The 288,358-nt window shown below is 38.0% G+C and overlaps 1 pseudogene; it reads left to right on the forward strand.

The window, feature by feature from the left end:
• Positions 1-59,679: 59,679 nt before the first annotated feature.
• On the forward strand, positions 59,680-177,919 carry LOC149144503 (uncharacterized; annotated as a pseudogene).
• Positions 177,920-288,358: the final 110,439 nt, after the last annotated feature.

Below are 288,358 nucleotides of genomic sequence, written 5' to 3' on the forward strand. Positions count from 1 at the left end.
GAGAATTACATGTACAAACACAACCCCAGTCAGTAATAAACCTTCAAGTATATATACAAGTAAACACAAACCTTCGGGGTCCTCAATCATTATGATTCTACTCATATCAATATCAAGTTATGCAAATACAACTTGTCAAAAGATTTCTTATTTCATTTCTTTAGTAGCTCCATATATAACCTCAATACTTCTCAAGTCTTTTTCAAATTCATGAATTCATGAACATTTATCTATAGTACTTTCATTCTTTCTTCAATGTATTCATTATGACTGTCATAATATGCCCTCCCTCTTAACTAGGGAGATATACCTTTTCTTCTATCCAATCTCCCTCTCAACTTAGGGATATCAACAACTACCTTCTTTTATAACATCAAAGAAATTTCAACTTTTCAAGGCTTCATTATTTCTGATGGCATCAAGGTCATCTTGATCATCATCATTCTTATGGCTTCCTTCATCATGCTCATCATTATTATAACATATTCAACATCTTGAAGATCATAAACCTGCAAAACTTTTAATAACAACTACAACCAAAGACAAATATATAAAAGCACAAAGTTAATTATATCATAATCATATTATTACAATGGAAGCATCAAAACATTCAAACTTTAGACATCAGATACCTAAACCTAGTTAGGTTCATAATCAACAAAGGTTACATCCTTTTACATACTAGACTTCAACTTCTTGCTAGGTTTTTGTCACAAATCCTAGATTATATCTTCGAGACACAAATCCTTAGATATAATTATAGTACTATACATCTAAGGTTTCAACAATATGTTTTTATAATTACATGTCAGACTCTACTAGGGTTTATTGCAAACCCTAGATTCTATCATTAAATCATATTGATAAATGAAAACAATATCATCATGCCATAGAATATTGTTATTTACCCTAGATTTCATCATTAATCAGGATATCATACTTGCATATACATATCTAGGGTTTCATTATCATGCACTAGCATCTCATATCAATATATTTTAAGTAAACCCAAGATCAATACATCGAACAATTTTGACCTCGATAGGGTTTCGATCAAACAAATATACACCTAGGGTTTCATTCCTAGGATGACTATTACAATGGTTTTGTTCATCAACCCTAATTCACTAAACCTTAAAGATCTAGGGCTTCATTATATAACTTAGACATTAACGACAAACCCTAAAGAACTAGGGTCTTTATCATAACATTATCAAGACCCTAAACTTCAAGAGAATTGGATTTCTAGACTTTTACTAACAACCTATAAGTAAACTAAGATTTCATTATTAACATTGACATACCCTTAGCATCAAGAGGCTAGGATTTTATAGTGAACCTAAAGACTAGAGTTTCACAAGAATAATAAAATGACAAGAGTATAACAAGGGTAGATTCAATCCAATGATTAATCGCCCTAAAAAGAGTCTTTAAGATTCAAAACCCTAGACATAATGATGTCAAAAAATTTCAAAAGAGAATTATTATATCTTTTGTATGGAAATAACCTTGTGAGAAAACTTGTAATCTAAAGTCATACCATTAGTTTTTCTTTAAAAAACCTTGTAGGACTTTAGTTCTTGAAGGGATTCCTTTGAAACAAGACTTCTTTCATGATTCAAGTCTTTTATTTGAAGTCTCCTCCTTAGCCTTTATGTATTTTTCAATCTTTCCTATCAAGGAAAAATATAAAGAAAAGTTTGTTAGTATATAATAAAAACAAATCTCGATAAGAGGAGGAAACCAAACATAAAAGAGGAAACAAGGAACAATATACCTATCTTTTGGTAAAATGGTGAAGGCTTCCACTTAATCCAATCTTTCTGAGGGATACCTACAACTTATCAAAACAACTTCTATCAAAATATATTGAATCTTTGAACTATGAAAATCAAAACATAAAAGAAAACATTGTAAAACTTAAAGTAGGATATGCAAGGGATAGTATCCCTAAGAGATCTTATGTCTCGTTCTTCTTTGGTGGAGATTCATCAACAACATTTGCCTGTTCTATTTCTCTCTATTTATTCCTTGGATATTCAGGTCAATGAATTTTGTAATGACCCATCTTATTAAAATTGTAGCATTCAATCTTGGATAGGTCAACTTTCTTCCTTGGTTCTTTGAACTTATTTTATGTTCCCTTCTTGTGATGAGCGGAGTAGGCATTTGAAGTGTTGTTTTCTTTATCATCATCTTTGTCACTTACCAATGAGATGCAAGATTTTTATTGACTGCATGCATTCCACATTTGTTCAAAGGTTGGAGTATATTTCAACTGCTAATTCCTGATGCAAAAGCACTCCAAGATTTTGGTAGACCTAGTAGAGCAGCAATCACTAGTTCATTTTTTGGTACAACTTAATCTATAGTTTAGATTATTCTAGAGATTCTTACAAAATATAATTACACAATATCATATTTTGTCATCTTTATTGTCCTAAGTTCATTCTTGAGACTTGCTAGCTAACCGATGTTCTTGATGGTAAATAACTTGGAGAGGGCTTCATACATTTCTTGAGCAAAATATTAATTGGATATGTATGGGATTAAATTGTCCTTCACTCCATATAATATTAGATTTGTGGCTAAGATGTTGGTTTCCTTGAACTTCTCCTTTCGTGCATCATCTGTAGGTTTCTTAACTTTTCCTTGAACAAGATCCAAAACTTTATGCTTAGCGAGAATAAGATCTATCATCTTCTTTCATGCTCTGTATTTGGAGGATCCTTATAGCTTGTTTTCTATATTCAATGTGGTTGACATAGTCTTTATATATAGTAGGTTTCTCTTTATATGATCTTTTCCTTAATGGACTTCTCTTGTTATTTCTTCCTTAAATTTTCTTTCACTTGACCTTCAAGATGCATTTTTCCTTCTTCACCTTAGCTCTGATACCATGTTAGAAAATAAAAAAGGCAGAAAGATTTTCTTATGTTGTTAATTACTTGTGTTATTATTTTATTCTTATTATATTCTTTATGTTCTTATTTTATCTTGTTTTCATCAAGAAACCATCAAACCTATAACAACCCTAGTGAAAAGTTCACGTAATAAAAGTTAATAAAGGCAAAATAAGACCACGGTTAAGTGACACTTATTCCAAGCTAAATGTTGGGCAAATATATCCTAGTGGGCGTCACTAAATGTGTGTTTTGGATAAGGAAAATTGGCAAAGGCCAAGACAAAGGCATTAAAAGGCAAAAAAACATTTTGGCCCATTTATTATGAAAATAAAGGAAATTGGGAGAAAAGTAAGGTGAAAGGTCACAGGTGACATGTGAGGAGGAAATTGAACAAAAATAATGGAAAATAAAAAGAATAGAGGCCTCATTCATAAAAAGGCTTCTGAGGATCAGTTGGTAACTTTTGTTAGTTCAAGTTTGGATCTCTCTCATTATTGTCTCTCTCTCTCACTCTCTTGGTCACTTAGAGTTTTCTTGGAGCACTCTAGTTGGAGCAAAGGAAAAGGAAATCAAGAAAAGGAAAGAAAGGCAAGCAAGGAACAAGGAAAGGAAAGTAGGATCAAGAAGCGTCAATAGGAATACTTGCTGGTAACCTTTTGCATGTGTGATTTTCTAGTTCGTTTGGACATGCATGGCTTTTCATGTTGGTGTATGGTTATCTTGTTGTCGGTGGCATGGTTTTTCCGGGTTATGATAGTGGATTTTAGCCTAGCCTAGCCTTTTTCCGGATGCCATGATATGTTGGGATGTTTATTTCGATTTTATAACTTTGGAATTCTTGGATGGATTTCAGAATATGGGGCCGATGTGGTCTCAAGGTTCATTTCCAAAGGCCTAGGAATCCCTTAACTATTTTTGGCAGGATACACAGTAAAGTAGGAGGGAGCAGTCTCGTTTTAGAGCCTAGTGATCCGAGTTTGGATTGCGGTAAAGCCTGAGAGACAAGGAGACAGAAAATTCCTCAAGGATAGTTATGGATTCATGATGACATTCCAAGTTTAGTTCGGTTGTGATTAGAGCACCGGTTTTGGTTTGATCACGGTTTGATGAGTGTGGAGGTGGTTTAACCTCTATATTCACTTGGGTGTTCTATGAGATCCCATATTCATGCTTGGAATATGGCACGGGGGTGACTAACTAAAAGAGAGATTTGGTTCAACCATGTCTATGTTTGGTTGGTACGTGGAACTTCCAAACCTGGTCGGATTTGCCTATGATTAATAAAAGCTAAGTTCTCTTACTTTTGCACTAATTTATATGTGGATTTAATGGTTTTCATATCTCTGATATTTATATGGTTTTGTGCTGGTTATAAGCATGGTTGAATGAATGGTTTATGTCATGGTCATTTCATATATTTACTTGTAATTATTAAATGGATGGATGCTAGACCTAATTGATGATGTAGTAGTTCAATGGAGAAGGAGGTGGTCCTTCTGGTTATGCTTCATAAGTTGTTTCAATCATTTATGCTTTGTATTGTATCCTAGACTTGTAGGTTGTATTGATGCCAAGTGTTTGACAGAATGTCAGTTTCAGTTGGGGATGCTCAGGCCTAGTCTTGAGGGTGCTTTTTGATTGATCAACATTTTTATCATGTTTTTAATGAATTCTGGAAGTTACAAAAAGTTCTGGGCAAAGGCCAGGGTTCTGGGCTATAAAAGTGGCTTAAATCCTAGGGTTGCTGGCATGAAACTAGCAATTTTGGTCCACAGTTGCTGGTAGGAAGGCTTGTGAGAGTGACTTTGGGTTTCTGGTCGCTCCCTTTCCCATAGCATGAGAGTGACTATGGCCTAGGAGTTGCAGAATAACACTGGGACCCAGGGACATGCTGTCTGAGTGGCTAACTTGTCTCCTTAGTGTTCTATTGATGATGTTGGATGACTATATGTGATGTTCTGTCGATTCCACTTCCTTAAGGTGACATAGGAGGTCGAATCTAATCATAGTAGCATCTCTCCTCATGTTTACCCCGGTTGACATGATTACTTTTGGTAGAGCTAGGAGGGGGTGTTACAAATTGGTATCAGAGCGTGGTTGTGCTCTCTTTGGGTCATATTTGGTGCTACAGATATGAGTGAGTGTGTTGGTCATGCATGTATGTCAGTTGCATGTGTGGCTCTTACACTTGCATTCCATGTGCTTGTTGCACTGCATCATATTGATCATGGTAGTAGTAAGGTTATCATGAGGAACTTGATGTTGATTTTATGGAATGCATCGTCATGAGTATATGACTGGTTATGCAACTATATGCAACTTTATTACAATCTTGTACGTTGGGTTGCATTCTTGGTTATTTGATTACATGCGTTAGTCTTGTAGGTTGATTACAAGAATTGATCACGTATGCTCGACTACATGCAGTTATGCATATGTGTAGTTGATTAGGCATTGCTTATGCAAGTGGATAGTTGCATGAGGAAATGTGTATACTAGAGTAATGGTTATTGTCATGCATGAGGTCATAACATGCATTGTTGATATGGCCTTGCATTGATGACTGGACCCTAGTTAGTATGATGGTTATGTGTTGATGCACTTATTGATATATGTCTATATGTTATTGTGGTTATGTTGTACATGTGTCATGTTGATTTAATGATATTGTAGATAAGGTATCATCCCCAAGTTATGCTAAGGTACGTTGATTTATGGTGATTTGGTTTAGCTAACATAGTATGCTTTTCAGGAAAGAGATCAGAGAGCTAGTAAGGTGGTAGACTACATAGAATCCCCCTATGAATCAGATGGGAAGCGTGGTGTGGGGAACTCTTCTGACTTGGCAAACACATTGAGAAGCCTTAAGGAAGAAATAAGGAGTTGCAAATAAGACAATGACAAAATCATGCATGCACAAGAGAAACAAGCAGAGGTGGATGCAATATTACTTCAGAGTTTGTCATATTTGCAGCAATAGGGACCTCTTCGGATAAAACATGGACACGAGGACAGAACTAATGGAAAAAAATCTCATAGTAGACATAGGTCAAAAAGATCTGACCTATCAAATATGGAAAAATGTTGGACACTCCGGATAGGAGAGGTGACAAACACATGTATTACTCTAGTTCTGGTTCTAATAGACATAATTTTCGTCAACATTATCATCTATGCAAGAGGAATGATAGGGGATACTTGTTGGATGAGTTCAAGAAGGAAAATATACCTACCTTTGATGAAGACATGAAGAAATAACAAGATGCAGAGGCTTGGTTTCTTGGCATGAGGAAATTCTTTAGATTGCATGATTACTCAGAAAACATGAAAGCAAGGATAACCCTTTTCAGTCTCAAAGGTAAAGCGGATAATTGGTGGGAAGATGTGAAGAATGTCAAGGACATACATGAGGATGATTTGACTTGGCATGCATTTGAAAGGCTCTTCAAGAAGAAGTACTTGTCTGAGAGGTATTATGATGACAAAGCTAAGGAGTTTTATGAGTTGTCGATGGGTTCTATGACAGATGAGGAATTTACTAGCAGATTTTGGAGTTGTTAAGATATGTACCTTACCTCAGAGAGGAGAAGGCCAAGGTTCAGAGATTCATCACTGGATTTCCAGTTGCATACAGACACTAGATTGAGTTCGATGAGCCTAGATCGTTAGGGGAGGCCATCAAAAAGTTGAAGCATTGTTATGAGCAGTTGAAGCACAAAGTTGAGCCGAAACATGACTTGAAGAGAAACGACAAAGCTAAAGGAAAATGACCACCAAAGCGAGGAAGACCTCAAGATGCAAGTGAGAAATATAATGTAGTTCCTTACAAGAGATTCAATACAACTGAGAAGGGACATGGAGAGCAGCAGGCTAGAGGTGGTGGTAGGGAACCATTGCAGTGTTGGATATGTGGTAAGGATCATCGTAAGAGGGATTGTCTACAGTATCAGAGTGGTGGTAGACCCCAGATCTACAGTGCTCAAGAGGCGCATATAGTTGGTGATGTTGGTCATAGCATTCCTCGGATTTATGCAATTGTGGACAACAGGCAGGCAGATCATCAGGCATCGATCATTGAGATGGACGGTAAGCTTTGTGATCAATTTGTTTATATTTTGATTGATCCTAGATTGAACTATAGTTATATTAATCTTGACTTGGTGGATAAGTGTAGTTTGAGAAAAGAAGTGCATGTAGAATCTTGGTTTGTACAGTTGGCTACAGGTACAAAGAAGCGAGTTCACCATTGGGTAAGAGCTTGTGCATTTGAGTTAAATGGTATGCATACTATTAGGGTCCTATAATTTTTATAGGATTTCTTCATTATAGCTCATCATTATTATGTTTGAGATGTTGTAAATAATATTTCCTCCTGTAAATTATTCCCAAAGCGACACCAAATACTAAGATTTAAGGAGATTTTTTCATGTAAATGTTTGGATTATATCAGACTGAGGTATTTTCATCAAAAAGAGCTCAGAAACAACTTTCTGACCGTATATCATGAACTCAAGTCCAATTCCTAGATGAAAGGCAAGAGCAAGTTGAAGTCTGCACTAGAAAGCAAATTAGAAGGAAGAAATGAGAAATCATTTATTTTGAATTATTAAAATTAATTCAAAAAATAAATGAATAAATCTAAACTCTAAAAAACATGAAAAATCCTTTATTCATTATAAATCCAAAAGTCAAGGCCTATGGCCCACCCCGCACTCATGCATTAATTCCCAACGTTAAAGGCATCCAGATGTGTGAATATTATAATCTATGGTTATGAATATGTTTCGGATCCATTATAATTTATGGTTATGAATATGTTTCGGATTCCCCCACCCCGCACTCATGCATTAATTCCCCCAACATTAAAGGCATCCACACGTGTGAATATTATAATCTATGGTTATGAATATGTTTCGGATTCCCCCACCCCACACTCATGCATTAATTCCCCCAACGTTAAAGGCATCCACATGTGTGAATATTATAATCTATGGTTATGAATATGTTTCGGATCCATTATAATCTATGGTTATGAATATGTTTCGGATTCCTCCAGTCTCTCCAACATTTAACCAAGGGGGTTCCAAAAAGTGATTTTCACTTTTACTGTCATTTACAGATGACCCTCACGTGATTTCAGACCCCCTCCTCCTCACCCCTCCAACATCCATTAACTGTTTTGGTTTGACTTTTATAAATATGACAGGAATGGATTTCATGCGATTATGAAATAAATACTTTGTGGATGGGAGGTTGAATGAAAGAGATCAGGTGAAACCAATCTTGTGTGGATGGGAGGCTGAGTTCAAGCGAAACTAATGTTGTGACCAATGTTGTGTGGATGGGAGGCTGAGATCAAGCGAAACTAGATTTTAGAGGAAGGAATGGAAGGCAAAGTGGGTGAAATGAAATGACAGGCAAAGGAGTAAAATATTTTATAGGTACATGAAATATAAATTTATGGGTGCAAGAAAATAAATACATGAGAGAAAATAAGAGGGTAATTTTGCAATAGTATGTTCATGAAAGTAATGTACAAGTGAGGAAAAATAGGGAGCTTCATGTAAACAAGTTTTACACATAAGAGGACAAGTAAAAATGAGTTTTTACACTGAGGCTTTTGTTTTTACATGGATAAAAGTCAAAACAGAAATGTTTTACTAGCCATGGATTTAAAAAAACAACACATGGTTTTGGAAATCCATCCAAAGATTTACATGAGAAAAATGAAATTTACAGGGGAAGGTAAAAGAAGAAACAAGACATGGTTTTTGAAAACAACACATGGGTTTCAAAATCCATGGGAAGAGAAACAATACATGAAAAAAACCCATGGATTTTTTAGGGATTCGAAAACATGATGGATTTATAAATCATTCTAATAAATACTTTGAATTATGAATTTCATTTAAATATTTGGAAATATTAATTTAAATATATTATTTAAATCCAAATATTTTGTGACAAAACAAAGCATTTAAAATATAATGGATAAGACAATTCACATAACAACAACAAGATAAACAGGTACATCAGTGCATATTCAACACAACAGGTTCAGAACATAATGCAATAGAAAGAGGGACAACACAATCATCTGCCACCAAGATAAACAACATTTCTCATTAGAAGGTCCAGCCACCACTAGAATTCCCAGAAACAATAGCTTTCAGTAGTAAACCAATTCACTTTCAAGTTTGAATAGGAGATCAGAAATAATATAGACTTCCTATTACTTAGTTATATTTTGGGAAATATCTACATGTTTTTGGTAGATATTGTTTGTAATAATTTTTATTCAATTTTTTCCAAAGATTATTAGAGAATATTTTGTAAATCAATTCCTTTTTTGGGATTTGATATTATTTTAGCAAAAGATCTCGGGATATTTTGTAAATTAATTTATAAATATTTCATCTTCAGAAGTATCAAGGGTTGGTTTTTGTACAAATAACTCTATTGTATTTTTCTTTGAAGCATCATTACCAGTGATACAGAAGCTCTTTCACAGGATTCATTTGTCAATTTGTTGGTGAAGTACATCTATCTATTTATGTGTTTATACCTCTCTGTTTATAGCACATATTTGTTTTCTAAATCTGAATTATTCAAAAGATAAATAAAGGGCAGAATTTGTTTAAATCTACACTCTGGTTACGAATAATTTCTATGTTTTCTTCTGATCTTTGAATATAAAATTCAAGTAACAATGTTCTATATTTTAAAGTGATCCTTAAATATGTTCTTCTTCACCATTTCACAAACTTTAAAGAATCTAGTCAGTTTGGCTACCTTGCCTTGTGAGATCTATCTGTAGATACTATAGTTAATCTGTATTTTATGTAACAGACTCCATAGCCCAATGGAAATCTAGTTATCTACTAGCCATCCAAATACAAATCAAACCCCAAACTTCATAACTACCTAATACTCAATCAAACAAAGTTAACTCTTACAGAGAGAGCCCTCTCTGAAGCTGGCAGGGCTAGATCCCATCTTCCAAAGTTGGTTTGTGGTTACCATGGTGATTTTCTTCTGCAACCTCATAAAATTACTAAGTTCTAACATTCTGGTGATCATACTGCGGACTGAACCTTTCAAATTCCTTAGAAAAGCATATCAAGTTCCAGATCTGATTATTGACGGTGGGCAGTGATTAGACATAAGGAGGTTGTATCATTCACTTGGCGACTCCACGTTCAAAGTATCCAGAGCTTCAAAGTTTTTTTAAGGTGACTCCACTATTAAATAATCCAAATTCAATGGCTTCACAGACCAGATTCCAAGAAACTTCAAATTAGATTCAAAGGAGGACAGGCCTTGTCAACACAAGGATGGGAAAACAAGATGTGAAAGTCAGGTATTTAAACTTGAATTTACTTCAGGATCTAATATTATCTTTGGTCAATCACCTTCTTTCTTTTCCTGAAAGTATCTTAAGGATTCTCTTTGGTCTAATAAATCCAAATCAAGATGGTGAATCTGTACATGAGCCCCTTTCTGCAAATGTATATCCTTCCCTTAAAGCTGCAAGTGCGTCTCATCTTAATAGTGGTTGTCTCAAACAAGACCAAATGACTGACATAGTCCAGGTAGTACAAATTCAGCTCAGACCTTAGTTATGACCACTGTCCGGTATGCATCATTAAATCTGTCATTCCCTTTGCATGAGCTACCGAAAAACTATGATCAGAGGCTACCCCAATTTGATGGTACATGTAATATTACAGCAATGAAACATGTAAACAAAGTCATTGACTTCGTTGACTTGGAGGAAGTCGATCATGAAGATGTCAAATTGAGGTTGTTTTCTCAAAGCCTTTCAGGACAAGCTAGGAAATGGTATAGAAGTTTAACAACCAGAAGTATTCATGATTTCCAAGAGTTTCAAAGCATTTTCCTTAACAGGAGGGAGGTTAAAAGGAACCATTTTTAGATTATGGAAGAGTATTATAATCTAAAAAGGCAGCACAATGAGACAATCCAAGATTTCTCAACTAGATTCAATAGTGTTTATGATTCCATACCTACTGATATAAAGCCTCCCCCAGGATTGGCTATGCTTCATTATCCAGATGGTTTTGATGTTGAGATTGCCTATTATCTCAGAGAAAGAAACCTTCCACTTTGGAGGATATGCAAAAAAGTGTTATTGATGTGGAAATGAACCTATTGATTAAAAGATCCAGAATGGAAGCTGAAAGAAGGAAAGTAATTAAAGAGGAGTTTCCTCCTTTATTAAACCTTAAGTTAGAGACATTAATGAAAACCATGGAAAGGGTTATGAACACATGTATTTTGCAAGATAAACCTGTTGTTAATGGACATCAAAAGATACCTCCTTTTCAAGCAGATATGGAAGAAGGAGTGGTTGTTGGGTCACATCACCAAAAGGTAGAAACTGGTTGTTTTGTGGATTCATTTGAAACTAGTTTAGAACAACAACCGGTGGAAGGTTATCAGCAAGAGGATGCCAAATTTCAGCCAATTAAGGAAAACAGTCACCATGTGTGTGTTACTTATGACAGTGATGAAAAACAGGATGAAAATATTGTGACAAGTAAGCATGTATATTTTAGACATTGAACATCAAGAAAACAACATAAATTATGCTGATGGTAACTCTTTACCACTAAGTTATGCCACATTTAAGATGTTGAAAGAAAGTCATGATGATCATATCTCTTTACCTTTATGTTATGATACATTTGAAGAGTTGAAAGAAAATTATAATACCCCTGGTGAAGCAGCAAAACAAGATGAAACTAGCATAACGGGGCAACAACCTTCTTATATAGATGAGGACCCTGTTTTCTGTTACATTGGAGACTCCTTTATTCAAAAATCATAGTTATTAAGTAACCATGAGATTGAAAATTAGATAGTCTCCTAGGAACCAATACTTAATACGTTACATCAGCCTTGCAAAATTTTATCTGATGGTGATATGGAATCTGAGGACTGTATTTCAAATTTTGTTTCTAAATTTTCACTTTCAAAATTTTTATTTCAAACAAAAGTTCAAATTTCTGAAGATGTATGTGTGGACAATGTACATAATGAACCTGCACATGTAAGTTTTCAAACAAAGTTACATGAAGGTGAACATAATTGTCAACAAATTCAGCCAATGGCCTTTTCCATACAAGAGAATTGTATCAGTGAGTTTTAAGGATATGTTGATGAACAAGAAGTTGTTTTACATCCTACAAAAGATAAATACAATATTTATAATCTTACATCCCTTGAAAACACAACCCCAGAAAATTCAAAAAGGGATAGATACATTTTAGAGATAGTATATGGGAATTTATTTTTAGGCATAATACAACAAAGAGAAATTCTCCATGATTTTGAGGATCCTTTGGAAAACCTATTGGAACCTTTAACAAAACTCAGTGTTGGTGATGGATTATGAAGAAAGATCTGTTATAATTTTGAGTTTCCATTTTTTGAATTTATTTTTCTATTTGGAGAAATGGAATGCAAGCTTCAAATTAGTAGTCATCTGTGTGACTGGCTACATTAGCATTTGTGTACTATTTGATTCAGCATGATTTCCAGCAGTATAGAGTATGTAGTAGTGTGTAAATAAGCTCAGCACTCTAAGAATATTTTTCAAACATTATTATCAGTTTCAGTTTCAGATAGCAGTACAATTTTCAGTTCAGTATGTATTTCAGATTTCAGTTTGCAGAATGGTTTTGGTTTCAGTTTAAGAGTTTCAGTCGCAGAGTTTTTATCACAGAGCAGGTTGCAGATTTGGGATCGGCCCAATGGATCAGGCTACTAGTCTATGATGTTCTTGACACCTCACAAGGAGAGTGCCCTCCCCAGCTGGAGCCACTGTTAGGGTCCTATAATTTTTATAGGATTTATTGATTATAGCTTATCATTATTATGTTTGAGATGTTGTAAATAATATTTCCTCCTGCAAATTATTTCCAAAGCGACACCAAATACTAATATTTAAGGAGATTTTTGCATGTCAATTTTTGGATCGGATCAGACTGCAGGTATTTTCATTAGAAAGAGCTCAAAAGAAGCTTTCCAACAGTATATCATGCACTAAAATCCAATTCCTGGATCAAAGGCAAGATAAGTTACAGGTATTTTCATTAGAAAGAGTTCAAAAGAAGCTTTCCAATAGTATATCATGCACTAAAATCCGATTCCTGGATCAAACGCAAGATAAGTTGAAGTCTGCACCAAAAAGCACATAAGAAGGAAGAATTGAGAAATCATTTATTTTGAATTATTAAAATTAATTCAAAAAATAAATGAATAAATCTAAACTCTAAAAAACATGAAAATTCATTTATTCATTATAAATCCAAAAGTCATGGCCTATGGCCCACGCCGCACTCATTCATTAATTCCTCCAACGTTAAAGGCATCGAGATGTGTGCATATTTTAATCTATGGTTATGAATATGTTTATGATCCCCCCACCTCCTTTGACATTTAAGCAAAGGGGGTCCAAAAAGTGGTTTTCACTTTTACTGTCATTTACAGATGTCACCCTCACGTGATTCCGGACCCCCTCCCCTAAACCTCTTACTCCGGGATGGGAGACTGAATGAAAGAGATCAAGTGAAACCAAATTTTAGAGGAAATTCAGGAATGGAAGGCAAAGTGGATGAAATGAAATGACAAGCAAAGGAGTAAAAACAAATTCATGGGTGCACCAAAATAACTACTAGAGAGAAAATAAGAGGGAAATTTTGCAATAGTATGTTCATGAAAGTAATGTATAGTTGAGGAAAAATAGGGAGCTTCATGTAAACGAGTTTTACACATAAGAGGACAAGTAAAACTGAGTTTTTACAGAGAAGCAAGATATTTTTGTTTTTATAGGGAGCCATGGATTTACAAAAAACAACACATGGTTTTGGAAATCTATCCAAAAATTTAAAAGGAAATTTACAGGGGAGGGTAAAAGGAGAAACATGACATGGTTTTTGAAAAGTTTCAAAATCCATGGAAAGAGAAACAATACATGAAAACAACCCATGGATTTATAGATTCGAAAACATGATGGATTTATAAATCATTCTAATAAATACTTTGAATTATGAATTTCATTTAAATATTTGGAAATATTAATTTAAATATATTATTTAAATCCAAATATTTTGTGACAAAACAAAGTATTTAAAAGATGATGGATAAGACAATGCACATGATAACAGCAAGATAAACAAGGACAATAGTGCATATTCAGCACAACAGTTTCAGAACAGAATGCAGTAGAAAGAGGGACAACACAAACATTTGCCAGCAAGACAAACAACATTTCTCATTCAAAGGCCCAGTCACAACCAGAATGCCCATAAAAAACAGATTTCCAGCAGCCAGTAAACCAATTCACACAGTGGAAAGAGGGACAACACAAACATCTGCCAGCAAGACAAACAACATTTCTCATTCAAAGGCCCAGTCACCACCAGAATGCCCATAAACAACAAATTTCCAGTAGCCAGTAAACCAATTCACTTTCAAGATTAGAAATAGTATAGACTTCATATTACTTAGTTATATTTTGGGAAATATCTACATGTTTTTGGTAGATATTGTTTGTAATAATTTTTATTCAGATTTTTCCAAAGATTATTAGAGAATATTTTGTAAATCAATTCCTTTTTTGGGATTTGATATTAGTTTAGCAGAAGATCTCACGATATTTTGTAAATTAATTTATAAATACTTCATCTTTAGAAGTATCAAGGGTTGGTTTTTGTACAAATAACTCTATTGTATTTTTCTGTGAAGCATCAACAAATTACTAGTAATACAAAGCTCTTTCACATGATTCATGTGTCAAGTTGTTGGTGAAGTACATTTATCTATTTTATGTGTTTATACCTCTTTATTTATAGCACATATTTGTTTTCTAAATCTGAATTATTCAAAAGATAAATAAAGGGAAGAATTTGTTTAAATCTACACTCTACACCTCACTACGAATAATTTCTATGTTTTCTTTTGATCTTTGAATATAGAATTCAGGTAACAATGCTCTATATTTTAAAGTGATCCTTCAATCTGTTCTTCTTCTCCGTTTCACAAACTTTAAGGAATCCAGTTAGTTTGGCTACCTTTCCTTGTGAGATCTATCTGTAGATACTATAGTTAATCTGTATTTTATGTAATAGACTCCATAGCCCAATGAAAATCTAGTTATCTACCAACCATCAAAATACAAATCAAACCCCAAAGTTCATAACTAACCTAATACTCAATCCAAAAAAGTTAAATCTTACAGAGAGAGCCCTCTCTAAAGCTGGCAGGGCTAGATCCCAGCTTTGAAAGTTGGTTTGTGGTTAGCTTGGTGATTTTCTTCTGCAACCTCAGAAAATTACTAAGTGCTAACCCCTACAACAATGCATTTGAATGTATTTCTGTTGGGATCGTATAGTATGATTTTGGGTATGGATTGTTTATACCTTCATAGAACCAAAGTGTATTTCTTTGACAAGGCCATTGAGTGTGTGGATGATAGTGGGGAAATAGGACCTTGTAGGGAAAGAAGAATACTACATCAGTGAGGATGGTTACCACAATGTAGGCTAAGTGTAGTTGCAGAAAAGGTTGTGTGATGTTTGCAGTACTAATTTCCAGTGACAAGGGTAAGGAGGTTGTGGATGCGGATGTGTTAAGTAGGTACCTGATTTTGTAGCAACTTGAAGATGTATTCCTTGAGGACATTATAGACTTACCACCTCACAGTGAGGTAGAATTTTCTATTGAGTTAGTGCCAGGGATAGCTCTAGCATCGAAAACACCTTACAGGATGAGCACACCTGAGTTGGTAAAGTTGAAGTTTCAACTAAAAGAATTGTTGACAAAGGATACATCAGACTTAGTCTATCACCTTGGGGTGCACCAGTGTTGTTCATAAAGAAGAAAGATGACACTCTTAGATTGTGCATTCATTACAGGCAGCTAAACAAGGTAATGATCAAGAACAGGTACCCATTTCTGAGGATTGATGATTTGTTTGATCAGTTGAAGGGAGTAGCAATGTTCTCTAAGATCAAATTGAGATTGGGATACCACCAGGTATGCATCAAGGAAGAGGATATCTTCAAGACTACATTCAGGACTGGGTATGGGCATTATGAGTTCGTTTTTTTTCCATTCGGTTTGACTAATGCTCCAGCTACATTCATGTGTTTGATGAATAGTGTGTTGCGTCCTTATTTAGACAAGTTCGTTATTGTATTCATTGATGACTTACTAGCATATTCTAAGAATGAGGAAGAACATGCTGAACATTTAGCAGTAATGTTGATATTTCTAAGAGAGCATCAGTTGTATGCTAAGCTTAGCAAGTGCATCTTTTTTCAGATGAGGTACACTACTTGGGACATGTCTCCAAGGAAGGCATAATAGTAGATCCAGAAAAGATAAGGGCCATCATGGAATGGGTAGCTCCTAAGAATGTAGATGAGGTGAGATCATCCATGGGATTAGCAGGTTACCAAGAGGTTCATCATGAACTTCTCACGCATTGCATATCCTATCATATCATTGCAGCAGAAAGGTAAACAGTTTGAATGGACGACAGAATGTGAAGATAGTTTTGAGCAACTTAAGTAGCCATTGACACATGCACCAGCGATAAAGATTGTGGATCCAAATACAAAGTTTGTAGTGTGTACAGATGCTTGCAAGAGGGGACTTGGTGGAGTTTTCATGCAAGAAGGAAAGGTAGGGTGCTATGAGTCACGGAAACTGAATGAGCACAAGCAGAATTATCCAATGCATGATCTTGAGCTAGCAACAATTTTACATGCATTGAAGATGTGGAGACATTATCTTCTGGGCATGAGGTTTACATTGATGAGTGATCGAGGTGGATTGAGGTATTTGTTTGACCAGTCGAATCTAAATTCCAGGCTAGCTAGATGGTTGGATACCCTTAGTGAGTTTGACTTCGAGATTAGATACATTAAAGGGAAGGATAATCAAGTTGCAGATGCTCTTAGTGGGAAGGTACAGGTAAATCATATAGCAGCTATGAGCTCCTATGGGACAAAGTTACAAGATAGGATATTGCAAGTAGGACAACGAGATGACAAATACCTAGAGATCATGCACAAGTTACAGCAGAGTATATGCATAGGTATAGGTTTAGGTGAAGGTACAGGTACAGGGGATCAGGATGCATACTATCATCTCAAGGAAGATGACTTGGTAAGGTTTCGAGACAGGATCTATGTGCCGAATTGTAGTGATCTCAAGAAGCTTATCTTCAAGGAGTTTCACGCGAAACCGTATTTGGGTCATCCAAGATATTAGAAGAAATTGATGATGGTGAAGAAGTTTTACTATTGGCCAAATTTGAAGAAGGAAGTGGCAGAGTTCGTGGCTATATGTTTAGACTATTAGCAGGTAAAGGTGAAATGCAAGCATCCAGGTGGTATACTACAACCTATTGCAATTTCAGAATGGAAATGGGAGGTCATTTCCATGGATTTCATCATAGGACTTCGGAGGACAGTGAGGCAACATGATTCTATTATGGTCGTGGTTGACGGGTTGAGCAAGGTAGTTCACTTCATTCCGGTGAAGACTACATATTCATCTAGTGAGGTAGCATAGGTGTTCATAAGAGAGATGGTGAGACTACATGGTATTCCAAAGAAGATTGTGTTGAACATGGATGCAAAGTTCACTTCCAAGTTTTGGAATGAGCTATTTGTAGGCTTGGGTACAAAATTAGCCTTCAATGAAGCTTATCATCCGCAAATAGATGGTCAGACAGAGAGGTCAAACGAATCTTGGAAGATATGCTAAGGATGTATGTGATGCACCAACAGAATAAATGGGAGGAGTATCTTCCATTGGTTGAGTTCGCATACAATAATGGTTATCAAGAGTCATTGAGGATGAGTCCTTTTGAGGCATTGTATTGGGTAGAGTTGTAACACTCCCATCAACTAGAGTGATCCAGCAACAGGGTACTTATTGGACCGGACATGTTAACAGACATGGAGCAAGAAATGCAGGTTAGAAAGAAGAATCTAAAGGAAACACGGGATAGAGAGAAGAGTTATGCAGATCAACACAGGGTGTTCAAAGAGTTTCAAGTTGGGGAGCATGTGTATTTGCATATCAAGCCCAAGAAAATCTCTTTGAGGATTGATTCATGTGCCAAGTTGGCACCACGACACTGTAGGCCTTTCGAGATCCTAGAGAGGATTAAATCAGTGGCATATCGACTTGCACTACCTCTAACAGTGAAATTCCATGATGTTTTCCATATTTCATTGCTTAAGAAGTACATAAAGGATGTTGATCATGTTATTGATTGGTTTGTATTACAGGTGGATCAAGATGGAGAGTTCCAACCGGATCCTCAGTGCATATTGCAGTGGAAGCATCTCATGCTCAGGAACAAAGCCATGGAGAAAGTTAAAGTGCAGTAGAAGCACTTTGGGCCTGAAGAAGCTGCATGGGAGATGGAAGATCATATGTGAGCCCTATATCCTTCATTGTTTGTTGGTTGAGGCAAAGCAGTTTTGGTTTAATGTTGGTTTATGTTTGACATATGTTTTGCTGATGTTTTTATATTTGTATGTGTATATGTATATGGATGTAAATACCACCACAAGCTAAGTTATAAAGCTCCAACAAGCGGTATTGTTATTATCTTGTCATGTTGTCATGATATTTTTCTTTTGAGCAAGTCCTTCATTGTAAATACTACAATGAGCTAAGTTATAAAGCTCCATAGGCAGTATTTTTTCTTTTCAACGGTTTTGCTGAGGTCTTGGCATAGTTTAACACCGAGGATGGTGCTCCCCAAGGGGGAGGGTTCTGTAACAGCCCTGGTGAAAATTTCATGTAATAAAAGTAAATAAAGGCAAAATAATACCACAGTTAAGGGACACTTATTCCAAGTTGAATGTTTGGAAAAAATATCCTAGTGGACATCACTAGATGTGTGTTTTGGATAAGGAAAATTGGCAAAGGCTAAGGTAAAGGCATTAAAAGGAAAAAAGGAATTTTGGCACATTTATTATGAAAATAAAGGAAATTAGGAGAAAAGTAAGGTGAAAGGTCACAAGTTGCATGTAAGGAGGAAATTCAAGGAAAATAATGGAAAATGAAGAAAATAGAGGTCTCATACATAAAAAGGCTTTTGAGGATCAGTTGGTAACTTTTGTCAGTTCAAGTTTGGAGCTCTCTCATTATTCTCTCTCTCTCTCACTCTCTTGGTCACTTAGAGTTTTCTTAGAGCACTCTAGTTGGAGCAAAGGAAAAGAAAAGCAAGGAGAGAAAAGGAAGGCAAGCAAGGAACAAGGAAAGGAAAGCAGGATCAAGAAGCTTCTGATCCAAGTGGATCTTCAGATACAGTGGCATGGAAAAGCTCAAAATTCAAAGTGGCAGAAAGGAAAGTATCTTGACATCAGATCGAAGTGCTCGTCACCCTGATTCCAATGGTGTGAATGAAACTCCAATCTGAGTCCGGATGATGAAGTTATGGCAGAAAGAAGGTTGCCTTGTTCCTTTGGAAAATGAGGCATTTTCTCCTAAAAATGGGTTTTTAGCCTTTAAAAAGGAAATCGCATCGGAAAACGTGCAAAGGGTGGACTTAACAACCCCCGATCAATGATCGCCGATCTATTGGGTCGGAGGAAGGCAGGCAATTGGCGATATCGGGGACTTCAGACCTGTGATGTAGCAATCACTGATATCGGCGTCAGCAAATCGGGTTGGCGAAACACAAGGCACAAGACCAAGACCTCCAGGCCATTGTGATTGCGATCTGCCGATCAGTGACAGGCAATCTCAGCCGCCGGATCAGGAAATAGATCAACGGCCATGATTAAATCGATGATCAGCGAATCGGTAAATCGGCGATCAGCAAATCCCCGCGACAGGGCCCTTGAACAATGCGATAGTGACATGCAATGCAATTTGGACTATCTGATCAAGGAACAGATCAACGGTCCAGATCTAATTGGTAGATCAGCGGATTGACGTATCAGTGATCGATGATCGAAGATTCCCAATATACGGGGTCGATGACATTAGCGATAGTGATTGGCGATAGGGATCGGACCCGATGGATTTATAGGTCTGATTTGATATATTTTTAGGTGTGGGCTTTTGGATTTTTCAATGTTTTTCAATGTTTTCATGTATATCGCTTGAGAGGAAAAAAAGGCTATTTTTAAGGGTTTGTTGTGCCCGCTGACCCTTCCACCTGAACGGTTTATATTCCGATAGAACAGAACTCCGATTGTTAAGTGGCCTTTGTCCCAAAGGAGACATATAAAAGCCCGATGATTGGAAAAAGTACAAGAGAGAGGATTTTTGGCACGCAGTTCGAGGTAGAGCTTACAGGATGGCTGATAGTACATTTTATCTTATTTGGGCAAATATTATATGTTTTCAACCCCTCTCAATGCCCTGGACGCAGTGGTGCTACTCATTTCTCCATCTGATTTCTCCTTTTCTCAGCCATATTCTAGAATGGAGGTATAAGCCTCTTTTGATGTACTGATGATTGTATTCTCTTCTTTTCATGCCATCTAATGAATGAAGGCCTCCCCATTGATCGAGCAGGGCCCGGAGATGTAGTCCAAGTTGAACGAACATCGTTATCAAGTCTTGGTGTCTTCTTGTCATGCTTTTATGTGTTTCTTCTCCTTTCTTATGTGCACATTAAAATTTTGTGTTAAGATGCAATGTTCACATGTGATTCCTTTCATACGTCTATAAGCGAAAGATCCCTAGATCAGCTTCAACAGGAATAATTGCAGGTAACCTTTTGCATGTGTGATTTCCTAGCTGGTTTGGACATGCATGGATTTGCATGTTGGCGTATGGTTCTCTTGCTGTCAGTGGCATGGTTTTGCTAGGTTATGACAATGGATTTTAGCCTAGCCTAGCCTTTTTCTGGATGCCATGGTATGTTGGGATGTTTATTTCAGTTTTATAACTTTGGAATTGCCAGATGGATTTCAGAATCCGGGGTGGAGGTGGTCTCAAGGTTCATTCCCAAAGGCCTAGGAATCCCTTGACTAGTTTTGGCGGGATACACGGTAAAGCCCGAGGGAGCAGTCTTGGTTTAGGGCTTAGTGATCCGGGTTTGAATTGTGGTAAAGCTTGAGAGACAAGGACAAAAAAATCCTCAAGGATAGTGATGGATTCCAGATGGCATTCCAAGTTCGGTTTGGTTGTGATCAGAGCACCGATTTTGGTGTGATCACGATTTGATGAGGCTGGAGGTAGTTTAGCATCTGGATTCCCTTGATTTTTCTTGGATTGGTTTTTCTATGAGATCCCACATTCATGCTTGGAATATGGCACAAGGGTGACTGATTGAAAGAGAGACTTGGTTCAGCCATGTCTATGGTCGGGTGGTACGTGGAAGTCCCGAACCTGGTCAGATTTGCCTATGATTAATAAAAGCTAAGTTCTCTTACTTTTGCATTGATTTATATGTGGATTTAATGGCTGCCATATCTCTGATATTTATATGGTTTTATGTTGGTTATAAGCATGGTTGAATGACTAGTTTATGTCATGGTCATTTCATATATTTATTTGTAACTGTTAAATGGATGAATGCTAGACCTAATTGATGATGTAGTAGTTTAATGCAGAAGGAGGTGATCCTTCTGGTTATGCTTCATAAGTTGTTTCAGGTGTTTATGCTCTGTCTTGTATCCTAGACTTGTAGGTTGCATTGATGGTAAGTGTTTGACAAAATTTCAGTCCCGGTTGGGGATGCTGAGGACTAGTCCTGAGGGTGATTTTTTATTGGTCAACATTGTTATCATTTTTTTAATGAATTCTTGAAGTTACAACAAGTTCTGGGTAGAGGCCAAGATTCTGGGCTAGAAAAATGGCTTAAATCTCGAGGTTGCTGGCATAGAACTAGCTATTTTGGTCCACAGTCGCTGGCAGATAGGCTTGTGAGAGTGACTTTGGGTTTCTGGTCACTTCCTTTCCCATAGCATGAGAGAGAATATCGACTAAGAGTTGCATAATAGCAGTCGGACCGAGGGACAGGCTGTTTGAGTGGCTGACTTGTCTCCTAAGGGTTTTGTTAATGATGTTAGATGACTGTATGTGATGTTCTATTGATTCCACTTCCTTAAGATGACATAGGAGGTCGAATATTATCATAGTAGCATCTCTCCTCATGTTTACCCTGGTTGTCATGCTTAGTTTTGGTAGCTGTGGGAGGGGGTGTTACAAAATCAAAACATGAAGATCAATGACACCAGATGTAGACACTCAACTAGGGATAAAACCCCTCTCTACGGGAAAACCTAGTCAAACTCTTCCACTAATCAAATTGAGATAGACCAAGACCTTAAACCTAAAAAAAAGACCTTCCTACTCCACCAAGTCAACTTTTCAATATGATTTAGCAACCTTCGGTAGTCTCTTCTTGTTCAACAGCTACAACCCAACAACAACTCAGAATTCTGCCCCCGAAAAACTCCAGAATTTCGGCCCAGATACTCCAAAATTTTGACCCAACTAGAGTACTATAATTTTAGCCCTTCCAACAACCCAAAAAATTCACACGTGTGAGATAAGGAGAGAGAAAAATTGACTTCTTATGCTTGACAAATACTTCCTTCTCCTTCGCTAGGTTTTCCTTCCTCTTCCTTCAATTTCACACCCTTTTTCTGTCTCCAGCAACTGCAGATCGAACTTGTTGTGGATGTGTTCCAAATGAGTCTAATTGTTTCCCTTTTATAGTGGTTTATGCCTCTCTAATTAGGTCGAATTGTCTAGGTTGAGGCAGACTTGGTGGAGGAGGCCTAGAATACCTAATTTACATAAAAATAAATTTCTTTCTTGACTCAAGAAGCCCAAGAAGGGTCTATTACATTATAAAAGGACAAAGACTATTGACAGAAACCCTACAAGTCCGCAATGAAGGTTTTGACCTATTAACCATTGACCCAAGCATGAAACCCTTGCTTTAATAAGTCAATTTATTTTACAATAATCGTTTTTTTTTATTTCTTTCGACAAATACATTACATCATGATTCAAACATCAATAATTATTTTTTTCTTTCTTTCAAAAAATACATTACATCATGACACAAACATAATTATGAAGACTGACACTAGTTACATTTTTCAACATGATAAAATGTTTACATAAGAGTTAAGTTTACTTATGAACCTCAAATATAAAGAAAATTTATAATAAAAAGTGGATTAGGTGAGGGGAAAGGTTGACTGAAATATAATAATATTATATTATATTTTACCCAATATTTATTGTCACCCCTACCCAGTAAAAAGTGGTAAAGGGTGGGGAGAAATACTAGGTAAAATGTAATATTATTATATTTTACCTAATATTACATTTTACTTAATATTTCCCATGACCCCTGCTAATTTTATACTTGAGTTCATTTACTTTTAAACTTCAAATATAAATATAATTGCATTTCACCTAATATTTCTCCCCACCTCCTTTCCTCACCCTAGCTCACTTTCATAGTTAAGTTTATTCATTTCTAAACTTACTAAAAAGTTCAAAAATATTAAAACAATTAGCTACATTGAAAGAAATGAGAGATATTCATGATACTTCATTGTGAAAGATAAATATCCTTTTAATATAATGTATTTTTTGTATCTTTTATCCTCAAAAACATATTGCCAACATCGTTTCTTATAAAACCAACTCATAGAAAATATATTAAAACATTGTCAATGAATCTGTTGAAATTAGCAACAAGAAATGCTAAATATAGAAGTGCTAAAAATATCATTGCTATAAAAAGCATTTCGGGATACATTCCAATTTTAGTTAGTCCCTCAACTAAAATTGAGAATTAAAATTCGAATTTGAGCTTAGCAGCTATTTGAAAAATAATTAATTAATTCATCTTGAGTTAATTAGTTGGAGAAAATCAAACATGAAGTCTATGTGAAGACATGCAACAATTTTCCCTTTGATTGAGGAAGTTATCCCTTGATTAAGGAGATCAGGATGAGTTGTACTTTGAGTTGTAATTAGTTAGCTCAGTTAATTGAGTTAAGTCCAATTAGATTAGTTCCAATAGTTTGTGGAACTGATTGTGAGTTCAGTTAGTTAATGCATGCATGCATGTAACTACTGCACTTCAGATAACTGAATATTCTCTCATAAATAACTCATGCATGTTAGTTCAATCAGAGACCCAGTTGAGATCAGATGATGGGACAGTGTACTATCAGTTGCAGGAATATTCCATTGAGGATATCTCTTGCATGTAGAAGGAATTCATTCCTTGGAGATTGCGCAGTTACTTTTGAGTTTGGTGAGTTGTGTGAGAGGTCAATTCACACAGGTGGCAGCCAAAGGACCCAGGAGAAACTGCACAAGGAAATAGGAGGCTTGGAGGATTGGAGGAAGGCATATGTTGTGTCTATTCAGTCTATGAGCAACATTGAGGGATTGTACTAAGAGCTGGATAGCTTGTGAGCTAAAGCTTTGTGTAATCCAAACATATTTCCACTTGTATGATAATACAGAGATTGGGGTTTTTTAGCTAAGGCTTTCCCCAGAGTATTCTTCTGTGTTCATGTGTGATTGATTTCTCATTCTCTATTATATGTGTTCTATTTGATCTTGCTCAAAATCGATTAAGCTTCCGCAAGTTTGTTTGTAGAAGTAGATCAAGTATTTTTCTTTAGTATATTGCATTATCAGGTGATCTACAGTGGGAAATTCTACATGGTATCAGAGAAAAGGTGATCAAAGCGAAGAATAGTATACAAAGAAGGGCGAAGGGAGAAGTTTGAAGTTCCTTATTATAGAATTCGAATTCTTATCACATCTCAAATTTCACCAATGGCATTCAACGGTTTGAGACTTGAGTATGCCCTTGATGGCAGCTCAAATTATATAGCTTGGAAGGATCACATGGAAGCGGTATTAGAGGACAACAGTTTGAAGGACTTCATTGATCAAGAAGTCCCCAAGCCAGTAGCTGCTAATGCCCAAGAATTGGTGGAATGGAAGAAATGTGTGGCTAGAGCGAGGAGAATCCTTCTGGAGGGAGTTCAAGACCACATTGTCTCGAGTCTCCATGGGAAGGAGACACCGTTTTCAATGTGGAAAACATTGAAGGATCTATATCAGAACAACAATGATCAGAGGAAACTGGTGCTGAAAGACAAGCTTAAGAAAATCAAGTGTGAACAAGCAGAGCCAAGATGTTGGCAAGTTATGGCAGAGAAGATTGGGCCACTTGCACCATGGGGCCTTGAAGATCATGCAACAGATTTCTACCGGACTTCCCAAGGGAAAACTAGAGAAAATGGATACATGCAAAGGTTGTACCTTGGGTAAGTATGCAAAATATTCCTTTCAAGATTGAGACAATAGAGCTGGAGCAATCTTGGAGCAAGTTCATACAGATGTGTGTGGACCATTCTCTACAGCCTCCACCGCTAAACAAAGGTACTATGTTATTTTTATTGATGATTTTTCTCATAGATGTTGGATCTACTTTATGCAGAAGAAGGATCAAACCTTCTCAAGGTTTTGTGAGTTCAAAGCCTTGGCAGAGAAAGAATTTGGAAAGAAAATAAGGGCCTTGCAAAGCAACAATGGTGGAGAGTATGTCTCCCAACAGTTTAAGGACTTCTGCACAGCAGAAGGAATTAAATGGGAGTTGATGGCACTCCATAACCCACAACAGAATGGGGTGGCCGAAAGGAAGAACAAATCAATTGTGGGAGTAGCTCGAGCAATGCTGCATGACCAAGGCCTACCACTTCATTTGTGGGCTGAGGCATGCAATACAATAGTATACTTGCATAATAGAAGTTTTCATTGTATATTGGGGATGAAGACACCAGTGGAGGCCTTTTCTTGGAAGAGACCAGATTTGAGTCACTTCGGGATCTTTGGATCGTCGGTTTATTGCCATGTGACCAAAGATGCCCAGAAGAAACTAGATCCAATAGCTAAGTTTGGGATACTTGTGGGGTACAAGGATACACCCCACAACTATCGGGTGTTCTTGCTTATTAGTCAGAGGATAGTGGCACACAGAGATCTGAAGTTCGATGAGAAGAAAGCCATGCAAGTGTCCCTTGAGAGGGAGCTCAAGTTACATGTAGAGGAGGAACTTTTGGTTCTTAAGGAGGAGGAGCCTAAGACTGATGCGGAGCAGCCACATGCAGAGGATCCAGGAGTGGAGATATCCACTCATGATGAGTCTTCCAGAGATGGGAGGAAATGCTCAACGGAAGCTGACAGATTGATTTTGGATGCGAGAGAGAATGTGGGACAACCATCTTCTTAGCGCAGACAGAGGAGGTCACTCGAGCGGTACACTGGTTACATGGCCCTGGTTGGGGAGTGTGTAGAGACCAAACCTTATTCCTTTGAGGAAGCAGTGCAACAGCCAGTCTGGGTTGATGCTATGGTGGAGGAGTACGACTCCATCATTTGGAACAGTGTTTGGGATGTTGTCCCAAGACCAGAGGACAAGTCAGTAGTGAGTTCCCATTGGATTTACAAGGTAAAGCAAGCATCTGATGGGAGTGTTGAGAAACATAAGGCAAGGTTTGTTGCCAGTGGTTTCTCACAAGTCGAGGGGATTGACTACGATGAGAATTTTGCCCCTATAGCAAGGTACTCATCTATCAGATTGATGTTGGCACTATCAGCTCAGATGGGTTGGAAGATCCATCAGATGGATGTGAAGACTGTGTTCCTCAATGGGAAGATTAAGGAAGAGGTGTACATAGAGCAGTCGGAAGGTTTTGAGACCTTCGATTGTGAGTCACATGTGTGCTGGCTCAAGAGAGCTTTGTACGGGCTGAAGCAAGCACCTCGTGCTTGGTACACCAGGATTGGAAACTATTTCACTGGGTTGGGCTTCACAAAGAGTGAAGCGGATGCGAACCTTTACCACATCATGGTAGAAAGTAAGCCATTGATCATTGTTCTTTATGTTGATGATCTGATATTGACAGGTGATAATAAGTTGATCAAGTCTTGTAAGGAGGACCTTGCAAGAGAGTTCGAGATGAAAGACATGGGTCTTATGCACTACTTTCTAGGCATGGAAGTGTGGCAGAAGGATGGGAAAGTGTTTGTGTCTCAAGGAAAGTATTCCAATGAGATACTCAGGTGATTCCACATGGAAAAGTGCAAGCCCATGTAGACTCCTCTAGTTGGCAACTCGAGGAAGGAGGATGCTACTTCAGGTGAGGTAGTAGCTACTATTGTTTATCGACAACTTGTGGGTTCATTGATGTATCTACTGAACACACGACCAGATTTGTGCTTTGCAGTAAACCAACTGAGTCAAGCTATGGTTCAACATACCAAGCTATTTTGGAAGGCAATGAAGCATGTGCTGAGACACCTCAAAGGCACATCTCAGTATGGATTGTGGTATAGACGGACAGAGGGAGTGAAGCTTCAGGGCTTCACTGATGCAGATTGGGTAGGGAGTCCATCAGATCGGAAGAGCACTTCAGGAGGAATTTTCAACCTTGGTTCAGCTGCAGTTTCTTGGTACAATAGGAAACAAAGGTTAGTTGCACTTAGCTCAACAGAGGCTGAATACATGGCTGTTGATCAGGCAGCATGTGAGGCCATTTGGATGTGGAAAATTCTAGTTGGATTGTTTGGTCAGATGATGGATCCAGCTGTGATCTATTGCGATAATCAGATTTGTATCAAACTCTCTGAGAATCCAGTATTTCATGACAGGTCCAAGCACATCGATATCCGGTATCATCATCTTCGAGACTGTGTGGTGAAGAGGATCATGTTGTTGCTGTATGTTTCGATCGAGGAACAGGATGCAGATATTTTGACTAAGGCATTGTTAAAATGCAAGTTCAAGTTCCACAAAGACAGGATTGGGGTGACAGATAATCCCTTTCTTGTTGAGAGGGAGTGTTGAAAATAGCAACAAGAAATGATAAATATAGAAGTGATAAAAATACCATTGTTATAAATAGAATTTCAGGATACATTCCAATTTTAGTTAGTCCCTCAACTAAAATTGAGAATTAAAATTCGAATTTGATCTTAGCAGCTGTTTGAAAAATAATTAATTAATTCATCTTGAGTTAATTAGTTGGATAAAATCAAACATGAAGTCTATGTGAAGACATGCAATAGTTTTCCCTTTGATTGAGGAAGTTATCCCTTGATTAAGGAGATCAAGATGAGTTGTACTTTGAGTTGTAATTAGTTAGCTTAGTTAACTGAGTTAAGTCTAGTTAGATTAGTTCCAACAGTTTGTGGAACTGAATGTGAGTTCATTTAGTTAATGCATGCATGCATGTAACTACTGCACTTTAGATAACTAAATATTCTCTCATAAATAACTCATGCATGTCAGTTCAGTCAGAGACCCAGTTGAGATCAGATGATGGGACCATGTGCTATCAGTTGCAGGAATATTCCATTGAGGATATCTCTTGCACGCAGAAGGAATTCATTCTTTGGAGATTGCACAATTACTTCTGAGTTTGGTGAGTTGTGTTAGAGGTCAATTCACATAGGTGGCAGCTAGAGGACCCAGGAGAAACTGCACAAGGAAATAGGAGGCTTAGAGGATTGGAGGAAGGCATATTTGTGTCTATTCAGTCTATGAGAAGCATTGGGGGATTGTACTGAGAGTTGGATAGCTTGTGAGCTAAAGCTTTGCATAATCTGGACATATTTCCACTTGTATGATAATACAGAGATCGGGGTTTTTTTAGCTGAGGCTTTCCCCAGAGTATTCTTTTGTGTTCTTGTGTGATTGATTTCTCATTATCTATTATATGTGTTCTATTTGATCTTGCTCAAAATTGATTAAGCTTCTGCAAGTTTGTTTGTAGAAGTAGATCAAGTATTTTTCTTTAGTATATTGCATTATTAGGTGATCTACAGTGGGAAATTCTACAGAATCAATTATGTCAAATTGGAGGGTAGATTTTAGTAAAACATCTTAATCACCTTGAATGAAACCCCAACAATACAACAATTCTAACTCTAGTTTTTAATTGCTCACTTACTACTCTCAGCCAAGGGAAGGACAACTCTTGCAAGGATGTTTGATGTATTCTCTCATCTCATCTAAGGCCTGCTAATGCATACAATCAAAGCTCTCGGTCTTAAAATAATGAATACAGTGAAGAACCTTGAGGTTTTAGCCCTAAATCTTAATATGTGCTGCATAATTAATGTCGTTAGGGAAGCGTAGCATTGTAAGCTACAAGTTCCCAAGGTCGGGTAAAGGGTCTTGACCAACAACAAAAAATGCAACAAGGATAACACTAAAGTAGGAAGCTCTGAAGCTTCTACGCATATATACATTATGTATTCATCAATTCAACTATAGAAACAAAACATACAAAAATACATAAATCCACCCAACAGATCCATACAAATGCCCATTGTGAAAAGATCCATAAAAACAGTTTACCTTTAAGGGCTACATGGATTCAATACCATCATTTCCTACAAATAATTATATATCTAAATCTAACATCAACCTAAGATGGATTTAGGCTAGTTTAATCTCCCCCTTAAATAGGTTATATTCCACATGACTACCATGGGTCAATACCAAGGGTCATTTTTATTTTATTTTCAAGTTAAATTTCTTACATTACATTATATTACATTAAGTTACACATCTCTACCATATTTTAATTTTAGTTTTAATTTTATTTTGATCGAGTTAAAATATTTATATTACATTATGTTACGTTACACATCTATAGCATACTCAAGTGGAGGGCACCCATAGGTGCAATATTTTTTTTTAGCATTTTTATTAAAAAAATAAAAACTATTATATTATATATTAAAATATTATATTCAAAATCTAGAGTCCAAAAACTACCAACTCTAAATTAACTATTTTACTTTAATTATTATTTTATTTTATTTATTTTAATTTTATGTAATTTGACCAAGTCAAAATGTTAAACAAAAGAGGACAGGACAACATAAGACGTTACAACATCTCTACCATACTAGGATGGAGAGTGTCTCCCATCGCAATAATGACACAACAAGATACTCTCAAATTGAAATATTCTCACAAGAAATGATTCATATTGATAATCATCATCATAACTAACATTGTCAAAAATAGCAAGGCCTTGACTAATAAGCTCTATCTCTCCACTAAATCATAGCAAAATGTTGGGAGACACACATTTGGACACCACCACCTTATAGGCACATACCCCATCCAGATGTTCACAAGGTATGTCCTTACATGACTATTATTATCTTAGATACCCATCCTTAAAGAATATTAGTCCTTGGGACTATTCCTATCTTAGATACAAATCCTGAAAGAATATCGATCCCAGCTGCTTATCTTATCCACCATTCTCCTTACCTGTGCCTTCACTAGGCTTACAACTGTTAGTCCTAGCCATAGTGCATGACACATAGAGAATAAAGTGTCCACCCTCACTTCCTCTCAATTAGGGAGGAGATCTTCACTCCCTCTCAGACATGGAGGGATAACCACAAGCCTAATCTTACATAAAAAATACTCATCAATGTATCGACAACATGTTCTTCCATAGAGATCTGTTGTAGCTTCTTGGCTCCTATCCGCATCACATAATAATGAGCTTTGACCTTCCTGTTTTTTTTTCAATCTTCACGTAGCTTCAACATTTTATCAAGTAGTTCATCAAACATCTTATGGAGCCAAAATTATTCACAACTGATTGCACAAGCCTTTATCTTCTTCCCTCGTAACATAACTCCACTTTCACGCTTTCATCAGTAGTATCTCTATCAGCATCAGTACTATCAATCAATGTGTTCCTGGATCGAACCAATCAACTACTAGTACAACTTCTTGCGAAAGGATCTTGCCATATATTTGGCATCTGTATGTTTGATCCCAAGCTTCTTTGCCAAACTAGTAGTGTTGTATTTATCCAAGATCTTACAACTCCCTCTAAAATGAACTTCTTCCCTTTTACCATCGATTTCTTTGATGCATAAATCAAATTGCTTTCTTCTTGTCTACATGCTTTGCTATGTTCTTTCAATTATTCCATCTTTTAGTTAAGCTTAGATAAATCTTGTCTTGACCCGCAACCTTTTTCAAAAGACTATGTGAGAACAAAAAGTAAAGTGCATAGAAAAAATAACAACAATAATAATTACAAAAAGTGGGTGTAGAATACTTATCTCTTTGAGGAGAGTCAAATCTCTCTTAATCTTGGACCTTTTTCATCAACCTTGTCCTCACATCATAATGTCATTCATATCATTCTCAAGAGCTAGGTTTTTCCTTTTACAAAGAAAACGATTACTTAGGGTTTATGTTCCTAGGGTTTCCTAACTCATACTTTTTCTAGGGTTTACAGACCCTAGTTTCTTCAAAGTCTACAAGATCTTCCATTTTGGGAAATGCAAATTATATAAACATGTTATTGATTTAGTTACAAAACCATAGAGACATTATTGATAAGCCTTCTATACCAAATATTTCATTCCTTGACCATAACACCTAGTCTACATACACAAAGACATACTATAAATGTTAACATGTCAATGATCTTTACATAGTCCTTTTTATGATGCATTGATATCTTACAAGAGATTGGTATATTAGCATTACATGTACTTTAATTGACATTCATTGGTAATGAACAAAGTTTCATATGCACTTATATTTTTTAATATTACCTATCCATCCTTGCAAAGTTCTGATCATTTGACCTTCTCTTTAGTTGACATGTGTCCTTCTTTTCCAACAGAGATACTATAGATTAGAGTTCGGTGAATTGGTTTTGTTGATATAATTCATGACTGCTTTATGTATTGGTATCATAGGGATAAGCTTCATATGTCATGTCACAGTTCTTCCATAGAGCTTCCAACATCTCAATCTAGGATACGAACCAAGGAAATTCCTTTGGGATGCTTTCTTTGTCTTAAGTTCTTTCAATATTCATATATGGGTTGGCTTCTTTTATGTATAGGAGAGTAGCATAGCAACCTCACATACTAGTGCCACTAAAATGAGCTTCATGTGCCTTCAAATGTCTAATCATAGTTCTTTCATAGAGTTTGCAAAATCACATGGTCCTTTATGTACCATCTTCCTTTCAAAGGAGATACCTTACATCTTCAATATTCGAACTAGAATGATGACTATAGAGACTGCCCTGAACTACTTTCGATGTTCTCCAACTCTAGAGGAGGATATAATCTCTCCACCAGTCTTCAGTCCTCTAACTCTAGAGGAGGATATAGTCTCTCCACCAATCTTCAGTCACTTATCGACTTTTATGATGTGATTAGTCCTTTTTCTATGCAAAGGAGGTGAGTCTTTTTGTCACAAAGATGATGTGATTAGTCCTTTTTCTATGTAAAGGAGGAGAGTCTTTTTGCCACAAAGATACCTTTTCTTCATGGAGTTCACACGGTTACGATTTCTACAGATATGTTTTATATAGTCTTGGTCCCTTCCACTATATATCACCGACTTTTCGGTCTAGCAAGATAATCCTTCAGGTTCTCTTAAGCAAACTCACTCTGATCTAGTCTTGAATCACTACCATGGATAAAAACCGTAGTGCTTGGATCAAACCTCAGGACTTCGCATTCATAAATGTATCCCTCTAAGGCTAGGATCACATAGTGATGAATTTAAACTATCCCGCTAAGGCTAGGATCACATAGTCAGATCAAAATGTAAATATTTTTCAGAGTTATAAGACTTGGATAAGGAAGTAAATTCAGACCCTTGCATATAGGTTTTGTCATAGAGTAATATTCTCAAAAAAATATAACTTAGATTTCTCATGGAAAAGTATATATGAATGCAACAAAATTCACATAGTACTTCATTCAGGATACCACAGAGAAAATGTCACATTGTCACGGAGGATTTCATATACCATATTGCCATAGAAGGTTTGGATGTTACCACAGAAAATTTGGATTTGTCATAGGTTCAATTTTTTCTCATCTTTTTTCATTGTAAACACTTGAGAATTTTGATGTAGATTTGTATATAAAATCTTCTCCCAAAATTAATTGCTTCAAAAAATTTGGATACCAGCTCCCTGAATTAGTTTAGTCCTTAGCTCAACACCTTTATTGTCTTGGTCTCAAAGAATTTAGATTACATAGACTTTCCAAGGTTCCATACATAAAGTGCTTTATGTCATAGGTCTGCAAAACTTTATAGAAGATAGATTCTACAGGTAACTCGTTGGAATGCCATGCCACTATCAAGAAGCTCAGATCCATCAAATCTGATCTTATCATGGTTTCATGAAGGCTCCTTAGAGATGGTCTCAAATTATGGATATGATTCTAAACTGCCTTTGCAATATTGTCTTAGTATATAAAATGCTATACGAACTATCTCAGGGATATTAGTTAATCTTCTTTTGGAATGGTATGTGAGTTCTCTTATTTTTTCCCTGAGGGATAACTTAGACCATTATTACATTTATTCACAGGTTCAAATCTTCTTGCACAGTTAATGTGATACAAGGCCTTTTGATATGCTTCTAGCCTTTGATCTCTCATAAACTTCTTCAAGATTGCTTCTACACCTTTGCTTTGATAGATGGAGAGATAGTTGTTGTAATAGAGTCTTCAAGATGCCAACAAGATGTGATCTTAAAATTGCCTTTCTTTCACCTTAACTTTAATACTATGTTGAGAAATCAAGATGCTATTAGATTAGGGTTTATTTCTCTTAACTTGATAATTACTTGTGAATTTTTGTTGGCTTCTTATTAAATTTATATTCCCTCATCAAGCAATTACCAAAAACGTACAAAACATGAATATCATAAAGAAACAAAGGACACAAGAGATTAGGCTCCAAGCCAGGGCAAAACCCCACAAGGGGGAAAACCCAAGAAATACTCTTCTTATAGAATCAATCAAAGTAAGATATCCAAGACCCAAGACCAAGACTACTACGAAGACTGAAGTCAACCCTTCTCCAAGTCCCCTCCAACAAATTAAAGTCAACAAAAGTCAATGCTGGTCAACTATCTGTATTCTAGTCAATCCCTAAAATTTTAACCCTTGAAATTTTGGCCTTGTAACAACCTCAGAAAACCATAGAAAAAAGTGCATGTGTGAAATGAAATAAGGCAAAGATCAATTTTCCTTCTCTCTCCTTTGACCTCCTTCTCTCTCCTTTGATTTCACATAGAAATCATTGCGAATGAATTGGTAATGAATGAGGTTGAACTTGTCTTATTTATACATGTCAAGGAGAGTCGAATAGTTTCCCCTAGGGCCAACTTGTCCAAGGAGAGTAACTTGGTTTGTGGAGGACATGTTGACTCTTTGACTCAAGATAAATTATTTTTTCTTTTTCTTACAAGAAATCCAAATGAGACTTTGACTAATAATAAATTTTCTTTTTGACTCAATTGACCCTATAAGCATGAAGAAAATTATTTCAATATAAAAATAATGATAATGAATATAATAAATATATCAATAATACATTTGAATTACATTATGAAGACCGACACTAGTTACATTTCTAACAAATACAAGGAGTTTTATTATTACATTCCTTGGGAAATCTTTGAATACAAAAATCTTTAAGAGAAAAAGCTTATTTCAAATAAAATATTAAAAAAATTCTTAACCTTTTTCCTTTAAATTTATAAAAAAAATTATCCATATTCTTATCCCTAAATCTACAATGGAACATAAAATAAACATAAAATGGTATTATGAAATCCTCTCGCATCAACTTAACTTACTAGTGTTAAATAATTAATCTAAGACATAAGCTTGTCACAAGTTGGCAACCTCCCATAGAAGGGTGACATAGATTCAATTTTGATAGAATCCTAAGAAAAAACATGGATTAGCAGGAGCAAGGATATTCTTAGAACACATGACACTAAGATAAAATGATACCGGGAAGATTCTTCAACATTACCTCTAAAATTCAAGCTAAAGGAATGACTATAAACCAATGTATCAATAGTGTTAGAGCCTAGATTGACCTCAGGCTGAAGGGAGGCAATCCTAGGATAACCACAAACCAAGCTTAACCTGGTAGCTAGCCTCACTAGGTCGGGAGAGGGCTCTCTCCTTGTCAATCTCAGTGGAGATGATTGAATGAAATATGGATTTTAGGCTAGGTATAGTAGCTCTAGGGTTTTTGGTTGATTTTGATGGTTGGTTGTTAGATCAAATGGAGCAGGCAGCTTTGGGTCTGGGAAATCAAGTCAGAATTGCAGGGTGTTCTGTGGGGCGAGGTAGGTAGGTGTTTTGGCACTTGGAATTGAGTGTGATGGTAAGTCTAAGACTGGTGAGGGGCTGAGGAGGGCATGCAAAGGTCATGAATCCTATTCAAACAACAGAAAACATTAAAAACTAAATGTATTCCCAAGGCAAAGCACTGATATCAATGTATTCCACCTATCTATCTTGATTCATTTAGTTAAGAAGAAAGAAATAGATGCTGGCACATATAACACATGAGAGAAACTAATAACAAAAAGGAGAAACAATGCCAAGACACATTACCACAAGAATCCCACAAAAATAGCTACAAACCCTAGTTTATTTCCTTGCCAAACTGCTGTAGTGATGTACAATGAAGCTCAAAGCATCCACAAGAGTCCAACCTTTACAAATGACTAAGAAAGTACATAATATAGGAACCAAACCACCTATGCTATCCATTAGGGGTCGAATCCATGAGAAGAGGGGTGGTTTCAACCATATCTAAACTAAGAACAAGAATATAGGTAGTGGAAACAACTTGCCTCTAAAATCAAGGAAACTGATTCATTTACCCCCAAACCACCTCAAAATGATGAATCTACCCTCAAGAGTCATTTTTAAATTACATTTAGATACCATAGCATCATTTACATTCATAGATTTACCTAAAAAGAGCCCAAAATTCAAATTACAAAAAAATCTAGGCGAAATTTTGATTTTGGAGCCAAATTGGAATTTTCATCCAATGCGCAGTGATCTTTCCAAGCCAGTTTTGGGGACCTTCCTAGTGTCCAAATTGGGTGCAGGATAGCTCGTTGGAAATCTTGTCGAGTCTACTTTCTGGAACAACTTCAATTTCTGGATTTGGATGTCATTTTCCCCCTCAAAAATGGAATCTCCCAAGCCTGCTTACTGTGTGTCAAAAAAGTGGCAGAGAGGTCATTTTTTGATGGTTTTTTGGCCTTTAGGTGACCAAAATCTGCTCCAAAATTGATGAAACTTTCCTAGTTTTCTTGTTTTTTCATGCTGAATCCGAAAATGCAAACCATTGTCTCAAGGGATGCTCCAGTCAAAAGCGCAACGATAGTGGCGCTGCACACCTATTGGGTTTTCCTGTATTTCCAATTTCAAAATTTGAAAATTGCAAAATTTTCTCAAAATTGCCCCAAATTTGGTACAAGGAACCCTCAAGCACTGCTATGATGAGCTAATGAAGCATCAGCTAGGATTTCCAACTTGTTTTTCTCCTTTTTGCTTCTCAAAGCCTTCCTCAATCTTACCTTAAGCTTCCTCATCCTTATATTGCATATTTTGTTCCGGGTCATATAGTGATAGGCCATGTGGCGAAGCATTTTCTTTTCTTCATTGGCCTTCTCAAGCAACTTCTCCAGGTGTATGTTAACCTGCTCAAGACAAATCTCCCTAGGATTCTCAATTTCCTTTGCCTTTTGTCTTCTAACCTTGCCTCTTCGTTGCCTAGTCACTTGGCCTTTTTCATTGTCTGTGAACACTTGTGGTGAATGATAAGATAGGGTGGATAGATGAAATATGAGTGTGAAGAGATTTTAGGATGAGTAGGTGAGAGTGAATGGGATTTAGGGAGTGAAGGGTTTGGGGATTTAGGGAATAAGGGGAGTGAGTAGGGTTTTGGTATGTTTATGTATAGGGTTTGGGAGTTTATGTGTGGGAATGAGGTGTATGTAGGATAGGGTTTATATGAGGGGTAGGGTTTTAATTTGTAGTGTATGGGAGTTTAGGAATAGTAGTAAAGATGAATGAATGTTCTTGATAAACAGTGAAACCACAGTGAATAAATAGACTTTAACAACTATGGTGAACAATGAAAACTAGGGTCTTGATTTCATGGATGAAAGACCAACAAGATAAGAGCACTCTTCAGCAAGGAGGATCAATGCACTTACTTGTAAAGAAGATGAACTTGGTGATTTGAGGCGGTTTGAGGTGAGTTTGAGCGAGTTAGCAGTGTTTTAGGAGTGTTTAACACGTGCGCAATGCCAATTGTATGCACAACGCCTTTGTTAATTTACACTACGAGAAAGCATCTAATGTGCAACGCCAAATGAATGCGCAACGCCAGGCAATAGGTGCACAGTGCCTGCGTTTTTCTCTAGTAACACCTCAACTTGCTTCTTTTGTCCAATGACACCTCAAAATCGCCTTTTGGATTCTCCTTAGCACTTTGAACTTCACAATGAGGTGATATGAGGGATGAAAAGCCTTTATACCTTTCCAAGACTTTTGATTTTTCATTTAACATAACCCACTTTCTAATGTTTATTTGCTCCCCTGAAATACTATGTTTTAGCTGATTTTTGACTTTTGGCTTTTGACAGGTGGACTGATGCTAATCTCTTTGACTTTTTGCAGTGGCAGGTGCTTGGCAATATCACCGGGTGACCAGGAGCAGCATGGAACCATTTATTACACATGAGAATGATAAAATTACATCAAATTTAAATATGAAATACAAATGTTCTGTTTTCACCTTAAAACTATTTTTGAGGTGAGCCCTTCATTAAGCTTACAAATTAACACATTTTGACTTTTCTGATTGTTATTAACCTCCTCATGTATTTGCTGACCATTATTAGAAATAATCACTGAAATTTGACCATGGAGGAAACCCTAGACCTAATGAGACTAAAACCCTAAGACCTATGACCTATTTAGACATGAACCATTGTTACACTAAAAAATGTCACCTTGACTACTTACAGTTAGTATGGCTCAAATCAACAGTCATGCTACCCTCTTAGGCAAGTCTTATGCCTCTGCTATCCATCTCAAACTCAAAGAAGAGAGAAAGTCTTGTCAAAAATATGTTTATCTCTGGGGTCGCAGGTTCTCTCTAGCCTTACCTGCGGGGACGCTGACCATGTTCACAAAATCTGCGTCCATGGACGCTCTGTATGTTAAGGGACAGGTGCGTCCCTCTGTAAAAGGCAAAATGCGCGAGTTTTATCTTGAAAAAGTTACTTGTGGTTACTTCTAGAACATTCTAGAGGTCGGTTTGATGAAATGGATGCGCCTCCAGTTGGTTCATGTATCTCTATTAAGGGGGAACTTATCCCATCAATAAGGGAGCTATCCCACCCAAAGAGGGGGATGATCCCATTGATAGTGGACTTGAATAACCTCTTTACAGCACTATAAATAAAGGCATTGAGCCAGAAGGAGAGGAGGTTGGAGCTATACATTTTCTTTGGGTAAATGCTGCAGGATTTAGGTCTTCCATTAGAGCCTTTGTGAGGAGAGATTGTCTTCACTTGATTCTACTTGGGAGAGGGTGAGCTTTGTCAAAGTAGAGGAAAACCCTTGATGGACCCTGGGAGGAACTTGCACAACACCAAGGCCAGGTTGTAAGAGTTTCTTTGTTTCGTTATTAATACAAACTGGTTTATTTTTCTCAATAGCTTGTGTTAATGAGTTATTTCATGTGTTCCTTGGTCTGCATGTTGAATATATGTTTTATTATATGAAATGCAAGTGCTTGGTAATTGTTTGATTGTTTGTGGTTGCAGGAATTGACTTGAAGGAGGAGCTCATCCGGATCGTCAAGAACGGACTTCAACAACAGCGTTTTGGAATAAGGTAAGCCTAAACACTTGTAGTTTTCATGTTGTAAAAGGTGTATTTAGAGAAAGATCACTCCATTTTGTCTTGTTTGTCATTAGAATGTCTTAGACTTCTAGGAAGGTCAGTCGTGTCCGCACCCTTGACAAATTCCGTGTGACAAATTGGCGACTCCGCTGGGGAATCCATTAATGTGAAAGTCTTTTCCTTTGTGTGAACTTTGCTCTGAGAAAATCACTTTTATTTTCTGGTTTTTGACTGTGAGAATTAGTATTTGGGTGGCTTAGCTTTAGATTTAGTTAGATTTGGTTTTTCTCAACTTTTCCAGAAGGACGCACCCTCTGAGTACTGCACAGTGCGTCTTTGGACGCGCTTTTGCCGTTTGCACAGAGCGGGCCCGCGCCTGTTCTAACGGGTTGCCTGCGTCTTCCTGTAAAAATTTAGGAAAACTCCATTTTTGCTTTAATTGCTTTTAGATTTTGTTTTTTCTTAGTGTTTTCTGCCCAGATCCTTTAGTACCCTGTCAAAAATTTTCACCTGAACTTGTTTCATTAGCATTCCTGCTTTTAGCTTTCATCAATTGGGTGTTTTGAGTCTCTTTTTTGAGAAATTCTTAATTTGATTTCCTTTGGTCATTACTTGGAGGTTTCTCTCAGTCTTTTCACAATTTTGCATCTTTTTGCTTTTGTTTTTGCAAAAAAATTTCCCCCTCATTCGCCGAGGGGGGGCTAAATTGTGTATGAGTGTTAATCGCCTTTGAGTGTTTTTATGTTTTGATCTTTGGAACTCTCACCCAATTTTCTCGACTTGCACTTGATTGGTTCTTAGATTACATTAGAATCATCTTGTGTTTGAGAATTCTCTTGCATAGATCACATTTGCATAATTAGAGTTCTCAGTTTCAGAATATGAATGAAAAATGTGCATAGATTACATTTGCATACTTTTCATGTGAATTGTGCATAGATTACAATTGCATAGTTTACATTCTGAAAAATCAATCGTAGATTTAGATCAGCTTTCTTTGATTTGAATTTACACAAAAATAAAAATAAAAATTGGTTTGGAATTGATTTGCATTAGTTTTTCTTGATGAAATTAGTGCATTAGAGAATTTGTTAAATTTTCTCTTAATGATCAATTTTTTGCATTGTTGGAAGTGAATGGAAACTCTCTCCTTACTCTAGTTAGGATTCATCGAATTGAAAGGATTGCATTATCATATTCGATTGCATTCAGTTGAGTCGGGTCATAACACCATTGGTTTCATCTCCATTTACCCATTTGAGTAATAACAACCTTAATAACACAGTGCTTAATTAAAATTCATCTAGTAATTTTTACATTTCTAGGGCTCTGAAACACCAACATAGCTTAGGCTAGGGTCTTGGAGTAGCTAAGTACTTAACTCTCCAATACTACAAAACCAAACAGATAGTTTATCTTGAGTAGAATAAATCCAATTGTTTCAATTGCACTCTGGGAAAGCTCCTCTTAAAGGAGAAGCACGAGCTCGTGTCCGAACCAGTGAGGGGATCATTCCCCCCTCGTTGGGAACGACGCCAGACAGTACGTATTACAAATGGTAAACCTCGGATTAACCATTGTCGAGGAGCCAGGGGTCACTTATCGGTAAACCTTGGATTGTTGTCAAGGAGCCGGTAAGGGGATTGAGCTTGCTACTCTGCCCTTGGGTGCTGTCGGAGTTTAGACTGTTCCCCCAGGTGTATTTGTTACTGTTGGTGACCTTAGTGACCATAATCTTTAGGGTTCTACCGAGGTGACGGTGGAGGGAAGGTCCCACTGTACCTGGAGCAGACGTCGGTTATACTCACTTGGATTTTCCGGGGGGTTCACTTCACTTCGAGACGGTTAAAGTGGAGGAACTTGTGCCGGTCTATTCATTAAGCAGGTTGCCGGGGTAACTGTTCCATCCGCCATTTCTGTACTGAATTCTGCGAGGTTGGGCTTCATCACCAACTAGTGTTTTTGGTCCGGAGAGCTTACTGTTTGTGTGTGGTTTGACTCCTAGATTTGATAGCGCGTGTTAATTTGTTTGTTTTTATTTTTAGAGACCATAGGTGTGAATTGTGAATTTTAGTTGTTAAGTGTGAATTGGGAATTGTTAATTTTAGTTTTAAATTGTTAATAAAATTCACTGAAGTTGAATATAATGGCAAATGTTCCGGAATTTATCAACCTAGGAACCCCTCCTAATGAGAATCCTAGTACTTTTCCTTACTTTGGAAATGTTGGTCCTCCTTATATGGCTACTTTGTCATTACCTGGATTTACAATAGGTTTACCGATATGGTTATTTTCAACTTCGTTGGCCCAAAATACTCCAATTGTTCCATCTCAACCGGATGCTTCACCTCAACAGAGTTCACCATCTCAACATCACCAACCTTCTGTTGACCCTTTACCTTCTTCGCCTAATCTTTCTTCCTCCATTTCTTCCTCTTCGCCTGGTAAAAGCCTTGATGTTAGTAACCAGGAGGCTAAGAAGAAGAAGAAAGGGAAGAAAAAGAAGAAGAAGAAGAAGCAAGATAAGAAAGAAGTCAACCAACCAACCATGGTTGTAAGTGTTAGTTGTGTTGAGGAAAATTCCGACATGCATCGTAAACCCAAATACCCTTGCAGGCTTTGTAAGGGTGACCACTTCCTTGTCAATTGTCCTGGTATTCCAAAGGTCTTGGAAGTATGGTCAGAAAAATCTCATCAACTTTCTGTTGATCCATCAACCAGTGATAGTCAGGTTCCTGGGAAAAAGGGTAAAGTTAGGTTTCCTTGTAAGTTATGCAAAGGGAGTCATCAAACTCACATTTGCCCTCACATGGATGAAGCCTCAACATTGTTGGAAAACCTTACTGTTCCACAGCAAGAATTTCCAACTGGTTACCGTAAACTTTCTCTCAACCTACCGTCAACTGACGGAGTGATTGATCTAACTTCAAGTACAGTCAATCACACTCTTCCATTGGAGAGTGAAACTCATGTCACTCAGGTTGATGATCCACTAGTTGATCAAGTGGTCGATTCAATTTCACATTCGGTCGATCACACTCTCCTTTTCGAGAGTAAATTTCATACCGCTGATGTTCTTCTTGTTACATCGGATTCTTCTATGCCGGGGGGCATTTCACCTGTTTCTACAGAACCCCCTCCAAGTACTGAGGTCTTTTCCTTTGATTGGAATAGACTGACAGAACCTCGTCTTCCTTCCTCCATCCCTTTCCAAATCATTGTCCAGGCGGGTGGTAGGGATATACATCGTACTCAGGTAGATGAAGGTGCTTCTGTTAGTATTTTATCCTTAACTGTTTGGAAAGCTTTGGGTTCCCCTCAGCTAGCGCCTATTACGCAGAATCTGAAAGCTTTTAACAGAACCATTAGTGAACCTTTAGGGATCCTTCCTAAGTTTTCTATTACCTTGGAAGGTAAAACTGTCTGTATTGATCTTATGGTAGTTCGAGGTCCCTTGGATTTCAATTTACTCCTTGGGCGAGACTATGTTTATGCAATGAAAGCCGTCGTATCGACACTCTTTCGCGTGATGTCTTTCCCTCACAATGGCAATATTGTGACTGTAGACCAGCTTTCATTCCCTAGTCTTGTTTCAACCACCAATAATATGACACCCCTAAATGTTCCTGATTCTCAAGTGGTATCTACCTTGCCACGGGTTAATTATGTGGCAACTGATCCCATGTTTTCAGTTACCAATGTAAGTGAGCCTCTCACTGGTCGCTCATCTTCCTTTGATTTAGATACGGTAATTGACATGGAAAAATCTATGGGATTACTTGAACACGATGTTCTTATCCCTTTTGAGTCCCTTGACATGTGTTCCTTCCAAAGAACTGTTCTTCCTTCTGATGAAGATCTCTTGGAAGCCATGATCAAGGTGTGTCCATTGACATGTCTTTCTTCCAGTTAGAAGCCATGCTCAGTGCGTCCGAGGAAATTTCCTTTTACTGTGTCAACCTCGTTAAAAAATGAATCAGTTGACGAGGATAGTTTGTTCCTCTCTCAACCTCGTTAAAAAATGAAATTGGATGTTATGAGGAAAGTTCCTGTTACTGAGTCAACCTCATTAAAAAATGAATCAGGTAGATAGTAGGTTATATAGACAGTTAGAAAGTAGGGTTTTGAGGATAGTTCTTTTTACTGAGTCAACCTCGTTAAAAAATGAATCAGGTATGAGGATAGTTTCTTCTAGTCTCAACCTCATTAAAAAATGAAACTGGAAGTCATGAGCATAGTTTCTTGTCTTGTGTCAAGCTCATTAAAAAATGAAACAAGGAGTTCTGAGGAAAGTTCCTTTTACTGTGTCAACCTCGTTAAAAAATGAATCAGTTAGTGCGAGGATAGTTCCTTTTCCTGTGCCAACCTCGTTAAAAAATGAAACAAGATGGCATGAGGAAAGTTCCTGTTACTGAGTCAACCTCATTAAAACATGAATCAGGTAGATTTTAGGATATGTAGGTAGATTGTAGAAAGTAGGGTTTTGAGGACAGTTCCTGTTACTGAGTCAACCTCATTAAAAAATGAATCAGGTATGAGGACAGTTCCTGTTACTGAGTCAACCTCGTTAAAAAATGAATCAGGTTTGAGGACAGTTCCTATTACTGAGTCAACCTCATTAAAAAATGAATCAGGTTTGAGGATAGTTCCTGTTACTGAGTCAACCTCGTTAAAAAATGAATCAGGTAAGAGGACAGTTCTTTTCTTGTGTCAACCTCCTTAAAAATGAAACAACTCCCTTTTCAAGTTAAATATTGAAAGTAAACCTTCATTTCATCCAGCCGGTTGAATGCAATGAAGCCTGGGGGGCATGTACCTCGCTTTGCATCATTATCCTGGGGGCATGCGAACTTCTTGAGCATAGTTCCTTGTCTTGTGTCAAGCTCGTTAAAAAATGAAACAAGGGTAGGTTAAGTAGGTAGATTGTAGAGAGTAGTCATGAGCATAGTTCCTTGTCTTGTGTCAAGCTCATTAAAAAATGAAACAAGGGTTTTAGAGCACAGTTCTTTGTCTTGTGTCAAGCTCGTTAAAAAATGAATCAAGGTTTTTAGAGTAAAGTTTTTGTTAGGTAGATTGTAGAGAGTAGTTATGAGCAAAGTTCCTTGTCTTGTGTCAAGCTCGTTAAAAAATGAAACAACTCCCACAAGTCTTTCCAAGATCTTGAAAGTAAAGCTTCATTCCATCCACCTCATTGAATGTAATGAAGCTTGGGGGGCATGTACCTTGATTTGCGTCATTATGCTGAGGGCATGTGAACTTATAACAAGCATAGTTTTTCGTTTCAAGCTTGCGTAAACATGAAACCGAATCCGAGCATAGTTCTTTTCCTGTGTCAAGCTCGTTAAAAAATGAAACAAATCCTCCTCTAATTGAGTCGAAAGTTTGACTAGACCTCCTAGATGTTAAGTTGTATATTTAGGTTAGTTATTTCGGTTTTGCATAGTTTTCTTATAGTTTTAGGTCGAGTCTTTCAAATGATCTCGTAACTCAACCTTCATTTCATCCAAATGAAGCTGGGGGGGCATGCGCTCTAGCAGTTACGCTTAGGGGGCATCAAGCACAGTTTTCTCTCTGTTTCAAGCTTGTGAAAAAATGAAACTACTTTAAAGCATAGTTTTTATCTGTTTCAAGCTTTTGTAAAAATGAAACCTATCTCGAGTCACTTTCAGTTATTTTCAAGACTCGTTAAACTCATGAAAATACCGAGATTATTTTGCTATCTTTCATTCTCGTAAAACAAATGAAAATGCCGAGATCTTTCCGTCTTTTCCTACTCGTAAATTAAATTGAAAGTCGGCCATATGAGTACATTTTTATCATTTTTTCGAACTCGTTAAAACTTACGAAAAAGTGAAAACCATGAGTACATTTTTATCCCTTTTTCGAACTCGTTAAAACTTACGAAAAAGTGAAACATTGGAGTTCTCTTTTAAGCCCTTTTCAGACTCCTAAAACATGAAAAGATTGCCGAGCGTTTCTTTTACACTCGTTAAAACGGAATTAAAAGACGGTCCCCTTTTAGCTCTTTTCTGACCGCAAAATCAGGAAAAGATTGCCGGGTTTTTGTCGTTTCAAACTCGATAAGGAAATAAAACGACGTGTCCTTGATCGCTTTTTACTTTTCAGGTCAACGACACTATTATGAAAGTACTCCTTGGTCGCAAGATCAAGCGGTTCCCCCAGGTATTATTTTATACTTTTTCGGGCTTGAGGGACACAAATATACGAAAAAGTTCAACGTGGAGTCTCCTTTAGTTTTTTCAGACTCTCTAAAATTGAAAAACGCCGAGTTTCTCCTATACTGGGCTCGTTAAAACTTTTACAGTAGAGGACCTGTTCAATTACAAACAGGAACGAACCACTCCTTCCTAGGGTTCGAATTTAAACTAGGTTGGACTCGTCCGAAGGATGAGCTTATAATCAAGCATATGTTATCCTCCTCAAGCTTGTTAAAAATAAAGAGGTACTTGCCAGAAATGGTGGGGGAAAAGAGAGAAGAATGAACCTGTTTGTCACCTTTTGTCTCAGAAGAAACTTTATTACCACTCTTGAACACGACACTTTTTCATTCACCTGGGTTGGGAAATCTTTTACCTCACAGTTGACCAAATCACTTTGAAAGTCTTTAACCGGGTTCCGGGGATTAACTTTGAGTTATTTGTCACCAAGCCATCTGTTGTGTCGTTATGTGTTCAAGAGGTCTGCAAGAAAAAACTTTCATCTGCAAAATACTTGTCATCCATTTGACCATCCCTGAGTCAGTCCTTACAGCAACATTTCTTCAACTTGAACAATGATTTCGTGTTGTGGGCTTGCCTGCAACGGGTCGCTTTCTATCGACATCGACACATTATCTAGAAAGATGACTTAGGAATCGACAGTACCTTGAAGTCTGCATGCATCAATGGCAGGTTTCTCGCCTTTGACGTCAGTTTACATCATTGACTTTCGATCAAAGGATTCCGTGAAGTGTTCGACATCAAAACATCTATTCACATTTCACGGGTTGTGCTTGGTACTTTGAGAACCATTGACATTACTGGTGGTTTCTCTCACGCTTGTTAACAGTTTACATCATTGACTGGTAATCAAGTGGTTTCTACCATGTTCGACATCGAATCATTTAATCACATGGCTAGAATCGTACCAATTCGGGAAGTAGAAGTGAAGACCCTGGATCTAGTTTCTACCATCCAGGCTGCGAGGAGTTTTGTATTCATTATCTATGTAGACTAATCATAAACAGATGGCTGCGTCCATACTGTGTCTACAAAAGTCTATTAAAATGATGTACTGCAAGATCATTCCTGTATCAGAATAGTTAGTCCATTAGTTAAAGTTTTGAATCTGAGTATGGGAATGCCTACCTCAGTGATGATATAATCTTATCCATGTATTTTGTGTTGAAAATTGCAGGTTCCAACCAGGCCATCCACAAGACAATCCTTGAAATGATAAAGCGCTTCACCCTTCCTAGAATTACAAAACCCTATTCTATTCCAGGCTTCGCACTTTAGGGGGCAATCTGTTACACTAAAAAATGTCACCTTGACTACTTACAGTTAGTATGGCTCAAATCAACAGTCATGCTACCCTCTTAGGCAAGTCTTATGCCTCTGCTATCCATCTCAAACTCAAAGAAGAGAGAAAGTCTTGTCAAAAATATGTTTATCTCTGGGGTCGCAGGTTCTCTCTAGCCTTACCTGCGGGGACGCTGACCATGTTCACAAAATCTGCGTCCATGGACGCTCTGTATGTTAAGGGACAGGTGCGTCCCTCTGTAAAAGGCAAAATGCGCGAGTTTTATCTTGAAAAAGTTACTTGTGGTTACTTCTAGAACATTCTAGAGGTCGGTTTGATGAAATGGATGCGCCTCCAGTTGGTTCATGTATCTCTATTAAGGGGGAACTTATCCCATCAATAAGGGAGCTATCCCACCCAAAGAGGGGGATGATCCCATTGATAGTGGACCTGAATAACCTCTTTACAGCACTATAAATAAAGGCATTGAGCCAGAAGGAGAGGAGGTTGGAGCTATACATTTTCTTTGGGTAAATGCTGCAGGATTTAGGTCTTCCATTAGAGCCTTTGTGAGGAGAGATTGTCTTCACTTGATTCTACTTGGGAGAGGGTGAGCTTTGTCAAAGTAGAGGAAAACCCTTGATGGACCCTGGGAGGAACTTGCACAACACCAAGGCCAGGTTGTAAGAGTTTCTTTGTTTCGTTATTAATACAAACTGGTTTATTTTTCTCAATAGCTTGTGTTAATGAGTTATTTCATGTGTTCCTTGGTCTACATGTTGAATATATGTTTTATTATATGAAATGCAAGTGCTTGGTAATTGTTTGATTGTTTGTGGTTGCAGGAATTGACTTGAAGGAGGAGCTCATCCGGATCGTCAAGAACGGACTTCAACAACAGCGTTTTGGAATAAGGTAAGCCTAAACACTTGTAGTTTTCATGTTGTAAAAGGTGTATTTAGAGAAAGATCACTCCATTTTGTCTTGTTTGTCATTAGAATGTCTTAGACTTCTAGGAAGGTCAGTCGTGTCCGCACCCTTGACAAATTCCGTGTGACAACCATTGACATGAAAAGTATGAACAGAGGTTAGCGAATATATGTCATGAGGGAAAAAACTGAATTGAACCCTACCATCAGTTGATCCATGACCTAATGGAATGCAACTCATCAGAATGGGACATCTAGTATGAAATGAAAAAGAGTAATTTTGATCACTGATGGCAATGTGAAGACACTGACACTAACAAATAGCACTAGACCTTCGGGTTTAAAAGAATAATCATTGAAGAGAACTCAAAATTTTTTAAAAGATTAATTGATGTTTATTAAGGATTTTTTTTGGAAATTTTAAAATAATGTGGATAATAGAGGAAAATGAGATTTGGCCATTATTTTTGTTCTCTACACTTAAAGTTTCATGTATTTAGGCTGACCAACCCATTGCATGGAGATCCACGTGTCTTTTGTGATCAAGGAGTTCTCTTCTTTCAAGGATGTTCTCAACAATTTCCAAGCTGACATAAGTCATGATTTCATTAAAATGACTAATGAAAAGATCCTTACATCCTCTACCAAGGTGTTCATAAGCAAGGAGATTGTTCGACCACAATAGTGAGCCTTTGACTATAAGAAAAAGTGGGAGGATGTTTAAATGATTCCTATGGATTTCTAAGCTATGTGGTCACCTTAGGATGTGTTAGAGGTAGAATGCAATAAATGACATACAATAATTTGTAAATCTTTAGGCATGAGTCCTTCAAAAGAAATGCTAAAATGGTGGATCAAAACCCATTGGAGTCTCAAATGATCTATTGGCATTAGACTAGGTGTAAAAGGTTTTTTTCACTACCATTTTCTCTTATATAGAAGATAACAAGGCTATTTTAAAGTATATCTATACATTTTCAACTCTAATTGAATGTACAAGCCATCGAGCCATACTAGGTAGAGAGAGATTTTATCCATAAAGACTTTATCCATATAAGACTTATATAAAGAAGACTTCTTGAAAGCCCTTATTTTAGACTCTATTTCTTGTATTTGGTTTTTTGGAAAAAGAATTTTTGACATGTATTGGAAAGACATTGATGTCGTATGTCAAATATACAGAGGCTACCAAGCTAGGTAAGTACACTTTTCATGCTTGCATTTTTGTTTAAATTAATTCCTCTAAAATCCTAATAGCTACTATAACAATCTCCTTTAAAGACAATGAATAGCTTAAAATCATAGATTACAAATACATTTTGTTTTTGATGCCACAAATTCCATGAACATGAAAACTTATTTTGGGACCCTTCAAACAAAAATCCCAAATCAAGTTTGAATTTGAGGGCAAAGATGTAGAAAAAAATAGGTGTTTGATCATAGCCAGTTAGAACTTCAAGCAAAAAAAAGTATTACTTGGAAAATATTTAACGACTTACTATGTGTTAATCCCCATACAAAGCCTAATATTAATCTCTAGATAGTGAGTTATATTTGTCTAAGGCTTCTTATTTCAACTTAAGGTGGATGAAGATTTGTTGACTTCTTTTTTATTTTTTAATTGATGGCCTAGATTGATTCTCAAGGGAATATGATCTGGATTTAAACAGGAACGCAAAAAATTATAGATATAACCATAAACACCGAGATGCAACAAAAATAACACTTCATTTCATTAATAGAAAAATACCAAAGTATGCTTACAAACAGAATGGAAATATGACTAGCTCAGGCAATGGTAGCTTATCTCTGAGAATAGATGTGGTGGCTACATGCCTCTGAACTGAGTTACAATGAGGCTCAAGGGCCTTTTTATTATTGAACAATAAGAGAAAACCCTAAACAACCAAAACCCTAACCCGAGGAGATGTAACACCAAGAGTTTATGGGCCCCGTTGGGGTTAGTTGGGCAGCCAAATTCCCGGGGTCATAACTTGGTCATATTATCTCTGTTTGATGCGTACGATACCTCATTCGTAATATCTCTCCAAGGACTATAACTATCAAAGTGATTGCAATTGCAATCATTATTTTTCCCAAAACAATGTCGTTTAGGGCCTCAAAATGGGTCGGAAAGTTCAGAACCCGAAAAACTACCAAAAATAGTAAATTGTGCTACAATTAAGGAAACATATGAAACTGTCTGGGGGTCTAGGTGGAATAGGTGGGTGGCCACCAATATCCACCTGGATCATTCCTCCCCCCTAGGAAGCAATGGTCCCCATTGCGTGCAGAGCCTCCATGAGATGCGGAAATTTCTGTTGAACCTGGTCCCTGGTGAGATGTTCTGCAATCTTTGATGTGTCCAATAATGGTGGGAAGCATGGTCAAGGGAGGTCCATATTGAACAATCGGTGCAAGCCAAGGAATGGAGGAATGTTGTGCTCTAAAGCATTGTTTCCCACAACCTTGGTAATGGTGTAAGGACCATATTGGAGTGGTCTGAGTTTTCGATGGGCTCTTTTAAGGCATCATTTCTGCAAATGTAACCAAACTTTGTCACCCACCTGAAACTTGTGTGGCACCCGATGTTGATCATTTCGTTTCTTGTACTTGGAATTTTCCACAATGGAGCAGTGATATATCGGTCGTTGGGTAGAGGTGCTCTGGGAGTCAGATTGAATGAATGCTTGACCTGACAGTGCAACGGTACCCCTGTGGGTGAGGAGAAGATGTCACTGTATTCTTTCATGACTGTATCCACCTACTTCTGCTGCATGGAGGAACCCTTCTCGGGGGCATTCCCCTTACTTTGAGAGTGAACCAGTAAGAAATAAATTTCCTAGTATGGGAGATGATCTTACTGCGTTTCTTGGTAGAGATCAAAGAGGTGGTCGTAGGTGGGGCTACCTACGGTATCTTGAATAACGTATCACCCAAAGAAATAATCACAGAGTGAGGTATAGACTCATATACATCATTTTGTTTCCACAAGTATGATTGTCCTAATAATACATCACAAACATCGAGAGGAGAAACATCACACAATGCCTCATCTGTGAAGGGGTTGATGTTGTAGTGAAGACGCCATTGCTGGCTGACTTGGAGATATCGTCCTTGGTGAAGCCATCCGATGTTGTACGGCTGCAGATGTGGTATAGTCAGCAGGCCCAACCACTTCATGACCTCTACTGAAATGAGGTTCTTTTGGCTGCCACTGTCGACAATGAATTGCAGCGACAAACCCTTCACCCACATTTGTGATTGGAAAAGACGCTCCCTCTCCTATGGATCATCGAGCTCATTCTTCTGGAGGTTGGCAGTGGCAACAATGGTGTTGGGCTCCACATAAATAATTTTCTTCCCTTTATCATTCCTCTTTTTTGGTTCTGACTCAGGGTCAGAACATGCATATGATTCTGAAGCCTTCAACTCGACCACCAACAACTGCTTGGTCCAACACTCACTTGTGTTGTGAGTAGGGCTCTTATGGAACTCACACCACTTTCCTGTGTCCTTCTTTGAATTCGTGGTGGTGTTCTTTTCTTACAGCTTTGACGGGTTGTCTTCGGTCACCCTGCCTTGGCTTTGTCCTTTGTTCTTCAGATTCACAGATCCAAAGTCTCGCTTCTTTTGTTTAAACTTCTGCTTGATATTGATAGCATATCGGTATGCCATGCCAAGTGAGGAGATGTCCAGGAACTCCATCTCATCCTAGATGTACCTGTGTAGGTAGCCGCAATATTTGAGTACCAAATTCCATTCTGCATCCTTGATACACAAGTTTGTGCAAAGGGTATGAAAAATATTGGTAAACTCTAACACGTCTTGGTCCCTTCCTTGCCGCAGCATGGTCCACTTTATATTTATCCTCATAACTTCCAACAGGGTAGTACTACTCCTTGATGGCATCTCGAATTGAGTTCCAAGTGGGTGGGACTGAAAACAATGAGGTTGTACTTCCATCCTTCTGCTTGCAATAGGTTTCCCTCTAGTCCTTGACATGGGGGGCAACTTTGAGAAGTGCAAAATTGATCTTTTCCCAGTTGGAAAAATCACGAACATAAAAATATCCTTCTAGCAAATTTAACCATTTATCTACAACATCCATATCTATCTGACCCTCAAATATGGGAATGTCAAAATTAACTTGTACCTTAAAGGGTGTGGCATGAGTAGCTGCTGGAAGTAGATGTGTCGCCCCTGGGTAGTCACTGAAGGTTCTGGGCAAAGTTTTCCATAATCACGTTCCTTTGTCGCTCAAGGGGTTCTTCGAGCAATATTTTGATAGGATCTCCTACCCCCTTGTCTTTATTTTCATCCACCATGGGAGGCCATCGAAAATTGGGAGGCTGGTCTTGCAAAGGTTCAACTAGATTGAGCCCTAACTCCTTATATCCCGACCTTGTTGGGTACATTCAAAGAAAAACAGAGAAAGGGCGGACCACTCTGATACCACTGATCCAAATTTAAATAGGAATGCAACAAATTATAGATATAACCATAAACACAGAGATGCAACAGAAATAACACTTCATTTCATTAATAGAAAAATATTGAAGTATGCTTACAAACAAAATGGAAATAAGACTAGCTCAGGTGATGGCAGCTTATCTCTAAGAAGTGATGTGGTGGCTACATGCCTCTGAATTGAGTTACAATGAGGCTCAAGGGACTTTTTATTATTGAACAATAAGAGAAAACCCTAAACAACCAAAACCCTAACCTGAGGAGATGTAACACCAAGAGTTTATGGGCCTCATTGGGGTTAGTTGGGCAACCAACTTACCGGGATCGTAACTTGGTCATATTATCTCCGTTTGACGCGTACGATACCTCGTTGGAAAGATCTCTCTGGAGAATATTACTGTCAAAATGATTGCAATTGCAATCATCGTTTTGCCAAAAAAACTTTGTTTAGGGCCTTAAAACGGCTCCAGAATCTCAGGACCCGAAAAACTGCCAAAAATAGTAAATTGTGCTACAATTAAGGAAACAGATGAAATTGACTTGGGGGTTTAGGTGGAATAGGTGGGTGGCCACCAATATCCAACTGGATCAAAATATGCTCAGCATATGCTTATCAATGACTGTAGTGCATTACAGAGTTTGTTAGGTTGCATTAACTTTTAATATATTTAAGAAATTAGATTTGTGCCACTTGGCTCCCTACTCACCAATTTCCTAGGGAATTGAGATTATTCCAATTCTAATAAGTTCGTATTCTAATTAGATAGGGAAACTAATATATAACCAAATTTTATTTAGCAAAATGGTCAATTTTACAATAAGATGTGTAATTCCTTTTTTTCTCAAATTCTATTAGATTCGTGCCACATGGCTCCCCGCCACCAATTTCCTAGGGATTTGAGATTATTCCAATTATAATAAGTTCATATTCTTATTAGATGGGGAAATGAATATATAAGCAAATTTTATTTCGCGAAATGGTCCATTTTACAATAAGATGTGTAACTCCTTTTTTTTCTCAAGTTAAAGTTGACCCATAACCTTTTTATAAATGGTTAATCAGGTAAATGTGTACATGGATACTAGGAAATTGGTCACTAACAACTATAAGGAGTATAATGCTTCCTCTCTTAACCTCACTTAAGTGACAAGGTTGACACCTTAACAAATGGATGAAAGAAGAGGAAGGGGATTGTGTTTAAATTGTGACAACAAGTAAAGTGAGCGGCATAAATGGGGTTAAAATAAACTATTCTAAATATATTGTGAAGATGAAGATGATCAAGTATTTGAGCCATCATAAAATCTAGAGCCAGAAGAGACTACTCCAATGATATCTTATCATGCATTTGCTAGCATTAGTACTCTACAAACCCTCAAGATAAAGGACTTAACAATAAGAAAAAGGGAATGTTGAGGTGTTTTATTCTTTGTAGGTAATCTTAGTCAATTGACTAGTTAAGCATGTTGATCAGAGATGAACTTCAATAGATTTAGTCAAGGACAATCAACTAGGGAAGGCAATCAACTGGGTGGTACAAATAAATTTGATGGGTTGGTTAGTTAATGTTCAAGTCGAAGACAAATTGATGGTCAATGATGATGTCAAGATCAATTACTTATATTGAATTCAACATATCACAATAGTTAATCAATTGATGAAAGTTAATGATCGACTAAAGCAGTCAAAATGATCGTGGTTGGGTACACACGCATAGTTGACTTATACTAGTGATCTACTAATAGTTGAAGGATCAACTATAGTTAGAATTATGTCAAAAATGGTTAGGAATCCCAAAAATCCTAGGATCTTGGCCAATAGGATTCAACCATCTATAACTTATTCAAGAGCAACAAATTAGGGTTTTTTTGTGCCTATAAATACAACATGATGAAAGGTTGATGAAGAGTAATGAGAATTTCATAATTAGTTGAGATTGAGAAATCTAGGAGCATATTGGTTTTAGATGTGGACCAAGGTCGACATTCATTGTAACTTGGATAAGTATTTGGTCAAGAATATAAGAGTCATGAAGCTCAACGATTGGTTGGTTTTCCCGGTTCAAGGTTTTCTGGGTAAAATCTCTACGTACTATATGCATATTCCACCTGTCACTAATTGAGGAGCTACAAATTAGGGTTTTTTGTGCCCATAAATAGAGCATGATGTAAGGTTAATGAAGAGTAATGAGAATTTCATAATTGGTTGAGATCGAGCAATCTAGGAGCATATTGGTTTTAGGTGTGGACCAAGGTTAACATTCATTGTGATCTAGCTAAGTATTTGGTCAAGAATATAAGAGTGGTGAAGCTCAAGGGTTAGATGGTTTTCCTTCAAGGTCTCCTAGGTAAAATCTCTACGTACTATGTGAATATTTATGATGTGTCATTGTTAATATTTTGTTCTTTGAGTTCTCTCATGCACAATTAAGGTTTATGTTAAATTGAGCTTCTAGACTAGTTTATATGTTTAGTTGACTTTGCAATTGGACATAAAGATTGTTCAATATTATTAAAGATCACTCAATACTTCCATAACTCTATATCAAAACTATAAAATTTGGCACTTGACATTCAATATGTAATACTGTTAATTGATTTGAGTAGTTTCCATAACTTCATCAATTTCAAATTACCAAAACTTCTCAATTCACTTGTATTTTTAACACCAAAATTTCAAATAATAGTTCCAAATAAAAGTAGCATAAAAAGTTCAAACAAATTTCATAATATTAATTTTCATTTTTATAAACATTATTCTCAACCGTATAAATACATTATAACATTAATTTTCAATTTATAAATATTATTCTAGACATTATAAAATAAAAAATAACATTACTCTTCATTTTTACAAACATAATTATTTAAAATTATGATTTAAGATCCTTCTTTAACATTATAAAATAAATTATAATGTTACATAAAAAAACACCAAACAAATTTGATGAAAATAAGAAAAGGATTTAAAACTTTCAAATATGCTATAAAGGGAAATACATAAAAGAACACACATCGACATTCATAAAACCAACCTATATTTATCTTAATTTTGGATCTACCAACACCGAGAGAGATCAAATCTCCTGAGATGCAAACCTCTTTACTATCCTATATTCATCTTAATTTTGGATCTACCAAGCACCGAGAGGGATCAAATCTCTTGAGAGATGCAAACCTCTTTTAGAGTGAAAAGAGATTTGATACCTCTCGACGCTTGGTAGATCCAAAGTTAAGATGAATCTAGATTGGTTTAATTTGCCCCTTTAAATAAACTATATTCAACATGAATACCATGGGTTCTCATGCCATGATCAATACCGTGGAGTTATTTTTATTTTAATGTTTATTTTTATTATGTTTATTTTATGTATTTTGAGTCAAAATATTTATAGGACAAGACATTACAACATCTTTTCCATACTAGGTTGGAACAAAAATATATTTCCACAATAATTAAATAAAAAGAAATATACTTCCACAACAATTAAATAAAAATTAGTTGACAAAGATACCATGACAACAATTAAACTAGTACAACCACATTAAAAATATTAATGTTGTTGATTTAACCAAGAAAACTATTGCAACAAGAAGAATGCTTTACTAATGCACACATTTACTTGATTAACCATGTATAAAAAGGTTATGAGTCAACTTTAACTTAAGAAAAAAAGGAATTATAAATTAATGTTATAATAATAATGAGGAATTTATCATGGAGGAACTTATTAGAATTATTCAATCCCTAGGAACACGAAGAATGCCTTACTAATGCACACATTTACGTGATTAACCATGTATAAAAAGGTTATGGTTCAACTTTAATTTAAAAAAGAAGAATTATAAATCAATGTTATAAACAATAATGAGGAAGTTATCATGGAGAAACTTATTAGAATTATTCAATCCCTAGGAAATTGGTGGGTGCGGAGCCATGTGGCACAAATATAATTTTTTAAATTTCTTAAAAGTAATGGACCATTTTGCTAAATAAAATTTGATTATATATAAATGGTGTTATGAATAATAATGAGGAACTTATCACGGAGGAACTTATTAGAACTGAAATAATCTCAAATCCCTAGGAAATTGGTGGGCACCAGCCATGTGGCACGAATCTAATTTTTTTAATTTATTATAAGTCAATGCAACTTAATAAAGTCTTTAATACACTAAGACTAAACATTAAGACTAAGCATATGCTGAGCATATTCCATTACGAATCGATCTAGATGTTCAATTAAAAAAAAAAATCAATAAATCCTCATTCACTTTAAATTGAAATAAAAAACATTAAACAATAAAAAAACAATTAAAAAAACCAATAAATAACCAAAAAAAAACCATAAAAAAGGTCTACCTTCCACTATATTTAAAACATGTTGCATCTTTGGGGATTGGATTCTTAGTTAACTTTTCAGTTGAATTATTTTTTAATAAAATTAGTTGAAGGGTTATTTAAATTTGAAATGGAAATTAATGTATTTTTTATTTAAAAATTAAAAATAAAAATATATTAAAAACTGGGCAAATTTGTGATGATAAGGACATAAATTTGAGATGTAAGAAAATAAATTTTAATAATAAGGAAATGAGTAAGTTTTTATAATCATTTTAATAATAAAGAGTGGTAACTTGAATTATAATCATTTTAATAATAAAGAGTGGTAACTTGAAATAAAGAAATATTTTTAATCTTAAACTGATTGTGTGCAAGTTATAAATACCTCTCAATCTCAAATTGTCATTTAAATTGAATAACATTTTTTTTTTTTTTAATTAAGTTACTTGACTCATTGTCATTTAAATTGAATAACATTTTAAAAATAACATTTTTTTTAAGTTACTTGACTCCTTTAACATTGAAGTTAATTACGTAATTTAAGAGAACCAAATCATTTTTACGATCAATTTGTGAGGTTAGGAAAATGGTTTTTTTTTTTCATCCTCGATTTAAATTGAATAATATTTTTATTCTTTATAATTTTGAAGTTACCTAAATAATATTATTTTTTGAGGTGGGTTTTAATGGTTAAAAGATGATTTGCTTTTTTTAGATTTTTTTTGGCAAAGGAATATGCTGAGATGTTGTTATGAGGTTTTAATAGTATGTTTTTTGGGTGAATATTTAAATTTTTGCTTAGTTATATTGCTATATCTGATTTGCAAATTATTAGATATAATTTTAATTGTATAAAAAGTTTTTTTTGAGTTAAATATGATATTAATATTGTTAAACCAATATAAACATTTTGAATTGGTATAAAAAAACTCAAATTTATAAATAATTAAAATTATAAAAATTTAAAATAAAATTAATAATATAATTTTAACTATAAAATTATAAAGTTAAATTTAATTATAAAATTAGGGTGGTTTATAAATATATGGCATTCCATGATCCATGGTATTTGTCTATAGAAATTGTTATTATGAAACTTGTTTAACCCTAAGGTATAGCTCAATTGGTTGAGTCCCCGTTGTTAAAATTTTTTTGCTATTGAGAGGTCACATGTTCAATTCTCTCGACACCCTTGGGGTTAGGTTTTGTTGTTGAGTCGATAGGAAGTGATCTTAGATCCATCTTAAGTCCAAACTTCACCCTCTAGGTGTTTGAAAATGAAACTAGACTAGTATCATAATAACAACTAAAACAATTATGATGAAGCCTATTTAACCCTAAGGTTTAGCTCAATTGGTCAAGTCCTTGTCGTTAGAGCAACTTTGTTATTGAGAGGTCACAGGTTCAATTCTCTTGACACCGTCAAGGTTAGGCTTCGTTGTTGAGTCGACAGGAAGTGATCCCTTTGGGTGGATCTTCCTGGTACAATTATTCCGTGGACATAGTGGTCACAAATATTTGGGGTTTGTGAACCCCACAACAACAAAACAACAAAAATGATGAAGTCTATTCAAAAACATGGCAAAATCCATTATAGAATGCGATATTTGAGTTTTGTGAACCCCACAACAACAAAAAAAAATAATAAAATCTATTTAAAAAGATGACAAAATCCATTATAAAATACAAGAATATGAATTTATATCCATCATAATTCTAAACGTGATCCTTCTACATGTTTAATAAATCAAAATTGAAAATAAAACTAAACTAATATCACAATAATTACTCAAAAAAAATTCTAAACATCAATATAATTTAATTACTCTAATAATTTTTCGATAATTGTCTTTGGATAATATTAAGAATTTTTTTCATGACCACTTACATTCATTTTCAACTCCCCCTTGTGCCTTACTACGTAAAGCAAGATAAGAGAAATATTACAAAAATAGGGTGACATCTCACCCCAGAAAAAAGCAACCTCGCTTGCACCGCCTTTTACTTTAAAGTACGAAAACCTTAGGTTTCTCACTTTTTCGTCATCATGGGATCATTGTTAAAAAGAATATAGTTACGTGGACATTGTTGTACTCATATTTTATAATTGTTTATTTGGTTATCGTTGTTTTTGGTAATATTTATATATTAATATTTGCATTAAAATGGTGTTAAGACATTTCAATAGAAGTGTAGATGAATGTAGAGTGATTGAGAGGTAGCATTGCAAGAAAGAAGGATGTGACGTGGAAGGCATGAGGAATTAGGCGGCTAAAGTATTGGTAAAGTAGAGCTTTCCAAGTGGGTAAAAGTGCATTATAGAATATGCATTATATCATATTTCTATCACCGAACTCGTAGCTAAACTAAAAGGAATATTCGAGGAGACATCACTGTGATATTCTACCATCTTCTCTGAATAACATTTTGGAGATTATAATGAGAAATTGTTTGGATGGGGGAGAAAAAAAACAATTAAGAAACACTCATTTCATGGGGTGCTCAAAAGCCTAAATGAAATGAATTAGTGCCCTTCTCTCATGCAATTTAAGGAATCCCTGAGTATTTTTATCATGCTGTGATTTTGGATGGGCAACAAGTGGATTATGTGCTCCCATTATTGTTTCAAAGTTTAGAAAATGAAGCTTGGAGGACTAGATAGGTTGAAAAGGCCAACAGTTTGTTTTCAAACAAAACATGGAAATTTTGAAAACTTGATGCCTATTGGAATTTGGGAGCACCCAGAATAAATATTTCCTCAAGGATGAAGTTGTAGATTATGTACTTCATATTACATGTATCAATGATTTCATACCTTCTTTTCCAATAGTTTTTTTTTGTTTCAGAAGTATGAAGAACTATAATGTACAAGAATACAATGGTGAACATAGTTCTCTTCACTTTGGAACCCTTTTCAAGCGAAGATCAATTTCACTATAATGCACAGGGATACACAAAATACAAAATTTGAGCATCATGAAATTGCTTTTGATTATGACCTAGTGTTTCTAGTGGGTTACCAAAATGACTTGATGAAGGTAATGTTTGTTGACAAAATAAAAAGACAGTTGAAAATAACACTTGACCTTCTATTTCAGCTCTCAAACAAAATTTGCAATAGAATTAATCTCACCATCTGAATTTTCCTTAGTGTAAGACTTTCTTTTTATCTTCTATTCATTGTAAATAGAAAATTACAAAAAACCCATTGCATTCTCCCACAATGATATTTACAACAACATTATTTTTATGCATTTCCTCTTCTTATTTAGCGCTTCCCATTCTCACATTTACAACGACCTCCTTCTAGTAAGTATTTTTGGTGTGGGTCAACCATACAATAACCTTACATTCAACTTCATTAGTATTTTTACTTCTCGGAAGACATGAAATAGAGGAAACAAGAACCAAACAAGTAATGAGTTTGAGAGAGGTCCCATGTGAGTAAAGTGTGAGAGGAGTGATTGACGAAGAGGATAGGCTCTAAGCACGGTGAGAGAAAGTCTCTAATATCCATCCGTTGCAGATGCTAGGAGGAGTGAGGTTTTGATGGGAATGAGGAGCAGAGAGAGTGAAGAAGAGCACACATGAGAGTGTGAGAACGGGTGAGACTCCATAGTTCATTCTACCATCCAATCACGTCACTCACGAACACTGACGCAATGGTATCTACCAGTAACCAATGTCGGCAAGCGACATGAAAGTTGTGCTTGGTATTCCTTAGGATGTCGACACTGAGGGGTTACATGATTATATGAGCAAGTTTGGAGAACTGGATGATGTGATTTTTATGCAGGATCGTGCAACTAGTCGTTCTTGCAGATTTGGTTATGCCACATTTTATTCAGTTGAAGATGCTATGAAAGCACTTGACAATGAACATGTTCTAAATGGTTGTACATTTGAAGTAAAGGTGGCTACACCCAAGGAGGAGACGAAGGCTCCTTCAAATAATATTACTCAGATATTTGTGGCTAGAATTCCTCCTTCTGTTACAAAGGATGCATTCTGAAAATATTTTGAAGAATATGGGAACATTGAAGATTTATATATGCCCAAGGAAAAAGGCTAAAAAAACATCGTGGAATTGGGTTTTTCACTTTTGAAAACTATTGGCTTAGGTTGGGCTGACCCAAGTTTGATTCTTTACTGCACACCAAAAAAGCCCTCAATCAGTGGCCCTTTCAGGAACGGCCTGCAAGCAAGTCGCAGTCTCACCCGAAGTGACTATGGGAGGTTGCAGAACCATGTTTCTATAGCCTTGAGGGATACTATGATGTGGTAATGTGGTATTTTCTTATGTTTTAACACTTATAAACTACTTCACATTCATGGACTACTTCAGACTTATAATTTACTTCGCAAAATTACATTCATCACTTAAAAATATCATAAACATCCATAAATTTCACAGTACTAAAATAAAGTGCCGATAATAAGAAAATCAACACATGAAGACACATATTTTTTCTTGGTTCATCCCAATGTGGGACTATGTCCACAAGAACCGCTGCTTATAATAGAGAATTTTGTACAACAAATAGTTCTTCACCTGCGCACACAACTGCAGGTTGTCTGTGCACTAAGTTGCAAACCCAGGCCTCCGCGCACTTAGTTGCATAGCCTTTCCCCTTTCTCCAAAGTATAGATCACAAAAATACAACCATAAACATAGATCTGGATCCAATTGATTCACATCTTCCTTATTTATTATTCATCCCTATATATACTATTACATTGAGGGATTATATCGCTATATTACCACGGACCCAATACCATGGTTTCCAAAATACAAGGTGTTATCACTCAGATTTTCCTTGAAGTTGTTGGAAGAGGAAAGGGGTTCGAGGTAACCACAAACCAACTTTTAAGTACAGATTCTAGCCAATCTGTACTCAAAGAGGGCTCTCTCTTTATGATTTAGCTTGGTTTTGAAAGATATTAGGCTAGTTGTGAAGTTTAGGAGTTTTGTTTGAATTTGGGTGGTGAGATTCAATAGCAGAGGGGTAAAATTGAGTAGTTCAGGCCATTGGGCTAATGGAGTCAAAGAGGATGGCTTAACTAGACTTGGTTTCTTAACAAAAGATGGTTTCATAGGGCAAAATGGTCAAACAGGGAACAAATAGCAACTTGAGATAAATGGAATGGGTTTAAAATGGGTGAAGGGCAGTTAAGAATCCTTCAACACATTTACAGACGAAACTTGAATGATTATTACTAAAGAGCAGTTATGAATTCTTTAATAAATAATCAAAATGAAAGAACTAGAAAACAAGAGCAATCAAGATTTCACTGTTTATACTAATTCAGAAGAAAACATGGAGAATAATAACGATTGAAAACAGAGTGCAATCAAGCATATTCTGAATTATTCTTTTTCGTTTATCATTCAGATGTGAAACATAGATGATATAATAAACAAGGAAAACTTTAAAAATAAGAAGGTATAGAGGACTTATTGATCTGGTGTTTGCTTCAAGAAATCTGTGAAAAGTCCTTTGCTTCAATTCTTTATCCAGCAAGCCATACAAAATTTGGTCCAATCAGCACTTTATTCCAAAATAGTCAATGTTACAGCAATGTCTACGAATCCACCCTCAATACTCCAATTGAGGGGGTATTTATATAAAAAATCTTTACAAAAATATCTCATAACAGAGTGAGATATATTCTAGTGATGACTAATTATTTTTACAGAAAAATAGAGACAACTAGTCTCGAAGATAGGAGGAAAGTGAACTGTTGTTGTGCTGTTCCTATTCTTGCTGAATGTGCTGGAGGCAGGCCCTTTTATTTGGCTTGCTGCTGTCCTCTTTAGTAACTCTGTGTTGGCTGCCCTGTTTTGACCAATACTTTTCACTTGTTCTGATACACTTTGACCTGTTTGACCCCTTTTCATCTTTGTTCATCTTGCTATGGTAAAAGCCCAAAATTTACATTTTACCAAAAGTAAATTTACAAAATTTCCAACATATCTTCCCACCATTTTGGCTCTAGCAATCTATGTTTTTGAAGTTTCCTCAGAGTTTCATCAGTCTCTGTATATCTGAAAAAATTAGGCTGGATTTGGAACAAGTGTTTTACCTCATGCTCAATATAGAAAAAGTTCTCCAAGCTGTCATAGAGAACTCGGCCTGTGGGGAGTGCTTTTATTCTTGATGCACTTGTTGATGAACTTGCTTGACTGCCAGCATACTTATTCAATTTGTCTACATAATCTATGTGCTTCATTAACCTGTCATTGATGACCAAAGGACTTGGTAGCCCTTTATTCTGCAAAACTGTGAACTTCTCCATAAAAGAATTAATTTCCACCTGCATATCTTGGCATCTTCTCTCTAGGTTCAGCATTAAAGTCCTCTTGGTTAGCACCCTTTTGATTTCCAGAATGGTGTCTGTTCTGTCTGGGATGCCAAGTTTTTCCAATTGTTCCTTAGTTCTGTTATTCAAAAGATGTATAAGCCTGTTGGCTTGTTCAGGCATCTGTCCTAACAAAGCTCTTGTCCTTTGAATTTCTCCATGTGCTGCTTTCACTAAATCAATCTGTTCATAAATCACTTGGATAGATGGCCACACATCATTTATAGATTGAATGATGTTGGCCCAAAGGATTTTCTTGATCTCTGCCAGGGGCTTGTCAAAAGTGAGCTCTTGTTCTAATGTTTTAACTTTACTTTCTAAGGCTTTAATCTCCCTTGTCTTTTCCACAACACTTATTTTGGAAATATCATAATTTCTTTCTGCCTTAGCCAATTTCTCTTTTACTTTTTTTAATTCTGTAACTTGTAATCTCATTTCTTCCATTGCCTTTATCAATTCTTCAGTGCTCAAATTATCATTGCTACCTTGTCCTGTTCCTGCTGTTGTCGTACCTATGACCACCTCTGTTGTGACTGCTGGGATATTTGGTGCTAATGTTGTTCCAAGTGTAGGAGGGACTGTTGTTGAGACTATGAGGATTACATTAGGAGGCTGAGAGGTTGGCTCTCCCTGCTTTTCCTTTAGTGCTTTTTCTAATGCCTGCTCTGTATCATTCAATCTTTCATTGAGTTTCAAGAGAATATCCATCATCTCTTCTTCAGATTTTTGTTGTATAACCTCAACAGTCTATGGATGCCTTGAAGGAGGAAGCTTTAGCTGCTTCCTCAAGGCAGCAATGTCTTCTTCTTTTTTCTTAATTAGTGCTTCTACACCTTTCACATCTTTGGGATCATGTCCCAATCCGATGATGATTTCTTCTAATGATTTTATTCTATTATCCTTGGCTAGGGAAGAGGATTTTTCCAAGTGAAGTTGAGTAGATGTATTATCCAAGGAATTTTGTAGCTTGTGGGCCATCATTTCTTTGTCAGCTAGTGTGGAATAGACCATTTCCCCAGTTTGCTTGTGAAGTTAAATATGGTCCATAGGATGAATGCCTTTGGCTAAGACCTCCAAATTTGTTCTGATGTAATTTGCTGTTGACTGGGGTTGTTGCACCTTTGGCTTGAAGTAACTCATTATCATTTTCCCCTATTTGATGTCATAGGCTGACATTAATCTCTGCTAGTTTGTGGGGGCCATTTTCAAGTATTGATTGTAAATTTGAAGTCTGACAGGATCATTTCTGGCCTTTATTTCTGTGAAGGTTTTCTTTATATCTGAGGCCTCTTTTCCTAGAGGTCTGCGAGATGAAACTTCTAAACTTTGTTGCCTTTCTAGCTCTTGCCTCTGTGAGCTAAGAGATGTTTCTCCCAATGGAGAAGTTTGCTAGCTCACTGCTCTTTCTTCTTTGTGGCTGTCTATAGTCTCTTCCATCATTTCCTCATCTAACAGAGGGTTCAGTCTTTGTCTTTTAGTACCAGGCTGTTCCATGGGTCCACTAGCAGGGGTAGTGGTTTCCCTGTCCCTCTTTTTTCCTCTTTCCTCATTTAGAGGAGTTTGTAAGGCTGGGCTTTCTGCTACATGGGTTTGAGCTAGAGGAGTTGGCACTTGACCCTGTTCTTTGGACTTTCCAGGCTGATCTGTCATTGTGGGCTGTTTTGTAGTCTCTACTTCCTTCCCTTTAGGTGTGCCTGTGGCTGGTATGTTGACTTCTGGTGGAGGCTGTTGAGAAGTTCCAGCAATGGATGAACTACCTGCTGATTTTTGAGGCAGCTTGAATGGTACCTGTCCAAAAGAATCCAGGTCAAGAGTTTTCTCAAGATCTCTCATTGCATTTTCCATGTTTTCCTGCTCACTAACCTCTTCTATAAGGGTCCCTTCTACCCATTCATCCAAGTTTGCAAACTGCTCAATTTCTGGGATCCTATGGTGGATATATGGGGATAACCTGTTTTTTGTCCTTCTGTCACATATAAAACTGTTGGGGTCATATGGCACCCACCAAAAACTCTTTCGTAATCTAAGGCGGTCTTCTAAAATCTTTTCAGCTTCTTGCCATGCATCCCTAGAATTGATGACAAAAGGGCCTAGCTGGTTCTTAATTCTTAGCTGAGCCTTCTTCTTGGCAATACAAAAATGGACTAAATCTGCATTTATGATTTGTCTGAAATATTCTAGTGCAAATAATCTCATGGGAACATACTTGTGTAATTTAAAAGGGCAAAGTTCACACCCATACATCCTGATTTCTGTGTGATTTTTGTATAGGTACCAGTCACCTATCATGTACTGCTTAGAAAGCTGAAGAATCTTTTTCATGTCACCAGAGATCCTAGGAGGGGAAACTCCTATTAACAAACTGGTTGCTGGATGCACAAATAAGTCAATGAACTCATTATAAGTGTAAGGAGACTCACAGGTATCATGAAAGATTGAACTCCAAAAGATTACAAACTTTGGATTTCCTTTGGTGTCCAGTTTCTTGATGGGGAAATGAAAGTTATCTGATTGATGATATAAAAAAAGATGGTATATGAAAGATGTGTATTTAAAAATCCTTCCCTCTCCAAATTCAGGAATTGACAATGGATTTTGTTGGCAATATAAGTAGCATAGTCATATCTCACAGCATGAGGCTGTCCTGGAGTAAAGATTGATAAGAAAACTAGGGTGATATCATCAACAAATTCACTTGAGTTAAATCCCATGATTAGGGATATCATATCAACAATAAGTTTTCCAGTCTTAGTGAAGAAATATTTCAGATAGGGAGGTGGACCTTTACGCTGGTGCTTTGGTGACATGAAGATCTGAGCAATATGAGTCACTTCTGATTTGGACAACTGAGATGCTTTTTAAAGCAAATATCCCATGGAAAGAGGAGCAAGCGGCTGAGTGAGTTGGAACTGTATCATTTCCTTAATGGATTTAGCAGTTATGGGGAAAGGACAGTTTGAAATGGGGACATAACAACTCTATGGATGGGATCATAATTAGCACAACAATGATGAATTATCTCTAGGAAAATGTGAACTGAGGGGAGAAAATACATGGGAAGGTTAGACTCCCAGAGTCCAAAAATGTCAGATTTATTTAGATAACTATCTATGGCTTGGAAGAAGGTTTGAAGATGATTTATATCACCAGATAAGTCTTTTATCTAAAAATCTTTATCGACTAGAGGTAGATAATCTAAGTCTTTGTGGGGAGCGTTGAAGGGCGCGACATTTAGAGCTACAGGGGTTTCCATATTTGGTTCTTGTGGATTCAAAATGGAATTTGGGCTTTCTGGGGGAAAGTTGACCAAACAGCAAGTTTGGGGACTGCTTATGGCAACAAAGACTGCTCTAGACTTGAATTTTGGCCTTTTTAGGTAGAATTTTCAGTAGAAAACCGAAATTATAGGGTTTCAGTGAAAAATGGATAAATACTTGTGTCAAAGAACTGAATAATGCAATGGCAGGTTGGGCGACCGGTCCCGGGCCAAGTTACTGTGAATTTCTCGAGCTGGTAGCGGTTGGAGAGCTTAGTAGTTGACTTTGGACGATGTTTTGCATGGGAACAAAGTTGTAGTGCATTATAATGAAAATGACATTTTATCCTTTTATTTAAAAAAACATGAGGTTGGCGGGGTTTTTTGGTTTTATTGGGCAGATGACGTAAGCGGCGATGTGACATTTTGTCGTTAGCGGAGGGTGGTAAGCAATAAGCGCTCGCACCGCTTTTGGGGCTAGGCGGTTTTGGACGGAGGGCGAGCGAACATATGGAGCGGATGACGCGTGGTGGAGGTACGGGCGAAAAACCGCCTGGTGATCGTGAGTTAAATTGCGATCACCAGGGGGTGCGATATCGCTGTCGACCGTCGGATGAAAAGGTAGAGATCGGATGGTGGATGGGCATTGGAGATGGCGGGGATTTAATGCAATGGGGCCCAACAAAATAGAACATATTTTAATTGTATCGGGGGCATAGTGATTGGTCGGGGGATGGTTATTAATTAACCCAAAGGGTTAATTAATCCCATATAATGTGGCAGGGAAGGTTATTAATAAATTTTGGATAAATTTATTAATCCCTGTTAAACAGCGTTTATGGTTATATTTAACCGAGGTGGGAATACATAATATTTTGGGGATTTATATATAATTACATAATACAGGAAGGTTTAAAGTTTATTTGGGAGTTATATACTATGTATTAAAGTTAATATGACTTCAAAATGAAAAGCACCAAGTTAAAATGTTAGAAATTTACATTTAAAACTTAGGCTAAAATGGGAAAAGGGGTTTTCAAGTGATATTACGCATTTTCCTAAGTAAAATAGGATTTTCACTTAGGCAAACTTTATGAAATAAAATGAATGATTGATGAATGATTTTGAGTACTAAGTGTTTTTAGATCATTTGGTCGAGGGTCCGGTCCCTCCAGAAGTCAGAGAAATGCTCTGAGCCCCTTTGATTTTAAAAGACCTTGATACTTAGGGGAAATTAGTGAATGATTAGGGAAAAATGTGAAGGGGAGTTAGTTATTTAACCTTGTTTTACTTGAATTGCATCAAGTAAAATGTCTGCCTTGCACTTGTGATAAAAGTAAATGTTAACACATTTATAGACATTATTCATCACAAGTAATTCTGCAACACCATCTACCTACCCTATCTACTTTAGCCTGACATTTTTTCTTCTTTATTAGGGTGCACTTAGACTGCCAAACCCTTATCACACTTTTTCTTTTACATATGGAAGTCTATCTAAATCTAACCTTATTACATCCAAGGGCTCAATTTAAACTATTGAGCTCCTTTTATTTACTCTACCTATCTACTTATCTGCGAAGATTACATTGTTTGGATGGATTTTATTCTCTATCTCTGTAGCGTGAAATTGAAAAATGAATGAGCCAAGTTTAAACAGTTTGACTCTTCGTCAATTGTGGCATAAGATTAACAAGCTGCACACAATTTCTTATTACAGAAAATGAAATAGTAGTGGCATGTAGACTTGCACACTTTCCTGGTCTATTTTTGTTTGGGGTTCATTTTTTCTCATTTTTTGACCATTTTATTCTTTTCACCCTTTGATTTTTCTTTTAGGGTATACCCTCTTTACATTTTTTAAATTTTTTGATTTTTCGACAGTATGGAAACCTTTGAAACAAGAAAAGGTATGAACATATTACAGAGCTCATCAAGTCAATCATGAAATATGACACCTATTGGTATAGGAGCATAACACTGGCTCCACTTGGGGATGGATTTCCCTGGTGGAAAGTCAAGAATAGCAGGTTAGATGGCCTTCCAAATGAGTTTGACTGTGCTCTGAAATCTCCTTCTGCTGGTTGCTTTATTGTATGTATGACATTAATCCTTCTAAAGTTTAGGGCCTTCTCTCCGAGCTTCAACTCCAGCAAGTTACTATCCAATTCAAACTCTGACATTACCAAGAATATAGTATTTACATGTTAAAATCAGAATACATTTAAAATGGGATCATAGTAATGCTTCAGTATCCGACCATTAACTGGCCCTTCTTCTGTTTCTGTGTCATCCAAGTTTTTGAGATAGTAGGTGTTGTTCCTTTGTAAAGCATGGATAACAAAAGGTCCTTTCCATAGGAAGTCAAACTTCCCATGTTTTCCTTTATCCTCTCTCCTAGAATCCCATCTTAAAACTTTGTCTCCAATGTAGAAGTCTTCTGCCTTGGTTCTTTTATCAAACATTTTCTTAAGTTTCTCTTGTACCACTTGGGATCTCTGATATACTTCCTCTCTGGTTTGTTGCAGATGGATGGTCTGATTTATTCTCCTTTGAATGTCATTGGGTTCCACTTGAGCTTCTTGAATTAATTTCATTACAAGAACTCCTAAAGATGAAGGAAATACAACCTCCATGCCATAGACTAATTCATAAGGACTAGTCCCAATGGATTTCTTTGTAGTGAGTTTGTCTGCCCATAGTGCATTGGCAAGTTTCTTGTGCCAATTTTTCTTGTTTTCTTCTAATAATTTCTTAATAATATTAATTAGGCTTTTGTTGGAAGACTCAGCTAGATCATTACCTTGAGGGTAATAGGCTGTGGAATGGCCTAAAGTGATATGGTATTTATTTCAGAAAGTTATCATTTTCTTGAATTTGAAGGCAACAACATTATTAGTTATGATCTTTTCATGACAGCCAAATCTAGACAATATGTTGGTTTCTAAGAATCCTATAATCACTATGTCATTAGCTTGTCTGGAAGGAATGGATTATATCCATTTGGTGAAATAATCTGTGGCAGTGAGAATCCATTTATGTTGGCCAGAAGAGGGCGGGTGGATTTCTCCAATGAAGTCCAGGCCCCATTGTTGGAACGGTTTTTCGGTGGAAATTGGTCTCAGGGGTAAAGGTAATAGTTTTCTCTTGCCTTAAAAAATTTGGCATTTATGGCAAGCAGTGACAAATTTCTTTACATTAGTGAATAAGGTTGGCCAATAAAAGCCAGCTCTCAGGATCTTGTCTGTAGTTTCCTTCCAGTAAAGGTGTCCACCACAGTCTCCTGCATGAAATCCTTTGAGAACCTTATCAGATTCTTCTTTTAATAAACACTTTAATAGAATACCTTCATGATTTTTCCAAAAGAGAGCATTATCTAAAATACAAAATTTTGAAGCTTTCATCTTTAAAAACCTTTTCTTTGTTCTGGATAACCCTGGAGGAGCCTGCAGGTTTAATAATACATAAGTTATATCAGCATACCAAGGTGAATCTAAGAAGGCTTGGCTGATTTGTGGAGTCGCCATCTCCTGTTCATTATCCAGTTCATTAATGTCTAGGGCTTGAAAATTTGTTTCAGTCATAAGTTTGGCCAATCCCTGTCCTTTTATAAGCTTTGTGGGTTTTATTTCAATATCATACTCCAATATAGTAGCGATCCATTTACCTCTTTTGCTCTCAATTCCATCCTGAGTTAGGATGTCTTTGACAACAGCATTTGGCACATAGGCTATTACATGGGAATACAATATGTAGACTCTAAAGTCTTTAATAGCTTTTACAAGTGCAAAATCTTGCTTTTCCATGATTTTGTATTTTAGCGGTGCATCCCTAAGTGCTTTGCTAAAATAGGCTATAGATTTTTCACATCCTTGATCGTCCTTTTGTAGTAAAACAACAGCGATGGTGTGTTGTGATGCAAAGGAAAATATTATAAAGTCTCTATCAAACTTTGGACTTGTAAGGACTGGTGTTCTAGTTAAAGCCATTTTAATTTCTTCAAAGACTTGCTTGGCTTCAACTGTCCATCTAATACTAGAATCCATTTTCAACATATTATTAAGCAATCTAATTAATTCAGCTAAATTAGATATAAATTTTCTCAAAAAATTGATCTTTCCTAGGAAAGCTTGAAGTTATTTGACATTTCTAGGGTGGGGTATTTGCAGAATGGCTTATATTCTAACAGGATCAATTCTGATGCCCTCTTTAAAGATAATGTGGTCTAAAAGTTTGCCTTCCTCTAGACCAAATAAAGACTTTTTAGGATTTAAAGAAATACCATATTTCCTACATTTCAAGAATACTTGTCTTAGATGATCCAAATGTTGCTGATCTGATTGAGAAAAAATAGTTAGGTCATCTAGATAAATAACCATAAAATCATGAATTTCTTTGGCAAATGCTATGTCCATGGCTCTTTGGAAGGTCGCCCCTGCATTTTAAAATCCAAATGGAATTTTAACATATTTGAATGTGCCTCATGGTGTTGTAAAAGTAGTATTTTCCTAGTCATCAGGATGAACCAGAATCTGGTTATAGCTTGAGAACCCATCCAAGAGTGAAATCCTAGAAGCACCTACCACCCTCTATAAAATATGATCCATCTTGGGCAAAGGGTGATTGTCCTTCAGAGAAACCTTATTAACATTCCTTAAATCGACACATAATCTGATTTCTCCAGTTTTCTTGCACTAAATTAAACACCCATTCTGAAAACCTGATAGGAGCAATTATCCTTGCTTCATACATTTGTTTGATCTCTTTTTCAATTAAGGGAAGCAGTACAGGGTTAATTCTTCTAAGTTTTTTCTTGAATGGTTTCTAGTTTTCCTTCAGAGGTATTGTATGTTGAATTATGGAGGTGTCATAAGATTTCAAGTCTTCATAACTCCAGGCAAAGACATCCTGGAACTCTCTCATTAGTTCAACATATTTAAGTTTTTGGTCAGGGGGCAAAGATTTAGACAACTTTACCATTTTAGGATCATCCTCAGTTCCCAAATTATAGTCCTCAATATCTGCTTTCAAGGGTTCCATTTTAGGTTTCTTTGGAATATCATTGAAATCAAAGAGATCTTCCAAAGGAGTTAATCCCTGAGGCAAATGATTGTCTTTTAAATTGATTACTTCAGATTCCCCTTCAATGATCTCATCAATATCCATTTCTTTAAGATCCTGCATTTCTTTGTTGGTAAATGTTGTTGGATGAAGCATTTGAGTTGCACTTTCTGTTGAAATGTCTGTTTCTATCTTGTTTGTTTGATCAAATTCACTAACTGTATCTACATCTATGTTCATGTTACAAAATTCTTCATCTAAGGTTAAGAAATTGTTGATCTGCTTATCACTATCAAACACTTGCCAGTTTTTCAAATTGTCAGGTATAGCTGGCCTATGTCTAATCTCAGTTGTGAACTGATGATTAGGTTCGGATGGTAACCTGCAGGTGCTGGAAAACATTGCCAGACTATGAGCTTGCAAGTTATGTTTTCTTGGGATTTTGGCAAGCTTAGTTTCCATAAATGTATTGAGAATCTCTATCACTGTATCTCTGTAATACTTTAGTCTGGGATCATTTGTTGAATACTGTCCTTTAATCTATTGAACTATTAACTCAGAATCTCCTAAGACATATACCCTAATTTCTTAACCAATTTAAGACCTAGCAACAGAGCTTCATATTCTGCCATATCATTGGTGCATCTAAAGTTTAATCTGTAGGCATGACCTTCAGCATGGTCGTTTCAAGATTATGCATCCAGACTCCTGCTCCTTCTCCTAATTTGTTAACTGAACCATCAAATTCTAGGTGCCAGAGGATTTCATGTTCATAATTGGTATCAGGAGTCTCAGGAATCTGTTTAATAGGGAGATCTGGTTTTTTAGTTTCTTTTGGTTTCTCTTGGGTGTCTGGTGTGTCATTGTTCTCAGAAATTTCTTGTATTTGAACACTAGATTTTTCATTTGTAATTTCTTTTGGTTCTGCTGCTAAAACTTCCAATTCATTTGAGGAATCACTTTCAGCATTATAAAGGATGAAAGAATCCATATCAGAGTGTACTGAGTAGATAGGGAAATTTTGAGGTTTCTCCTGGCTACTTACTACGTATTTCATTAAGGTTTCTCTGTATAGTTTCTTGGGTTGACAAAATACTGAAATAGTAGCATAAGACATGTCCAATTGTACAGATCCTTGAAGTTTTGCACCCCAAGACCTAGACAATAACATGCCATACTTCGGTGGAATATCCGCTACTACTATGTCCGTTAAGATTGTTTTGTCATGATATTGAACTAGTGATACACACAAGTCTTTGATTAATCCTAAACATTTGACTTGACTTGAATCAAAGGAAAAGAGGTCCTTATACGGCCTAGTGATGTCTAGGTCCAATTTCTCCATTACAGATTTAGGCATTAAGTTATGAGATGCACCAGAATCAAACATGGCATTATGAAGTATTTTATCATGTATGTTCAGACTTACATAGAAAGGAGGGATTCCTCCATCTACTGATTTCCCATTCACTTCAGGGCCAAAAATTAATTCAAGTTGATCATCAAAAACATTTACTGAATCTTCATTAACCGAGATTTTGAGTGACTTGTTAATTTGGCTTCTGTAGACATCATGTTTAGCTAGTTCAGACAATGGAACAACTATTTTTAATTTGCCTACTTCAGCTTCCAAATTAAAAGGCTTTTCAGTCTGAGTTCTTGCATTCCGGACAGTTGGATTCTCTTTTTCATTTGTGTTCTCTGTGTTTCTCTCCTTTTCAGGAGTGGGGTTATGGGCTGAAGTTGTTTCCACCTCAACTTCTGGAGGTTCTTCCACGTTTCCTTTAGAGGGAATAGAAGTGGAAAGTTTTCTATTATTGGGTTGATTATCAGATACATCTTCAATAATTGGATTAGCAGGGTTAGGGTCTGCTTTGGAAAGAATATGTACAGAGGTGGTATTGGTCTTAGCTTTGTTAGGCTACTTTGTGTTTTTCTATTTATTGGTTTCAGGAATATCTATTCTTCTGCTCCTCAGGTTATACTATTTGTGGACTTCATAAATAGTTGTATCATATCCCTCCCTAAAGTCAAATGATTCACCTGACTGAGTTTGGAATTGTTTAAGAATGTGAGCTTCTTGGTCCTCTTGAGTTAAGAAAACTTGTTGCTCATTGTTGAGTCCCATCAAATTGATTTGGGTATCTTCTATTGGTTCATCAGAAGTTGAGGCTTCAGCATAATTTTCTTGGAATGGGGGCCTAAGGTTTTGATCAGGGCCGGTCTTTCCAGTGTTCTAGTTCTTCCTGAAATTTGGATTTCTCCCAGTGTTTCTTGGTTGACCATCCCAAGGGGATTTCCTTTCAATTGTTTCTACTCTATCTCCTAACCTCTCCATACCTTTAATAATAGCATCTAGTTTTTGTTCAAAGGCTGAGGGTTCTTCTTTTAAAGGTATCCTTCTTTCAGCTCTGGCTCTAGCTCTTTTGGATATTAGGTTGGCTTCAACACTGACAGCTATACTTTGCATCTCTTCTAAGGTTCGAGGAGCTCTTTCCCTAAGTTGGTATGCCATATCAGAGTCAAATCCATCAGGGAATTTGATTAATGCCAAATCTAGAAGAGGTCTAAGGTTTTGAGGGATAGTGTTGTAAACATTATTGAACCTAGTACAATAATCTTGTACAGTTTCTTGTGTTCCCCTCTTCAATTTTTCATATTCTGACAAAATATGGAGAGGATCTTTTTTTTTTCCCATCTGTTCAAGAATGTAGTATAAAAGGCTTTGCAAGGAGGGCTCTAAACCATGTTCTAACATCACCAGTTAGACTTTGAACAAATACCCTCATTCTAACACAATCGGCATCAACTTCATATATCTCAAAGTAGTCTGTCATCTTTTTAGTATGTTGTTGTGCAGTGTAAGTACCAGAGCCATCAAAAGGAGTGATCTTACCTTGATAGTCTTGGGGCATAGCCCCTATATTTGCAGGTAAATTGAGGGGAGTATACCTATTTTCCATTGCAGTAGGTTGGGTTGAAACAATAGTTGAAGTTGGTCTTGGAGTGGTGGATGGGGGGGTGGAAGGGGTGGTTTGGGGTTGAGATGTCTGAGGTGGTATTGATGAACTTGGAGAGGCTGAAGTGATTACAGAAAGGCTTGATTTTCCTACAGAGGTAAGTTCAGATTGAATGGAATTCTGCAAATGTCTGTAAAGATGTGAAGTGACAATCTCAAGTTGTAAATTTTCGATAAATAATGGATCATGAACTATGTGGGCTAACCTAGATTCAGAAAAAGTTACAAATAAAGAGGTATCAAAAGATTCATCAAAAGGTTCGTCCTCAAGTTAAATCCACTTCACTGGACAGGATCTTGATCTGTATAAAGGCCGAGAACTAGCAGAACTCTCTTAGCTATCTTGTCTCCTAAGAATCCTAGGGATCAGATTAGGGTTTTTGAACACGGGTGGTGGATTTGGATCAGGGTTAGCTCTGGTGTAACAAGTCCTTTCTGAAGCCAGGATTCTAGGTATGTTTTGGGTTTTTCTCTAAATGATTTTGACAATACAACTTCTTACATTTTCTTTAAGAGGTTTTAGATATGGGATTTGAACTCTTTTAAAGACTTATTTGATAAGAGGAACTGATCAAGAATTTGAAACCAGATGTTCAATCCATAAGCTAGATTGGAGATAGACTGAAGCAACATTAATTTACTTCTGCAATTGTAAAGCAAGAGCATTTCAAAGGCTACCTGGCTAACTTCAGGCTTCGTCTGTAGCTTATAAAATAAACAATAGTAACAAACAAATTATTCAGGTCCCCAGTGGAGTCGCCACTATGTTATCACTCAGATTTTCCTTGAAGTTGTTGGAAGAGGAAAGGGGTCTGAGGTAACCACAAACCAACTTTTAAGTATAGATTCTAGCCAATCTGTACTCAGAGAGGGCTCTCTCTTTATGATTTAGCTTGGTTTTGAAAGATATTAGGCTAGTTGTGAAGTTTAGGAGTTTTGTTTGAATTTGGGTGGTGAGATTCAATAGCAGAGGGGTAAAATTGAGTAGTTCAGGCCATTGGGCTAATGGAGTCAAAGAGGATGGATTAACTGGACTTGGTTTCTTAACAAAAGATGGTTTCATAGGGCAAGATGGTCAAACATGGAACAGATAACAACTTGAGATAAATGGAATGGGTTTAAAATGGGTGAAGGGCAGTTAAGAATCCTTCAACACATTTACAGAGGGAACTTGAATGATTATTACTAAAGAGCAGTTAAGAATTCTTTAATAAATAATCAAAATGAAAGAACTAGAAAACAGGAGCAATCAAGATTTCACTGTTTATACTAATTCAGAAGAAAACATGGAGAATAATAACGATTGAAAACAGAGTGCAATCAAGCATATTCTGAATTATTCTTTTTCGTTTATCATTCAGATGTGAAACATAGATGATATAATAAACAAGGAAAACTTAAAAAAATAGAAGGTATAGAGGACTTATTGATCCAGTGTTTGCTTCAAGAAATCTGTGAAAAGTCCTTTGCTTCAATTCTTTATCCAGCAAGCCATACAAAATTTGGTCCAATCAACACTTTATTCCAAAATAGTCAATGTTACAACAATGTCTATGAATCCACCCTCAATACTCCAATTGAGGGGGTATTTATATAAAAAAATCTTCACAAAAATATCTCATAACAGAGTGAGATATATTCTAGTGATGACTAATTATTTTTACAGAAAAATAGAGACAACTAGTCTTGAAGATAGGAGGAAAATGAACTGCTGTTGTGATGTTCCTATTCTTGCTGAATGTGCTGGATGCAGGCCCTTTTATTTGGCTTGCTGCTGTCCTCTTTAGTAACTCTGTGTTGGCTGCCCTGTTTTTACCAATACTTTTCACTTGTTTTGATACACTTCGACCTGTTTGACCCCTTTTCATCTTTGTTCATCTTGCTATGGTAAAAGCCCAAAATTTACATTTTACCAAAAGTAAATTTACAAAATTTCCAACATATCTTCCCACCATTTTGGCTCTGGCAATCTGTGTTTTTGAAGTTTCCTTAGAGTTTCATCAGTCTCTGTATATCTGAAAAATTAGGCTGGATTTGGAACAAGTGTTTTACCTCATGCTCAATATAGAAAAAGTTCTCCAAGCTGTCATAGAGAACACGGCTTGTGGGGAGTGATTTTATTCCTGATGCACTTGTTGATGAACTTGCTTGACCGCCAACATACTTATTCAATTTGTCTACATAATCTATGTGCTTCATTAACCTGTCATTGATGAACAAAGGACTTGGTAGCCCTTTATTCTGCAAAACTGTGAACTTCTCCATAAAAGAATTAATTTCCACCTGCATATCTTGGCATCTTCTCTCTAGGTTCAGCATTAAAGTCCTCTTGGTTAACACCCTTTTGATTTCTAGAATGGTGTCTGTTCTGTCTGGGATGCCAAGTTTTTCCAATTGTTCCTTAGTTCTATTATTCAAAAGATGTATAAGCATGTTGGCTTGTTCAGACATCTGTCTTAACAAAGCTCTTGTCCTTTGAATTTCTCCATGTGCTGCTTTCACTAAATCAATCTGTTCATAAATCACTTGAATAGATGGCCACACATCATTTATAGATTGAATGATGTTGGCCCAAAGGATTTTATTGATCTCTGCCAGGGGCTTGTCAAAAGTGAGCTCTTGTTCTAATGTTTTAACTTTACTTTCTAAGGCTTTAATTTCCCTTGTCTTTTCCACAACACTTATTTTGGAAATATCATAATTTCTTTCTGCCTTAGCCAATTTCTCTTTTACTTGTTTTAATTTTGTAACTTGTAATCTCATTTCTTCAATTGCCTTTATCAATTCTTCAGTGCTCAAATTAGCACTGCTACCTTGTCGTGTTCCTGCTGTTGCCGTACCTATGACCACCTCTGCTGTGACTGCTGGGATATTTGGTGCTAATGTTGTTCCAAGTGTAGAAGGGACTGCTGTTGAGACTATGGGGATTACATTAGGAGGTTGAGAGGTCGGCTCTCCCTACTTTTCCTTCAGTGCTTTTTCTAATGCCTGCTCTGTATCATTCAATCTTTCATTGAGTTTCAAGAGAAGATCCATCATATCTTTTTCAGATTTCTACTGTATAACCTCAGCAGTCTGTGGATGCCTTGAAGGAGGCAACTTTAGCTGCTTCCTCAAGGCAGCAATGTCTTCTTCTTTTTTCTTAATTAGTGCTTCTACACCTTTCACATCTTTGGGATCATGTCCCAATCTGATGATGATTTCTTCTAATGATTTTATTCTGTTATCCTTGGCTAGGGAGGAGGCTTTTTCCAAGTGAAGTTGAGCAGCTGTATTATCCAAGGAATTTTGTAGCTTGTGGGCCATCATTGCTTTGTCAGCTAGTGTGGAATAGACCATTTCCCCAGTTTGCTTGTGAAGTTCAATCTTGTCCATAGGATGAATGTCTTTGGATAAGACCTCCAAATTTGTTTTGATGTAATTTGCTACTGACTGGGGTTGTTGCACCTTTGGCTTGAAGTAACTCATTATCATTTTTCCCTCTTTGATGTCATAGGCTGACATCAATCTCTGCTGGTTTGTGGGGGCCATTTTCAAGTATTGATTGTAAATTTGAAGTCTGATAGGATCATTTATGGCCTTTATTTCTGTGAAGGTTTTCTTTATATCTGAGGCCTCTTTTCTTGGAGGTCTACGAGATGAAACTTCTGAACTTTGTTGCCTTTCTAGCTCTTACCTCTATGAGCTAAGAGATGTTTCTCCCAATGGAGAAGTTTGTTGGCTCACTACTCTTTCTTCTCTGTGGCTGTCTATAGTCTCTTTCATCATTTCCTCTTCTAACAGAGGGTTCACTTTTTGTTTTTTAGTACCAGGCTATTCCATGGGTCCACTGGCAGGGGTAGTGATTTCCCTGTCCCTCTTTTTGCCTCTTTCCTCATTTAGAGGAGTTTGTAAGGCTTGGCTTTCTGCTACATGGGTTTGAGCTAGAAGAGTTGGCACTTGACCCTTTTCTTTGGACTTTCCAGGCTGATTTGTCATTGTGGGGTGTTCTGTAGTCTCTACTTCCTTCCCTTTAGGTGTGCCTGTGGCTGGTATGTTGACTTCTGGTGGAGGCTGTTGAGAAGTTCCAGCAATGGATGAACTACCTACTGATTTTTGAGGTAGCTTGAATGGTACCTGTCCAAAAGTATCCAGGTCAAGAGTTTTCTCAAGATATCTCATTGCATTTTCCATGTTTTCCTGCTCACTAACCTCTTCTATAAGGGTCCCTTCTACCCATTCATCCAAGTTTGCAAACTGCTCAATTTCTGGGATCCTATGGTGGATAAATGGGGATAACCTGTTTTTTGTCCTTCTGTCACATATAAAACTGTTGGGGTCATATGACACCCACCAAAAACTCTTTCGTAATCTAAGGCAGTCTTTTAAAATCTTTTCAGCTTCTTGCCATGCATCCCTATAATTGATGACAAAAGGGCCTATCTGGTTCTTAATTCTTGGTTGAGCCTTCTTCTTGGTAGTACAAAAATGGACTAAATCTACATTTATGATCTGTCTGAAATATTCTAGTGCAAATAGTCTCATGGGAACATACTTGGGTAATTTAAAAGGGCAAAGTTCACATCCGTACATCCTGATTTCTGTGTGATTTTTGTATAGGTGCTAGTCACCTATCCTGTACTGCTTAGAAAGTTGAAGAATCTTTTTCATGTCACCAGAGATCCTAGGAGGGGAAACTCTTGTTAACAGACTGGTTGCTGGATGCACAAATAAGTCAATGAACTCATTATAAGTGTAAGGAGACTCACAGATATCATGAAAGATTGAACTCCAAAAGATTACAGACCTTGGATTTCCTTTGGTGTCCATTTCCTTGATGGGGAAAGGAAAGTTATCTAATTGATGATATAACAAAAGATGGTATATGAAAGATGTGTATTTCAAAACTCCTTCCCTATATAAATTTAGGAATTGATCATGGATTTTGTTGGAAATATAAGTAGCATAGTCATATCTCACAGCAGAAGGCTGTCCCTAGAGTAAAGATTGATAATAAAACTAGGGTGATATCATCAACAAATTCACTTGAGTTAAATCCCATGATCAGGGATATCATATCAACAATAAGTTTTCCAGTCTTTGTGAAGAAAGATTTCAGATAGGGAAGTGGACCTTTACGCTGGTGCTTTGGTGACATGAAGATCTGAGCAATACGAGTCACTTCTGATTTGGACAACTGAGATTATTTTTCAAGCAAATATCCCATGGAAAGAGGAGCAAGCGACTGAGTGGGGTGGAACTGTATCATTTCATTGATGGATTTAACAGTTATGGGGAAAAGGACAGTTTGAAATGGGGACATAATAGCTTTATCGATGGGATCATAATTAGCACAACAATGATGAATTATCTATGGGAAAACGTGAACTGAGGGGAGAAAATACATGGGAAGGTTAGACTCCCAGAGTCCAAAAATGTCAGATTTATTTAGATAACTATCTATGGCTTGGCAGAAGGCTTGAAGATGATTTATATCACCAGATAAGTATTTTGTCTAAAAATCTTTATCGACCAAAGGTAGATAATCTAAGTCTTTGTGGGGAGCGTTGAGGGGCACGACATTTAGAGCTACAGGGGTTTCCATATTTGGTTCTTGTGGATTCAAAATGGAATTCGGGCTTTCTGGGGGAAAGTTGACCAAACAGCAAGTTTGGGGACTGTTTATGGCAACACAGACTACTCTAGACTTGAATTTTGGCCTTCTCAGGTAGAATTTTCAGTAGAAAACCGAAATTACAGGGTTTCAGTGAAAAATGGATAAATACCTGTGTCAAAGAACTGAATAATGCAATGGCAGGTTGGGCGACCGGTCTCGGGCCGAGTTACTGTGAATTTCTCAAGCTGGTAGCGGTTGGAGAGCTTAGTAGTTGACTTTGGACGATGTTTTGCATGGGAACACAGTTGCAGCGTATTATAATGAAAATGACGTTTTATCCTTTTATTTAACAAAACATGAGGTTGGCGGGGTTTTTTGGTTTTATTGGGCAGATGACATAAGCGGCGATGTGACATTTTGTCGTTAGCGAAGGGTGGTAAGTGGTAAGCGCTCGCACCGCTTTTGGGGCTAGGCGGTTTTGGACGGAGGGCGAGCGAACATATGGAGCGGACGACACGTGGCGGAGGTACGGGCGGAAAACCGCCTGGTGATCGCGAGTTAAAGCACGGTCACCAGGGGGCGCGATATCGCTGTCGACCGTCGGATGAAAAGGCAGAGATCGGATGGCGGATGGGCGTTGGAGATGGCGGGGATTTAATGCAGCGGGGCCCGGCACAATAAAACATATTTTAATCGTATCGGGGGCATAGTGATTGGTTGGGGGATGGTTATTAATTAACCCAAAGGGTTAATTAATCCCATATAATGCGGTGGGGAAGGTTATTAATAAATTTCGGATAAATTTATTAATCCCTGTTAAACAACGTTTATGGTTATATTTAACCGGGGCGGGAATACATAATATTTTGGGGATTTATATATAATTACATAATACGGGAAGGTTTAAAGTTTATTTGGGAGTTATATACTATGTATTAAAGTTAATATGACTTCGAAATGGAAAGCGCCAAGTTAAAATGTTAGAAATTTACATTTAAAACTTAGGCTAAAATGGGAAAAGGGGTTTTCAGGTGATATTACGCATTTTCCTAAGTAAAATAGGATTTTCACTTAGGCAAACTTTATGAAATGAAATGAATGATTGATGAATGATTTTGAGTACTGAGGCTTTTTAGATCATTGGGCCGAGGGTCCGGTCCCTCCAGAAGTCAGAGAAATGCTCTGAGCCCCTTTGATTTTAAAAGACCTTGATACTTAGGGGAAATTAGTGAATGATTAGGGAAAAATGTGAAGGGGAGTTAGTTATTTAACCTTGTTTTGCTTGAACTGCATCAAGTAAAATGTCTGCCTTGCACTTGTGATAAAAGTAAAAGTTAACACATTTAGAGACATTATTCATCACAAGTAATTCTGCAACACCATCTACCTACCCTATCTACTTTAGCCTGACATTTTTTCTTCTTTATTAGGGTGCACTTAGACTGGCAAACCCTTATCACACTTTTTATTTTACATATGGAAGTCTATCTAAATCTAACCTTATTACATCCAAGGGCTCAATTTAAACTATTGAGCTCCTTTTATTTACTCTACCTATCTACTTATCTGCCAAGATTACACTGTTTGGTCAGATTTTATTCTCTATCTCTGTAGCATGAAATTGAAAAATGAATGAGCCAAGTTTAAACAGTTTGACTCTTCATCAATTGTGGCATAAGATTAACAAGCTGCACACAATTTCTTATTACAGAAAATGAAATAGTAGTGGCATTTATACTTGCACACTTTCCTGGTCTATTTTTGTTTGGGGTTCATTTTTTCTCATTTTTTGACCACTTTATTTCTTTCACCCTTTGATTTTTCTTTTAGGGTATACCCTCTTTACATTTTTTAATTTTTTTGATTTTTCAACAATATGGAAACCTTTGCAACAATAAAAGGTATGAACATATTACAGAGCTCATCAAGTCAATCATGAAATATGACACCTGTTGGTATAGGAGCATAACACAAGGGACTATGGTCCAAAACCATTCAACTTTTACAATATTATATGAGTTTACAGAAAGGGAGAGGCTTCGCTGCGAAGCTCCTATACTGTGTAGTGAGTTTGTTGTGTGGTCCTCGTTGTGCTCCATTGCTCTGCTACGCAGTCCACTTCACACTTCACGACATCCTTTCTACTGCGCACTCTACCCACAAAATTCAGATTCCTTGCCCAAAATCTGGCCAAGTTGGGCTATGCCCAACAGGCCCCCAACACTCACATGTGACTCGTCTCGAGTCACTCAGCTGCTTTGCCTCTAATCTTGTTTGCAATGTTGTTGTATGTCTTGTTGAATTGTTGCAGAATCTCTACCAGCTGCTTTTCCTTGTTGCACACTTCTTCTAATAATGCTTCTGTGACATGTTCTACAACCTTCTTTGCCAATTTTGTCTCCCTTTGTTGAAGCTGTTGAAGCTTCTCATCCACTACTTGTGATAGTTGGAGGGCCTCATCCTGCCAAGGTTGAGTCCTTTCTATCAAACTTTTCTCCTCCTTCTTCAACTCTTCGATTTTCTTTTGTAGCTCCTTTGACTCATTAATTTTTGTGAGCCTCTGCGAGATTGGAAAAGTCTTCGCAATTGCCTGACTCTCCTCCAATTGATGCTTCTTTTGCTACATTTCCTCCTGCAGTTTCTGAACATTTGGATCTTCCTACAGTGAAGTCCAAATTTTCATGCTCTCATCCAACAATTTTCCATAGTCTACCAATGTTGCAGAGATGCTGTCCATCCCAGTCTTTAAGTCAATATCCCTCTAGTCTCTTACCTCCTATGGCATAGTTGGTTGCAACTTCATTTTATTTTCACTAATCTATGTCTCATACTTGAATTTCACTGCGAAAATTTTATCCTTATGCTCCTTGACAGCAAGGCCGAGCTTCACAACCTTGTCTCTTGCTAGCTCTTCTTTGCAGACATCAAGGTATTGAATTCTCTTACATGTTGTTTCCATTGCGTCCTTGAGCTTCTGATACTCTTTTGCTATCTTCTCTTTTTCTTGAATGTTGGGTTGTGTTATATTCTTTCCATGTAGTTAATAGGGGGTTTGAAGGGCACCCGTAACCCCACTTTATGGGGTCCGGGGCAGCGCCCCGGAAAATTTTGGTTTTGGACCATATGTTAGGTTGGGCGGACCCACCTATGGTTTTGTGCATGATTTTCGCACATGTTTTTTAGACGCGATGGTTTTCGGTCCATGGTATTGGACGCGATGGTTTTCGGTCCATGGTATTGGATGCTTCGGCATGTATAAATATGTATTGTAACATTGAAAGGAACATAATGAAAAATCAAGCTGGTAGTCCCAGTTTTGGGATCCAGGGAAAAATCTCTGTGCATATGTGTTTTATGGGTTATGCTCTTGCATTGTTTATTTTCTTTGTTTAAGAATTCGTATGCAGGTAATTTCTGTACAGGGTTAAAACCTACATTTGGTATCAGAGCTGTTTTGGCTTCAAGGGGACGCCTTTGTTGCTGAGGGGTTTCGCTCGGGCCTGTGGTAGACCCTGTTCAGTGGGAGATCTGCGAGATCGATTCTGGTGGTGAAAGAAGATGGCGAGCAGTGGAAAGATAGAGATTGAGAAGTTCAATGGTCAGAATTTTGAGTTGTGGAAACTCAAGATGGAGGATCTGCTGGTGGATAAAGATCAGTGGCTCGCGGTAGATCCGGGTACTAAACCATCGGGAGTGACCGATGAAGAATGGAAGAAGTTGGATCGGAAGGCAAAGAGCACAATAGGATTGTGTGTCTCAGATTCAGTATTGCTGAATGTATCAGGGGAAGCTACGGCAAAGGCTTTGTGGGTCAAGTTAGGGACTTTGTACCAATCTAAGTCTCTGGTGAATAAACTATTCTTGCGGAAAAAGCTGTATAACCTGAGGATGAAAGATGGAGACTCGGTGATAGAGCATCTGAATGCGTTTAATACTGTGGTAAGTCAGTTATTATCTGTTGATATTAAAATTTCAGATGAAGATAAGTGGATCAGTCTGTTGTGTCCTCTACCAGATTCGTGGGATTGTCTGGTTATTGCAATAGGTAGCAATGCAACTGCTTTGCAGTTTGATGAAATAGTCTCAGCCTTGCTGACGGAGGAGATGAGACGGAAAAATATGGACAACCAGAATGGTGATGCCTTGTCTGTACGAGGACGGTCCCAGAACAGAAACAAAAATAAGTCATCGAGTGGGAGATCTAAATCTAGAGGGAGATCTAAATCTCCAGGAAAACCTACAAAGGTGGTGTGCTGGAAATGCAGAAAGGAAGGGTACTTCAGAAGGGATTGTAAATCTAAAGCTCCTGATAAAGGAAAGGGATCTGATGATGCTCCTTCTGCAGAGGCGAAAACCACCTCAGATGAAGGTGGGGATGTGTACTTGGCTTCTTCAAGTACACATGTAGATCATGAGGCATGGTTGATTGACTCAGGTGCATCCTTTCACTTCACTCCCCATAGAGAGTGGTTCTGCGAGTATGAGAAATACGATGGTGGTGATGTCTTCTTAGGAGATGATAGGAAGGCTAGAATCATTGGTCGGGGAAAAGTAAAGTTGAAGTTGCAAGGTGGAAGGGTTAGAACACTTCCGGGTGTTCTACATATTCCTGCATTGGCCAGAAATCTGATTTCTATAAGCAAGTTGGATGATGCAGGTGTAAAGACGTTGTTCGAGAAAGATACCTACAAGATGGTTCGAGGAGCACTGATATTGATGTGGGGAGTTCGGATTGGAACTCTATACAAGCTGCAAGGTAGCACTGTTGTTGATGGGTGCAATAGTTCTATGGTTCCTGAAAATGGAGTAGAGAATCTAGTGGTCTCTGGAGAGAAGACCATGTTGTGGCATCAAAGGCTTGGACATATTGGAGAGAAGGGCCTTCGAATACTTCATGGTAAAGGTATGGTAGAAGGTATGAATAATGGCTCTCTGGATTTTGATTTCTGTGAAAATTGTGTATATGGGAAGCAGAATCGGGTGAGTTTCCCCTCTGGTGGTAAGAGGATGAAACAGATATTAGAGCTTGTGCACAATGATGTGTTTGGACCTGTGAAGGTTCCTTCACTGGGTAAGTCTGTGTACTATGTATCATTTATAGATGACTTCTCAAGGAATACATGGATATATTTCCTTAAGAAGAAATCTGAAGTCTTTGATAGGTTTAAATAATTTAAGGCTCTGGTGGAAAATCAGACAGAGAAGAAGATAAAGGTGTTGAGGACAGATAATGGTGGAGAATTTTGCAGCAAGGAATTTGAAGAATTCTGTAAGAAGTGTGGTATAGCACGACAAAATACTACTCCATATACACCTCAGCAAAATGGAGTCGTAGAAAGAATGAACAAGACGTTGATGGAAAGGGCAAGAAGCATGCTCAGTGGTGCTGGGTTAGGACATGAATTTTGGGCAGAGGCGGTGGATACTGCATGTTACCTGGTCAACAGGTCACCTTCATCAGCGTTGGAGGATAAGACTCCACAAGAAGTATGGATTGGTAAGAAACCCTCTCTTTCACATCTGAGGGTATTTGGATGTGATGCATATGTACATGTTCCAAAGGAGAAACGAACCAAGTTGGATAGTAAATTTGAAAAGTGCATCTTTATTGGGTATAAGGATGGTTTAAAGGGTTATAAGCTTTGGAAACCAGTCACACGGAAGGTTGTGTACAACCGAGATGTGGTGTTTAGAGAGATAAAAGATGTTATTCAACATGAAGTTCAACCAAAGGAACTTGAGAAGATAGAGTTTGAGCCAAAGGAGGAAGAATCAGACTCTACAGCAGAGGAGGAATCAGAAGATGAAGAGCCACAAACTCCGGCTGTGAGAAGATCGGTTCGAGAAAGAAGGCAACCAGAAAGGTATAGTCCATCTGTTTTTGCTTTGTCTGTTACTGATGATGATCCCAGAACTGTGAAGGAAGCAGTGGATTCAGAGGATAGAAAAGTCTGGAAAGAGGCCATGGTTGATGAAATGGCATCTTTGCACAAAAATGAGGCTTGGGATCTGGTGGAGTTGCCGGCTGGAAGGAAACCCATTGGCAAAAAATGGGTGTTCAACAAGAAGACAAATGCGGAAGGAAAGGTGGAGAAATACAAAGCTCGGTTGGTAGCAAAAGGTTATTCCCACGTGCCGGGAATTGATTTTGGTGATATTTTTTCTCCTGTCGCCAAGGTAACTTCTATTAGATTACTTTTATCTGTTGCTGCTGCTTTTGATTTTAAGGTAGAACAGATGGATGTGAAGACAACATTTCTTCACGGGGATTTGGAAGAGGAAATCTACATGAAGCAACCTGAAGGCTTTGCGGTGAAGGGTAAGAAAGAACTGATATGCAAGTTAAAGAAGTCTCTGTATGGGTTAAAACAGTCACCAAGGATGTGGTATCCGAAATTTGATATATTTATACGGGGACTTGGCTTCACCAGAAGCAAAGAAGATCATTGTGTGTATTTTAAATTAATTGGTGACCGTATTATTTATCTGGTCTTGTATGTGGATGATATGTTGCTGGTTGGAAATGACAAAGAAATTATCCAGGATTTGAAGACCCAATTGTCCTCCAAATTCGACATGAAAGATCTTGGTGCTGCAAACTATATTTTGGGCATGGAAATTAAAAGAGATCGGTCAAAGAGGAAGCTCTGGTTAAACCAGAGGAAGTATGTCGAGACAATACTCCAGAGGTTTAATATGCAGGATAGTATACCGGTGAAGGTTCCTATTCCTGTAGGTGTGAGGTTATCTGCTGAACAGTGTCCCAAGACACAAGAAGAGGAAGAGGACATGTCCCGTGTTCCATATGCAAGTGCAGTGGGTAGCCTGATGTATGCAATGGTCTGTACTAGACCAGACATTGCACATGCAGTGGGAGTATTGAGCAGGTTTATGTCAAAACCTGGGAAGGAGCACTGGACAGCAGTGAAGCGGGTTTTCAGGTATTTGCGTGGCACTAGTGATTATGGTTTGTGCTACCAAGGAAGACCAGGATTGGACAGAGTGTTGGATATTCATGGCTTTGTTGATGCAGACTGGGCTGGAGATCTGGATCAGAGAAGATCTACAAGTGGGTATGTGTTTAACCTATTTGGAGGTGCAGTCAGTTGGATGAGTAAGAAACAATCTGTAGTGGCACTATCAACTACAGAGGCAGAATACATGGCAGCCACTCATGCAAGCAAGGAAGCAGTTTGGTTGCAGAGATTGTGTTCAAGTATGGGGTTAGTACAGGGAGCTATAAGAATAGACTGTGACAGCCAAAGTGCAATTTTCTTGGCAAAGAACCCTTCTTATCATTCAAAGACAAAGCACATTGATGTTTAGTATCACTTTGTGAGGGATATGATAGAAGAGAGAAAGGTGTTGCTGGTAAAGGTGGACACTTTGAAGAATACTGCAGATGCATTGACAAAATCTGTGAGCTCTGAGAAGTTCTCTTCGTGTAGAGAAGCAATGGGAATCTCAAGGCTGAAAAAATGACTAAGCTCTCCTGTGGCTACCTGTGAAAGAAAACAACAAGTGGGAGATTGTTGGGTTGTGTTATATTCTTTCCACGTAGTTAATAGGGGGTTTAAAGGGCACCCGTAAAAATTTTGGTTTTGGACCATATGTTAGGTTGGGCAGACCCACCTATGGTTTTGTGCATGATTTTCGCACATGTTTTTTGGACGCGATGGTTTTCAGTCCATGGTATTGGACGCGATGGTTTTCGGTCCATGGTATTGGATGCTTCGGCATGTATAAATATGTATTGTAACATTGAAAGGAACATAATGAAAAATCAAGATGGTAGTCCCGGTTTTGGGATCCAGGGAAAAATCTTTGTGCATATGTGTTTTATGGGTTATGCTCTCGCATTGTTTATTTTCTTTGTTTAAGAATTCGTATGCAGGTAATTTCTGTACAGGGTTAAAACCTACATTGAGTTGTCTGCTCAAGCTTTTGGCACAATGCAACCCACTCCTTTTCTATCTGTATATTAAGCTGCGATGTCTGTTGTTCCCTTAGCTTTAGTTCTTCTATAATTTCCTCGCGCATCTTGTGTAGTCTTGGCAACAACACTATTGTGATGTTCATGTTGATATGCATCCACTCCTTGGCCTACTGCTAGATTTATGCTGATTCAAATTGTAGAGCCCTTGTAGGTATTTGTGTCAACCTTGCTGCAAGGGTAGGCTCTATCGGCCTTCCTTCTATAACCCTTTCCTCTATTTGTGCAGGTTGTCTAACTGATAATGCCAAAATATTTAACTCTACAATCCTCTCTTGCACACCTGTGATAAGCTTTCCATAGCAATCTTCCACCCTATTCCAATATTCCATTATTATCCCCTGAACCTTGTCTCCGATTTGATCCAGGTCACCCTTAGTGAGAACCATTGGTTTGATTTCTTTTTTTTTATCCACCTTATGCTTATTTATGCTCTTAATGGTAGCTTCGCCTTGGATCTTTCTTTTCTCCGTGACAATTTTCTTTGTTTCTACCTTTTCTATCTCCTTAGTCGTATCCTCACCTCCTTGAGGGTCCTCCTCATGGTGTTCTTCTTCATGGTGTTATTCTTCGTGGTGTTCTTCTTCCTCTTCCTCTTCCTCTAATTCCTGCTCCTTATCTTTTCCACTGGCTTCGCCATGCTGCGAAGTGTCCAACTCTTCTTCTTTTGTCACATTGTCTCCTGCTTCCTCTAGTGGAGTCATCCATTATGTGGGACATGTATGTACTAATTCTACCAGATCATCCTCTTTGACCATATATGGAAATGCATGCCATTTCTTCTTTGTGTCTCTGTGCACCTGTGTGTACAATTTATGAAAACCAGCCTTGAACCTCGCCACAGGACTATACTATTTGTGCAAAATCGGCGAAAGGCGCAAATGCTGGCTTACTAACATGTGTAGATCCATTTAATATAATATGAAAAGTATTCTATTCTCCTATGCTCGCAAGGCTTGAGTGGTATGCCACAACGAAGCATACCTCACGACCTCACATACATCTAAAGGAACCGAAGGGAACTGTGTATCCTCTAGCTCTTTCCACGCTAAAATAACAATGATCAAGATTAACCAGGCATTGTGGAAAGATGTACCTTTCTCCTGGATCTCGCGATATTCATCTAGGAATTCCTTGTATAAGTATCCAACCTAGTTATACTAACCTCCATTTGCACACTACGTGACTAAAGACACCACCAATGCAAGAAATTCATTTACGTGACACTTCCTCATACTCTTTCCAGCCAAAATGTGTGCCGCACAGTGGACTTCTTGGTTGCCAGTCGAGTTTATGTCATAGCCCCTTTTTCATTTCATCAACTCATACTTCTTCTTCATATTGTCCGCGAAAGTGTGATCCTAATCCTTTCCCATGAACTCCTCCGCAGGGTTCTTCCCTTGGTATGGTAATCTTGTGATCCTCCAGATCAACATTTGGTCTATGGGGATCTTATTCCCCATCCATAGGTGTCCATCATGTATTAATACTAATAATTGTCGCAGACACGCTGTGTTTGCTAAACTTCTACCGAAGTGCGGCACATTCAACATATTGAGCAGTCCTGACTGCACCAACCCATTCGCCCGATGTTGTGGTTCTAATATCGTCACTCTGCTCTCTGGGTTGTGAACCTACTTCAAGTAACAGTCTGGTGTGAATTGAGGGTACTTATTCCAGTCATTAAAATCATAATCTATGAATTTGAGCTGCGAAATTTTCCCTAAAATCTCTCCTGAAAACGACACAACTTCTGGAAATAGTGGTGTAAATGTCCCATACTTCACGTATTTGGAATCCTTTACTAGTTTAGCACTTGGCTTCCTCAACGAGATTTATGAAGGCAGAGGCGAGATGAAAACTATGCCACCTTCCTCCACTTGTATTTCCTCCACTTCTTCTTTACCAATATTGACCTGCTCATGTTATTTATGAGGTTTCACAGGTTTGGCAGGCTTCTTGTCTTGCTTTTTCTTGGTTCTTTCTTCCTTGGTGATTTCCATTGTTTCTGTGGCGATGGTGCTGCTACTGTGGGTGATGCTACTGCGGGTGTTTCAACTGCTGGTGCGGACATATCAACGACTTCCATGACTCCAGAAAATCCCTTCTCACGAAAATTCTGCACAATCTCCTCCCAAGATCGCTCAAATGACATACACAACGAAGTCTCCTGCAACTTCTTCGCACTATTAATCACTCGAGCTCTTGATTCAACAAAGTTCTTAATCTGAGTGAGAGTCAACTATTTATAACAATTCTAGCCTTCAAACCTCATCATTAGATTTGATTTTGTCCTGATTTTGTTCATATTTCGTCATTAAATGCATATCTATCCTTAAATTCTACCAATATGTTGTCTTAAAAGCAACTTCGTGCATCTTTTCCCTTTTAACGGTCATATTTCTACTTTCCCGATGAACTACGACACATTCCCTATTGTAGCATACCTCTGTCTTATGCTATGGCTTCCTGCGAACTTCGACATATTCCCGACTGTAGCGAAGTACTTTCTTCGTTGAAGCTCTTTCTGCAACGTAGTTTATAGTCCAATGCCCACTTTCAACTACATGTGACACTAATACTTTCCTTCTTTCTTCTTTAGGGAGAAGCTATAGGGGTAGGGTTGTCCCTGTACAACTTCAACCTACTACCATTTACTTTTCCCTAAATTAATTCTCCATTTAACTTCACTAACTGCATTGTGCCTCCATTAGTAATATACTTAATAACATATGGGCCTAACCAGTGTGTTTTGAATTTACATGGAAATTTCACAAATTTACTGTCATAGAGGAGAACGAGGTCTCCTACTTGAAACTTCTTTTGCTTAATGTGTCTTTCATGCCAAACCTTTTCTCTCACTTTTTGTACTTGTTGATGAAATCCTGCTATAAACCTGTCTTCTTCCAGAGCAAGTAACTGCGACATCCTTTCTTCCATTATGTTGGGGTCTTCCATATTTGTAAAGTCTACAATTCTTAGGTTAGGGACAATGTATTCCATGGGCATCACAACTTCTTACCCATAAACCAACCTAAAGCGTGTATGACCTGTCAACTTTTTACATGTAGCCCTATAAGCCCATAATACTACTTGAATCATAAGATCCAGTCATCCCTGTTTACATTACATACCTTGGTCAGTGCATTCTCCAAAATTTTATTGAACGCTTCCATAATTCCATTTTCTTGAGGATGAAAAGGAGTGCTCTTTTGGTGGTAAACTTGAAATTCCTCAGTGAATGCTCCAATGGTCTTATTCAAGAAATGTGACCCTTGGTCACTTATCAATATCTTTGGACACCCAAATCTGGACAATATGTATTCAAAGATAAACTTTGCAACAATTTCTACGCTGCAATCCTTCATTGGTTGTGCTTCGGCCCACCTTGTCAAAAAATCAGTTGCAGTAATTATATACCTTGCACTAGTCCTTTTTCCTAGTGGATTGATAGGTCCAACAAAATCAATAGCCCATTTATCAAAAGGCTGTAATGTTACTTGTGGCACTAGTGACATTTCATCTCTTCCTGAAGTTTTTCATGTTCTTTAGCAGACATCACAATCTCGATAGTAATCCTTTGTATCTTTGTGTAGTGTAGGCCACCTTAATCCTGGTCTTAAATTTTTTTGCGCAAGAGCTTTCCCTGCATAATGTCCACCAGCTGCGCCACTATGAGCTTCTGTTAAAATTATTTGTCTTTTGTGCTCAGGAACATACCTGCGTAGTATTTCATCTGGTCCCATCTTATACAAATGTCCTGCTATTAGTGAAAAATTTGTTGCCTTAACCACCAATTATTTCTTTTGTTGCGTATCCTGAAGGAGCCATCCTTTGGTTAAGAACTAAATAATATTAACGAAGTGATCATCAACTATTCTGATCGCAAACAACTACACAATAGGAATATTATCCTCTATATTTGTTGGTTCTTCTCCTATTTCCAATCTTGACAAATGATCAGGTCCAACATTTAGTTTTCCTGGATTAACAACAACTTCAAATTCATATTCCTGAAATAATAATAGCCATTTGCAAATTTTTCCTCCTAAAATAGGCTTATTGACCAAATACTTTAGTGCAAAGTGATCTGTGAACATCTTGAAATGTGATCACAACAAATAATCTCTAAAATTCTGTAAAGCATATACCATAGCCAGTCCTTTCCTTTCTGTAGTTTTATAGTTCTTCTCTACTTTAGATAGTTTCCTACTTGTAAAAGCTACAGGATGATCGATTTCTCCTGCACCAAGTTGTGCTGATACCACTCCTAAAGCTATGCATGAAGCATCCACATGAACATGAAATTCCTTATTCCAATATGGGAATACCAGTATTGGAGCAGTTACCATATTTTCTTTTAGTGTGTCGAGGCTCTTTTGACATTCTTCATTCCATGGGAATGTTACATCTTTCTTCAACAATTTTTCCATAGGCGTAGTGATCTGTGCATATCCTTTGATAAATTTTCTGTAATATCTTATATGTCCCAATGTGGTGCGAAGCTGTCTCACTATCTTTGGTGGAGGTAAATTCACAATAATAACAATCTTCACAGGATCCACCATCAATCCTTTCTTGCAAACAATATATCCCAACAATATACCAAAAGGTACACAAAATATGCACCTTTTGATATTTAGAGAAATCTTATACTACCTGCATGTGTTGAGCATCGGTCTTAAGCTCGCCACATGTTTCTTCAATAACCCAAATACTATACAATCATCGAAGTATACTTCTAAAAACATTTGAATATATTCTTTGAAAGATGTAACCACCACTCTTGAAAATATGGTAGGGGCATTCTTTAGTCCAAAAGGCATCATTGTATACTGATATGAACCCCATTCTGTAGCAAAGGTGGTCTTATGTCAATCCTCTAGTGCAATTCTAATATGATGGTATCATGAAAATCCATCTATAAATGAATAGGCTTCCTGACCTCCTACATTGTCGAATACTTCATCAGTGAAAGGAGTAGGGAATGGATCATGTAGACATGCATTATTTAACTTCCTTAGGTCAACACAAATCTTGATTTCTCCTTGTGTTTTTTTTTCTTGTACCACCATAGGACTTACCCACTTTGATTCTTCCATAGGTTCAATGATTCCAGCTGCTATCACTTTGTCAAGTTCTCTCTTCATTTTTTCTTTGTGTTTTGGATTCAGTTTATAAGGCCTTTTATTAACTGGCTTCACATCAGGCTTTAGAGGATTATTCATAACTCCTATATGTCCTACTATGCCCTTCGTATCTAAAAACTTAGTGGGAAATAAATTCTAGTATTCATGCAAAATATCTGTCACTTTTCTAACTGTTTCTTCATCCCAATAATCTCCTATCATTGTAAACTTTAGCTCCTCTTCTGATCCTATATTCACCTTCTTTTTATTCAATGGATTTTTTATATCCAACATTTCTAGCTCAGGTCCATTCACTTCAGGATAGCCTTCAGATTCTTGTATGTCAATATTGCAAGGGTCTTCATCTTCTTCTGCAGTGATGTTGTAGCATTTCATCTTAGGCTGCCAAGTGAGTGGAATTTCATTCTAAAAAATCGTCTTTTTAACTATCTGAAGGGCCGAATCTATATATGGATAATAATATTAAAAACTAAATTTCAATATAAACCCATCAACCATATCTTCTCGGTTCACAGTAACATGTCGAAGTTTTGTTTCCAGATACCAGTTTTGAGGAATTGTCTCCAATGTATGGATGAACTTATGCACCCATTCTTCCCATGGAATCTCCTTCCATGTTGTCATGCAAAGCTAGATGTTCTCTCTAGGATCAACTTGACCATCATATTTATCTACTAACTCTGTTTCTACCTAATCAAACCTTATCCATATCAACCTTCGACATTCTTTCCAATTTCCTATATTCTTCTTATGTGTACCCCACCATCTAGCAAGAGTAGCTCTTAGGGCTATATCCAGAGATGAAAATATTTGAAACTCTGGTACCTATTCTTCATATTCTTCACGAAGAGTATTTATATCACCCAAACCATCATAAAAGGGTAGGTCACATACCCCAGCTGTCATACATCAAACTGCTTTAGTAACTCTTGCACATCGCCTCGTAGATACTTCATGTAACCTGTTTTTCCAATTTTCCAATTCTTCTTCTGAATCTGAAGCACACGAATTGTCATGCTCCCAACTCAACTTGCCTTCAATAGGGTTAACACAGTCTTGTTATTTTGTTGTCATCTGATAGATGTTATCTATATCAGCTGTTTTGTACTCCTCTTTAACTGATTTAGTATACCTTAAACCTTCTGATGGATCCAAGGGAACAATCATTCTCATATTGTTGCTTTCAAATATCATTTTCCTCTTTTTTAAGTTGATTATAGCCATGTTGGAAAATTCCCAATCCAATCCAAGTAATGTAGGATAGGGGTTACTATCATCCACAACTTCTATCACTTCAAAATCAGTGGTAGTACGCACCCCTTCAATGTCCACTGTAATGTTTGATAATCTTCCTATAGGAACAATATTTTTTTGATTCACCATTGTTAGCTGGATAGGTGATCATTGCAACTTCAGTTTACCCATTAACTCCCATGTTTGTTTTGTTAGAACATTAGCTTCAGATCCCAGATCTAAAATAACTTGGTTCATGTCATATTCTCCTATTTTTGCATTAAGCCTCATTTCCTTTCCACTTCTCTTTTGTCTGTGTCACTCCATGGTACTTCTTTAGATTCACAGGAATTTATCAATTCCTGAAGTCCTTCTACAACTCTTTGATCTCACAAAAATTTCATACAAGTTTGAAGAAAATATTTTAAATTATCTACTTTATATGATGCATCCTATTCCTATATTGTCAGAGCTTGGCCTTATGTCGAAGATGATACACCGCAACTATTCTTGTGATTCTGTTGTGTGCTAGATGTCGAAGTTTCTACATCCATAAAGCTTCGCTTCACTTCCATAAAGACTTATTTTCCCTTTTGAATATCAAACACCGAGGATTTTTCAGTAGTCTTTCTAACCCATGCATGCTCAATTTCTTTCTTTCCATCTTCTTTATCATTTCCAGTTGCTGCTCCAATTCTCACAACAATACTTATGCGAGGTTCATCAATTCTTCTTTTAGTAGTCATCATCTTATTGTTTTGTGTCGATTGATGGTTCCTTTTTTCTTGCATATTTGCTATAATTATAGGACAATATTCAATTACATGATCAAAATCTATGCAATACTTACATGTCGTGGTAGGATTCTGGCAATCTCTTGAAAAGTGACCTGCTTGGCTGCAATTATAGCAGATAATTTGTCCTCGTCCTCGACCAGACTCGCCACATCAACAAAACCTCGACCTCGGCCTTGATAACCACCTCGACCACTGTGTTTTCCATGTTCTTTAGATTTCATTATATAGGCATAAATATTGCATTCCATCATCAATTCACAAGCTTGACAATTGTTCTCATCATACCTTACTGATTTGCAAAATTTGCAATATAAGTTTCTTGGAGTCTGGACATACTTCTGCAATAAGTAGAAATCTTTTGAGTGATGTTCACCTCTAGTTTTACATATCTCACACCATAAGCTAGATCCAATGTTCAAAGGGTTTGGTCCTCCAATAGCCATGTATTTTATGAAGAGAGGGCATTGCTCTTTAGAATGGCCTTTTTATTTACACTTTGTACACCACACTTTGTCTCTTACTTCCTTACTTTTCTTCATATCTTGTATCTGCAGAGTCAAATTTTCCAGCTGGCTCTAGATCTGCTGCATACCTACATTGGTATCCCCTATAGGCAAAGCTTCTAATTTCGTTGCAAGTTATAAATCTTTGGCTTGAGTTTCTATCTTCGGTTGTGACAAAGGAAATCTTATATGTGGAATTAACGGAGCTATAAACCATTTTTTATGTTGACGTGGAGCTATATCGAAGCTCACATGATCCAATAATATCTTGAGTATTTGGTCAAATTCCCAAACATACTCAATAGGCTTTTGTTTTATTTATTTTAATTCTATGATACCCTACAACTTAGATTTCAACGTCTTAAATTATTTTACTAGCGTTGTTTTAATGTCTGCAAATGATCTGATCTGATTGGTTGAATACTTCATGTACCATGTCAACACTCTATCTTGGAATGTCATGAAAAGCTAAATTTTCATTATATTTTCGTCATGGACCTACTTTGTTGTCCATATTGCTTCACATAAGAACTAGAACTACTCAGGATCTTCTGATCTAGTCCCTTTAAAGATAGGTAGCTTAATATCATCGACCATAGTTCTTCACAGAGGGAGAGGGGGATTCGTAAGGGGAGGGGGGTGAGGGGTAGGGGGGAAGGGGAACCCGAAATCACCCTGATTACTACTTGCTTCTAGCTTCGGCAAAATTTCAGGCTGGAAGGGTGAATGTTGCGGAGTTACTTCAGGGTTCTCGGGGTGGTTTTCTTCACTTCTAGATTAACTTAAAAGAGGGCTATACTCAGTTTCTATAAAATTCTTTAGATCTTGGCCATGAGATCTTTTCCTAGTGTCTAATATATATCTTTTTCCACTTCACGTTGTTCTAGTTTCTTCTTTAGATCTTCTCCCAAACATAAGTAACTAATAATTTGACTGCACTCATAAAATTCCCTTTTCACACAAAATCATCTTAATCCAAAGTTTTAAAGATCTCAAGAACTTACCTCGTGGTCCTTTGAAAAAATTTCGTTCTGCTTCACTATAGGACACACTCAAGTCTACTGTGAACTCAGTAATGAATCCTTCCAATATGCCATCAATCTAAAAATCAACATTTCTTGAGATCCTATTGTCAGTTTTCTTGAGTAGCTATATTAGTTCAGGAGTCGATTCCTTAGGTTCGTCTCCTTTAAAACAATCCTTTCTCTCGGTCAACCTTGATATGCACTCATATCTCCACATGGAATGAACTGAAGAAGATTTCGTATTGATCTTCAAAAATATACTTCTCCAACCACCTTTCATTTGACGGATGAGAGCTTCTATTTTCTTATTCTGCAAATTCTCGTTCCTTTTGTTCTACCCAATCTTGAATTTATTTCTTCGACGGATGCCAATAAACATAACCCTCAAACATATCCACATCCCAACAATGGAACCATTTGTTAGCTTAGGTTGGGCTGACCCAGGTTCGATTCTTTATGGTGCACCAGCAAAACCCTCAATCATTGGCCCTTTCGGCAACGATGTGCAAGCAAGTTGCAGTCTCACCCAAAGTGACTATGGGAGGTTGCAGAACTAGGTTTCTATGACCTTAAGGGATACTACAATGTGGTAATGTTGTATTTTCTTATTCTTTAACACTTATAAAATACTTCACATTCATGAACTACTTCTCACTTATATATTACTTCGCAACACTACATTCATCACTTAAACATATCATAAACATCCATAAACTTCACAGTACTGAAATAAAGTGCAGATAATAAGAAAATCAACACATGAAGACACATATTTTACCGTGGTTCATCCTAATGTGGGACTATGTCCACAAGAACTGTTGCTTATAATAGATAATTTGGTACAACAAATAGTTCTTCACCAGACACACACAACTACAGGTTGTTTGCGCACTAAGCTGTAGACCCAGACCTCCACACACTCAGCTGTGGAGCCTTTCCCCTTTCTCCGAAGTACAGATCACAAAAATACAACCATAAACATAGATCTGGATCCAATTGATTCATGCCTTCCTTATTTATTATTCATCCCTATATATACTATTACATTGAGGGATTACATCGCTACATTACCATGGACCCAATACCATGATTTCCAAAATACAAGGGACTATAGCCCAAAATAATTCAAGTTTTATGATATTATATGCTTTTACAAAAGGGGAGGGGCTTCACTGTGAATCCCCTATACTGCGCAGTGAGTTTTCTATGGGGTCCTCATTGTGCTCCACTACTCTACTGCATGGTCCACTTCACAGTTCGTGACATCCTTTCTACTGCGCACTCTACCCACAACATTCAGATTCCTTGCCCAAAATATGGCCAAGTTGGGTTGTGCCCAAAAAAAAATCAGAACCTCTAGACGATTTGATGTCAGAAACGCATAAGTTGGGTGGAGCTACTATTGCAGTGTATCAAGCAACAACAAAGGAGGAACCAACAAAGCAGTGGGAAAAACTAGTTTCCAGTGGGTATGGTGCATATAATTCATATACCAATGCTGCGACCCGGTATGGGTCATTGAGCTCTGCTACACCATACGACCATCCAAGCTCAGGACTCAAAGATGATCATCCATTAGAAATAGGAAGTGGCTATGGGAGTGGAAACTCATGGCCCCTACATGGAACTAGTGGTGTGATTGGAAGGTCCTCCTATGGCATGGCTGATCATGGTGCAAGGTATGGTTCAAGAGGTTTTTCTGGCCTACCACCATGAGGCATGGGCAAGAATTTTTTATTGGAAGGCTTTTACAGGAGGCAACAGTTGGACATCTTCGCCGACATTTCAATAATTTTAGCACTATTGTAGATGTTTATGTGCCAAAGGATTTAAGGAGGTCAGGACATGAAGGCTTTGTTTTTGTGACATTTGCTAAGGATGGAGTAGAAGATCATGTGGAATGAAGGTCACATGAAATTATTGGCCAGTAGGTGTCTTGGAATCGTTGTTTTGTATTTGGAGAATAACCATCTTCATCATCTAAAATTTCCTGGAGAATTAGTCTTTGGCAATGTTGAATGCCTTTAGATGTTCGTGGAGGGTTTGGTGAAGGGAAAGTGTAAAATTTAAGATAACTTCCATGATCAAAAAAGGGATGGGATTCCAATATCGACCTTCTAGTGGAAGCACCTGTACGCTTGCACACACCCTCAAAATAAAAGGCTTCACCATTGTCCATGGCCCCGAAGATATGACGACATTGATGAGAATTTGTGGCTCTGGGAAAACGTGATGGAGAGAGTTGAATGGGGTGACACTGTTGAGATTATGGACAACTATTGAGGATGACAAATCTCAACAGTGTCACTAACAAGAACCTCACAATAAAATTCCTATTGACATAATTATATCACATCGCATCATAGTTGATAGATAGTTGTGACTGTTGGTAATCTTTGCTTTGGGATATCATATTAAAGTTGATACTTGCTATTTATTTGTTATTTTTATAATTTTAATTCTTATTATGCTTTTAAAAATAATTTTTAACATTTTTATGTTGATAATTTATATGGTTAATGTAGAAATAAATTTTATTTATTTTTATAAATTTTATGATCTATGTGTTAATAATTTATATTCTTCATGTTAATAACTCATATGACCTTTTACTAGTAACCATATAATCTCTTTGGTCCTAATACTAAAAATTATATTGGACTTCATGTTAATGATTTTTATAAGGGAAAGTCTAATTTTTCTATGCTTTTACTTTTCCTCATAATTTGGACATGCAATTCTTGGTGATATCGATATTTTTCATTATTTGAATGCATAAACAAAATCAAAGCTCTAAAAAACCTCGGGGCACTCATTGTACAAATAATTTAACAATTCAAATTTGTGATTCCACTAATATTTTGTTGGATTTCATGTAGAAATCCTCAGAAATATGCTCATTAATGGAAAATAACATACAATGTTGATATTGTGATCCTTTAGAACCCTTGGGATCCATGTGTTAATATCCATATGGTCCCTATGTTAATAACACATTCAACCCATGTAACCTAGTTAGTCCTTTCATAGATAGCCCCTATAACTCAAGTAGAATTTTTATGGTTCATGTGCTATTAACATCTATGATGCCTCCAATCTCTATGAACCTCAGGTGAATAAACCCTATAATCCTTGTAACTACTATGTTCTATCTATCAACAACCCTTATTAACCTTATTGTCCCTATATTAATAACTTTTATAATCCTAATCACCCATATGGTCTCTAAGCTCGTAGCCCTTATTAAACCTTTGATCCTCATACAAATGATATTATATGTATGTTAATAAGCTTCATAGTTCTTATAACACCATGGGCCCATACTAATATCCCTTATGAATATTCCTTACAAAACTTCTATTATTAAACATTATGAATATCCTTAAAAAATTTATAAGCTTTATGCCTTTAATAAATATATTCCATGTACCAATAACTTTATAAGACATCATATCCTTGTAGTAACAATCCTTACCATATATATTCCACATGCTAACAACCTATAATACTAAAAGGTATTGTCTAACTCTTCTACATTTTGGAGTTGTTTCTTGGAATCTCGCGAACAATTTTTGGTCAAATCCTATTTTTTTGTTGCTTAAAATTCATTTTTGAATGCATAAATAGATTCAACGCCTTAAAAATCCATGGGGCACTTGATTGTGTAGAGTTCACAGACAGACATGTGATTCCAACAAATTCATATCATATTTCAGGCAAATTTGACCAAAAAATATGCCTAACAAAATTCCAAAACATAAAACAATTAAACTAGGGCATACTAAGATATTAATATAACACTAGTTAAAATGTTATATATAATGTAGTTTTATGTTAAAGCACAATAAAATAGTACCCATATATTAATGAGGTGTGAATACTCAAAGCATGTCAGGAATGCATAAATTTAGTGGTATGTTATTTATTGATGGTTGGGATATCAACTCCGTTTTCACCACATTTGTAAAAGGTACATAGAAATCCATGATACCATAATGTTAAGGGATCATTACACTATATTTTATTATCCCCTTGGCAAATCTCACAATAGAAGAATATTTATGGAAGAAATCCTGAGCTTGAATATTGTTTAGACAAATATCAAAGAAATACCTACATATTAATCTCATTCTTAAATTCAGAAGGAAACATATTACAAGATCATGAAATCCTCAAGAAAGAGCTTATTATTGTTTGATAATCCATCCAAGGCCTATAAAAAGGTCCAATATCTAAAAGGTGACAAGTTGAGAACATCCCAGAGAAGGGTGGCATAAATTCAATTTTGATGGAATCATGGAAATAAAATATGGATTAGCAGGAGTAAGGATATCTTTAGAATACATGAGAATAATATAGAATGGATATTGAGAAGATTCCTAGACATATACGCTAAAGGAGTAACCATCATTATTCTTATATCATTATATAAATGAATCAATATTGTTATACCATTGAGTTTAGAAAAAAATAAGTATTGAAGTAACTTAAACATTATTATCAACCAATGTTTTGTTAAGGATTTAGTAGAAATTTTAAAATAGGATGGAGAATAAGGGAAAATGATCTCTAATGATTAGGTCATTTGCTCACATTTAGGGTTTCATTTGTCTTATGTTAGCCAACCCATTGCATGGGGAGGCACCATGTACTTGATGATTGAGGGGGTTTGTCCCCCTCGCTCTCTCTCCAAGGATGTTCTCAATAGTTCTCAAGTGGATACGGGTCACAATTTTGCTAAAATTTCAAAAGGTAAGATCATTAAAACCTCTGCCAATGTGCTAGTAAGAAAGGAGCCTATCCATGGGGGCTTCACTCAATGAACCTCTGACATAGCATGTGTGTTAGTGGCATACTAAACAATACCCTTAATTTGACTACATATTGTAAAATACATCTAAAAATCACATTATTTAATCCCCTACCAATACGAACCCAATACACTTCCCAATTTAAAAATCCACTACTGTCACTAGACATTGTAGGTATCAATTTTTTCATTAACTTTGAGCTCCATTTTTATTCCTACCAATATAAAAACATTTTAACACCTATTATATGCTCAATATATTATGTCAATTTTTCCTCAATATTTATCCCTTAATATGAATGCACATGGTATGGTATCTCTCCCCCAATGAAGCCCCCAAGAGCATGTCTGGCCACAATAGTTAGACTTGAAATTCAAGAAAAATGTGGGAGGATGTCTAAACTACTCACATGTCATTACAAGCTAAGTATTCACCTTGGGACATGTTGGAGGAAGAATCCAATACATGATATGACATGATATAATTTGCAAATTTTTAGGGATGTGACCCTCAACAACAATGCTAAAATGGTAGGTTGATGTTGAAAGGAGTCGTCAACATCACACAAGGTGCAACATTTTTTTTCACTACAATTTTATCTTGTGTAAAAGATAGAGAGGACATTTTTGAAGTAGGCTTGTACTTTTTCTAATTTAATTGAATATACATTCTGTGTTAGGTGGAGGGTTTGATCCATACAAGGAATATTTCTCAACATACACTATCTATATAAGACTCTACTACTTTCTACTGGATTTCTAGGACAAGGAAACTTTGACATGCATTGGCAATAAATTAGGTCATGTGTCAAATCTTCAAAGGATACAAGGCTAGGTAGGTACACTTCTCATGCTCACAATTTTGTTCATGTCAATGTTTCCCAAGCCCTCCTAGCTACTACAAAAATATCCTTCAAACATAATGAATGGCCACAAACCCTCCACTATGAGCACGTCCCTTTCTGATTCCACAAATGCCCTGAACATAGCCACTTATTTTAGGAATGTACCTTCAACCAACAATCCAGAGACAATATTGAAGGCGAGGACAAATATGTAGAAGGATTCACTCTTATTATGTTGATGTCTAGAACTGACTAATCCAACATTAGGGAGATCACCTAGTCAAATCCTCAATTATACCTTTATTCGTTTAGGATGGTGATTCTGACTGGTATGTGGGCCAAGTTTCCATTGAATGAAGTGCTCCTCAAAAGGAGACTTTCTAATATGATTACTTAAATCTAAAGGCAACCTCAACTAATATGCAAATGATAGAAAGATATATCATATTGCTAACCTAAGACTAACTCTTCTAACCTACCTTGATCGAGAGAGAACAATGCAAATTTTAACCAAGAGCAAGGTAAAAGGACTAGAATTGAATCTATGATTAAGATGAGTCAACAAATCATAGGAATAGTTCATATTACTCATAAAAATTGAACACACATGTGCATATGTAGTTAAATGAATAAGTAGTTACCAAAATAAATAAAAAACACATGCTTAGATTCAAATATTAATAAATGAATTCAAGATTAAGATGAATTATTGTATCGGAAGTAGTTCATATGATGCAAAAGTGATGGGGTCAAAAATAAGCATGTAATTGACTACATAAATAGTTATAAGTAATGACATACAAGTCTACTTGAATTCATGATTTAATTATGATCTAAATCTGACCAACCATGAAAAGGTAACTCTTCATTGATTTTAAACAAACATAAATTGACATGAAATTAAAAATAATGCTAAAATCATACAATAAACACTTATTTGGAACAGAAAAAACAAATCAAAATTGAAAGGCATCCTTCATTCATAGCCAAATCTAAGCAGCAAAAGTCATATTGATTACAAAATAGATTTTTTAAGGCTTTACACCAGTTTTTTAACTCTGACAGCAGTGCACAAAACTTGAATATGGCTTCAAGCCTTAGGGTATAATATTTTTCAAGGATCAACTATGATAACATAAGTTTCCCCCTTGCTTAATATCTCCCCTCTAATATGGTCATGCAAGTTCACAATTTCCTCTAATAATTGACTCCACAACAATGTAAGTTTTCTCTATAATTCAAAATGGAACCTTGCCCATTCTTCATTCCATATACCTATTTAAATAATGATACAATTTAATTCTCCCCTTATGACATGTTCAACAAATAAAATTAAAAATGGAACTACAAACTTATTGTGATATTTTTCCTTGAGTTGGAGGATTTCATCTAAAGCTTGCGATTCCAATCTTGAATCCTGAGAAACCATTTGGTAGCTACCTTTAGAAAGAAATAGCATTCTTTTGGTCTTGAGCCTTCAATTTCGTTGCAAAAATATCCACAAAAATTATCATTAAAAACCATATTAAAACTAGAAGTTATTATTAAAAATAAGATCTAAAAAACATTCAAATCTAATTATTCAAAGAAACCCAAATTCCTGTAAATTAAAAACAAATTCCTAAATCAAGGCCAAATTGTTTTATGTTGTCTCATGCTTCATTTACTATTGCATTTCTAACTATTAGACAACATTTCAATGATATTCAAAGAACAAAACTTTTTTCCATACATTTTCATTTATAAAAATAAATTTAGTGGTCTCAATTTGGTGCACTTTCGTGGCCCTTTTTTAGATCAATTTTTAAGCATTTAAATTGCATATTTGACCAAATAATCATTACCAGATTATTCTCCTCGATTTTAGCTTTCGAATGAGCACTCTTGAGCCTAATTTGGTTTTCTGGAACTTGAGATATGGCCTTTAGAATTCCCGACTCAACAATCGTTCATCAATTTCATGGATGAATGAGGGCCATTGACTTAAAAAGTATTAGTTACCATGAAGTCTAGGTTATGGTATTATCGAGTTATGTTCTTGTTGGAGGCATGCTAACAACGATAATTCCGTTATTGAGGTTGCATTTTATTCTTGAATGCTCATGTCGGAATGAAGGATTCAATTTAGTTGCAATAATAGTACTGAGCAATGTTCGAGATCAATAAGGGCTTCTCAAAGCCACAAAATTCTCCAATACCTTTTAGCTTGAGTTTGTAGAGTAGCAGGTCCATAATTAGTTTGAATAAGCCCTATTCAATTCATAAAAGGACTTCTAAAATATTCACTAAACATAGAGGAAGTCGTGGATTTAGTTAATCACAGACCAATCCTTAATTTTTTTAATCACAGGGCCTAACTAGCTAATTAAAATTTAATATGGGATTTGTGTTAATATCGTGTCGCGTTTAATTTTGGTAGGAACATCCATTGTTCCCCAACGTTGTGATGTGATGACATGATGACATGGAGATAGGGTGGAGATGATTAGTGTGGGGCCACTAAAAATTCATATAACATAATTTTGTTTCTTTACACGAAGGATCATTTTATCAATTAATGAGGGCCATGCCTTCTACTTGGCGTCGAGCTTTGTTGTGCCCTTCCTAGGTTTGGTTATGATGGCATAAGTGCATTGTCGAGGGTAAGAACACACTGGTGTGGAGTGTGACTTGGCACCACCATGTGTGCCAGTTTGTGGTACACATGGAGGACTTGCTGATGTGGCAAGGGAGGTGTTGACGGTGCTAGACCTGCCAACATCACAGGATCTCCTTGGTATGAAGTCCCAACTAGACCTCACACCATTTGGTGTGGGACTCCCATCCGGTACGATGGCCCGGTTGCCATTATCTTAAAGATTTTCCTCAACTCTTTCTTGTCCGCACAGGCGAGTGGTATGCTTTGTCTTGTGAGAAGTGAGTTTTGCGTGCCTGGAGATTGTAAGTGTCTCTTGTGTCAATGGTTCTTTCATAGTCGAGGGAGAGGGTGAGGGTGAGTTCCAGGTTGATTGGAAGTAGTCCCAATGATGCTAGGAACACACAACACAATAGGACACACATAACTTCTAGCGGAGTAGTCCACACGGATGTGACAGTCACAACACACAAGGGAAGATAACATGTAACACTCAGTGGATTAGTCCACATGAGTGCAATGGGTTTTTACAGTAAGTTTTATGTGAAAGGTCTGTCTGATGTCCAGGAGAGTAGTCTACACAGGCGAGACAACGTTAACAACATATACAACAAATTTCCATTAATAGATTATGTATTACAACAAGTGAAATAGTTCAAATGTAAAACACAGTTTAGAGAAACATGCATCAAAAGTGTTAAAGATTAGTCTTACAACAGTTACAATACATGTGTGAAAACGTGTTGTCCTATTAGCAGCCTTCTGAATTAAGCAAAAGTTCCAAGACACATTGTTACACCATACATCACTAACCCTGCATGAGGGGCATTGGAGCCACTGCTTACTCCTCCAAGGAAAGATTAGAGACTCTCTTGGCTATGTGGGAGGAGCTGAGGTGAAAAGTCCCTTGCATGTTCAAATGAGGGGGTATTTATAGCCAAGGCTGAAACTCACCCTTGTGGCTGTTCGAATACCTCATGGTTGTTTGACTTCCATGAATTTTCGACTTTACATGACTCTTTTTACAACAAGTGGGTCTCTTGGATTTCCACATTACATTACATTTATTTGACAACATGGCCCATAGTGGAGATGTGGACAACATGACTCATGACATGAATCGACATGATAATGGTGGTAGATTCGTGTTGCCGCTGGAGTGCATGTTGAGCTACAATGCTACTGGGTGATGGATGCCTTCATGGTGTGTCACAGCTTCACCTCTGCATGGCAAAGTGTGTGGAGTATTCGATGGTTGTTGGTTCGCTTGATGTTTCTTTTGCACGTTTCTCCTTGCTTGTATGTTGGAAGGCTTGACAGGTTCATCTGTTCGTGAAAGGTGCATGTTCGTCCTTTCATGAGCACATATTGCATGTTTTCTCATCCATCCATCTACGAACACATCTTTGCATGATCATCCATTCACGAGCACATCTCTTCACATGTATCATTCATTCATCCATTGGTGAACATGTCCTTCTACATGTGCTCCCTTCATTCATCCCATTTGTCACTGTGCCATGTTTGTTGGTGTGCCTATACCTGCAGTCACTCATGATGAGACGACATCAAATCCAAAAACCTCCTAGTATACCATGACACATGATCATTTTGGATGCAGGTGACCAGGAGAGACAGCAAGGTTGCGAGGCGGGATGAAGGCTCTAGGCACTACTGATGAAAACTGTGCAAGATTCACTGGGTGATGAAGATGGGAAATCCAAGTTGACAGTGATTGTCCATGAGGTCTGCCTTAGTTAGAAGGAAAAACTACACAAATTTTGGGAGGGACAATCCAGGCTGCAGGAAGGCAAGGCAGACAAAATCTGTGCATTTTCCAGAATGAGCAGGCAGCAAGGGCTTGACAACAAAATTTATGCAATTTTCTGGAGGAACATGCCGGTCTGCATGGAGAATTAGCAGGTAGAAATTGAGCAGTTTTTTGGAGGAACTGGCCGCGAGCTTGGAAGCCAAAACTACACAATTGCTGGAGGGAATTGGCAACTGGATTCTAGGTCATTGGCAGTAGAAACTGCGCAATTCCCAAGGGCAACTGGCAGTCAGTTTCCAGGAGCTTGGTAGTAGAAACTGCACAATTCTTGGAGGGAACTGTCAGTCTGTTGTTGGGAGCTACTAGCGAGAGAAACTACATTGAGAATGGGAGGCTAGCTTGTTGATCATCTCTGCAAAATTTCTAAGCTAAGCGAACTGTTGGGAAGCAGAAGGCTTGCTCATGAAAACTGCGTAATTTCCTGGATGAGCAGCTGGTCGACTGTCAGGAGGACTGACTGAGAAAACTGCGCAATTTTTTTAGGGAGATAGGGATGGGCACTAGGTGTTTGTTGGATCTGTCTACGAAATTTCCTCAGCCAACAGAGAAGGAAAGGTCAGCAACCTCTGTGCAATTTTTGAGGGGAGTCAATCCCAGGGTGGCTATCGGGTCCAACTCTCCGAGTGGCCAGCATGAAGGTTGAGTGAAATTCTTGCAAGTAGTGTAGCTTGAAAAGACTTTCTTGGTGCTTCTGCGCTATTCTAGGTGATTGTTTGGTCAATTTAGAGTGTCCTAAATTGCTATATTAATTGTCAATCTGGGAGTCGTAAACTGCTGAAGTGAGGTGCACTATATATGCAAGATAACCGATTTCTTACTTTTTGTCGTTTTTGATTTTTGGTTTGTTTCTGGGTTTATCTTTTGTTGATTCCCTAATGTGAGATGGAAATTCTAAAAGTCAAGTATGGATATAAGTGTTCAAGGCAATGGTGACCTTTAAAATGATTTCCAAACTTCAAAATTAAAAAAAAAAAAGGTTTTAAAACTTACAATAGTGAAATCAATTCCTAAGAGAAAATAAAAATGTACCAATATTCTAATTAAACCAAATAGTGAGCTAGTGACTATGAAACCCAGTATCCTTGTTGCTGTATAAAAAGAAACTGAAATCAAAGAAATTCAAAAACTGCAAGCAAAGTAAACTAAATCATATTACATCAACTCATATTCTGACCCCTCACCATTCGACTCGCTCTGGCTTTAGGAGGTAATCATAAACAAATTGAGCAATCCGATATCTAATTTGCATAAAATGAAAGTAATATCAAACTACGCATTCATACTTCAATCCCTCACCATTTGACTCGCTCTGGCTTTAGGAGGTAACTGAAAATGACATGGGCAATTCAATAACTGACTTGCAGAAAAATAAACTAATATCAAACTACGCATTCATACTTCAATCCCTCACTATTTGACTCGCTCTGGCTTTAGGAGGTAACTGAAAATGACATGAGTAATCTAATATCTATCTTGCAGAAAAGTAAATGAACAAAACTGAAAGAAATAAACAGTGTTGGAATTAGAACGAAGAAAATAAATCAGCAGAAGGACAATATAATTTCATGTCATTAGTCATTATAAAGCTATGTGCAAATGCCCGGGCTGCCTATTAGAACTTGAAACAAAGACACTGATAAGTTAATAGCATTAGAAAGCATAAAAACTATGGACATCAATCGACATGAATACCACAAGCAGTGCAATATATACAAGTAAACAATTATGGCATCAGGAACGTAAATAAATAAAGCATGAAACTATACAGCAGTTAAAAAAACCTTGGTGTGTACAGGGGCCCTCTGCACAACCTCGGCCAATCAACAATCAACCACGAATTGAGCTTATAATTAGTGTCTTCTCATGTATTAAAATGTAGTCATAACATAAGAATAAAGTCACGGCACTGTGGGCTCATAAACAGTCAAAATTACATTCAAAAAGCTAGCTAATATGCGTATGAGAACGCTTTATTTATAACAGAGGATGACACAACTACTTTCCTAAAATCTGCGCTGATAAAAAGACACGTGAATAACCACGTCCAGAAATATAGCATTATGGTAGCCGTGGAGATTAAATCCAAGGAGGGTGGTTGTTAGATTCGGTTCATGGAGCAGTCCACAAGTGTTAACAAGTCTCCTGAGATCTAGGAATGACCACGCAAGTCTTCACGTGGTGAAAAACAAAGTTCTGCCACCGTAAAACTCTTAGGTTGACCACCGCTTGACTATCTTTGACCACGACCTTCTGTGAGGGATTCGGCTGAACCAATAGGACACGGTCCATGTCCACATCATTTGCAACTTGCCCATGTGGCTAGATTCGCTTGTAGACACCTGTAACATAGACTTCAACAAAAAGGTTGTGGAAAGTTGAGCTGGCTGAGGAAAGTGACAAGATTCCGCAGTTGAATGAGCAAAAATCTAGATCAAATAGCAGTCACAAGACATAGTTAGGAAACCATTTTATATGCTCTTTTTAAACTAATATGCAATGATTTGACAGCTTAGGAGGTCCAGGTAAATGGAAAAAGGCTAAAAAGGTGTATAGGGAAGATGCAAGTTTGGGACTCAACAGTGACAGTCGATCGAGTCGATGGTGGGTGATGAGCCCCAACAATGTACAATTATTTGGGCTCATTCAACTTCCTAATTTGACTTAATCCACCATTCTCATTTGTTTATTGCATGTTTTTGATTATTTTTATGTTAATAGAGTGAATTTGGTTAGTCATTATGCCAACAAGTCTAATGGGTGCTTTGTGTAGCCTTGTTGGTCAACTTGGAGACAAATTTGAAGGTCTTAATGAGCACTTGGTAGCCAAATTCGTGGGAGAACAAGCTAGAGGATTTGTAGGAAGGTGTCCCCCTCATTTATGGGCCCTTACCTCGAATTCTCCACCATCAGCTCGGAGTTCAAGGGCCACCGAATCAATCAGCTAATGGGCAGCCAAGCAAGTCAAGTTGGACTGCTGTTAACTCCAAGTCTTGGGCAGCCAAGTCCCTAACTTTTAGGAGGACTGTTGGGTCCTCAAATTGTATAAATAAGAAGGCTTGGGGCCTCATTTTGGGTTAGCTAGTTGGTAGTCATTTTTGTAGCTAGTTAGTCATTTTGTTTTAGCCATTAGTTATCTAGCTTGTAGTTCGATTTTTAGGCCATGGATTAGCTTTGCTTTCAGCTCATTCTCAAGCTCTCCTTATGGACAGTTTTGATGTACTTTTCATTTCTTGATTAATAAAGATGGATCCAGCTTTGCACCAGCTCTAAATCTCTCTTGGGAGGCTGTAGTTCTTGGGGTTGGGCCCATCTCAAGCGCCCAGTACCTCCCTTGTTTATATTTATGTGTCTTTGCTGCATTCTCATAATAAAATCTTCTATTTGGATTTAAATGTTGCGTTGTTGTTTAGGTTGCTTTTGATGATTAGAAAAGGTTTTTAATGTTCAGATTTGCTTGATAGGTTAATCACAGGGAATATATTCAGAAAAAGGCTATCAAGTACTTTGGATCTCACCTCCCCTTCAGTGGAATCATGAGCTGGGACCAATGTAACCTTGCTGCCAACAAAAACACTTTCTTTGCTTCACCATGCAATCATTAGTGTTTGAATCTCATTTGCAGAACTTGATATCAGTTTGGATGCATGTTTAGGTTTATAATCACTTAGTTTCATAATTGTTTCACATGGTTTCACTGCAAATAAACTTCTGTTCATTTCCTTTGTTGTTAGGTCAGATTAGAGTAAAGTAACTAGGTCATAGGTTTCATAACTAGATCTTTGTTTTCTTGCATGTCCTTGTTGGTTCAGTTGTAAACAATATGCAGGGCACCTTCATCATCTCCTCAAGTTCTATTTAACCTCTGTCTCACTCATTTACCCTCCAACTCTCTCATTTCCCACATAGCTCCATCTCCTTCAACTTTCGTTGGTTCCATCCTTCCAATCATCAAACCATTGCATACACTCTTCCCTCATCTGATTTTCCAGCTTCTGAGCCATCACCAGCCTTATTCCTACCTTACACATCTCCCCCTATCATTCCATCACTCCTCCATCACTTCAAACACCCACGGTAGGTCATCCTGTAGCAGTTTGTAGACATCCTGTAGAAACCTCTGAGTATCCTGTAGGATCCCCTGCAGACATCCTGTAGGAGGCCACTCACTCGGTTGCTGAGCTTCTGAACGTGAGGAACCTCTGTGGATGGATGCTAAGGATCCCTAGGGACCTCTCCTAACCTCCCCAACCTTTCCCATGCTTTCCTTCCTTCTCCATCCCATCTGCACAACCAAACCCTAGTTAGCACAAAGTCACAATCATTCCATACACTTAAAGGAAAAATACAAAAACATGTCTTTTATGATGCAAGTAGCTTAGATCCATGCATTTTCACTTATTAGAGGTAATGACAGCATTGGTAGAAGTTTTATTCACATTCTTTGCATTGTAGAGGTTAGACTAGTCAAATTAGGGTTTCCTAGGTTTACATGCTTTGATTTGCTTTCAGTTCATTTTTGTCAAGTAAAGTAGCTTTCCTTTGAGAATAGCTTTCGTCCATCAATTAGCAAGCTTCTTCTGAGAGCCTATAGAAGTTGGCTTGAGCCCTAGCGGACTTGTGCCAGCTGACCAAGTGACAGCTGCGACAAGAGCTAGTACTTGTGCATACAGCACCGTCGCTTCCAAGTTTGTACGAACTACCGGGTTGATAAAATTAAGAGACAGGAAGCCCCAGGAGTTGTAGCATTATTGCTACAATACTGGAGCTCACCATCTTTTTGGCACCGTTGCCTGGGAAGCGGCAGAGTATTGGTGATTGTTGCTATTCTTCTACTTTCTACTACAACCTTCTGCTACGTAGTTTATTTCATTTCCATTATGCAATTTCATTTATGCAAAAGTAGATTAGCATTTCCTGCTTTCATAGATTAGCATTTCCTGCTTTCCTAGAATAGCCTTTCAATTCCGCATTTCAATTCTGCAAGCGTAGATTAGCATTTCAATTCCGCAAGTGTAGACTAGCATTTCATTCTTGCAATTTCATTTGAGCAAAATAGATTAGTCCTTTCCTGCTTTCATTTCAATTTCGCAAGATAGTTAGTTGCAGTTCAATCTATTTCATGCTTTGTAGGAGTAGAGATAAGTTAGAAAAATGATTGCACAACACCCCCACTGCTTCACACAGCCAACGTTCTTCTTCGATGGCTGTGATGAAAGGACCCCTGGGTGGACATCAAGACATATCTGAAGAACCTCTAGGGGAGAAGAAGAAGAAACATTCCTCTGAAGCAAATGGCTACAAGCAGAGATGTTGGGAGCAACATCTTGTCCAAAGATGAATTTGAAAATCAGATCAAAGATTTCAAGAGCGATATGAGGTAGTTTCTTGCCATGCAACTGGATACCTTGCGGATCCAAAAGAAGCAAGAAGAAGCCAAGAGGGCTTTGGTCATTTTTTGTCCTAGGTGCCTTAAAAAGCATCCTAGGAACGAATGTCCAATGCACTCCCTAAAAGTGTGTTTTGTATGTGAAGGATACCATCCTACAGATCAGTGCCCTTCCTTGCCCAGAATCAAAGCTGCATATCAAAGAGCCAAGGGAGCCACTGAATCACTCTATTATATGAACCAAAGGAGGCCACATGGACCTAGATCTTACCAGCAGGAGATGCAAGGGATACCCGAGACCTATTATGACCCTTATCAAGCCACTTTCATGCCTTCTTGGGATCCCCCTGCTCATCCTTTCTGGTCTACACCTCCTCCTTGGTCATATCCTCCTTGTTCCTTCACAGATCCATATTATGCCCAACCAGTTGCTCATTCATTTCACTCTTATGCTCAGCCACAGCCTCAGTGGAATGCACCTTATCATGAGTGGAGGCCCCAGTACAACTCTCATCCCACTCATCTTCCTCCACCACCTGCTCATCCACAACCATCGCCTCCTCCTCCACCAAGGCAACCCCAAATGCCTACCCAACCACAATGCCATCCATCTCCATCTCAAATTCACACCCCCACTCAGCTACCCGTACCTCCATTTCCAAAACCATGCAACGGAGCAGCTCAACCCCCTTGCAAATCTGAGGCACAACATATCCAAACAACTCCTCTTGAGCCCAATGATCTTCACCAAAGCTCAGGAAGAGTGTTGCAAAGCAGAGATTATATTGACAACATTGAAGGACCAAAAGCAAAAGAAGATTCCAAAGAGGAGATCAAAGAACCATGGGCTGCACTTGATGAAGAAAAGAGATCTAAATCAGAGATCGAGAGAGATCCCTCATGGTTACCATCAAATCTTCCGTGTACTCAAGAGGAAGATCAACAAAAAGAGGAAGATCAGAAGGTCATGATAGAAGGTGACATGAAGAATGATCCAGATCAGCAAAAGAACCAAGGATATCAAAGCTATATTGAGATGTGGTTTCAGAAGGTCACTCAGTTGCAGCAGTACTCTCTTCCTCAGCTATGTTTTGTACTTTCAAAGTGAGATCATGTTGTCTCTGAAACTTGGATAGTTGTCAAGGCATGCATTCCGAGCCTTCACATCATCTTGTCTCTAATCTCGATGTGCACATGGCTCCATTGGAAGTATTCTTATACTTGAAAATGATTTTGTTTTTCAAGTAGGGTAGGGTAGAAAAAAGAAAAAAAAAAGAAAAAAAAAAAGAAAAAAGAAAAAGAAAAAAAAATGAAAAAGGAAAATAGAAATCTAAGGTGAAAACCTCCTCGGAGGCGCCTTAGGTTGGCTCATTGATTGAAAACCTCCATGAGGCGGTCAATGGGTTGAAAAAAAAGAGAAAAGAGAAAAAGATCTTTGGGTGAAAACCTCCCTTGGAGGCGCCCAAGGCAGGCAATTAGGGTGAAAACCTCCATGAGGCGCCCTAGTTGTTTTTCAAAAAAAAAAAAGAGAAAAAGAAAAAGAAAAATAAAGCTAATCTCCATTTCATGTTGCAGCAATGACATTGCAGGTTAAAGAAGGACGTTTCATGACAGGAGGAGCACTCAAATCAAGGTCAAAGGAGTTTTTGTGCCTTCTACAGGAAGTTTCGTATCTTCTATAGGAAGCTTACAAAAAAGCCAAATTGATCTCCGAAGAGGACCTGAAGGCTTGGAATATGTCCATGAGGCCTACACTCATCCATGTTTCCACTCCTCACCCCTTTTCCATCATTTTTTTCATGTCATTATGCTTCTTTCCTCAAAACTGTGTCTTCTACAGGAAAGCTCTGTTTTTCTACAGGAAACATCCTGTAGAAACTTGGGACGAGCCAAATCCAATTTCAAAAGTGAATCTAATGGTGGGAATCTGTTGATTAGGCCTACAAGCACTTGTGTGTCCATCCCTTGCCTTCATCCATCATTTTTTTCACCTCCTTGTGCTTCTCATTGTGCTTCTACAGGATCTTCCTGTAGAAATTGTGGGAAACTAGGCATGCATTTCAAAAAGTGGTTTGGCAAGCACGGTAGCTTCCTCAAGGGTTCAGAAGCCCTCATGCAATCTTCCAACTCCTCCTCCATCATCTCCATACCTGCATCACAAACAAAATTCATTTTGTCATCCCATGCAAAAAAGCCTTGAGGCAAAAATCCATAGAACCAAATTTGTTTTTGCCATAACTTGAAAACCATGCATCCTTTTGACAAACCGTTTTATGGGGAATTGTACAAGGTTGAGGACAACAGGCCTGAGCTGTTTCATGCAATTCCGGTACACGGTTTCCAAGGAATCAGCCTCCATCACCATCAGCCATTTTTGCCTTTTCTCCATATCCGTGCATCCGTTTCAAAACTTGTTTCATGGGGAGATGCACATGGGTGATATTAGCCTACCCAAGCAGTTTCAGCCGATTCCGATGCACGGTTTCCGAGAAATCAACCTCTGAAATCTTCAGCCATTTTCCATTTTTCTTGAAATCCGTGCATCCATTGATCACGAATTTGCTATGGGAGATGCATAATGATGATAGAAACATGCTCAGCAAGTTTCAGCTCGATCCGCTTTGGCGTTTGGGAGAAATGTCGAAAACAAGTTCTGGTTTGGTGAAGATGCAGCAACAGCAGCTTGGACGTGCAGATTTGAACGTGGAAACAATTGTCTGGAGCTTGGATCCGGCCAGAGGACGCCTGCACAAGAAAAAACAACCATGAATCATCAATCAAGCCACCATGCAACTACATCAACACATGCATGCAGCAAATGAAGATAACCACAGGCATGCAGCAAAGCAACCACGCACGACTTGCAGGTACGTGACTAAACTTGTTCCTCTGTTTGCATAAATCTAATCTAAAGCATTGCATGAATGGATGAGATGGTGAGATTCAGTTAGAAAGGTAGCAAGACACCCAGTTCTCTAGCGCTCAAGGAAAAATCACGCAGCATACGTGTATGGTCATTCATGAAAATTTTGAAAAACACAGTTAATGGAAGATTTGTTGAACTTCAGTGCATAGGGCTTCAATTGATTAACAAATAGAAGGAGACATACAATTAATAAATAGAACTGCAGTCTGCATGTGGCCACGTACACCTGGCCACTTCACTCCCTCACCAAGAATCACGCAGCAATGTAAAATGCTCGGCTGAACCTCACACCACCTGTTGTCCATTTGCACTTGACTGAAGTATGCATCCTCCGATTCCAAAAGTGATGAACTAGTCATCCTCCACTGGTTTCTACCTGTTTTCAAAATTATCCCACGTATCAAGCTCGCTCAGAGGCGTAGGGGCACTCTACAGGTGTTTCTACAGGAAGACGTTCTACAGGAAAGAACAGCAGAGCCTTCTAGAGCAGAAAAGCTTGGATTTTTCTTCGACAAATTGGGAATCCCGAAAGTGGTAGGATCGAAAACACTCTTCCATGTATGATATACTCCAAAAGAGTGGTGAATTGAGCTGTTGTGAATTGGAGGGTGACCAGGCATGAATTTTCTTGAAAAACACTTGCTAATAGAATATGTTTTAATGCTTGAAATAAGAGGCATCACAGCAAATGGGTAAAGCAGGTCTGAAGTAGTGCGCTCCCTCTACCCAGTCAGCAGGCATCAGAAACAAGGGTTAAGAATGCTCCCTTCTTAACCCTTCTCTCAAAACAGTGTCTCTTCAAATCTGCCCAATCGTACAAGGACAACACCAATCAAAGAAAATGCTCATATTCGTGTTTTCTACATGACTGTTGATTTGTTTGCAGGGCTTGCACCATACATATTGAAATATACGCGACTTTGATTCAGAAACAACAAAAAAAAAGGGAAAAAGAAAAAAAGGGTCAAAAAGTCTCATGGAAGTGCTCCTCTGTAAGCTGGTTACAGGAACACCATACAGTTAGAAAGAAAATTGGGAAGCCTTCAAGGACATGATAGCAGAAAGTGACATAACAGCCCTCACCTATGATATCAGTCCTTCTAACCGTGAGGAAGAAGAGAAGAAAGGGGGAGAAGATGAAGGATAGCCACAGCCAAGCTGAAAGGAAAATCACCCACAGCCGAGCAGGATATAGTGGTGCTGTTTTTTTCCCTACAGGAAGCCCAAAATTGCAGAAACAGGCTTCTACAGGAAGCCCGAAATTGCAGAAACAGGCTTCTACAGGAAGCCCCAAAAAGGTAAAACCCAAAGAGACGAAGGTGGACATCCTATCAAAGGAGGCAGCAGCCATACTTGCCACCATTAGCACACCTCCAAGACCAAAAAGGAAGGGAAAGAGGCAAACCTTCATGTACTTTGAAGCAAAAAAGGAGCACACAAATAAAAGTGGGCAAACCCAAACCACTGTCAAAGGAGCAAATTGTCATTAAGGACACGAAAGCGGAACAAAAGGAGGAGCCTCCTTCAAAAATATCCATCAGCTATGAACAAGGAAGGCCGAAGACATCCACTTAGAGAGAAAGAATGAAAATGTTGGACACACAGGCCTCTCTACAGGATGCTGAGACAGTTCTACAGGAAGTCCTGAAAACACTATTTTGGCTTGGTTCTAATTGATTGTCTTGTGTCTCCTTATTTCACTGATGTTTGTGAAATTTATAAAAGAGGAAGGTGTTTTCAACTTGTGTTCGTATATTGCTACTTATTCAATTTACTAATATGCTTAAGCACAATAACCTGCTTACCAAAGCCTTTGAAAGTGGGGTGATTTGGTGATGGCTTCATTCTGCTAACTGGTCCAACTTAGCATTTGAGGAATTGTTGGCAAGGTGTTCATCTTTGGTGATTTCTGTGAAGGTCTTACTTTGGAGCTGAGAGGTGATAGTTTGATGGTATATTTGCTTTCACACAAAATGCTGGTAAATTGTCTTTGACAGAGAAGAGGGCACCATTTCTTCCATACGATTGCATAAACTTGTGCACTCATAACAAGGCTGAGGATTCACTAAGAAAAGCTAGCAGACTGTTTCTACAGGAAGACAGAGACTGTTTCTACAGGAAGCCAGCGAACAGTTTCTACAGGAAAGTCTGAAAAGCGGGAAGCCAAAGGAGAAATCGGCCGAAATGCTAGCCAAGGAAGTCACCAAGGCCATCAAAGACAAGGGGAGAGATTTGGTTGCTCAGAGGATGAGCAACACTTTCAGTAGGGGGGTGATGATGAGCCCCAAAAATGTACAATTATTTGGGCTCATTCAACTTCCTAATTTGACTTAATCCACCATTCTCATTTGTTTATTGCATGTTTTTGATTATTTTTATGTTAATAGAGTGAATTTGGTTAGTCATTATGCCAACAAGTCTAATGGGTGCTTTGTGTAGCCTTGTTGGTCAACTTGGAGACAAATTTGAAGGTCTTAATGAGCACTTGGCAGCCAAATTCGTGGGAGAACAAGCTAGAGGATTTGTAGGAAGGTGTCCCCCTCATTTATGGGCCCTTACCTCGAATTCTCCACCATCAGCTCGGAGTTCAAGGGCCACCGAATCAATCAGCTCATGGGCAGCCAAGCAAGTCAAGTTGGACTGCTGTTAACTCCAAGTCTTGGACAGCCAAGTCCCTAACTTTTAGGAGGACTGTTGGGTCCTCAAATTGTATAAATAAGAAGGCTTGGGGCCTCATTTTGGGTTAGCTAGTTGGTAGTCATTTTTGTAGCTAGTTAGTCATTTTGTTTTAGCCATTAGTTAGCTAGCTTGTAGTTCGATTTTTAGGCCATGGATTAGCTTTGCTTTCAGCTCATTCTCAAGCTCTCCTTATGGACAGTTTTGATGTACTTTTCATTTCTTGATTAATAAAGATGGATCCAGCTTTGCACCAGCTCTAAATTTCTCTTGGGAGGCTGTAGTTCTTGGGGTTGGGCCCATCTCAAGCGCCCAGTACCTCCCTTGTTTATATTTATGTGTCTTTGCTGCATTCTCATAATAAAATCTTCTATTTGGATTTAAATGTTGCATTGTTGTTTAGGTTGCTTTTGATGATTAGAAAAGGTTTTTAATGTTCAGATTTGCTTGATAGGTTAATCACAGGGAATATATTCAGAAAAAGGCTATCAAGTACTTTGGATCTCACCTCCCTTTCAGTGGAATCATGAGCTGGGACCAATGTAACCTTGCTGCCAACAAAAACACTTTCTTTGCTTCACCATGCAATCATTAGTGTTTGAATCTCATTTGCAGAACTTGATATCAGTTTGGATGCATGTTTAGGTTTATAATCACTTAGTTTCATAATTGTTTCACATGGTTTCACTGCAAATAAACTTCTGTTCATTTCCTTTGCTGTTAGGTCAGATTAGAGTAAAGTAACTAGGTCATAGGTTTCATAACTAGATCTTTGTTTTCTTGCATGTCCTTGTTGGTTCAGTTGTAAACAATATGCAGGGCACCTTCATCATCTCCTCAAGTTCTATTTAACCTCTGTCTCACTCATTTACCCTCCAACTCTCTCATTTCCCACATAGCTCCATCTCCTTCAACTTTCGTTGGTTCCATCCTTCCAATCATCAAACCATTGCATACACTCTTCCCTCATCTGATTTTCCAGCTTCTGAGCCATCACCAGCCTTAGTCCTACCTTACACATCTCCCCCTATCATTCCATCACTCCTCCATCACTTCAAACACCCACGGTAGGTCATCCTGTAGCAGTTTGTAGACATCCTGTAGAAACCTCTGAGTATCCTGTAGGATCCCCTGCAGACATCCTGTAGGAGGCCACTCACTCGGTTGCTGAGCTTCTGAACGTGAGGAACCTCTATGGATGGATGCTAAGGATCCCTAGGGACCTCTCCTAACCTCCCCAACCTTTCCCATGCTTTCCTTCCTTCTCCATCCCATCTGCACAACCAAACCCTAGTTAGCACAAAGTCACAATCATTCCATACACTTAAAGGAAAAATACAAAAACATGTCTTTTACGATGCAAGTAGCTTAGATCCATGCATTTTCACTTATTAGAGGTAATGACAGCATTGGTAGAAGTTTTATTCACATTCTTTGCATTGTAGAGGTTAGACTAGTCAAATTATGGTTTCCTAGGTTTACATGCTTTGATTTGCTTTCAGTTCATTTTTGTCAAGTAAAGTAGCTTTCCTTTGAGAATAGCTTTCGTCCATCAATTAGCAAGCTTCTTCTGAGAGCCTATAGAAGTTGGCTTGAGCCCTAGCGGACTTGTGCCAGCTGAACAAGTGACAGCTGCGACAAGAGCTAGTACTTGTGCATACAACACCGTCGCTTCCAAGTTTGTACGAACTACCGGGTTGATAAAATTAAGAGACAGGAAGCCCCAGGAGTTGTAGCATTATTGCTACAATACTGGAGCTCACCAGTGGGGTGATGGTCTGGCTGTGTTAGAGGGAAGTCTGGTCATCATAACTTCAACAAAATGACTAAGTGTGTGAACAAGTGAAAGATGCAAATGTGATCTTACAAACACACACCCTCATGACTTGACGACGAGACGAATCAAACCAACGAGACACACATGTTCAACATGACTAACTGACGGTGCAAGCGAAAAGCACGATACTCATGATTGATTGTTGATCGACTGTGACGAAACTTGTGCGACAATGGATGTGACTTTGTGTGTGAGTGCAAAAGATGTTTTCATAGCGAACATAACATGTACACATGAAGTGAAGACCTTGAGCATGAACAGAACATGGTTGCAAGTAAGACATTGACATCACATGCAAAAGCTTGGGTGGAATGAACAAGCAAGGTGGGTGTGAAGGCTCACACGAGCTCATGAACTGAACCCAAGTGTGTGCAACCATTGAGTGAAACTCTCAAGGGAGGCTCCGAATTTGGGTGTAGGCCAAAATTTTGGAGGGTGGTTGTAGCCGCTACAACATGTGGCGACACACTGGTAGAACTCCAACTTCTCTATTTTGGTTCATTGATAGCACAAGGCCTTGGTCTTTTGGGGAGTATTGAAATGATGTGCAGGTTACTTCGACTTTCCCACTTACCCTATGGACATACATGGTTCACCTTTTGCCAACTCAGTCAAACACAATCAAAAGTTCAACTTGATTGTAGTGTTTCGAATCCGGGAAGGGTAGTTTAGCTCGTGAGTTGAAGATTTTCATAGTATAAGTTTTCATCTCTGGTGTTGCTCCGCTGCTAGCAGGCCTAGATAGTACCCAGATGGAGTCAAGCAGGAACACATGCATTGTTCCACTGCTAGCGAGCTTGGTCAGTACCCCGGTGGAGTTGCATGATTCACCTCTTTGCGCAGGAAGCCTTTCTCTTCTTTCGCCTTTGTATTTTTCAAGAGGACTGTGCATAGGAACAAAAGAGGTTTTTCCTTCAAAGAAGCATGTGAGACCTCTGACATAGGTTTTCTCATTTAGATTTTCCCCTTCTCCATTTCTACTAGTTGGATGAACTTGAACACACATAGTAGAAGGCTAAGTATAGACATGGGGATTCCTAGTGTGGACACAGGTTCATGGTTGGACCAAAACTTCCCTTGCAGGTGGTTCATATTTTCCTTCAATACTTCATTAGCCGAAGGTTATAACCAAGCACAGAGAAGACGAACACAAGACTAGCCAAGTGTTGTTGTGTCACAAGTCTCTTCAAATTTGAGCCACATACTCTATTCAAAATCCAGAACATAGTAGTTGGAAGCACTTATTTCTGGAAACCAAAATAGTAATACACCAAGCAAACAAAACAAATGTAAACAAAAATAGTAAGCAGAGCAAGCAAAGCAAAGCACAAGCAGAAGTAAAAGCAAAAGTAAAGCAAGTAAGAAAACACACAAGCAAGAAAACAAACAAACATGCAAAGCAAGAAGGCAAACAAGCATGCAAGCAAGCAAACTAAAAGCAAACACTACTCCTACTCCTAAGCTAATGGTGCATGGGCCTAATCATGTGAAGTGATATTTCCAATGTAGCCACTGGCGCATTGGTTGACCCATGTTGGTGAAGGCTTGGTCTGTGAGCAACCTAGTTGTGCGAACCAGCAAATGTGAAAGATACAACAATGAAAACAAACACACTCCAAGCTTACAAGCGTCCATAGAACAAAAATGAGTGAAAGCGCATGTCATGCACTCTGTGGACTTGCCATAGTGTTTTGCTACACTGTGTGCAAACTTTGAGTATATGCATTCCCTTTACCATGATATGAAAGCAAATGTGAGAAAGGTAGACCACTTACGCTGTGCAAGTGTGCTTGCTGTGTAAGATTCCTCCAATGCATGAGAGATGGGATCGTGTAGTTCGAGTGGAGGAAGTAAAATCTGAGTGTTAGATTGATCTTGAGTGCATACAGATGAGTAATGAGGAGCCTTGAGTGTTTGAAAAATTTCCTGATTAGAAGTAAAATCAACCTCAGGATAGCAAGGGCCTGACATAACCATCAACTCGGGCTGAAGTGCCTTGACAGTTTGTGGGGTTTCGACTTCGTTGACAGATGGATCTTCGTAGACCAGTGGCTTAGACAGATTAACAATGAGTGAATCAACATCGTGATCGAATGATGAGGTGAAGAGATCACGACAACCAAGATCAAAAAATTTAGGATGTTGGTTGGCATCCTCATGGTTTGATGAATCACATAGAGGGGTAGATGAGAAGGAAGGGTTTTCATCCTCTACGTTTCTGGAAAGAGCAGATGAAAGATCAAGTGGATTTTTAAAGAATGATTGGTCCTCTTCATTGTTGGATGATGGGTTGACATATGGTGTGTCCTGCGAAAGATCAACAATGGGTGCATCCATGGACGGAGATACACATGAAAAATTAGGGATGGCAGGATCAACAAGGATTCCAGGAAAAAATGGAGGAGGTATGGATAGACAGGGATGGTCCCCTGCTGCCAGTAGATGTTCAAGCTTCCTATCATGCTCTTCATGAATGCATGCACATGTTGGTTGTGCAACACCAACTCCATCGATAGATCGATCCTTGTTCAAAACAAGTGTAGAGTTTAGAATGGAAGAACACAAGACTGTGTCATCATTGACTACCCTCATGACTATTTGAGATCCATGACTTTTCAACTTTACATGACCCTTTGTACAACAAGTGGGTCTCTTGGACTTCCACGTTACATTACATTGATTTGACAATATGGCCCACAGTGGAGATGTGGACAACATGACTCATGACATGACTCGACATGACAGTTCTGGTACATTCGTGCTGCTGATGGACTGCATGTCGAGCTGCAGTGCTGTTGGGTGATGGATGTCTTCATGATGTGTCACAGCTTCACCTCCGCATTGCAAAGTGCATGGAGTCTTCGATGTTCATTGGTTCACTTGATGTTGCTTTTGCATGTTTCTCCTTGCTTGTATGTTGGAAGGCTTGACAGGCTCAACTATTTGCAAAAGGTGCATGTTCGCCTGTTCATCCATCTGTGAGAAGATCTTGCGTGTTTGCTCGTCCGTCCATCCATGAACACATATTTTCATGATCATCCATTCGCGAGCACCTCTCTTCACATGTATCGTTCATTCATCCATTGCTGATCCTATCCTTCTGCATGTGCTCCCTTCGTTCAACCCATTTGTTGCTGCGCCATGTTTGTTGGTGTACCTGTACCTGCAGTCACTCATGAAGAGACGACATCAAATCCAAAAACCTCCTAGTCTACCATGACACATGATCATTTCAGATGCAAGTGACTAGGAGAGGTAGCAAGGTTGTGAGGTGGGAGGACGGCTCTAGGCACCACTGATGAAAACTATGCAAGAGTCACTGGTTGATGAAGATGGGCAATCCAAGTCGATAGTGACTGTCCACGAGGTCTGGCTCGGTTGGATGGAAAAACTGTGCAAATTATGGGAGGGACAATCTAGTCTACAGGAAGGCAAGGCAAACATAATCTGCGCATTTTCCAAAATGAGTGGGCAGCAAGGGCTTGACATCAAAATTTGTGTAATTTTCTAGAGGAACAGGGTGCGCTGCATGGAGGATCAGTGGGGAGAAATTGCACAGTTTTTTGGAGGAACTGGATGGGAGCCTAGCAGTCAAAACTGCACAATTGGTGGAGGGAACTGGCAGCAGAAACTGCGCAATTCCCAAGGGGAATTGGTAGTCAGCTGCGAGGAGCTTGGCAGTAGAAACTGTGCAATTCCTAGAGGTAGCTCTGAGTCTTCTACTAGTGATAGAAACTGCACTAAAGCCAACCTGCTGATCATCTCTGCACAATTTCTGAGTTGAGCAGTGTTGGGTTGTATTATATTCTTTCCATGACTAGCCCCCCCTTTGTTGCGCCGATGGTGTTACACAACATTTTTTCACTATCCCTATACTCCCCATTCCTTGATCCTAGAGGACCTCTAGAGTGAACCTCTCATGCTTTCCCATCATGAAGAAACTCCCATTGTGTCCCTCTTCATGAGCAGAATAATTCCCCTTTGCATCATTTTCCCAAAATATTCTAATTTTCCTAGTTTACAAGACCGGTGCTAATGACCCATGCCCTCCTCGCATCAATATGTAGGGATTACAATTGTCCCTCATGCCAACTGGAGTTATTGAGCCTTTTCCCAGTCGTGCCGATCCTCTTTTGGAAAGTTTTTTTAAATTTGGAGCCGAAACTTCTAGCTCTAGAAGCTTCGTAATGGAAGTTTGGTAAATGGTTAGGCTGGATGGAGTTGAGGAGGTCAGATTGGGCTCCTTTCCCCTATTAGGATGGAACTACCTCAAGATATAAGACCTTCTCCCATGAGAAGAGGAACCGTCTCCCATCCATTCAAGCTATATAAACCTCCACTTTTCCCAAGCACAGGCTAGGGTTGGTGTTTGTGTGCTAGTGCTCATTAAGTTTTTTTTGGAGTGATCAACAAGTTATTCATAGTTGTAGCTCTCTAGTTGTGTGTGAGGGAGAAGTGTGAATTTGGTTTAATGTGAAGACTAAAGGGAAGAGCCTTAAAACTATCATTGTGGAGGCTACCTTGGAATGCTAATGGAAGTGTGTGGGAACCTAGTTTTGTCAGAGGAGAACAACAACGTCAAGACACCGATTGTAATCTCTTCTTGATTTAATACATATGAAACTATCGATTGATTTCCTACATAATGTGTCATCACACATGTTTATGGCTTAATGCTTCTTGACTTGTTAAGTAAGTTGAATTACAATTTGTCTATTATCACGGTTGTTGTTTGTTGTTGTTTACTTGTTTCAGGTGTTTGAAGAAGGAAACGAAAGATAGTTGGAGCAAGCAAGCAAGGTTACCACCAAAAGGGATAAGCATACTAAGAGGTAGGCCTTCTTAATTGGTTCTAACCTAAGGAAATCTTCCATAGAATGTCTTGTTTGTGGCTAGACCCGCTATTGGGCTAGAGGAATTGTTTCTGTCCGCACTTAGAATTATACTTTACCTCAAATTGGTGACTCCACTGGGGAAACCAATCTTTTTGTTTGCTTGCTTGAAATTTCATGGTTTTGTGTGAACTTTTCTAGTTTCACCATTTCCCTTTAGTTGTGCCTTCTTTGCTTTGTTTACCGCTCTGGGTCTGAAATTCACAGTAGCAAGTCTGGTCTCAGCCTTTGAAATTTTTTATTTTTTCTTTGTATCCTCGCTCAGCGCACTTATTTCTCTAACAGTTGTGTCGATCAGCATGATATGCTTAGAAACAGTGGCGTTGACCCCCTTCTAGAGCTTGTTTTCAGTTAGGCAGTCGTGCTGATGCCTGTAGGTGAAGATTAGGGTTTGTTATCACTCAGAAATTTCTCTAGAAGTTATTAGAAGAAAGAAAATGACCGAGGTAACCACAAACCAACTTTGGAGCATAGGTTCTATCCAACCTAGACGCAGAGAGGCTCTCCTTATATGATTTATCTTTGTTTGCTTGGATTTCAGGCTAGTGTTTTTTATTTTTTTTTTATTTTTTTTTATCCACGTGTGGTTCACAAATATCCGTGGTCACTGGGTAGCTGCTGTGTCCACAGTTCAACACTAAGTGGACCCCACCCGAAGGGGATCAACACCTCTTGGCATATTTACTGACCTGGCCCCAAGAGCTTTCGGGAATTAACCCTGTGACCTCCCGATTGGCGAGGCACTGATTTGATTGAGCTAACTCTTGGGGCTTGGATTTCAGGCTAGTTATAAATATTCTGGGGGTTTTTTATTTATATTCAAGATTGGATGGTGGGATCCTTGAAACAAATGGATAGAATGATGTCTTTAGACCATTGGCTTATGGAGTCAATAGAAGGGCAACAAAACTGGATCACCTCACTAAAGGGAATGTTCAAAGGGCAAGCTAGCAAAGTAAAGTGCAGGTCTTTGGAACAGGGGGTGAAATGGTTTTAATTAGGGTGAGAGAGAAATTAAGGATTCTCAGACCAAGATATGAACGAGGAATAGAGGGTAATCGAAAGAAAAGGGCAATTAAGAATCATTTGATCTGGATTAGCAAGAAACAACCTAAACTAAGGAGAAATTAAGAAACTAAGGAGAAACAATTTCTGAGATAATGTTCCAGTTATAGCATTCAGATTCAGAAATACATTAAATATTGTGGAAAAACTTTAAGAAAGATAACGATAACATAAGAAAATACTTGTCTGCACTTCACTCAACACATGAATCCTGTGAAATATCTTGTCTTTATTCATCAATCCAGATTGCTGGCTCAATCAGTGATACAATAGATTTACAATCTTTTGATCAAAATTCTATAGAAATGTCTAAGAATACACACCTACATACTTCGAATTGTGAAGTATTTATACAAAAATTATTACAAAATATCTCAAACTGACTTGAGATTTAATCTAGGAAATGAAAATATCTTCTTGCAAGAAGATAGAGACATCTATTGCACTGCTTCACGATGTCCTATTTATTGTGGTATTGCTGGCCTTTATGGTTTGGTTTTTAGCCCTTTATGCTACTTTGTTGTTTGATCTTTCACGTTGGAGGCTTCATTTACTTTTGGATTTCATCTAATGCACTTTGACACTGATATTCTTTGACTATGCTAACACGTCTTCATATTTTCACCTAGCTGTTTTAATTTTACTGTATACTAACCTTCTTACTGCATATTTCTCACAGTAATCAGTCAATTTCTCCCATGTCTTAGCATCAGGTAATTGGATCTTCAGCATCCTTTTGTATATTTCATTTTCCTTAGTGTACTTGGAAAAAGTAGGCTTATTGATGAACAAGTATTTTACCTCATGCTGGAGGTAAAACAAGTTTTAAAATGTTTGATAAAGTACTTTGCCTGTTGGCAATGCCTTGATTGATGATGTACTGATCTGTTCCTTTGCTAGCTCTCTGATTTTGTTGTTATAATCCTGCTGTGTCATGAGCTTGTCATTTATTACTAAGGGACTGGGTAACCCTTTTTCTCTCAAAATTTGAAATTTAGCCATAAATCTATCAACGACTACCTGCATATTTTGAAACTTGTCCTCCAAGTTTAACATCAAGTTTCTCTTGGAAAGTACCTTCCTCACATCCAAAATTGTTTTAATTTTTTCCTCTATTTCCAATTCCTAAAGCTCATACTTGTTTTTACTATTTAGGAATTGGATCATTCTGGTGGCATCTTCAGGCATCTCTCCTAATTCTTCTTTTACCTTTTGGATGGCTTCTATAGCCATCTTTATTAGATCTATCTGTTCAAAAATCACCTAAATAGATGACCAAATATCATCGATAGAGTCAATGATATTGGCCCATAGAAGTTCCTTAGCTTGGCCAAGAGGTTCTTTTAGTGTTAGGTCCTTTTCCATGGCTTTTATTCTTTCAGTCATTCTGGCAGCCTTTTTCACTTCCTCTTTGTGCATGATTTTGGCAAGGTTGTAATGAATTTCCAAGCTTGTCACCTTTTCTTTCAGCTTATTCATTTCTATAGCCTGTATGGACATTTCTTCCATAGCTCTAACCAATTTTGTTGCTTCTTCACTTGATGTACCTGTTGCTGATGTACACTTTGTTGACACCTGTTTTGCTGTGGCCATAGGAGCTATGGGAGCCAATGAGACCACCAATGTATAAGGAACAACTATTGAGACTGTTGGGATGACATTTACAGATGTAGTGGCAATATCACTTTGCTTCAATTGAATTAAAGTGTCCAATTCCTTCTCTGTTTCCCTTAACTGATCATTTAATTTTAGGACTAAGTCCATCAATTATTCATGTTTGGTTTGGTTTTCCAAGACTTCCTATGTTTGGGGATGCTGCAACTGAGGTATCTTCAATCTCTTTTTAAGTGTTGCAATGTCATCGTTCATCTTCTTTATCAATGGTTCAGTGGCTTTAATGTCTTGGAGATCATGTCCCAATTCAATCACTAAGTATTCCAAAGACTCGATTCTAGTACCCTTGGCCTATGAGGAGGCCTTCTCTAACTGATATTGAGCAGAGATATTGGTCAATGAATTCTGCAATTGATGGGCAGTTATGGCTTTCCCTGTAAGGGTGGAGTAAATCATTTCTCCAGCCTGTTTGTGAAACTCAATTTGGTCAATGGAATGAATATCCCTTGCCAATACCTCAAAATCAATCTTTTTGTAATCCACTGGTGTCCTTGGTGGTTTCACAGTTGGCTTTATGAAAGACATTTGCATCCTTCCTTCCTTGATGTCAAAAGCTGACATAAACCTCGTTTGGTTTGTAGGTGTAAGCTTGAGATATTGAGCATAAGACTGTGCCTTCAGTTTCTCATTTCTCATTTTAATTTCTTTATACATGTCCTTTTTATCCTTATCTCTATCAGCAGGTCTACTAAATGAGGAGACCTCTACACTTAGCTACCTTTCCAACATCTGAGTTTGTGAGGTGGGTGGTTCCTATGTTTCTCCAGATGGAGCTATGCCTTTGCTCATGTCAAACTTAGTATTAGTTATTTCTGTTGAGCCTTCAGTGTCTTCATGTTCTAAAACAGGATTGATCTTGGGCCTTTTTCTTTAGCTACCTTCATACTGCACATTGGATGTGTCCATGCCTGAGGTGGAGGACTTCCTGTCAGCATAGTCATGACTGGATGGACAAAAGAGTCAATGAAATTTGAATAGGTGTAAGGAGATGAATACTTGTGAAAAAGTGGTGTCCAAAAGATAACAGATCTGGGCTGGCCTTTGGTATCCAGCTTCTGGAGGGTGAATGGAAATCTGTCTAACTGATAATATAAAAACATATGGTATAGTACAGATGAGTATTTGAATACTCTCTCATTGTGCATCCTAGTAAACTATTCATGCATTCTTTCAGCTATGAACTGGGCATAATCATACACAGTAGCAGGAGGCTTTCCTGGGGTGTAAATGGACATGAAGGCCAGGATAAGCTCATCAATAAATTCATCAGTGGTGCAGCCTAGAATACATGATATCATGGTTATGATTTGTTTGCCCCTTTCAGAGAACATGGCAGAAACATATGGAGGGGCAATTTTAGGAATGTATTGCTCTTCTACAATGAATGTTTGAAACAATTGAGCCAGTCTAGAGGGACTCAACTTGGTGTATTGTTCTAACAGATCCCAAATGGAGAGTGGGGTTAGGTTTGGACCTGGTTGGAGTTGTAGCATCTCATTGATTGATTTAGCTATGATAGTAAACAAAAATTTATGGTCAGAGGACATTACAGCTCTCTGGCTGGGAATGTAACAGGCATGGCACATATGGACAATTTCAGGAAAAATATGTACTTGGGGAAATTGGTATTTGTGCAAATTGGATTCCCAAATACCAATGTCATCAGAATGGTTCAGGTATCTGTATTTACTCAAATAATGAAGTTTGAGCAGGACCTCATATGCGCTTGTGTCTTTGACTTGAAAGTCCCTGTCTGCCAAGGGGAGGTGGTCTAGGTCCAAATGAGGAGTAGTGATAGGTCTGACATCCATGGCGATAGGGGCAAAGATAATGCAGCTCTTGTGGATTTTAATTTGACTTTGACAGGTGTATTCAGAGGTTTTCTGATGGAAACTAGAAACTTTCAGATGGGGTTGGGTAGAGACTTTTAATTTTAAAGCAATTTCAATTAATTTTACTTAATTAAAACACTTCACTGGCTGAAATTTTTCAAATTTTAAAGGGTGAGTGGTAATTCGTGGTGCAAGACCTGGAATTGGGTGGATTATCTTCAAATTTGGATTTCACAGCAATTGAAAAAGTTCAAATGGCTCCGGTATGGATTGAGAGGTTGATTGGGGTCTCTAGAGCTTCTTTAGGTGTGAATTTGGAGTAAAATTGGTGAATTCGGCATTTGTAGGAATCATACTGCTTCGTAGGGGTTCACAAAGAAAAACGAGTGAAAAAGGGAAAAAAGTGCTTCTCGGCCCTTTTATGGAGCAATGGTCATTTTTTGGCGAGTAATTTATGAATGAACAGTGGGCAGTTTATCGGGTTGAGAGGGGAGGCGGTTTCCCAAGCCATCACATTGCTTTTGTGGAGGAAGTGGTATTTCGGAGGGGTCACCTGATCTACTCCAGTGCTCAACACATAGTAGTCAGGGGGCCAAGGAATACCACCTTATCAGATGGGTAAAGGTCGGTCGTCAGGTATAGTCGATATGGCTGTGGACTGTCGAATGAGGGAGATGGCGATCGGACGAGAGTCGGGTGAGGGAGGTGTGCGGGTGATAAGAGCATGGGCTTTGGGGGGGGCCAGGGCTTTAAACTTCGGTGGTTTGGGATTAATTAACACTTAATCATGGATATAATCAATCGGGCGAGGTTTAATGATGGGATTTAACTATTTTGTTGGGATATGGGGTAAATGGTATAGTTTATATTGAAACTAAGAGTTGGGATATTTATTTAGGGGATTTAATTAGTATACGAGAAAAGGTATATTGAGGATTTATATAATAAAGTTAAAAATTAATATGAAATGAATGTGAGAAGTGAGCTTTACCACTAAGCATAAATGAAACATTTGCGTGTTTTAATCACATACATTTGATACTTAGGATAAAACACTTTTTTGGATTTTTTGAATGAAATAGAATTTAACATGGGGGGTTTTACTTTTCCTAGGCAAATGAAGTTTAACCTTAGGAAAAGGGGTTTAATTAGGGTAGTGAGGGGGAAATGAATTTCCTGAAGGGGATTCTAACACTTGATGTCCTTAAGTCATTAAGCTGAGGGTCCGGTCCCACCAAAATTCAGGGAAATGCTTTGAGCCTCTTTGACTTGGAGGATTTAAAGTACTAGAACATACTTGTGGATAGGAAATTAGTAAGTAAGGGAAAAAATGAATGAGGGGGAGTTAATCACATTAAATTGCAAACCTTTATTTTTTCCTCCATAATTGATCATACATATAGAAATATGTGTCTAAGCATGATGCATGTGTTTTGATCCAATCAACTTTATACTTCAACAACCTTTCTTCTACTTACCCATTACTTACCCTACCATTTTTTCTTCATTTATTTGGGTGCATTTAGGCTAGCAAACCCTTATCATCCACTTTTCTTTTGAAAAGTAATCTATCTAATTCTAACCTTATATCATCCAAGGGCTTAGATTAAACTTTTGAGCTCCTTTTATTTTCTCTACCTATCTAATGATCTGCTAAGATTAAACTGTTTGGTCAGATTTTATTCTCTAACTATAAACATAAAATTCAAAGCATGATATAATCAAGATTAAATAGTTTGATTACCATGGATTGTGGCATGAATAACAGGCTGCACACAATCTTTATTTTGCATAAAAGTAAATAGTAGTGGCATTTAGACTTGCACACTTTCATGGTCTCTTTTTGTTTTTGGGGTTCATATATTTTCATTGTTTGACCTTCTCTTATTCTTTTTGTCATTTGATATTTCTTTTAGGACATACCCTCTTTACATTTTTTAATTTTTAATATGGAAAAAATTTGCAAAAAGCAAAGGTATGTACAATATTCCAAGGCTTAACCTTAATCATTCAAAATTATGACTCCTATTGGTATAAGAACCTAACAGTCGCTCCACTTGGGGATGGCATTTTATAGTGAAATGTCAAGAACTCTAAAGATCATTAGCCCTTTGAATTGTTGTTGATGTTACCTTGAAAAGTTTCCTTCTGCGAATCTGCATTATTGATATTTATGATAGTAAAGCTTTTAAATCTTAGGGCCTTCTCCTTGGGCTTCAACTTCAAAGATCACCATCCAATCCAAACTCGATTTTGTAAATAAAGTATGTACAAATGGGAAATTAAAATTAGTAACTTGGTTCAAAGTAATGTTTTAGCATTCAACTATTCACTAGCCCACCTTCTGCATTTGTACCATTAATTTCTCTAAAGAAGAAAGCATTATTTCCTCTGTAAGCATAAATGACATAGGGACCTTTCCATAGGAAATCAGATTTCCCATGTTTACCTTTGTCTTCCCTCCTTGAATCCCACTTAAGCACTTTGTCACCAATGTAGAAATCTTCAACCTTGGTTCTCTTATCAAAAACCTTTTTAATCTTTTCTTGCACAACTTGGGACCTAACATAGACCTCTTCTCTGGTTTGTTGTAGATGAATAGTTTGGTTGATTCTTCTTTGGATACTATGGTTCAACCTGCAATTCTTGAAGTGTCTTCATTACTGGTACTCCCAAAGAGGATGGAAAGACAACTTCCATTCCATAAACTAGTTGATAGGGATACGTACCAATTGATTTCTTAGTAGTCAATCTGTCTACCCATAAGGCATTGACTATCTTTTTATTCCAAGTTTTCTTATTGTCCTCTAGTAACTTCTTGATGATGTTTACTAGGCTTTTGTTTGAGGATTCTTCGAGTCCATTACCTTGAGGGTAATAGGTTGTGGAATGGCCAAGGGTGATATGGTATTTATTGCAGAAATCTATCATTATTTTGGATTTAAAGGTTGTTGCATTATCAGTAATGAGCTTAGTTGGACATCCAAATCTTGATAGAATATTGGTTTCAAGGAAGGTTATGATAACAGTATCTGTGGCTTGCCTTGAAGGTATGGCCTCTATCCATTTTGTGAAGTAGTCTGTGGCTGTGAGGATCCATTTGTGCTGGGCAGAGGAGGGTGGGTGAATTTCACCAATGAAGTCTAAACCCCATTATTGAAAAGGTATTTCTGCAGAGATTGGCTTGAGGGGTAAAGGTAAGAGCTTTTTCTTCCCCTCAAAAATTTGGCATTTGTGACAGGAGGTCACATATTTTTTGACATCAGCAAACAAGGTAGGCCAGTAGAAACCAGCTCTAAGGATTTTATCTGTAGTGGTCTTCTAGTAAAGGTGTCCTCCACAGTCACCTGCATGAAATTCTTCCAAGATCTTGTTAGCCTCATCTTTTAATAAGAAATTGAGAAGAATACCTTCATGATCTCTCCAAAACAGAGCATTGTCTAATATACAAAATTTCAAGGATTTCATCTTTAAAAACCTGCTTTTAGTCCTAGATAATTCAGGAGGAGCTTGTAAATTCAGTAAAACATAAATAATATCAGCATACCAAGGTGATTCAATAAAGGCTTGGCTGATTCGTAGAGTCGCCATCTCCTCTTCATTATGTATTGTTGCAATAAAGTTTATATCCAAGGCTTGACAGTTTGATTTATCCATGAGTTTGGCTAAACCATGGCCCTTGATTAACTTAGTAGGTTTGATTTCTATATCATACTCTAAAATAGTAGCAATCCACTTTCCCCTTTTCCCTCAGGACCATCTTGAGTTAGGATGTCTTTAACCACTGAATTAGGAAAGTAAGCTACTATATGGGAATATAAGATGTATACCCTGAAGTCCTTAATGGATTTGACTAAAGCCAATGCTTGTTTTTCCATTATATTATATTTCAAAGTGGCATCTCTCAAGGCTTTGCTGAAGAAAGCAATGGGTTGTTCATAGCCCTAGTCATTTTTCTGCAATAGAACTGTAGCAATTGTGTGCTCAAAAGCAAAGGAAAACAAGATGAAATCTCTGTCAAATTTAGGACTGATTAACATAGGTGTTTTAGTCAAGGCTAGTTTAATGTCTTCAAAGGATTTTTTAGCCTCAATGGTCCATTTTATGGTGGATTCCTTTTTCAGCATGTTGTTTAGTGATCTAATTAACTCTGCCAGATTAGATATAAATCTTCTAAGAAAATTAATTTTTCCTAAGAAAGCTTGTAACTCTTTAATGTTCCTAGGGTGTCTTATTTGCAGGATGGCTTCTATTCTAGCGGCGTCTATTCTTATACCATATTTTGAAATTATGCGACCTAACAAATTTCCTTCTTCTAACCCAAACAAGGAATTTTTGGGGTTTAAGGTGATTCCAAATTTCCTGCATTTAATAAAAACTTGCCTTAGATGATCCAAATGTTGATTGTCATATTTTGAAAATACAGTATTATCAACTAGATATATCACAAGTAAATCATGAATTTCTCTTACAAAGGCTGTATCCATAGCCCTCTAGAAAGTGGCTCCTACATTCATTAGCCCAAAAGGCATTTTCACATACATAAATGTGCCCCAAGGAGTAGTAAAGGCAATTTTGGGTTGGTCATCTGGATGAACCAAGATTTGATTGTAACTAGAAAACCCATCCAACAATGAGATTCTGGTTGATCCAACTACTCTCTGTAAAATGTGGTCCATTTTGGGGAGAGGGTAATTGTCTTTTAGTGACACTTTGTTGAGGTTTCTGAGATCCACATAGAGTCTGATCTCACCAGTTTTCTTTCTAGTTGGCACCAAGTTTGAGACCCAATCAGAAAATCTGATTGGTGCAATTATTTTGGCATCATACATCCTCTGAATTTCTTTTTCAATTGCAGGTAATAAGACAAGATTAATCCTTCTAAGTTTTTGTTTGAAAGGCTTTTGATTTTATTTAATAGGAATTGTGTGTTGGATGATGTTGGTGTCATAGGATTTGAGGTCCTCATAAGTCCAAGCAAAAACATCCTGAAATTATTTCAACAACTCAATGTATTTCACTTTTTCAGTTGGGGGTAATTATTTTGAAATTTTGATCAGTTTAGGATTTTCATCGGTGCCTATATTACATTCCTCTATATCAGACCTTGAAGGTTCCATTTTAGGCTTCCTAGGAACATCATTTGAATCAAATAAATCTTCTATAGGGGTTAATCCCTTTGGTAAGAAATTATCCTTGAGATTAATTACTTCGGTTTCTTCACTGATTATTTCATCAATCTCAATTTGCTCTAAGTTATCTACATCTAATTTGGTAAATTTAGTTGGGTTGAGTCTATCTATTTCATCACCTTCTATCTCATTTATTTCTATCTCATCCTTAGTGTCAGTGTCTATTGATGTATTAGTATCTATATTGTTATTGGTAAACTCTTCCTCTGAGGCTAAAAAGTTATTTATCTGTTTATCATCAGAAAATATTTGCCAATTCTTCAAATTGTCTGGAATTGCAGGTATGTGCCTAACTTCAGTAGTGTACTGATGGTTGGGTTGGAAGGGCAATTTGCAGGCGTTGGTAAACATTGCTAAACTATGGGCTTGCATGTTATGTTTTCTAGGAATTACTACAAGCTTTGATTCTAGGAAAGCGTTAAGTATTTCTATGATAGTTCCCCTATAACAACTTAATCTAGGGTCCTTTGTCATATATACACCATCAATCTATTTTATAATTAGTTCAGAGTCTCCCATGACAGAAACTCTTTTAGATCCTAGATTTCTAACTAACTTAAGACCTAAAATTAATGCTTCATACTCAGCCATATTATTGGTACATTTAAAATTCAATCTATATGCATGGCCTTCTGAGTAATTATTTTCCAAATTATATATCCACACTCCTGCTCCTACTCCTAGCCTATTTACTGATCCATCAAATTCTAAATGCCATAATATCTCATGATCTATATTTACACTATATGGTGCAACAATTTTTTCATCATTTATTGTAATTTGACCGTCTTGTTCATTGAATAGTTCTATAGTCTGGTCTATTTCATTTTGTGTAGAAACTGCATTTTCTTTTGGTTTTGTATTAACATTGTTTGAATTTCTTCTTGTGTTTGATCAACATTATACAGGATAAAAGAATTGATATCTGAGTGTATGGAGTAGATGGGAAAGTTTTGAGGCTGATCCTAGCTACTTACCATATATTTCATTAAGGTTTCTTGATATAGTTTCTTAGGTTGTCCAAAAATAGAGATTGCTGCATATGACATATCTAGTTACAAGGATCCTTGAAGTTTGGCTCCCCATGATCTAGATAATAGCATACCATACTTTGGTGGGATGTCAGCAACTACAATATCCATAAGGATGCTTTTGGCAGGATGTTGGACTAAAGTAACACATAGGTCTTTAATCAATCCTAGACACTATACCTGACTAGAGTCAAATGAGAATAAGTCTTTATAAGGCCTTGTAATGTCTAGGTTTAATTTCTCCATCACTGATTTGGGCATTAAGTTGTGAGAGGCCCCAGAATCCAACATTTCATTGTGTAGAATTTTGTCATGGATACTAAGGCTAATGTAAAAAGGTGGAACTCCTCCTTCTAATGGTTTGCCATTAACATCTGGACCAAATATGAGTTCTGGTTGGTCATCAAACAAGTTGATTGAATCCTCATTTTCAACAATGTTTAAGGTCCAGGTTATCTATGATTTATAAGTTTCATTCTTGATTAGTTCTGTTAAAGGAACTGAGATCTTTATCTTTGCTATCTCTACTCCCAAATGGAATGCGGCAGGGACTTGAGTAGGCTTGTCTTCTTTTCCTTTATTGGGGACCTACTTATGTGTATTTTCAAATCTGATGTTTTGAGCTTTGTCCACTGGTTCCTTGGGTGGAATTAAAGTGGATGGTTGATCAGCAGAAGGTTGATCAAAGGTTATGTCTACAATTGTCGAGCTAGAAGGCTTTGGGTTTTCCCTAGGGAGAATTTGGAGGATTTTTGAAACATGGGCTTCTTTAATTTTCTTGGGTTGATTTTGTACTATTTTTTTAGTTTGGTCAGGGACATCAACATTATTTTTGGTTCTTAGGTTATACTATTTATGAAATTCAAAAATGGTAGAATCACATCCCTATTTGTAATCAAATGATTCCCCGGATTGTATATGTAATTGTTGTAGTATATACAGTTCCTGCTCATCTTGGGTTAGAAAAACAATGTCCTCATCATTTATTCCCATTAGGTTAATTTGTGTATCGTTTTTTGGATCTTCTAGATGGGATGTCTCTGCATAATTTTCTTAAAAAGGAGGCCTAATGTTCCGATCTAGTCCATTTTTCCCAATGTTTTTGTTTTTTCTAAAATTTTGGTTTCTAACTGGAGGTGCTTGTTAGTTATCCCATTGAGGTTTCTTTTCTATGTTCTCTATTCTATCCATTAGTCTTTCCATACTTTTGGCTAAAATATATATTTTAATGTCAGATTGTGCAGTTTCATCCTGTGCGGTTCCTCTCCTTTCATTTCTAACTCTAGTCCTTTTAGCTAACAGATTAGCTTTTACACTAATTGCTACACTTTGCATTTCTTCTAATGTTGGGGGGTTTCTTTCCCTAAGTTGGTATGCCATATCTGTGTCAAAACCATCAGGGAACTTTATTAATGCTAAGTTAGGTGGGGGTCTAAGGTTAACTGGGATTGTGTTATATATATTATTGAATCTAGTGCAGTAATCTTGAACAGTTTCATTAGGCCCCCTTCTAATATTCTCATATTTTGAAAGGATTTGTAAGGGATTCTTTTTCTTTTCCCATCTATCAATAAATAACCTTTGGAAATTTGCTAGGTCTGCAATATGGTTGGCAGGAAAGGCTTTGAACCACTTCTTGACATCACCAATCAAAGTTTAGGAAAAGAGTCTCATCTAGACATATGCTTCATCTATTTCATGCAATTCAAAAAAGTTATACATCTTGTTTACATGTTGCTAGGCAGTGTAATGACCAGCAGCATAAAACTGAAAATATTACTCTGATAATCTGCAGGCATATCATGAAGTTGGGCAGGTAAAATGAGAGGAGCATATCTGTTTTCCATTGCTGTGAGTTGGGAGAGGCTGAGATGTGGGGTTGAGGTACTTGGAGATGTTGTAGCAGTCGATGAAGAACCAGAACTAGTAGATGATGAATGAGTAATGATAGGTTGGTGAGTGATCCGAATTGGATCCATAGAAGACTATCAAAGAACCATGACTATATCAGGTCAAAAAAATCTCTAAAGAATTCCAGAACAACGATCAAAGACACCCTGAAGTAGTGGCAATGGCAGCCAACATGGAACAACGAGGACCTCGGTCAAAGTGCGCTGACCGAGGCCCATGGAGATGGCATGGGAGGCCAAAGTATCCCATGGGATCCCTGGATTGGGAAACAGGGGTGGTTTTTGATGCACGATTAGCACTTAGCACTAATCATGCATCGCTTGGCGAATACGGCCATAATGGAAAAAGCCCGAGCACTCGGTTGCATGGGGGAACCGGAGGACCGCGGGCGAAAAAGGAAAAGCGCTAAACGTACAAGGCGAGAACCTGTGCTCTAGAAATCGACGGTTTTGATCGGGGCGCCCTTAAATGGTAAGAGGTTTTGGACAAGAGCAGAGAAATTCCATACACCGAATGACGCATGGCAGGCGGAGGTGAGAGAAAGCCGCCGTTGATCGCATGCTATCGGTCAAGCAAGTCAACTACGCGAAACGTGTGTATGGCATCAGATCTGGAAGGCCCAGATCGGACGGCTGAGATCGCGCCCGATGGGAAGAAATGGAATCGATAGGGAATTAAGCCGCGTTTTAAAGGGATTTGAAATCCGTTTGACCACCACGGTGGAGGAAGAATGCATCCACAACGTAACTGAAGAAATGAACCAACGAAGCATGTTGGCATTGTTTAGAGGAGGACAAGTGGCCACTCCCTGAGTGCTAATGATGACACCAAACAGGGAACTCCAAGCGTAGCAGCAGAAGGTGAAGAGACAGAGGTGGAAGAGGAACCGAACAGGCATAGGGATCGAATGGCTAAAGCCATGAACAGAGACAGTCAGAATAAGCAAAGGAAGTCAAATTCCAAGAGATAAAGAGAGACAGAGAAAGGAACCAGAATCCCAAGAGGAGGATGGAACATAGAGAATAGTAAAATAGAGTAGAGGAGACAAAGGGCCGAGCTGATCAGCAGCTGCATCAAGCACCAGAGAACTTGAAGATTCAAGCCTTCCCATAGAGGAATCTGTCCGGACTGAGCACCACATTTGGATCTTTCCACTGTAGGCCAAAAGGTCACAGAGCTGGTACGAAGAAGAAGAGTCTGTGTACTCTAGTGGGTGGGGAATCCAAGAAACCACCCTGCCAAGAAAATCTGCTTCAGGAGAACTCACATTGAGTCCCTGTATTGTAATTTCTCTGCTTAAAGGCACAATAAAACAAGGCCACCACTGAAAGCTGGACCGGAGACGTAGCCCTGGAGAATAGGGTGAACTCCTTATTAAAACTTTTTGTGTCTTTGTGTTTGCTTACTGTATTTCTCTGCTGTCTTTCCCTTTTATTGTCTGTGTATTGGCAATCTGATCGATCCGTTGGTTCAATAACATAGAACACACACCGGCACATGAGTCTGCAATACCTTAGTTTAATAAATCTTCAACTGATATCACTCATAGGGTGAATATCAGATCAAGTGGTATCAGAGCTTTAGGCTGTAAGGTTAGACAAGCTTGTGTTGATTTAGCTGTGAATGCTCACAAGATCAAAGCTCAAATTTTGGTGGAAACTAATCCTGAAATTTGGAGAGTTTATTCTCGAAAGACAATGTCAGAAGAAGGTTCTGTAGGGCCAGACCCTCAATTCATAGAGAGTTTCCTAGCTATAAAGTCTATGGTTGAAGAAATGTACAAAGACTTTAGAAAGCAAAAGGTGGAAGAGGCATTAGGCTCTAAGCAAGAGAAAGAAGAAGATGAGTCTCACTTGCATGACAACTCCAAAGGAAAGGGGAAAGAGGGAAGCTTTCTCACACCTCCTAATAGCCCTGTGCATAATAAGAAAGCATCTTTGATTAAGCTAGATGTTAAATTTGATTTTCCTATATATGATGGAGAGTTAAATGCTGAAAAGTTGGACAATTGGATTAGACAAATTGATGTGCATTGCAGGGTACAAAACATCAACTCAGACAAGAGTAAGATTCAACTAGCAAGCCTACGCCTAGGAGGCACTGCCTTGGTTTGGTGGGAAGGTAGAACCCAAGCTGGTATGAAAAGACATGGTAAGACCATCTCTGTCTGGAGTGACTTTGTTTCTGCAATCAAAAAGCAGTTCTATCCATTGGCCTACATGCAACAAGCCATGATGAGTTGGCAAACTCTTCGACAGTTGAAAGGGAAAAGTGTGCAAGGGTATACTCAAGAATTCAGGAAGAGAGAATAAATGTTGGGTATATTATTAGACTCACTAGAGACTCTTTTGAAGTACATTGGTGGTCCACACAGCTACATGAGGCATACCTTCCTCATGTTTAATTCCACTAGTATAGATGAGGTATCTGTACAAGCTACTCATCTAGTGGCTAGAGGAAAGAATGGCAATCTAGAAGTTGGGGGACCATCCCAACCCACTGTAAGCAAGAGAAAGGAGAAAATAAAGCAGAAGTGGAAAGTAAGGAAGGCTAACACTACACAGAAAGCCAAAGCTTCATGCACTCACTGTAAAAAGGAGGGGCATGATGATGAGCATTGTTGGATTATGCATCCAGAGCTGAGACCTAAGAAGTCCGAGGGCAAGAAGAAGAAGACTGCTGCAGCTATTTAGAAATATTTGCGGTCAGACTCGGGAGATGAAAAAACTCTAGCAGCCACAGGTATAAAAGGTAAGAATTCTGAAGCATCTACTAGTAATTCTGCTCAATCTTTTATTGATGAAGAAAATGAGAGAAAAAGGTATGAGCTTTTCCATATTCGAGTTATTTCCAAAAATCAAAAGATTGATATGTTGTTTGATAGTGGCTGAAAAGTAAATTTGATTTCTGAAGCAATTGTAAAGAAATTGGGATTAGCAACTACACCTCACAAGAAACCATACCCATTAAGATGGTTGAATGATAAAGCACAACTACAAGTGACTAGACAGTGCAAACTCAAGTTTTCTTTGGGTCAACATTTGTAGATGAGGTTGAGTTAGACATAATTCCTTTGGATATATGTGGAATTGTTTTAGGAAGTCCTTACTTATATGATAGAAAGGCTATTTTCTATAGAGCTGAGAACAAGTATCTACCTGTTAAAGATGGAATCGAATATTTTGTAAGAGCTCATAAGCTCAAGAATAATTACACTCTCACAAACTCAGGACAAATGAAAAGAGTGATTAATTCATGCAAACAATTCTTACTGATGGTTGTAAAGGAAAAGAAACCTGATAAAACCAATACATTTGAGGGCTGTAATTTTGAACATCAAGCTGATATAGAAAAGGTTGTTTCAGAATATGATGTCTTGTTTCAGGAACCTAAGGGTCTGCCACCCAAAAAGGGAATAGTACATGATATTATTTTGCAGCAAGATGTTCCTTTGCCTAACATTGGTATGTACAGGTTGTCTACTTTAGAGAATGCTAAAATCAAGAAGCAGGTGCAGGAGTTGCTTGAGAAGGGCTTCATCAGGCCTAGCACATCACCATGTGGGTCACCAATCGTTTTGGTGAGAAAGAAAGATGGCTCGTGGAGAATGTGCATTGATTACCGAGCACTGAATAAGATAACAATAAAAAATCATCATCCCCTTCCTCGCATAGATGATCTTTTAGATCAATTAAAAGAAGCTGTTTATTTCACCAAGTTGGATTTCCAAAGTGGATACCATTAGGTCAGAGTTGCAGAGCAAGATGCATGGAAGACTTCTTTCAAAACAAAGCAGGGATTGTATGAATTGTTGGTTATGCCTTTTGGCTTGACCAATGCTCCTGCTACTTTCATGAGATCAATGAATGATGTACTCAGACCTTTTCTTGATGATTTTGTTATTGTGTATCTCGATGACATTCTGATTCTTAGTAAAATGTGGGAAGAACATTTAAAGCATGTTAAGCAGACATTAGATGTTTTGAAAAGAGAAAAACTTTATGTTAAACTCTCAAAATGTGAATTTGGAAAAACATCTCTAAACTACTTGGGTCATATAGTACGAGGGGGGGTGAATTGAAAATAGATCCCTCTAAAGTGGCAGTCATTGTGAACTGGCCTAAACCCAGGTCTGCTACAGAAGTGAGAAGCTTCTTAGGAGCAGCACAATATTGGAGGAAGTTCATTTCTAACTTCTCCTCGATTGCAACTCCCTTACATGCTTTAACAGGATTGAATAAGGTGTTTTAGTGGGGAGGAAAACATCAGAAAGCCTTCGATACCTTGAAAGAGAAAATTAGTTCAACACCTGTACTAGCACTACCAGATTTAAAAGACCATTTGAGATCCAAACTGATGCCAGTGACTATGCCATGGGAGCAGTGTTGACACAGCATGGCAAACCCATATGTTATCATTCTGAGACTTTTAATCCTATAGTAGTTAACTATCCTACATATGATAAAGAATTGTATGCATTAGTTCAGAGTGTGAAAAAGTGGAAACATTACTTAATGGGAAAAGAGACAGTAATACATAATGATCATCAACCACTTCAATATCTACACTCCCAAACTAAGTTGCAGCAATCAAGACATTACAGATGGATGGGTTTCTAGTCCCATTATAAATGCATCTACCATACTTGAGCATAATTCTGTGCTACATGAAAGCTACATAGAACAATATGCTCAGGAAATGGACTTTAAAGATGTATATGCAACTTTGAGTCAAGGCAAAAGAGTAGAAGAATTGGACTATCATGTAAAGGATCGAATCTTATATCATTGTGGGAAACGCTGCATTCCATAAACTGAGAGAGTAAAGAAAATTAGGGAAGCACACACTTCTCTGATATCAGGTCACTTTGGGGTAAGTAAAACTATTGCAAAGCTGCAAATATTCTGCTATTGGCCGAAAATGAATGAGATAGTTTCTATATATGTAAGAGGGTGTGCCATGTGTGCTAAAAGCAAGCCCAGCGACAGAAAACTAGGCTTGTACACTCCATTGCTAGTTCCTTCTCACCCTTGGGAAAGTGTTTCCATGGATTTTGTTGGAGGACTACCTAAATCTAGGAAAGGTCATGATTATTTATATGTTGTTGTGTATAGGTTCAAAAAAATGTGTATTTTGATACTGTAGTAAACAGATTACAATTGAATAGACTGCAAAATTGTTCTTTGAACATGTATGGGTTCATTTTGGATTACCCACTTCCATTGTATCTGATCGAGACCCCTGATTTGTGGGGAAGTTTTGGTATAGTTTGTTGGAATTGATGGACACCAAACTGAAGAAAAGCACAACTTTTCATCCACAAATAGATGGCCAGACAGAAGTAGTAAATAGGATAGTGATCCAGTTACTGAGAGGATATTGCAATAAACATCCTAAGCTTTGGGATGAACACTTGTGTTATGTGAAACATGCTTACAACAGAGCCAAACACTCTTCTACATAGAGATCTCCTTTTGAGACCTGTTTTGGTTTCACACCAAGGTATCCTTTGGATTTTGTCTTTGGTAAAGATACCATGGTTGATGGACACAATGATGTGGACAAGGCAACTAGGTTCATTGAACAGATCCAGGAGATCCACCAGGTAGTACAAGAACAGCTGGAAAAGAGCCACGCCAAGTACAAGGCTAAACATAATAAGCATCAGATGGAGCATAGTTTTCAAGTTGGAGACCAAGTCTGGCTGTATATCAGCAAGGACAGGATGCAAGGTGAAGGTAAAAAGCTAAAGCCTATCAAGTATGGACCTTTTAGGATACTTGAGAAGATTGGTGAAAATGCTTTTCGCCTTGATTTACCAGCTTACATGCACATCTACTCAGTCGTAAATGCATAATGCTTGAGATTGTTTGAACCTTCAATGATTGAAGACCGTGAAGAGAAAATTCAATTGCCTTCTATTGATGACCTGCTACTTGAATATCTTAATGAGTTGCAGGAAGACACAGTGCTGGATAGGAAGGTGAGGATGATGTGCAGGGGAGATGTTGAGTACCTCAGAATTTGGCTCAAAGGTTCAAAGCCGAGCAACGCAAAATGGATTGAGATTGGACAAGTGAAGAAATAGTATCCTCACTTAGTCGATGCTTGAAAACCAACTTTTGGTGGTCCAAAAGCTTTTTTAGTGGGAAGGCTGTGATCTGAATTGGATTCATAGAAGACTGTCAAAGAACCATGACTGTATCAGGTCGATCAAATCTCTAAAGAATTCCAGAACAACGATCAAAGACACCCTGAACCAGTGGCAATGGTAGCCAACGTGGAACAATGAGGATCTAGGTCAAAGGGCGCTGATCGAGGCCCATTGAGACCGCGCAGGAGGCCAAAGTAGCCCCCTGGAGCCTCGGATCGGGAAACAGGGGTGGTTTTTGATGCGCGATTAATGCCAATCATGCATTGCTGGGCGTACAGGGCCATAATGGAAAAATCTTGAGCACTCAGTTGCGTGGGGGAACCGGAGGACCATGGGCGGAAAAGGAAAAGCGCTAAATGTATAAGGTGGGACCCGTGCTCTGGAAACTAGCGGTTTTGATTAGGGTGCCCTTAAACGGTAAGAGGTTTTGGATGAGAGTGGAGTGATTCCATACACTGATCGACTCGCGGTAGGCGGAGGTGAGAGAAAACCGCCGTTGATCGTGCGCTATCGGTCGAGCAAGTCAACCACGCAAAAAGTGCATATGGCATCGGCTCTAGAGGGCCCGGATCGGATGGCTAAGATAGCGCCTGATGGGAAGAAGCGGAATCGACAGGGAATTAAGCCATGTTTTAAAGAGATTTGAAATCTGTTTGATCGCCACGGTGGAGGAAGAACACATCCATGATGTAACTGAATAAATGAATCGACGAAGCATGCTGGCGCTGTTTAGAGGAGGACAAGTGGCCACTCCCTGAGTGTTCATGATGACACCGAACAAGGAACTCCAAGCACAGCTGTAGAAGGTGAAGAGACATAGGCGGAAGAGGAATCGAAAAGGCATAGGGATAAAATCGCTAAAGCCATGAATAGAGACAGTTGGAATAAGCAAAGGAAGTCGAAGTCCAAGAGACGAAGAGAGACAGAGAAAGGGACCAGAATCCTGAGAGGAGGACGGAACATAGAGAACAGTAAAGCAGAGCAGAGGAGACAGAGGGCTGAGCTGATCATCAGCAACATCAAGCACTAGAGAGCTTGAAGATTCAAGCCTTCCCATAGAGGAATCTATCCAGACTGAGCATCACATTTGGCTCTTTCCACTGTAGACTAAAAGGTCATAGAGCTGGTAGGAAGAAGAAGAGTCTATGTGCTCTAGTGGCTTAGGGAATCCAAGAAACCACCCTACCAAGAAAATCTGCTTCAGGAGAACTCACATTGAGTCCCTGTATTATAATTTCTCTACTTAAAGACACAATAAAACAAGGCCACCACTGAAAGCTGGTCAAGAGACGTAGCACTGGAGAATAGGGCGAACTCCTTATTAAAATTGTTTGTGTCTTTGTGTTTGCTTACTGTATTTCTTTGTTGTCTTTCCCTTTTATTGTCTGTGTATTGGAAATCTGATTAATCTGTTGCTTCAGTAACATAGAACACACACCAGCACATGATTATGTAATACCTTAGTTTAATAAATCTTCAACTAATGTCACTCATAGGGTGAATATCAGATTAGTGAGGGTGTGTAGGTATAAATGGTGGTGAAGAATGGACTTCAGAAGGTAGTATTGTTGAAGTTGAAGGGAACAATGATGAATTCAAGTAATGGACAATTGTTCAGAAAGCTTAGGGGTAGTGGCAGTATTAATGGATGATTTTGGAGTGTTCAGAACGTATTCATCATTTGATTTGTTGGCACGTTGAACTTCAAGGTATGTAATAAAATCAAGATCTAGAACAATTTCATTGATTGCATTTTCAGATTTTGTCCTAAATAACAAAAGATCAAATGGCACATCAAAGGGAAGTTCTTCTAAAATAACCACTCATTAGGACATGAATTAGCTTTAACTAATGGTATTTGGCTAACCGAACTTTCTTCCTTTTAGATTTTTCTTGAAATCAGGTTGGGATTATCAACTACTGGGGCAAGGTTTGGATCTAGATTAGCCCTACTAAAATGAGTCTTCCTAGAAGCTAGAATTTCAAAATTTTTAATTGTTTTTGTGAGATTTTTGAAAAATAACTTCTAACAAATGACTTTAAGAGGTCAGAATGTAGATTTAGAATTTTATTAAAGCTTTATTAGAACTGAGGATTTGCTGGTCCCCACTATGGTCGCCACTATGTTATCACTCAGAAATTTCTCTAGAAGTTATTAGAAGAAAGAAAATGACAGAGGTAACCACAAACCAACTTTGGAGCATAGGCTCTAGCCAACCTAGACTCAGAGAGGGCTCTCTCTATATGATTTAGCTTTGTTTGCTTGGATTTTAGGCTAGTTATAAATGTTTTGGGGGTTTTTTATTTATATTCAAGATTGGATGGTGCGATCCTTGAAACAAATGGATAGAATTATGTCTTTAGACCATTGGGCTATGGAATCAATAGAAGGGCAACAGAACTGGATCAACTCACTAAAGGGAATGTTCAAAGGGAAAGCTAGTAGAGTAAAGTGTAGGTCTTTGGAAAAGGGGGGTGAAATGGTTTTAAATAGGGTGAGAAAGTAATTAAGGATTCTCAGACCGAGATATGAACGAGGAATAGAGGGTAATCAAAAGCAAAGAGCAATTAAGAATCCTTTGATCTAGATTACCAAGAAACAACCTAAACTAAGGAGCAATTAAGAATTCCTTAACTTAGATATCAGTTGAAAACATTATATGCATAACTGTTAAAATAGAGTGTAATTAAACAATTTCTAAGGTATTGTTCCAATTATAGCATTCAGATTCATAAATACATTAAAGATTGTGGAAAAACTTTAAGAAAGATAACGATAACATAAGAAAATACTTGTCTGCACTTTGCTCAACACATGAATCCTGTGAAATATCTTATCTTTATTCACACTTCGCTCAACACATGAATCCTATGAAATATCTTGTCTTTATTCACCAATCCAGCTTGCTGGCTCAATCAGTGATACAATAGCTTTACAGTCTTTTGATCAAAATTCTATAGAAATGTCTAAGAATCCACACCTACATACTTCGAATTGTGAAGTATTTATACAAAAATTATTAAAAAATATCTCAAATTGACTTGAAATTTAATCTAGGAAATGAAAATATCTTCTTGCAAAAAGATAGAGACAACTATTGAACTGCTTCATGCTGTCCCATTTATTGTGGTACTGCTAGCCTTTATGGTTTGGTTTTTAGCCCTTTGTGTTGCTTTGCTATTTGATCTTTCATGCTGGAGGCTTCATTTACTTTTAGCTTTCATCTTATACACTTTGACACTGATACTCTTTGACTCTACTGACCTGTCTTCATCTTTTCACCTGGTTGTTTTACTTTTACTTTATACTAACCTTCTTACTGCATATTTCTCATAATAAATCAGTCAATTTCTCCCATGTCTCAGCATCAGGTAATTGGATCTTCAACATCCTTTTGTATATTTCATCCACCTCAGTGTACTTGGAAAAAGTAGGCTTATTGATGAACAAGTGTTTTACCTCATGCTGGAGGTAAAACAAGTTTTCAAATGTTTGATAAAGTACTTTGCCTATTGGCAATGCCTTGATTGATGATGTATCGACTTGTTCCTTTGCTAGCTCTCTGATTTTGCTGTTATAATTCATGAGCTTTTCATTTATTACTAATGGACTGGGTAACCCTTTTTCTCTCAAAATTTAAAATTTAGCCATAAATCTATCAATGACTACCTGCATATTTTGACACTTGTCCTCCAAGTTTAACATCAAGTTTCTCTTGGAAAGGACCTTCCTCACATCCAAAATTGTTTCAGTTCTGTCCTCTATTTCCAATTCCTGAAGCTCATACTTGTTTTTACTATTTAGGAATTGGATGATTCTGGTGGCATCTTCAGGCATCTCTCGTAATTCTTCTTTTACCTTTTGGATGGCTTTTGTAGCCATCTTTATTAGATCTATTTGTTCAAAAATCACCTGAATAGATGGCCAAATATCATTAACAGAGTCAATGATATTGGCCCATAGCAGTTCCTTAGCTTGTCCAAGAGGTTCTTTTAGTGTTAGGTCCTTTTCCATGGCTTTTATTCTTTCAGTCATTCTAACAGCCTTTTGCACTTCTTCCTTGTGCATGATTTTGGCAAGCTTGCAATTAGTTTCCAAGCTTGTCACCTTTTCTTTCATCTTATTCATTTCTATAGCCTGTATGGACATTTCTTCCATAGCTCTAACCAATTTTGTTGCTTCTTCACTTGATGTACCTACTGTTGATGTAGATTGTGTTGACACCTATTCTATTGTGGCCATAGGAGCTGTGGGAGCCAATGAGGCTACCAATGTAGAAGGAACAACTATTGAGACTGTTGGGATGACATTTACAGATGTAGTGGAAATATCACTTTTCTTCAATTGAATTAAAGTGTCCAATTCCTTCTTTGTTTCCCTTAACTGATCATTTAATTTTAGGACTAAGTCCATCAATTCTTCATGTCTGGTTTGGTTTTCCAAGACTTCCTGTGTCTGGGGATGCTACAGCTAAGGTATTTTCAATTGCTTTTTAAGTGCTGCAATGTCATCATTCTTCTTCTTTATCAGTTGTTCAATGGCTTTAATGTCTTTGGGATCATGTCCCAATTCAATCACTAAGTCTTCCAAAGACTTGATTCTGGTATCCTTGGCCTGTGAGGAGGCCTTCTCTAACTGATATTGAGTTGAGATATTGGTCAATGAATTCTGCAATTGATGGGCATCTATGGCTTTACCTATAAGGGTGGAGTAAATCATTTCTCCAGCCTGTTTGTGAAACTCAATTTGGTCAACGGGATGAATATCCCTTGCCAATACCTCAAAATCAATCTTTTTGTAATCAACTGATGTCCTTGGTGGTTGCACAGTTGGCTTTATGAAAGAAATTTGGATCTTTCCTTCCTTGATGTCAAAAGCTGACATCAACCTAGTTTGGTTTGTAGGTGTAAGCTTGAGATACTGAGCATAAGATTGTGCCTTTAGTTTCTCATTTCTCAATTTAATTTCTTTATACATGTCCTTTATATCCTTATCTCTATTAGCAAGTCTACTAAATGAGGAGACCTCTACACTTAGCTACCTTTCCAACATCTGAGTCTATGAGGTGGGTGGTTCCTGTGTTTCTCCAGATGGAGCTATGCCTTTGCTCATGTCAAACTTAGTATTAGTTATTTCTGTTGAGCCTTCTGTGTCTTCTTGTTCTGAAACAGGATTGAGCTTGGGATTTTTTCTCTGGCTACCTTCATACTGCACATTGGATGTGTCCATGCTTGAGGTGGAGGACTTCTTGTTAGCATAGTCATGACTAGATGGACAAAAGAGTCAATGAAATTTGAATAGATGTAAGGAGATGAATACTTGTGAAAAAGTGGTGTCCAAAAGATAACAGATCTGGGTTGCCCTTTGGTATCCAACTTCTGGAGGGTGAATGGAAATCTATCTGATTGATAATAAAACATGTGGTATAGTACAAATGAGTATTTGAATACTCTCTCATTGTGCATCTTAGTAAACTGTTCATGCATTCTTTCAGCTATGAACTGGGAATAATCATACATAGTAGCAAGAGGCTTTCCTGGGGTGTAAATGGACATGAAGGCCAGGATAAGCTCATCAATAAATTCATCAATGGAGCAGCCTAGAATACATGATATCATGGTTATGATTTGTTTTCCCCTTTTAGAGAACATGGCAGAAACATATGGAGGGGCAATTTTAGGAATGTGTTGCTCTTCTACAATGAATGTTTGAAACAATTGAGCCAGTCTAGAGGGACTCAACTTGGTGTACTGGTCTAACAGATCCCCAATGGAGAGTGGGGTCAGGTTTGGACCTGGTTGGAGTTGTAGCATCTCATTGATTGATTCAGCTGTGATAGTAAACAAAACTTTCTGGTCAGGGGACATTACAACTCTCTGGCTGGGAATGTAATAGGCATGGCACATATGGACAATTTCAGGAAAAATATGTACTTGGGGAAATTGGTATTTGGGCAAATTGGATTCCCAAAGACCAATGTCATCAGAATGGTTTAGGTATCTGTCTTTACTCAAACAATGAAGTTTGAGCAAGACCTTATATGCACTTGTGTCTTTGATTTGAAAGTCCCTATTTTCCAAGGGGAGGTGGTCTAAGTCCAAATGAGTAGTGATAGGTCTGACATCCATGGCGACAGGGGTAGCCATAATTCAGTTCTTGTGGATTTGAATTTGACTTTCACAGGTGTATTCATAGGTTTTCTGATGGAAACTGGAAGCTTTCAGAAGGGTTTGGACAGAGACTTTTAATTTTAAAGCAATTTCAATTAATTGTACTTAATTAAAACATTTCATAGGTTGAACGTTTTCAAATTTGAAAGGGTGAGTGGTAATTCATGGTGAAATAACTAGAATTGGGTGGATTATCTTCAAATTTGGATTTCACGGTGGCTACAGAAGTTCGAATGGATCTGGTACGGATTGAGAGGTTGATTGGGGTCTCTGCAGCTTCTTCAAGAGTGAATTTGGAGTTAAATTGGTGAATTCAACGTTTGCAGGAATCACACTGGTTCGCAGAGGTTCACAAAGAAAAATGAGCGAAAAAGGTGAAAAAGGGATTCTCGGCCCTTTTATGGAGCAACAGTCATTTTTTGGTAGGTAATTTATGAATGAATAGTGGGTGGTTCATCGAGTTGAGCGGGTAGACGGTTTCCCGAGCCATCGCATCGCTTTTGTGGAGGAAGTGGTATTTTGGAGGGGTCACCCGATCTACTCCAGGGCTCGACACGTAGCAGTCGGGGGGCCAGGGAAAACCACCTTATCGGGTGGGTAAAGGTCGGTCGTCGGGTATGACCGATATGGCTGTGGACTATCGTATGAGGGAGATGGCAATCAGACGGTATTCGGGCAAGGGAGGTGTGCAGGTGATAAGAGCATGGGCTTCAGGGGGGCCCAGGGCTCTAAACTTCGACGGTTTAGGATTAATTAACACTTAATCATGGATTTAATCAATCGGGCAGGGTTTAATGACGAGATTTATCTGTTTTGTTGGGATATGGGGTAAATGGTATAGTTTATATTAAAACTAAGGGTTGGGATATTTATTTAGGGGATTTAATTAATATACAGGAAAAGGTATAGTAGGGATTTATATAATAAAGTTAAAAATTAATATGAAATGAATATGTGGAGTGAACTTTACCACTAAGCATAAATGAAAAATTTGCACATTTTAATCACATACATTTGATACTTAGGATAAAACACTTTTGTGGGTTTTTTGAATGAAATAGAATTTAACATGGGGGTTTTTACTTTTCCTAGGCAAATGAAGTTTAACCTTAGGAAAAGGGGTTTTATTAGGGTAGTGAGGGGGAAATGAATTTCATGGAAGGGATTCTAACATTTGATGTCCTTAAACCATTAAGCCGAGGGTCAGGTCCCACCAAAAGTCAGAGAAATGCTCTAAGCCTCTTTGACTTGGAGGATTTAAAGTACTAAAACATACTTGTGGATAGGAAATTAGTACACAAGGGGAAAAATGAATGAGGGGGAGTTAATCACATTAACTTGCAAACCTTTGTTTTTGCTTCCATAATTGATCATACATATAGAAATATGTGTCTAAGCCTGATGCATGTGTTTTGATCCAATCAACTTTATACTTCAACAACCTTTCTTCTACTTACCCATTACTTACCCTACCATTTTTTTCTTCATTTATTTGGGTGAATTTAGGCTAGCAAACCCTTTTTACATACTTAATTTTATAGTTTATTTTAATGTTGTTGTTGTTGTTTTTTTTTTTTTTTTTTTTGCCACTTTTTTTTATGGTTTACAAGATATATATATATATATATATATTTTTTTTTTTTTTTTTCCACTTTTTTTAAATATGTTTTTTTTTTTTTTTTGCCACTTTTTTTTTTATGGTTTACAAGATATATATTTTTTTTTCCATTTTTTTTTTTAAATATGTTTTTTTACTATTTATTTGTTTATAATTTTTTTTCTTTTGGTAGTATTTTGTTCTTATCGTTAATTTTTTTTTTTTTTTTACATTTTTGTGATCGATTTTTTTTTTTTGTCTTCTTCTTCTTTTTTCCCGAAGGTGGCAAAACCTATCAAACTCAGGTGTCAAACCAACAGTGAGGACGGCCATCTCTGGCTGCTATCCGCGAATGTCTTCTTCTTTTATATATATATGATTTTTTTTTTGTTTTTTATTTTTATTTTATGTTTTGTTTTTTAAATATATTTTAATTTATGTTTTGTTATTTTTTTAACTTTTTTTTCTTTTGTGTTTTTTCATTGTTTTAGTTTTTTAACTTTTAATTTTATTTTATGTTTTCATTATTTTTTTTAAATTTTAATGTTTTTTGAGGTCATGATAAAATAATTTACGTCATTATTTCAAAATGTAGAAATTTGACCCTTGAGAAAAAAGTGTTATCTCAGCGTCAACACTTTTCATTTTGAGGGAGTTTTTTGGACAAATTTTGCGCAAAAAAATGGTTTTCACCGCCATTTTTAAAAGATGTTGAAAATTTACCCTAAGAAAAAAAGGTGTTATTCCAGCATAACACTTTTTGTTTTTAGCATTGTTTTTGATGTTTTTACGGGGTTTTTTGGCCGGAGTTCTCGTTTTGAGTTTATAGTTCTCGTTTCAAAGTTTACATTGTTAACAGTATTTGTGGCTTGCCTTGAAGGTATGACCTTTATCCATTTTGTGAAGTAGTATATGGCTGTGAGGATCCATTTGTGTTGTGGTTGTGAGGGTGGGTGAATTTCACCAGGGAAGTCTAAACCCCATTGTTGAAAAGGTATTTCTATAGAGATTGGCTTGAGGGGTAAAGGTAAGATCTTTTTCTTCCCCTCAAAAATTTGGCATTTGTGACAAGAGGTCACATATTTTTTGACATCAACAAACAAGGTAGGCTAGTAGAAACCAACTCTGAGGATTTTATCTGCAGTGGTCTTCCATTAAAGGTGTCCTCCACAGTCACTTGCATGAAATTCTTCTAAGATCTTGTCAACCTCATTTTTTTAATAAGCAATTGCGAAGAATACCTTCATGAACTCTCCAAAACAAAGCATTGTCTAATATACAAATTTTCAAGGATTTCATCTTTAAAAACCTACTTTTAGTCCTAGATAATTCTGGAGGAGCTTGTAAATTCAGTAAAACATAAATAATATTAGCATACCAAGGTGATTCAATAAAGGCTTGGCTAATTAGTGGAGTTGCCATCTCCTCTTCATTATCTATTGCTGCAATAAATTTTATATCCAAGGCCTGGCAGTTTGATTCAGCCATGAGTTTGTCTAAACCCTGGCCCTTGATTAACTTAGTAGGTTTGATTTCTATATCATACTCTAAAATAGTAGCAATCCACTTTCACCTTTTTCCATCAGGACCATCCTGAGTTAGGATTTCTTTAACTACTGAATTAGGAGCGTAGGCTACTATATGGGAATATAAGATGTATACCCTAAAGTCTTTAATGGCTTTGATTAAAGCCAGGTCTTGTTTTTCCAATATATTATATTTCAAAGTGGCATCTCTTAGGGCTTTGCTGAAGAAAGCAATGGGTCGTTCATAGCCCTGATCATTTTTCTGCAATAGAACTGTAGCAATTGTATGCTCAGAAGAAAAGCAAAACAAGATGAAATCTTTGTCAAATTTAGGACTGATTAACACAGGTGTTTTAGGCAAGGCTAGTTTAATGTCTTCAAAGGATTTTTTAGCCTCAACGGTCCATTTTATGGTGGAGTCCTTTTTCATCATGTTGTTTAGTGATCTAATTAGCTCTACCATATTAGATATAAATCTTATAAGAAAATTAATTTTTCCTAAGAAAGCTTGTAACTCTTTAATGTTCCTAGGGTGTCTTATTTGCAGGATGGCTTCTATTCTAGCAGGGTCTATTCTTATACCATCTTTTGAAATTATGTGACCTAACAAATTTCCTTCTTCTAACCCAAACAAGGACTTTTTGGGGTTTAAGGAGATTCCAAATTTCCTGCATTTAATAAAAACTTGCCTTAGATGATCCAAATGTTGATTGTCAGATTTTGAAAATACAGTAATATCATCTAGATATATCACAAGGAAATCATGAATTTCTTTTGCAAAGGCTATATCCATAGCCCTCTAGAAAGTGGCTCCTGCATTCATTAGCCCAAAAGGCATTTTCACATACATAAATGTGCCCCAAGGAGTAGTAAAGGCAGTTTTGGGTTGGTCATCTAGATGAACCAAGATTTGATTGTAACCAAAAAATCCATCCAACAATGAGATTCTGGTTATTCCAACCACTCTCTGTAAAATGTGGTCCATTTTGGGGAGAGGGTAATTGTCTTTTGGTGACACTTTCTTGAGATTTCTGAGATCCACATAGAGTCTGATCTCACCAGTTTTCTTTCTAGTTGGCACCAAGTTTGAGACCCAATCAGAAAATCTGATTGGTGCAATTATTTTGGCATCATACATCCTCTGAATTTCTTTTTCAATTGTAGGTAATAAGATAGGATTAATCCTTCTAAGTTTTTGTTTGAAAGGCTTTTGATTTTCTTTAATAGGAATTGTGTGCTGGATGATGTTGGTGTCATAGGATTTGAGGTCCTCATAAGTCCAAGCAAAAACATCCTGAAATTATTTCAACAACTCAATGTATTTCACTTTCTCAGTTGGGGGTAATTATTTTGAAATTTTGATCAGTTTAGGATTTTCATCGGTGCCTATATTACATTCCTCTATTTCAGACCTTGAAGGTTCCATTTTAAGTTTCCTAGGAACATCATTTGAATCAAATAAATCTTCCAGAGGGGTTAATCCCTTTGGTAAGAAATTATCCTTGAGATTAATTACTTCGGTTTCTTCACTGATTATTTCATCAATCTCATTTTTCTCTAAGTTATCTACATCTAATTTGGTAAATTTAGTTGGGTTGAATCTATCTATTTCATCATCTTCTATCTCATTTATTTCTATCTCATCCTTAGTGTCAGTATCTATTGATGTATCAGTATCTATATTGTTATTGGTAAACTCTTCCTTTGAGGCTAAAAAGTTATTTATCTGTTTATCATTAGAAAATATTTACCAATTCTTTAAATTGTCTAGAATTGCAGGTCTGTGCCTAACTTCAGTAGTGTACTGATAGTTGGGTTGGAAGGGAAATTTGCAGGTGCTGGAAAACATTCCTAAACGATGGGCTTGCATGTTATGTTTTCTAGGAATTACTACAAGCTTTGATTTTAGGAAGGTGTTAAGTATTTCTACGGTAATTCCCCTATAACAACATAATCTAGGGTCCTTTGTCATATATACACCATCAATCTGTTTTATAATTAGTTCAGAGTCTCCCATGACAGAAAGTCTTTTAGCTCCTAGATTCCTAAGTAACTTAAGACCTAAAATTAATGCTTCATACTCAGCCATATTATTGGTACATTTAAAATTCAATCTATATGCATGGCCTTCTAAGTGATTATTTTCCAAATTATATATCCACACTCCTTCTCCTGCTCCTAACCTATTTACTGATCCATCAAATTCTAAATGCCATAATATCTCATGATCTATATTTACACTATCTGGTGCAACAAATTTTTCATCATTTATAACAATTTGACCGTCTTGTTCATTGAACAGTTCTGTAGTTTGGTCCGTTTCATTTTGTGTAGAAACTACAATTTCGAGCTCGTTAACTATGAAAGAGACTAGAGTCATCTTTCGTCATTTTCTCGACTCTTAAAGCATGAAAAGGCAAAGTTTTGTCTCAGTGTTTTAAAATTAACTTCCCACGAAATATTCCAAGTAAAATTTATCTTCCTTAGTAATTCTTTAGGGTCGATTCCAATGGCAACATTTCCAGAGTCCACCAGTCAAGGATTCCCCTCGGATGGGAATCCCGGTCCTTTTCCTTCTTTTAGAAACATTGGTGCTCCTTATATAGCGATGTTGTCCCTTCCTAGGTTAACCATTGGTTTACCTCTCTAGTTGTTTTCGACCTCGGTGGTCCCAAGCGTCCTGAATCCTGTCCAAACATCTCCTTCATTCAGATCACATCATGATGATTCTAAGGTTGACCCCTCGCTTTCTTCCCCCATTTCTTCACCTTCCTCTTCTACTTCACCTGGTGAAAGTTTCGAATTGAGTAACTAGGAGGCTAAGAAGAAGAAGAAGAAGATGAATAAGAAGAAGTCAGATAAGCAAGAGGCCAACTGTGCAGTTATTTCTCTTAATGCACTTCCTTTCAACAAACCTTTCGATCCTCCACGGAAGGTCAAATTCCATTGCAGGCTATGTAAGGGTGACCATCTCCTTCGAGATTGTCCTGGTATTCCTAGAGTCTTAGAGGCATGGTATCAAAATATGGATCGACCATCCCCATCGACCTCTAGAGATCATGTCGATGCTACACCCTCGCTAATGACGGTAAGAAGAAGGGAAATATTAGATTCCCATATATGTTATGTGAGGGGAAGCATCTTCTTCACCTTTGTCCTCTCATGGATAAAGCTTCCAAAGTTTTGGAAAACCTTACAGATCGTCAACCCCAACTTCCCGTTGGTTATCAGAGGCTTTCTTTTGACCCTCTCCAGGTTGGTAAAGAGATTGACTTGGATTCATCTCTTACCCATCATGCTCTTCCTGAGCATGACTCTCTTGCATCTGTTCCCGACCAACCATTGGTCGAAAAGAGTGTTGAATTGGATCCGCCTTTAGTTGTTCACTCTGTTCCTGAAGAGAGTAGTGATCATACTGCTCATGTTCTTCTCATCTCCTCAGATTATCATGAATTGCAGAGTAACCCTCCCATCCTGGTGGTTCAGGAGCGCCTATCTCCTTTTCCTGCAGAGCATGGGGGAAATCATATGACACCCCCACCAAGTACTTATTTCGTTTCTTTTGATTGGAGTCACTTGACTGCTTTCCGCCTCCCATCTTATGTGCCTTTCCAGATCATTGTACAAGCCTATAATATGGTAGTACATGACACTATATTAGATGAAGGCTCATCTATTACTATCATGTCTTATATTACTTGGCAAGCTTTGGGTTCCCCACAGCTTGTGCCTGTCACCCAAAATCCGTTGGCTTTCAATAGAGGAACTAGTCAGCCCTTAGGGGTCCTTCCAAAGTTCCCTATTACTTTGAAAGGGAAGATCGTCTATATAGATGTGATGGTAGTCCAAGGTCATTTAGATTTCAATATTCTCCTTGGATGCGACTATGTTTATGTCATGGGAGCTCTTGTTTGTTCGCTTTTCCGTGTGGTTTGTTTTTTGCATGAAGGGAGAATAGTGATCATTGATCAATTGTCGTTCATTAGTCACCAAGTGCCTCCTTTGCGACCATCATCCCCTATTGGTTCTTATTTTCAAGCAATACCTTCCCCGCCATAGGTTAACTATGTGGCTACCCATTCCATCTCTACATCCGCTGATGATCACACAGATGGTATCGTACATTATGTACTGGGGGCATTAGAACTTGATCTGTCATTGGTACCAGTTGACATGTATTCCTCCTAGAGTGTGGTTCTTTTGTCTAGTGAGAACCTCTTGGGAGGCATGTTCTCATATGGTACATGAACAAATGTTACTAGGATAGTTTCTTTTCTGTGTCAACCTTGCTAAAAAATGAAATAGCGGATGAGGATAGTTCTTTCTCTTGTGTTAACCTCGTTAAAAAATGAAACAAGGGATGAGCATAGTTCCTTATCTTGTGTCAAGCTTGTTAAAAAATGAAACAAGGGGTTATGAGGATTGTTCCTAGTCTTATGTTAACCTCGTTAAAAAATGAAAAAAGGGATGAGCATAGTTCCTTGTCTTGCAGCAAGCTCGTCAAAAAATGAAACAAGAAGTCCAAGGATAGTTTGTTCCTATATCAACCTTGTTAAAAAATGTAGCACCTCCCTTTTCCAAATCGAGTCTTTGATTAAGATCTCGTAAAATCCCAGTCGAGTCTTTCCTGGATCTTGAACATGAACCTTCATTCCATTCACCTAGTTGATTGAAATGAAGCTTCGGGGGCATGTATCTCAAATTGAGTCATTATGTTAGGGGCATGCAAACTTATCTCAAGCATATTTTTTCGTTTCCAGCTTGTGTAAACATGAAACTAAATCCAAGCAGGATTCTCCATGGTTCAAGCTTGTGTAAAAATGAACCCATGCCCGATTTGCATCTCATGATTGTTGTTTTAATCAGTTTATTTATGATAGATGAGCCTTGGTTGTTTTGTTCCATCGCCACCATCTCGTTGGCCGATCATATGCTTTCACTTGGTTTTTTTTCCTTTCCTGAGGAACCACAATAATGACTGGTTTTATTAACCAGCCTCTTGACCATTACATGTTTTGAGTAGTTCCTCCATTTCCAGAACCAGTTGCTACCCTTTATACCACTCGTTCCTCTAGGACGAGTCACCTTTAAGCTCTTTTCTCACTCGTAAAAGATGAAAAGATCACCAAGTATTTTTCCCTTTTTGACTCATAAAAGAGAATAAAATGGGGGGTCCGCTTTCAAGCTCTTTTCCGACCCTTTAAACACACAAATATTGTTGAGATCTTGTCATTTTGAACTCGTTAAAGGCTACGAAACGTTGTTTACCCAGTATACATTTACCCCTTTCTCGGGCTGGGATGAACTATTTACAAAAAAGGTACTTCTTGACTAAAATGGTCAAGCAGTTCTCTCAAGTATCGTTTTCTACATTTTTGGGCTCAAGAGACACAAACATACGAAAAGGGACCATGTGGAGTTTTCTTTTCCATGTCTTTTTCAAACTCTCTAAACATGAAAAATATACCGAGTTTTACCTTTGTCGGACTCGTTAAAATATTAAATGACATCGGATTCGTCACCATGACGAACATGATCAGCTTCTCCTTCCTAGGGCTCGTTAAACTTACTAGGTCGGATTCATCTGAAGGATGGAATTACAATGCAAGCATATGATATCCCCTTTAATCTTGCTATTAAAAAATAATTGGGGTACCTGCCAGAAATGGTGTGGGAAAATGGGAAATTTTATCAGTCGCGTCGGAAGCTCACTCTTGAACATGACACTTTCTATTTCGTGTCGGGATGGGATATCTTCCTTTTTATCATTGACCTTCCTAGGTTGGGCCATTCATTTTTAGCATCCATTTGATCTCTTCCACATCATCATAACCACTGATTCTATGGATCTAAAGGCTGCCAAACTCTGCGTCGTGTCACTGATATATTCAAGGGTTGTCCTTCTGCAGTTACACTTACCCCTGATTCTCTGTATCATCCAAAATAATTTTGCATCCCATTGTATCGTGTCGATGACGTGGGATACATCATGGCCCTCCTTTGACATGGTCACTTCCTGTCAACTTCAACTCATTATCTAGGAAGTTTATCGAGAGACTCCTCTTCAGTACCTTGGAGCTTGCATGCCCTAATAGCAAGTTCTTCACACTCGACGATAAGTTCACATCATTGGCTTTCGATCGGGTGATTTCATGGGTGTTTGACTTCAGTTCCTTCATTCACATTCCATGAATTGTGATACTAGTACCTTGAAAACCATTGTCATTATTGGTGGTTTCTCTCGCGCTTGTTAACAGTTTACATCATTGACTGGTAATCAAGAAATTTTTTAGCATGTTCGACATCAACACATCTATTCACATGTTAGAATCTATACTTTGATCGGGTCGTGTCGGAGCACAAGACCCTAGGCTCAGATTACAAAAGTCTAGGTTGTAAGGTGATGTGACATGGTTGTGCTGATATACATGTATCTTTTAAATGGATGGATGTGACCATACCATGAGTTGTCATATGTGATCCTTCTCATTATTGGATGGCTGCGACCATACCTTGGTTTCATTATGATCCTTTCTACTGGATGGCTGCACCCATACCTTGGATCCATTTACATGCTCATTCTCTAGATGGCTATGTCTATACCACGATTCATGTGTCGTTTGATAGAGTTTTTCTGGTTTTCTGACGACAGACTCTAGTTCCCCGCACTAAGTTATAAAGCATTTCACCCCTCACTCTAGTTTATTACACATCATTTTGTCATTGTCCCTGTACTCCCTGTTCCTTGATCCTAGAGGACCTCTACAGTGAACCCTTCATTCTTTCCCATCATGAAGAAACTCCCATTGTGTCCCTCTTCATGAGCAGAACAATTCCCCTTTATATCATTTTCCCAAAATCTTCTGTTTTTCCTAGTTTACAAGACCGGTGCTAATGACCAGTGTCCTCTTTGCGCCAATATACAGGGATTAAAAAATATACCTTGCACTGACCAGAGCAACTGAGCCTTTTCCCAGTCGCACTGATCCTCTTTTGGAAATTTTTTTAAATTTGGAGTCGAAGCTTCCAGTGCTAGAAGCTTCATAACGGAAGTCTGGTAAATGGTTAGGTTGGATGGAGCCGTGGAGGTCAGATTGGGCTCCTTTCCCTTATTAGGATGGAACTACCTCAAGAGATAAGACCTCCTCCCATGAGAAGAGGAACCATCTCCCATCCATTCAAGCTATATAAACCTCCACTTTTCACAAGCACAAGCTAGGGTTGTTGTGTGTGTGCTAGTGCTAATTAAGTTTTGTTTGGAGTGATCAACAAGTTATTCATAGTTTTAGCTCTCTAGTTGTGTGTGAGGGAGAAGTGTGAATTTGTTTTAATGTGAAGACTAAAGGTAAGAGCCTTAAAACTATCATTGTTTAGGCCACCATGGAATACTAACAGAAGTGTGTGGGAACTTGGTTTTATCAGAGGAGAACAACAATGTCAAGGTGCTGGTTGTAATCTCTTCTTGATTTAATAGATATGAAACTATTGCTTGATTTCCTACATAATGTGTCATCTCACATGTTTATGTCTTAATGATTCTTGACTTGTTAAGTAGGTTCAATTACAATTTATCTATTATCACGGTTGTTGTTTGCTGTTGTTTTCTTGTTTCAGGTGTTCGAAGAAGGAAACAGGAGATAGCTGGAGAAGGCAAGTAAGGTCATCACCACACGGGATAAGCTTACTAAGAGATAGGCCCTCTTAATTGGTTCTAACCTAAGGAAATATTGCATAGAATGTCTTGTTTGTGGTTAGACCCACTATCGGGCTAGAGGAATTGTTTGTGTTCGCACTTAGAATTTTACTTCACCACAGATGCGCAGCGGGGGGGTCACAGGGGGTGGAAGCGCCCCCTGTACGGGGGGTTTGAAGGGGGCGGAAGCCCCCCTCTACGGGGTCTGAGACAATGCCCCAGGAAATTTTTTTTGGACCCTATATTAGGTGGACGAACCTACCTATGGTTTTGGGCGCGATGGTTTTTGGTCCATGGTATTTTGTAGATCCAGTCAAGGGAACTACGGTTATTTTATAATACAGGGTTAATGGATTGGGGTTTATGGATGCTTCAGCATGTATATATATGTATTGTAACATTGAAAGGAACATAATGAAAAATCAATCTAGTAGTCCCAGTTTTGGGATCCAGGGGAAAATCTCTGTGTATATTTTCTTTATGTGTTATGCTCTCGCCTTTGTTTACATTCTATTTTTTAGAATTTTTATGCAGGTAATTTCTGTACGGGGTTAAAACCTACAAGCAGACTATTGGACAGCAAAGGCATGCTCATGAAAACTGTGCAATTTCCTGGATGAGCAGCCAGTCGACTATCGGAAGGACTAACTGAGAAAAATGCACAATTTTCTGAGGGAGACAGGGATGGGCACTAGGTGTATGTTCGGCCTGTCTGTGAAATTTCCTTAGTTACCGGAGTAGGCAAGGTCAGCAGCCTTTGCACAATTTTTGAGGGGAGTTAGTCCCATGGTGACTACCAGGTCTGACTCTCCAAGTGGCCAGCATGAAGGTTGAGTGAAATGCTTGCGAGCAGCACAACTTGAAAAGACTTGCTTGGTTCTTCTGCGCTGTTTTGGGTGACAGTCGATTGAGTCAATGGCAAGGTGATGGTCTGGCTGTGAGAGGGGAGTTTGGTCATTAGAAATTTAGCAAAATGACTAAGTGTTTGAATGAGTGAAAGATACAAATATGATCTTACAAACACACACCCTCATGACTTGACAATGAGACGACTCAAACCAACCAGACACACATGTTCAACATGACTGACCGATGGTGCAAGTGACAAGCGCAACACTCGTGATTGATCATTGATCGACCATGACGATGCTTGCATGACAGTGAATGTGATTCCGTGTGTGAGTGCGACAGAGGTTTTCATAGCGAACATATCATGTACACACGAAGTGGAGACCTTGAGCATGACCAGAACATGGTCGCAAGAAAGACATTGACATCATATGAAAAAGCTTGGGTGGAATGAACAAGCAAGGTGGGTGTGAAGGCTCAATCAAGCTCACGGAGTGAACCCAAGTGTATGCAACCATCAAGTGAAACTCTCAAGGGAGGCTCCGAATTTGGGTGCAAGCCAAAATTTTGGAGGGTGGTTGTAGCCGCTATAATAGGAGGTTAAATGGATAACTTTAAATGGCCATAATTTTTGATCCAGGCATCAGATTGAGGTAAAATTTATATTTCTAGAAGGCCCTCAACGAGCCTGGCCTAATGGTGGTATCATAACTTGATTCTGGAAATTGGAATTGAGGATTTTTATAACTCCATCTTCATAATGATACCATGGAGGTTGGGTTATTTGAAAATAACACCTCCCATTCAACCTGGAAGACTCTAAGGGTGTGGGAGGGAGTGTTTCAAAATGGTATTATAACACCTAGGTTTAACACTCAGACTAAAGGAGCCTAGAAGGATAATATTTAAACTTTATTACAGAATGTAGTGTTTTATAGAAATTATTGTTGTGTGAAAATGTGTGATGCTTGTAGCATCTTGATTGTGAATTGCATTCTCACTTAAAATATGGTGTTTCAGATAATCTCATATCCATATACTTATTGTAGGTTTGCTAAGGCAATGGGCGAGTATGATTATTTATATATTGTTGGATAACAATTATGTGTGTGTGAAAACACATAAGGAGACACCAAGGAACAACAAGAGAGTAAAGTATTGAGCTTCAGAATAACAGAGTACAACATTGATGAATACAAACATTTCCAAGAAGAAGAGTTAATTGGGAAAAGGGGAGAGAATGACTCTCTCAATTGGATGAACACCCTTAGAAGTATAAGAGATGAGCTAAGAAGTTATAAGGCAGACGATGAGAGGATTTTTGTGGCTCGAGAGAAGCAAACAAAAGTAAATTCCATCATCTTGTAGAGCCTGTTAGACTTGCAAAGACACAGGAAGCATGATCTAGGTTCCAACCACCTAGGAAGCAATAAAGGAAGGTTAAGTCCATTAAGACTTGGAAGGCATGAATTGAAGACTGATGGTCAAAAAAGTATCAGATCCAAGAAAATACATAGTTAGGTAATAAAGGATACAATGAGAGTTGAAACTCCACTAAGTACTCCATGTAGGAGGACAGGTAGTTGTGAGCTATTTTCTGGTGCTGCAACTAAGAGACACTGCTAGTAGAAAAGGAAAGGAAAAGATTTAATGCCATAATAATTTAAGAAGGAAAATCCTCCTACATTCGATGGAGAGGTGAGGAAGGTCGAGGAAGCATAGGCATGGCTACTAGGAATGAAGAAATATTTTAGGGTGCATGATTACTCTAAAAATATGAAGACGAGAGTAGCCACTTTCAACCTTAAATGCAAGGACGATATTTGGTGGGAAGACCTAAAGAATATTAAGAATATTAAAGATAAGGAGTTGTCTTGGAGGAAATTTGAGAGATATTTCTAGGAAAATTACCTATCAGAGAGGTATTGTGATAGCAAGACCAAATAATTTTATGAGCATAAATTGGGGAAATTGATAGTTGATGAGTATATAACCAGATTTTTGGATTCGATGATATATGTACCTTACATTAAGGATGAGAAAACAAATATTCAAATATATCTTAGTGGACTACCACAAGCATTCAGGGATAGAATAGAGTTTGATGAGCCACAAACTCTAGAGGGTACTATTAGGAAAATGAAGTATTTCTACAAGCAATCTAAGAACAAGTCTGAGTTTAGGGTTGATTGGAAAGAAAAAATCAAGTCCATATTTAATGGAAAGGGGAAAAAGCTATAGGATGTCAGTTAGGTAGGAATGTGAGGTTCATCACTCCTATAAGTGGTGAGTCTCAACAAATATCCGTTGTTGCTAATTAAGATCAACTCTCTAATCTTGCAAGAGAGGAAACAAAGAGGTCCACGAGAAAGCCCATAGAGTTTTGGAAATGTTGGGAAGACCACTTATAGAGGGGTTTCCCTCAACTACAGAGGAATCACCCAAGACTATACAATGAGTAAGAAGTAGAGATAGAAAGTTATGTGGCTTAGAGCATACCACACATCTATGTAGTGTTGGAAAATAGGAAGGTCAATCACCAAACCTCACTGATTGAAAAGGAAGGTATGATCGATAACCATTTTATTTCAATTTTGATTGAACCTAGTTCGAATTTCAGTTACGTAAGTCCAAAAGTTGCAAGTAAGTGTGCATTATAGAGCAAAAACCATGACAAGTCGTGGTTGGTTCAGTTTTCCATGAGGACTAAGAAACAAATTGAATTCATGGAGAAATCATGCCCAATTGTGCTAAATGGCATGCTGAAAACTATAGATCTAAACCTATTATCGTTGGGCTCATTTGAATTTTTGGTGAGGATGGATTGGCTGGCAGTCCACATAACCAAGTTTGATTTCTACAAAAAGTCAATAGAATGTCTCAATGAGGAAGGGGAAAGGACGACATGGTAGGGAAAGAGAAAATTTGTGACAATTCAATAAATCATTGTACTATAATTGAAGAGTTGCAATAGGAAGGGGTGTGAACTGTACATTGTTCAAGTGACCAACAAATTAGAGGTTGGAAAAGATAGAATGGAGTAGCACCCAATAATAAAATAATTTAGTGACGTATATCCTAAGGAAATATCAGGATTGCCACCGAGGAGGTAAATCAAATTTTCCATTTAATTACTTCTAGGATCAATGCTAGTGCCAAAATCTTTGTGCAAAATGAGTACACCAAAGCTGGTAGATCTCAAGTTATAGTTATAGGAATTACTGGATAAGGAATATATTAGACCCATTGTATCACCCTAGGAATCTTGTGTGTTATTATTGAAGAATAAGGATGGCACAATAAGGTTGTGCATTGATCATAGGTAGCTCAATAAGGCTACAATTGAATATATGTCCTTTGTTAAGGATTGATGATATGTTTGACTAGCTAAGAGGAGCTACGCTGTTCTTGAAGATCGACTTGAGATATAGATACCATTAGGTATGAATCAGAGATGAAGATATTCATAAAATGACATTTAGAGATAGGTATGTACACTATGAATTTGTGGTTATGCCATTTGGACTCACAAACACCCCAACCAACATTTATGTGTTTAATGAAGAATGTTTTAAGTCCATATTTGGACAAATTTATGTTGGATTTTTTTATGACATCTTGGTTTATTCAAAAACTAAGGAGGAGTAGGGAAAACATTTAGCAGAAATATTTCAATTGTTGAGAGAGCACAAGCTCTGTGCCAAATTCAACAAGTGTGAATTCTTGCAGTCCTAAGTTTAGTATTCGAGACACATTGTCTGCAAAAAAGGAGTAGCAGTAGATCTAGAGAATATCAAATCCATCATGGAGTGGCCTACTCCTAAAAATGTGACAAAATTTGCTCCTTCATAAGATTGGTTAGTTGTTACTAGAGGTTCATCCATAATTTCTCAAACATTGGGCATCCAATCACAATGCTACAAAGAAAATAAATTAAATTCAAATGGACAATGGAATTTGTGGCCAACTTTGAGAAATTGAAATATTTTCTCACATATGCATCAATATTGAGGATAAAAGACCCATAAAAGTATTTCGTGGTGTGCTTGGATTCCCACAAGGAAGTTATCGACAAAGTCCTAATGCAAGAAGGACAGGTGGTCTATTATGAATCAAGAAAGTTGAATGAGCATGAGAAAAATTATTTCATGACTTAGATTTGGCATTGATAGTGCATGCACTAAAAATGTGGAGGCATTACCTCTGAAGGAAATTATCTTAATGTCAAATCATGGAGAATTGGGGTACTTATTTGATCAGCTCAAGCTGAATGCAAGATAAACAACGTTGTTAGACCTGCTTAGTGAATTTGATTTCGAAACAAAATATATCAAAGGCAAGGAAAATAAAGTAGTTGATGCACTTAGCAAAAGGCTATAGGTGTCTTAGGTGATATACATCAATATCTATGAGGTTGACATTAAAGAAAATATTAAAAAATAAAGACATCAAGATGAGCACTACCAACAAGTGCAAGAATTCTTGCAGCAAGAGCCAAAAGGGGCATTGGGAAATAACTACTCCCTCATGGAGGATGAACTATTAAAGTTCAAATGAAGGTGGTATATACCTTGTATGGGTGGCTTGAAGAAGATCATTTTTTATGAGTTTCATAAAAGATCATATTTTTGTCATCTAGGAAATCAAAAAATTATAACAGTTATGAAAAATATGTACTATTGTCCGGGCATGAAGAAGGATGTGGCTAAGTACATTTCTAAATGCTTAGAGTTCCATCAAGTGAAGGTGGAGTATATACATCCATCAGGATTATTGTAGCCAATCCCCATTCATGAGTGCAAGTGGTAAGTCATTACAATGGACTTCATCATTGGGATACCAAGGAAATCTAAGCAACATGATGCCATAATGGTGGTGGCAGATAAGCTAAGTAAGGTAGCTCATTTTATAGTTTTCAAGTCCACCCACCAAGCAAGTGACATTGCATGGATTTTCATAAAATAAATAGTTAAATTGCCTGGTATACCCAATAATATCATCTTAGATTGGGATGCTGAATTTACTTCAAATTTTTGTAAAGCGATGTTTGTTGGTTTTGGGACAAAATTGACATTTAGCACAACGTACTATCCTCAAATAAATGGGAAAAATGAAGACATGATAAGAATGTATGTCATGCATAAGCCAAAGAGGTGGGAAGCTACCTTTAGTAGAGTTTTCCTACAATAATGGTTACCAAGAATCATAGAAAAAGAGTCCTTTTGAGGCTCCATATGGCTCGAAGTGCAAGATACCCATCAACTAGAATGATCCAATGAATAGGGTGTATAGCAGACCCAATATTTTGAAGGAAATGGAAAACAAATAAATTCTCTTAGGTAGAATTTAAAAACAACTTAGGTTAGGAAAAAAGCTATGCAAATCAACAGAGTGTGCACAAGGAGTTCCAAACGCGGGAACATGTTTACCTCTGTATTAGACCAAGGAAGAGATCTCTAAAAATTGGGTCTTGTGCAAAGCTAGCACCCAAATTTTGGGAACCATTTCATATTATCAAAAGAGTGGGGCCCATGGGCTACAGATTAGCCTTTCCACCCATAGTGAAGGCTCATGATGTCTTTCATATTTCCTTGCTTAAAACGTATGTACATGATGATAATTATGTTTTTGATTAGTCTATGATATAGGTGGAATTTGGAGGAGAGTTCCATCCAGAGCCATTATACATTCTAGATCGAAGGAATATTACACTTCAAAATAGAGTAATTGAGTAGGTAAAGGTGTAATGGAAGCACTTTGGACTAGAGAAGCCATTTCGGAAATGGATAAACTAATGAGGGTATCATACCCATATTTTTTTGTTGGGTAAGTAAATGACACAATGTAAAAAAAGATATGTATATAATGCTCTTGTAAATTGTGTGTTTGGGTATAGAACAATGAGGACGATGTCACTCTAGGGGTGGTGTCTGTGAAAACCATTTTTGATATCCCTCTTGTAACTACTGCTATGAATTTTAATTCATGTAATTAATGTGGAAATGTAACACATTGAGTGGTCGAGGGAAGTGGATGTGAATTCAAAGGTATGATGAGGAGGAGTTTCTTGTAAACCCAACTCACTATATTTATTTCACCACCTATCTCTTTGATGGATTTATGACACTGTTGGTGCAAGCATTTAATTTAGGAATGGGCTTCCTCATTGAAGGATGAGACATGTAGTCTTAGTTCTTATGGGAAGTATCGGCATGGTCAATACACATGGAAAAAGTACAAGAAGGAAAGCTTGATGGGAGACAAAGAGTGAGAAGGAGACAGGTTGAGTAGTGTGACAAGCAATAATGAGAGCTCGTTGAGAAAAGAAATAATAGTGAACGTGCAAGGAAAGAGAACATAGAGCATGAATTTGCATAATATGTGAATCTAAGAGGGAGAACTAACCTATTATACCTTGATTTCTATTTTGGAATAGTAATCCATGTGTTTTCGAAGGCATATATGTGCGTCGTCGATTCAATTGGCCAAGGAGAGTTCAATGGAGTTGAAAACTCATTGTTAGCCTTGGGGCTAATAAACCACTAGGGTGTTAGCTAGGGTTGATAAACCACTTGATGGGATGAGACACTCAGGTTCTAGATGAGAAGACTGATAAATCACTAAGTGGTAGCCTTTGGGATAATAACTACTAATGAGTTAGCTCAATATGTTGATAAACTACCTAGATAAGTGGACTCATGACTCCTATAGTGTTAGCTTATAGAAGCCAAGTGATAAACCACCCAGATAACATGTTCATTCTCCTAGAATTGAGTTGTAACTCACTGAGCCTTAGATGAACCCTTGTGGTTTATTTTATACTAAATAGAGAGTCATTGTGATGTCATTATTGGGGGTAGTTGATAAACCACCTAAAAAGTGAACCCTAATTCATATCATTTATTCATTATATGATGTGCATGAATATCTTGAATAGATATTTCTTAAATACCGTTGAAGCCCTTTAGGTAATACTATGTATGAATGTCTTATAAACCCAGTAAGTTTTGTGTCTTATGTAATTCCATGGTTGTATACCATAACTACCAAGGAGTATTTATGACTCATGATTGATGAGTTGTTGTTTAAGTGTTGTGGATGGCTTGCTGGAGGTTTAACATGAAACTCTATTTCATATAACTTCTTATTGACTCCTTAATCATGGCTCAATGGAGGAGAGAATGTATTATTATATGTGTAAATATATATATATATATATATATATATATATATATTTATTAGAGGATTTAATGGTGCTTTATGAACTCATTAGGTGAATATTGGGATCTTGTGTATTTATGTTTACCATGAAGTGTCTTGTGCCTATTGGAGGTATGTTAGCAACATTAATGCCCTTATTGGGATTGCATTTGATTCCTAGAATGATTGTGTCAGCATAAAGGATTCAATTCAGTTGCAATAATGTTAGCTGAGAAATGCTTGAGACCGATAAAGGCTTCTCTAAAAGCCATAAAAGTATTTAAGACCTTTAAGCCTAAGGTTGTAGAGTGTTGGGTTCATAATCAGGTTGAATAACCCATGTTTAATTTGTAAAAGGAATTCTGGAAAAGTTACCAAACACATAGGAAGTCGTGGATTTACTTAATCGTGGACCAATCCTCTCGTAAGTTGTTTACTCGTAGGGCTTAAGAAACTAGCTAAGAGTTAATCCAAGACAAATGTTAGTATCACACTACACCTATTTTGGGCAAGAACCTCCCTCCCACCCTAGCGTCGTGGCACTATGGTGTGCTAATCTGGAGGTAGGGAAGAAATGATTTGTGTGGGGCCATCAAAACTTGTATAATGTAATTTTGTTACTTTACACAAAGAATCCTTTCATCAATTAACGAGGGTTGCACATTTTGTCTGACACCATGCTCTATTGTGCCCTTAGTGGGTTTGGGCACGATAGAAATGGCGTGCTGATGAAAGAAGACGTGCTTATTTTGTGTGGAAGGTGGCACCGCCACATATGCGACTTTGTGGTACACGTGGAGGACTTGCTAATGTGGCAAGGGAGGTTAAATGACTAACTTTAAATGGCCATAAATTTTGATCTGTGCATCAGATCGAGATAAAATTTATATCGTTGAAAGGCTCTTGATGAGCCTGATCCAATCGTGGTATCAGAATTTGATTCTATGAAATTTTTTAACCAAATATTTTTGTAATCCCATGTACATAATGAGACCATGGAGGTCAAGTTAATTGAAAGTAGCACTTCCTATTCAACTTAGAAGATTCCAAGGGGGTGGGAGGGAGCGTTACATAAAAGGAAACTTGATAGATATGAAACTGACACAGTAAACCTTAATTAAAAGTTGGTTGTTTCAATGAGACACCTTATAAGAAGGTATCAGGAAGAGAGTGAAGGTTGGGAATGAGAGGTCCCAAAATTGGCCTCATTACATGTAATTTTTCTTCTTAATGGAATCCTTCTTTCCCATTCTCACACTCTCTCTCTGTTCATATTTTTGTGATGTATTCAATTATTGCATTTTTATAAATACTCCTATGATTAGTTTTATGATAGATTTGTATGGTTTATTTCCTCCTCTATAGTTGTGAAGTACACAATTTTGACTAGGCCATTGTTCTTACCACCTAAGTCAAGCCAGGTGAACTAAAAGAACTGGAGGAAGGTGAGTGAAGTTAGGATCACTCTCATAGAGCTAGGGCCACTCAGATGCCTCATGTCCATAGGAGTGCAACACCATGGTTAGTGATGCAAATTGAGATCAAATGAGGTAGTCAGTGATGTGATTGGTGCTCCTTGTCTTATATTTGATATTAAGATGAAACTATTGCAAGTATGTGGGCCACTTTTGATGGTGGTGATTCTAAAATCTCCCTTGTGTTTGCATGAGCTACAAGGGCATATGATTAGTGTGGATGACTATATCATTCCCGAGAATGTAATTCTTCCATTGGTGGTAGGATTGTACAACAAGATAATTTTTTTTCATATGTGGGGTACTTATATCATCTTTATCTATTTCTCTATGTATGTCCCCAACAAGGTAAGGGTGTAAGGATTTGAGACTCAAACTACTTGAGACTTTAAAATACCATCCCCACTAACCCCTAGAATATGAAATTCCAAATGGTTTGTGATCCCTGATGGGGTTAGTCGATACATTAACTTCTATAGATCGTAACGTTTGCATACAATCTATGTTTTACATGCTCGGTAGCCCATTGGAAAGGTCTAGTTGAGAAGTACACATTTTGATTGGGCCACCATTGCTACCACCAAGTTCCATCCAAGTGAAACCAAAGATCTGAAGGAAGGTTATTAAAACCAAGGCCGGTTTCATAGAGTTGGGTCTACCCTGAGGAATCATGTCCTCAAGATTGGAGTACCATGGTTAGTGCTGCAATTGGAGGTTGACTGAGGAAGTGAGCAACGTGATTTGTGCTCCCTATCTTATATTTTATATTTAGATTAAACTGCTCCAAGTATGTGGACCGCTTTTGATGGAATTCATTCTACAATTTTCCTTGTGACTACATGAACTACAGAGGCCTATGATTAGTGTAGACGTTTTTCTCTTTATTGAGAATGTAATGCTTCCATTTGCTGTAAACTTATAGAATGGAATACATTTCTTTCTCATAAGTAGGGTACTTATCTTCTCTCTATCTGTTTCTCTCTACATGTCCCCAACAAGCTCAATGTATAAGGAGTTGGGACTCGAACTACTTGAGTCTTTGCAAGACCATCCTCACTAACCTTGATAGCCTCCCATAGTGGAAGAAAATAAATACAAGGGAGCAAGAGATCATATTAAACTATTGCTCTAGGAAGCTCTTATGTGACAAAGGAACAAGATTATGGATAATTTTTTCCAACACCTTAAATAGTTTCCAATAGAAAACACATCTTCTTCAAGAAACCACTTTAGAGGCACCACCCCCTTCAAGGCACAAGTTAGTTTTGATATTCTTGTATTTGAATGCTAGATAGATGCTTAAGCTCTAGATAAATGGTTAAATTTTCTAGAAGGTTGTTTTTTTTGCCCACCTTTTTTCCGATAGAGAAAAGATTACCTTTGCACTCCTTAAGGTTGTCTCCTATGTCAAGGATTGGTGAGAGAATTACCATGAGATAGAGGCCACAAAGGAATCCACAAAGAAAAAAATGGATTTTTTGGACATGTCCTCGCTAGGAATGGCATATCAATATGTTGTCAAAATTGAGAAAAAATTTAAACAAAAGAAATGAGAGTTTGGATCTATGAATTTCTTATAGTAGAAGTAGGGAAAATGTATCCCTAACTCATATAATAAAGGAAATATCTAGGATGGAAAAACCTAGGACAACCTGTATAAGACATAAACAAAGAAGGGTAACGGGAGGATAAAGAAAGACACGAGAAAGCGGTGCCTGTTCCATAAGATCCCTTCTCATAACACTGATGAATGTTTATCAAAGAATTTTTTAGTGGTTGAGCTAAAAGCATGAGTCATATGCAGGTTCCAACTCTGAATTATATCTAGAAAAGGGGAAGTGGGTCATTGATGCAGAACCTAGTGCCATTGTTTCTACTACCAAGGTCCAACTAAGTGAATCCGAAGAATTAGAGGAAGGTGAGAGATTTTTTCACTCACAGATGTGGGTGAAGGATGCTACACTGCACTTCATTTCTGATAGCAAAACTCAGAATAAAATCAAATTAGTATAGGTCATCAAGTAATTGGACATGTTTTAAACACCACACCAATGGGTGGCTCCACCGAGGATGAGATCTCTGCGTCAACTAATAATGCCACCTACCCTACAACATCAAGCCCTTCAAACATGATATTCCCCCTTTGAAGTTTGTGATGTTCATTTAGGCCAATAATACTTATGGAAGCATCATGTTGTATATGATTCTAGACCTCATGTGTTATTATTACTTTGGGCAGACAATTATATGAGATACTAGAGATAGTTCCACCTCCTTCCATTTCTTTGATCTTCGTTAAGAAATGGAGGAAGGCTCTCTACTAGAACCAATTTTTTTCTTCTTTATGATTTTCTCTCAAAGTGAGTAGAAGGCCATGGCCACATCGATGGCCTTCACACAAGGTCTCCACATGTAGCAGAGGAAAGGGGATACAAATACATATTCTTCTCACCCATTGGGGTACCTCTGCACTATCAGGTCAATTATTCAATCGATCTAACCCCAGTTGCACCTCTACCCAATCGAATAATTGATCACTACTCTATTTTGGAAAATGAGGAAATCAAGCACCAGATCCAAGAACTTCTCTAGAAAAGGCACATCTAACTGAGATCCTCATCTTATGAAAATCCATTTGTACTAAAGCAAAATAAAGATGGGACTTGGTGACTTTGCATTGATTATAGGTCCCAAAGAAAATAAATCTGAATTGACTATAGGGCCCAAAGAAAATCAAAGACAAGAACTGGTATCCAATTCCTTGAATTGACGACCTTCTTGACCAAATCAAGGGGGCCATGTACTTCAATATGATTGAACTGAATTCTGACTACCACCAGGTCCCAGTAGAATAAAATAATGTATCAAAGATTGCTTTCAAGACCAAATAAGGTCTTTTTGAATGGATAGTCATGCCCTTTGGTTTGACGAATTCCCAAATGACTTTAATGAGGCTGATGGATGATATTTTGTGGCCTTTCACCAATTCTTTGGTGGTGATATATCTGGATGATATCTGCATCTTCAATCAGAGTTGATAAAAACACTTGTATCATATTCTGTAGGTCCTTCACACTTTGCAACAACATAAGCTATATGCTAACTTGGAAAAATGCTCCTTCGACATGAACAAGGTCCTATACCTAGGCTAAATTGTTTATAAGCATGGTGTTCATGTAGATCCAGCTAAGATTCAAGTCATTTATGACTGGACAACCCTGATAACACTAATTAAGATGCATATTTTTTTAGGCCTTTCTAGCTTCTATCATAGGTTCATATTGGGACCAAGGGTGGTGGAAAATAAAAAAAATTGTGGCACAAGTCGCAGTAGAAAGATTTCAATATTTACCTTGTCTACAACAACCTTTTTAGATTGATACATATGCTTTAGACTATGCTATAGGGACAGTTCTCGGTCAACACGGTCATTTGATGGCCTACCATAGTGATACACTATCAAATGTTGTCCATAAGTACCCTACCTATGAAAAAGGAATGTGCTCCATTATATAAGCCTACCATTAATGGAAGCATTGCATTCTGGGTAAGGTGACAATCATCCACATTGATCACATGCCTCTATAACTAATGCAGGCACAAGGAAAATTACAGAATAACCATCATCAAAAGTGGCCCACATACTTGCAACAATTTCATCTCAATATCAAATATAAGACAAAGAGCACCAATCATGTTATTGAATGCTCCAATCAACCTCCAATGGAAACACTAACCATGATGCTCCACTCCTACAGACATGAGGCCTCTGGGTGGTCCCAAATTTATGCGAGAAATCATGATTTAACTACCACCTACTAGATGTTAAGCATAGGCATGGATGTCACTTTCTTTAATCTTCAAGATGGATTGTTATTCCATTAGCTAAAGCTATGTTCATTCAAGCGAACATGTAAATTTGATATGGGAATCTCACTACAGTTAGATGGAAGGACCCTTTAGCATGGAAAAGACAATGGTCATGCTACAAAAGTATTTATATTGACCAAAACTTGGACAGGATGTCAGCAAGTATATTACATCCCGCAATTCCCATGCCTTTTCCAAACTAACCATTACGAAGAAAGGCCTATACACCTATCTTCCCATTCTCAATAGACGCTAAGAATCCACCTTAATCAAATACATTTTGTTCTTCCTTCAACCAAGTAGGGTAATGATTGTGTATTATTGTTGTTGATTGATTTTCTAATATGGCCATTCCAACATCTTCCAAGAAGAATATCACAATGGAGGTTGTTGCCAGACTTGTGGTGAAGTAAAATTATGAGTGTGGACACAAACAATTCCTCTAGCCCGATAATGGGTCTAGCCACAACCAATACATTCTATGGAAGATTTCCTTAGGTTAGAACCAATTAAGAGGGCCTAACTCTTAGTAAACTTATCCCATTTGATGATGACTTTGCTTGCACGCTCCAGCTCTCTCTCATTTCCTTCTTTGAACACCTAAAACAAGTAAACAACAACCATGATAATAGACAAATTGTAATTTAACCTACTTAACAAGTCAAGAAGTATTAAGCCATAAACATGTGAGATGAAACATTATGTAGGAAATCAATTGATAGTTGCATATATATTGAATCAAGAAGAGATTACAACCATTGTCTTGACGTTTCCGTTCTCCTCCGACAAAACCAGGTTCCCACACACTTCCATTAGCATTCCATGATGGCCTCAACAATGATAGTTTTAAGGCTCTTCCCTTTAGGCTTCACACTAAACCAAATTCACACTTCTCCCTCACACAACTAGAGAGCTACAACTATGAATAGCTTGTTGTTTACTCCAAACTTAATTAGCACTAGCACACCAACATTAACACTAGCTTGTGCTTGGGAAAAATGGAGGTTTATATAGCATGAATGGATGGGAGATGGTTCCTCTTCTCATGGGAGAAGGTCTTATCTCTTGAGGTAGTTCCATCCTTACAGGGGAAAGGAGCATAAACTGACATCCTTGACTCCATCCGGCTTAACCATTTACCAGACTTCTGTTATGAAGCTTCTAGAGCTGGAAGCTTCAGCTCCTTATTTAAAAAACTTTCCATAAGAGGATCAGTATGACTAGAACAAAGCTCAGTTACTCTGGTTGGCTCTAGGGATAGTGTTAATCCATGTATATTGGTATGCAAAGGACAAGGATCATTAGCGTCGGTCTTGTAAACTGGGAAAAACATAATATTTTAGGGAAATGGTGCAAAAGGGAATTGTTCTGCTCATGAAGAGGGACACAATGGGAGTTTCTTCATGAAGAGAAAGCATGTATGATTCACTGTAGAGGTCCCCCGGGATCAAGGAACGGGGAGTACAAGGACACTGACAAAATGTTGTGTAACAGATGCCCCCTAAAGCATGGAGGCCGAACTAGAGTGAGGGATGAAATGCTTTATGAATCAATGCGGGGAACTAGGATCTGTCGTTAGAAAACTTGCAAGAAAGTACAGATATCATATGATACATGAATCATGGCATGGACGTAACCATCTAGAGAATGATCATGTAAATGGATCCAGGCATGGGCGCAACCATCCTATAAAGCAGATCATATCGAAACCAAGGTATGGTCACATCCATCCAATAACAAGAAGGATCACATATGATAACTCATGGTATGGTCGTAGCCATCCATTTGAAAGAGATATGTATATCAACATAACCATGTCACATCACTTCACAACCTGGACTTTTGTGATCTGAGCCCAGTGTCTTGCACTCCAACACGACCTGGTTAAAGTACAAATTCCAATATGTGAATAGATGTGTTGGTGTCAAACATGCTAGAAAATCACTTGATTACCAGTCAATGAGGTAAAATTTTAACAAGCACGAGAGAAACCACCAATAATGACAATGGTCCTCAAGGTACTATCAGCACAATCCACAGAATGTGAATAGAGGAACTGAAGTCAAACACCCATGAAATCACTCAATCAAAATCCAATGATGTGAACTTATCGTCGAGTGCAAAGAACTTTCCATTAGGGCATGCAAGCTCTAAGGTGCTGGAAGGGAGTCTCTCAGTTAACTTCCCGGATAATGAGTTGAAGTTGACAGGAATCGAGCGTGTTGAAGGAGGGCCATAATGTATCCCACATCATCGACACGATACAAAGGGATGAAAAATGATTTTGGATGATATAGAGAATCAGAGGTAAGTGAAACTACAGTAGGACAACTCTTGAACATATCAGCGACACGACTGGAAGTTTGGTAGCTTTCAGATCCATAGGATCAATGGTCATGATGACGTGGTAGAGATCAAATTGAAGGAAAAATTAAATGGCCCAACTTAGTGAGGTCAACGATACAAAGGAGGATATCCCAACCCAACACGAAGCGGAAAGTGTCATGTTCAAGAGTAAGCTGCCAACACAACTGATTAGATTTCCAAATTTTCCCCCACCATCTCTGGCAGGTACCCCAATTATTTTAATCGCAAGCTTGAAGGGGATAGCATATGCTTGCACTGTAAGTTCATACTTCAGATGAATCTGACCTAGTAAGTTTAACAAGACCTAGAATGGAGAATCTCATGTTTGTCATGGTGATGAATCTGATGTCGTTTAACATTTTAACAAGTCCGAAAAAGGTGTAACTCGGTATCTTTTTCATGTTTAGAGAGTTTGAAAACAACACGGAAAATAAAACACCACATGGTCCCTTTTTGTACATTTGTGTCTCTCAAGCCTGAAAAGGTAGAAAACGATACTTGAAAGAACCGCTTGACCATTTCAATCAAGGAGTACCTTTTTCGTAAATAGTGCATCCCAGCCTGAAAAAGGGGTAAACTTAAACTAGGAACACGACATTTCACATCCGTTAATGAGTTCAAAATGACAAGGGCTCGGCTATATTTTTGTTTTTAAAGGGTCGGAAAAGAGCTTGAAAGTAGAGCCCCCATTTTATTCTCTTTTACGATTCAAAAGGGAAAAATACTCGGCAATATTTTCATATGAGTTTTATGATTCGAGAAAAGACCTGAAACGTGAATCAACATCATCGTCGAACATCCATCACCTGCGCCTGCACAAAAAGGTAAAGTGCATTATCCATTTCTTGAGGCAAAATAGGTTAAAACATTTACAAAACCTAATATTTCATGAAAAACTGAATAAAAGGGAGGAAAAGTAAATATTTTTTACCATTTACTATTTTACCTTGTTGTGAAATACTTTTCACCCACTTTTGCCCTAATTGTTCTGGCGCAGATTGTGGGAGATTTGGGAGGTCATTCGCTGAGCCGCCAGTTGTAGGTAAGAGCCAAAGCCCTAAGCTCCATTTTCATACCATTTCTTCCTATTTTCATCCATTTTTTGGATTTTTGAGGGAGGTTTTTCCAAAAAAAAATTGCCCTCGGTCGACGCAAATTCCGAGCATGGAATCGCACTGGTTGAGGGTGATTAAAATGGCCTATCATGCCATCGGCGCAACTATTTTTAAAATAGGCGCGTCGGTGTCATGAATAGGGAAAAAATTGGTTTCCCTTCAAAACCACTGTTGGAATCCAATTTTTATGGACCAAAAATGATTATTGACCTAAATATATGGTTTTTGCAAGAAAGAATTGTCGAAAATGGTAGACTGGAAAGAATGTGAGCACGAAGATGTGGACACTCAGGCACTGAATGATCCAAATTGCCTGAACGCTTTGAGGAACTGTGGGCTCCTCAAGTTCTTTCTCACACTAGGGATGTGGGCCCAACCTGAGCTGCTTCGATACTTGATTAGTCTCTGGGACATAAATCAGGAAATATTCATCATTGGTGACCAGGAGTTGGAGTTAGAAACTTCAGACATATATTTCATCATAGGACTGTCCCGGAGAGGGGAACCAGTCAACCTATATGGGTCACGACTGATTGGGGCAAGCATATCCATGTTGCTTGCCGAACATTGCCCTGAGGCCCTCAAATCTAAGAGCGGCAAGATTGAGATTGCCACCATGCGAGATCTGACACTGAGAGTGCTACTATTGACTATCAACAAAGTGGCGGGGTCCCAGGTAGTGCATGAGACTAACAAGTCAAAATTTCTATATGTCATTGACTGCACAACACCGACGATCTTCAATTGGGCAGAAGCCATGAAGATCAACATAAAACGCCAGCTGAAAAAAGCTAAGGTGGGGAATCTGAAGAAATTTTGCTTCAGATTCGTACTAGTGACCTTTTTCTTGGAACGGGTGTCGTTGTTCCAGTACCAGTTGATTGAGGTAGATCCTTCGATGCCACGTGACCCGTGGATGGCCCACTGGAGTTGTTTGATGCCTAAGATCACTGGGGGCCAGCATATGTCTTATAGGCCCACCTTCTTTTCATGGCTACGACGACAACTGATCATCATGGAGGACTGGCCATACAGTGGCACTGACTTCCGTGGAGATCCGGACATGCCACTGCTAGATGGAGAGGATTTTGACGACAAAGGTAAAAAATCAATTTTTTAATTTTGTGATTTTTTAGTTGTTTTTGATATATATGTGTTTATAACATTTTGTTTTTTCAATGCAGACATTGGACCAAAGTGTCCTGCTAGGATTTCCCCAATAGCCAGGTGCATCAACCGCCATTTTGATGTCATCACTCCTTATCAGGAGGGGAGTGACAATGAGGAGGAGATCGTCAGGAACCTTGAGGGTTTGACTCGTGGTATTCCAAAGTATGCTCGGGTGGGAGAGATTCCTCGCCAGTACTAGAGACACACGGTGGGAGTATCAAATTGGATCCACCGATTGCTAACTCATGTTGCACGAGCTGTGTCATGCTACCATGATCACCATGCTGATTAGTTCCTAGGTCCAACATTTTACATTTTTGAGGCCTGCGTGCCACAGATATATGAGGCCTGCGAGTCACCGATGTTATTTTGAACACACATATTTTTTTTTTGGGTTTTGATGTATCAAACATTATCACCATATATATATATCTATCTATATATATATATATATATATATACATATGTTGTATTTTATTGCTTACTATGGTACAAATGATTTTTTTGTTTTTTCACATGTTTCAAAAATGTCTATCCAACACATAATTTGCTAATGCATATGTCAATTTATTCATGCGTCTAGGAATATGATGATATGTAATGTAATCATAATTCCTTTCCAATAGATGAATACAGAGATACATTCTCAATATTTGAGGGTTTTTGACAGAATATTTCCCGTTGAGTTGAAAGACAACAAGATGTGAATCCAGGTTGACAACCAACTCCCAAATGTCAAGAGCAATGGCTTCTAACAATAGTTGAATGACTACACCATATTCAGCAATGTTGTTAGTTGTGCGACCTAAATAAATACCTTGAAGATCAATCAAATCACCATGAGGGTCATAAATAGCCCATGCCATGGAGGATAGATTCTGAGTACTACGGTAAGCACAATCAATGAAACCAATCTGAGGAATTAGAAACATCTGCAAAGCAGGGAAAAACAGAGTAAACATGAAAGCTGTTTGAAAACTAACGCTCCAAATCACACTACACAAAAATGAATGACACATTATTGTACACAAGTAACCATGCAAGATGGCCTAAGCATAGTACTTCTTGAGGTAAAGCCCATTTCGGGGCTTCTCCAAAGGATTTCCTTCATAATTGATAAGCTCATAGGCCCCTTTTTGCAAAACACATTTTACAATGTAGGGTCCATGCCACATGGGCTCGAACTTGCTTGCCCCCAGTTTATCATTAGCTTGGTCGTATAGTAAAACCAAATCACCTTCAGAGAACATGTGAGGGGAGACCGACTGACCGAAATGGGACTTGAATCGCTTATTTTTTGCTTCGATGACCAAAGCAGCGAGACGACGAGTCTCAGCCAACCATTCTAAATATAAGAGGTTCTCTTCCTGAAGCGATGTTTTGGGGAGAAGTTAGACAGCTAGCTTGAGTGAAGGAATATCGTATTCAATTGATAACGTTGCTTCTAGACCATAGAAAAGCTGGAATGGTGAGAAACTAGTTGCGTCTTTAGTTGAGGTTCGGTAAGCCCACAGAGCTGACAAGAGCATGAGATGCCAATTTTACTTGTGCATCCCAATAGTACACTGAAGCATTGTAACCAAAACTTTGTTCACAGCTTCAACTTGACCGTTGACCTGAGGGAATATGGGGTTGAGCCATTGTGGCGCAAACCCAAAGTAGAGGTCAACTCAGCCATCATGTAGTCTCAGAAATGAGAGCCATGGTCTGTGACAATGGCTTGAGGTATGCCGAACTTGGAAATAACGTGATTGAAAAGGAATTAAGCCACCATTTTACCATCTGCAAAGTATGTAGGCATTTCTTCAGCCCATTTGGTGAAATAATCCATAGAAATGATAATATATCCATGCCCCCTGTCCGAACGAGGGTTTCATGTCATATAGTCGATGCCCCATTTGGAAAAGAGACCAACGGTAATGACGGGGTGTAGGTGAGCGGGTGGGGCGCACATCTTGTGTTGGTAAATTTGGCATTCATGGCACTTGCGAACAGCAAGGATGTAGTTCTTGAAAATAAATGGCCAAAAATAACCAGCATGAAGGATTTTTTGAGTGGTAGCATAGCTAGACATATGACCGCCACATGCCTTGGAATGGCAATCATTGAGAACTCTCTCATCCTCCTCGAGAGTAAGGCATCGATGAAGAACTGAATCGACACCGACACGGTATAAAGTATCGCCAATAATACGATAGGGTTGGGAGTGGTGTCGAATCTATTTGCGATCATCCTTAGTCAACACGGACAGGAACATGACATCTGGAGATACACGATGATATCACTGTACCACGGGTTAAGGGTGTTGAACAGGAAAAGAGTCTCATCTGGAAGTTGTTCATCTGCACCAGTGGGGAGAGACATAGAAGGAAGGGAACAAATCAACTTGGACAAAACTAGTGACTTCTTAGATTTGACAATAGTAAACACCAAATCAAATTCTTTTAGGATGACAATCCATTTATAATACTTGCCCCCCAGCAACTGACGAGTCAGGATGTAGGTCATGGGGTTGCATTTAGAAATCATAGTAGTAGTGCGTAAGAGGATGTAGTGCTGAAAGAATTGAATAGCCCGTATGGAAACCAAAGCCAACTTCTTGACATGGGCATAATGCATTTCAGTGTCGAGGAGATTACGACTAAGGTAGTAGATAACATGTTCATTGCCTTCGTTGTCGTCTTGGACCAAGACCATAGCAATGGTGCTAGGGGCTGCAACTAGGTAAAGGAAGTAATATCGATGATAATCTGGGGGATGCAACAAAGGAACATTTACGAGGACAACCTTGAGGTCATCGAAAGAATTTTGGGCAACCTCATCCCAGGAAAAGGGTGTTCCTTGTTTGAGCAACCAGGTAAATCCTGTAGCTAGCCCAACATAATTGGGTATGAAATGACGAAGGAAATTTTCCTTTCCTTGCAGGCTCTGGAGTTGGTGCAATGAAGATGGAGGAGGTAAATTTACAATGGCCTCAACTTTAAGTGGGTCAAGGTGGATACCGTCCTTGGAAATGATAAAGCCGATCAGTCGTCCAGATTCTACGCAGAAAACACACTTATGCAGGTTTAACTGAATGTTGTAGTGTCTACAACGAAGAAAAATCTGTCGAAGATGGTCAGGATGATCTTGGCGCTTACGAGAATGAGCGGTAAGGTCATCCAAGTAAGGCTGAATGACGTTGCGAATATCCTGAAACGCATAGGACATCACCCACTGAAATGTAGCACCAGAATTTTTGAGGCTGAAAGGAAGCTTTTTGTACATGAACGTACCCCATGGACATATAAAAGCTATCTTTTCTTGATCGTCTGGTGCAATGTTAATCTTGTTGTAAACAGAAAAACCATCCATAAAGGAAAAAATTTCGCTCTTATCACATTCATCAATGATCTTATCAATGAAAGGAGTAGGGTAGTTATCCTTAGGACATGAACGATTGAGATCATGGTGATCAACACAAACGTGGATCATGCCTTGTTTTTTCGTCACCAAGACAATATTTGACTCCCAATATGAAAGAGGGATCAGATAGATGAATCCAACTTTGAGAAGTTTTTCAACTTCACCTTTGATGGCGGTGACTTTCCTAGGGTGCACTGGGCGAAGCCATTGGAGAATGGGCTTCGCGTGAGGATAAGTTTGTATTTCGTGCACAAAAATGCTAGGATCAATATCATGCATTTCTTCATATGACCACGCAAACACATCACAGAATTCTTGAAACAGATGAGTATAGGTCTTGATCTCATTTGGAGAACAAGTTACCCGGATATGGACATATTCAATGATACCAGGATTGTTAGAAATATCAACTGGCATCATTTGGGTAATATTACCCAAATTTCCTTCCATCCATACATCATGAGTCAGGATCATTGGCGGAAGTGGGAGGGAATGAAATTGAGAAGAGAACTCTTCAGACTGGTAGACATGACCGCTGGGCGAGGTAGGAAGGAGGAACATATCGTTCCAAGGTGGTTCCTCGAGAGACATTAATTCCATGATACTTTTGTTAGCAAGAAAAGTCTCGGCTAAGGGATCAGGTGCTTCCAATGTGCCAAGCCAAGGGGATTGAGAATATGTATCGAGAGAAGTCCTGGAAATAGGAGAATCAGAGGATACAGAATCGAGGCAAAAAAAATCTCCACATAATTGATTTCGGTAGGAGTAAGTGGCATAACCTCGCCCTAGGTATCAACAAGATTTGGTGAAGGTATGACCCAAGGATCAGATTTGACTGAGATCATGTTGACAGGGGTAACATGAGGAGGTGGGAGTGGAAAAATTTGCATCAAGGCAGAATATTTAAAAAGACCTGCCCCCACACTCTCATAGGGACCACCAGTGTGCTTGACATATGGAATGTTGCCATCTGAGGAGGAAGAGGCAAAGAAGGATAGTTGGTCGATAGTGACAATCTTCCCTTGATGGGGAAAACAAATCACGCGGAATAGGGAGGAGGCTACAACATGCATGGCATGGGTCCGACTCTGGCCAAGTAGAAGATTTTAATTGAGATTAACGTCAACAATGTCTACCTTGACTTGTACTATCTTGCCTCCAAAGTAATGGAAAGGTTAGGTAAGACACCGAAGGGTTGCGAATTGCGCCGGTAGAAAGATTTGAAAGTGTTCGGGGATTGGTTCAAAGGAGGAGAACCAATGGCCTTCTAGCAAGCGATTGACATGATGCAGGTGGAAGCATCTTCATCGATGACAGTCCTGTGGATGGTCTTCGGATGATTACCTGAATGAGAGAGGCAATTTGATGAGGCAGGAATGGGACGTGGTTCTCTATATCAAAACTTATCAAATTGGAATCGGTAGGATCAATACCCCCAATAGCTGACAAAAAATATTTCTGCTGTGACAAACAGCTTTGGAGCACCTCGAGAGCTGACATAGTAGATGGTGCCTGAGCCAAATATTCAACAATATTGTAGTGTTGAGTGGCTCGAGCATTGGGATTGTACAAGGATTTCCTTAGCACATCTCGAGAGGGTGGCTGTATAGCGAAATCAAGGTTAGGGCACTCGATATGAAGAGGGCCAGAACTCGGTGCAGAAGAAGAAAGGGTGGCCTCTTTCTCTTTCCTGGCTGTTAGAGCAGGAGTTTGGTAATCTTTCGATCTAGTAGCCACATTAATAGGTGTGCTCATCATGAACACTTGAGATCTTGACGAAGCAAATGATTGAGGTTGGTCTACCATTTGAGTCTGCTCAGACAGAAATGGCTCTTTTAGGACAGCTGGGGTCCTTTTGAGCAAACGACTAACTTTGGATCGTCGAGGACAATCCTTGGTATAGTGACACTCCTCACAAATGAGGCATAAATACTTAGGCTTCCATTGTGAAGAATCACTAGCAAACGACTTAGAAGGACCCTGTTTTGGGGCATTGGCTTTACCTTTGCCTTTGCCTTTCATCTTACCTTTCGAGGATTTGTTCGTTGTGGTAGACTGGATAACGTGGACCTCTGAGGTTTTACCAGGGCAAGTGGATTCTAGGAGGAACTATTGGAAGCAGTGTTTGAGACAGACTTCTATTTAGAAGAAGATTTAGTAGGGAAATGGGACACTGAACCAATTATTCCATCAACAGGAGGTGTAGCCTGTGGCTTCGATGCCATGGGATCGAATGATGACCGTGAAGCATCGAGTAATAACTCATATAAAGTGCAAGACTGAGAATAAACAATATCTAAGTACTGGGGATGAGCAATGGCTTTTTCTTTAATAACACATCCACCCATAGCTATATCGGAAGCAATTGGAGCTACGAATGACTTAGTGAACCATTCGGTGAGCAACTGATCAGCAATCTCGAATTTGATCAGGTGACTTCTACGTCTCCATTCATTGATGTGATCAAAGATGTGCGTCACAATATCTTTCTTAAGCGACGTGAGTATATAGGTGCTAGTTTCATAGCAAACCGGAAACTAGAAATGCGTGAGGAAAGCCATGGCTAAAGAGTTAAAGTCATGGTAAGTACTTCAAGGAAGCTCGATGTACCACTTGGCTGCAACACCTATGAGGGTTCGTTGGAAAAGATGGAGATGAATAGAATCGTCAACATAAGAATTCGAAGAGCACTAGAGGTGATATGTCATCACATGGGCTTGAGGATCTTCTTTTGCTTTCCCATTGAACTTTGGATAATCGCTCGGGATCTTGGATGGGACTAGAGGCTAGTATATCGAATGAAGGATTAGATCATTCGTAAGGCGAGACACATCTAGAAACTCTAGTGTGGCCAAGAATGACAATTGAGTATTAAAAGGCATTGGAGGTCGATAAGCGGGTCCGACCAGAGGAGTCTATCGTTGCTGGTAAAGATTTTGGCCCCATAGTGGGGGATTTTTGCCATATGGAATTCGATTCTGCCCCCATTGTTGCTTACCTTGGCCATAGGGAGGATTTTTACCTTGGACACCTTGGAACTATCCAGTCATAGGTTTTTGATAAGAAATATAAGGGTTAAGAGGCTATTGATCCTGTTGACCTTGGACATATGGATATTGTACCTGTTGTCCCTGAACATATGGATTGTGAACCTATTGCCCCTGAAAAAGAGAATTTTGGACCTGTTGCCCTTGGGCATAAGGATTGTACACTTGTTGCCCTTGGACATAGGGATTCTATACCTACTAGCCTTGGCCAAAAGGATTGTGTACATGTTGACCTAGGACATTAGGATTTTGGGCCTGCTACTGCAAGACTTGACCCTGGCCTTGTCCTTGCAAGGGTTGACCTTGGTGATATCTATATAAGGGTTTTTGCTGCTTGAGTTGGATCTATTACTGCAAGGGTTGACCTTGCAGCTGCAAAAGCTGTCCCTGGGGCTGCAAAGGTTTGCCCTGCAAAGACATAGGCTGGGAGGTTTGCGGAGTATACTGCATCTGCTGCTGCATGGTTAGTTGCAACTGTTGCGAGGGTTGCCCCTGCAATTGTTGCAGCTGAACCTGCCATGGTATCATATGCCCTTTCCATTGCATGGATGGCCCTTGATACAACGAAGGTTGCCCTTGTTGTTGTAAAGGTTGTACTTTCTGTTGCAAGTGTACTTGAATAGTGCCCAAAAAATTTCTGAACTGAATCTGGCCATAGCCACCCTGAAAAGTGGATGAGCCAGGCTGAACATACTACTCAGACTGAAGGACATAAGGTGGATTGACCATTCCTTGAGAATCATATGGAACGTAAGGAGTTTGGTACTGAACCTGAGCCTCATAAGGCTACTGATACTAGAAATTGCTTGACCTAGACGGACCAACAGGATTTTGAACCTATTGGTACTAGACATTGCTTGATCTAGCAGGACCAGTAGGGTTTTGAATAATGCCAGAAGAAGGTTGGTTCATACGACCCATGTGATCCTATGAGCTACTCACATTGGTGGCACCTAACACCATAGAAACACTCAGATTCTGCCAACCAAGCAGTGGCACAGCCTGGCCACTTACTGGAGGGATTGAATAACTGACATAGACATTCTTTGAGACTGTTGGTTGAACTAGACAGGTGACTGGGACGGATGATACAAGAGGGTTCAGAATGGTGGGTTGCATCGGGACTGAGGTAACGACCTGTTGGGAGGTCGAGTTCGCAATGAATAGACTTGTAGTAGGCATGGTGCCAGATACCCAAACAGGGTTATGGTAAAGTGATGAGGCACTAGGTGTACCTGAAACCAATTATGCCAAAGACACATAATTAGGCGACAATTCCCGATACACATTGATGGGAATTCTCCCTATATATGGGAAACCGGGAGGAAATGAATGTTCTTCCTCCTTAACATTATGTGGAGTAGAAACTTCTGACTCATCCGAAGAGGCGACTGGAGCATCGCCTTTGGGTTCCATAGTTGGGAACAAATGATGGCAAACGACCAAAGAGGTATGAGGGGATAATTCCAAAGGAACAACCGGTTGATCATATGGACTATATGGACGCTGCGGTGATATCACAACAGGGTCGAAAAAAGGATTCGAAGGATAGATAACCAGTCCAAGCTGACCATCCTTGGTTGGCGAACTCTTAGGAGTTTGAACGGGATTGCCTAGAGATTCCGGGCCAAAATCAGCAGGTGACCCAATATTTGAAGTAGGTGGAAGATGTGATGACAAAGGTTGAATGCTCAGAATGATTCCGAGTTCAACACCTTGGTCCTCGAGTGATTCTGGTAATTCAGGAAAAGGCTCCTTAGACAATCTTTCAGATGAAGGAGAGGAAGAGGAACTAGGTGAACTAGATGGTTCAACCACGATGACCTTGTCTTAGTTAATAGGAAAAAGAGAGATAAACTTCAAGGCTTTAAAATTTTCTTTAGGGAAAACTCACGATTTGGTCTAGAAAATACTACTAGGATGTTATAATATCGTTGGCAATCAATTTTTTAAGACGCATAAATAGACTGGTTCTCTTTCATTTTTTAAGAGTCGAGAAAGAAACAAAGATGACTCTATCGCTTTTGATTGGAAACGAGCTCAAAAGGACAAGTGCTAAAATGATCTTTTAAGTTTAATGAGTCAAAAAGATAAAATGACCACTCTGGATGATCTAGGTAAAAAGGATTACCAGGCAATCGTGAACTGCATAATACCTCTCGGCGAACCGAGAAGTACGAGCAGGCAATCTCCCCGAATGTTGTGTTCGGTGTATCACATTTGCAAGGTGGCCGACTCGGCTTCCTATGGATAAAGGATTGCAGCCTAGAGGGGTCTCCCATTATATACTCGATGGTACGGGGAGCACAAATCCGTACTAGCATTGTCTAGTGTCGAAGCTAACGACAGCTGCTAGGTTTAAAGACGTCGAAACACGTCTCTAACCTAGACCTTCTAGATGTGATCATTAGATTTCAAATGCGCCTTATGTTAATTGAGTTCATTTGAAAGTTTATCTTGAGTTACGTATCAATTTTTCAGGCCTTAGCAATGTGACTCGAAAAACCCTAAATGAAACTAAATGAGACAAGACCCTTTCAATTCGATGAATTGTCTACACTAGAGAGGGTAGAAAACACCCAATCGAATGCAAACAACCGAGCAACTGAAAGCAAAATGAATTTTTACTACTTCACCTTTTGGGAAAATAAGCTAATGAAAAATACATTCCAATTCCTAATTTCTTGACAAGTACATTCCTAACAGTCCTTTCAAAAGCAAAGAGAGTTCTTTTTCTTTTCAAATGCCAATGCAATCCTAGTCTTCAATGATGCTAACTACCGTAGCATACTGATGCAAAAAACTATAATTTTATAATTTTCACGAAATGACGAAATGAATTTTATCATAAAACACTTCAATGGAAAAGTTTTCGATGCTATTAGCTCTTCAAGCAAATGAAAAACACGAAAAGAGAATCTCTTTCAAACTAATGAAACAACAACTTTCCAAAAACAAGACAAGAAATGTGATCCATGCCGGAAAAGAAACGTTTAGACAAGCAAACAAAAACTTTTCAAACTTGTGTAATGGAGGTCAAAGCTGTAGAAGGACCGTAAATGAAATGCGAGTAAATACACCAACAACTCGACTCACTTTGTTCACAATCAGATGAATGCATGACAATCTAGATGCCCTAGTGGCACTAATCATCCAATGACCCAAGAAATCAAGCAGAAAGATGACAAATCAACAAGCAAAAAAACCAAATGAAAAGCAACTTTCTAGTCAGGGAGAAGACGGTCGAAATGGCTTACAGGGTTGAAATCATGAGAGAAAAACACACTAGCCAAGATTTTGGGCAAACCCAAATCTTCACTCACAAGCATTAGCATGACTGCCTAACTGACAACAAGTGCCAGAAGGGGGTCGACGCGATCGTTTCTCAATATATCGTTGATCAACGCGACTGTCAGCGAATTAAGCAAGCTGAGCAAGGATGCTAAGAAAAAAAATAAAAAATTTCAAAAGTTGAGACAAGACTTGCTACTATGAATTTCAAACCCAGACCAGTAAGCAAAGGAAAACAAACATAACTAAAGGGAAATGGTGAAAATAGAAAAGTTCACACAAAACCATGAAATTCTAAGCAAACAAATGGAAGGATTGACTCCCTAGTATGGTCACCAATTTGTGGTGAAGTAAAATTATGAGTGCAGACACAAACAATTCCTCTAGCCCAATAATGGGTCTAGCCACAACCGATACATTCTATGGAAGATTTCATTAGGTTAGAACCAATTAAGAGGGCCTACCTCTTAGCAAAATTATACCGTTTGATGATGAATTTGCTTGCTCACTCCAACGATCTCTCGTTTCCTTCTTCGAACACCTGAAACAAGTAAACAACAGCAAACAACAACTGTGATAATAGACAAATTGTAATTCAACCTACTTAACAAGTCAAGAAGCATTAAGCCATAAACATGTGAGGTGACACATTATGTAGGAAATCAATCGATAGTTGCATATATATTGAATCAAGAAGAGATTATAACCATTGTCTTGACGTTGTTGTTCTCCTCCGACAAAACCAGGTTCCCACACACTTCCGTTAGCATTCCATGATGGCCTCAACAATGATAGTTTTAAGGCTCTTCCCTTTAGGCTTCACACTAAACCAAATTCTCACTTCTCCCTCACACAACTGGAGAGCTACAACTATGAATAGCTTTTTTTTTGTTCCAAACTTAATTAGCACTAGCACACCAACAATAACACTAGCTTGTTCTTGGGAAAAATGGAGGTTTATATAGCATGAATGGATGGGAGATGGTTCCTCTTCTCATGGGAGAAGGTCTTATTTCTTGAGATAGTTCCATCCTTACAAGGGAAATGAGCCCAAACCGACATCCTCGACTCCATCTAGCTCAACCATTTACCAGACTTTTGTTACGAAGCTTCTAGAGCTGGAAGATTCAACTCCTTATTTACAAAACTTTCCATAAGAGGATCAGCGCGACTGGAAAAAATATCAGTCGCTCTGGTCGGTGCTAGTGACAGTGTTAATCCCTTCATATCAGCGTGAGGAGGACAAGGGTCATTAGTGCCGGTCTTGTAAACAGGGAAAAGTATAAGATTTTGGGGAAATGGTGCAAAAGGGAACTATTCTGCTCATGAAGAGGGACATAATGGGAGTTTCTTCATGAAGGGAAATCATGTAGGATTCACTGTAGAGGTCCTCCAGGATCAAGGAATGGGGAGTACAGGGACAGTGACAAAATGTTGTGTAACAAATCTCTTCTTCGAATAGGTGTGGATACATTTTGGGATACCATAGACCATGTTATCAAATTAGGATAGTAAGTTCCTAAGCACATTATCGTTGAGACTCTAGTCACTGTTGGACACCAAGCTCACCAAATTTGCCACCTTCTACCCCAAATTGATGGCTATACATAGGTTTTCAACAACATAATTGTGCTTATCTTGTGCATGTACAACTACAAGCATCCACGCAAATGGGATAAAAGTATCCTCTATGTTTAGCACAACTAAAAAAAAAAACTTGCATAGCTCTATTGGCCAAAACCCTTTTTAGGTGGGCCTAAGATTTCAACCATTAGGACATATTGATGTAGCACTACCCCTTGCATCCAGACAGGAGAAATTTTCCCATTCTCACTTTGAGGATAAAAAAGAAACCAAATTCATTGAAAAAATTTATCACATGCATTAATAGGTCCATGATATTTTATGGAAGGCCAATACTAAGTACAAGTACTACCATGATAAACGCCAGGTGCCACACAAATTTCAGGTGGGGCACAAGGTTTGGTTGCATTTGTAGAAATAGTACCTTATAAAACCTCATAAAAATATTCATCCACTTCACTATGGACCCTACACCATCACCAAGGTTGTGGGTAATAATACTTTTGAGACTGAGTATTCCCTCCTTCCTTGGATTACACCTATTGTTCAATGTGGACCTCCTTTGGTTGTACTTTCCACCATTATTGGACACAACAGAGATAAAAAAATCAATTGACATCAACATAAATCAACCCCAACTGCATGAAACATGAAACAATTGATTAGATTATGTACACATAGGTTAATAGCACATGCCAACAGAGGATCCTGCTTTATTGAGTTGTCCCAGTAGGGAAGCACATGCACCAAGGAAAGTGGTTCACCTAGGGCCAAGTTCAGTAGAAGTTTCCTCATCTGATGGGGGCACTCAATGCAATGGATATCATTTATTCCTAGGTGAGGACTAGTCTAGGTGGATATCAGTGGCCACCCACCTATTTTATAGGCTTAAAGCACAATTCTCCATCTTGATAGTTTTTCTATAGTTTTTTAGGTCTTTAACTTTCAAGGATGTTTTGAGGCCCTAAAAAACTTTTTTTGTTTAGAGGGACCCATGCAATAGCCATAGGCTCTAGCCTTACCCTAATAAAAATGCGTACTTCTCAGCTAGACCTTTCCAACATGATATTGAGCATACCAAACAAAGATTACATGTGAAAGTAATGACCCTGAGAAGTTGATGTACCAACTAACCCCATTGGGGCCCATAAATATTTTGGCGTTTCATCTCACAGGGTTATGCTTTTGGAATTATAGGGCTTCATCATTGATTCCTCATGTTAAAAGGTGCATTTTGGCCTCATTGTAATGCGCTTTCATGAATGTGCATATCCATCACATATTTTCTCAAAGATAAACTAGAACCAATCAAGCGAGTTTATTTTATTTCACATTTCTATAGTGTTAGCACATGCCATTTATGAATAGAAGTCACATTTCATTATATCTCTATTTTTACTATAAATTTGTATCACATTTGGTTCCCTTCATGAATCTAGAGCTTGCAGAGTAGGATTTAGGAGGCTTGAACATTGTGAGAGGAGGAGATAAAACAGTTGGATCTGCCATGAAACTATTCAAAAGAACATTGATAAAATTGCAAGAAATTAATCAGCACAAAGAGAGAGGTAGGGGGGTGAGATAAAGAATTGTAGAAAAAATGATTCCATTAACAAGAACCATTTCATTCAATGAGGCCAAATTTGGGACCTCTCCTTCTTGACCTTCACTCTCTTCCTATTGCCTTCTTATAAAGTGTCTTGTTGACAATTCAACTTTTAATTAGGGTTTACTTTGTCAGTTACATATATCTCAAGTTCCCTTTTACCTAAAATATGACTTTATGAATTATACATCCAAACTTAGAATATAAGCCTCCCTAAGATTAAGATCAAATAAAATTTCAAAACCCAAATAAGTTGCCTATCTTAGAGGATGTTCCTACTCTCCCCTAAATGAAATTATCTCTCCCATACAATTTGTTGATGATAGAATTATTATAGGCACAACCACCATATATGAATCCAAAACCTTTAAGCATGTCCTCAAACCTTTAAGATTCCAATTCCTCATTTTTTTCTTCCATATTTGCCTTTCTATCTAAAGGCACATTGGTAGGACTCTTTATAATTTTTCATTTTCAACCCTTCATTCCCTCTACCTAGGTATACCCTTAATTGAGATTGTTATAAGGAACCTATCTCAGGAACCAATTTTCACAAAGATTAGGAAAATGTTGCATATCTATACATTCATATCTCTCTCTTTTGTTGAATGTATACTCTTAAAGTTTGTTCTTCATGCCACCCCCATATTCACTTTCTTAGCTCTAGCTACATTGGTCAAAGTCCTTAACCATTCATCCAATGTTCAAAGAAGTTTCCTTTAGGAAGGGATATCATTGGAAAAAATTGGCTTGTAATGAAAAGGAATGAAATTCATACCCTAAAGACCAAAGGAGGGCTATAACTAGAAAAACTAATAATATGTAATGGTTTTTTAGGGGGTAAAACTTTTTGGATATGGCTACTCTCCTAAAAATCCCCATGTGGGGAAATCTAGTGAGCGAAATATGCTCAAGGATTGATGAGCATGGATTTTTACATTAGCATAACCTCCCAAATACATCCTTCATTTGAAACCAAACCAAATATCACTTGGATTTGATCCATTAGAATAACTTATAGGAGATAAAAGATGACAAAAGTACAAAATTTTAGGATGATTCTTGGAAATAGATGTCCCATCAACATTAGAGAACCATGTTATCAATTATTGAGCCATTTATTCTATAAAGTAGGAAAAAAAATGTTCATTACTACTATAAAGGTCTTAATGAAAATGTCCATCCTCTACACAAAGAGTGGAGAAAAAAATATTCCTACTAAGAGATTATCCACACTCAATCCAAGCATGAAGTATGGATAATCCTTAAAATTAGATTCAATTGTTGGAAATAATGTTCGAATGCCCCAAGATGGGACTACATGGGATGTGGTAGTTACATGATCTAGGAATTCTATGGGATAATATTAGAATGTCTTAAAGGTATTGGACCCAAAAGGTTAATGTAGCACATAGAGAAGGCTCTCTTTAGCCCAAAGTATCCTCCTTCCTATGTTTGGTAGTAAATAGGAGAATATTGACTTGGGAGAACCTTTACAAACGAGGGTACCTTGGTCCATCTAGTTTCCCCTTGTGCAAAGAAAATGAAGAACCAATGGAATACATATTAAATCAATTTAACTTCTCATGCTCTCTTTTTGGGAGTTTAAACCATAAACATAATCTAAATATATGTTATTTTCACTCTATCTAATTGGCACTCAAAACCATTAAAAAACAAGATAGAGATTCCATAGCCTCCTAGCTTGGCATATCTAGGGAGAAAGGAACAATAAGATCTTGAAGGAAAAACGCCTTTCCTAGTTAAATCAATGGATGATAGTGGAAAATAACATAAGAGAAACACTTTGTGCCATGGTATGGTATTCATAGGATGTTTATTGGGACCCTCATTATATAAAACTCATGGATGTTTGGTGATTAGGAAAATCCAAGTTTGATCTCAAGAAAAAAACCCTCTAGGCTAGAGTCCCCTCCCTAACTCCTAGTACCCACCCTCAATGGGCATAATAAAGCTAAGCTTTCATGGTTCTTCTAAGGAAAATCCTAGGCTATAAATCAATGGAAGATATTTTGGAGACTAAAGGAAAAATGTTCTCCTCTACTCTAGCTTTAGAGGTATTGACACCAAGAACTTTGTTGATCTACAATCTCTTAAAACATGTTTTTTTCTTACCAAAAAACATAATTGGCCCTAGGATTTCTGGGATGGGTGACCTCCCGGGAAGTCCTGGTTACCGGGTGTAAGCCCCGGAAGTGATGATTGATGCTATGTGATTCATTTCACTAGTTTCAATCCCACTTCTTCACCCCTGTGAGCATCACCCGATGCAATGAGTGCTAAGTGAACTATTCAAAAATCATGAGAAATTAGTCAGTTACGACTACCTCTCATGGAAATGGTCATACGTGAATGACATACTTAACGCAGTTGAATCCCAAAATGATATCTAATAATTGGCCCTATCTTCTCATTGAAGGAGACTCCCTAATTGACATTAACTCTATAGAAAATATTGTAGAGGTTTGAAGCTAGAAAATGTCTTGATGCACAAGAACTTTAGTAGTTCCATAACACACATCTCCATCTAATCAATAATCTATAGATTTCCTCTCCAAATCATGTTTGTTGAGAAGAAAAAAAAAGCTCATTAATTGAATGGTAAATGAAGGCCTAGAATTCTCCCATGATAAGCTTGAGGTCACCTACTTCAATTCAATGAATAAATATTTGCTTCACGAATGCACCCTAATAGTTTCAAGGAACATGGATTCCTTTCAAGCAATTATCTTAGAAATTGTAAACCCAAATGCAATGACATGAGGACAGGAGGGCATGCAAATTGTGGGGGCGTGGGTTGAGTGCATATGTTATGCAATAAAATTCAAACTCCATTATCCACATTCCATGCTAGATGTCGAGATGTAACAATGTCGGGACTTGACATTAGATCTAAAGATGTGAGAATGTATGGAATGCAGAGATCAAATATACATATGAAGAAATGTAGGAACTCAAAATGTAAGGAATGAAAGGTTTTATAATTTGCACTTTATATTGGATCTAAGAATGTGGGGACTTAAAATTGGTTGTGGTACTAAATAATACAGGGAAGGCCATGAGGATATTTGCACTTCACATTCTAGAAGGGCAATGTGGAAATGTAAAAATGAAAAAAAAAGAAAGTAAACCTGGAAATGTTCTCCACACTCCTCATTAGATGTAGAAAGAAAAATGCGGGGAAAATAATAACCAAATGAAGGAAACATGAAATTGTTCTCTACTTCTACATGTGGGATTCTAAAATGTAGGACAAGGAAATAAAAATTGGAAACTAGGCTCCAATCTTTGCATTGGATACAAAGTGCAGACTTGAGGATTTTAGCAAATATTTTGTACCTTTACCTCCTTGGAAAACATATATAAGAAAATTTTCTTCTTGATAATTAAAAAAAATATATTATAGATCAACTAATTAATGGAAACCTAAAAAAATCTTCTTGGGAAATATGGGCATTAATAAAATGGATCAAAACATAACAACAAACATTTTTCTCACTCAAATACAAACATATTTATAAAGCATCCAATAAATAATTTGATTGGATAACAAATAAGGGGAGTTGTGATGCAACAAGTCCTTGTCAATATAATAGAAAAGGGACACATGCCGCAGATAAAACACGAGATAACATTTATGCACAAGGTCATTTAAAAATGGTGGCCCATATCTAATACCTAACACATCATTAGATGACAAATATATTGCTGAAGATATGGAATTTTCTTTAGTAATCGAGGACTATCTAGTTCCCTAGTTCTCTGCAACACAAATATGTCTATCCATTGGAATTTTCCATTTTTCATGCATAATAATTTGAGCATAAGGTTTATACTTGGTTGAATATTTAGCAAAATCAACATACCTATTATGAAACCAGCTCACAACAAGATAGAAAAGATAGATCAACGCCTTAGAAATAAGCCTATTCGAGGGGGAAACCTCCTTTACATTACACTAATGAACAAGTATTATATGATTCAAATGACAGAACCTCCTTTCTATATATAGAAGTCTAAGGGGTCATAAAATAACCAAAGACGACCTAACAATAATAATATAAAGGCACAAAAATAATAATAGTGGGATTCTGCGGGGCAGAATAATAACAATATGGAGACAATATGGGCACAACAATAACAATAAGGGATACAACGACAATAGTAATGGGGGAATCACTAGTATTATAGGGACCTAACATGCCCCTCTCCTTCAAAAAAGTGTTGTCCTCAACACTTGAGTAGTTCTGGATGCTTCTGTATAAAATTCTCATCCTCCCATGTGGAATCTTCAATGGGTAAGTTCTTCCACTTGATGAGATACACTGAAATTGATCGATTTCGTAGTTGTCGAGTTCTTGTTTCTTTGACTGCTTCAGGTCCCAATATGATTTTTCCTTCCTCATTAAATTCTAGCAATATTGTTTGAACTAGAAGCTTGTCACCTATATCCTTCTTTAAGCATGAAACATGGAAAATTGGGTGCACTCAGGAAGCTCCAATTTGTATGCCATAGTACCTATCTTTTGCAACACCTTGTACGGACCATTATATTTTGGTGATAATTTATTATCCTTCTTAGCTTTCTTGAGGGACATTTGTTTATATGGTTGTAGCCATAGGAATACCCAAGCACCTACATCAAAATTTATTTCACTACGATGTTGATCTTCCTACTGTTTCATTCTATTCTGCGCCAAGGTGAGGTTATCCTTTAAGAGTTGGAGAACTTGTTGTTGATGCTTGATGTGATATTCCACTGCTTGAACCTTAGAATTTTCTCTTAAATATGATGTGATGGATAGTGGATGATATCCATAGAGTACCATAAATGGGGTCATTTTTGTGTCAATATGGAAGGAAGTGTTATACCACCATTCAGCCAGAGGCAACCATTTCACCCATTGTGTCTGTTTATCAGATACAAAGCAACGAAGATATCCTTCCAAACATTTGTTTACAATATCAGTTTGCCCATCAAATTGAGGATGATAAGATGAGCTATGAGCTACCTGAGTACCAAGACAAGAAAATAATTATGTCCAAAAATTTCTAGTGAAAATGGGATCTCTATCACTTAAAATAATCTTTGGGTTTCCATGTAGCTTTTGAATTGTTTCCATAAATGCATTAGAAACTATACTTGCTTTAAATGGATGAGATAATGCACAAAAGTGTGCATACTTGGTAAGTCTATCAACTACCACCATGATAACACTCTTTCCTTTGGACTTGGGTAAACCTATGATAAAATCCATTGAAACCTCCTCCTAATGTTGGCTTGGAATGGATAAAGGTTGTAATTGTCCTGGGGTCTTAATTGTTTCAACTTTATTTTGTTGACAAACCAAACATTCCACCACAAACTTTTGAGTATCCAATTTAAGGCCATCCCAAAAGAAATCCTTCTTAATCCTATGGTAGGTTTTTAGAAATCCTGAGTGCCCTCCTAAGGGAGAGGTGTGCAATTCTCTAAGAATCTTTTGTTTGAGTTGTGAATTCTTACATAGGTATAACCAATCCTTGTACCATAACAAATCATTTTTCCATCTAAATATATCATATGTACTGGGATCTTGTTGTATCTTTCGAATGAGTGCCCACACTTCCTCGTCATTCTTCCATTCATCCCTTGTTTTGTTTATCCAATCTTGTTGGATAATAGAATTGGCACAAAGAAATGCTTCCACATCCTCATCCTTTCTTGAGAATGCATCTGCCACAACATTTTGCTTCCCTTTTTTGTATATGATTTCAAAGTCATAAATCAACATCTTTGTGACCCATTTTTGCTTCTCTTCTGAAGATAATCTTTGTTCTAAGAAGTATTTAAGACTATCATGATCTATTTTTACCTTGAAGTGTCTTCCCATTAGGTAGGGTCACCATTTCTTAAGTGCATGTAGTATTGCCAACATTTCCTTCTCATAAATAGCTTTGTGTAAATACTTTCCTTTGATTGGATGACTTTCAAAAGCAGTGGGTATTTCTTCTTGCATTAAAACAACACCAATTCCATTTCCTGAGGCATCCATTCCACAATAAAAGTTTTTGTGAAGTCTGGTGTAGCTAAGACTGGTGCTTAGCACATTGCCTCTTTAAGATATTCAAAGGCGTTCGTTGCTTTTGGAGTCCATGAAAATGCATATTTCTTCAATAATGTTGTTAGAGGTGCTGCTATTCTCCCATAATTCTTAACAAATTTGCGATAATACCCTGTCAACCTGAGAAATCCTCGTAGATTCTTTATGAATGTGGGGATTTTCCATTCCTTAATGGTTTTAATTTTGCTAGGGTCTACCTTAACACCTTCATGAGATACAATATGACCCAGATATTCCACCTCTTGTACTCCAAAGAAATATTTGGATATTTTTGCATATAATTGTTTCTCCTCCAATAGTTTGAGCACCATGTCAACATGTTGGACATGATCCTTCCAAGACTTGATGTAGATTAGTATATCATCAAAAAATACTAACACAAATTTTCTAAGGAAGGGTTTGAAAATGGAATTCATCAAACCTTGAAATGTAGAAGGTGCATTAATAAGGCCAAAAGGTATGACCAAAAATTCATAATGACCCTCATGAGTTCTAAATGTTGTTTCTGGAATGTCTTCAGTCTTCATTCTGATTTGATGATATCCTGAACGAAGATCCAACTTGGTGAAGTAAATTGATCCATGCAATTCATCCAATAATTCATCAATGATAAGAATGGGAAATTTATCTTTAATAATGAGTTTGTTGAGATCCCTATAATTTGAACAGATGCACCATGATCCATCCTTCTTGTGAACCAATACTACTGGAGCAGAGAAAGAACTTTGACTAGGGTGAATTATACCAGCCTCTAGCATTTCTACAACTGTACGTTCAATTTCACTCTTTTGGACATAGGGATATCTGTAAGGCCTGTTGTTTGGAGGAAAAATTCCTGGAATCAAATTAATAGCATGATCATGATCACGAATAGGTGGGAGGCCTTTGGGAATCTCAAATACCTTGGAATGATTGTCCAAGAATTTTTGGAGATCTAGAGAAATGGTTGATTTTGATGTGGGAACCTCTAGTGAACATAATTGTGCAATTATGCCTCGTTTTTATTGCTTTAGAAGCTTTGTCATTCCGTTAGAGCTAATTATCTTTCCCAGTTTCCCTGCGATACCCCTTAATTGAACTTCCTTTCCTTTTGAAGATAATTCCATGAAAAGTTTCTTGAAAATTAAAAGCTATTGTACCCAAGGATTGTAGCCATTGGACTCCTAATACAACATCAGCACCACCCATTGGAATGGAAATCATTGGGCTATTCAATACATATTCTCCCATGGATAGCTTGATATTATGGCACTTTCCTGAGCAATTTATGATTCCTCCACTTGCAACCATCACTTGACACTCTGGTGCTGGATATAGGAGCAATTAAATTCCTTGGCTATCTTACAATGAATAAAATTATGGGACTTCCCGAATCAATCAACACTATTACCTATTTCTTCTTGATATTCCCTTCTATCTTGATAGTTTGAGGAGTGGTAATTCCAGCCAATGCATTACAAGATATCGTCGGACTCATTTCTTCTTTTTCTAGGGTTTTTTCTGGTGTATATCCTCTTATTTTGACATTTCTTGTTCCTTTTCTTCCTCCTCTTCACAATCTATGTAAAATAATTTCTTCTCAGCACACTTATGACCTTTAGTGTATTTGCTATCACAACTGTAACAAAGCCCTTTTGCTCTTTTTCTTCCAATTGTTGTGGTGTCAACCTTGTAGGTTGTGTATGGCTAGGGGCAACAACACTTCCATCTTTATGATTGTGAGTGGTAGGCTTCCTTGTTGCCATAATTTTTCTTTCCATTTTTCTTGCCAACCTAAATGCTTTCTCCAATGAATCTGGTTCCCAAAGGCGAACATCATGTTGGATGTTATCTTTTAAAGTCCCTATGAACACATCAATCCTATGCGCTTTTGGAATATATTTTACCCTTATATTCAATTTTTGGAAGTCCTCAATGTGTTCCATCATTGAACCCTTTTGTTTGAGATTTATAAATTGGCTAAAAAAATTGTTTCTTTTTGTATCCTCATAATGTGCTATCATTTCATCCGTAAAAATAGCCCAAGTGACAATTTGTTTACGAGTGCAAAGCCATCGATACCATACAAACTAATTCGGTTCCAAATCTAAAGTTTTAATGCGTACCTTTGTGTGTTTTGCACATTATGGAGATCGAAATATTTCTCCATCTGTAGTATCCATGTTCTGGGATCCTTGCCATCAAACTTCCTCATATCAATCTTTGGAACATGGTGGTTCTTCGATCCAATGTTAGAGTCTATGAAATCATGATTAACAATTATTTTGTTCTCATCATGAGTTTCATTTACTACGCTTTCACCATTAGTAAGCATTTCTCATAGAAACTTTGTCAATTTTTTCTTCAAATCTATCTTCAAATATTCCATGCCTTTCTTTAATTAATCATCCACCTTAGCTTCCACGCCATCCATCTTATCTTCCACGGTGTCCATCTTAGCTTCCACATCATTCATCTTAGCTTCTACGCCTTTCTTTAAACCATCCATCTTAGCTTCCACGCCATACATCTTAGCTTCTACGTCTTTCTTTAAACCATCCATCTTAGCTTCTGTTACTTTTTGTGCGACTGAAATTTGTTGCACTTGGTCTCGTAATTTTGATATATCATGTTGAATTTCTTCCTCTTCTTCATGATCCATGCTAGAGATTTCAGGTTACTTACTAGGTGTTTCCATTTTATTTCTTCGGGGCATCAATTACCAATAATAATGCTTCACTATGCCCTTTGAATTCCTTCAAACTAATTTTTCAAACCAAGCTTATGCAAAAAAAAAAAAAAAACTACACACCTTTTTTCACTTTGTAGGAGCTTGATATTGAATCTGATGTATCTCTGTAATCATGGATCTCCAAGGTCTGAAATTTCTTCCTGCAGTAACCCTCTGAGTAATATTTCTAACCTCGCAAGTCTGATCAAGATTGAATTCTCCAATGAAGATTTATGCCAAATCTCCCACGATGACCTGAATATAGACTGGTTTAGTATACCGAACTTGTATTACCTTCCTCAGGTCAATGTTTCAACCTTAGGTTCTAAAAATAATACTCGAAAAAACTACAGTCTGTCTTCTTTCTGTAACTTCTTACGAAAATTCAATCTGATGCTTAGAGAAAAATTTATAACTATTTTCCCAAGGTCACCTTTTTGGAATGTAATTTGGGGGTCTGTAAAAACCCTAACTTCCTCAGATTATATCTCCGAAAATATAGCGAGACAAGATCGGACATTTGGGCCTGAGGTTCCACGCAATTTCCTCTCAAATGGGTTTTTGTTTTAGCTTCTAAAACGTCATAGAAAAAAAAGTTATAGTGACAATTCCACGATGACCTATTTGGAGCAATGAAACCCTAGAATCCAAAGCTCTGATACCAAATGTTATGAAACCAACTCACAAAAAGATAGAAAAGATAGATCAATGCCTTATAAATAAGCCTTTTCGAAGGGGCAACCTCCTTTACATTACACAAATGAACAATTCTTAGATGATTCAAATGAAAAAACCTCCTTTCTATATATAGGAGTCTAAGGGGTCACAATATAACCAATGCCAACCTAACAATAATAATATAAAGGCACAATAATAATAATAGTGGGATTCTATGGGGCACAATAATAACAATATGAGGACAATAGGGGCACAACAATAACAATAAGGGATACAACGACAATAGTAATGGGAGAATCACTAGTATTATAGGGACCTAACAATACCACTCTATGTATACTTCATGTTTGTTCCATTGCTTGGGATATTTTGTGATTTATTACCCTAGTAAAATTCACCTTAAACAAACACTGAGTTTCTAAGATAGACACGTGGAAGAAATATAGTTTAAAAGTCTTAGTGGAATTAAATGATGTTCAAAAGTATCGAATTGATTTTTAATTGTAATGAGTGACAACAAGCACCCTAATCATAGTCACACACATCACCCTTAATAATGTGTGTCACACCTATTGATTTTTTGTATGACGCTGACAATTTTCATAACTACTGTCATTATCAAAAGTTGGCCGAAAATTCCATGGCATGGGAGAAGCCCATTATAAAATCTATCATCATGCCGCCATAAATTTCATAGAAAAGGAGAGGTTTCAACCAAAAATTGCCATGACAAATGCAGGCTTAGGCTCCAAACTCATGACAAATTCCCCAAACTCAAGAACAATTGACGAGAGGGGAGGAGATAGATACACCAAATACAATAGCAGTCATACATTTGTATCATACTTCAAAAAATAATTGAATGGTTTCCATTGAACAATTAATCTAGGACCGATTCCAAAATCATAGAATATTGGGAATATCACCTAACAACCTAGACAAAGGAAGGTACCTTGTCCATTTGTGAGTTATATGTGAACTCCATCTGACAAATTTATGCATGAGTTCCATTTGTACTTGTTCCATATTACAATGTTATGTGACCTCAACTCATATAACATCACAAGAAGCTAGTTTTCTTCTTTGATTTAAAGAGAGAATCAACCATCCATGTTTTAGGCTTTGAGTTATGGTAATTGCATAAGAAAACATCGATTATTTAAAGTATGTATAATCCTTAGCTAATAATAATACTATTGTTATAGGTATAGGAGATTTTATTGAACCATCTAGGGATAATGGTTGTTGTGGTTGTTGAAATCCTTGATTCTAGGTTGAATGAACTCATCACTGTAAGCATCCAACTATCTAACCAAGGTGTCTATCTCACGAACTCTATTGAAGAGAAAATCCATTTGGACTGAATCCTACCTCGTTGCAATGAAGTTGACATGTTTTTCCATTCTCATAGACAATGTTCATCCAATACTTCTTTTTCCTCCATTCTCCCTTCTCTTTCCTCCATTCTCCTTTGTTGCACAACTGCACTAAAAAAGGTTCAATTTGGGGGACACTTTCTTACCCCTCTAGTATTTAAGACTTTCTAAGAATGTATGCCAATGGTTGATGACATATTTGTAACACTATCTCTACTGGTGATATGTGCAATTATGATAGGATTAGAAGCCTAACTACCCAATTTGCACATCACATTGTTAAACGTATTTCCACAACGACATTAAAAACCTGTCAAGCTAACACATTTTCTGTAGCTAAAAATCATAGGATTGGACTTTAATAGTACTCTAGGAAAATTTACACAACAGTTGGCAATGGAAAGACGAGATGCACAATTATGTAAACAACATATTGTCACCAAGGTTGCTACAATTGTATTGCAAACAGAAAGGACTATTTGGGTATGCCTTTCCAATAAGCCTTGAAAAAGTGTATATTTATACTGGATTTTCTCTAGGATGAAGAGAATGTTTGAGTTTCCTGGCTTGAATATTAGGTGTTTTTTAAGGAAACTTTGATTCTTGTAGGTCATTTTTTCCATATATTGTTCACGGTGATATTTTTAAGGCAACTTTGATTCTTGTATCTTCTTGCTACCATCCATTGTTCATAGTGATATTGTGTTGGGTGCAGTACATCAAAACGACCAGGACAAATGTAGTCTTATGGTCTAGACCCAAGAAAAATTGAGGAGAACTTCCAGGCCAAGCGAACGAAGAATGACGTATAAATAATGGTAGACAAATTGGCTAGAGCGAACTCTAATTAGCTAGACTTTCACAAATAATGAGCATTACAATAGTCTTGTGATGAATTGTTAATCCCTTCAACCATAGATGAATCACCAATAAAGCTTGACCAATCATGCTCTCAAGAAAGGAATAATTCAGACTAGAATTGAAAGTTATAACAAGTAGGCCCAATGTTGATGACTCATTAATCTAAGACCTATTGCAAAATCATAGGCTCTTGGGAACATCACCTGAAAACCCTCACGACCCAAGTGAATGCATGTATCTTGTCCATTTGTGAGTTGTCTGTCAACTCCATATGACATCTTTATACAAGAGTTCTATTTGTTCTTATTATTCCGTATTACAAAATTTTGTGACCTCCACTCATATCACATCATAAGAAGCCAATTTATTGTTTTATTTAAAGAGAGAAGCAACAATCCGTGTTTGAGGATTTTGGTTATTGTTAAAATTGGAAACCAAGGAAAAACTTCATGTGGGTCATCTTATTCATGGCTAATAATATTTTTATTAGATTCCTCTCGTCGAGAGGTGTAGGATTGATATAAAGATCATCCAATTCCGATAAGTATTCATGGAGATATGAATTTATTTTGATTATGGAATTATTATCAAGCCGACCTACAACTCATGTAGGCTCAGAAGCCCAACAGTCGCATCTATTCACCCACCAACGTTGTGTATAAATATAAGAGGAATTTTCCTCATTTAGACTCACTCATCTCATCACATCTCTCTCTCTCTACTGTGCAAATATGAGTCTCTTCTCTACTGCGCTGAAATGGGTCTCTCTCTCTCACACATGTGAAGCCGGAAGTTGTTGAATTTGAAGCTACAACTGAAGAAGTAAAGATTGACTTGCATGGCCTAGAATATCTCCTCTTTGGAACTGCACTGTAGGTTCATCTGAACCTCCTTTGAAAGCTGCAACTTTTGGTGGTGGAATGAAGTCAATCCGACGAACGGTTTGCAAGATATCGACTGCCCTAGTTTGAAGCCGGAAACTGCTGAAACTGAAGCTGCAACTGCAGAAGTAAAGATTTGACTTGCGTGGCCTAGAAGATCTCCTCATCTAAACTGCGCTGTAGGTTCATCTAAACCTCCTCTGGAAGCCGAAACTTTTGGTGGTGGAATGAAGTCAATCCGACTGTCGGTTTGTGAGATATGGTCTGCCCTAGTTTGATAATGAAGCCGCTAATGCTGATGCTACTGATCTAGGTTTTTCTACTGCTGAAATGAATCAGATTTATTGTACTATTTCTCTCTACTGAATTATTGAAGATAAAATAAGATTTGATCAAAGGGTTTCCCCACACATTGTGGGGTTTGTCCCTGGCTAGCCGCCACATCTTGTGTCTCTTGTCTTGGCTTGTTTTCTGTCGATCGTTTAATGTTCTATCTGCACTTTACTTTATGTACATGTGATTGCTAATCGGTGGAATATAATAAGAAAAGAAGTAAACTATTATAAGCATAGAACATACCATAACTTAACATGGTATCGGAGCTGAGGTGAAGACAAAGCCCGAGCAAGAGCAAGAGCAATCATCGAAGAGAATATTGGCAAGGCTATCCTAAAAGAACTATGGGGTCCTCAACACTCTTTCCTGTTGAAGACAAGCTCCGTGAGAAAGCTGACTATCACGAATGGAAGATGTCTATCGATCTAACCCTCGAGAATCAAGGAGTGTTGGATCATGTGAGAGGCAATATTATTGAGCCTCCATCAAATGCATCCGCTGCTGCCTGGAAAAAATGAAAAAATGGAGAAGTCAAAACAAAGAAGATCATCCGGGACTCTATCGACAAGCGCTTGGTGGCCTACATCTCTGATCTAGACACCTCCAAGGAAATCTACGACAGACTGGTGAGTTTATTTAAAGTTAATGATGCAAATCAAGTTTTGTTTCTTAGAAATAAGCTGATGGAAATCAAGAAGGGTAAAGATGAAAGTATGCAAGCATACTTCTTAAGAATCACCGAGATCAAGAACAATCTCCTATCTATTGGGGAAAATATTACTGACAGAGAAATGGCACTCACAACTCTTGAAGGATTACCATCTGAATGGTATGTGTTCAGGACTACTCTTCTGAACTATAATGTAATTCCTGGTTCGAGGAATTAATGGCTAGATGCATTCAAGAAGAAACAAGGGAAGAAGTGTAAGAAATGCCCATGCCTAAAGGTCCTCCTGCTGCCTTTTTCTTTTCATGCAAAGAAAAGAAATAATTCCGGGACTAAATCAAAAGGAATGGCTGGACCTAAGGCTAGAAGAAAATGACGATGTTACATTTGCGATAAAGCAAGTCACTATGCAAGGGAGTGCCCTGATAGAAAGGACTCACTCTAGGACGATGATCAAAATCCATCTGATGGCAATCAAAAGAATGACAAATTCAATAGCAAAGGTAAGAGGAGAGCTGGGAATCAAGGAAGAGGACAAGCATTCAAGAAGGCCAGAAATTCCAGGATGTATTAAATGCACCTGACCTCAAAAAGAACCTACTGTCCATCTCGGGAACGGAAGACAAAGGTACAAGGTAACCTTCAGTGATGGAAATGTATGTATATGGAAAAATAATGTTAAAGATGCCTTTACTCTTGGGTTTAGTGTTGATTCATTATATCAGGTCGATGGAAGTCTGCTAGGTGTCATGTCTTATGACACATCTCTTCAGTCCGAACTTTGGCATTAGAGGTTTTCCCCCCTTCATAATAAAGCTATACTCGGTGTAAGACAAATGGTGATAGGGATGCCCGAATTCTGAATAGAGAATGAAGGTGTATGTCCAGGATGTGCTGAAGGAAAGCTCAAAAGGGGACCATTCCCCTCAAGCCAAAGCAAGACCTCTGATATATTACAATTGGTTCACTCAGGCATACCTGAGGTTGGCATTAAGAGGGAGACTACTACACCACATACTCCTTAGCAGAATGGTGTGGTGGGAAGGAAGAACTGCACGATGATGGAAGCTGTTTGGGCCATGCTACATGATCAAAGACTTCTAGTGTTTCTATGGGCTGAAACTACAATCACCGTCGTATATGTACAAAATTGATGCCCTCATCAAGCATTGGGTTCCAAGACTCCTAAAGAAAACTTCACCGCAAGGTGAACAATCTTTCGACTTTGAGGAGCTCTCAAGAAGCCAACACCAGGGAACCGAAAGAAAAGGATGATGAATCAATGCCTGATGTAGAAGAACCCATGGATCTGATAGATTCTCATCCACATGAGCCTTCCTCTTCTAGGAAGAGGCCTTCATGGCTTAGGGGGATACTTGATGATGCTAAAGGACATGCTGCACCCTGAGGAACCTTCCGTCAAAGTAAGAAACTTAATAGGTATCAAGGATACCTGACCATCATGAGCACGATCATACAAAATGAACCTTCATCATTCTCAGATGTCATCAAGCATTAACTATGGAAGGATGCTATGACCATAGAATATGAGTCTATTATGGAGAATGATGTCTGGGAAGTAGTTCCCAGACCCTGGACAAGACAATTGTTACTTCAAAATGGCTTTACAAGATAAAGCATGCAGCAAATGGAAGTATGGAAAAGTATAAGGTTCATTTTGTTGCTCGTGGTTTATCCCAGAAGGGAGGTATAGACTATGATATTTGCACCTGTTGCCAGATATACGACCATCCGCTTGATCATAGCCCTTGTGGCTTCACTAGGATGGAACCTACATTAGATGGATGTTAAGACCGCGTTCTTGCATGGTTCTATCAAAGAAGAGGTCTATGTGGAGCAACCTGAAGGATTGGAGATTTATGATTGAAAATCTCATGTATGCAGGTTGAAGAAGGCTCTCTATGGGCTGAAGCAAGCACCCCGAGCATGGTATGAGAGGATCGGTAGCTACTTGATGAAGCTGGGATTCACTAGGAGTGAAGTTGATCCTAACCTTTACTTTAAGGTTGAAGATGACAAGCCTCTCATACTGGTGTTGTATGTGGATGACCTCTTTCTAACAGGTGCAAACCCTCTCATTCAAAAATGTAAGAGGGAGATGGCTTCTGAATTTGAAATGAAGGACCAAGGACTTGAAGTGTGGTAGAATCCAAGGGAAATTTTCCTATCTCAAGGGAAATATGTGGTAAAGATATTGGAAAGATTTGGTATGATGGACTGCAAGCCTGTGACTACCTCGAGGATCTTAACTTTTAGAAGTTATATGGTAGTGATGTCGGACCAGATTTGGGAAATGCCTCTGAGTTTCATAAACTCATTCGCATTGATGTTCTTGGTGAACCTCCGTCCGAACATATTTTTTGCAGTTAGCATTGTGAGCTCATATTTGGTTGAGCCTCACTGGATTGATGCCACGAATCTTCTGAGATGTCTTCAGGACACAATCTCTCATGGATTAAGATACACTGCCGGAGATGTGAGACTACTTGGATATACTGATGTTGATTGGGCAGGCAGTGTGGTGGACCGTAAGAGCACTTCCGGGTGCTGTTTCACCTTGGGATCTGCTTCGATATCCTGGATAAGCAAGAAGTAGAAGTCGGTGGCTTTGAGCACCGCCGAAGCAAGATATATTGTTGCTAGCATAACCTCATGTGAGGTAGTCTGGTTGCGAAAGCTCTTCAGTGAGCTGTTTGGATTTACATTGGATACCACTGTGATTCTCTATAACAACCAGAGGTAGGATTCGATTATTAAGGAATCCCGTATTCGTTGATTGCTCCAGTAGATAGACATCATCTTGGATATGGTAAGTTGATGAGCAAGGAGGCTCCATCGCATTAATATGATGTACAGGTTGATACACCTTGTCAAAGCCCCGAGGAAAGATCTAATCTGTGATTTTCCCAAACGACTTGGAGTCGGTAAGAAACCCTTGTACAAGGGTCCTACATGTTGCATACATTGAGCTCTGGGAGCTCTGAGGGCTTGCGGTTATTACTAGAGCAACATACGACCACAGGGTGACTCACCCTCCCCTGGTGGTGCACACTAGAACAAGATGATTCGCTCTCTTGTGGGACAAGATGATTCGCTCTCTTGTGGAACAGGATGATTCGCTCTCCTATGTAGCAGGATGATTAGTTCTCCTATGAAGCCTGGATTGATGTGTTCTCCATGGCGATTGTAGCAGGATTGATGTGTTCTCCTGTGAGGACAGGATTGATTAGTTCTCCTGTCGATGCATCCTACCCATGCAGTCTGGGACTCATGGGAAGTACCTCTCATCTGATCAATGAGCAGGGAAATGAAGTTAGGGACCATAGTAGTACCGATGGACGCATCGTTGTAACTACCGTACTCCCTACGCTAGGATGACCTCCATTGATCTGGGATCAATGATACTGGTCTGGGACCAGTGGTAGGAGTTGTACCATACTATGATGCTGACTTCGGGTCGGTTGAGACTGGTCTGGGATCAGTGGTACATACTCTGAGACTGACTTTGAGTCAGTGGAGGATGATATTGGTCTGGAACCATTGGAGTTGTACTCACTATGACGCTGACTTTGGGTTGGTTGAGACTGGTCTGGGACCAGTGGTACATACTCTGACACTGACTTTGAGTCAGTATGATACATCCTCGATCATTTCTTCTTCTTCATAATTCAGAAAAAAGCAGAGTAGAACAGAACAATGCAAGAGCAGAGCAGAACAAAACAAAACAGTACAGATTAGTGCAGGGCAGAACAAGACAAAGCAGAACAGGCAAAATAGAGCAGAGCAGGGCAAGGGTCAGGCTGTACAAGGCAGTGCATTTGATGGATGAATAGTAATGACCGATAGACAGATTGCAGATGAAGTTCTCCATGGTTGAGAGGGAGTGTTAAAATTGGCAACCAGGGCAAAACTTCATGTGGGTCATCTTATTCATGGCTAATAATATTTTTATTAGATTCCTCTCGTTGAGAGGTGTAGGATTGATATAAATATCATCCAATTTCGATAAGTATTCATGGAGATATGAATTTATTTTGATTATGGAATTATTATCAAGCCGACCTACAACTCATGCAGGCTCAGAAGCCCAACAGTCGCATTTATTCACCCACCAACGTTGTGTATAAATATAAGAGGACTTTTCCTCATTTAGACTCACTCATCTCATCACATCTCTCTCTCTCTACTACGCAGATATGAGTCTCTTCTCTACTGTGCTGAAATGGGTCTCTCTCTCTCACACATGTGAAGCCGGAAGCTATTGAATTTGAAGCTGCAACTGCAAAAGTAAAGATTGACTTGCATGGCCTAGAAGATCTCCTCTTTCGAATTTCGTTGTAGGTTCATCTGAACCTCCTTTGAAAGCCACAACTTTTGGTGGTGGAATGAAGTCAATCCGACGAATGGTTTGCAAGATATCGACTGCCCTAGTTTGAAGCCGGAAACTGCTGAAACTAAAGCTGCAACTGCAGAAGTAAAGATTGACTTGCGTGGCCTAGAAGATCTCCTCATCTGAACTGCGCTGTAGGTTCATCTGAACCTCCTCTAGAATCCGAAACTTTTGGTGGTGGAATGAAGTCAATCCGACTGTCGGTTTGTGAGATATGGTCTACCCTAGTTTGATAATGAAGCCGCTAATGCTGATGCTACTGATCTAGGGTTTTCTACTGCTGATATCAATCAGATTTATTGTACTATTTCTCTCTGCTGAATTATTGAAGATAAAAGAAGATTTGATCAAAGGGTTTCTCCACACATTGTGGGGTTTGTCCCTGGCTAGCCGCCACATCTTGTGTCTCTTGTCTTGGCTTGTTTTCTGTCGATCGTTTAATGTTCTATCTGCACTTTACTTTATGTACATGTGAATGCTAATCAGTGGAATATAATAAGAAAAGAAGTAAACTGTTATAAGCATAGAACATACCATAACTTAACAGTTATGGTAATTGTAGGATATAACATTGATTATTTAAATTATATATATTCCTTCTCTAATAACGTTGTATTGTTCCAGTTAGAGGATATTTTATTGAACCATCTCGGGATTCTGGTTGTTTTGGTTATCGGAATCACTGATTCTAGGCTAGATGAACTCATTATTACGAGTATATAGCTACAAAACAATTGGAAATGGAAAGCCGAGAACCTAACAATGCAGAGTCCAGCAAGCAAATTATTGTCACTATGGCTACTACAATTGTATTGCAAGTAGAAAGGACTATTCGAGTATGTCTTTGCAATCAACCTTGAAAAAGCATAATCATATATTTATACTTGATTTAGAAAAGCATATATTTATACTTGATTTCTTGTGGGATGGAAAAAAAATTATTTTGCCAACTTGAATATGGGATGTTATTTTAAGCTATCTTTGATTCTTGCAGGTTTTTTTTCCATCCATTGTTCATAGTGATATTGTGCCAGGTGAATTACATCAAAACAAGATATATTTGTTTAACAATTTTGATAAACATATTTCATATTAATATCAAAATATTTTGTTTTTATACATTTTCCATATTGAGATACCAACTAGACTCTGATAGAATTTATTGAAAATAATAATATGGAAACAGTTAGAATATAAAATTTTGTAAACTAATAGGTTAATTTATAGTGGGTTCTCATTTTTTAGAATGGTCCAGGTGAGATCTCTGACTAGTAAATGTGAGGACTGGCATGTGTGTTGGGCCTTGAAATTGTCATTCACTTCCATTACATTTTCACTTATATTTACATATTGTCATCTTCACTCCACCTCTATTCCATTAAATTTACCTCCATTTCATTACATTTCCCTTACCATCATTATTGGGTCACATTTATGTTTTTCCAAACTTTATTAATTCTTAGCATTTTTAAGTGAATTTATGGTTAAAAATTAGAAAATAATGTGCATATGCTTATACCTAACAAGTGGGATGAGATTGTTGACATATGTAGGTCAAAATGAAGCTTCTAAAAGGCCCTTATGTGGCTTCCCAAAACCAAATTCAAATTTGAGTGGAGAAGATCATGGGATCATGAGGATATGTGTCTCATTTCCTATTTGTATTGAAACTCTAAGAAGACATGTGTCTTATCATATCCTGTTTTGATTGTAACTCTAGAGATATGGGGAGAGATTCATGGACTCTCATTAATGAGATAGTTTCTCATCTTTTGTATAAATAGGGGAAATTTTCTCCTATCATTTTCATGTGCAAAATTTGAGCTATGCTCAAGCTTTGAATACAGAATTAGATTGTGGCACCTTACTCATGAATGTTCCTTCATTTTGACTTGGTTTTGTACATATGGAGCATCTTGATTTACCATCTCTCACACTTCTGAATCAACTACCTAAAATGTGTGAGATTTAATTGCTTTTATAGATTAAAGTTCATTTGCTTTCTTAGTATTAGTTTTAGAATGACTGTGTAATCTTTGATTTTTTTTAAAACATTTCAATAGGAAAGAATTATGTATTTTCCAATTGGATTAAGTTTGAGGCAAGAGCTCATAGTTATTTAGTTTCCTTTCGTGTTTTGTTATTTACTTTCTTAGATCAAACTATCAATTAATTGTATAATTGAATAAAAGATCAGTCCAAGAAAGTGACTTCAAATTGGGTGATTAAATGTTCAACCTATGCAATCATTGAACTTTACTTTTTCGTGCTTTTATATTTGCTTTTAAGATCCTCATTTAATTGCATTAACTAATATTCCTAAAGATCATTCTAAGAAATTGATTTAATCATATTTCAAGATTGAATGATTGAATATCTAATGCATGCAATTACTGAGTTATTTTCTGCACACTTTACTTTCTTTTCTAGGACATTAGAACTTAAAGTATAAATAGTTGCTTACACATCATCTCAAGAAGGTAACACTTCATAATTGAATGCTGGAGTAACTAAGTATACATTAGTTGTTTTTTATTTCACGGGTTAATTGAATTTCATTTTCATTATTTGATTTTATAAATTAGATGAATTGGTTTTCATTATTTTGGAGTTAGATTGATCTAAACTGAAAGACAATTTCTAACACATACAATGCACGCATGCTTCACAAGTTTTACGAAACCCCCAGTTTGACAATTAAATGATAGGTAATTAATTTGCCTCAACATTTTGGTGCCGTTGCCAGGAAAGTGTGCATAGGAACTAGCTTTCAGTTTAAAGTGTATTTTGTTTGTTTTTGTTTTTACTAGCCATTTATGGACAAAGGGTCTAGAATGCAGTGCAAAGACTACATTGAGGAATGGTATAAAAAAGCAGTTACGCCACAATATTCATCAATTTTTCAAGAGATCCTTGCAGCAAATTGAAAGGTCAAGTCGATTTCGCATATCCTTACAAACAATTAGGTATATTTTTCATGTTTGGATATGAGCATTTGAAAAATTCTAATCTGTAAATGGCTTCATTGGAAGCATGAGTGTACTTTAAAAAAAATAGTTTTTAGATAAATAGGAAAAATAAAAATAATTTTTTATAGTTTTTAGGATAAATTTGATGTTTTATGGTGCAATAAGAACCACCCATCTACTAACCCTTCGTAGGAAAAATTTGAAATAAAACAAATGGTTGAGAACAAGGAGCACAAGCGAAGATCACGAACAATAATTTAAGATATGAGATCAAGCCTTTTCATTTTATTTTTTGCAAAATTTACAGAGGAATCGATTGATAAAATCTTGACTATGCTAACAAAATAAATCTCTCAAGTATGCTCTCCTTTTGCACTTTGTGTGACCTGGAGGATCAGAAAAAAGAAATTGTTTTGTTAGTATATCATAAAAATTATTTAGCTACTGCAAGACTTGCAAATCCATGTGCAAAAATCCTTACCTCTGTAATGCAAGAGTTTTCTGCGGGATTACAAAAATGATGTTGTTAGATTTCTGCAAAGCGTTGTCCCATCTTTTATCTCATTCCAGATTTCGAGTCCCCTAGAATTGTCTATAGGATGATTGATATAGCTATATCTTCCATTTTCCTTTGTTGAAAGACATCCACGCATCCACAAGCCAAACCTTCAAAACTTGCAAATCAAAAATCACTGGAACATTTCTAGAAAACGCAGCAACATAAACACACGATTTTAAAATGCAAATTCTGAGCAAACTGAGGTAAATTAGACAAAAATAAGACATGGGTTTTCTATGGAACGGGGGAAATTAGGTAAATTATGAGCAATTTACTGGATTTTGCAACCGTTTAGGAGAAATCCGAAATTGATTTTTGCAGAAAATGTAGTTGCCAGAAAGCGTAATTATCTTGACACCTTATTTTAAAACGATTTTTTTGACCAAACCAGGGAAAATCTGAAAAAATTGGTACATGGGTTTTTTCTGGAACAGGATTAGTTTAAAAACCTGGAAACTGTTTCCTCGGATTCCTAACCGTTCAGGAGAAAATCACGGTTCTTTAGGACCTAGTTTGGTGACTCCGTGAGGAAAACGGATTATTTTTTATGCATGAGGTTTTCTTGGAAATAACACATTTAATTTACTAAGACTTCTAATCAAACAATGAATCTTGCTCTGAAGGGTTTGTATGATAAGCTTCATGAACATGTGATCGGGGCGCACTCTGCAACTTAGGGTTTTCTACTCGCCCCTGCAACGGCACAGTTTGAACCCTCTCTGCCTCTACTTTCCATCTACCTTCCTCATCGTGACAACAGATTGCTGGCATAGTCCGCTCTGCAATGGCTTTCCCCCAGGGGGGGCTTCAAAGCCTTCCCCTTCAATCGAAAGAGATCCTCAAGCGAAGAATCCGACAAAGCCTTCTGGTCTAGAACAAGAAGACATGGATAAAAGAGACTCCCCAATGCAAGAAACGACAAATGCTTCCACTGATCAGTCAGACAGGCGCAGTGAAGTACAAGAAGAAAAGATTGGGCAACAGGAAACGCCCAAGGTTACTTCAACGACATGCAAACCCATAGCGGCTGAAAGACCCAAGATAGAACTTCCCAGCCATAGAATCAATGGTCACATCCAGTACATGAAGGACCATGCACTCATTGGAAAATTTATTGGATTCTGGCCGACTAAAAAAGCTTTGCAAGGATGGATCTCTGCCAAATGGAAACCCAAGGGACATGTCACCCTGTAGCTAGGACCAAAAGGGTTTTTCACTGCAATTTTCACTTGCATCGAAGATCGGAACAGGATCATGGATAAAGGTCCCTACTTCTTCAACTCAGCTGGTTTGTATTTAAGGGAATCTGTAGAGAGATTTAACCCTGACAAGGAGGATTTCAGCTGGGCACCAGTCTAGATCAAGATGTACTCGCTCTCATCAGAATACTGGGACGAAGAATCGCTCAGAGACATTGGCAAGGGGCTGGGGGAGTTTATAAAAATTGCTGAAGAAATGAAGCTGCGCAGATACACATCCTATGCTTGTATTTGTGTCTTCATGCGCCTGGAAAAAGCCCTTCCGGACTCAGTAAGTCTCTTCCATGATGACTATGAATGGATCCAACCCTTGGATTTTGAACATGTTCCCTTTTGTTGTCGTAAGTGTCATGCCCATGGGCATCTTTTCCGGGATTGTCCTCTAAATGCTAAACCCCAAGCCTCTGACCCCTCAGACAAGTCAGCCCATGATGGCTTCACCAAGGTCGCAAACCGCAAAATATCGCATAAAAAACCTTCCTCCAGAAAAAAGCCCCAGCAGGACGCTGCCTCCATTCCCTCCACAAGCAACAGCTTTGAGGTTCTTGCTAAAACTTCAGAAGACCCACCTCAGAACTCTCTGCCAATCCCACCGCTGATCATCTCGTCCTCTCCCCCCCCTCTTTCTGGCTCCTCTCCCACTCCCTTGCCCCTAAAAGACAGCATTGGAATCCCTGAGGCGGCTCGAAAGGACCCTGATTGGAAACCTAATGAAATGGATGTTGACGGTTTCCCCAGTCAAACCCTACACCTAGCAATCACCTCAGCAGAAAGTAGTCAGACGCAACACATGGAAGAAGAACCGGAAGATATGCTAAGCTGACAAAGTATTACAAGTCCACCACTAATAGTGAATCATGAAGCTCACTTCATGGAATCTAAGAGGGCTCAATAGCCCCGGGAAACTCAGGATGATAAAAAACATGATAAAGCAGGAGCAGCCCCAAATTTTCTTTCTGCAGGAAACGTAATGTAATAGTAACACACTTGGAAACATCCTCTCTAGAGCATGGCCAGGTTGTCACTCGGTTGCAGCGGATGCTTCGGGTGCCTCCGAGGGACTGGAAATTGCCTGGAACACCAATCGGCACCAGCATTCATGGCCATCTCACCAATGTTTACTTCCCACAGGAAGTAGGTAACAAAATTGCTCTTCTAGACACAATAGGAGTCCTTAACTTCAATAGAGTCCATCCTCTTTGGATCATTGGAGGAGACTTCAAGATGATCACCAAGCTAGAGGAAAAGCAGGGAGGCCGAGCCAAGCTGGAATTGGAAAATGGCCACTTTAAAGAATTTATTCAAAATAATCTGCTAATTGATCTGCAATTCTGCAATGGAATGCACACCTGGAGCAATCGCAGGGCTGGATGACAACAAATTGCTTTTAAACTAGACAGATTCCTCATCTCTGACAACGCAGTGCATCTTGGAGGTGACATCTCAGCATCAATTTTTCCATTCTCAGGCTTTGATCATTGGCCTATCTCTCTCCAATGGCAAAGACTGGGCAACTCTACCAGGCATCCATTCCTTTTCGAAGTTTTTTGGCTCTCCCATCCCACCTTCAACGACTTCATCAGATCCACCTAGAACAACTTCCCTTCGCCAGAAGGTTCAAAAATGTTTCAGCTTCAACAAAAACTCAAATTCCTGAAATCCCAAATCAAATGTTGGAATCAAGAGACTTTTGTCAACATCTTCTAGGCTCAACAAGATCTAAACAAAGAAATGAGAGAACTCTAACAACAGATAATCACAGAGGGATACAAGGAAGGGACTTTGGAACAGGAAAAGCACATTCACAATCAATTGGAGGAGAGAAGAAAGCAGGAAGAAATCCTCTGGAAGCAGAAATCTAGGATTAGATGGCTAAAAGAAGGAGAAAGGAACACTAAATTCTTCCATAGAACAACAATACAGAGAAGAATGCACAATACCATCTCTTTCATACAAAAGCAAGGAGGGGAAAGAGTGGAAAACCATGCAGAGATCGAATAGGAGTTCATCAGTCACTTCCAGGAGGTCCATCAAGAACCCCAAATTGATAGACGGCCTGCTATAGAAAAGATCACTCAAAATGTGCCGAAAATCATCACAGAAGAACACAACCAACTCCTTCTTTGACCAGTTATGCCTCATGAGGTGGATTTGGCTATGAACCAGCTCAAGGAGGGCAAAGCTCCTGGTCCGGATGGCTTCACTACTACATTCTTCCACTCTTTCTGGGATCTTATAAAAGAGGAGGTGTGGCAAGTGGTGGAGGAATCGCGTACTCTTCATTGGCTTCTACCCTCCCTAAATTCAACTTTCATCGCCCTCATCCCAAAAGAAGAGAACACCAGTACTCCAGACAAATTTCATCCAATCGCACTTTGCAATGTCATTTACAAGGTGATATCTAAAGTCATTGCCAATAGGTTGAAGCCGCTTTTGCCCTTGCTCATATCGCCTAAACAATCTGGATACGTAGAAGGAAGACAAATATTGGATGGCATTATCCTCACTCATGAAATCATACACTCCCTCAAGCACTCCAAATAGGCTTTTATGATTCTCAAGATTGACCTCTCTAAAGCTTTTGATAAGTTAAGCTAGACCTATATTCAAAAAATGTTAACAGCCTTTGGTTTTTCCCCAATGTGGGTTCGTTGGATTCTGAGTTTAATTTCTACAACATTCTTCTCTATCCTCATAAATGGCATACCCACTCGACCTTTCAGCCCCTCCAGAGGTATCAGACAAGGAGATCCCCTCTCCCCTTTCCTTTTTGTTCTAATGGCGGAAGGTCTGGGACGCCATATCAAACATGCCCTCCTCTCCCAGCATCTTAAAGGTTTATCCATTCACAATTCTCTAGCCATTACTCATCAACAGTTCGTTGATGACAACATGTTGTTTGGGTACCCTTCTGTTCAGGAAGCCTCCCTTTTTAAATCCCTTTTGAATGATTTCTCTTATGCTTCAGGAACGAGCATAAACACGACTAAATCGCAGATCTTCTTTTTTCACACCCCCCCTGTCATTCAACATGCTATTGCCCGCATTCTGGGCTTCTCCATAGCCTCCTTACCTTCCAAATACCTTGGAGCCCCCCTTATAGACTCTGCCATCAAGCACGCCTCATGGCGTATGCTCCTTGAGAAACTTGAATCTCATATGACTTTATGGACTCACATAACTCTGAACATAGCTAGCAGATTAGTGCTAATCAAAGCTGTGCTACAGGCAATGCCTCTCTATCTTTTCTCAATCCTGGCAGCACCTAAATGGGTCCTTAAAAAAAGAAAAGCTCTTCAGTTCAATTTTCTTTGGGGTGCAACAGGCACAAATCGCAAATGGGCCTTGGAAAAATGGACCACAACATGCAAGCCAAAAGAAAAAGGGGGTATAGGTCTACGAGATCCTAATCACAACAATGTAATCATGGGCGCAAAAATATGGTGGCAATGGCTCTCTGTTCCCAATAAGCCATGGGCAGCCATATGGACAGCCAAATATGCCAATCACAGACCAACAGAGGAGCTTATCAGATTCATTCCTACTGAAAAAGGATCACTAATATGGAATGCTGCTAGACAACACTTCTTGCTGATCCAACAACATAGTTTTTGGGAAATAAGAAACGGTAGCACTGCTCGGTTCTGGACGAATGCCTGGAACCAACTACCAAAGCTCAATGGCATCTTTAGACCACCTCCTTGCCAAGAGTGGGAGGAGCAACAAAAGGAATCCGTCCAGCAACAGTGGACTCCGGAGACAGAACAAGGGTACAGACAATGGAAGCAGATCGACAGGCTGATCAGGAATGCAGATAACCAGACTAAGGAGGTCTTGGAGAGTGAGCTCCAAAATCGACGCATTAGATCTTCCGAAGGCAGGGATATTTTAAGATGGGGATATACCCCTAGAGGATCCTTCACCACCAAAGAGGCTTATAACATTATATGCAAAGATGCAACGCCCCTGGATCCTATCTGGGGCAGAATCTGGTCACCGGGTACTTGGCCCAAAGTCTCCCTATTCCTCTGGCTTGTTGGGCACTGGAAAATCCTCACTTGGGACAATCTTAGGAAAAGAAACTTTCATGGGCCCTCCATTTGTCCCAATTGTAATTCTCAGGAGGAAACGCTCCAACATCTCTTGGACTCTTGCACTCTTGCCAACCAACTGTGGGAGAAGGCTAGCTTCCGTTGCCAAAAACGATGCAGAGGGTCCGAAGATATTATCAACTCCATTCATCATTGGCACCAGAACCCTTATAAAAGCAAGCTTCTCAACCAATTATGGAGATTGATTCCCGGCCTCCTCCTCTGGACAATCTGGAAAGAAAGGAACAAGCGCATATTCAAAGATCAAAGCACTCCTTTAGAAATCATTTGGAGCAACTTTTGTCTCAATCTTAAAGAGACCTTGGCACTTCAAACTTGGCACTCGGACGATTTTCCCACTCTTGCAAATGAGAAAGCCATCTGGGAAAACTGGAACATACAACTCCCACAAGGTACTCACAATCACAGACCTTCAGAAGGCAACATCATCAGAAAGCACTCATGGACCCCCCCTCCAAAGCACACTTTCAAACTCAACTTTGATGGAGCTTCAAAGGGCAACCCCAGTAAAGCAGGATTTGGTGGCATATTCAGAGATCATGAGGGTTCGCCTCTCCTAATTTACTTCGGAAACATTGGCTGGGACATGAACAACTCGGCTGAACTGGAGGGTCTCTGGCAAGGATTACTCCTTTCCCGGCAACATGGATTACAACCTCTGGAGATCGAAGGTGACTCCCTACTCCTCATCAACCTGGTCAATCAACTCCTCAATGGGGCACATGCGCATAAAATTGCCAACAATTGGAGACTCGAAGCCAGATTGGATGCAATAGAACAATCGCTTCACACCAATCGTGCCATCATATTCAATCATGTTAAACGGGAAGGCAACAAGGTCGCTGATCTACTTGCTAACTTGGGGGTGGAAAATGGGCACACTCTTCTCACTGGAGCACTAGACATAATTCAGAATCATGATCAAGAACAGGAGTGCAAAATTCTGGTCCAAAGGGATGCAGCTCCCCCGAATGCGGGTGTATAGATAGGCTTTAAATCTGATGGGACAGGGGTGGAGCGAGGTGGGACGACACCTGCCTACCCAGTACAGAATGGATAAATGGCTTCTGAACGGAGGATCTCGGCATTTGAGACGCGCGGGGTTCATTTTATTTATTTCAAGTGGCTCTGGACCTCCCATCCTGTCCGACGCTCTGGTTAATGCCTCTGCACGCTCCGGCTTGCCTCAAACCTCGGCTCTCTTCAATGCAACAATAATGGCGGGTGCTTCTCGATGCGTGAAAGAGGAAGATAAATTAAGGCTCAGCCATGAGCTTTCTGTGGAGCCGCTTTCATTGATTCAATCGCATTACTATCTTGCTTCTAGCCTCAGCTCTGGTTTCTATCTATATGGTGTTGGCTCCGTCATCTCTGCTGCCTCTCGTAGCTTGAAATGGGAGGCTACTCTGAAGCTTTTCTCTGGTCTTTTTGTAGAGCCGCCTCCATTAATCCCTTGGTTTTTCACTCGAGCCTCTGGCCTTCGCTTTTACGTTCTTCTGATTTGCTCTGGCCCTGTCATTGCTGCTGCTCAACCTTGCTTTTCTCCCGCTGCTTCTGTCTCCCCAATGCCTCGTCGGTGCCATAGAATGCGGTCCCGCAGGGGCCATCCTCGGCGCGCGCCTTCCAGCCCTTCCTCCGATTCACCTTCCCTTTCCAGTGATTTCTCTGTCGGCCACTACCCTCGCACCCGCAGTGGGAGAGGGCATCTTCTTGCTTCCAGCCACTATCCTGTGCCTTCTCCCTCGTCTGGCTCTGCACTCTTCACCTTCAACTGCTCTCTAAACCGCCCAAGGATTACCGCTCACATTTTGGTGGTCTTCCATGAGGAAGCCCAGGTGGGGGAGTCTAGCTCTCATCCGGAGGGCCCTGGCTCTGTCACTACTCCGACTTTGAACCTCCAGATGGGGATTGGCAGCGCGTCTTTGCAGGCTCCGGATGCTCAAGCTCGCAGTGCTCAGGATGTTGTGATGGCACCGGTTGATCCTGGTCCTTCCAAATCTGAAGCTGCTCTTGCAAGGGATCTGCCTGATACTGGTTGGTGCCGTATAGTTGAAGAGCCTCCAGATGATTAGTTTGCTCACTGTTGCCTTGCTATCGTGCCCTGCGGCCCATACAATTGGGCAAGTTTATGTTCAAACTGCTATGTGGAATTTTTGTTTATTTTTGAATTTTTGTAAACTCTGCAATATCAAGAAGATCATAACTTGTTCCCCTGCGTGGGTTCTGATAACTGGTTCAAGACTGAGTTCCCTGACATTGGGCAGTCTCCTTCTATGCTTATCTTGAAAACTATGCCTTTCTTCAGGGCAGTGTTTTTGACTACGGTCACGTTGTAATAGTATTCCCTTTCTGTTAATAGATTAATCTTGTTTAGAAAAAAAAAAAAAAAAAACAATGACTCTTGCTCCTCAATAAAATTTCAATAGATTTACCCTCCTTACATCCTTGAACACTTGGAAGAAATTGCTAACTTAATGTTGCACCCATGTGTATACTCGTTTCATCATGTGCCAGTGTAGTCAGGGAGTGATTCTGTTTTGAATGCTATGAAGCGTGAATACACAATCAGTGAATTCAAATTTGTGGTTGATACATTAATACGACTTGTGCCAAACATGCAGATAGTGACTAATGTGATATGTGGATTTCCAGGCAAAACAAAGGAAGATAATTTCGAGACCACTATTAATCTGATCAAAGAATACAAGTTTCTGCATGTTCACATTTCACAGTTTTATCCAAGGCCAGGAATGCCAGCTGCTAGAATGAGAAAGGTCCCTACTTCTGAAGTAATGAAATGAACAACAATAATTTTCAAAAATTGAATGAAAGAAATCATTTTATTTGTGAAAAAAAAATTATAATATATAAAATAAAAATAAAAAATTGTGATGATTAATACATATGCAATCAATTTATTGAAGCAATTTATAAAGCGAAAAAATACTTGCAAAATTTGATTGAAATAATTTTTTTTGTACAAGTACTTTTTCATATTTTTGCCGCTTCAAATATTTTTGACAGCATGTTATTTTTGCAGCACAAATAACGATTCAATAATGGCTTGCAAAACAATTGGAAAATTATTTATATGATTTATGAACATTTGGCATTAATATTGTTGCTATTTATTTTTCTATGAAGCTTTAACTTGAATAGCATAGCAAATCTTTGTGATGCCAATCATTTTACTGAGCACAATGCATGAAGTCATCCGAAAATAGTGATTTAATTTAATTTTCATGGTTATTTCTTAAAAATGGATTGTTATCAATATCATGAATTGGACTGAATATAACACTTTTTGTTTTTCCTTAGTCTATTTCATTTGACATTTTTTGTAAGAATAAAAAAGGAACTGATCATTTCTTTTTGAACATACTTATGTTCTTTATGTCAAGTTTTTTTTGCAGGTTTGGGATGAGCAAATGATCATTGAAGAAAACTAATTGTGCACACAATTGGCCTTCAAAGGACCGATTCCATGAGAACATAAGAACAATTCCATGTCCATATCCATCAAAACCATTACCTTTCCTCCCTTTTGAATTATAAATCCAACCAATCAATTCAAAGCAAGCCACAGGCATTTTTCCTAGCAAGAGTCAGTTGTTCATTTTCCTTTATTCACATACACCTTCCGCCTGACCCACAAATAAAAGTAAGAAGCTCACTTACATGCTTATTGCCCATTGTCATTATTATTTTCAATTGTCATCTTCCATTTTCATTTTTCCTTTCCTATCTTTTTTTTTCATTTCGCAAATAAACTCTGCTTCAATGCAAATTATTGAGTCCATAGTCCTTTGAGTCTAAAATCCTTGCAAAAACACCTTGAGGCTTGCATTCCTTAATGGCAAGTCTTCATGTCGATGAACAATGGGAATACATCAATGTCCCTTGTTCATCAGATCTTCTAGGTACTCGACAACAACAAAATTATTCATACTTAGCAAGATGTGTTTGGGCATCTTGACTCTCATTGTCATCAATGGTTAGAGTTCTCGTGTTGACTATTGGCATCCATTAATGACCACTAAGTCAACAATTTCCCGCTATGTTCGACATCTAAACATTTATTCACAAAGCAGGAATTGTGCCAATGAGTTTTGAAGACTATCATTTTCAGCATTTTGGAGCAAATGTAGAAGATATGCAGCTACAGAACCAGATGGCAGTTGCGGAATCAGATAGCAGCTGCAGAATCAGATGACAGCTATAGAATCAGATGGCAGCAGCAAAATAAGTACTATTTTACAGCAGATTCAGCAAGTTTTAATAAAAGAAAATAAAAAGTCATCTTGACTCTTTTCTCCATGACTTGTCTAGCCACTTGAAGAAGATTTTGATCAAAATTTTGCAGCCACCACACATGCAACTTATCCATTTCTAAAGGGTAAGTTAAGGTATGTCATTTTCTAACTTTTTACCATAAAATTCCTTGAAAAGCTAGAAGATTTTATTTTATGTTGGTATGTTCTTTTAGTTGTTGAAATAAAAGGCATGTTCCTGGAAAAGCTAGAAAATTTTATTTTATGTTGGTATGTTCTTTTAGTTGTTGACTTCTTGTGATCACATCCATATATAAATTTTTATTGGGACAAGGTCAACACACAAGTATACTACACATTATCTTCAGCAAATGACCAAGAATGGCACAAAAGAGCTGCTGATTTGCAATGCATTTTGAGGCATTGGATAGCGATGTCTCTTGGTCAAGATGAATATCTCTATCTGATCTTGGAATGTGATGTGAAAGAGTGTCTTCTCTAATATATATATATATATATATATATGTGTGTGTGAAAATCATGCTGGAAATAGTTTTGAAGTTTTGAATATTTTATTTTTAAGATTAGCTAATTGGTTTGGAAGATGAAAAACCATCAAATTGGAAGAGTGGGACTTTTATATTTAGTAAGGTTTTAAAGAGCCCCCTAAAGGGTCCTCTCCTTAACAGTCGAGCCTGCTTACGCATCCTTATCAGTTGAGTCACTAACATACCTCTCCTCTCCTCTCCTCTCCTTATCAGTCGAGCCCCCTAAAGGGTCCTCTCCTTAACAATCGAGCCTGCTTACGCATCCTTATCAGTCGAGCCCCCTAAAGGGTCCTCTCCTTAACAGTCGAGCCTGCTTACGCATCCTTATCAGTCGAGTCACTAACGTACCTCTCCTCTCCTCTCCTCTCCTTATCAGTCGAGCCCCCCTTGCATCGGGTGACCGAGTATGCAATCCTATCTGTGCGGATTTTCCAACAGCACCAATAAAGGGCGAGATACGAATAACAGTTATGGCATGAAATCTAATATTGCGGAAAATGAAATCATTTTGGGGTTCGGAAAAGGCACTAGCACGATCTAGTGTAATTGATAGTGCACTAATCCATTGCTTGCCATTATTTTGGTTTTGGTACCACCTTATAGCATATCTAGGTTCAAATGCTATTTTCCATGACAGACAGTTGAGTTTGTTTCAACTCTAATTGATTCAAGGAGTTCCACAAGGATGTCACATGAGCGTTTATGATGCCCATTGTGATGTAGACAACTACCTATGTTAAGGTTTTATTTTGCAATTCCATGTTATTTATTTATGAACATTGTATAATATTGATGTATTTGGTTGAACATGTATACTTAGGTTGGATTTTGATGATGGAAATATTTGATGTATGACTTACTTGGTGATGATTTATCTAGTACATGACTTATCAGAGCTATTGTTGTTTCATGTATGGCTTAAGTGGATATGATCTATCTAACGAATGACGTAGTGAAATTATGATTGTTTCCAGTATGAACTACAAAATTGACACATGGATACTAGACTTAATAGTGTGATGATTATATGTCTTGTTGTTATATAAATGCATGAATGAGAGCTAACCTGCAGGGGGAAAGAACTATATGATAGCCGAGAGCTACTCTTCCATTGAGGGAAGGTCGAGACATCTCATGGGGAAGGTATAATGCACATTGTTCTATTACATTTGGTATCTACTTGATACGCACTCTTATGACATGAGTAAAATGCAAATGACAGGTGGAAAAGACTACCTGACTGGATTATTCGATGACAAGTCCAACCAGCTCTGTAGTGTGGTTCGTGTTAGGGCGTTGACCCTAGTTTTGAAGGAGGGGTGGAGGCATTTCCCACCGTGTATCCTCCGAAACCTGGAATCGTGGGAGGGCAGTGGTGGACACGCTCCCCTAGACGTGTGATGACGATTGCCAGTTGCTTGTTGGGGAAGTTAGGTCGATGTATTCGACGCTTCCACCATGTCGGTTTTATCAGTGGTTAGTATGGTTGTTGCCACTGATAAAGCAGCAGAGGACGGATAGGGTGGGAACAGAAGTAGGTCAGGATGGATAAGAGGATATAGATTAGTTGGAGACTCTTGATGGGAAGTAATGTCATTGTCTGACTTATCAAATTTTAATGCTATAACTCTCTCTGATTTGTTATGCTTTCAAACTCCTTGTATCTTTTCATTCTAACTTCGGGACGAAGTTTTCTAAAGGAGGGGTGTATGTAATGCCCCACTTAAATCTTATCCTGCAAATTTTGTTAATGTTTACATTATTTGAAAATATTGAGAAATATTGGTCTAATATAAAATTCATGATTTTTATTATTCAAATTCCCAACTTACCTTCTCAAATTGAATCTTAGGTAGGATATGGTCCTCTCCAACTCATTATCAATATATATATATATATATATATATATATATATATATATATATATATATATATATATATATCACATTCCCCAATGTACCCTCACATTTACTAGGGAGAAGACATGGTCCTCTCCATTTAATTACATCTCACATTCCCCAATGTACCCTCACACTTACTTGGGAGAAAACATGGTCCTCTCCAACTCATTATCAATATATATATTCATCTCACATTCCCCAATGTACCTTCACACTTACTTGGGAGAAGACATAGTCCTCTCCATTTAATTATATATATATATATATATATATATATATATATATATATATATATATATATATCTCACACTTCCAAATGTACTTTCAGGTTTACTTGGGAGAAGATATGGTCCTCTCCCATTAATTTCCCAATTTTATATTCATGTCACATTTCCAAATGTACTTCCAGCTTTACTTAGGAGAAGAGAAGTCAACTATAAGGATGGATGAGAAGTTAATGATATTAATGAGGGGTGGTTGAGATGGAGAAGAGAGGGAGAAGAGAGGGAGGGTATAAAAGGGAAGGGGCAAGGGAGAAAAGGGGAGGTTGGGTCTTGCTTATGATTGTGGGGTTGGTTGTGATTTTAGGACTTGTTGTCTTTTTTGGAGACCTTAGGAACCTGTGGAGGTTTCTTGGGTTGTTGAGAGGAGGGAAATATTGTTCATTTTGGTCTGAATCATTCATCTTGGACACACACACTACATCGGGTTGGACTTGGGCTCGGAGGGCTAGGGAACTTGTGGAGGTTTCTTGGGCTAGGGATTATTTCCTAGTTGGCTGGGAGGTAAATCCAGTTGGGTCCATCAAGAGGAACGTTCAGTAAGAGCAGCAGGACAAAGGCATCTCCACCAGCCACCGGTACAGGTATTCCTCCATAGATTACTCTTGTAAATCCTATTAGAATGTAAATGGTAAAATTTTATTTGTTTAATAGTCTTGTAAGTAAGTAAAACTACTGCCTCTTATTGCATTTAAATCTTTCAGAAATAGATCGGTTAGTAGACCCTAGGACAGGGCTCTTACATCCTTATCTCATAAAACTACCAATATCATCAGTTGGGGGGGGATACATTCATATTCATATTTTGCCGTATTCATATCACATTCAAAAGCCCACATACTTTCAAAAGATATTAACTCTTACATTATTGTTATGAGCATACAAATGTGTTTCAAAAGTTCTAAAAAGATAATTGGATACAATCACAATCATGGTTGTCACACAAGAACCAACTATGATGCAATCCGATAAAGATATACTTTGCAACAATAATCAAATTATCATTATGCAAAGTTCAAAGATCAAAAATGAATGCAACAACAATATATGGTTGTAACACAAGACCAACCATGTTGCAATTCAACTAAAAAACTTTGCACAAGTATGAAGTTATCAAATGATATCATGCAAAGTTAAGCCAAATCTCAAGGATTAAAAAAAATAATGTAATAGATTGCATGAGGACATGCAATAGCTTCAGTTGGGGGGTATGTTGGGCCTTTAAATTGTCATTCATTTCCATTACATTTTCACTTATATTTCCATATTGTCATCTTCACTCTACCTCTATTTCATTACATTTACCTCCATTTCATTACATTTACCTTACCATTATCATTATTGAGTCACATTTATGCTTTTCCAAACTTTATTAATTCTTAGCATTTTTAAGTAATGTATGGTTAAAAATTAGAAAATAATGTGCATATGCTTATACCTAACAAGTGGGATGAGATTGTTGACATATGTAGGGCAAAAGGAAGCTTCTAAAAGACCCTTATGTGGCTTCTCAAAACTAAATTCGAATTTGAGTGGAGAAGATCATGGGATCATGAGGATATGTGTCTCATTTCCTATTTGTATTGAAACTCTAAGAAGACATGTGTCTTATCATTTCATGTTTTGATTGTAACTCTAGAAATATGGGGATAGATTCATGGACTCTCATTAATGAGATAACTTCTCATATTTTTGTATAAATAGGGGAAGTTTTCTCCTATCATTTTCATGTGTAAAATTGGAGTAATGCTTAAGCTTTGAATACAGAATTAGATTGTGGCACCTTACTCATGAATGTTTCTTCATTTTGACTTGGTTTTGCTTACATATCGAGCATCTCGATTTACCATCTCTCACACTTTTAGATCAACTACCTAAAATGTGTGAGATTTAATTGCTTTTATAGATTAAAATTCATTTGCTTTCTTACTATTAGTTTTAAAATAACTCTGTAATCTTTGTTTTTTTTTTAACATTTCAATAGGAAAGATTTATGTAGTTTCCAATTGGATTAAGCTTGAGGCAAGAGCTCATAGTTATTTAGTTTCCTTTCATGTTCTGTTATTTATTTTCTTAGATCAAACTATCAATTCATTGTATAATTGAATAAAAGATCAGGCCAAGAAGGTGACTTCAAATTGGGTGATTGAATGTTCAACCTATGCAATCATTGAGCTTTACTTTTTCGTGCTTTTATATTTGCTTTTAAGATCCTCATTTAATTGCATTAACTGATATTCCTAAAGATCATTATAAGAAATTGATTTAATCATATTTCAAGATTGAATGGTTGAATATTTAATACATGCAATTACTGAGTTATTTTCTGCACACTTTACTTGCTTTTCTAGGACATTAGAAGTTAAAGTATAAATAGTTGTTTACACATCATCTCAAGAAGGTAAGACTTCATAATTGAATGCTGGAGTAACAAAGTATACATTAGTTGTTTTTTATTTCACAGGTTAGTTGAATTTCATTTTCATTATTTGATTTCATAGATTAGATGAATTGATTTTCGTTATTTTGTAGTTAGATTAATCTAAACTGAAAGACAATTTCTAGCACATATAGTGCACGTATGCTTCACAAGTTTAACGAAACCCCCGAGTTGACAATTAAATGATAGGTAATTAATTTTCCTCAACAATGTGCATCATAGAGGCTTTAGGCATGTAGCACAACATGTTGTATTTTTTGGCTCGGAAGGTATTTGGTAAATGTTCAATGTTAGGCACAAATATAAAGACTACGAAGGAAGACTCACTACTATTAACATAAGCATCCAACATCAGAGAAAACATTTGTTTCAATATAGAAGTATAGAAAATAGGTAAGATTAATGATTATTTTTTTTCTTCTAATTTAATTGTCTCCCCTCATTGGATTTTTTCATTTCAAAAAGAAAACTTAGTTTTTTTTTCATAAATAAAATGCATATTCTTTTCATGAAAAGAGGTAAGAGGCAGTTCCAATTATTTACCACTTAATTACACAAGTAATGATTACAGGTGAAATCCCTTGCTCATGTACATATTCTCTTGATGTAGATGATGTTGGAATTCATAGGAAAGTTCTTTACACCATTTCTAATAATTATGTCTATCACATCTGTGTTTGTAGCTAGGAAAGAGAGATAAATGCTTAGATGCAGAGGATTCAACATTGCTTCCTCTATTATGAAAATATAGAGAGTCAATATTGTTTGTTAATGTTTCTCTGTTATTTTTTCTTACCATATTTTTAGCCATAGCTCAAAAGCATCACTATCAGTACATGCGACAGTGCATTGAGCAGATTACTCCTAGTAGTCTCATTATTGAAAGTATGTACCTCAGGAGAGTTTCTGATTCGTAACTCATTTTTTCCAAGCCAAATTATCCACCACTAATAATATATCCAACATTACCAACAAATCCTCTAATAACATCACCAACAGAGTACCAACAAAGCATCTGAAATACCAAATTAGTTCTCTATGCACATATCAATTATTATGATACTAAAAGGTGGTCATGTTACTAAAGGAAGCTACATGGTAAGGAGAAGGTCCCATTGCATATTGAATTTCACATTGAATTTCTTACCTAGATACCGCAGATGAAAATGTGGAAGAGAGGTAAGAGCACCCATAGTAAAGGAAGGGGAAGAATCCCTATGTGCTCACTAGGAAAATCCTAGATGTAACAAAGACCCATATGTCAAATGTCATAAAGACCCAGATGTCCCAGATGTTAGAAAGACCTAGATGTCACAAAGATTGAAAAGAAATCGCAAGGAGTTAATTAAACTTAACATTTATTGTTAGTGAAATAATGTTAATCAATTCTAGCATTCCTTTACCATAAAAAATCTCGTTCATCAAAGGCAATCTATATCCTAGCTTTAACGTACCCTAATAGGATTAGTTCCTTGGGAAGAGGCCAATTAAGGCCTTAAACTTTAAACTTTTATTAAAATCATGAAAATTCATAAAAATCTTGAAAATTAATTATATAATTACATTAAACTTTGGTTTGAAATATTGAAATTAATTTTGGTTTCTGTGCACAACTAATATGTGATGCAAAACCAATTACTATAGTCCCTACAAATCGAAGGGTAGGGACTAATAAGGAACTTTGAACAAAAAGTTCCATGTTAACAAATATCATTGTCTAAGTCGTGGATTTCCATGATGCATGATACAAATTGAAGATTTGGATTGCACATGTGTCTACTTATGCCTCAATCTTTAAATAGATCCAAGTGATGGTGTACGAGAAAATGCATATTTCCATATCCCTAGATTGTCAGACATTTTACCTCTTGGATTATGGGAGTGTTTAGTAGCATATGGATACCTTAGACTAGCCACACTATCATCCCTTTCCCACCCCTTAGATATATGTAGAGTCATCACTTCAAGCTTTATCTTTCATCATGCATTGACAAATTACATTTGATTGGAATCTTGGGTTTGAACATGGATTCACAAGATTCCTCAATAATAATGCACCTAAGAAAATATTTGGTAGGAATAATTGTAGAACTAAGAGAGTTGCTCAATTTTTTTTATCAAATTAATTGTATTGTGAATGAGAAAGGTTGGTTAGATGGGAGTAGATAACAAGAATTCTAGAAATTGGTTGAAGATATTTGCAAATGCGAGGAACTATTTGGGAGTTTCTCTATGAGGGGTTATAAGAATATATATATATATATATATATATATATATATATATATATCCCAAAGGGTTAGCACAACCATTTGAACCATCCACCCAAGGTACATTGTTGTTTGGGGACCATAGGTCACAATTTGAAATACAATTGACCAAAAGGGTTAGCAAAATTCGTTGAACCATCCACCCAAGGTACATCATTGTTTGGGGACTACAGGTCATAAGTTGAAATATAGTAGGATCCCTCATGTTTATATGTTGCTACTATAGCTAATAGTTGAGCCACTCTCTGTGTGTCTGTGTGTGTTGGGTTGTGTTATATTGTTTCCACGACTAGCTCCCTTAGTTAAACCGGGGGATTAGAGAGGGGGGGGGGGGGGGGGGGGGGGGGGGGGGCGGAGCCCCCTCCTTCGTTGCTCTGATGCGCAAAGGGGGGGTCACAGGGTGGTTAGCCCCCCTCTACAGGGTCCAGGGCAGCGCCCCGAGGATTATTTTTTTTGGACCCATGGTTTTGTCCATGGTTTTGTGCATGGTTTTCGCACATGGTTTTGGGCGCAATGGTTTTAGGTCCATGGTATTGGATGCTTCAGCATGTATATATATGTATTGTGACATTGAAAGGAACATAATGAAAAATAAATCTAGTAGCCTCGGTTTTAGGATCCAGGGGAAAATATCTGTGTATATTTTTTTTATGTGTTATGCTCTCACTATTGTTTATTTTTTGTGTTTTAGAATTTGTATGTAGGTAATTTATGTATGGGGTTAAAACCTACATTTGGTATCAAAGCTGTTTTGGCTTCAAGGGGACGCCTTTGTTGGTGAGGGGTTTCACTCAGGCCTGTGGTAGACCCTGTTCAGTGGGAGATCTGTGGGATCGATTCTGGTGGTGAAAGAAGATGGTGAGCAGTGGAAATATAGAGATCAAGAAATTTAATGGTCAGATTTTTGAGTTGTGGAAACTCAAGATGGAGGGCTTGTTGGTGGATAAAGATCACTGGATCGTAGTAGATCTAGGTACTAAACCAACAGGAGTGTCTGATGAAGAATGGAAGAAGTTGGATGAGAAGGAAAAGAGCACAATACGATTGTGTGTCTTGGATTCAGTATTGTTGAATGTATCAGGTAAAGCTACGGTGAAGGATTTGTGGGACAAGTTAGGGACTTTGTACCAATCTAAGTCTCTGGTGAATAAACTGTTCCTACAGAAAAAGATGTATAACCTAAGGATGAAAGATGGAGACTCGGTGATAGATCATCTTAACGCATTTAATATTGTGGTAAATCAATTATTATTTGTTGATATTAAAATTTCAGATGAAGATAAGTGCATCAATTTGTTTTTTTCTCTACCAGATTCGTGGGATAGTCTGGTTATTGCAATAGGTAGCAATGCAACTGCCTTGCAGTTTGATGAAATAGTTTCATCCTTGTTGACGGAGGAGATAAGAAAGAAAAATATGGAGAGCCAGAATGGTGATGCCTTGTCTGTACGAGGATGGTCCCAAAACAGAAACAAAAGTCATCGAGTGAGAGATCTAAATCTAGAGGGAGATCTAAATCTCCAAGAAAACCTATAAAGGTGTGCTGGAAATGTGGAAAGGAAGGGCACTACAAAAGGGAGTCTAAATCTAAATCTCCTAAAAGGAAAGAGATCTGATGATGCTCCTTCTGCAGAGGTGAAAACCACCTCAGATGAAGGTGGGGATGTGTAATTGTCTTCTTCAAGTACACACATAGATCATGAGGAATGGTTTATTGAATCAGGTGCATCCTTTCACCTCACTCCCCATAGAGAGTGGTTCTGCAAATATGAGAAATATGATGGTGGTGATGTCTTCTTGGGGGATGATAGGAAGGCTAGAATCATTAGTCGCGGAAAATTCAAGTTGAAGTTGCAAGGTGGATGGATTAGAACACTTCCAAGTGTTCTGCATATTCCTACATTAGCCAGAAATCTGATTTCTGTAAGCAAGTTGGATGATGCAAGTGTAAAAACATTGTTCGAGAAAGATACCTGCAAGACAGTTCGGGGAGCATTGGTATTGATGCGAGTTCGGATTGGAACTCTGTACAAGTTTCAAGGTAGCACTATTATTGATGGTTGCAACAGTTATGTGGTTCCTGAAAGTGGAGCAGAAAATCTAGTGGTCTTTGGAGAAAAGGCAATGCTATGGTACCAAAATCTTGGACATATTGGAGAGAATGGCCTTAGAATACTTCATGGTAAATGTATGGTAGAAGGTATGACTAATAGCTCTCTGGATTTTGATTTCTGTGAAAATTGTTTATGTGCGAAGAAAAATCGTGTGAGTTTGCCCTCTGGTGGTAAGAGAGCGAAACAGATATTAGAGCTTGTGTACATTGATGTGTTTGGACCTGTGAAAGTTCCATCACTGGGTAAGTCTGTGTACTATGTATCATTTATAGATGACTTCTCAAGGAATACATGGATATATTTCCTTAAGAAGAAATATGAAGTCTTTGACAAGTTTAAAGAATTTAAGGCTCTGGTGGAAAACCAGACAGAGAAGAAGATAAAGGTGCTGAGGACAGATAATGATGGAGAGTTTTGCAAGAAGGAATTTGAAGAATTTTGTAAGAAGTGTGGTATAGCACAACAGAAGACTACTCCATACACACCTGAGCAAAATGGAGTTGCAGAAAGAATGAACAAAACGTTGATGGAAAGGGCAAGAAGCATGCTCAGTGGTACTAGGTTAGGACAGGAATTCTGGGCAAAGGCGGTGGAGATAGCATGTTACCTGGTCAACAGATCACCTTCATCAGTGTTGGAGGATAAGACTCCACAAGAGGTATGGACTGGTAAGAAACCCTCTCTTTCACATCTAAGGGTATTTGGATGTGATGCATATGTACATGTTCCAAAGGAGAAAAGAACAAAGTTGGATAGTAAATCTAAAAAGTGCACCTTTATTGGGTATAAGGATGATTTAAAGGGTTATAAGCTTTGGAACCCAGTAACAAGGAAGGTTGTGTACAGCCGAGATGTGGTGTTCGAGAGGTGAAAGATGTTATTAAACATGAAGTCCCATCAAAGGAACCTGAGAAGATAGAGTTTGAGCTTAAGGGGGAAGAATCAGACTCTAGAACAGAAGAGGAATCAGAAGATGAAGAGCCACAAACTCCGATTGTGAGAAGATCAGTTCGAGAAAGAAGGAAACCAGAAAGGTATAGTCCATCTGATTTCTGTTCAAATTTTGTTTTATCTATTACTAATGAAGATCCCAGAACTGTGAAGGAAGCAGTAGATTCAGAGGATGGAAAACTCTGGAAAGAGGCCATGGTTGATGAAATGACATCTTTACACAAAAATGAGGCTTGGGATCTAGTGGAGTTACCGGCTGGAAGGAACCCATTGGAAGCAAATGGGTGTTAAAAAAGAAGACAAATGTAGAAGGAAAGGTGGAGAAATACAAACCTCAGTTGGTAACAAAAGGTTATTCCCAAGTGCCGAGAATTGATTTTGGTGATATTTTTTCTCCTGTTGCCAAGGTAGCGTCCATTAGATTACTTTTATCTGTTGTTGCTGCTTTTTATTTTGAGGTAGAACAGATAGATGTGAAGAAAACACTTCTTCATTGGGATCTGGAAGAAAAGATCTACATGAAGCAACCTGAAGGATTTGCGGTGAAGGGTAAGAAAGAATTAGTATGTAAGTTAAAAAAGTCTCTGTATGGGGTAAAACAGTCACCAAGAATGTGGTATCAGAAATTTGATACATTTATATGGGGACTTGGCTTCACTAGAAGCAAAGCAGATCATTGTATGTATTTTAAATTAAATGGTGAACGTGTTATTTATCTGGTCTTGTATGTGGATGATATGTTGCTGGTTGGAAATGAAAAAGAAATTATCCAGGATTTGAAGACCCAATTGTCCTCCAAATTCGACATGAAAGATCTCGGTGCTGAAAACTATATTTTGGGCATGGAAATTAAAAGAGATCAGACAAAGAGGAAGCTCTGGTTAAACCAGAGGAAGTATGTCAAGACAATATTGCAGAGGTTTAATATGTAGGATAGTAAACTAGTGAAGGTTCATATTCCTGTAGGTGTAATGTTATCTGTTGAATAGTGTACCAAGACACAAGAAGAGGAAGATGACATGTTCCATGTCCCTTATGTAAGTGCAGTCGATAGCCTGATGTATGCGATGGTTTTTACTAGAGCTGACATTGCACATGCAGTGAGAGTGTTGAGAAGGTTTATGTCAAAACTAGGGAAGGAGCATTGGACAGTAGTGAAGCGAGTTTTCAAGTATTTGTGTGGCACTAGTGATTATAGTTTGTGCTACCAAGGAAGACCAGGATTAGACAGAGTTTTGGATATTCGTGGCTTTGTTGATGCAAACTAGGTTGGAGATTTGGATCAGAGAAGATCTACAAGTGGGTATGTGTTTAACCTATTTGGAGGTGCAGTCAGTTGGATGAGTAAGAAATAATCTGTAGTGGCACTATCAACTACAGAGGAAGAATACATGGAAGCCACTCATGCAAGGAAGGAAGCAGTTTGGTTGCAGAGATTGTGTTCAAGTATGGGGTTAGTATAGGGAGCTATAAGAATAGACTGTGACAGCCAAAGTGCAATTTTCTTGGCAAAGAACCATGCTTACCATTCAAAGACAAAGCACATTGATGTTTAGTATCACTTTGTGAGGGATATGATAGAAGACAAAAAGGTGTTGCTGGTAAAGGTGGACAAGTTGAAGAATATTGCAGATGCATTGACAAAATCTGTGAGCTATGAGAAGTTCTCTTGGTGTAGAGAAACAATGGGCATTGCAGGGCTGGATAAATGACTAAGCTCTCATGTGGCCCCCTGTGGAAACAAAACAACAAGTCGGAGAATGTTGGGTTGTGTTATCTTGTTTCCACGACTAGCTCCCCTAGTTAAACTGGGGGGTTTGAGGGGGGCAGTTAGCCCTCCTCTACGAGGTCCAGGGCAGCGCCTCGGGGAAATATTTTTTTTTGGACCCATGGTTTTCGCACACTTTATAAGTTATGTCATGCTTTCTCTTAGTGGCCCTATTCAATGATGAGCTAATTATGATTTATTCATGAGTTGTTGGATTGGCCTTATGCCCTGAAGAATCTACAATTTACCCTGCATAATATCTTTGTAATGAGCGTAAGTGTGTGAGAACTTTCCCCCTATATATTTTATCAAAAATGATAAGAATAAGAGGGATACTAATCTCTATTTTTTGGGTTTACAATGGATGCCATCAATGGTTTAAAGGCTTAGTTGAACTGATTGTTACAAATGTTGTTGGGAATTTGACTATTTCTATGCCAATAGAAACTCAATTTAAATCCCTCTAAAGAGGTACACTAGTTTACACTTTTTAGGTTTACCAAGCATGTGATCCATGAATGTGAGGAACATCCCTTTAATTTTCCTACAAAACTTTTTACTTAAAAAAATATATACATTGTAATCTATATAATTTTTCATTGATAATAGTTATATATTACTAATATATAACTTAATAATTAGTATGAATAGTGAGTATGTGGGTTTTGTTGTAAAATAAAGAGCTTGAGTTGAGTTCGAAGAGAAAGATCAAGTTAACATGCCATTAGACTTGAAGTCTATAAACTATTTCTAGTTTGCTAACTATAATTAGACTTGTTGGTGTTTTGAAAATTTTATAAACCAATAACCCTTTAGTAGAAATAATAATGTACCTAATAATATCAACAACCCTAAAATAAATGTTGACAAATCTCTTTAGAAATTCCCTTAACCTTTTTATAATATTTTTTTTCTAGATAAAGACTATTCTATTAAAAAGATAAAAATATTTACAGAGAGGATTAAACCTCTGAGGGGGCCGTAGCCTGCCCATCGCCAAAAAGACTTTTGCAGATAGCAAGCTTCATTCCTTTTACAAAATTGAGAGTTTTAGAAGCGAGAATTGTAGTGAGCTTGAGAGACAAAAAACTAGACTGTCCTATAGGTGATCTATGCTTCAGAGGTAGCTGATCACTTACAAAAATACTATCCTTTAAAATTGCTATTACAAAAAGATCTAAAACCAGACTTTTGACCTGAAGACTGTAGTATTTCATGCTGATATCAAAAGAAGCCGAAGACATGCACAGAAAGAACCATGGAAACATAACACGAGTACCAGAAATCAGAAGAGGGATTGCTATCATGGCATTTGAGCCAGAAGTCTTTAAACCTGCGGAGGAGAGCCTGTCGCGTCCACGTTTGCCTGGTTGGGGGAGCCAATCCAGGTCACCATTTCATTGTCTTCAGCTCCCATCATACTGCCTTCTGGAGGAATAACAAGATTCAGAACGCTTCTAGAAAGGCGCGCTGGTTCACAAGCAAGAATTTGCTCTTGTGGTGAAGCTGGCTGGGGTTAAGGGTCTTCCTGAAGGCCATCCTCGTGCTGCATGGAAGTGTCATTGAGGACTACTCCAGCCATGTCACCCTGAAAGTCACTTGTATCTTGAGACTGAGACTGAGCCCTGGAGGTGTCATCCGAGCTCATAAGCTCATCTTCCTCCTCCGAGAAGATAATAGTGATAGTGGCTGAGATTAGAGGCTTATTGAGCCTGCGTCTGAACTTGAACCGGGTAGTTTGAAAGGAACTATTCAGAGAGGGCCGAGAATGATCAGAGGGCGGAGAGGATGGAGAGGCAGAGGCTAAAGGAGTGATGCTTTGAGGGGCAGAGCCACCACGACCCCGAGAAACTCCACGAGAACCAGAATTGCTTCCACGCCGAGGGACGCCGCGTCGACGAGCCATTGCAGGGTGCGCAGGCAGCTTGGGTAAATAGGAAGACCGAAGCGGGGGGGAAGGCGACCAGACACAGGCGGAATGAACCCAGTTAATGGACCAGACACCTGCGTGATAAACCAAATTACTAGACTCGCCACAGGTGGAATAGACCAGGTTAAGAAACCAGGCACAGGCAGAATAAACCTAGTGAGTAGACCAGACACAGGCGGAATAAACCAAATAAATAGACCAGACACAGGTAGAATAAACCAGGTTAAGAAACCAGAGGGGCTTCCATACACCCTGAGCCGCACAGGGGTGTTGAAAGCATAACGAGCAGAGGAAAACCGGATTGCAGATGTCCGCTGCAAACATCAGAGAGCACGCCATGATTAAATCACTTGTCTGAAGATCTCGAATCGAATGAACCATTAATGCTGTGACCAGAGCCTTAATTTCACATTCTATAAACTGTTGGATCCGTCCAAGTGTATGGACAACTACCGCATTCGCATGCATTGTGTTTAACACGCAGTAAATACACCCGCATCTGGGGAACCTTTTTATAATATTATTAATGGTAAATAAAAAATTAATTTATTAAAAGAAAATTAATCACTAACTCTCCTGCATTAATAATTAAAAAAAAATCATTTCAAATACATTCATTTTGATTAAAAAAAACAGAAACAAACCACTTCTTATTTTATTTCAATTATGTTTACTAAGCTGATTTATGATAATCAAATTTATTATAACCCAAGAAATGCTCATTTGGTTGAAGGATGGGTTGGCCCCTCATCAACCTCTATTTTCAAAGTAACAGGTTCTTTAATTCACCTAATGGCAGGTATGTTTTAAATATTGTGCTTTGGTTTGTTAATTCATTAATATTGAAAAAGATTTTGAATTTTTTCATATTACATTACACTACTTTACTTATATATATATATCTATATATATATACTTTACCTTACCCCTTACTTTCCTTTACTTATATATATATATATACCTTACCTTTTATATATATATACACCTTTGAGGGAAAAGTATAACAAATAATGTTATAAAAGAAAAAGAGACTTGGCGCCTTCTGGTACACGACAACCGAAATCGTGAAAGAATTTGGCACCGACATTTATAAAAATAACAAAATAATAAAAAATTTAAAAAATTCCCACAACGACAAATCTACCTCTGCATGATGTTTGAAAAGTTTCCCTGGAAAGAAAAGTCACATTATTGGACATGAGCATTTTTTTCAAACTTTTGCAGTTTGACATTTTAATTATTTCTGATTAGGTTTATTTTTATATAAATTATAATATTATAGGGTAATGGTAAAGTTGATATATGAATTTATAAATATTCTGATAAAAATAAAGTTATATAATTATTTCTGATTAGGTTTATTTTTATATAAATTATGATATTATTAATGGTAAAGTTGATATATGAATTTATAAATATTTTGATAAAAATAAAGTTATATAGTTAGTGTTTTCTGTTATTTGGGTTAATTATTGAATTTTGAAAAATATGAATAAGTTTTTATATTTCAACGACAGTTACAAAGTAGTTACTTTTGTTTAAGTTAAATATAGTTAAATTAGAGTGAAAAATAATAAAGACATATATCTTTGTAGCTTAGTTTATATATATTATATAATTTGGTTGAAAAATTGAATCAATTTGACTTTGGTTAATTTTTGGAACATAAACAAAGCTTCAAATGACTTGATTCACAGATTTTAAAAAAATTGACAGTCATTTACAAAGTGTTAAGTGGTTAGAGAGAATAAATCTTTTAATAACTATCCATCTAACTTGTTAATAGGCAAGTTGTATAACTTTGTCACTCATTAGTGTGCAACATTTTCTCTTGAAACATATATATTTTATTGCATTAATATTTTATATCAATACAAAATAAAATTATGAAAATGTAAAATCGTAGGAATATAGTTTGTTTTTTTAATATTTTACAAAGTTTTTAATTTTATGAATATGGTTTTTTTTAAATACTTTACCAGTTTTTAAAAATTTTAGTTTCTATGAAATTAAATTATAATTAAAATTTTGGATCCAAGTCTTATATACCAAGTTTAAGTTTTTTTTTTTTTTTTTTTTTTTTTCTTCTCGAGATTTTAAAAACTTTAATTTGTATGAAATTAAATTGTATTCTAAATTTTGGATCCAAGTCTCATATACAAAGTTAAATGTTAGACATTTTTTATATCACATGATTTTATGATATAAATTTAATTACTATTATTGTGGCATTTGATATTTAATTGATTTTAATTATTGTGTTTAGAGTCACTCTAAGAGATGTTGTAATGTTATGTTGTAGAGGGATCAAATTTCTTGAAGTACAAACTTTTTTTCAAAATTTACAAATTTATACTTCGAGAGATTTTATTTGCAAGTTTACACCCTAAAAGATTTGATCCTTCTAGAGTTTTTAATAGATTTGAAGTTAAAATGAATCTTAGCTAATTATTTAAAATATTATTTTAACTTTGAAATAAAATTATAATTGTATTCAAATTTTATATATAAAATTAAATGTTAAATATTTTTGGATATCACACGATTTTATATATATATAAAATTTAAAAAATACTTTAATATTAATTATTAGTTAAAATAAATTTTCAGTTTTCAATGGGATATAAAAATACAAATTAATAATTTAAAGGGAGTAAATATTTTGCAAAATAAAAATCTAATCACCAATAAATTATTTTATTTAAACAAAACTTTTTAAAAAACTCAAAATTAACATTCCTGGTCTCCGTAGAGATAATCTGATTGGCACCCTCGCCATCAGAGTGTAGGAAACGTGATCACGTGCGATCAGATTACGTACGATAATTAGACATTTCAAAGCACGCATGACTTGACGCGTCAGCTTGTCACTTAGTACATTGTCATTAGTCAATAGGAATATAAAAACTATAACCAATCAAAGTGCATAAAAAACAAAATTAAAATATTTTAAAACTAAATTAAATTTATTTATAATGTGAATTTTGTAAACTGTTGTTTAATTTTTTTTCCAAACTTGAATTAATTCATGGTCTAACACATATGAAATGTGTGATACAATATTGGCAAGGATAATAAAAATAAGTGGAGAAAAAGTTTGATTAAATAATTGTTAAATAAATTATAAAATTTCATATTAATTATATTAGTTTTTAAAAAGATAAATATTTATAGATTTGTCTTTCAAATCCATCATATAAGTCTTTTAGATTTTCGACGCGTTTTGAACTAGTTAATGTGCTCCATATTTAGGACGATTAGACAAATTGTAGTTCATCTAATTATCTTGAAGATGAACCACATTAGCTTGTTCAAAACATGTCGCAATTTAAAAGATTTATGTGATCGATCTGGAAGACATATCTCTGAATAACTCTACTCACAAAAGTCTCCTTTAAGATAAAGATAAATATGTTTTAAATACTAAATAAACTATTTAATATAAGAATGGTAGGTATAAGGTTCTTTTGACTTTGGGGGAAGTTAAGAAACTTTTTTTAGTTGGAGAATTAGGTCAATCTTGTGGAAAACAAGTCTTACAATCTAGTTATTGGGATATTATGAAAAAATAGGGGTGAGGGTTAGGTATTTAACAATCTCAAAACTATTCCCATAACATACCCACTTGCATCTGTCTCAACTTTGAAAGGCTTCAGTAATTTAGGGAATGTGAGAATTGGTACTTGAATAAACTTTCATTTTAGCTTGTCAAAATCTTTTGGTCGATTCTTTCCCCACTAGAAACTCTTAACACTGACTATTATGGTTTGTTACTGTGTGGAGTGATCCAACAACCAATAAAAAGTATGTCATTAACATATTTTGGTATCACTCTACCCCAACAAAGCTGATAAGGATGGTATGCATCCTTATAGGATATATCTTGAATTCCTCTCCATTGATCACATACCCTAAATACACTAATCATTGCTAAGAAAACTCACTCTTAATGAGGTTTGCTAGAAACTAATGCTTTCTGAGAGTCTTTAATAACCACATAAGATGTGAGATGTGCTCCTCCCAAGTAGAGATAAAAACCAATATTTCTTCCACATACACTATTTCAAATGAAACTAAATAAGGACACAATACACCATGCATCAATTGAATAAACTTAGATGGTGCATTACAAAAACCAAAAGGCATGAACAACCATTCATACAAACCTTGCCTTGTCTTTAAGGTTGTCTTTAAGGTGTCTTCTTATTTGACATGTTCCTAGTGGTACCCTGATTTAAGGTCCAACTTGGTGAAGTACTTGGCATGTTGTAGTTAATATAACAAATCATCAATCCTAGGTAGAGGGTACCAATTCTTGAATGTGATCTTATTCAAAGCTATGTAATCGATACACATTTATCAAGTCCAATATTTCTTGCATATAATGATGGTAGATGACCCACAAGGTGAGGTTTTTGGTCAAATAAATCCCTACTCCATCAAATATTGCAACTATTTATTCCCTTCATCTACTTTCAAAATAGACTTCTGACATAACCCAATATTTGGTAATGAGGAGTCAGACAACAACTATATCTTTTGCTCCACTTCCCTCTTAGGAGGAAATCCTTTGGGATTTTGGAACACTCCTTTATATGCTTGTAACAACTCCTACAAATTTTTTATTTGATTTTTAGGGATTGATTGTTCCCTGTTGTAGATAATTGCATTTTCAAGAAATTTCATCATTTACACATTACATTCACCCCAATTACATCATATCATCATCAATAATTATGTAGCGAGAACAATAACATCTACAATGAAGTGAAACAATAAAGAAAAATAGAAGAAAAACATGTGCAATAGAGACACCAGGAGTTAGGTCAAAGACTAAGGGAAAACCCCACAAGGAGGAAACCCTACCAAATTCTTCTTCTATTAGATATTCATCAAATGTTCAGCTGAGATACAAAGTACAATAATCTTGAGATATCATCATTAATCATATCAGGCCTCTTAGGGCCAACCCAAGTCTGTTCGCAACTACATTTGTGAACTATCTCTAATGAGATACTGCCATATCATGTCGTATCAAAATTACTGTCATAGTCACATCAGTAATCAACAAGGTCACACATAATACCACTGTTATACATATACTTCAAAAGCGCATATGCATGAAGGTCATTTTCATATATGATAGATCATTGTCATGCATCACAATTTTTTTTCATATATGATAGATCATTGTCATGCATCACAATTTTTTTTCCATAAGTTTTCTTCCATATGTTTGTTATCGTATTAGGGTCACATTCATAGATTTATATCTAAGTCAATGTTATACTATAGGGTTGATATAATAACAAGGGTATTGTCATATATTTGTTCCTTATCTCTTTGATCATCATTGATCATTCAATTTTGTCAAGATAACAGAGAATATTACCTTTCATCAATCTCAGTGTAGAATATGTAATACAAGCCATACCATAGAGTGAGTTATTATAGATAGTGCAGGTAGTGTATAAATGAAACATACCACAAATAAATATATACCATAGAGCAAGCCATATGCAGACCACTGTATCACTATAATGCAAACCATCTCATAGGTATACATTCCAACCACTGTAACCACACACACACATGCACACACATGAATCAAACCACATTCCAATGTATAAATAGATGTGATGCCAATGTAGTCTAAGAAATGTTAGGGAAGAACCACGAACCATAATATAGATACAATGTCACTGTAATCTGAGCAATTCTAGGAGATAGTAATCCAAGCCATAATCAATTGCAATATTCATAAATCTAGCCACAAAGTATAGAGTTCATTGCAGTATCAATAACAAGCCATTGTAGTATCAATAATGAGTTACAACAAAATCGAGTCATTGTAGAGCCACTATAATTTCAATGGAAATCCATCACTATAAATAAACGATGCCACTAAATATTATGAGCCACCGTTATATTGTATATTTGAGCCACGGTTTAATGTGATGCAACAAAATGAGCCATTATACATATGATACGACCCAAAATTAAATGCACACAAGCCATAGATAGAAGGATAGTGGATCATAAAACCATATGTGCCATTAAAAATATAAAAATATGCACTATAACAAATCCCTGTGATTAGCTCTTTTTTTTTGCTTCCAAGGAATGTTTTAGTGTATTTTTCTCCAATTTTTTGAAAAAGTTTGTGCTATTTATCAGGATGGCGCAATTTTTTGCATTTCTTTCGCTGTAAAAAAAAATTAGGCACTAATTCAGTAGATAATAGTGCCGTATATTTCAATGTCAATAGCGTCAGAAATAACGCCTGACATTAGTGCCAAAAGTAGCGTCTTAAAGTGTGTCCGAAATAGAGCCGAGTTTATCTCCTTTTTTTGCACCTACATTACGTCGGTTAGCTCCCTTTATAGCCCCAAAATTACGCCAGATGTGCCTAAATAGCTAATTAATTAAGGTGTTAGGGGGTTAAGGGGATACGGGTTTTGAGGATTATGGAATTTAGGGTACATAGATTAAGGTTTAATGGATTACGGGTTAGTGTTTAAGGGATTAAGGGTCAAGAGTTAAGGGATTTGGTGCTTACATGTTAGGTAGTTTAGTGGTTAATGGTTGGGCTATTTTAGGTTTGGATGGTCTGTCAAAGCTTGTTGTTACAGAAGTACATTTCAATTCCTTTATTGATTTGGATTAATTAAGGTTCTAGGAGTTGTTGCTATTACATAGACAATTTCTTAAGCACGTGTTGCCTTTCCTAATCAGAACAAATCTAGGAAATCCAATTATTCATCCAATTAATACATACCTCACCCTGCCATAATATTGCATGATTAGAATGTTCTAACACCAATACATTTTACAATTAAACTGATGTAACGTCACCGCTTAAGTTGGGGGAGATATTGGGTCATGGAATTGTCACATTTTTCCTACTTATTTTTTTCTATTTTATCCCTTTTTGACCAACATGACCACATATTATTGTTGTAACAACTCTCATTCACCTAAACTTGTCCTTTTTCACTTGTCGCTTTCTTAGTCCAATTCTACTTATAAATTGACAGTAGAATAAATTGCTTAGGCTTCTTCTTATCATAAAACTAATGTAGAGGTCATTTCATGTTTGTATGGTCTATTGAAGCTTATTTTTACAGGATTACATTTCAGTTCCTTTACCGATTTGGATTAATTAAGGTCCCGGGAGCTGTTGTTGTTACACAAACAATTGCTTAAGCATGTACTACCTTTCCTAATCAGACTAGATCTAGGAGCATGTCAAAGTCAAAAGAAACAACTCATCACTTGGAGATATTTTTGGAGTATCTAGATCATTTGGTTGAGATATTTTGTAACTCTATTTGTAATTAAAGGAAATTGTTATAGTTTTACCCCTTCCATGGAAATCATTGTGTAATTGTTAAGATATCGTTTTATTTTAAGATCACATGAGAATCGAAATATTCTTGTGATGATCTTCTCATTGTAATTAAGATCTCTAAAAGAGAAGATTGTTTTCTCACGAGGGCTAGAGCGAAGAACTAGAGAATAGGATTGGAAAGGGGAAACACTAGAGCTTTGTAATCCTAATACTTTTATTAATTCAAATCTCAACTTTGTGGTTCAATAATTTCCTCTGAGTAGTTTGTGTGATTTTTATTACAATAGCATATGTTGAGGAGGATATCCAGGTGGATATTGGTGGCCACCCACCTATTCCACTTAGACCCCCACCATTGTACCATTATTTCTTTCAGTTTCCATAATTGTATCACAATTTACTATTTTTGGCAGTTTTTCGAGTCGTGAACTTCTGGAGCCGTTTTGAGCCCCTAAATGATGTTTTTTGGAAAATGAGAAAACATGTTTATTTGATTTATGTTTTCAATATAAAGTTGTATTCCTTGGATATATATTTCTAACAAGGTTTCATGCACGTCAAACGACGATTTTGTGCCAAAGCTAAGACTGCGGGAAGTTGATGTACCAACTTACCCCAATGGGACCCATAGTTTTGGCACTTCATCTCCTAGGATTAGGTTTTTGGATGTTCATCATTTTCCATTATTTCTCAATAATAAATTGGCCTTCGAGCCTCACTGCAACATAGTTCAGAGGCATGTAGCTGCCACATCTCTTCTCAAAGATAAGCTACCATCGCCCAACCTAGTCTATTTCCATTTTGTATGTAAGCATCTTTAAGTTCTTCGATATTAATGAAATGAAGATTTATTTCTGTTGCATATCTATGTTTATGTTTATATTTGTATTTTTTTCTTTCTAGCATAAGTCCAGATCAAGAAGGGACCTCCTTCTTAGCAAGGATCGCTAGTTAGTTAGAGTGGAATACATAGTTGAATAAATATTTCTCATTTATTTGATTGTTGTTACTGTTGTTATTACAATTAATTTTGTATGTAATTTAATTAATTGCAGTAATATTTGGATGGTGTGACAACTTAAGTCCTAGACTACTCCCTCAATTTAGTGTGGAAGTGAATTATTTTCTTTGTTGTTATAGTTTGGATTGCACTTCCTTTTATGTGTGCAGATTGAATGAGTGATGGTTTTCAGGAGTGTTGTGAAAGCGGTTGAATGAAATATTGGATAAATATTTATCAGTTATGGGATTGTTGTTACTGCTGTTGTTACAGTTAATTTGGTGTTTAATTTAATTTGTAGTAAGATTTGGATGGTGTGACAACTTAAGTCCTGAACCGATACCTTATTTTAGTGTGGCGGAATATTATTTGCTTTGTTGTTACAATTTGGATTGCACTTCCTTTCATGTGTGAAGATCGAATGAGTGATAGTTTTCAGGAGTGTTGTGATAATGGTTAAATGATAGATTTCATAAATATTTCTCATTTATGTGATTGATGTTACTGCTACTATTACAATTAATTTTGTGTGTAATTTAATTAAATGCAATAAGCTTTGGATGGTGTTACAACTTAAGTCCTGGACCGTTCCCTCAATTTAGTGTGGCAATGAATTATTTTCTTTGTTGTTACAGTTTGGATTGCACTTCCTTTTATGTGTGCAGATTGAATGAGTGATGGTTTTCAAGAGTGCTATGAGAGTGGTTGAATGATAGATTGCATAAATATTTCTCATTTATGTGATTGTTGTTACTGTTGTTGTTATAGTTAATTCTGTGTGTAATTTAATTAATTGTAGTAAGATTTGGATGGTGTGACAACTTAAGCCCTGGATTGGTCCCTCAATTTAGTGTGGCAGTGAATTATTTTCTTTAATGTTACAGTGTGGATTATACTTCCTTCTATGTGTGCAGATTGAATGAGTGATGGTTTTTAGTAGTGTCGTGAGAGTGGTTGAATGACATAGTAACTTATTTTGCATTGAATATGCATGGAGTGTGTAATAGATTTGTTGATTTCTTAGAGTGTGTGTGCAACAAATTTGGGTTGAGATTATTTTATACTAGTCATCATCTGCCAGTCTTTCAATTAATTCTTTCACATCCTGAAGATGAACCACCATTGCTGGTTCGAAACGTTGATCTAAAAAGAAATTGAATGCGATGGATCTAGAAGAAAATCTACACAAACATGAGACTCGCAGAAACCTCAAAGACAAAATACTCACCCAATACGGAAGGGAGATTTTGAAAGAAGTTCACAGATTTGAACGACACAGATTGCTCTTAACGAAAAAGAAGACTGACCTTACATTCTTGAAAAGATGCAGAGATTCGGCTAAGCATCTCATGCATCTCTATATATTTGACAAATAAATACCAATCTTTCAATTAATTCTTTCACATCTTGAAGATGAACCACCGTTGCTGGTTCGAAATGTCGATCTAAAAAGAAATTGAATGCGATGGATCCGGAAGAAAATCTACACAAACATGAGACTCGCAGAAACCTCAAAGACAAAATACTCACCCAATACGGAAGGGAGATTTTGAAAGAAGTTTGCAGATTTGAATGACACATATTGCTCTTAACGAAAAAGAAGACTGACCTTACATTCTTGAAAAGATGCAGAGATTCATCAATTGCTAAGCATCTCATGCATCTCTATATATTAGGCAAATAAATACCAGTCTTTCAATTAATTCTTTCACATCCTGAAGATGAACCACCATTGCTGGTTCGAAATGTCGATCTAAAAAGAAATTGAATGCGATGGATCTGGAAGAAAAACACAAACCTTGTAAAAATTAAAGCCTACTTGGATCGATAATTAAATGTAAGAGAGGGTTGACCAACATTAAAATTCAAACAATATAAAAATAATGAAGTTAAAAAAGTTTCTTATTGAAATCATTGTGAGATATGGGAATTACTATTTTATTAAATTTTATGTCTTCACAAACATATGTTGATACAAAATGAATGGAAGAAGCATTCAAGTAATCCTAATTTTTTCTACCAACAATTCATACCATATCTTGAAAATTATATTAACTAAATAAAATATACAATATTTACAGCCATGAGGTTCATCTCTGCCTCAGAACGAGGAAACCAGAGAGAAAAATCAAAAGTTCTCTGCCCCTGAAGGGGGAAACCAGAGCTTACAACTTCCAAATTGTTTCTAAAAAATGTGTGGCCATACAAATTACACAGGAGGGATGAGCCTCGTGGCGTCTAGATAATATCCTAAGGGGTGGTAGAAAATGTGAATTGCAACAAAACTGGGGGTCCCTCAATCACAAAATTGGCACTTATGGACTGATCATGAGGGGTGATATCACATTGATCACCATTGAGTAAAAAAAAGACTATTCAACAAGCCATAGAAAAAAAATAAGGAGAGAGAACCAACCTTGTGTTGATCAAGTGTTTGGCAGATAACATGTGCCACTGTGAAGCCAAACTGATGTTGAAATGGAGTCGCCACATGCTTGAGAGATTCCATGAGCCTACACTAAACTGGTAGCCTTCAGAAGCTCCTCCATAATGAAACACCCATATGAACTAGGTTGATGGGGAGAATGCAGGGGAGCTTTAGTCATCGGCGGGGGAGTGAGGGGCATAGAGGGAGGAAGATAAGATTTGAGAGAGGGGGAGGGGAAGAACTGGCTAGATGGGAGTACGCGGGAGACACAACATGGGAAGGGACATTGGGAGGATAGTCGATATCCAGGCCTCTAGCCAAATGCTTCAGGGAGGAGGATGAGTGGTTGAAGAGCGGGGAGAGCTCAACAATTCAGTTGGTGGCCTTGGTTTTAGCTTCTTCCTTACCCTTCATATGTTTTTCCAAGAGGTTACGGAGGGCCCAAAGGGACGAATTTCCATGACGGGTCTCCTCTTCTTCCATGGCCGCCACCTCTTTGTGACTGTCATCAGGTATGTTGTGGTAAAATAGAGTGGTTATGGAGGTGTCGTCCAAGGTGGTTAGGGTTCATCCATGACATCTACCCTGACCTGGGTGATGAGCTCTCCCTCTGTCACTACTCATGAGTGTGATGTAGGGGAAGTGAGGCACAGGGATGAGGTCAAAGGGAGCGACGAGGATCATAGGAGCTGGAAACTAGGGGAATAATAATAGGGAGGCCAAGTCATTGTGGGATAAAGAGCCTCAATTGATAGGGTGGTACACACATTCTAAGGATATGGGAAGGGTGGAGTAATGAAGCCTTGTTTTCCATGAGCTAAAGGATGCCTTGCACATGCATGAAACCATTAGTTTGTCAGGGCGATCACCCTTAGGTCACTCGGATAATTAATTGTGTGTAATTTAATTAATTGCAGTAAGCTTTAAATGGAGTGACAACTTAAGTCTTGGACCGGTCCCTCAGTTTTGTGTGGTAGTGAATTATTTACTGTGTTGTTATAGTTTGGATTGCACTTCCTTTTATGTGTGTAGATTAAATGAATGACGGTTTTCAGGAGTGCTATGAGAGTGGTTGAATGACAAAGTAACTTATTCTACAATATTTCTTTGCATTGAATCCGTGTGGAGTGTGTAACAACTTTGTTGATTGTTGAGAGTGTGTGTGCAACGACTTTGGATTGAGATTATTTTATACTAGCCATCATCTACCTTAGCATAGACTTTGCGTGATAGTCTTGTAAAAATTAAAGCCTACCTGGATCAATAATTAAATGTAAGAGCAAGTCGACCAACATTAAAATGCAAACAATATAAAAATAATGAATTTAACAAAGTTTCTTATTCAAATCATTGTGAGATACAGGAATTAATATTTTATTAACTTTTATGTCTTTGTGAACATATGTTGATACAAAATAAATGGAAGAAGCATTCAAGTAATCCTAATTTTTTTGTCAAACAATTCATACCATATATTGAACACTTTAATGATATTTCAATAGGTAATTTGTATTGACACAAATAATATTGAAGCATTTCAAAGTTTAGGCTATAAGAATCATCATTTTTTAAACACGAATTACAAATAATTATGAAAATTTATAAGTCTTGGTCATTAACATCATTGTCTGCAACAATGCCATCCAGTGTATCATTGTCAATCTCCATATGATCTTTCAAGTATTTAATATTATAATCATCCTCATCTTGACTTGCATCATCTTCATCATCATTGAAATCTGACTGTATACCATCCATATTGTTACCAGATGTATTTGGATCATCATTTTCTATACCATCCATATTGTTGTCTTCTGTAACATCATGTAACTATGTATTAATGTTGTCTTCTTGTGCCTAAACATAACCATCTTCAACATCATCATGGAAGTCAACTTATTCGATGTTCTCTAATCCCTCTCAATTTTTTGGCCATCATTGTTTTCCTCAATATCCACCATCATCAAATACATGCCTTAATATTGGATCATAATGTATGACAAATATCCATTTTGGGTCCAAAATATATTCATAGAAAAATACTTGCACATGAACGAGTACATACATATATTAGACGTATGTTATAACAATTTTATTGATTAATAAATACATGTATATATTCACAATAAATAATGTATTAATATATTATTGATCACTATCGCTTCTAATTCTTTGAGTTAAAGAAATACTTGCTCACAATGAATTGGTAGAACATAAGGCTCCTTATCCTCCAGTAGGAACTTTGAGGAATCTATAGAAAACAATCCACTATGGGTATCATGTCTTCATGTCCTCTCAAATGATTCATACCATATACACTTAAAAATACAATATTTAAAAGAGTGGTAATCCAACTCAATAATTTCTTGTATTTTCCCAACATATTGTAGATTCCCACCTTCAATAATATTCTTATCTTTTGAGCTGGACCAACTGGATTACTTGAAGTCAACCATGATTCCAAAATCGAAGGATTGTCTCTTCACATATACACGCTCTACACAATAATGTCGATCATATGCCCACATTGCTGGATATTTCCTTGCTTGTGAAATACCATTTATTTCGGTTAAAACAAATATAATGATGAATATTAAAATAGTTAATAGTGTCAAAACTTTAAGGAAACAACATTCTATGAAATTCCAAATGTACCTTTCTTTCACATCCTTTAGACATGTTTATTTCATCTTCTATTATGTTTGAACCTATACCTACATCTTCTATTTGATTTTGAATTTGTTCAGTAACCCATTCTAGTGTGCAATCTTTGACCCATTCCCCTTGCAGATCAATAGGAAATGGGGTATTCCTTGGGTTCAATTTTTTAAATTGTATCCTTGCTTCTAACAATTCTTCTCCTTTTATCATACAAATCAATCCATTTGTTCATAAATTCCACGTGGTATAGAGTGAACTTGTCGAGTATAGTACTTTCATCTACACCTATTACATGTCAACATACTTATTTCAAACTCCAAAGGCCATGTTGTTAATTTGATAAATAAATTACAGAGTAAATTAATGATCACAATAAAAATAACCACAATTATCATGAGTTTACTTATTAATTTCTACTTGAACACCATTAGATTGTGGTTTTTCTCCATCAATAATATATAATGCCCATTCTTCATCCCAGAAGCATGGCCCATATTTGAAATCCTTACCAAGGAATTCACATAGGAAGAAAAATTCTTCATTCAATACATACCCTTCAACCATGCAACCCTCTGGATTTGCCTTTTTTCAAACATATCTTTTTAGATTTTTCATATACCTCTCAAAGAAAAACATCCACCTTATTGATATGACACCCACCAATTCAATGTCATCAAATAGGTGTATAAGTAAATGGACTTGTAGGTCCATGAAACTTGTAGGGAGCTCCTTCTTAAATACACATACAATTTCTACAATTTCCTTCTTCCATTTTGGCACTTCACATTCATGGATCTCCTTGGATGTCACCCACCTAATATAAAAATACTAAATTAGTATGACCCTGTTGTAGCGGCTACAACCACCCTCCAAAATTTTTCCTTAGCTTCGTTTTGGAGCCTCCCTACCAAAATCCTAACAGCATGTCTTGCACTGCCCAAGTACTTGTGTTTTCAGTTGAGTTTATCTTTGGCTTTACAACTTGTGTTTGCTAACTTGTCTTGCTTTCCGACCACAAGATGACCTCCCGTGACTTGGTTTGATCTTGGTTCTTGCGTTGTCTTGGAAAACTGCACAGTCCTAGAGGGAAACCAACCTTTCTCTCAGGAATTGCACAGAGTAGCTCAAAAGTCAATAATTCTCTCTAGAATTGCGCAAAGCAACCCGATAGACTGCCTTGACCAGAAAAATTGTGCAAAACATCCCAACACTGGGCTTCAGCTCAGGAATTGTGCATTCCTAGCTAGCAACCTTGGCTTCATCTAGGAAATTTCGCAGAGCATGAGAGGCATCCATAGCCACTCAACCCTTGAATTGCATAGAAGCATTCCTCCAGTTGCTACCCGCTGCATGTGTCGGTAGGTTTCCTGGTTCCCTCCAGAAGCGTGCAATTATTCCTTGCATGCATGGAAGCCTTTACTGAAAAGAAAAAAATAAAAAATCAAAGCAACATCCCTAGAAAATAGGGATCTATTTTTAGCAAGCGGGAGTTACACTTGAGTTGATTTTAGAAACTTCCCGCCAAGTGTCACTTTTTCCTAGATTTGTGGCATGTGCATCATAAACCCTAAATCTACCAAATCTATTTAATGGATGCCCCAGAGCTCATTCTTCACATTCGATCTTGGAGCTCTAGCATTCCCGAGGCATCTAGGAATCTTCGGCACAATCTTCACAGCTTTTCCGGGTAAGTTTTTCTTTTCATGTCTTTTGCTGCTTTTTCTATCGCTTTTCTTTCCTTGGCTTGTGTGAGTGTTATTTTCCTTGTTTTATTGAACGACCGCTGGAATTTTAATGTATTTTAACTTGTAGAAGTGTTGTTTCAAGTTTTGCATTGCATTTCCTTAGTGTTGCATGCATGACCCTATTTCTACACTAACGGTCGTCATTGTGGCAACTTACTTCATGAGCTTCAAAGTTCTTCTATTTGACTGATTCTTGAAATTGCTCTAATCGCATGCATGTTTGTTTCAATCATATATGCACTATCTTTGCACGTGCATTCAATCCTACTTGTTTTCAAGTCTCCCTTGGGCATATCTTCAATGCCTTGGCTCGGATCTTTCCTTGCCCGACATGCACTGCGCATTCCTGAGACTCAAGGCTATGCCTTGGCTCTAGGAATTATGCAGAGGTTGCCTGTCAGTGGCTTCCCGGTTGTGTCTATGCAGTTCTGGGAGACAGTTCCTAGTATTTCCCCTGGGATTGCGCAATGCGCAGTCCCATCCAGCAATCAAGTCGGAATGAACTATGCATTGTGCAGTTCCAGTCCTCAGCAAGCCAAGCTAGATTGTGCTCTATGCAATTTCAGTTTCAACCAATAGCCCACTCACTGGCAGCCGGGACTATGCAATGTGCAGTTCTAGCTGATAGTCTCCCTACCTCTCAGAGTCATAACTGTGCAATCTTACCCAACAGTCACCTGGTTTGTTGCATGACCGATCCTTGAGTTGCTTTATGTTTTTCAGCTAGCATTTTCTTTCCATGAGTGTCCCTTTGTCTCCAAGCACCACAGGGAACAACAACAACAACAATAGTGAGAAGTAGACCTGCGTAAGACAAAGGCAAGAGGAATATTGTTGAGATTGCAAAGGCAGAGAAAATATACAAGTTTAAGGAAGATCCACTTGTGGAGAAAGTAGCTTTGGAGATTGAGGCGAAGAGGTGACAACACTAAAGGAGAGTAGCGCAAAGAAATGGGGAGAAGAAAAGGCTGGAAGAAGGAAAGAGAAAGTTGGAGGAAGGAGAGAAAAGGCTGAAAGAGGAATAAGAGCTTTGCAGAAGAGACAAGGAAGCACAGCAGGAACAGGAACAAAAATAGGAGGAAGTGCAAGGCACCTAAACAAAGAAAATTGTCTCGATACAGGTTGAAGACTCAGATCCACCAATAGAAAATGATGAATAGGGTGAGTGGCCACAAGAGAAGGAACTTTATCAACATGATGAATAGAATCAAGACACAGACCTCATGCCAAAAGCAACTGAGGTCACTCCACAGGCTTCACTAGCTCCAATAGTAGAGCAATTCCTAAGTGAACAAGGAGAGATTTTTCTCCTTGAGGATGATCCCAGAATAGATGTGTACAATATAGCCTTTGATGAGTCATGACATAGGGTTGCACAGGTGCATAGAGCGCACACTCCAGATGATCATACATCTCCTGCGCACTTTGAAGAATGGGTGATTGTGTTTGTTGTGCGAAGACATCCAGTTGCCTTGGCCAATGCTACGAAGGCTTATGCCAAAGCCACAAGCTCAAGTGTGAAGTTCTTGATAGCAGAAAATGAGCGCATGGCTAAGAACTTGCAAGCGGCCAAGCAGAGGGAAGTGTTGGGATGGGGTCCCCTAGGGTCAATTTTGGGGCAAAATCCCAAGTTTTGTTGTATAAAGATGTAAATGCTCCGCAAGTTGTGGTCGCAGAGTGTGTAGTTAGTTAAAGAATCATAAAGGGTTTTACCCTTCTTTATGTCAGTTGAGTCAGATTTTTTAGGATCTACCCATGATCTGCAGACCATGGGATTGTATAAATAGGTGTGTCTTAGGATTTCTAAGGCAAGAAGTAAGGAAGTTTTTCTATGGGAGAAGTCTAGAGAGTTAGCGCAGAAGAGTAGGAAGAAAGGCTCTGTAGCTATGTGCATAGAGGCCTAGAGTAGAGTCTGCAGCTAATTGTGTGGATCCTTGCAGCTGAGTGCGCAGGGAAGTCTTGAGTCTGTAAGCTTAACTGAATATTAATAAAGAAGATTGTTGTAGAAATACCAGTGTTATCTCTTACTTATGTTTTATATGAATGCGATTTATGTTATGATGGGTTTATGAAATAATGTTGTATTGATGCGTGACTTTACACAATTTATATTGTTATATGAACACAATTGATGTTAACTGTTTATGCGAAGATTATTTTGCTTTATGTTAAATTTATCAAACACTTAGGCTAATCTGAGTAATTCTTGGGTTAAGAGTAATCTTTGATGTGCGTAAGTAATTGATTAGTCTATTCAAGGTCCGCGAAAGACAGTTGTAGACCTTCGTGGAGGTCTAGAGGCTGATTAAAGGGAGTTATATCGATAAGCCATAAAGGCTTATCGATCTGCGCGAAGGTAGATTTAGGGCATAAAACGACATCATGCTGATCTTTGGGTGCAGAAACTTGGTTCCAACATCCCCCCATACTGCTTCGGGTGAGACTTCAGTCCGCGCTCCGTGGATTGATGCCGAAAGGGCTAGTAGTGTAGGGATTTGTTTGGTGCAACTAACTCTAAACCTGGGTCAGGACCCACTAAGCCAACAAATGGTTCCATTGCTGGGACCGAGATCTACATAAAGAGGTGTGATGTCGCATCACTAAAATCTGACAAAGAAAGAAATTGAGAAGTGGTTGGATAAAAAGATCCACGAATTGGCAACGCAAGAGAACATAAATATGCACCTGACAAAAGAACAGTGGTTGGACAGGTATCTATACACAGAAATGCACAAAATTTTCTTCTACATCTTCTTGATCAAGATGTACGAGTGGACCACTAAATTGGTAGACGACCAATGAAGGTGGAGGCTTGACGATCCAATAGTGTGGACCTCGGAGCTAGTGCAAAGGTTGGAAGCTTCTGAAGATAAGATCGCGCGCACTGTCAATCACTGGCTTGATCGAGTCATAGGAGGATTTGTGATAGAATTCACAGTTGATACCTCAGTCAGCTACAGTGAAGCAGAGTGGTGCTTTTTCAAAGGACCGCGAGGCAAGTATTTGAGATCTTTGAATACTTGGATTAAAATGCTCTTTTGTGAAAAGAGGGTTATGCCACTACCTTGATGTTTGAATCTACGTGAAGTGACAAATCTTTAGAAATAAGGAAAGAGCGAGTCTTGAATATAGTCCATTGATAGAGCCTCCTTCAAGTGACAATGAGGAAACGGTACAAGCCTCAATGTGAAGCATTGTATAGTTGTTAAAGCAGGGTTTTCTGCGAATACCTCATCTGCCCACACCACCTCCACCTTCACCTCCACAACAAACACCTTCACCCGCACCACCTCCACCTCTGGCACCATTCAATATGTCGAATACCATGAAGTGAGGACCCGAATCAATTTTGGTTCGTTGCAAAGGCCGTATGGATGGCATAGAATATTACAGACGATCATATAGAGAAGGTTCAATTGGTTACTACTACACAAGATCGCATGTTGACATGGTACATTAATTACTGCATTGATAACCCATTGGCATCATTAGCGAAAACTTAGAATGCTCTGAATAAGGAATTCGGTAGGCCTAATTTTGAATCGCAATTAGTCATTGGATTCAAGGAAATCATGATGAGGCCTTGCAAAACACACTGGGAGCTAGATCAGAGACTGAAGTGCCATATCTGTGAAGCTAACATGAATCTCACAGATAGTCAACATTGCGAATGGTTTGTAGGTTCGCTCCTGCCCCACCTAAGGGTTGCTTTATCGCAGCAAAATATAGGGACTCAGGCGGAAGCACTAGAGATCGTGATGAGATTACATGAGACACCTATCCAAGACGCTGCTTGGGAGTTCAACAAATCCATGCAGAGTTGCAGAACCTCTGCTTGGAGTTGCAGAGCTTGAAGAAGGAAAAAGTCGCTCGACCGAAGGTGTGCGAAGAATTTTGGTGCCTAAAATGTAAAATCCAGGGGCATGATAAAGATCACTACCCTATTTTTTTGAATTATATTACAGGGGGAGGGCCAATGCCCCTGAGACGGAGGCTGTTGTGAGACTAGGTGCAGGGCTCGCACTGTGGTGCGCTATCTAGAAGGTAGCTGGAAAACATGTAATAGACAATTGTCACTTGCTGCAAAAAAAATTACAGATGTTGCAACAATTATTCTGCAATTTCTATAAATTGGTGGGCCACAATGAGCGTAACTGTCGTAGCTATGAATTGATGATGGAGAGAATGCCTGTGCATCAAATGCAAACAAAAACTCAGCCTCTAAATCAAGACATCAGGGGAGTGCATGGAGGATATCAGGGGCATAGATGAGGCCGAGGAGGAGGAGGACCTGGTAGAGGTCGAGGACAAGTTATTTTCTACAATTGCGGAGTGTCAGGACACTATGCGAGGGAATGTATGAGCTAGATGACACCATCATTCTAGCACTGCACTTAGTTTGACCATGCGATAGAAGAATGCCATATACTGATAGATAAGATGTAGGATAAGAAGGCACAACCTCAGTAGCCTACCCAGAATCTACAGATGATGAGGGTCGAGCCCTGCGAAGAGGATCCCAATGTGAATATTGTGCTGCGAAGCGGAATGATGACTGGTGATGATAAAGGAAAGCAACTTGAAGAAAGTGAGTGGGTTCATTAGGCATCGAAAAAGGAGGTTGGGTTTTATCTAGAGCATGTGAAGGAAACATTAATGGAAGCAAAGAAAAGCTTCGCTGAGGCCTCTACCTCAAGAAGTTAGGACAAGCTATCTGAAGAAGTTGACCCCTCCATGCTTACCACTTTCTTGGAGACTTGTATGAAGCTGTTGCGTGATAGCAAGGCGGTGAAAGGGCTTTAAGAACTGATAAATAAGCGTGCTGGTAAGGAAGGTGCCCCTAAAGGATAACCTACAGTCAGAATGATAGGCAAACACAAGACAAGAATAGGGTGCGAGATGAGGCTTACTGCACAAATAGGAGAATATGAGATGGATCATGTTATTTTAGATCTGGGGTCAAATGTGAATGTTTTTCTTAAACAGACATGGGAAAGAATGGGGAGACCTGCACTGCAGTGGTCCCTGATTCAATTAATAATGGAAAATAAACAGAAGATTATCCCTATGGGGAGATTGCATGGAGTGACCATATATATAGAAGGTGCAAGCGTGTTGGCTGATTTTGAAGTGATAGAGATTGTTGATGACAATAGTCCATACCCAACGCTCCTAGGAATTGATTGGGCTATCGACATGAACGGGGTAATCAATTTGAAGAAGCGAAAGATGTCGTTTGAAAGGAGATCGTTCTGCGTAGTAATACCATTGGACCTTGCAGAAGGACCGCGCTATACTGAACCAGTCCGCGACTATGAATAAAGCGATGATGATTTGGACCAGATCTATAAAATCATAGTGCAAGACCAATATTGGGTTAATCCAATAGCAGATTGACGTATTTCATGGGATCGCAAAAGTTCTTGTACATCAGATTCTGATGAGGAATTGGAACACTGGAAGAATAGGTTGCAAGAAGTATCTACGTTGCGATGTAATATGATGACTAAATCATCGTGCTTGCATCATTCGAGGTAATAAATTTGCCTTATTATGATAGTCTAACTGATGTAGGTAAATTTCTGGATGCATTTGAAAGGGAAGTACCGAAGAAGCATCACTTCCAAGCGCTAGATTTGGCACTACACGCTACACCTGTGCGGTGGTGGGGTACGTATAAAGACAGTTTTGATGAATGGCATGAATCCATAAGAATGATGCGATTATGGTTTGGTCACCCGAAATTTCGACTAACTAAAAAATATGATGAAAGAAATCATCTGCACGATCTTTTAGCAAAATGGACTAAGGTTTATGGAACGGAACCGCAGCGAGAGTGGGTGCATATTTTCTGTCACACTTTGGACATCATTCCTATGAAGTGGTACCTGGAAACATAGCTCCGCTATGTTACTGCTGAGTGGGATATCTTGAGAGAAGGATTTTTTATGACCTTCAGTTTTGAGGATGGATTTGAAAGCATCGAAGAAGCGTTACATGAGGTTAAGGCAACAATCTTCAGAATACCACAGGATCCTTTAGAATTGATTCAACCGGATTGGAGCACCCAGCTGCGACATGCATTGGAGTGCTATAATGTGACCTTTGAAGAAGATGATGAGGATCCAAGGAATATTAATATCCCAGAGGCCGAAGGCCACCGCGAAGTTGAGGGACTACAGATAGAAAATCCAGACATCACCACACCATTGTAGACTATAGAAGTGAACATTGGCATAGAGGCGGAGCCGAAGTTTGCAAAGATTGGAGACTACTGGGACGATTCCATAGAAGATAAGGTTGTTGAGTTGCTCCGTGAATATCAGGACTTATTTCCAACCAAATTTTCAGACCTGAAAGGTATCATAGGAGACTTGGGAGTGATGAAAATAACTTTGAAACCGGACGTGAAGCCCGTTAAGCAAAGGCCATATCGCCTTAATCCCAAATACAAGGAAAAGGTTCGCTTGGAGTTGGACAAGATGCTTGCAACAAGTATTATTGAACTAGTGGAAGAATCTGATTGGGTGAGTCCAATGGTAGTTCAGGAAAAGAAGAAAAAGGATGAAATAAGGATTTGCGTAGATCTCAAGAAGCTTAACGATGCTTGCGTTTATGATCCTTTTCCAACTCCATTCATAGATGAAGTTCTGGATAATGTTGGAGGGCAGGAGGCCTATTCATTCATTGATGGGTTCTCTAGATACCATCAGATTAAGATCGTGCCAGAAGACATGAGTAAGACCACTTTTGCGACAAAATGGGGGTGTTTCTAGTATACAGTAATGCCTTTTGGACTTAAGAATGCGTCGGCGATCTTCTCACGCGTATTCAGCGCAGCATTCAAAGAATTTATTGACAAGTTCTTGGAGGTATATTTTGATGATTGGATAGTGTTTGGACTAGTAAAGTTCCATGTAGCTAGTTTACGCTTGATGTTGGATACATGCAGAAGGTATCAGATTGTGCTAAACCTGAAGAAATGCTTGTTCTGCATCCCTTTTGGAATATTGTTGGGTAATGTGGTATGCAGGTAAGGACTTATGTGGACCTTGCTGAGATTGTGATAATAATTAATTTGGAGGCGCCAAGAAGCGTTAAACAGTTACGCGCAACATTGGGCCACACTGGGTACTATCGTAAGTTCATCAAAAGTTATGCTCAGATTACCACGCATATGGAAAATCTATTGAAGAAGGATGCTACATTCTGTTGGGATGAATAATTTTAGTGCAACCTGGATGTATTAAAGGAGAAAATGGTCACTGCGCCGATCCTAGTCTTCAAGGATTGGAAGAAGGAATTTCATGTGCATGTGGATGCCTTGAGTATAGCGCTAGAAGCGGTGTTGACACATGCCAATGAAGGAGAGCTGGATCACCCTATAGAGTTTGCAAGAAGAAAGTTGTCTAAGGCTGAAAATAATTATTTGATGACAGAACGTGAAGGCTTGGCTATGGTGTACTCGCTCCAGAAGTTCAAACATTACCTGCTAGGCAGACATTTGAAGATGTACACAGACCATTCTGTATTCAAATATCTAGTTAATAAGCCTGTGTTGTGGGGGGGGGAATATGCATATGGTTGTTTTTGTTTCAAGAATATGATTTTGAAGTATTTGTGAAGCCAGGAAGATTAAATGTAGGGCCAGACCAACTGTCGCTCATTGAAACAGGAGAGGGTTCTACTAATTTGGAGGAAGGACTGCATGATGCATAGCTCTTCATGGTGTGCATAGCAAATAATCACTTTGTGAATATTATCCATTTCTTGACCGTAGGAATGGCTCTAGAAGGATATACTAGTCAGCAAAAGAAATAATTGGAGGTGCATGTGGCAGATTTCTCTTTAATTGCAGGGAATTTGTATAAGATGGGATCGAATGAGATACTTTGATGTTATGTGCCTAATTTTGAATAGAAGAGTATCCTCACTGGAGCTCATGGAGGAGTCGTGGGAGGAAATTATGTAAGGAAAGCAACAACGCATAAGATTTTGTGCGCTAGGTTGTGATGACTAATGTTGCATAAGGATTCTAAAGCCTATTGTAGGGCATGCGATGCATGTCAGAGAATGGGTAGGCCATCATAGAGGGATGAGCTACCTTTGAATCTGCATGTATCATTGCAACCATTTGAGAAATGGGAAATTGATTTTGTAGGACCGATTCAGCCTCCAGGCAAGAAGACAGGTGCGCAGTATATCATCATCATGACCGAATATTTGACCAGATGGGCAGAGGCACAACCTGTGAAGGATTATACAGGGGAAACAATAGAAAAGTTTCTATTTGAATATGTGTTGACCAAGTTTGGTTTCCCAAAGGTACTGATGAGTGATTGCGGTATGCATTTTCTTAATGAAACGATCAGTGCGTTGACAGATGAATTCCAGGTTTACCATCAAAAGAGTGTGCCATATCATCCTTAGGCTAATGGAACGGTTGAGAATTTTAATAAGTTATTGGAGAATGAATTGAAGAAGGTTTTCAACGTGCAATGGAATGATTGGGACGTGCCAGTACTAGAAATATTATGGGTTTACAGAACTACTTGTAAAAATCTTACTGGTTAGACACCTTTTAGGTTGGTCTATGGCATGGAAGCTATCATGCCCATGGAGTATATCATGCCTAGTCTACGCATCACGGCTTTTATAGGAATGGTGGAATGTGAAGCCTTAGAAGAAAGGATCACGCAACTAATGGATCTCGAGGAAGACAAATTTTTGGCTGGATTCCATCAGCGGGTTTAGAAGGAAAGCAAAAAAGCTTGGCACGATCAAGACATCAAACTGTGCACCTTCAAGGTAAATGATTTGGTTTTATTATATGAAAGTAAGTTTGATAAGTTTCCAGGAAAAATTCAGATGCATTGGCTGGGGCCATATGTTATCAACGAGATTACAAATGGTGGAGCAGTTCAACTTGTGAAGTTGAATGGAGACCCATTTCTGGGAAGGGTAAATGGAAGCCAATTGAAGCCATACATCGAAGATCTGGCCCAATGACTACATGACGGTAGCACAACCTTAGCACTCTAGGAAGATGTAAGGAGGCGTGGGACTATAAACTACATTGCCCATTTTGTAGAGCTATGCGATAGAGGGGCTGCGCGAAAATGATGTCACAATACTAGAATAAGCACGAAGGGAGTTGCGCTCTAGTGAGAGAGACCGTGCAGCGCAGCCAAAAAGTAACCGTTACAATCATTGTTCATGATTTGACTACCAGAAGATGGTTAAGAGGAGCGAGGGGGGGAGAGGGGTGACATTTAAGGCATTTAAGGTTGAAATCTTTGGATATGATTTTGTCGCCAAATCAGTGTTTATGGACAAATTTTGGGGGGAATGGTCGAATTTGAATTCGAATTTGCCTATAAATTACACGTGGTCGCCAGCGAAAAATACTTTGCATCCTTAGAATTTCTATGTTGAGCTATCGATTGTTTATGAATCCTCAGGTTTTCGCTAATTTACTCAGTAGTTCTATATTTGATAAGTTACTTGAGGATACCCAATGGTTTATTCTCAGCATGATGTCTGGACCAGGAGAGACTGCTAGTACGGGAGGAGTTGTTGTCTCTGAGGGAGTTGCTCTAGAGGTGATGAGCATGGAGGCTCTGGCTCCTGTGCCTACGGTGTTGAGGTCACCTAGGCCGAAGCCTACACTAGTGAGAGAAGTTCCTAAACCTAAGAAGGACAAGAAGAAGAAACCCATGCCAATGTGCAAGTCACTGAGGAAGCATGTTGCTACCCAGGCCTAGAAGAAAGAAAATTCGAGTGCTAAGGATAAGGGGAAAGTAGTGGATTTGGAGGCCGAAGAGGGTGTGGAGGACATAGACACCAAGGGGGTGGATCCTATATCCAATTTGTCGGATTATATCCCTCTGCGCAAGGGAAAAGTGAAGGTCCCTAAGGACCTAGATGCAGGAAAATTCCTCCTCAATACACCCTTGTTACCGGAGAACCTCACTTTTGAAGGTCCGCGCTTGGCACAGATTCCCCATCTCAAGCTGGAAGACTGGGATCTGGCGGACCACGAGAGGTTCCCCCACTTGGAAACAGAGAAATATATGAAGAGGGTCTTTTACAAAGAATTAGGTGTCACCATGCTGGAACCCGTGGAGTGGATTCGTGGAGTGAGATAGTCGGGCTTGTTGAACCTGTTGTGGGTACCCCACTACCACCACTCTAACATCAACCTCATAGTCATCAAACAATTGTTGACCCTGGTGCATGATGATTATTTATGGCTGAGCATGCCAATCCCTATCACTGATATGTTTATCCATCGGATCACACTGTTGTCGCACTCAGGGTTGAATCCAGCCAAGGATTTTGGCAGAAAGATGAGCGAGCGTGACCTCGTAGAGAAAATGAAGGACAAGTTAAAATTAGTAAAGAATTCGTGCAGGTACTCGATCACCTCTATCACCAACCCTGCAATGAAGATTGCCATGCAGATCCTTACGGGAAAAGTCATGAGGAAATGCCGCATGGGCGAGGTTTTGGCACCAGTGATTTCTTTGGCTTCACAGTGTGCAGAGGGCGTAAAGTTCAACTGGGCACGCTACCTTTGTAGTGAGTTCCTTGCAAACTATCAAGAGGCATAGGACGAGAGTAAAACATTCCGCTATTCTTGGTTTTTGCTCTCCATTTTGCTCATAGCTTGGGATCTGCTGGAGGACAGTTAGCTTCCTCCCGTGGAGAAATATTTGCCAGAGGCTGCACAGTTTGCATCCCTTTGGGCAAAAAACTATGTTGCATGCATTACAGAAACAAAAGCCTTCTAGGTGTTAATGGAGGCAAGCATTTGCATGGACATCAATGAGAAGCCACGGTTGTCACCAACCATGTTTGAGTAGCTTTCAAAGTTTGCGAAGTTCAAAGCTGACTTCCACCGCGTATACATCCAGGCGCGGAAGGATCTGCAACAAAAATGGTTTGACCTACCTTACCTTGCTATAGAAGATGTTATTTAGGAGGTCATCAAGTGCTGGCTAACATATTGGCACACTCCATCCGATCTAGCTGCGGGCACTATAAAATCCGCATAAAAGAAGAAGAAGGAAGTAAAAAAGTAGAAGGTATAGCAATTGGTTGAGAAGCAGATAAAATAGACCGAGGAGAAGGCCCAGGTGGAAGCGCAGTGTGCAACGAAGTAGCAAGACAAACAAGAAGAGCATGGCTCTGAGTGCGGTGGTAAGTCTCCTTTGCCCCAAACAAAGGTGGAGGAGTAGTTAGAGCAAGGCGACGGTGGAGAGCAGGAGAAGAGAACCTCCTTCCGGATCAAAAGATATAGGGAACAAGGAAAGGAAGGGATGTGGAAGAAATAAAAAGTGACCAAGCTGTCGCTGGACCCAATCACTCTTACAGGTGGCAACCTTGATGAGATTGGAGACAAGGTGCGCGATACCACCACAAAACTATTGTAGAAGTTCAAGCAGTAACAACAGCAAGTGCTGAATACCATTAAGAAGGATCTGCGCAAGCTGTAGATTCAGATGACTTAGATCTGGGTAAGCGTAAGGCAGATCAACACTACATCAACAAGTTTGGCACTGGGGACCACTCAGGCAACAGAGACAGTTCGATCATTGGATATCTGGGAAGTCGCACTGCCAGATGGAGCCTTGAGCATAGAGGCAATCGATGACAAGTTCATCGTGAGTTTTTTGAAGAATATTGGCCTCAACCTGGCTACACTTCGAAATGAGTACCTTCATACGTTGCAGGTAGGTGTGGCATCAGAGTTCAGAGCTCAGGAGGAGCACGTGCTTTGCCTCATCAGTGAGTATCGATTGAACAATGAACAAATGTTCGTTGAGAAGATAGAGGCATTGAAGGCCAAGGACACAATCCAGGCACAGAGTGCCTAGCTGTGGCGCAGTGGCAAAAGCATGCAGAATGGTGCCAGAACTACATATCCCATAGGATGCACAGTTGGAGGCAAAGATTAGAAAACTTGCTACGGGCTTGCGCGGCGCCAAGATGGAAACGGCTAGAGTTCAGTTTGAGATGAACCTGAAGATAACAGAATTGGAGCTCAAGTCGCAGTGTTCAACACCGCCAGAGGTAAGGGAATAGTGTGAAGCCGTTGTGAAAAATGGAGTCGCAATGGTGGATACTGCGGTGATGGAATGCACCACGCTGTTTGAGCAAGCTATGGAGGTATTCATGGCCTTGCAGGAGGACCCCACCCTGTAGGTCTTGAATACAGAAGTTCGTGAGCTCTAGCAGCAATATGATGAAGTGAGGGAAACGACGCGCATCGTTGCTACAACACAACACCTTGCCATGCTGCAGGAGGTGAAGTAGCTGCTCACACAGGTGGAAGCAGCTGCTCACACAGGTGGAAGCAGCATAGAAGAAAGAGGTCGTCCTTAAGGCTATATTGGGACCCTAGTTAGATGAGGCATATATTCTCTCCACCAATATTCAGGAGAAATTGGCGAACTTGCAGAGTACATAGCAGAAATCAAGCAGGAGAGTGCAGGACCAGCCATAGAGTAGCTGATGGAACATATTAAGAAGGCAGCCACATAGAGCGTGACTGTGGTGGCAATTGCAAAAGTGGAGCTCGGGGATCTTTGTAGTAAGATCTCTATGCCAGCTGAGTGACTCGAGGGTGAGTCACAATCTTTGTGTTGGGGGCCTGTTGGGATGGGGTCCCCTATGGTCAATTTTGGGGCAAAAGCCCAAGTTTTGTTGTATAAAGATGTAAAGTCTCCACAAGTTGTGGTTAGTTAAAAAATCATAAAGGGTTTTACCCTTCTTTATGTAAGTTGAGTCCGCTTTTTGAGGATCTACCCATGGTCCGCATACCATGGGATTGTATAAATAGGTGTGTCTTAGGATGTCTAAGGCAAGAAGTAAGGAATTTTGTCTATGGGAGAAGCCTAGAGAGTTAGTGTAGAAGAGTAGGAAGAAAAGTTTTGCAGCTTTGTGTGTAGAGGCCAAAAGTAGAGTCTACAACTGAGTGCGCAGACCCCTACCACTGAGTGCACAGGGAATTCTTGAGTTTGTAAGCTAAACTGAATATTAATAAAGAAGATTGTTGTAGAAATACCAATGTTATCTCTTACTTCTGTTTTATATGTGATTTATGTTATGATGGGTTTATGAAATAATGATGTATTGATGCACGAATTTACATGATTTATATTGTTATATGAATGCAATTGATGTTAATTGTTTACACGAAGATTGTTTTGTTGTTGTTGAAATATGGCAACAAGAATATTCCAATTTAATTTGTCCTTGAATTAAATTGTGAATTAAAATTGAATTTAGTCTTAACAGCTACTTGGAAATAATTAATTAATTTATTTTAAATTAATTAGTTGAAGAAATTCAAGTTAGAAGTCTTTCTGAAGTCATGCAAGAGTTATCCCTTAAATTAAGGAGATAAGATTGAGTTATATTTGATTTGTAATTAGTTAACTCAGTTTAGTGAGTTAAGTCCAGTTAAATTAGTTCCAAACTGTTTGAGGAACTAATAGTGTGTTAAGAGTTAGTTGATGCATTAATGCACTCAACTAGTGCTACTCCAGTTAACTGAAGATTCCCTCATCAGAAACTCATGCATGTCTATTTTGATAAAGACCCAATTGAGATTAATGTTCAAGGATAGTGTATTATCAGTTGCATGTGTATTCTCATGTAGAAAACTCATGCATACAATCAAGGATTTATCCTTGAGGATTGCGTAGTTTTGAAGGAGGTTGTCCACTTGGTAATAGGAAAATCATCCATAACGAACAATGCAAGGAAATAGGAGCTTGAAGGGCATAGAAGAAGGCTAGAGAGAAGCCAAGATTACTTGTGAGCATCTGTGAGGATTCTACTGAGAGCTGGCTAGTTGTGAGAACTAAGGCTTTGTATAATTCCTATGTATTTTCACCATGTATGATAATACAATAGTGTGGGGTTTTTTAACTGAGGATTTCCCCAAAGTATTTTCATGTGTATTGTGCCACTGATTCTTCTTCTTCTGGTTATATTGTTCAGCTCGATCTTTAAGCTTCTGCAAATTGATAGTAGAAGTAGGTTAAGTATTCTTCTTTGATTTATATTGCATTATCGGGTTAACCTATCCCAGATTTTCTACATGGTATCAAAGCTGTGAAAAGTATACTGAGAAGAGAATTCAAAGTTTGAAGTTCAGGGTTGCAGGTGAAAATCGAATTCATATCATACTTCAAGGTTGGCCAATGGAATTCTATGGCTTGAGACTTGAGTATGCCTTGGAAGGTAGCTCAAATTACATAGCATGGAAAGATATAATGGAGGCTGTATTAGAAGACAATGGCTTGAAGGAATTCATTGATCAATAAATCCCAAAGCCAGCTTCAACTAATGCACAAGAGTTGGCTGAGTGAAAAAAGTATGTGGCGAAGGAGAGACAGATCATCCTTGAGAGAGTTCGAGACCATATTGTCTCGAGTCTCCATGGGAAGGATACTCCATTCTCAATGTGAAAGACATTGAAGGACCTATACTAGAACAATAGCGACCAGAGGATATTGGCACTCAAGGATAAGCTTCGAATAATAAAGATGGAGAAGGGCGATACTATTTCCACATATCTGAACAAGCTCACCACCTGCAGAGATGAGCTTGGTAGTGTGGGAATAAATACTACCAATGATGATGTTGAGTCCCAAACTTGCATCTTCCCTATACACCTTTCTATCCTTTTTCCATTTACCTGGACCTCCTAAGCTGTCAAATCATTGCATATTAGTTTAAAAAGAGCATATAAAATGGTTTCCTAACTATGTCTTGTGTCTGCTGTTTGATCTAGATTTTTGCTCATTCAGTTGCGGAATCTTGTCACTTTTCGCAGCCAGTTCAACTTTCCACAACCTTTTTGTTGAAGTCTATGTTACAGGTGTCTTCAAGCGAATCTAGCCACATGGACAAGTTGCAAATGATGTGGACATGGACCGTGTCCTATTGGTTCAGCCAAATCCCTCACAGAAGGCCGTGGTCAAAGATAGTCAAGTTGTGGTCAACCTAAGAGTCCTACGGTGGCAGAACTTTGTTTTTCACCACATGAGGACTTGCGTGGCCATTCCTAAATCTTAGGAGACGTGTTAACACCTGTGGACTACTCCATGAACTGAATCTAACAGCCACCCTCCTTGGATTTAATCTTCATGGCTACCATAATGCTAGATCTTTGGATGTGGTTATTCACGTGTCTTTTTATCAGTGCAGATTTTAGGAAAGTGGTTATGTCATCCTATGTTATAAATAAAACATTCTCATATGAATAGTAGCTAGCTTTTTGAATTTAATTTTGACTGTTTACGAGCCCACTATGCTGTAACTTTATTTCTGTGTTATGACTGCATTTTAATACATGAAAAGACACTGTTTATAAGCTCAATTCATGGTTGATTGCTGATTGGCCGAGATTGTGCAGAGGGCCCCTATACACACCAAGGTTTTGTTAACTGCTGTATAGTTTCATGCTTTATTTCTTTACATTCCTGATGCCATAATTGTTTACTTGTATATATTGCACTGCTTATGGTATTCATGTTGATTGCTGTCCATAGTTTTTATGCTTTCTAATGTTGTTAACTGATCAATGTCTTTGTTTCAGATTCTAATAGGCAGCCCGGGCATTTGCACATAGCTTTATAATGAATAATGACATGGAATTATTCTTGTCCTTCTGCTGATTTATTTTCCTAGTTCTAATTCTAGCATTGGTTTATTTCTTTCAGTTTTGTTCATTTACTTTTCTGCAAGATAGATATTAGATTACTCATGTCATTTTTAGTTACCTCCTAAAGCCAGAGCGAGTCAAATGGTGAGGGATTGAAGTATGAATGTGTAGTTTGATATTAGTTTATTTTTCTGCAAGTTAGTGATTGAAATGCTCATGTCATTTTCAGTTACCTCCTAAAGCCAGAGCGAGAAAAATGGTGGGGGATTGGAGTATGAGTGTGTAATTTAATATTAGTTTCATTTTCTGCAAATTAGATATCAGATTGCTCAATTTGTTTATGATTACCTCCTAAAACCAGAGTGAGCCAAATGGTGAGGTGTCAGAATATGAGTTGATGTAGTTCGATTTTAGCTTTGCTTTGCTTGCAACTTTTGGATTTTTTTGAGTTCAGTTTCTTTTATATTTACATAGCAACAAGGATACTGGGTTTCATGGTCACTAGCTCACTATTTGTTTAACTAGAATAGTGGTATATTTTCATTCTCTTTCAGGAATTGATTTCATCATTGCAAGTTTTAAAACCTTTTTGAAAATTTTGAAGTTTGGAAATCATTTTAAAGGACACCATTGCCTTGAACACTTATATCCATACTTGACTTTTAGTATTGCCATCTCACATTAGGGAATCAACAAAGATAAACCCAAAAACAAACTAAAAATAAAAAATGACAAAAAGTAAGAAATTGGTTATCTTGCACACATAGTGCACCTCACTTCAGAAGTTTACGACTCCCGGATTGAAAATTAATATAGAAATTTAGGACACTCTAAATTGACCAAACATTTTGGCACCGTTGCCGGGGAAGTGAAACTAGGTAGCCAATTTCTTAAAAAAAAAACAAGAAAATTTCAAGGAAGGTAAAAATTGATAACTTCTCAAAGTATGCTCTCCTCTTGCACCTAATGTGATCTGGAGGATCAGAAAAGAGAGTTATTGGTTCAATAATTTCTTCAGTATGCTCCCTTCTTGCACCTAGAGTGATCTGGAAGATCAGAAAGAGAATATTAGCCCGACTTGAAGAAAAATAAAAAATGACATGCATAGAGAAAGAGATTCTAGGGGAAGGTTTATAGCTAGGGCCAAGAGTTCGATTTTTACAACTCCATCTACTTCAAGGCATAGACAAGATACACCTCCATCATATCCAACTCACACTCCTAGCCTTAGGATTCCTGGAATTCAAGGAGCAGTAGCTGAATTAGGAGACTCTCCCACACTATCCACCGAATCTGAGTTAGGAAAAGACCCTTTCTTTACTTCTACAGGAAAACAAATTGTAATCGAGGAAGTAGAATCACCTGAAGAAGAAGAGGGAGAAATTCCTCCTCGTTCGCCATTAGTAGAAGAACCAAAGGACTCTGAAATCTCTGAGGAAACTATCATGACAAAGGAGGTAGTAAATGGATTTGGAGGAGGAGGTAGAGGTAGAGGTAGAGGAGGAGGAAACAATGGAGGAGGTAGAGGTAACAACGGGGGAAATAGGGATGGAGATAACTCATTTGGATTTCCTATAGTTGATGAGGAATCTCGTACAACAATGAAAAACATCTCACCATCTGTCCTCCCAAACTTTTATGGGTTGCGAAGTGAGGATCCTGAAACATTTCTATTTGAGTTTGAAGTCGTGTGCCGAACTTATGATTATATGGAAGACTCTCAAAAACTCAAATTGTTTCCTTCAACATTGAAGGGAGCTACTCTAAAATGGTTCATGGGATTAGTCACTCAATCTATTAGGACTTGGAATGATATGAAACAAACATTTTTGGATAGATACCTGGACTATTGTATGCCCACCAATCATAAGGATGAGGTATTCAAAATGGTGCAAAAAGAAGATGAAAACTTGGAGGATTTACTTGAAAGATTTCAATACAACCTGAAAAGAGCAAAAATGAATAACCTAGATGAGGAGACCTTGAAAGCCCTTCTATTAAAAGCCATTAGAGATGAATGGATAGATATTTTAAACATGATGGGAAAAGGAGATATTTCTCAACTTCCACTTCATGATATAGCAGAACTATGTGTCCATCTCTCAAGGGGAAAATCTAAAACTGGAAAAGGGCCTAGAGATCCTTCTCTCATTAGAGCAAACAAATCTGCAACTGGATCAGTAAGTAGGGCTGAGATTGGAAACATGCTTGATGAGTTCAAAACTGATATTTTAGGGAGCCTTAGTGAGCAACTAGACACCCTTAAAATACAAAACAAGCAGAAAGTAGAAGCTGAAGCTTTGGCCATCTTTTGTCCAAAATGTAGGAAGAAACATGCTTTAAAGGAATGCCCCTTGGATGAAAAAGTTGTAGGAACATGTATGATTTGTTCAAAAAGCCCTGAGACCAAGGATTGTCCTTCAATTCCTGGGCTCAAAGCTGTCTTTCAAGAAGATCCAAATTCAATTGAGTCTCTCTGCTTTGTTTCAAGGAGACCTCGGCAGGGGCAACAAAATCAAGGGTTTAACAACCCCACGAACTTTCAACCCCCACCAAATTAGAATCCTTGGCAACGACCTTGGTCCCAACCTCAAAATCCATTTCAATCATGGGTACAAGGTATGCAAAATCCTTATGGGAGATTTGCTCAATTTTATCAATATCCTCCATCTTTTCAAAATCAACAAGCTCCACAACTTCCAAATCAAAATCCACAACTTTCATTGCCATTTCCACAACAACAACAACCTTCTCAACAAAATACAAATTCCCAACTCTTGCTTCCATTCCAACAAAAGACAAATCAACTACCTTCCCAGCCATTGCCAAATCCCAATAATAAAAATCCTCAAAATGCTTACATGGTAGAAGGACAACAATTTCCTACCTATATGGTTGTTCCTCTCAATGATGTACAACTCAGATCTGGTAGAGTTTTAGAAAAGCCTTCTATAGATGCTCAAAATCAAAGCATTTCTGAGGAATATTCTCTTGAAGCCAATAAAGGTTCTGAAGCATCTCTTCAAAACCCAAGCACTCAAAAAGAAAAAGAAAAAGAGTCAACCCCCACAACTCCTATAGTTGAGCAACCGGCATCTTCATCCACACCTCCTTTTCCTAAAAGATTACAAATTGACAAAGGAGTGGAAAAACAAATCTTGTTGCTTGACTATGATTTTCTAGATGAATTAAAGAATGTCTGTATCAAGATTCCCTTGCTACAAGCCATTAGAGAGATTCCTATTCTAGCAAAAACAATAAAGGAGTTGAGTCTCAAAAGACCAGGAAGGAAACCAAGAGATACAAGAAGAATCCACCTGGTAGGAAAAATTGCAGATATCATGATGGGAAAAATTACCATGCAGAAGTATGTAGATCCTGGTAGTCCAATTGTCAAAACACATATCAATGGGGTAGAAATTCCAAATACTTTGATTGATTTAGGAGCTGCTATCAACATTATGAGTAGACAGACTATGGAACATCTAAAACTTCCTAATCTTCTTTCTACACCTACTCTACTGCAACTTGCAGATCGATCAATTATCAAACCAGATGGTGTATTAGAAGACATTTCGGTCTTCTTAGATTCTTGGGAATATCCAGTAGATTTTATGATTCTAACTCCCAAGAGTAATCTAGGAGGGCACCCACTCATCTTAGGAAGACCTTGGCTAGCCACAGCTGATGCTTTTATCAGTTGTAGATCTGGGGATATGTATATTTCTGATGGTAATTCGACAAAGAAATTCAATTTTTATCCTCCAGAAAAAGCAATTACAAAAGTAGGAGATAATGAATGGGTCGATGATGAGGACACTATACAACCTGTCTTTACCATTTCTGAAATCAATGAAGATAGTCAAATTCTAAACACATTAGAAAATTTTGAAACATCTTCAGAATATGACCACACACAATTTCAGTTAGATTCTGACATTGAGTATCTATCATCTAGACAAATGTCTCTTTACTCTATGGAAGAGTTTGGTAGTTCCGCCATTGAGATTTTTCCAGGTAAAACATTGAATATCAACAAAAACTTGGAAAAATCACAATAGGGAGAGCTAACCAAAATCTTGCAAAAACATTCTACTACATTTGCATGGGAGTATACTGATATGAAAGGTATTGACCCTAAGACTTGCATTCATCATATCTACATTGAGGAAAACAGTAGACCAATCAGACAACCTCAGAGAAGGATGAATCCAAACCTTAGGGAGATAGTGAAAGAGGAGCTCCAAAAACTACTCAATGTAAACTTCATTTATCCAATTTCAGATAGCTGATGGGTTTCTCCTTTGGTTATAGTACCTAAAAAGAATGGTAAATGGAGGGTATGAATTGATTACAGGGAATTGAATAAAGAAACTTTGAAGGATCACTTTCCTTTGCCCTTTATCGATCAGGTATTAGATACTCTAGTAGGCAAAAACTACTTTTCATTTTTGGATGGTTTATGTGGCTATAATCAAATTCAGGTAGCACCTGAAGATCAAGATAAGACCACATTTACCTATCCATGGGGAACGTTTGCTTACTGAGTGATTCCTTTTGGATTATGTAATGCACCTGCAACATTTCAAAGAGCGGTACTAGGAATCTTTTTTGGTCTAATCCATGATTGTGTAGAGGTTTATATGGATGATTTTACAGTTTATGGTAATTCATTTGAAGAGGCATTAGAGAATTTGGAAAAAGTCCTTATAAGATGTAAAGAAACAAACCTTTCATTGAGTCATGAAAAATGCTTTATGATGTTTACTGAAGGTATTGTTTTGGGACATCACATTTCAGGGGATGGGATTAAAGTTGATAGATCAAAGGTTGAAGTCATCTCCAAGTTGCCTATTCCAAATTGTCAAAAAGATGTTAGAAGTTTTCTGGGATTTACTGGGTACTATAGAATATTTATAGAAAACTTCACCAAAATAGCATCTCCACTTTTCAAATTGCTTACAAAAGACTGTGAATTCAAATGGGATCCTGATTGTCAATCAACATTTGAAACTTTGAAAACAAGAATATCTGAAGCACCCATCTTGAGAGGGCAAAATTGGAAACTTCCTTTCCATATTTCTACAGATGCTTTAGATACAGCTCTAGGAGCTGTGTTGGGTCGAAAGGATTTAGTTCCTTATGCCATTTACTATACCAGTAAAAATTTGACTCCCACTGAGTTGAACTATACTGTAACTGAAAAAGAGTTCTTAGTTGTTGTTCATGCAATCAATAAGTTTAGACATTATATAACAGGCTATGAAACTTTTTTCCATACTAATCATTTTGCAATTAGATATCTAATGAACAAATTTGTTACTAATGGCAGAGTTACAAGATGGCTCTTACTTTTACAAGAATTCAATATTACTGTGTTGGATAGACCAGGGAAACAAAATAAAGTAGTTGATTTCTTGTCTAGGATCCAAAATACTAAAGAAGATTCTCCTGTAGAGGATAAGTTTCTAGATGAATATTTATTTGTAGTAACTACTAAGACTCCTTGGTATGCAGATATTGCTAACTATTTGGTTACAGGGAAACTACCTCCACATCTATTTCCTAGTGAAAGAAGAAAGGTTATTCAGGAGAGTTCAAAATATTCATGGATTTCTAACGAATTGTTTAAAACAGGGCCAGATTTTGTGATTAGAAGATGTGTTAGGGAAGTTGAAATGCCCGACATCCTCAAGGCATGTCATGATGAACCATGTGGTGGAAACTTTGTTAACAAAAGGACGACCTATAAAATCCTTTCTTTAGGATATCATTGGCCTTCCCTCTTCAAAGATACAAAAGAATATGTCAAAAGGTGCGACAGTTGCCAAAGAGTAGGGAAACCGACTCTTTCAAATGAAATGCCATTACAACCACATGTACTCATCGAACCCTTTGAAAAATGGGCTTTAGATTTCATTGGACCCATTAATCCACCATCTAAACAAAAGAAGTATATATTGGTATGTACTGATTATGTCACTAAATGGGTAGAAGCCAAAGCATTACTTTCTACTACTGAAAATTCAGTTGTTAGTTTTCTTTGTGAGGATATTTTTACTCGCTTTGGTGTTCCAAAAGAAATTGTGACAGATCAGGGAAGTCAATTTACATCCAACATGATGGAGAAGCTAATGGAAGAATACAAAATCAAACATAGAAAAGCTACTCCTTACCATCCGCAAGCAAATGGCCAAGTGGAGTCTACAAACAAAGTTATTGAAAGAATCATCACCAAAACTGTTCATCTACACAGAAGAGATTGGGCAGAAAGGCTTCCTAAAGCTTTATAGGCCTACAGAACTACATGGAGGAATACACATTCTCCCTATGAACTTGTTTATGGGAAAGAAGTCCTTCTCCCCATTGAGTTTCAAGTCAAAACCTTCAAAATGGTAGTTAAGTTGGGGATGGATCTATCAGAAGCCCAAAAGCACAGAATGGAGCAGTTGAATGAGCTGGATGAGATCAGACAAGAAGTAATCCTAAGAACTGATCTAGCTCAACATCAAAGAGCTAAGTGGCATGAAAAATACATCAAAGAGAAAAAGTTTCAAGAGGGAGATTGGGCATTACTATTTGATTCCAAGTTTAAAGACTTCAAAGGAAAATTTCAGACTCATTGACTTGGGCCATATGAGATTGACAAAGTCTTTAGCAATGGAGCGGTAAGAATCAAGACCATTGATGAGTTTCAAACTCCTCTTATTGTGAATGGTCACAGATTAAAGATTTATCATAAGCCACTCTCAAAAGAGGAATTTGTCAAAACGTTTCAAGAGAATTCTGCAATAAGGCTAGTGAAGAAGAATCCTTCTTCTCCACCAGCCTAGCCTTTGTTCCTTTCTGTTAAAAAAAAAATATATTGTATAAGCCTGAAAACCAATCACTGATTGCAGTCTTATACAGAAAATATAGAGTGAAAATCAGGAACACCTGACACCCTATATTTTCCAAAAAAAAATCTCTCTTTCTTTCCCATTTTCACTTCACTTAATTTTCATTCCACTCCATTCCATTTCATCCCACTCCATTTCATCCATTTCATCAATAAAAGTCTCTTTCATGACCAATTTAATTCAATTAGTTATTATCTAACTATCTTTATTCATCCAAGTGGTTGTTGTGTCAGTTTCCGTAGCAAAAATCAATTTCCGCAGCCAGAAGCAGTTTCCACAGCCACCACTATGTTTTTCAAATTGACAGTCAAGATGTTAGTTCAATAATCATGAAAATTTAGGTATGACTAAGGATATATTATGAAGACATGGAGCATCTAAAGGCATCAATAAGGAGCAGTTGATTAAGGGCTAATGGACAACAAATGGCAAAGATTCCAAGGTATGAGTAAAAATTTCTTTCAAATAGCAATCAAAGGCACAATTTTGCATAGTTATTAAACCTTAAAGCTCCACTAGATGCAATGATTACCATGATAGCTCCATTACCATTCCACGACATTCCTCCACGAACCATGCATTTATTCCCTAAACGGTCTCATGATTAATTCTCGGGTTTAACTCGTAGTTGACTGCACTTTCACACTCCACTTGTAATCATGAGATGTGACCCATTTAATTACGGCTCCTCTCCACCGCATAATTTCCGCAGCCATTTCATAAATGTGTTAACATCTCCTACACAACCGTTCAGTTTAAAAATTCCGGCTTCACTTCACTCCCCTGCGATTTTATTAAAGCCACGGCTACATTACCACCTCGTTCACATACGTCTCCACTCCATTTCGTGAACTCACCTAGGCTGCCTATCCTCTGTTTCCACTTACAGTCCCTGAATACTCCCGCTACCTGTTCTCCAACTTCCATTTTCAGCCGTTGTTTCTTCTCCATAAACCCCGTAACCTAGCCGTCTTAGCAGTCGAATTTCAAACAGAAGAAAGGATGGGTCGGTTATTAAGGGTAGAACCGGAAGGACCCAAGTTCTTAAAAGGATACCCTCAAGTAAAAGACTTGCTGAAGAAGGAAAAATGGCTACGCTTCATTCAAAAATTTAAGGGCCACAATAAGGAGATAACAAAAGCTTTTGCAAGGTCTTTTAACGGCCAAGTGGTGGGAATTGGGGACCTTAAATTCACAGTCACCGAAGCATCCATAGTAGCTGCTACAGATCTGCCCCAGGAAGGTGAACGCTGGTTCAAAAACAAGAGTTTGGATGAGCAAGCATGGAGAGTCATATTACATAACCCATGTATGGATGTAACTGTATTCACAAGAGGAATTCTTGTTCATGCATTAAGAGAAGAGTGGGCCAGCTTACTGTTAATCATTCAAAATTTCATTACTTGTGAAGGCCATTTTGGAGCAATGTACATGTATCATACTCGGTTATTGATGAACTTTCTAGAGAACCAAACCCTTAATCTGCCCTACTTCTTATCGCTGAGCTTGAAAAAGATGTGCACAACAGTCCAAAAGAACATAGAAGGCATAGAACCTCATTTATATCATCATGGGCTTGTGAGGATTCTAATTGAAGACCAATTGAAGAAAAACAGGGATACCTGGGAACGATTTTTAGTAAGAAACTACTTTTAAGAGCCATACGAGGCACCTGAAAGCAGTACACAAAAAACACCAAGAAGGAGTAGGAGAAAAGAGAAAATTGCAATAATTCAAGACTCTCCTATTAGCAAAACTAAAGAAGTTGATCAAAAAGAGAAGGAGGAAAGAACCAAGAATAGAAAACAGAGAAAATTGAAAGGAAAAAGAAGCATAGAGGATGTCTACTAATCACCAGAACCATTTGTAGAGGAATACTATCAAGTGTTATCTGAAAGACTAGTGCATCTTTGAAAACAAGCGGCTACAGCCAAGAAGAAAGAAAAAGGAAAATAGAGTATGGAAGAAGAGAGTACTAGCCCACAACATTTAAGAAGAAGCAGCAGGCTTAGAGGAAAGTGGTGGAAAACATAAGTAAAAGGACCCCACTTCATTGACTTGGGTGGGGAAACACCTGAGAAACCTCCAGCTAGCCATAGCCCACCTCATCCTCAGCCAAATATTGAAACCAGTACTCCAGATGTTGATATAAGTCCTTCTCGGCCAGAGTTAGAAATCAGTCCTCCTCCTCAACAAGACTTTGAGGTCATCCAAAGGAAAACACCCGAAATAGATCCAAATCAGCAAGAGGTGTATGATTATCTAGAATCCTTAGAGAAGACAGCTGCAGGCCCAAGCACGTCATCCACTCTGCCTCACACAACAGAAGAAGCACAAGTCCAACATTGAAACAAGAAGTGCTTGAATTGGAGGTCTTAAACAGACACATTAAACAAGAAAATGAAGCATTAAAGGAGCAAAGCAAAGTGGACAAAATCATTCATGACAACACTATGTTACATCTGGGACTGTGGAAGAAAAAGAACAAGAAATTAAAGAAAAAGTGCAGGAAGTTGAGTAAGAAATTAATCAATCTCAAATTCAGATGTTTGATGAGGAAGCCCATGATGGTAGTAGCACCAAGGAAGAAGAGAAGAGGACTTGATGTACTGGCAGAAGCTTCAGAACACATGGACTAAAGGGGGAATGATCAAAATTTTGGTTGCATGAGGACATGCAACACCTTCACAGTGGGGGTATGTTGAGTCCCAAACTTGCATCTTCCCTATACACCTTTCTAGCCTTTTTCCATTTACCTAGACCTCCTAAGCTGTCAAATCATTGCATATTAGTTTAAAAAGAGCATATAAAATGGTTTCCTAACTATGTCTTGTGTCTGCTGTTTGATCTAGATTTTTGCTCATTCAGCTGCGGAATCTTGTCACTTTCCGCAGCCAGTTCAACTTTCCGTAGCCTTTTTGTTGAAGTCTATGTTACAGGTGTCTTCAAGCGAATATAGCCACATGGGCAAGTTGCAAATGATGTGGACATGGACCGTGTCCTATTGGTTCAGCCGAATCCCTCACAGAAGACTGTGGTCAAAGATAGTCAAGCGGTGGTCAACCTAAGAGTCCTACGGTGGCAAAACTCTGTTTTTCACCACGTGAGGACTTGCGTGGCCGTTCCTAAATCTTAGGAGACATGTTAACACCTGTGGACTGCTCCATGAACCGAATCTAACAGCCACCCTCCTTGGATTTAATCTTCACGGCTACCATAATGCTAGATTTCTGGACGTGGTTATTCACGTGTATTTTTATCAGTGCAGATTTTAGGAAAGTGGTTATGTCATCCTCTGTTATAAATAAAGCGTTCTCATACGCATAGTAGCTAGCTTTTTGAATGTAATTTTGACTGTTTACGAGCCCACTGTGCCGTAACTTTATTTCTGTGTTATGACTGCATTTTAATACATGAAAAGACACTATTTATAAGCTCAATTCGTGGTTGATTGCTGATTGGCCGAGGTTGTGCAGAGGGCCCCTGTACACACCAAGGTTTTGTTAACTGCTGTATATTTTCATGCTTTATTTCTTTACGTTCCTGATGCCATAATTGTTTACTTGTATATATTGCACTGCTTATGGTATTCATGTTGATTGTTGTCCATAGTTTTTATGCTTTCTAATGCTGTTAACTCATCAGTGTCTTTGTTTCAGATTCTAATAGGCAGCCCAGGCATTTTCACATAGCTTTATAATGACTAATGAAATGGAATTATTCTTGTCCTTCTGCTGATTTATTTTCTTAGTTCTAATTCCAGCGCTGGTTTATTTCTTTCAGTTTTGTTCATTTACTTTTCTGGAAGATAAATATTAGATTACTCATGTCATTTTCAGTTACCTCCTAAAGCCAGAGTGAGTCAAATGGTGAGGGATTGAAGTATGAATGCGTAGTTTGATATTATTTTATTTTTCTACAAGTTAGTTATTGAATTGCTCATGTCATTTTTAGTTACCTCCTAAAGCCAGAGCGAGACAAATGGTGAAGGATTGGAGTATGAGTGTGTAGTTTAATATTAGTTTCATTTTCTGCAAATTAGATATCAGATTGCTCAATTTGTTTATGATTACCTCCTAAAACCAGAGCGAGAAAAATGGTGAGGTGTCAGAATATGAGTTGATGTAGTTCGATTTTAGCTTTTCTTTGCTTGCAAATTTTGGATTTCTTTTAGTTCGGTTTCTTTTATATTTACACAGCAGCAAGGATACTGGGTTTCATGATCACTAGCTCATTGTTTGTTTAACTATAATAGTGGTATATTTTCATTCTCTTTCAGGAATTGATTTCATCATTGCAAGTTTTAAAACCTTTTTGAAAATTTTGAAGTTTGGAAATCATTTTAAAGGACACCATTGCCTTGAACACTTATATCCATACTTGACTTTTAGAATTTCCATCTCACATTAGGGAATCAACAAAGATAAACCCAAAAACAAACTAAAAGTCAAAAACGACAAAAAGTAAGAAATCGGTTATCTTGCACATATAGTGCACCTCACTTCAGCAGTTTATGACTCCCGGATTGACAATTAATATAGCAATTTAGGACACTCTAAATTGACCAAACAGATGATATGGTAAACCTCGCTCTCCTTGGCCTTCCAAAGAGTTGGAATAGCTACCAAGACTCTGTGAATGGAAGGGAGAAACTAGCGGATTTGGAATGATTGTGGTCGGATCTCATGCAGGAGGAGATCAGGAGGAGTACACGAGATGGTTATTCATCCAAGAATGATGATGAAGAAAATCTGGCCTTAGCAAGTAAGGCAAGAAAAGGGAAGGGGAAGGCTTCCCATTTCAAATCGAATTCTTCTCATGGAGGGAAGAAGGGTGACATGTCTAAAGTAAGATGCTTTAATTGTCACAAGATGGAACATTATGCGACTAATTTCCCATCAAATAATTCCAAGAAGGGATCCTTGGAAGGATCAGAAGGTGAGGCATTAGCCTCTCAGTTTATAATGGACTTTACCCTCATCGCATGCATGGTGTCATCATGGGTTGTGTCTGTATCTTGATAGTGGAGCCTCATTCCACATGACCCATGACAAAAATTTATTCAGTGCCTTGGAGGAGAAAGACCTCAATATGTGCATAAAGATGGGTGACGATGGAAGGTATAGTGTTTTAGGAGTGGGCACGGTTTCTTTTCAGATGGAGCATGGAGCTCGTCTCACCTTGACAGATGTGATGTATGTGCCTGGACTGAAGAAGAACTTGGTATCGGTCGCGATGTTGGAGGAAAAAGGCTACGATGTTGTCTTCAGTAAAGGAAAGGTGTTCCTAAGACACATAGCCACGGGTCAGACCAAGAGGATAGGGATTCAGGTGAAGAATCTCTATAAACTAGAGGTAGATGGTTGTGCAACATTGAGTACGAAAGCAGAATTGGTGCAAATCCAAGACTTTGGCGAGTTGTGGCAGAGGCGTTTGGGCCATTTGCATCATGGGGCTTTGAATATAATGCAGCGGATATCTACAGGAGTTCCCAAAGGTAAACTGAGAAATTTGACACATGCACAGGTTGTACCTTGGGAAAGTACACCAAGTATTCCTTTCATGATCGAGACAGTCAAGCAGAGGCTATCTTAGAGTGATTCCATACTGATTTGTGTGGACCATTCTCAATGGAATCCACAGCGAAGCAAAGGTATTATGTGATTTTCATTGATGAGTATTCTCGTAAATGTTGGATTTATTTCATGCAAAAGAAGGACCAAACTTTAACAAAGTTTTGTGAGTTCAAATCTTTGGTCGAGAAAGAGTCAAGGAAGAAGATCAAGGCCTTGAGAAGCGACAATGGTGAAGAATATGTCTCTCAAGAGTTTAAGGACTTCTGTGTAATGGAAGGAATTAAATGAGAGTTGACGACACCTCATAACCCACAGCAGAATAGGGTGGCCGAGAGGAAGAACATAACTATTGTAGGGGCAGCACGGGCAATGTTGCATGACCAAGGCCTACCACTTCACTTGTGGGCTGAGGCATGCAACACAGTGGCCTATTTGGAGAATAGAGGCCCGCATCGCATACTTGGGATAAAGACACCAGAGGAAGATTTTTCCAGTAAGAGATCAGATGTGGGTCACTTCAGGATCTTTGGCTCATCAGTATATTTCCATGTGACAAAGGATGCATGGTATAAGATTGAGCCAACGTCAAAGTTGGGGATACTTTTGGGGTACATTGATACACCTCACAACTATCGGGTGTACTTGCCTACCAGTTGGAGGATAGTGGTTCATAGAGATCTCAAGTTTGATGAGCAGAAGGCCATGTGAGTTTCCCTTGAGAGGGAGCTCCAACTATAGGCTGTGGAGGAATTGTTGGTTCCTAAGGAGGAGGAGCCTCAGACTGATGCGGAGCAGCCGCATGCAGAGGTTCCAGGAGTGGAGACATCCACTCAAGCAGAGTCTTCTAGAGATGGATGGAAGTGCACAAGAGAAGCTGACAGATTGTTGGAGGATGCGAGAGAGAATGTGGGAGCACCATATTCTCAGCACAGACAAAGGAGGTCACCTGAGAGGTACACTGGATACATGGCCCTTGCTGGGGAATGTGTTGAGACCAAGCCATCTTCCTTTGAGGAAGCAGTGCAACAACCGATTTGGGTTGATGCTATGGTGAAGGAGTATGACTCCATAGTTCGTAACAATGTTTGGGATGTGGTTCCGAGATCGGAGAACAAGTCAGTTGTGATTTCCCGTTGGCTTTACAAGGTAAAGCAAGTTGTTGATGGTAGCGTGGAGAAGAATAAGGCAAGATTGGTTTCCCGTGGCTTTTCACAGGTCGAGGGTATTGACTATGATGAGACTTTTGCTCCTGTTGCAAGGTACTCATCTATCAGATCTATGTTGGCACTATCATCATAGATGGGTTGGAAGATCCATTAGATGGATGTGAAGACTGCATTCCTTAATGGCCAAATTGAGGAAGAGGTGTACATAGAGCATCCGGAAGGTTTTGAGACCTTCAATCGTGAGTTGCATGTGTGCCGACTCAAGAGAACGTTGTACAGGCTAAAGCAAGCACCTCGAGCTTGGTACACTAGGATAAACAACTACTTCACCGGGTTGGGATTCACAAACAGTGAAGCGGATGCAAACCTGTACCACATCGTGGTGAAAGGTAAGTTGTTGATCATCGTACTTTATGTTGATCATCTCATATTGACTGGTGATGATCAGTTGATCGTGTCTTGCAAGGAGGACCTTGCAAGAGAATTCGAGATGAAAGACATGGGTCTCATGCATTACAAATTTGGCATGAAAGTGTGGCAGAAGGATGGGGAGTTGTTTGTGTCTCAGGGCAAGTATGCCAACGAGATACTCAGGAGATTCCACATGCAGAAGTGCAAGCCCATGCAGACTCCTCTAATAGGTAACTAGAGGAAGGAGGTTGCTACTTCAAGAGAAGTGGTATAGGCTACTATGTACAGGCAGCTTGTGGGTTCACTGATGTAGTTAGTGAACACACAGCCAGATTTGTGCTATGCGGTGAACTAGCTAAGTCAAGCGATGGTTCAACCTACCAAGATGTTCTGGAAGGTGGCAAAGCATGTATTGAGATACCTCAGAGGGACATCTCAGTATGTATTATGGTACAGACAGACAGAGGGAGTGAAGCTACAGGGCTTCACTGATGCAAATTGGGCAGGGAGTCCATCAAATCGGAAGAGCACATCAGGAGGGATTTTCAACCTTAGGTCAGCTGTAGTTTCTTGGTACAATAGGAAACAGAGGTCGGTTGCACTCAGCTCGACAGAGGTAGAATAGATGGCTGCAAGTCAGGTAGCATGTGAGGCCATCTCGATGCAGAAAATCCTAGTTGGTTTGTTTGATCAGAGGATGGATCCCATTGTGATCTATTGTGATAATCAGAGTTGTATCAAACTCTCTGAGAATCCAGTATTTCATAATAGGTCCAAGCACATCGACATTCAGTATCATAATCTCAGAGACTGTGTAGTGAGGAGGATCATGTTGCTACAGTATATTTCGACAGAGGAGCAAGATGATGACATTTTGACAAAGGCATTCTCAAAGTGTAAATTCGAATTCCATAGAGATAGGATCGGTGTGGCAGATAATCCCTTTCTTGTTGAGAGGGGGTGTTGAAATATGGAAACAAGAATATTCCAATTTAATTTGTCCTTGAATTAAATTGTGAATTAAAATCAAATTTAGTCTTAACAACTACTTGGAAATAATTAATTAATTTATTTTAAATTAATTAGTTGGAGAAATTCATGTTAGAAGTCTTTCTGAAGTCATGCAAGAGTTATCCCTTAAATTAAGGAGATAAGATTGAGTTATATTTGAGTTGTAATTAGTTAACTCAGTTTACTGAGTTAAGTCTAGTTAAATTAGTTCCAAACTGTTTGAGGAACTAATAGTGAGTTAACAGTTAGTTGATGCATTAATGCACTCAACTAGTGCTACTCCAGTTAACTGAAGATTCCCTCATCAGAAACTCATGCATGTCTATTCTGAGAGAGATCCAGTTGAGATTAATGTTCAAGGACAGTGTACTATTAGTTGCATGTGTTTTCTCATGGAGAAAACTCATGCATGTAGTCAAGGATTTATCCCCGAGCATTGTGTAGTTTTGAAGGAGGTTGTCCACTTGGTAATAGGAAAATCATCCACAAGGAACAACGCAACGAAATAGGAGCTTGGAGGGTAGATAGGAAGGCTGGAGAGAAGCCAAGATTGCCTGTGAGCATCTGTGAGGATTGTACTGAGAACTGGCTAGCTATGAGAGTTAAGGCTTTGTATAATTCTTATGTATTTCCACCATGTATGATAATACAATAGTGTGGGTTTTTTAGCTGAGGCTTTCCCCAAAGTATTTTCATGTGTATTGTGCCATTGATTCTTCCTCTTCTGGTCATATTGTTTAGCTCGATCTTTAAGCTTCCGCAAATTGATAATAGAAGTAGGTTATAGTATTTTGCTTTGATTTATATTACATTATCGTGTTAACCTATCCTAGATTTTCTACAGTTATATGTTAAAGTTATCAAACACTTAAGCTAATCTGAGTAATTGCTGGGTTAAGAGTAATCTCTAATGCATGTAAGTAACTGATTAGTCCGTTCAAGGTCCGTGAAAGGCAGTCATAGATGTTCACAGAGGTCTAGAGGCTAATTAAAGGGAGTTATATCGATAAGCCATAAAGGCTTATCTATCTGCACGAAAGCATATTTAGGGCATAAAATGACATCACGTTGATCTATGGGTGTGGAAACTTGGTTCCAACATCCCCCAATACTGCTTCGAGTGAGACTTCTTTCCGCGCTCCATGGATTAATGCCGAAAGGGCTAGTAGTGTAGGGATTTGTTTAGCACAACTACCTCTGAACCCGGGTCAGGACCCACTAAGCCAACAGGAAGAAAAATCAACAGGATTTGCCAGAGCATAAATGAAGAAAGAAATACTCGTAGAAGTATCGACTCTTGAGACAGTGATGCAGAGACTATATGATAGGATCGTCACTGTGCACAACGCACTTGCTGTATCAAGACTGTGCACACACTCATAGACATACATGCCACTGTTGATTACGTACAGACATGGACAATGACGTACAAGGGATCCCTGCTTTACTTGCAAAAGATGATGAAGCCATAGGCAGAGTTGGACAATGCACACATCTGGAGTCAGATCCAGAACTATGAGGAACTCTTGCCGCTCATCACCAGTGTTGAGGCTTCATATGAATGATTGTTCAAGAGTTTGGATGTCATCGCACAGAAACACAGGATCCCATCCATCAGAACACTCATTGAGTTTAAAGAGAAGAACCAATTCCGACTGGAGATCGATATGTACTTCGAGCAGTTGATGCACACGAACTCCAATGCAAACTTGTAGATTAGCACAGAGAAAATGTAGAGGTATGTCGTTGGTCCAAATGCACTCAAGAATCTGCTACACATGTTACATGATGAGTTGGACATAGGTTCCAAATCAGTATACTCGGAAGCGATGGAGGAAAGAGTTTGTTTCCAAAAATATGTCACCAAATTGTACGCAGACACCATTGCGCACTACCAATCTTGGCATCATTTTGTCACCAAATATCACTAGGAGGATGTTGCTGAGTTGGTCTCTATGTCTCTTAAACATGAGCATATCTTTCTCTCTAGGTATAATTGTCGTGTGACGTAAAACCTTCTTTGGAACTGTAGGATCTTGTACATCTGTACGATATCTCTTCTCTTTGCATACAGGGCATTCTACCTTGCCTTTATTTTCAACTCTGTATAAAATGGAATCATTTTTACATGAATAATTTTCTTATATTCAATCCCCAACACAACCAACAAATGACGTGCCTCTCTACAAGTTGATGGCAACACATTCTCTCCAGAAAATATTTTAGTTTTTAGTGCCCTAAAAGATTGCAAAAAAATAGATCAATTGAATGTTTGACTTAAAATGAACATGTTTGATATGTCAATCTATATTATGACTATTCATATACAATATATGGTTTTAAAATATCCTTAAAGAAATATAAACAAAGTTGATGAATGTTTACGAAGTACATAGACCAATTGACATTGCATTATTTCAACTTACTTCAATAGGGTGGTGAATCTTTTTTCTGACTAACCAAATAGTGACTTGATTTCTAATAATTTTAATGTGCATGTTAGTTTTGAGGTTCTAATTGCACCTAATTTGAACACGCGTGTCTTTGCTGCTTTCTTGATGGAGTCTTTCAACAAGTTGTTATCATCAACATTACATTGGTGGTAATTACCCCTAGTGTTGTCATTGTTATTGTCAACCATATGATCATTATTGCCATCATTGTTTCCATCCCTAAAGAAACCTGTAAGAATCTCATTCAATCCTTCTTCATGCATTTCATTTTCACTGTCATGCTCATCACGATTATTAAGGCTGCTAGCTGGTAGCATATTTCATTCATCAATGCATGCGAATCTAATCAGTTGTTAAAATTTCTCAGGTGGTATATTTCTCTTTAAATATGTTCTTTTCACCCTGGTATGATTTGGATCATCCCATCCAAATATTAATAGCCCAGTTGGACCAGCTTGGGTATTAGTAGTCATTCTTTCATCATCATCTTCTACCTATCAACAAACACAACCATTATTTAATGTTTGTCAAGAATTGGATAAATCATAAATCTATCAATTTCAAAAAAATATAATCAAATATCACTTAACAAATCCCATCCCATGTACTATAGTATTGACCAACCTCTTCTTCAGTGCAATTATGTGCTGTGTCTAAAGTATCCATTGTCATATCTGTTTCCAAGAAAACTAGTGTATTTTCGATCTGCTAGTCCCACTAAGATTGGTAGCTATCTTAGAAACAAACAATCAAAGAAATTTGTGATTTCCTTTATGTATGATAGATAAGAGAGAAGCAAAGCAACCAACCTGGATCTTCCGCTTGACTCCTTGCTTGATTTCCCTTCCCCTTGATAGAGCTTGCAACTCCTCTCTTACTTGTCTTGCTTAGAGAATACCTATAGAGACAAAGTAAAAAAACACCATCAAAGCATCTCGATCTATAATATCATAAACAATGCAGAATCAGAAAAACATTGAACATACAATTGCATTCACAAATAGCAAGATTCACAAATACATGATTGTATGGAGGAAAACTCAAAGAACTTTATTAAAATAGAAGGGAGAATTACAACCCAGCTATCTGATCCAGCATCATCCTCCCAACATCAAATCCCTCTTCACCTCATGAAAAGAAAGATCACCCCACAGTACAATGCTCTTTCTCAAAGACAAACCAACAACACTTCTTTACAAATTACAAGATTCCAACCTCTAGATCTCTCAGATGAGGGATTCATTTATAGATGTTTGCAAAGGTGTGAGTCATCTCTAGGTTTTTGATTAGTGTCATTCCACTTGTAGTTCTTGGTTCCACTTGGAGATTTCTTGGATCTCTTACTCATCCCTGGGCAAATTCAGAGAGGCAAGTGTCATAGAGGAAGTTTCTAGAAGATTCCATGAGCATCCACTTAGCAAACTGTCTCAGACATTTGTCCATTCTCACTCATCACACCCCACAGAAGGCTTCTTTAGTATGCATCGCACCTGGCTAGTGTAGCAGTCAGTATGCATCGCACCTTGACAGTGGAGCATTCAGTATGGTCCTGTTTTGGCCAGTTCTGAGTGGTTTTTCAGGTGGAACTTCTAGGGAATGATGTAATCAGTTGACCATGATCCTTTAGGGTATAAAACAACACTTTTAGGGGTTAAAAAGTCCTTAGCTTATTGACATATAAGATTGGGGTTGCAGTGCCCAAATATATCTATGAAAGTTTCCCCCTAAAGCATGAAGTCATAAATCTTTTGATGTCAGGTGAAATGCTTTATCATGAGGATCCGAGGTATTCGAATTGGAAGGTGACCTGTATAAGATACAATACAATACATCATCATCATATTATTTTCATGATCTAGCTGAGGTGGGCATTCCCATGCTCAGCTTTATAAATTCATTTTCATGTACATAGGACAGATAATCGTCTGCAGTTGCAGACTGGTGATTCTTTATATGTAGAGTCATCATCCCTTAGCTTGGATGATCATATGTGCAGCTTTTGTGTACATTTGATGTCTTTATATTCCTGAATATATCGCAGCCCGGATGGATGAAACTAGATCTGGGGTCTTCAAACTCATTCAATCTTCGCCCGATGTACAAATCAATCCATGTGAAAAGATGTCCTAAAGTCGAACATGGATAGAAATCACCTGATTACCAGCCAATAATGTAAGCTATTAATAGATGCGAGAGGAATCACCGATAATGATAATGACCCTCAAGGTACTTCAGTACAATTCATGTGGTGTGACTATATGATCTGATGTTGAACACCATGCAAAATCTTTCAATCGAAGGCCATTGATGTAAACCTGTCACCAGAAGTGAGAAACTTGCCATTGAGGCATGCAAGCTTCAAAGTACTGAAAGGGTTGTTTCTAAGTCAACTTCTTGGATAATGAGCTGATGTCGACAAGAAGTGACTCGTCGTAGGAGGGCCTTAATGTATCCCACATCTACGACATGAAACAAAGCAAATGATTTTCTGGAGGTGAAAACGATCTGATGATACAAGGTTCAGGAATGGCAGTCATGAAAAATGGAGGGTGAAGGTATTGCAGTGGATGAGGCGTTAGCTGGATGGTGAATTCTCTGAATGACTTCTCTTGAACATATTGGCGACACTGAGATGGATTGGTAGCGTTAACCCTAAAAGATGGATGGTATGGAGGACCAATGGTGATATGACTAGTGAACAGAATAACCCAACCCGACTCAATCATGGTGATGGAGTGAAAGAGTCATGTTCAAGAGCGACCTGGTACGAATAAAATTCTTCAAGTTTTCTTCCCTTTTTCCCCAGTCATTGCTGACCAGTACCTCTTTATTTTTTTCAAGCTTGAGGAGGATAACATGTGCTTGTTCTATAATTTTCCCTTTGGGCAAACCTATTGCTATGTTTTAGCGAGCCTAGCGACAGTGAAACTCGTTCTTGTCTGGGTGGACAAGTTTGTCACTATTTTTTTAACGAGTTTAATGACAAGGATAACTCGGTCCTTTTCATGTTTAGAGAGTTTTAAAAGGGACAAAAATGAAACTCCAACAATTCTTTTTTGTAGCGTAATCCCTTGAGTTCCAAAAAGATTAAAATAATACGCAAGGGATGACTTTTCAATTGCTTTAGCGAGCCGAAAAATACAAGCGCTCAATATTTTTGTGGGATAATCCCTCAGGTCCAAAAAGATTAAAATATGCAGGAGGGATGGCAATTCCCCTTACTTTAACAAGCTGGAAAGGCCAATAGCTCGACAATCTTTTCATATTTAATGAGTCTGAAAAAAGTTTGAAGGAGACTCGTTTTTTTAGGAACGAGTGGCGTTTAGGGTAGCAGTTGGTTCCGGGTAATCTTGGAACTTCTCAAAACATGGGGGTATGAAGAGGGTGGCTAACAGAACCACTCATCGCAGTTGTTCCAAAAAAAGGTAAACAATCAAGTGGAAGCATATGATCGGCCAAACGAATGGAGGCGATGGTAGGAACAAAACCACGGCTCAAAAGGCTGATAGCATGGCAATCACAGAGGTCTCTTACTGAAGGCGGGTTCATTTTTTTTAATGAGCTTGAACCTTGCGTTAACATTGCTCATTTGGCAAGTTTATTTTTTAACAAGCTTGAACCTTGCAGAAATATTGCTCATAACAGTAGTCAAATATGTTCAATCCACCATTTAACACATTAGATTCTTTCATCGGTCGTTCAACCTGCTCAATTGCTCCATCAAATTAATTAGAAATACATATATATGCTCGAAAAATGAATTAAAGACTAATATTTTAGTTGAAGTACATGAATAATAACATAAAAAATAGTTTTACCTCTCATTTTTACCATTTCATTTCAAATTTGGGATTTTGGAGCTCTGGAGTGGTTTCCTCCCTCAAATTTCATCAGTTGATTTTTGGAGAT

The sequence above is a fragment of the Pinus tabuliformis genome, chromosome X (genome assembly GCF_031772625.1).
Source record: "Pinus tabuliformis cultivar Carrire ecotype Pingquan chromosome X, CPIR1, whole genome shotgun sequence".
In the NCBI taxonomy this organism is placed as follows: domain Eukaryota; kingdom Viridiplantae; phylum Streptophyta; class Pinopsida; order Pinales; family Pinaceae; genus Pinus; species Pinus tabuliformis.